At 43.6% G+C, this 288358-nt stretch overlaps 1 protein-coding gene across 2 annotated transcripts; it reads left to right on the top strand.

Moving 5' to 3' along the window:
* Positions 1–75643: 75643 nt before the first annotated feature.
* ENTPD1 (ectonucleoside triphosphate diphosphohydrolase 1) lies at positions 75644–260334 on the top strand. 2 transcript variants are annotated; one of them, XM_082269377.1, is made up of 10 exons: positions 75644–76278; positions 192080–192204; positions 202695–202812; positions 208497–208647; positions 213571–213730; positions 218628–218858; positions 232359–232619; positions 234903–235016; positions 242694–242828; positions 259548–260334. In XM_082269377.1, exons 1-10 carry the CDS (start codon positions 76263–76265, stop codon positions 259752–259754), a joined length of 1518 nt encoding a protein of 505 aa, XP_082125503.1. In that variant the 5' UTR covers positions 75644–76262; the 3' UTR covers positions 259755–260334. The 2 variants fall into 2 exon arrangements, with proteins under 2 accessions (XP_082125503.1, XP_082125502.1); XM_082269376.1 differs by lacking the exon at positions 75644–76278 and adding an exon at positions 123646–123723.
* Positions 260335–288358: the final 28024 nt, after the last annotated feature.

Raw genomic sequence — 288358 nt, 5'->3', positions numbered from 1 at the left:
CTTCACTGCCAGTGTCATTTTTACAGTAACAGTGCATATATATAGCACAGATTACTGTAGTAATGTCACTGGTAACCCCAAAAGTGTAAAAAATGTCAGTCAAGGGTCCGATCTGTCCGCCCCAATGTCGCAGTCCCGCAAAAAAAAAATTGCAGATCGCCGCCATTACTCGTTAAAAAGAAAAACAACAAAAATGACAAAAATCTTTTCCTTTGTTTGTAAACGCGATAACTTTTGCGCAAACCAATCAAAATACGCTTTCTGCGATTTTTTTTTACCAAACATATGTCCTAAATTGGCCTAAAATGTTAAACAATTTTGATTTTTACATTTTTTTGGGGGAATTTCATATAAAAAAATGTGAAAAATATTGTTATTTTTGCAAAATTTATGCTCTTTTTTTGTTTATAGCGCATGATCAAAAAATCGCACAGGTGATCAAATACCACCAAAAGAAAGCTCTGTTTGTGGGAAAAAAAGGACGCCAAATTCGTTTAGGTACAGCGTCGCACGACCGTGCAATTGTCCGTTAAAGTCACGCAGTGCCGAATCGCAAAATAGGCCCTGGTCAGGAAGGGGGTAAAATCTTCCAGGGCTTAAGTGGTTAAAATGATGCCCCCCCCCGAAAAAAGTTCTGCGGACGCCCATGCTATCGAGTGCCCCCACAGGAAGCAGCTTGCTGTGGGGGCACCCGAGCCAAGTCACAGTTCCGTGTGCCCATTCAGACATGGAGCTGCAGTTCAGCCCCACCCCCTCTCTCTTCTTATTGGTTTACAACCTTTGAGCCAACGGTGCTGCGGCTATGTCTCAGCCAATTTGTGGCTGTGTCTCAGCTGGACAGAGAGGGGGCTCAGGCAGTGCCATCTTAAGAGCAGTAAAGGGCCCCGGGCAATGCAGCGCAATGGGGACCTGCCTACACAATCACCCACGAGAATAAAAATGCAAAATAATCGATAAGGCTATATTTATTGGTACAGCAGTGCAAGCCTAGTGACAGCTTCCAAGTTTGACGGCTGGGTCCGGTGAACACACACATGGATGGGAGCCAGACTGGACTGTCCAGTGTGTGCCTGTTCCCGTGTTCATGCAGTTGTGGGCTCCCACTCCACGGCCCAAGTGGCCTGACAGCAGAGCAGGGCCGACAGGCGCTTGCCACCTGCTAAGTGGGATGCATACGGGAATCGGGATTAAAGCGTGCCCATTTGGTAAGATGGGCCTGGGCTCAGTAAGTATTAGGGGCTGCTGGAGAGGCTGCTGCACACAGAAGGCTTTTTATCTTAATGCATAGAATGCATTAAGATAAAAAACCTTCTGCCTTTACAACTCCTGTAAGGACAGTGTCTCTTTAAGAGCTTCATTCTGTGTCTAACCCCAGACTGGCAGAAATCCGTCTGCTATTTTCAGTCACCTAAACGATTGTAGGTGTTTATATAACTTCAGCTTTTTCTCTTAGACTGCATCGCGAAGACTTCTCTTCTTCACAGACCTTGACGGCATGTTGCCTTGACTTCCAGCTATTTGTTACAAAGATCATTTTCCATTGCTTTCCTTTGTACTGAAATCACCTCCGTGGTGACACGACTCAAGCGTGGAATGTGTCTGTGGCCTTGCAGTCCAAAATAATTTATTACTTCAGTCTTTTTGAACAAGAAAGTCATGCAAATGGATAACAGACAATGAGATGAAACAAATGCTTTTGCGTAATTTTTTTTTTTGTTATAAATTTTTTGTCATAAAACATTTGTGGTTTTTCCAAGTATCCTTTGAATGAAAGTCTGTTAATAAAGACAAGGCAGCAACGTTGGTGAGATCCAAGGCTTCAGTGTCTTCAGGCATTCAATAGCTCTACTGTTTTGTAGGCACCTAGACTGGGTAACACGATTCCCAGGTATTCTGATGCTGGAATTGTCCTCCTCTACATTGATGAGGGCTCTGGGGAACCTGCCAGAACTGGAAGTTACAAAATATCCCAGCCAACCCACCACTATAGTGTTATATATTATTTCTTTTGTTCTTTCCCACATGGAAAAAAATATATTTAAAATATATTTTCAAAAAATTCATTCCCCCCCAAATATATTGGAAATATATTTGAAATGCTACAATTTTGGCCATATTCAATATATTTCTAAAAATTGTTCCCTAAAATATTGGAAATATATTTTTCTTCCATATGGGTTGTGTTTATTAATAGTATTCTATATATATATATATATATTTTTTTTTTTTTAAAGCGGAACTCCACTTTTGTTGAGAAAAAACATTCCCCTCTGGATGATCTCTGTACATTGCAAGGATTATAACAAACTTTGTTGCAGATTCCTACCTTTTGTTATTCTGAAGAAATCCCTGTTTGTTACTCTGTGCCTCTGTGCTGAGTGAGTCTAATGGGAGTGGTTTCATAATTATCAATCAGCTGTGCAGCTGCAGAGCACTAATGAGGAAAGCTGCTAGGCCTGCATCCCTTTAGATGTGTTCCTATTGGGAGTATCTCACCAAAAAATGACATTTTTGCTGCAGGGGATGCCTGAAATCAGACTTCTGGGAAAATTGGGGTGTCAATCACACAAGCAGGAAATGTTTCTGGGGTGTGTTTAGTACACATTCTGTGTACAGAACACCTTCAGGTAGCCATATTGCATTGCACCCTGCTTTCTCCTCATTGGTTCACTGGCTATGACTGAGAGTAGCGGGAGCCAATGGATACTGCTGCTGTCTCAGCCAATGAAGATGGAGAGACCTGGGAGAACCGAGGCTTTCTTACATATCACTGGATCAAGGTGGGGCTCAGACAAGTATTAGGGGGGGGCTGCTACACTCAGAATGTTTTTTACCTTCATGCAGAGAATGCATGAAGGTAAAAAACCTTGAGCCTTTACAACCCCTTTCATTTTATATGTATAGCATCCCTTACCCACTAGAGCAGTCTTTCTCAATCTTTTTGAATTAAAGGAACCTTAGAAATATATCTCAAAACTCAGGGAACCCCCATGATTAATTTTACAACTCATGGTATATTAGAACATCATTAAATTGTAGAAAAATATAAAAAAAAAGCATATTTGTCACCTAGGGCTGATACCATAGTTACATAGTTACATTGTAGTTGAGGTTGAATAAACACAATAGTCCATCCAGTTCAACCTGTGTAGGTGTGTGTGGCCGTAATCATCTCTCATACCCCTGAATGTTCTGATCCTTGAGATGCACGTCTAAGAGTCTTTTGAAAGCAACCATACTTCCCACAGAAACCACCTCTTGTGGTAGAGAATTCCACAATCCTGTAGCCCTAACAGTAAAGAACCCCCCGCGTTGCCTGAGGTTAAAACGCTTCTCCTCTAATTACATTGTATGCCCTTGAGTCCTCATGCAATCCTTTCAACTGAATAGCTTTTTTTCTATGCCGAGATCACCATTGAGGTATTTGTAAATTGCTATCATGTCCCCTCTCAGGCAGCTCTTCTCCAGGGAGAATAAATCAAGCGATTGCAGACGCTCTTTTTAATTAAGGTCCTCCAATCCCCTAATTCGTTTAGTTGCCCTTCTCTGGACTCTCTCCAGCTCCAACACATCCCTCCTGAGGACTGGTGACCAGAACTGGGGGGGTTCAGCCTTGAGTACCCAGAGAACAATAACTAGCACGTCTACCACACTGTGACAAATTGTGGTAGTATATACAGCGCCCCCAGCAGGCACATCTGTTAGTGAAGCAAATAGTAAACATGGCTTTAATGTTAGCCGGGCCCTGCCTGTCAGCCTCGTGGATAAGACAGGTTGTCTTCCCAATAGCAGTGCGGCTCCCGCAGCTGATAGGCTACACTAGCCTAACTGCTGTGAAATTGACCAATGCTCTGGGGAGATGGAAAAGATCTCCCTCTGACCAGGTCTGCCATAAGAGAAGTGCAGAAGCACTTCTCTTTCACTCTGCCAGTGGGGAGATCCATGTGCCAGTGTGTGTATATATATATATATATATATATATATATATATATATATATATACATACACACACACACACACACACACATGTGTTTGAGCTTTGGAGAGCACACCCTAATGCAATAGGCTGCGCACACCTATGACTGCACACAAATTTCTACTTACAGCCAATACAGAAGAAGAACCTTTAAGCCAGACCAGCACTCTCTGTTCTCTTTATCTAAAGCAGTAATGGTACTTAACCACTTGCCGACCGCTCACATGGCAAAATAAATCCCCGGGACCGGATGGCTTGCACCCGAGGGTTCTTAAAGAGCTCAGCCAGGTGATTGCCAGACCATTATTCTTGATCTTTAAGGATAGTTTACAGACGGGTATGGTGCCAGCTGATTGGAAAAAGCCAACGTGGTACCAATATTTAAGAAGGGGCCGAGATATATCCCGGGTAACTATAGGCCGGTCAGCCTAACATCTGTAGTCTGCAAAATTTTGGAGGGGATGTTAAGGGACCACATACAAGACTTTAGTAATAAAAACGGTATTATAAGTAGTAATCAGCATGGATTCATGAAAAATCGTTCTTGCCAAACCAATCTATTAACCTTCTACGATGAAGTGAGCAGCCACCTAGATAAAGGTAAGCCTGTGGATGTGGTGTATCTGGACTTTGCAAAGGCCTTTGACACCGTTCCCCACAAACGCTTACTGTACAAACTAAGGAAGGTAGGTATGGACCATAAGGTGAGTACCTGGATAGAGAACTGGCTCCAGGGGAGAGTCCAGAGGGTGGTTATTAATGGGGAGTACTCGGATTGGGCGGGTGTGGAAAGTGGGGTCCCCCAGGGTTCTGTCCTGGGACCAATCCTGTTTAATTTGTTCATAAACGATCTAGAGGAGGGGATATCGAGTACAATCTCAGTATTTGTAGATGATACTAAACTAGGCATGCCAATATCTTCTATGCAGGATGTGGAAACCTTGCAAGCAGACCTGAACAAAATAATGGGGTGGGCAACTACATGGCAGATGAGGTTTAATGTTGAAAAATGTAAAGTAATGCACTTGGGGGCCAGAAACCAGAAAGCAAGCTACTCACTAGGGGGGGAACCTCTGGGTGAGTCTAGGATGGAAAAGGACTTGGGGGTACTGGTAGACAACAAGCTTGGCAGTGGCATGCAATGCCAAGCCGCCGCAAGCAAAGCCAACAGAATACTGGGTTGTATAAAAAAGGGGATTCACTCCAGAAATAAAGAGATTATTCTCCCACTCTACAAGACTCTGGTCCGGCCACATCTGGAGTATGCTGTCCAGTTCTGGGCACCGGTCCTCAGGAAGGATGTGCTGGAATTGGAGAAAGTCCAGAGAAGGGCAACAAAAATAATTAGGGGAATGGAGGACATCAGCTATGAGGAAAGACTACAAGCACTGAACCTTTTCTCTCTGGAGAAAAGACGATTGAGGGGGGATATGATATCATTGTACAAATACTGTACTGGTATGCCGAGCATAAGGAACAAACTATTCAGAGAAAGGAGATACAATAAGACACGTGGCCACTCACTAAAACCAGAGGAAAGGCGGTTTAACCTTAAAGTGCGTAAGGGGTTCTTCACTGTAAGAGCAGTAAGGATGTGGAATTCTCTTCCACAAGCAGTCGTATCAGCAGGGAGCATCGATAGTTTCAAAAAACTAGTAGATGGACACCTTAAAGACCACAACATACAGGGGTATACAATGTACGGTTAAAAGCAAACACACACACACATCATAGGTTGAACTGGATGGACTGATGTCTTTTTTCAACCTTACTAACTATGTAACTATGTAACTATGGAGCATACTGCAGCAAAGTGGCTCGTTATCGTCCAGCGACGTAGACCTACGTCGCTGGACCCCTCCCCTAGTGGGCGGCGCGCCGCCGGAGGCTCCCTCCCGCTGTATTCACAGCGAGAGTCGGGCCAGGGGAGGAGAGGCGGTGATCACCTCCGCTCTTCCCCGATCATCGGGGATCGAGTGAGGAGATCCGCCCGCTTGTGTAAACAAAGCGGGCAGATCTCCTATGTGACAGGCAGGGACAGAATACAGGATTCAGCATAGCTGAACCTGCGATCTGTGTCACACAGTCCCCTCCCCCCACACACGTCAGTAAGCACCAGACATACATTAACCCCTTGATCACCAATAAAAGTTAACCCCTTCCCTGCCAGTGTCATTATTACAGTAACAGTGCATATTTATAGGACTGATTACTGTAGTAATGTCACTGGTACCCCCAAAAGTGTCAAAAATGTCAGTTAGGGGTCCGATCTGTCCGCCGCAATGTCGCAGTCCCGCAAAAAAAACGCAGATCGCCGCCAGATCGCCGCCATTACTAGTTAAAAAAAAACAATAAAAATGACATAAATTTCCCATAGTTAGTAGCCGCGATAACTATTGCGCAAACCAATCAAAATACGCTTATTGCGATTTTTTTTTACCAAACATATGTAGCAGAAAACAAATTGGCCTAAAATGTTAAAAAATTTTGATTTTTAAATTTTTTGGGGGAATTTCATATAAAAAAAATGTAAAAATATTGCTATTTTTTCAAAATTGTCGCTATTTTTTTGTTTATAGCACAAAAATTAAAAATCGCACAGGTGATCAAATACCACCAAAAGAAAGCTCTGTTTGTGGTGAAAAAAAGCACATAAAATTCAATTTGGGTACAGCATCGCACGACCACGCAATTGTCTGTTAAAATAACGCAGTGCCGAATCGCAAAATATGGCCTGGTCAGGAATGGGGTAAAATCTTCCGATCTTAAAGCGGTTAAAAATACGCTGAGAATTTTTTTGTCAAAGACATGTAGCTAAATATATTTTGGCCTAAATATATGACAAAAATTGAATATATTGGATATTTTTTAACTGTCAAAGTAGAAAAATATTGTTATTTTTTCAAAATTGTCGCTTTTTTTTATTAATATCGCAAAAAATGAAAAGCGCAGAGGTGATCAAATACCACCAAAAGAAAGCTCTGTTTGTGGGAAAAAAATGACGTAAATTTCATTTGGGTACGGCGTTGCATGACCACGCAATTGTCAGTTAAATTCGCACAGTGCCAAGTTGCAAAAAGTGGCCTGGACGTAAAGCAGGAAAATCCTCCGGTCCTAAAGTGGTTAAAGCAGAGCTCCACCCAAAAGGGTAAGCTCTGCTTGTTCGGACCCTGGTTTTGACAGGTACCCGCTCTCACTTCCAGGTAAGATCGCTGCTCGGTGATCTATGATATTTCTGGCCCCTACTCCTCCCCCCTGCTGCCTTTTGGGACACACAGAGGTCCCAGAAGATGGCGGGACCATTCAGAAAGCGCAGCGTGATTCGAGCATGTGCAGAAGGAAACAGGCTGGGAAGCCGCAAGGCTTCACTTCCTGTTTTCCTTACTACAGATGCCGGCGCCTGCACCCAAAGCCGATTGATGAATCGGCTAGGGGTGCCGACATTGCGGGGTCCCTTGGCAGGTAAGTGTCCTTATATTAAAAGTCAGCAGCTACAGTATTTGCAGCTGCTGACTATTATTTATTTTTTTTACAGACTGAAACTCCGCTTTAAAAAGAGAAGTATGGGAAACATTTTATTTTCTGAATCATACTTACCTAGGTGGATGCAGCATCAGTCTAATGCTGCATCTCTCCCCCTCCGACTCTAACACTGAGAACCGAGCGATTAAGCATCACTAATCGCTCGGCTCTCACAGCTTTGTACGGGTGAGGGGGTGGGGTCGGGAGCGGCCAGGTCAGGCTCTTAATGGCTCACTGAGAGACTGAGCTGGGTGCCGGTCCAGGCATGTGGGTGGATCCCAACCATATGATTGCAATCCTTCCCGAGCCTGGACCGGCTCTGTGACGTCAGCCAACTATAGGCTTCAGCCCGATGTCTAAGAACAACAGATCACAGCAGTGCAAAACGAGCTGTGATCCACAGGAGGGGGTACTGCCAAAAGAGCTGTATTTTTACTGGCTTTCTTTTACCCTTGTAGCGCTACCCTCATAGAAGACACTGTTGCCAGGTACACACACTTTAGCGCGATGGAGTCGAAGACCAGTCTAGGGGTGTTATTTTGTAGTTTTATTTTGTAGGAACTTTGATAGGGTAGTGGATTTGTAGTAGGGTACTCCAGAATAAAAGTATGAATAGATTGAGAACTCTAGCTGATCTAGAATTGAGCAGTAGGTGAAGTCCCTTGCTGGGAGCTTCTCTTGTGTAGCAGTGGAGAAATAAAGAGTATGAGCAAAGTCTCTTGTAGTGAAGGACAGATAGACAACGTTCTCCAGATCACTAGCCAGTAATCTCTTTAATTGGACCCTTGGCTGGCTGAACTAGCGCAAGGAGGTAGCCAAAAAGAACAAGCCCATAGATCTTTGGTCTGTACTCACAGCAGATTAAATATCAAACAGGTCCTCTCAGGCACGGTTACCCTTCAGTCAGTTCTTCAGAAGCACCAGGGTCACTCCTCTACTTTAGCTTCAGGCCCTCAGGTGGCCCACCTGAGGCCGCATGGCAGCAAGTGTCAGGGGTGGCAAGCCTGCCTTAACCCCGGTTGGTGCACTCCACCATCTGGAAAGGATCCAAAGCTCACATGTTCCCTGAATATATAGACCTATCCCAGCATACAGATAACCAACAACCCTGGTTAAATTAAGCTCTATGGGTCCAGGCAGAAGGAGGGCAGAGACATGACCAAGTTTGTGTCAGACCACTAACTTCTATTCCCCAACACCATAGTCCTAAAGAACTGTTCAAACACAGTACTTAGTTCAACTCAATAACTTAACCTTTAATTGACCTGCTCATTTAGCAAATAGAGTCCTGGTTGAAAACATGGGCCCTTATGGCACCAATGGATTCAGTGCCTTGTGAGAGGAATTTGTTGTAGTCTTTCAGAAGAAATGAAGGCCTCTTTGGTGCTGCACTTTAGATGTTCTGACAAGCAAGGTGGAACACAGTATGTTTAAGGTTTCCTTGTAAGTAGGGTGATGCAAAGTGTTTGTAGAGTTCTGGCAAGTAGGAGAAATCCTGTTGCTGCTCAGCAAGAGTAAGTGTAGCTCAAGATCTCTCTCTAGCTTACTTTAAGTGATAAAATAATGGTGTCTGCATGCAGTGTCCTTTGTTAAGAGAAGATGGGCAAGTGCCCGCACACCAATCCTGTGTCAAGAAGGCCCATGTGAGAGATGTCCTGGAACAGGCACTTTCAGGTTGCCCGACTGGCTACCTGGCCACCGGAACACCTCGCGACATCTGTACAGATGCATGCACCTTGTGATGACCCAGGGTCCTTCAACTGGCAGGATGTTGGCAACCATCCGTGGTCACACTGACCCTGGAGTGCAGCACACCTTCTCCTGTGTCCGGTCTTCTCCCTTGCTTGTGGGCTCTCTCCAGCTCCCAGGTAGCCTCCTGGTGTCTTTCCTTTCTTCCCTCCCCGGCATGTTGGGGGCTGTAGTCTGTACCTAGGGGATTATCATTGGGCCTCTTGTCTTCGGGACTACATGTCCCAGGATCCTTTGCCCCGTCTGTCTTCCCTGGATTAGTCCACTCACCCTGTCAATGAGGAAGCAGGAGAGGGAGCAGAGCGGGCGGCCCTTTCCTTGCAGGCGCCTTTTGTACACTGTGTGTGTGAAGAGGAGCGGGAGGAAGGGAGGAATCCCCTGCAGCTGCTGACAGGCTTTCTCTCCCAGCCCTTCAGTGTCTTGGCACCCCTGCCTGGCTTGGCACCCCCTACAAATCTTTAAAAATCACTTTCCCAGGTTTCTCTGCAATACTCACCTTATTATATGTGACTCCTTATCCAGGTTGGATGATGACTAGCATTGTTCAAACCCACTTCCTGTGAGTGGTGGCTGTGAGGGACATCCCCCTGGGAGTGCATCACCACATCAGCTTGAGCTCACAGTATAATTCTGCAGAGAATGGCAATACATCGGCTCCTTCAGTGCTCCAAGCTAAAGTGTTACTAAACCCACAACAGTAAAAATCAGTCTGTATATGCAGTAAAGCATGCTTGCTTTACTCACTGTGAAACCTAAGGGGTTAATCCTCTGCATTGTGTAAAAAGGCTGTTTGATCCTGCCTTATCTTATCCTCCCCTTCTTTTACTGTCCCTAATCCATCTGCTAATAGTACAGAGCCCTAGGTTGCACTCTGCACATGCTCTGTTTGATGTGTGTTGCTAGAGAGTTTTTTTTTTTTTTTTTGGGGAGGTTGGCGTGCATGTGATCAGCACAGGGCCAATCAGCACTGTCCAGACATGTCCATACAGAGGGTCAGGGATCCTGCAGCCACATAGGACAGTCAGAGGAGGGTCAAAACTCCTCCTACAAGCTTTAACCAGACACCGATAGAAGTCACAAGACTGTCATATACTGCTGATGAGAAAAGGTATTTATTAATTTATATTTACTAAAATAATTGCATTTCCATGTTCTATGTACTGTGGGAGACCAGATATAGTTAGTGCAGGCTCCTGGGTTTATTAACACTTTAAAGATACAGATACATAGAACTTTCTGAGTGACAGTTGTTATTACAGGTCTTTATATATTGCGGATAGTTTATGCAGTGTATAACGTTACATGCTTTACAGTCCCTGCTCTCCAGGAGCTTACAATCTAAAGTCATTATCTAACATGCACACTCACTAGGGCTAATTTAGAAAGGAATCTACCAGCATGGCTTCGGAAGGAAATCCATGCAAACACAGGCAGACCATGCAAAGTCCATGTAGCTAGTGTCCTGACCAGGGACCCCCATGTTGCAAGGCAGAAGTACTAACCACTAAGTCACTGTGTGCTCAGTTGCATGTGGATGTATAATATAAACAGTATAGAGAAGATCCAGTGGGAGAGAGCCTTGGCCATAAGGGATGAGAATCCCGAAGCAGCTCCGGCCTCCTATACAGCAGGTAGAAATCCACCAGGAAATAAAATAATTAAGTCAGGGAGGTATATACCATTTATTTGCATCTGGCCACGGCTCTAGGTGTTCAGTTTTTCTTTTTAAAGCCCAAAACGCAGACTATTCTCACGCAGCTAGAATAGCTATAAAGCCGTGTTTTTCTAAACAGCCCAGCACTGTAATAACCTCCTCAGGGTAATGAAGCAATGGGAACGGCACAATGTCATCATACATGGTATAAATACAATGGGGATCACATGCAATGTGTTAAGTATGTGATGGGTGCCCCTGGGTGTAAATATAGAAATTGGCTTGTAAGGAAAAGCCCTTTAACCACTTAAGGACCGGAAGATTTTCCCCCCTAATGACCAGGCAATTTTTTGTGATTCGGCACTGCATTACTTTAACTGACAATTGCGCGGTCATGCGAGGCTGTACCCTAATAAATTTGACGTCCTATTTTCCCCCACAAATAGAGCTTTCTTTTGGTGGTATTTGAAACAAAAAAATAACGACAATTCTGAAAAAAAATGTAAGAATCACATTTTTCAATCATTTTAGGCCAATTTGTATGCTGCTACATATTTTTGGTAAAAGAAAATCCCAATAAGTGTATTTTGATTGTTTTTTGTAAAAGTTATCGGATCTACAAACTAGGGGAAAGATTTATGTCATTTTTATTTATTTATTTATTTTATGCTAGTAATGGCGGCGATCAGCGATCAGCGGGACGGACTCCGTTTATCTCAGCGGGGGATCGATCCGCCGATTCCCCGCTGAGCAGGAGGATGACAGCTGTGTCTCCGCACTGTGTGCAGAGACACAGCTGTCAGGTCCCCATGCATCTCTATGGGGGAATCGGATGGGAACGGACCGTCAGTCTGTTCTCATCCGATTACATCTGATCCGATCCGCTGGACGGATGGAAACCCTAATATATACTTATACCCTAGTCAGCTGTCAATGTCAATGACTTGAATTTTCCATTATGGTTTACTTGTATTGAAAGGTCTTACAGCTGCACTTACTTTTAATCAAGTTTTGTTATTTGGAAACCAAATAATTTTTTTCTGTTACTCAAGTGCCTTTCTGCTATTGCCATGTTCAAAATCAATAAATATATTGAACAAGGAAAAAAATACAGGGGCAAGGTATACCACAGTGACTGATCACTTTTTCTTTTTTGAAGCTTCACTAGGCAGTGAGTATACTTGAAACTAAGTGCATAGGGTGTACACATGGCCTTCCTCCAAAGAGAAAGAACCCTAGCCTTAATTTCATGGGGTGCAAGGCTTCTGATGGGGACTGGGGTACTCGTGGTTCACCCAGCCAAAACTGAGATTTTTTTTTTTTTTTTTGGGAGGCCTGCCTAAGTACTAGGTGGGGCTCTCCTGAAGGGAGACCCCATGGGAGGAGGATAACCTAACCAAAAGGCCACATGTCCTCCCCCCAAGACTTTAAAGTGGAGTTCCGGCCTATTTTGCAACTTTAGTGATTCCTGGAGTGCTCGCTATGCTGATCAACAATTGGGCATTTTAAATTTTTTTTCAGGGGTCCCTTACCTTTTTTTCAGGGCATTTTTGATTGTACTTCCTCCTCCTCCCCCCTCTGTGGCTGCGGCCACCGACATCACTTCCGCCTTTGCATTGCATCCTGGGAGCTGTTTGTCATCACTCCCAGGAGGGTGGAATCAGGAAGAAGGACACAGCAGATTACACTGCGGCTTCAGATGCCCACATCCAAGATGGCCGCGCCCAGACATCGTTTTTAAATGTAAGATTTTGACTAAAATCCAATACTGTACACCTTGTAAGTATGAGAATAGCGGTTCTGTAAAGGGCGATGGATTAGTATTATAGGGGTACCGGAACTATAGGACCGGAACTCCGCTTTAAGGGCAAGCCCCAGGACCAACATCCTACTAGTTGGGGATGAGTAAGTACATGCCTACATGCAAAAAAAAAACATGACAAACCAACATAAAAGTGGAGTTAGCCCCGGTTCACACTTGTGCGTGTGCGGGGTTCGCATGTAATGTTGGAGCGCACTGCTCCGACATTACATGCGATCAGCTGTGCGGTGCGAGTTTAGCCATACAAACTGTATGGCTAAATTCGCATCGCTCCTGCAGCAAACACGCACAGGAGGCATTTTTGCAGCCGCATCAGGATCGGATCGCACAGCGGTTCACACTTGTGCGATCCGCTCCTGTGCGAACTGCACGATCGCACTGCGATATGCGATCAAACTGGGGGTGTCGTTAAGATTACATTGACACCCCCAGCGTATCGCATATGGCAGTGTGAACTGCCGGGGGTGCGTGTGCGATGCGGGAACAGGCTGCGAATTCGCAGCCTTCCCGCATCGCATATATGTGAACCGAGCCTGAAGAAAGTTCTTCAGTGTCATTGTACAATACAATGGTGGGTCCTTCAGCCAGGTACAAAAATTCCTTCGGTCCTAGGAAGCAGGGGAACAAAAAGTAAGCAATGAGTGTAGTGATCATGTGCCAAATAAACTCATAGTGAGCATAAAAATGAGCTACCAAGAGCGTGCCGTAATCCAAAAACCAGACAAAAAAAGAGAACAGCCTAGTTGTAGGAACAAACTAGGCACAAAGGTAGACTTTACGGGCACATAATAGGATAGAGTTGAACATCAAGAGTTGTATATAAAAAAGAAATTTATTAAATTTCATTAAAAACATTAATATATAAAAGGAATGAACCTGACCCAAAAGAAGGTTCTAATTCATCCCATATATAGATACATGTTTATGACCAAATAAATGCTCATACATGAACTTGAATTGCATATCAAATATTTCGTGAACATGAGAAAGTGAGAAAAAATACGTCTGCTCGAAAGTCAACGAGTTTCGCACTATGCTTCGTCAGGACCAGATGCAGGCGAAATTGTTCTTCGAATAAGCAGAAAAAACACCAATGTTAGTACATAACATCATGTATGTAAAGTCAATACTACAATTGTACATAAACACAAGTTTGACCATAATGTTGGACCAAACTTCTCAAAACAACGCAAGGCACAGAATTGGCTTTGGGCAGACATAGGGAGTGAATAAGGCCAAAACCTCCGTAGGGAATTTTGTACAGTTATAAAGCAAAGGTATATATGTTTGTATGTATGAATATGACTATTATCAAAATAGTCCAATACAAAGAAATACAAACATCAAAATTTATATAATTTATGTAAGTAAGAAATTACATTGGGTAAATCAGAAATAGATCTATCCCATTGAAGGCTAATACACCAAGTGCCAATATATAGGGTCTGGATCTTATTATTTGTAGGTATACTACTTAGGGTAGTGTGGTAGGTTTATAATAAGAAATCTGAAAAAAAAAATGGATAGATCTCCAATTACAAATGGATAAATCTCTTACCCCTACTATGCCCACATAGTGAGCATAGTGATATCGCATATGAAGATTTTGTTTTCTCACCCTCAGCCAGCAGGTAGAGCTTTAGGCATCTTTTTACATGTCTATCCTAATCTGTTTTGCACTAAAAAAAAGGTTGCTGTGTACAGAGCTCAATAGTTTAAGCTGAAATTTACATACAAAGCTGAATTAGAACTGAGTTAGAGCAGAGACTCCTCCACCTCTGTGTGCTATTGGCTGTGCATGAAGTTTCATTTAACCAATTGACCTCTGGAAGGTTTTACCCCCTTCATGATCAGGGCATTTTTTGCTTTTCAGCACTGTTCTATTTTACTGGTAATTGCCCTTGCATGCAACATTGTATGCAAATGATATTTATATCATTTTTTTTCACACAAATAGGATCACCACTGGGTTTTTTTTTTTTTTTATTATATAAATGACAGAAGACTGAAAATTTAACAAAACAAAACAAATCCATATTTTCTACTTTCTGTTATAAAACATATCCAATAATGAAAAAAAAAGCCAAATGTTCTCTGCTACATGTCTTTGGTAAAAGAAAAATCCCAATAATTGTATAATAATTGGTTTGTGTGAAAATTATAATGGCTACAAATTATGGTATAAATACTGGAATTTACGCAGCTATATACGCTGTACTGTACTGGAGATGATCAGCGACTTATAGTGTGACTGTGATAGGGTGGCAGAAATCTGTGTGTATTGTGTGCCGCTTTACTTTCTGATTTACCAGTTTTTTCTCCCTGCCTCCCTTCCCAGGGAGAAGAAACAGCCAGATTGCTATTCCTATACCCACAGAACTCTGTGTGTGATTGGACAGAGCTGATTTCAGCCAAAATCATTGTGCTCGGATGCGCATGCCCTAAACTCGCAAAACATGCAGTGACATACAGGTAGGTTGTCCGGCTAGCCTGTACTGCCCACCTGCAGTACATCTACTGTGGGCGGTTGATAAGTATTTTAAAGTGATTGTAAAGGTTACTTTTTTTTTTTTTAAATAACAAACATGTTATACTTACCTGCTCTGTGGAAGGGTTTTGCAAAGAGCAGCCCCAATCCTCTTCTGGGGTGCCCTGGCTTCATTCCTGGCTCCTCCTCTTCATCTGGTGCCCCCATGCGGGCACACTCACGAGTCTCGCTGCTGCATCACTTGACACAGACAGCGGGACTCGGCCCCGCCCCCTGCTCCTGTGTAACTGGATTTGATTGACAGCAGCAGGAGCCAATGGCTCCTGCTGCTATCATTCTATGCAATGAGGAACCAAGACAGCCGCTGGAGCCCCTAGGCTCGCACTTGTTGCTGGAGGGATCGGGTTCAGGTAAGAAAAAGGGGGAGTCTGGGGGGCAGCTGAAACAGGTTTTTTTCCTTAACCACTTTCAGACCGGAGGATTTGGCTGCTCAATGACCAGGCCCTATTTTGCAATTCGGCACTGCGTGACTTTAACGGACAATTGCGCGGTCGTGTGACGCTGTACCCAAACGAAATTGAGGTCCTTTTTTCCCCACAAATAGAGCTTTCTTTTGGGGATATTTGATCACCTGTGCAATTTTTATTTTTTGCGCTATAAACAAAAAAAGCGACAATTTAAAAAAAAAAAAAACTATATCTTTCACATTCTTTTATATGAAATTCTCAAAAAAAAAAATGTAAAAATCAAATTTTTTTATCATTTTTGGCCAATTTGTTTTCTGCTACATATTTTTGGTAAAAAAAATCGAAATAAGCATATTTTGATTGGTTTGCGCAAAAGTTATTGCGTTTACTAAATATGGGAAAGATTTATGTCATTTTTATCGTTTTTTTTTTTACTAGTAATGGCGGCGATATGCAATTTTTTGCGTGACTGCGACATTGCGGTGGACAGATCGGACCCCTGACTGACTTTGACACTTTTGGGGATACCAGTGACATTACTACAGTAATCAGTGCTAAAAATATACACTGTTACTGTAATAATGACACTGGCAGGGAAAGGGTTAACAGTACTGGTGATCAAGGGGTTAAATGTGACCTAGGGGCGGGATTCTAACTGGGGGGGCGTGGCTTGTGAAGTCATCACAGAGACATGCGATCCTATATAGCAGGATCACATGACATCTGTGATCACTTCAGGGAGAAGTACAGACGGCTGTGTTTACATCAGCCGTCTGTCCTTCTCTGTCAGCGGCGGGAGATCGCGAGTGGCCTGCGGCCATCGGAGCAGCCTGTCACAAGCACTGGCTTCCCCACTGACTAGTGGGGGCGGGAGCACGCCTCTGGCGGCGCGCGATCGCCTCCTAGCTCCTCCCAGGGGAGCGCCGTACATGTACGGCACTTTGCCTGGGAGAGCCAGCCTGTCGCAGTACATCTGCGGCGGCTGGACTTAAAGTGGTTAATGCCTATAATGCATAAAGGTGAAAAACCATGAGACTTTACAACCCCTATAGGCCCCTTTAACACTTGCCGCAATTATTTACACAATTTTGACTGGACTTAAAGCAATGCCTTCGTCTACGGACCTCAAAACGCACTAAAATCGTCCCAAACGAGTGCAGGGACTACTTTAAAGTCATCAGGACTTCAAGTCGCACAGATATGAACAGTACTCATTGGAAATCATGGAGTACGACTTGTCATGCGACTTTGCAGTCCCAAATCGCAGGACAAGTCGCACAAGTGTGAAAGGGGCCTTAAAGAGACGATACGTGAAAGCAAACAGCTTATGTTATCTTCTATGATTGCTCTGTGACTTATTTGTTATACTTGTACCCTGTATTAGAAATCATTTTTAACACACAGATATTCAATACATTGAACAAAAACAGATATATTGATTAGAATAAAAACATATAAAAAAAAAATCTGAATGATCAAAAAGCAAAATGGTTTAAAAAGCTCTAAAATAAAAAAAACAAACCTTTTCACTTGATCTTGCCCTTTTCTTTCCTTTCCATGTATATTTTGTTTATTCAGAGAGTCTGATAAAGCACGAGTACATAAAAATAGCCATGTTGTTTGTGTACCCCTCTCTGTTTAAAGCCCAGGAATGCTCAGAGGTCTGTTTTACATTATTACCATGTGTGATTCACGATTTAGATCAGTGCTAGAGGATGGAATAACCCCCCAAACCATTTCCACATCATAGCCTGCTATACCTACCCAATACATCACTGTCCTGCATACTTCCCTTACATACACTGTATTCTCAAAAGTATTGGGACGCTTGCCTTTACACGCACATGAACTTGAATGGCATCCCAGTCTTAGTCCGTAGGGTTCAGTATTGAGTTGGCCCACCCTTTGCAGCTATAACAGCTTCAACTCTTCTGAGAAGGCTGTCCACAAGGTTTAGGAGTGTGTCTATGGGAATGATGGCGAACCTTGGCACCCCAGATGTTTTGGAACTACATTTCCCACAATGCTCATGCACTCTGCAGTGTAGTTTAGCATTATGGGAAATGTAGGTCAGGCACTGATGTTGGACGAAAATACCTGGCTCACAGTCTGCGCTCTAATTCATCCCAAAGGTGTTCTATCGGGTTGAGGTCAGGACTCTGTGCAGGCCAGTCAAGTTCCTCCACCAAACTCACTCATCCATGTCTTTATGGACCTTGCTTTGTGCACTGGTACACAGTCATGTTGGAACAGGAAGGGGCCATCCCTAAACTGTTCCCACAAAGTTGGGAGCATCATATGCTGATGCCTTAAAATGCTTGCCAGAACTAAAAAGTCTGCAATTTAAAATGGGGGGGGGGGGGGGCAACACTTTTTTTTTTGTGGGGATTTTAATCCATACTAGACCTAAATAGCCTGATTAGGGGTGGATCCCATGTCATTTTTTTTTCTTACATTATTCCTGACCATTTGCTTACATTCACTTGGGGGCCTTTTGATTGGACACCAAATTGCCAAACCTTCTTCCTCTGTGAAAGGCAATGAACAGAAGCAGACATTACACACATATTACAAACATTACTGGTATTATTTGTGACTTTGAGACATTTGCAAAGTGAATGTTATATACATGGACCTCTTAGTGTCATCATAGAAAAAAAAAATAGGTTTTTGACCGACCCATAATAAAAATACATTATTACTTTGACGGTAAATACTAGCTGCCATAACTGCAGTATCGTTTTTTTCTTATGGGCGGTTCTCCGTCGGATAAAAGTGATCCTGCGGGATCACTCTTAGAGGAGGCAGGAGAGGTGCCACCCTCCCGCTGCTACTTGGTAGTTTCCGAGCCTACCAGAGCCATCCGTTAAGCCCGGAAGCAATCCAACGCGTCCATTTGTTGGGCAGGAAGTCGAGTGAGGGCGAGTTCGCCCCCACTTGTCTCTTTGCCCTTGGAGGACCGAAGCGACTTTTGACGTCATTTCCGGTTCTCGGGCCCAATATACATATATATATATATTTTTAAATCAGAATGCAAAAACATTTTTTTTTTGTTTTTAAAGGTAATTGAGAGATTTGGGGTATTTTTGACCCCAGATCTCTCACTAAATAGGACCTGTCATGCTTATTTATATTACAAGGGATGTTTACATTCCTTGTAATAGGAATAAAAGTTATAAAAAAAAAAAAAAAAAAGAAAGATTGAAGGGACAGTGTAAAAATAAAAAATAAAAAAAAAATAAGAAATAAAATTGAAAGCGCACCATCCCTCCATGCTCATGTGCAGCAGAGAATGCATACGTAAGTCGCGCCCGCATATGTAAACAATGTTCAAACCACACATGTGAGCTATCCCAGCGATCATTAGAGTAAGAACAATAATTCTAGCACTAGACCCCCTCTGTAACTCTAAACTGGTAACCTGTAAAAAAATGTAAAGCTTCGCCTATGGAGATTTTTAAGTAGAGTAGTTTGTATCCATTCCACGAGTATGCGCAATTTTATGGCGTGACATGTTAGGTATCTATTTTCTCAGCATAACATCATCTTTCCCATTATACAAAAAATTTGGGGTAACTATTGTGTTTTTATTTTTTCAATAAAGTGTATTTTTTTAAAAAAAAAATTGCGTTTGTAAAACCGCTGCACAAATACCGTGTGACATAAAATAATTCAACGATCGCCATTTTAGTCTCTAGGGCAGGGATCCTCAAACTACGGCCCTCCAGCTGTTGAGGAACTACACACCCATGAGGCATTGTATGTCACAGACATGACTAGGCATGATGGGAATTGTAGTTCCTGAACATCTGGAGGGCCATAGTTTGAAGACCCCTGCTCTAGGGTCTCTGCTAAAACAAATATACAGTATATTATATAATGTTTGGGGGTTCTAAGCAATTTTCTAGCAAAAAAAACTATTTTAAACTTGTAAACAAAAAGTTCCAGAAAAGTCCTGGTCAGCAAGTGGTTAAGATGCAGCCGTTGTACACTGTTTGAAACAAGGGCAATAAACTTTTCTCTTACGTCCTCCGACAGTCGCCGCCTCTTCATATTCGTCACATATGGGGTATTAGACTTTGCTCCGAAGGAGTAGCTAGGCAACAGAATATGTTAACAATAAAGCTTTAACATATCCCACCCTCAAGGGGTGGTCCCCTCAGTCAATACCCTCCTACTTCCTGCAACCATATCTCAGTTTTAATGTCTAGCTTGTCAGGAGTGGCTGGCTCTCTCTGTGCTGGGACTTTTTGTCCCAGACTCTTTCTTCTTTTTGATATTTTGTTTGAGTTTTCTCTCTACCTTTACTTAGCTGTTATTTTTGTCAGCATTAGTTAGTTCTTCGGACGAAGAGGATCATGCGGACTGGGTCTCGGGCTGATCCCCCTGGTCGCAGGTCGTGGGTCAGTGGCTTCCCAGTCTGCCATCGAGCGTTCAGCCAGGTAACGCTCCTGGCACGGTGAACGACCCATCCCTGTTCGGTGCAGGGATGATTGGTGAGGTGGCTACCTCACCGGACGCTGTGCGGTTTCTGAACCGCCATTGTGTGCGTCTTGAATTGCGACTCTCCCTGCCTCATGTGCAGCGGCTTGTTCGCCTGTGCGGGTTCCCCACGCCATGTGAGGTAAGTGTATCTATGTGGGGACCTGTCTGTCTGGGGGGGGTCTCAGTCTGGGACTGTGTAACCTGCCTTTAATCACACTGCTTGTCTCCCTATATCTCGGCTGCATGCTGTGGGCTGCAAGGGGGGGGGGAGTTGTATGACACTGAGTATGTCAGGCTGGGCAGTGTGAGGAGCTGTGTGCTGTGGGGCATGTTTTTAATGGCATGTTGGGGCATATACAGCGATCGCTGCGGCGATCTAACATGTATCCATATAATGGGATAATATTGTGTGTGATTTTATGCACTGTGGAGCGGCGATTTCGGCGCCAAACGGCGCCATTTTACCGGCGCCCGCTCCGGCCGCATGGTTTACATGCACGGCGGCCATTTTCTTGTAGCCTCCATAGGCTTACATAGAGCGCCCTGGCAGCATCACTTCCTCTCTCCTGGAAGCACCGATCGAGGCAGCAGCAGCAGCGGAGTCTCCTCAGGTTTTATCCTTCTATTCCTGTGTTCCATTGCCTGTATTCAGTCTGTATATTCCCTGTGGGGGTCTCATTGTGCCTGAGTGTGGTGCGGTGGGCTGCGCTTGCCGCGCTTGCTGTAAGGGGGCAGTTAACCCTTGGTTGTCTGGCATACAGGGGCAATGGATTCTCAGGAGGGCAAGTTTCCCACAGTATTGGTGGAAAGCCAGGGGACCGCTGTTTCCCCCCCAGGGGGGGATTTGGCCACTATTGTGGCTGGCCTTGCTGCACAGGTGCAAATGCTGGTGGCTGCTCAATCTACTAAACGGCCCAGAGTTGCTCTGTCCTCTGATTCTGAGGGTGAAGGTGATGGGGCAGTTCTGGCGGGGACCCCCCTATCGGGGTCCCGCTCCTCTCTTGATCTAGTGGGGTCTGAGGTAGAGGCTGAAGTTGAGGGGGTTGATAATTCTCCCCCTGGCTCGCCTGAAGAGCTTGCAATCATGGATGAGTTGATTGCTTCCATTAAGCAGACGCTACGTTTGCAGGACGAGGTGTGTCCCCCAGCTGCCTTGGCGGCTTATGGGACGCAGAGAAAATGCAGGACGCCGCAGGTTTTTCCCTGCAATGCTGATTTTCAGCGCGCTGTTAAGGACCAATGGCGCGATTTGCGCAAGCCTTTTGCGGTACCAAGTAAATTTAAGCTGCGTTATCCTTTCTCGCCTGCCACTGATGAACGGTGGTGTGTGCCTCCGCCAGTGGATCATGCTATTGCGGTTTTGAACAAAGCCACTGCGATCCCTGCAGAGGGATCCCCTGTTTTTCCGTGATGCCACGGATAGGAGACTGGAGTCTCTTGCCCGTCATACTTATTCTGTTACGGGTTCTATGCTTAAGGCTCTGTTTGCTTCTCTCATGTCGGCCCAGGCGATCGCAAGTTGGACGCAGATGCTTAGGCGCGTCCTAGTGGCCGATTCGGCCTCGGCGGCGACCCTGGATATGGTGGATCAGATCCACCAGGGTGTCATGTATCTGTGTGATGCGGACCTGGACCTGATTCCGTTGGCCGCGCGTGTGCACAGCGTGGCGGTGTTGTCTCGCCGCCTGGTTTGGTTGAAATGTTGGTCGGTGGACCAATCTTCACGTAAAACCTTAGCCAATCTGCCTTATGATGGGTCTCGCCTTTTTGGGGAGTCCCTGGATGTGTTGATTAAGGGGATTACCGGGGGTAAGAGCACTCTCTTGCCCCATTTCCCCAAGGCTAAGGGGGCTTCTGGGAAGAAGCATGCTCATTTTCGGCCCCCTCAGGGGTCCTTTCGTGCCTTTCGGCCGCACTACAAGGGCAAACCGTTCAAGGGCCAGGGCTCTCAGAAGAAACCCTGGTCTGGGAAACAGAAGTCCGGCCAATCCGGACCTGCGGCCCATAACAGTTCGGCCTGAAGGGGCGCCCTCACCCAGTTTTGGGGTGGGGGGACGCTTGCTCGGTTTTCTTCAGCCCTGGTTGGCCCGTGTGCGGGACAGATGGGTTCTGGAAATCGTTCGATCTGGTTACAAGATCGAGTTTCTCTCTCGGCCAGAGAGCAGATTTTTTCCCTCAAATCTACAACTGTCTCCAGAGCGCCTGCGGGATCTGCACCTGGCGGTGCGGGACCTGAGGGCTCAGGGAGTGGTGGTTCCGGTGCCTCATCGGGACAGATTTCGGGGGTTTTATTCCAATCTGTTCACCGTGCCCAGAAAGGAGGGCAAGGTTCGTCCAATTCTGGACTTGAAAGCTCTGAACCGCTCTGTGCGGGTTCGCAAGTTCCGCATGGAATCCCTGCGCTCGGTGGTGGCTGCCCTGGTTCCGGGGGAATTCATGGCCTCCATCGATTTGAAGGATGCGTATCTTCACATCCCCATATTCGAGGGTCATCAGAGATACCTTCGATTTGCCATTGCGGAGGATCACTACCAGTTCGTGGCGTTGCCCTTTGGGCTCGCCTCGGCTCCGCGGGTCTTCACCAAGGTGCTTGCACCGGTTCTGGCATTAATGAGAGCCCAGGGCATTTCTGTCCTGGGGTATCTGGACGACATTCTGATTCGGTCTGCGACCAGTCAGGGTCTGGAGAAGGACCTGTCTGTCACGATGCAAACTCTGCAGGAGTTCGGTTGGACGATAAATGTTCCAAAGTCGACACTGAGTCCGTCGGTTCGTCTTCCCTATCTGGGAATGATACTGGACTCGGTGCAGGCGAAGGTCTTCCTGCCGGAAGACAAACTCAGGACTCTTCAGGAGGAAGTCAGGTCCCTCAGGGACGTTCCGAACTCGTCTCTGCGGACGTGTATGAGATGTCTGGGATTGATGGTCTCGGCTTTCGAGGCGATTCCTTTCGCGCAGTTTCACACGCGGGGTCTCCAGGCGGAGATCTTGTCCAAGTGGGACGGGCGACCTCAATCTCTGGATCTTCAGATCTCGTTGAGTCATCGCACCAGGGAAAACCTTCTGTGGTGGCTCCAGTCCCCGTTGGTGTCCGGGGGCAAGTCGTTTCGTCCGATCTCGTGGACGATAATCACCACGGATGCCAGCCTGTCGGGCTGGGGTGGTGTTCTGGGCGTTCTGTCCGCCCAGGGGACCTGGTCGGAGGGGGAGTCTTCCCTCCCGATCAACATTCTGGAATTGCGTGCGATAAGGCTCTGTCTTCATCGCTGGACGGACCGGCTGCAGGGCTGCCCGGTTCGGGTGCAGACGGACAATGCCACGGCGGTGGCCTACATCAACCACCAAGGGGGCACCAGGAGTGCCCGAGCGGCTCGAGAGGTGGCCGACATTCTGTCTTGGGCCGAGACTCATGTCCCGGCGATAACGGCGGTTCACATTCCGGGAGTGGAGAACTGGCAGGCGGACTATCTGAGTCGCCAGACCCTGGATCAGGGGGAATGGTCTCTCCACCCGGCTGTCTTCCAGATGTTGTGCGCGAAGTGGGGTCTTCCAGATGTGGACCTGTTCGCGTCTCGCCTCAACTACAAGGTGAAGAGGTTCGTGGCAAGGACGCGCGACCCTCGGGCAGACGCGTCGGACGCGTTAGTGGCCCCGTGGCATCAGTACAGGCTGATGTACGCGTTTCCACCGATTCAGTTGCTGTCCCGGTTCCTTCGCAGGTTACACTCGGAACGCAGCACGGTGATTCTTGTGGCACCGGACTGGCCTCGCCGGTCCTGGTACGCAGACCTCGTGAATCTGGCGGTCGACGCCCCCTGGCGTCTGCCTCTTCGGGACGATCTACTGTCTCAAGGACCGATTTACCATCCTGCTTTACAGTCGCTGGCTTTGACGGCCTGGCTGTTGAGACCGAGGTCCTGAAGGAGAAGGGTCTCTCTCCAGAGGTTGTTCATACCTTGATCAACGCGAGGAAGTCTTCCTCGGGAAAGGTTTATTACCGTACTTGGAAGGCCTATTTTGCCTGGTGTGAGTCCAGGGGGTTTTCACCCCGCACGTACTCGGTTTCCCGTGTGCTGTCTTTCCTTCAGACGGGTGTCGATCAGCGTTTGGCGCTGGCTACGATAAAGGGTCAGGTGTCTGCGCTGGCCGTTCTGTTTCAACGTCCCGTGGCTTCCAACTCCTTGGTTGGCGCTTTTATTCAGGGTGTGCGGCATCTGGTTCCTCCTAGGAGGGATCCTTTGCCCCCTTGGGACTTGAATCTAGTCCTGTCTGTGTTACAACGTGCTCCTTTTGAACAGATCAGGGAGATCTCGTTGTCTATGTTGTCCAAAAAGGTCGCCTTTTTGGTGGCGATCACTTCGGCTCGCAGAGTGTCGGAACTGGCGGCTTTGTCCTGCAAGTCTCCGTACCTGGTTGTTCATTTGGATAAGGTGGTCTTGCGACCTAATCCTTCTTTTCTGCCGAAACGAGTTTCGGAATTCCATCTTAACGAGGATATTGTTTTGCCTTCGTTGTGCACGAAGCCTAAACATCCAAAGGAGGTGAGATTGCATTCTCTGGATGTTGTTCGGGCGATTAGGGTTTACCATTTAAGCACTACAAAGAGTGTAATAAGAAATGTAAAGATGAAATCAGGGCGGCTAAAATAGAACACGAGAGACATATAGCGGAGGAGAGCAAAAAGAACCCCAAGAAGTTCTTTAAGTATATAAACAGTAAGAAAGCCAGGCCAGAGCACATTGGCCCCATAAAAGATGATAAAGGAAAAATGGCCACTGAGGACAGAGAAAAGGCGGAAGTGTTAAATAATTTCTTTTCTTCAGTCTTCACAAAGGAATCGGGGGGCTACACGAAACCCGCTTGTAAGGCCGAACTAAATAATACACCTCAGGAAGTGCCGCCATGGCTAACAGAGGATAGACTTAGAGCTAAACTAGAGAAACTTAACATAAATAAATCCCCGGGACCAGATGGCTTGCACCCGAGGGTTCTTAATGAGCTCAGCCAGGTGATTGCCAGACCATTATTCTTGATCTTTAAGGATAGTTTACAGACGGGTATGGTGCCAGCTGATTGGAAAAAAGCCAACGTGGTACCAATATTTAAAAAGGGGCCGAGATATATCCCGGGTAACTATAGGCCGGTCAGCCTAACATCAGTAGTCTGCAAAATTTTGGAGGGGATGATAAGGGACCACATACAAGACTTTAGTAATGAAAATGGTATTATAAGTAGAAATCAGCATGGATTCATGAAAAATCGTTCGTGCCAAACCAATCTGTTAACCTTCTACGATGAAGTGAGCTGCCACCTAGATAAAGGTAAGCCTGTGGATGTGGTGTATCTGGACTTCGCAAAGGCCTTTGACACCGTTCCTCACAAACGCTTACTGTACAAACTAAGGAAGGTAGGTATGGATCATAAGGTGAGTACCTGGATAGAGACCTGGCTCCAGGGGAGAGTCCAGAGGGTGGTGATTAATGGGGAGTACTCGGATTGGGCGGGTGTGGAAAGTGGGGTCCCCCAGGGTTCTGTCCTGGGACCAATCCTGTTTAATTTATTCATAAATGATCTAGAGGAGGGGATATCTAGTACAATCTCAGTATTTGCAGATGATACTAAATTAGGCATGCCAATATCTTCTATGCAGGATGTGGAAATCTTGCAAGCAGACCTGAACAAAATAACGGGGTGGGCAACCACATGGCAGATGAGGTTTAATGTAGAAAAATGTAAAGTAATGCACTTGGGTGCCAGAAACCAGAAAGCAAGCTATTCACTAGGGGGTGAACCTCTGGGTGAGTCTAGGATGGAAAAGGACTTGGGGGTACTGGTAGACAACAGGCTTGGCAGTGGCATGCAATGCCAAGCCGCCGCAAGCAAAGCCAACAGAATACTGGGATGTATAAAAAGGGGGATTCACTCCAGAAATAAAGAGATTATTCTCCCGCTCTACAAGACTCTGGTCCGGCCACATCTGGAGTATGCTGTCCAGTTCTGGGCACCGGTCCGCAGGAAGGATGTGCTGGAACTGGAGAAAGTCCAGAGGAGGGCAACAAAAATAATTAGGGGAATGGAGGACATCGGCTATGAGGAAAGACTACAAGCACTGAACCTATTCTCTCTGGAGAAGAGACGATTGAGGGGGGATATGATATCAATGTACAAATACTGTACTGGCGACCCTAGCATAAGGAACAAACTATTCAGAGAAAGGGAATACAATAAGACACGTGGCCACTCACTAAAACTTGAGGAAAGGCGGTTTAACCTTAAAGTGCGTAAGGGGTTCTTCACTGTAAGAGCGGTAAGGATGTGGAATTCTCTTCCACAAGCAGTCGTATCAGCGGGGAGCATAGATAGTTTCAAAAAACTATTAGATGTACACCTTAAAGACCACAACATACAGGGGTACACAATGTACGGTTAAAAGCAAACACACACGCATCATGGGTTGAACTGGATGGACTTGTGTCTTTTTTCAACCTCACTAACTATGTAACTATGTAACTATGTAACCTTAAATCGACTGAGTCTTTTCGAAAGACGGACTCCTTGTTTGTTCTTCCAGAGGGTCCTCGGAAGGGCATGGCGGCTTCCGCCTCTACCATTGCCAAATGGATCAGGCAGACCATTGAACAGGCCTATGCCTTGCAGGGGAAGGTTCCCCCTGTGCCTGTGAAGGCGCACTCTACTAGATCTCTGAGTACGTCTTGGGCCTGTCGTCATGGGGCTTCTGTAGCCCAGGTGTGTAAGGCGGCGACTTGGTCGACCGTACACACTTTCACAAAATTCTACAAAGTAGATGTTCAGGCATCGGCGGATGCTTCCTTTGGCCGCAAGGTTCTTAGTGCGGCTGTTCCCTAGGGTCCCTTGTTGGGGACTCCTGGCTGTTGGGATAAGTTTTGTATCCCCTGGTTTTTTGTCTTTTCCTGGGTTGTTGCTCCTGTTGAGCACTTATTTTTGCTGTTGCCCAGCTGGTTTCCTTCCTTTGGTAAGGTTCCTTTCTTTGATGTGGAGACTGCGTTGCCTTTCGGCGCGGATGCGTTTCCCACCCCTCATGTTTGCACTGCTTTGGGACGTCCCCATATGTGACGAATATGAAGAGGCGGCGACTGTCGGAGGACGTAAGAGAAAACGGAATTTTTGTAAAATCTTACCTGTAAAATTCCTTTCTCTGAGTCCTCCGACAGTCGCCGCCCCCGCCCCTCTTTTGGGGTTTGAATGTATACTCTACTGCTATTCCACTAAAACTGAGATATGGTTGCAGGAAGTAGGAGGGTATTGACTGAGGGGACCACCCCTTGAGGGTGGGGTATGTTAAAGCTTTATTGTTAACATATTCTGTTGCCTAGCTACTCCTTCGGAGCAAAGTCTAATACCCCATATGTGACGAATATGAAGAGGCGGCGACTGTCGGAGGACTCAGAGAAAGGAATTTTACAGGTAAGATTTTACAAAAATTCCGTTTTTTCAACTTGGTAAATCAATTTAAAAAAAAGTCTATAAAAATAAAAGAAGCGCTTTGTGAATGTTTTACAATAAATTTATGGTATTATTTTTTATGATATTATACAGGACCGTTACATGGCCTCAGTCCAATAAATGTCTGATTTGTTATTTCTTAGTAACATGTATCCACAGCGGTGATGGGGAAATGAGAGGGAGGAGGGGGTCATATTTTTAGTCCTGATATCATTAATAATAATCTAGCAGGATCTGTGTTATCTCACTTCAACAAAAACGCAATAAAAAAGATCTTAAAAGAATTACAGCTGAACTCCAGGTCCATTTTCCTTGAATAGTGGTTTGCTTTGTGTATTTCTTCCAGATATGTGCAGTTTCCAGTGTAAAGCATTTCCTGTAATAAAGACCGATCACTGCTGCTCTCTCTCCTTGTGCATGGTGATTAGTCTGGTCTCCGCCCCCTCCTGTCATTTTCTGCAGGCAGCTTGTAGTGGGTGGGGCCTGCTGGGTCCCTCCCACAGATAAGCTGTCTGTACAGGCTATGTACTGCACAGGGATGATGTTGCTGCTACATTTACAAGGTAATATCTGGATTTGCAAAGGTATTTGATGCACACAAAGTGAATTTAAACCCTTTCATAACTATTGAGGAATAAAATTAAGGCTTGATTCACAATACTGCAATGTGATATTGCTGCAGTTTTCAGTGGGATTATGTAGTACGACTTTGATGCAACTTTGATGTGTTTTTGCATATTCTATAGGACCAAGTTGCCCTGTAAATCACATCAAAGTAGCACAGGAACTTATTCCAAAATGGCATTGTGCTGAGTTGCATTGATTGGAGCGGGCACCATTGAAAACAATCTGATTTCCCTTGTCATACGATTCTGTTAGACTCAGGTCGCATAAGAAGTCACACTAATGTGAATCAGCAGAAAATAGTTATATTAACCAGGTTGGTAGGCGACTAGTCAGGACAGAGAAGGGGATGAGACAAATTGGGGGAAAAAATCTACCAAACACTGGGTATGGGGATTTCAATGTGCCTATATATCAGTAACAGTCAAATAAATATAAAGAAGGATATTACATATTTGTTGAAAATTACAAGCAATACATCTAAAGACAAAGAAATTCTGTTTACTTATAATCTCATAAATATAACAATACATATCTAAAATGCATGCACATGACCTAGACATAGGCCTTGTAATATGCTTGTGGATCAACGCGTTTCACTCACATATACAGATCTTCTTCAGGATCCAGAACATACATGCAACTCAGATAGACTTTAATCATATCACAATATATAGAATAAATAACAATAAATATCAATATATATCAAATATGGTACATCCGACACAGGAAAAGAAAAATAATACAGAAATACAGAATACATAACAAATCAGTTATGGTAATTCAAACTGAACGAGCGGATAATGGAAAAAAAAAGAAGGGGGGGTTAGAAAAGAAAAAGGGGGAATAAAGGGGTGTAGGAGATCAGGCTAAGTCAGGCCATTGGGGGGGGGACAATTCAGAAGAATTGGAAGGCAGAAAGGGGAGGGGGTGTGTATACCCCCCAAGAGAGAGATGTAAAAAAAGTTTAGTTTGTACACTCTCACTTGTTTCCTTATCGCAAATTTTGATTCACCCCACTTTATTCACCTGTTACCATATTCACCTTTTTCTTTTGGTGTTGTCAGCATCGTACTTTTACTTTGTATATGCACTCTTCAGTTGCTGCTCTTTGACATTTTGCACTTCACTGACCACTTTATCTCACACTTTCAATACCCTTTATGGGTTCTTCCAATCACTTACTGTTTTACACAATTTTCACCTTTTTTCTTATTAACTCCCTTTTTCTTTCATCTTTTTATTTTATCTGATTGTTATACTTTTTGGTTAATCCTTTATATAGGTTTCCTGATGTTATCTTATGCCATCTAATATAGGAGATTCACAGATAGATTTTAAATAAAGGGTAAGGATATACATATTTGCCTTTTGACCAGTGGCGTAGCGTGGGTTGTCAGCACCCGGGGCAAGGTAAGTAATTTGCGCCCCCTACACAAATCTACTAGACCACTACACTGACACCTACACAGACCTACCTGACCACTACACAGACACCTTCACTGACCTATCTTATTCCTGCACTAACCTACCTTATTCTTGCACTAACCAACCTGATCACTACACTGACCTACCTAATTTCTATACTGACACCTACACTGACCTTCCTGACCACTACACAGACCTACCTGACCACTACACAAACCTACCTGACAATTACACTGACCACTACACAGATCTACCTGTTACCTGCACTAACCTACCTGATCACTATACTGACACCTACAGAGACCTATCTGACCACTACAGAGACCTAGCTGACCACTACACTGGCCAACCTAATTACCATACTGACAATTACACAAAATTAAATCAATGGGCTGCCTACATGCAGAACACAGGTAACAATGTTATAAAGCTAGCCTCATATCCTTCACATTACAATCCTGTCATTACAATAGGGTTCTCAGTCCCCCCCTGCACATCACATGCCTGTCCTTAGCCCACCTTCATATCTCCCCTCCTCCCCTCACATTGTCGTCATCACCCCCCCCCCTTTACATTCCTATCCTTATGCCCCTTTATATCATGCCCCTCCTCCTTCATATTTCTGTCCTCAGCCCCCCTCTGCATTCCTGTCCTTAGCCCCCTTTATATCACCTCCCTTCCGCCTTTACATTCCTGTCCTCATCCCCAGTACCCCTTTACATTCCTATCCTCATCCCCAGTACCCCTTTACAGTACATTCCTGTCCTCATCCCCAGTACCCATTTACATTCCTGTCCTCATCCCCACTACCCCTTTACATTCCTTTCCCCCACTACCCCTTTACATTCCTGTCCTCATCCCCACTACCCCTTTACATTCCTTTCCCCCACTACCCCTTTACATTCCTGTCCTCATCCCCACTACCCCTTTACATTCCTGTCCTCATCCCCAGTACCCCTTTACATTCCTGTCCTAATCCACTACCCCCCTACCCCTTCTCTACCCTGTTACATTCCTGTCCCCCAATACCCCTTTACATTCCTGTCCTCATCCCCAGTACCCCTTTGCATTCCTGTCCTCATCCCCAGTACCCCTTTACATTCCTGTCCTCATCCACTACCCCTTTACATTCCTCTCCTCATCCCCTACCCCTTTACATTCCTGTCCCCCACTACCCCTTTACATTCCTGTCCCCCACTACCCCTTCACTACCCCATTACATTCCTTTCCCCCACTACCCCTTTACATTCCTGTCCCCCACTACCCCTTTACATTCCTGTCCCCCCCTACCCCTTCTCTACCCTGTTACATTCCTGTCCCCCACTACCCCTTTACATTCCTGTCCCCCACTACCCCTTTACATTCATGTCCCCCACTACCCCTTTACATTCATGTCCCCCACTACCCCTTTACATTCCTGTCCTCATCCCCATTACCCTTTTACATTCCTGTCCCCCAGTACCCCTTTACATTCCTGCCCTCATCCCCAGTACACCTTTACATTCCTGTCCCCCACTACCCCTTTACATTCATGTCCTCATCCCCAGTACCTCTTTACATTCCTGTCCCCCACTACCCCTTTACATTCCTGTCCCCCACTACTCCTTTACATTCCTGCCCCCAAGTACCCCTTTACATTCCTGTCCCTCACTGCCCCTTTACATTCCTGTCCCTCACTGCCCCTTTACATTCCTGCCCCCTAGTACCCCTTTACATTCCTGTCCCCCACTACCCCTTTACATTCATGTCCTCATCCCCAGTACCTCTTTACATTCCTGTCCCCCACTACCCCTTTACATTCCTGCCCCCTAGTACCCCTTTACATTCCTGTCCCCCACTACCCCTTTACATTCATGTCCTCATCCCCAGTACCTCTTTACATTCCTGTCCCACACTACCCCTTTACATTCATGTCCTCATCCCCAGTACCTCTTTACATTCCTGTCCCCCACTACCCCTTTACATTCCTGCCCCCTAGTACCCCTTTACATTCCTGTCCCCCACTACCCCTTTACATTCATGTCCTCATCCCCAGTACCTCTTTACATTCCTGTCCCCCACTACCCCTTTACATTCCTGCCCCCTAGTACCCCTTTACATTCCTGTCCCCCACTACCCCTTTACATTCATGTCCTCATCCCCAGTACCTCTTTACATTCCTGTCCCCCACTACCCCTTTACATTCCTGCCCCCTAGTACCCCTTTACATTCCTGTCCCCCACTACCCCTTTACATTCATGTCCTCATCCCCAGTACCTCTTTACATTCCTGTCCCTCACTACCCCTTTACATTCCTGTCCCCCCCTACCCCTTTACATTCCTGTCCCCCACTACCCCTTTACATTCCTGTCCCCCACTACCCCTTTACATTCCTCTCCCCCACAACCCCTTCACTACCCCTTTACATTCCTGTCCCCCACAATCCCTTTACCTTCCTCTCCTCATCCCCAGTACCCCTTTACATTCCTGTCCTCATCCCCAGTACCCCTTTACATTCCTGTCCCCCCACCCCTTTACATTCCTGTCCCACAGTACCCCTTTACATTCCTGTCCCCCCACCCCTTTACATTCCTGTCCCACACTACCCCTTTACATTCCTGTCCCACAGTACCCCTTTACATTCCTGTCCCACAGTACCCCTTTACATTCCTGTCCCACAGTACCCCTTTACATTCCTGTCGCCCACAACCCCTTCACTACCCCTTTACATTCCTGTCCCCCACAATCCCTGTACCTTCCTCTCCTCATCCCCAGTACCCCTTTACATTCCTGTCCTCATCCCCAGTACCCCTTTACATTCCTGTCCTCATCCCCAGTACCCCTTTACATTCCTGTCCCCCCACCCCTTTACATTCCTGTCCCCCCACCCCTTTACATTCCTGTCCCCCCACCCCTTTACATTCCTGTCCCACACTACCCCTACATTCCTGTCCTCAGCTTTACCCCATCTTCAGATTCCTGTCCTCCGCCCCCCCCCATCTTCCTGTCCTCAGCCCTCCGCCCCCCCCCCCCCATCTTCCTGTCCTCAGCCCTCCGCCCCCCCCCCCATCTTCCTGTCCTCAGCCCTCCGCCTCCCCCCCATCTTCAGATTCCTGTCCTCAGCCCCCCCCCATCTTCAGATTCCAGTTCTCACCCCCCCCCATCTACAGATTCCTATCCTCAGCCCCCCCCCCATCTTCAGATCATTCCTGTTCTAAACCCCCCCATCTCCAGATTCCTGTTCTCAGACCCCCTCCCCCCCATCTTCAGATTCCTGTCCTCAGCCCCCCCCATCTTTAGATTACTATCCGCAGATCCCCCCCCCATCTCCAGATTCCTGTCCTCAGCCCCCCCCCACACCCCTTTACATTCCTGTCCTCATCCCCACTACCCCCTTACATTCCTGTCCCCCACTACCCCTTTACATTCCTCTCCCCCACAACCCCTTCACTACCCCTTTACATTCCTGTCCCCCACAATCCCTTTACCTTCCTCTCCTCATCCCCAGTACCCCTTTACATTCCTGTCCTCATCCCCAGTACCCCTTTACATTCCTGTCCCCCCACCCCTTTACATTCCTGTCCCACAGTACCCCTTTACATTCCTGTCCCCCCACCCCTTTACATTCCTGTCCCACACTACCCCTTTACATTCCTGTCCCACAGTACCCCTTTACATTCCTGTCCCACAGTACCCCTTTACATTCCTGTCCCACAGTACCCCTTTACATTCCTGTCGCCCACAACCCCTTCACTACCCCTTTACATTCCTGTCCCCCACAATCCCTGTACCTTCCTCTCCTCATCCCCAGTACCCCTTTACATTCCTGTCCTCATCCCCAGTACCCCTTTACATTCCTGTCCTCATCCCCAGTACCCCTTTACATTCCTGTCCTCATCCCCAGTACCCCTTTACATTCCTGTCCCCCCACCCCTTTATAATCCTGTTATCCCAACCACTTTACATTCCTGTCCCCCCACCCCTTTACATTCCTGTCCCACACTACCCCTACATTCCTGTCCTCAGCTTTACCCCATCTTCAGATTCCTGTCCTCAGCCCTCCGCCCCCCCCATCTTCCTGTCCCCCCCCCCTCCGCCCCCCCCCATCTTCCTGTCCCCAGCCCTCCGCCCCCCCCCCCATCTTCCTGTCCTCAGCCCTCCGCCCCCCCCCCATCTTCCTGTCCTCAGCCCTCCGCCTCCCCCCCATCTTCAGATTCCTGTCCTCAGCCCCCCCCCATCTTCAGATTCCAGTTCTCACCCCCCCCCATCTACAGATTCCTATTCTCAGCCCCCCCCCATCTTCAGATCATTCCTGTTCTCAACCCCCCCATCTCCAGATTCCTGTTCTCAGACCCCCTCCCCCCATCTTCAGATTCCTGTCCTCAGCCCCCCCCATCTTTAGATTACTATCCGCAGATCCCCCCCCCCCATCTCCAGATTCCTGTCCTCAGCCCCCCCCCATCTCCAGATTCCTGTTGTCAACCCTCCCCCCCCCCCATCTTCAGATTCCTGTCCTCAGCCCTCTCCCCCCCATCTTTAAATTCCTGTCCTCAGCTCCCCCTTCACAGCACCATCAGCTTCCTCCATGATACTCACAGAGCAGGAAGCAGCTGGACAGCTCCGCATGGACGGCACTAAGCATGAAGTTTACATCAGAAGCAGGGCAGCTCTGGAAGGAGGGCGGGATCTGCACAACTTTTCTAGGTAACCATCTTGTGATTGGTTGCTAGCAACCAATCACCTGCGGGTTAACTTGAAGTCCCGCCCTCCATCCGGAGCTGTACTGGCTCTAATATCAGCCTCCTGCCGCCCGCCGTTCAGGATGGCTGAGCAGATGGCTGAGCAAGCAGGCTGCTAAATGGCAGCGGCTGCCGCAGGATGCGCCCCCCCCAGATATTGCGCCCGGTGCGGCTTGCCCCCCCAGCACCCCCCACGCTACGCCACTGCTTTTGACTCAATGAACAAGAATTTTTTTACGTTTCTCTTTTTCTGCCTTCCAATTCTTCGGAATGGTTCCCCCCCCCCCCCAATAGCCCGACCTAGCCTGTTCTCCTACACCCCTTCATTCCCCCTCCCCACCCCCTTTTTTTTTGTTCCATTATCCGCTCGTTCAGTTTGAATTACCATAACTGTTTTGTTATGTATTCTGTATTTTTGTATTATTTTTCTTTGCCTTGTATTGTTAATTTGCTGTGTCGGATGTACCATATTTGATATATATTGATATTTATTGTTATTTATTCTATATATTGTGATATGATTAAAGTCTATCTGAGTTGCAAGTATGTTCTGGATCCTGAAGAAGCTCCGTATATGTGAGTGAAACGCGTTGATCCACAAGCATATTACAAGGCCTATGTCTAGGTCATGTTACGCATTTTAGATATGTATTGTTATATTTATATGATTATAAGAAAGAAAAAAAAAATGTTTTTGTCTTTAGATGTATTGCTTGTAATTTTCAACAAATATGTAATATCCTTCTTTATATTTATTTGACTGTTACTAATATATAGGCACATTGAAATCCCCATACCCAGTGTTTGGTAGATTTTTTCCCCCAATTTGTCTCATCCCCTTCCCCATCCTGACTAGTCGCCTACCAACCTGGTTATATAACTACTAGACATTAAGCCCGTTAAATTAAAGGAATGTTAGAACATATGTGGTCAAACATTTGTATAAACAGACTTGTTCCAGTTAAGCGAGAGCCTCTGTCAGCTCTGCGTCCCTGTTGTCCTAGCAACGTCGAGGACATGCGCAGAGCTGACTGAGCGGCTCTCGCTTATCTCGTTCTTTTTTTCTAACAACGCGAGAGCCTCATGACGTAGCCAGCTCTGCGCATAGCGTCCCTGTTGCCCTAGCAACATCGGGGACACGCGCAGAGCTGACCGAGCGGCTCTCGCGTGACATCGCTCGCCCGCCGCCACTTGTAACACCCGCTGCCGCTTAGCAGTAAGTCCGCGCGAGCGCACATCCGCCGTGTGCCCGCGCACACCCGCCGCTTCAACAGTTTCGCCCGGTGTTCTATCAGATTTCCCTACCCCATCAGATTTCCCTATCTACGTCATTTCCGATTGAGATCAGATGTGGATTTGTCATGCAGCAGCTTGTACCTGCGTCACACGTCCTATTGGGCATGCGCAGAATAGGTAGGGAATTATAATAGCATCGTAAGGGGTCAGACAAAAGTCCTAGTGTGCATGTGCACCAACGGGTCGGGCAGCGGGATCTCTTATAACAAACATCCATCCAATCTCCATGGCACACACTGCGCTGACCCAACACTGCACAGACCCGATAATCCGATCCCCATGCCCCACACTGCGCCGACCCGACAATGAGACAGTTGGCGTGCGCGTGTGGGTAGGGAATAGGATTGTCCGATCGGCGCAGTGTGTGCTATGGAGATGGGATGTATGTTTGTTATAAGAGATGGCGCTGCCCGATCCATTGGTGCACATGCACCTGCTCATGCGCAGTAGGATTTGTGCCTCAGCCCTTACGATGTTATCAAAATTCCCTACCTATTCTGCCAATGTTCCCTCTAATTTTTTACTGTGCTGAGCAAGTAAAACATTTTCTGAGCGCAAACCTTTAGACTGAGCAATGGGGGGGGGGGGGTGACGTCAATGCAGAGTGCCCACAGCGATGCCCCCAATCGCAGAGTGCCCACAGCGATGCCCCCAATCGCAGAGTGCCCACAGCGATGCCCCCAATCGCAGAGTGCCCACAGCGATGCCCCCAATTGCAGAGTGCCCACAGCGATGCACCCAATTGCAGAGTGCCCACAGCGATGCCCCCAATTGCAGAGTGCCCACAGCGATGCCCCCAATCGCAGAGTGCCCACAGCGATGCCCCCGATTGCAGAGTGCCCACAGCGATGCCCCCTATCAATGCAGAGATGCCAGCGTTACCCCCCCCCGTGCACTTACCTTCTCTTCCGTTCTGTCCCCGGCTTCCCGCGTCTCTTCAGTCCTCCCGGCGCCTCCTCCGGGTGTCCGTCATCCTGGGCGCCCCGTGCAGGCCCGATCCCCAGCCTCTCCTAAAGGCCGTGGGCCGGCCGCAGTCTCCGCACTCCAGGGGGTGGCAGTCTCCACAGATCGGAACGCCACCCCCAGCCAGGGCCGGTGTACTGCAGTACACCGGCAGATGTTGAAAGGTGGGCGGGGATCCCCACCCAGCGCCGCCCAGTGTTCCACCCAGCGCCGCCCAGTGTTCTCTGCGTCCCAATCACAACGGCTGTCCGTGGTGCACATGCGCAGTAGCGCATTTCCACGGACACAGGGAATGGACGCAGGGACACTGGGGTTTTGTTAATATAGATTTTCTACTGTATCCAAGGGGATGGTGCTAGTTGATTTATAGACAGACCGTCTCTCTCCATACAAATTTAATGAATCAGCACTCAATGAAAGTTTTTGTGCCAGGAGTTCAGCTTTAAAATAGCAGGTGCTCACCCTAAAAATGAATGTAAATTATAATATAACACACTACAGACATACAGTATACTGTGGAAAGTATTGGGACGCCTGCCTTTCCACGCACATAAACTTTAACAACTTCTGGACTGGAAGATTTTCCCCCTTAATGACCAGGTTTTTTTTTGCGATTCGGCACTGCGTTACTTTAACTGACAATTGCGCAGTCGTACAGTGCTGTATACAAATAAAATTGATGTCCTTTTTTTCCCCACAAATAAAGCTTACTTTTGGTGGTATTTGATCACCTCTGCAATTTATTTTTTATTTTTTGCGCTATAAACAAAAAAAGAGCAGCAATTCTAAAAAAAATATATATTTTTCACTTTCTGCTATACTGTATAACATTCCCAAAAAAAATTATTTAAAAATCAAAAATTTTCATCCTTTTAGGCCAATTCGTGTTCTGCTACATATTTTTGGTAAAAAAAAATCGCAATAAGCGTATTTTGATTGGTTTGCACAAAAGTTATCCTGTCTACAAACTAGGAGAAAGATTTATGTAATATTTCTTTCTTTATTTATTTTTACTAGTAATGGCAGCGATCTGCGATTTTTAGCGGGACTGCGACATTGCGGCCAACAGATTGGACCCCTAACTGACTAACATTTTTGACACTTTGGGGGTCCCAGTGACATTACTACAGTAATCAGTGCTAAAAATATGCACTGTTACTGTAATAATGACACTGGCAGGGAAGGGGGTAACCCAGGGGCGATGAAAGGATTAAATGTGAGCCTAAGGGGTGTTTTTTAACTGTGAGGGGGATGGGCTTGTGACATCAACACAGAGACCTGTGATCCTAAATAAGAGGAACACAGGGGCTCTGTGTTGATAGCAGAGAGAACAACAGTAGACCGCCGTTCTCTCTGGGCGGGGAGCGATCACGGGTGCCCGGTGACAATCACGGCCGCCGGCCCCGTGGATCGGCTTCCCTGCTGGCGAGTGGGTGCGAGCCCCCAGGATAGCTCCTGAAAACCGTCGTACAGGTACAGCGATTCGTGGGCACCTGCCGATCTACAGGCGTACTGTATATTGACGGCCGCTGGCCGGAAAGTGGTTAATGGCATCCCAGTCTTAGTCCATAGGGTTCATTATTGAGTTGGCCCTCCCTTTGCATCTATAACAGCTTCAACTCCTCTGGGAAGGCTGTCCACAAGGTTTAGGAGTGTGTCTATGGGAATGTTTGATACAGGATTCCTTCTCATACAAGTACATGGTACAGCAGACACATATCAGGAATATGACGCTTTGGGGTAACAACTGATCTCCTTCAGAAAAATGCTATTTTCTTGGCTGGCTCTGGGTTTTGGAGATGCAGAAAGTAGTAAATGAAAACGTTTTAAATAAAGCAATTATAGAAATGAAATGATATACTGGTTAGTATTTTGAGATTACAACAGGCTTGGTCAACCATTTTTCTCCAGAGGAACCCTTGAAAATACACGATATTACCAAAAGTATTGGGACGCCTGCCTTTACACGCACACGACCTGGCATCCCAGTCTTAGGCTGGCCATACATGTTCAATTCTCTTGTACAATTTTCCTTTAGATTTACCTTAAACAATGTAGTGCAAGGGCCTGTCTAATTGGATACAGTTGAAAGTTGTTTTGTTTGATTGACCTCATATTATATGGATTTTGGTAAATCTAAAGAAAAATTGGACAAGGAAATTGAAGATGTATGGCCAGCCTTAGTCCGTAGGGTTCAATATTGAGTTGGCCCACCCTTTGTTTGCAGCTATAACAGCTTCAACTCTTCTGGGAAGGCTGTCCACAAGGTTTAGGAGTGTGTTTATGGGAAGGTTTGACCATTATTCCAGAAGCGCATTTGCAAGGTCAGGCACTGATGTTGGACTAGAAGGCTTGGCTCCCAGTCTCCGCTCTAATTCATCCCAAAGGTGTTCTATCAGGTTGAGGTCAGGACTCTGTGCAGAACAGTCGAGTTCCTCCACCCCAAACTCACTCATCCATGTCTTTATGGACCTTGCTTTGTGCACTGGTGCGCAGTCATGTTGGAATAGGAAGGAGCCATCCCAATAATGTTCCCATAAAGTTGGGAGCATGAAATTGTCCAAAATGCCTTAAGAGTTCCCTTCACTGGAACTAAGGGGCCAATCCCAACCCCTGAAAAACAGCCCCACGCCATAATCCCCCTCCACCAAATGATTTGGACCAGTGCTCAAAGCAAGGTCCATAAAGTCATGGATGAGCGAGTTTGGGGTGGAGGAACTTGACTGGTCTGACCTCAACCCGATAAAACACCTTTGGGATGCCAGTAAATGTCATGTGCGTGTAAAGGCAGGCGTCCCAATACGTTTGACAATATAGTGTATATGCCTTTCTGTATTCTATTTAGGAAAAACTCATACTGAACTCTGACTGGTAACAACTTCACCTAATCAAAAATGCCAAAGAGACTCAGAAAGTAAAAACCATTACCCTTTTAAATATAAAACAATATTAGATGATGTCTTTCCTATTCTATTCATAAATGACTAATATCTATGGACAATGCTGGTCCCCTGGTGTCCCTCCTCTGGTCCTCCTCCAGACCACGCACTTTCCGCTTCCCAACTCCACCCCCAGCTTCTTCTTGGCAGTAGCACAAGGTAAGGGGGGAGGGGGTGCCCTGTGATGTAAGGGAGGATGGGGAGCTCGACTACTACTGGTGAGGGGGGCTCTTGATATCTGATGTAAGGGGAGGTGGGGTGCTCTGGACACCTAATCTAAGCAAAGACAACTGGCCCTTCAAGGGCAATCATAATGCTGATGTTGCCCACGATGAAGTTGAGCTTGACACCCCTGCTCCAGAGCTTAGTAAATGAGGTGAATCTTCACTTATCAAAGAATACCCAATCTCATGAAAGGAAACTGAAAAAAAACAGCATTGTTGCTTGCGCATGATTGGATGATAAAAGCCAGCAAGCTGCACCACATTTACTAAGCTCTGGAGCAACTGCACTTTCTGACGGCACAGTCTATTTGCCCTTAGTAAATCCACCCAATATGGATTTTATTCAAACTTGAGACAAAAGTGGAAATACACTTTAATTATAAATACAATACAATGCAATGATCTGTGTATCAGCCGTGGATGCCCATAAATCAATGCCATGCTCCAGACTCTGCTAGGAAAGTGGCTCCTGACCTGTTCAGTGTCCTATGCTGGGCCTCTGCACAGTTGCTTGAGATCACGATAAAAGTGATAAATCTGCTGTGTGGTGTCATCTGTCAGCCAAGCTCCTCGCATCAAACTCCTGAAAAGCTTTTGTGGAGGAAACAGACGTTTGCCGCTTGTTTTGACGCTTGTCATGTGGTTGGATGACATTCTTTTACTGTACACAAAGGAAGGAGCCAAGTGCACTCACAGCTAATGATCCATCCTCAAGGGAACACATAACATTTTTCGTATATATTGTATGTATTTACTGTGGCCAGGCATTAAGTAGTTGTAAAGTCAGAAGGTTAGTAAGATAAAAAGCATTCTGTGTGCAGCAGCCCCCCTAACACTTACCTGAGCCCCATCTCAATCCAGCACAGAGCAGGTAAGCAAGGTCCATAAAGACATGGATGAGCGAGTTTGGGGTGGAGGAACTTGACTGGTCTACAGAGTCCCCCTCTCCTAAATGCAACATCCCAGGTGTGTAGTGACATTGGGCAAAAACACTTCACAAGCAGTCAGTTGTCTGCACGGGGCAGTCAGAACATGTATGTCTGCACCGTGTGTGTCTGCACCATGTATGTCTGCACCATGTATGTCTGCACCGTGTATGTCTGCACCGTGTATGTCTGCACCGTGTATGTCTGCACCGTGTATGCCTGCACCGTGTATGTCTGCACCGTGTATGTCTGCACCCTGTATGTCTGCACCGTGTATGTCTGCACCGTGTATGTCTGCACCGTGTATGCCTGCACCGTGTATGCCTGCACCGTGTATGCCTGCACCGTGTATGTCTGCACCGTGTATGCCTGCACCGTGTATGTCTGCACCGTGTATGTCTGCACCGTGTATGTCTGCACCGTGTATGTCTGCACCGTGTATGCCTGCACCGTGTATGTCTGCACCGTGTATGTCTGCACCGTGTATGTCTGCACCGTGTATGCCTGCACCGTGTATGTCTGCACCGTGTATGTCTGCACCGTGTATGTCTGCACCGTGTATGTCTGCACCGTGTACAGTATGTCTGCACCGTGTATGTCTGCACCATGTATGTCTGCACCGTGTACAGTATGTCTGCACCGTGTATGTCTGCACCGTGTACAGTATGTCTGCACCGTGTATGTCTGCACCGTGTATGTCTGCACCGTGTATGTCTGCACCGTGTATGTCTGCACCGTGTACAGTATGTCTGCACCGTGTATGTCTGCACCGTGTATGTCTGCACCGTGTATGTCTGCACCGTGTACAGTATGTCTGCACCGTGTATGTCTGCACCGTGTATGTCTGCACCATGTATGTCTGCACCGTGTATGTCTGCACCGTGTATGTCTGCACCCTGTATGTCTGCATGTAGGTGTAGATGGTGACAGAGCAGCAAGGAGCTGGAAAAGGCCGAGGTATAGAGGTTGTATGTTAGAGGGTCTGGAGGACCAAGGCAGCGGCACCGCTAGAGCCACGAGGCAGAATGTCGATGTTCAGGTTGATGGTGGAAGCTCCTGTGTGGGAAACGGATTTACTGTGTGAACTTTTTCCGTTTTGGTAATAAAAGTTGGCCAGCAAGACCTTAAATAGCATTTCTGGAGGGGACTATACTCACTACAATGCACTACCCCTGAGCTAAAACCTTCACAACATCACAATGTGTATGGCCTTTTCAACTCCACAACCAAACACCCACTGACTGATCTCCCCCTTATCGATTATACATGACAGCCTTTACACGCTAATGAACTTTAATGGCATCCCAGTCTTAGTCCATAGGGTTCAATATGGAGTCGGCCCACTCTTTACAGCTATAACAGCTTCAACTCTTCTGAGAAGGCTGTCCACAAGGTTTAGGAGTGTGTCTATGGGAATGTTTGACCATTCTTCCAGAAGCGCATTTGTGAGGTCAGGCACTGATGTTGGATGAGAAACCCTTGCTCGTAGTCTCCACTCTAATTAATCCCAAAGGTGTTCTATCGGGTTGGGGGTCAGGACTCTGTAGACCAGTCAAGTTCCTCCACCCCAAACTCACTCATCCATGACTTTATGGACCTTGCTTTGTGCTCTGGTCCAGATCATTTGGTGGAGGGGGGATTATGGTGTGGGGTTGTTTTTCAGGGATTGGGTTTGGCCCCTTACTTCCAGTGAAGGGAACTCTTAAGGCTCTTCAGCCTACCAAGACATTTTGGACAATTTTATGCTCCCAACTTTGTGGGAACAGTTTAGGGATGGCTCTTTGTGTCCCAATATGACTGCTCACCAGTGCACAAAGCAAGGTCCATAAAGACAGGGATGAGTGAGTTTGGGGTGGAGGAACTTGACTGTCCTGACCTCAAATTGATAGCACACCTTTGGGATGAATTATACTGGAGGCTGCGAGCCAGGCCTTCTTGTCAACATCAGTGCCTGACCTCACAAATGCTTTTCGGTAGAATGGTCAAACAATCCGATAGACACACTCCTAAACCTTGTGGACAGCAATCCCAGAGGAGTTGAAGCTGTTATAGCTGCTAAGGGTGGGCCAACTCAATATGGAACCCTATGGACTAAGACTGGGATGCCACTAACCACTTGCCGACCGCTCACTGAGCTGGTACTGCGGCAAAGTGGCCCGTTATCGTCCAGCGACGTAGACCTACGTTGCTGGATCCCGACCTCTCCCGGCTCCCGCTGTATTCAGACACAGCGGGAGTCGGGCCAGGGGAGGAGAGGCGGTGATCACTGCCGCTCTTCCCTGATCGTCGGGGATCAAGTGAGGAAATCCACCTGCTTGTGTAAACAAAGCGGGCAGATCTCCTCTGTGACAGACAGTGACAGATAACAGGATTCAGCATAGCTGAACCTGCGATTTGTGTCTGTGTCACACAGTCCCCTCCCCCCACACACGTCAGTAAGCATGAGGCATACATTTAACCCCTTGATCACCAACAGTGTTAACCCCTTCCCTGCCAGTGTCATTATTAGAGTAACAGTGCATATTTTTAGCACTGATTACTGTAGTAATGTCACTGGTACCCCCAAAAGTGTCAAAAATGTCAGTTAGGGGTCTGATCTGTCCGCCGCAATGTCGCAGTCCCGCAAAAAAAAAATCGCAGATCGCCACCATTAATAGTAAAAAAAAAATAAACAATAAAAATGACAAATCCTTCCCGCAGTTAGTAAACATGATAACTTTTGCGCAAACCAATCAAAATACGCCGATTGTGATTTTTTTTTACTAAAAATATGTAGCAGAAAACAAATTGGCCTAAAATGTTAAAAAATGTAGATTTTTACATTTTTTTTGGGAATGTTATATATCAGAATGTAAAAAATATTGTTTTTTTTTTTCAAAATTGTCGCTCTTTTTTTTCAACAATTAAAAATCGCACAGGTGATCAAATACCACCAAAAGAAAGCTCTATTTGTGGGGAAAAAAAGAACATACATTTAATTTGGGTACAGCGTCGCACGACCGCGCAATTATCCATTAAATTAACGCAGTGCCGAATCGCAAAATATAGCCTGGTCAGGAATGGGGTAAAATCATCCGGTCTTAAAGTGGTTAAAAATACGCTCATTGAGGATTTTTTTGTCTAAGACATGTAGCTAAATAAATTTTGGCCTAAATATATGACAAAAATTGAATATATTGGATATTTTTTAGTGCCGGTTCACACTAGGGCGACCTGTGAGGCGACCTGGTCGCCTCACAGGTCGCCGCAGGTCGCCTCCCATAGAGAAGCTGCGGACCCGTTCTAATAGGAGCGACACAAGTCGCTCCGACCTAGAAAAAGGGTCCGGAGCTTCTTTGGGGCGACCAGGAGGCGACCGCCATAGACTTCAATGTTATGAAGTCCGTGGCGGCCGCTCCGAGGTCGCGGCGCGCTGCTCGCACCGCGATCTCGGAGGTCGCCCCTGCAAGTAGCGTCGCGGTAATGTGAACCGGCGCTTAACTGCCAAAGTAGAAAATGTCAATTTTTTCACAAAATTGTTGCTTTTTTTATTAATATCGCAAAAAATTAAAAGCGCAGAGGTGATCAAATACCACCAAAAAAAAAAAAGGACGTAAATTTCGTTTGGGTACGGCGTTGCATGACCGCGCAATTGTCAGTTAAAGTCGCGCAGTGCCAATTTGCCAAAAGTGGCCTGGAGGTAAAGCAGGAAAATCCTCCGGTGGTAAAGTGGTTAAAGTTCATGTGCGTGTAAAGGCAGTCCCAATACTTTTGACAATATAGTTTATACAGTATATCCCCACCATGGGAAGCACCACAGACCAAAAAACACACATCACAGCACATTAACCCATGTATTACCATTCACAAACAAATAAAAAAATAACATTGCAGGCACCTACCTACAAGTCTGTCTTCTTCTATAAAGGGCAGTGGCATTAAATTGGTAGTAAACCTAATATTTTTAAAGTTGTACCTACAGGTAAGTCTACAGTATAATAAGGTTTACCTGTAGGTACTGTGGATGTCTCCTAAACCTGAACTGTTTTGGAGATATTCACACTGCACACAGCTGGTGACCTCGCTGGCACATGCGCCCTAAAGGTCTGGCATACTGTGCTGGACCTTCAAAGCTCCGTGCCGTAGTCAAGGGCTCCCGCGTGCATGCGCAGAAGTGACATCATCGCGGCCCCGGCCATTCATGTAGCCAGAGGCCGGGAACCCGGAAGGAAGACTGGGGAAAGAGGGAAGCCCTGTCAGTGGTGACAGTACGTCGCTGGAGGGCTTCATTTTAAGGTAAGTCTCACAATATTATGAGATTGCCTTGCAGGGGATTTTATTTTTCTTAAGCTGTGGTTTACTATGACTTTAATGTGGACAAGCAATGTACGTCTGAGTACACTGGGAGTTGGCAGATCGCCCCAGTCATGGCCTAATCGTTTATTATCTAATCCTTTTGCAATCACAGTTTCTTTTGGTTTACCTTAATTATCACAAATGTTATCCTATTGTGACAAAGTTGGGAAATGGGCCAGCCAACTCCAGGAGGTCACCGTGCAGTCATAGTAGTAACAATGCCATAATTATAAGCTGGCAAGAAAACAAGCACACCCAGCTCCCAGGAAGGAACATTTAGGTTATAATAATCTTTAAAGCGGTTGTAAACCTAAAATTAAAAAAAAAAATCTGCAAGACAAAGGCATAATGAGCTAGTATGCATCGCATACTAGCTCATTATGAACTACTTACCTTAGAACTAAGCCCCGACACGGACCCCCGGACACTGCTGCGGGCGCTGACATGATCCCACGGCGTCTCTTCCGGGTTCGGCGGCTCCGGCGCTGTGATTGGCCGGAGCCGCGATGACGTCACTCCCGCGCATGCGCGCGGGAGTCATTTCCCGGCAAGGGAAGCTGAACGTCCGCCGGACCTTCAGAGCGCATGCGCCACTCGCGTGAGCGGCTGCATGCACTGCAAATATCTCCTAAACCGGCACGGTTAATTGTACCTACAGGTGAGCCTTATTATAGGCTTACCTGTAGTTAAAAGTGAAAAAAAGCGGGATACTACCGCTTTAAATCTAAACTCTGAACTTTTGTAAAAAAAAATACCCTTGCAGTGCCCCCCCCCCCCCCTTAACTTCTCATTAAAGTGGAAGAAAAAGCTATTTTTTTTAATTGTACCTACAAGTAAACCTATAATAAGGCTTAGCTGTAGGCACTGTGAATATCTCCTAAACTTGCATGCAGCCTATGACGTCATATGCACATGCACTCTAGAGGTCCGAGTTACTGTGCAGGACCTTCAGACGCTGTGCCGTAAATGGCGGCTTCTCCTGTACACATGTACGGAAGTGACATCATCGTGGCTCCGGCCATTCATAGCACCAGAGCCCGGGAACCCGGAAGAAGGTGTCAGCTGTCTCAGCAGTGTGCGGGCACCACTTTGTTCTAAGGCAAGGGGTCTTCAAACTATGGCCCTTCAGTTGTTCAGGAACTACAATTCCCATCATGCCTAGTCATGTCTGTGAATGTCAGAGATTTACAATGCCTCATGGGATGTGTAGTTCCGCAACAGCTGGAGGGCCGTAGTTTGAGGATCCCTGTTCTAAGGTAAGTATTTCATAATGAGCCAGTATGAGATGCATACTATCTCATGCCTTTGTCTTACAGGGTTTTTTTTTTCCCCAGGGTTTACAACCCCTTTAACCCTAATGGTAGAAGAATAAGTTGTGATACATACCTTATTCCTCAACATACTCAGTATGCTTGTTTCTCACCCTGGAAGTTACTTTAACTGACAATTGCGCGGTCTTGCAATGCTGTACCCAAACAAAATTGACGTCCTTTTTTCCCACAAATAGAGCTTTCTTTTGGTGGTATGCGATTTTTATTTTTTGTGCTATAAACAAAAAAAGGGGGACAATTTTGGAAAAAAAAAAATATATTTTTCTGCTATATGACATTCTCAAAAAAAAATAAAAAATTTAAAAATCATAATTTTTTAACATTTTAGGCCAATTTTTTTTCTGCTACATATTTTTCATAAAAAAAATTGCAATAAGCGTATTTTTATTAGTTTGTACAAAAGTTATTGCGTCTACTAACTACGGGAAAGATTTATGTAATTTTTATTGTTTTTTTTTTTTACTAGTAATGGTGGCAATCTGTAATTTTTTGCGGGACAGTGACATTGCGGGGGACAGATCGGACCCCTGACTGACATTTTTGACACTTTTGGGGGGACCAGTGACATTAATACAGTAATCAGTGCTAAAAATATGCACTGTCACTGTAATAATGACACTGGCAGGGAAGGGGTTGACATTATGGGGGGGATCAAGGGGTTAAATGTGACCCTTTGGGGAGTCATTCTAACTATGGGGGGCTTGGCTTCTGAAATGACAATAGAGACATGTGATCCTATATAGAAGGATCATAGGAGCTCTGTGATCATTTCAGGGAGAAGAACGGTCGGCTGTGTTTACAACAGCTGACCGTCCTTCTCTTTCAGCGGGGAACGATTGCGGGTATCAGGCGGCAATCGGAGCTACCTGACACACGCATCAGCTTCCCCGCTCCCTAGCCTCCTGAGAGCGAGCGACGTATACCTTTGCCCAGGAGCGGCTGCATGTCGCATAAATCTGTGTTAGGCGGACGTTAAGTGGTTAAGAATAAAAAACAAAAGGGGGCATTTATAAAATAAATTTGCAGAGCTATTTGTCTTGTGAGACTGCATGTGCATTTTTTCTTGGAGAAATGGAAAAAAACAAATGCCGTTAGATTATTGGTGTACACTGTTGGTGTACAGAACGTCCCCAGAAATATTTCCTGTTTGTGTGATTGGCTCACTGATTTTTGCAGAAGTCTGCACTAAGATACAAGTCAGGTTTTAGGTCCCCCCTTTAATAGGAATTTTAGTTTTGGTGAAATACTCCCTAAAGCCCCGTACACACGTACCGATGGTCGGCTTACAAATGTTCCTCTTTTCTCCCCGGGATGTCGGTGTCTGCTGAAAAGTGCAAAGACAGCACAAGGACAGCACAAGAATTTTGTCCGCCGACTGCAGAAGTGATGTCATGTAATGGTTAACTTTCCCTGTGTTTTCTATTTTCTGAGCATGCCCAGTCTTGCAAATCTGCGGTCTGTCGGCCGAATTGTGTACTGACAGGCGAACAATCGTCCGTTCTGGTGTCGGCATACAAAAATTTTCATGTTTGCAAGAAAGACTTTTGTCCGCGGATTGTGCGCAGACATCTGTCGGAGGCACTATACTAACACGCGTACAATCGGCAGATCCTTCGTCCACCGACGTTTGTATGCCGACGATCGGTACGTGTGTACGGGCCTTAAGAGTTAAATACTTCTAAAGGGATGCAGACACAGCAGGCTTCCTCATTAGAACACAGAAAGTACATCAGATGATTAACAATCAACCAGATCCTCCCATTCAGAATAAGTATGCAGTCAGTGTGGTGAAACAAACAGCTATTTCTTTGCAGCAACAAAATCTGGGAAACTACCTACATTTTTTTTTTTAAATCCCAACAATGTACATTGATCACTAAAGTAGAGCCTTAAAGAGGAAGTAAACCCTCCTCTGCAGGTTGTACCTATAGGTAAGCCTATGATAAGGTACTGTAAATATCTCCTAAACTTGCACTGTTTAGGAGATATTTTCTTTTCTTGCAGCCGATGACGTCATCGGTGCATGCGCTCTGAAGGAATGGCCACCCGTGCCGTTCCTTCAGAGCCCTGTGCCGTGAAACGGCGGCTCCTGCACACATGCACGGGAGTGATGTCATCGCACCTCCGGCCAATCAGATGGCTGTAGGACGCGAACCAGGAACTGTTACTGATGAGCAGACGGCACTGTGGGGGCTTTGTTCTAAGGTAAATATTTCATAATGAGCTAGCATGCAATGCATACTAGCTCATTATGCCTTTGTCGTACAGGGTTTTTTTTTTGTTTCAGTTTACAACCTCTTTAACCACTTAAGCCCCGGAAGATTTTACCCCCTTCCTGACCAGGGCCTATTTTGCGATTCGGCACTGCGTGACTTTAACGGACAATTGCGCGGTTGTGCAACGCTGTACCTAAACAAATTTGACGTCCTTTTTTTCCCACAAACAGAGCTTTCTTTTGGTGGTATTTGATCACCTGTGTGATTTTTTGATCATGTGCTATAAACAAAAAAAGAGCGTCAATTTTGCAAAAATAACAATATTTTTCACATTTTTTTATATGAAATTCAAAAAAAAAATCAAAATTTTTTAACATTTTAGGCCAATTTGTTTTATGCTACCTATGTTTGGTAAAAAAAATCGCAACAAGCGTATTTTGATTGGTTTGCGCAAAAGTTATTGCGTTTACTAACTAAGGGAAAGATTTTTGTCATTTTTGTTGTTTTTTTTTTAATGAGTAATGGCGGCGATCTGCGATTTTTTTGCGGGACTGCGACATTGCGGCGGACAGATCGGTCCCTTGACTGACATTTTTGACACTTTTGGGGTTACCAGTGACATTACTGCAGTAATCAGTGCTATACATATGCACTGTTACTGTAAAAATTACACTGGCAGTGAAGGGGTTAACTTTGTTGGAGAGGGAGGGGTTAAGTGTGTCCCTAGGGGCATGCTTCTAACTGTGATTGGCTGTGGCTACATGTGTAAGAACAGAGATCAACGGTCCTACATAGTAGAACCGTGTGATCTCCATTCTTACACAGGGAAGAATGACAGGCGGCTTTGTTTACATTAGCCGCCTGCCTTTCTTCCGGTGTAACGGACGATCGCGAGTGCCCGGCGGACATCGGGTCCGCCGGGCACACGCGTGGGGGCCGTGACCGCGTGGGAGCGTGCCTCCCGCGGCGCGCGCGCGCTCGCTCCCTAGAGCCTCACAGGCTAGCGACGTAGACCTACGTCGCTTTGCCTGTGAGGGGCTGACCGCCACAGTAAATAGTCGTGCTGCGGTCGGCAAGCGGTTAATATATAAGACTTCCTTTTTTATGTCATGCCTATACAGTCTATCAGTCTGCTCTCTTCTATACCAAGGGTCTCCAAACTATGGCCCTCCAGTTGTTCAGGAACTACAATTCCCATCATGCCTAGTCATGTCTGTGAATGTCTGTGAAGAGTTTTACAAGGCCTCGTGGGATATGTAGTTCCGCAACAGCTGGAGGGCCGGGGTTTTCAGATCCCTGTTCTATACAGTGCAGCGGCATTAAAGCGGAACTTAACTCTTCAATATTGACTATTTTTTATCCCTATGCTGCTAGCATTAGTAAATAGGTAGGAAAGTACATCATCGGAAAGTATATCATATACAACTTTTTTTTTTTCATTTCTTCAACCTTCTGTTTTCCAGACCTAGACAAATGATGTCATACATCTCAGGAACTTTCAGGAGGGGAAGAGGGGTTTTCGTAGCTAAGTACACCCTCCTGCCTACATGCCTGAACTAAGGGCAGATGGATTCCAGGGAGTAAATGCTACATCAGGGATCTCCAAACTACGGCCCTCCAGTTGTAAAGGAACTACAATTCCCATCATGCCTAGTCATGTCTGTGAATGTTGGAGTTTTATAATGACATGTAGTTCCGCAACAGCTGGAGGGTCGTAGTTTAGAGATCCCTGTGCTATATGAATATCTGCCCTTACATAAGATGGCCACGGACAGAAATGCTAGGGGGTGTTTTTCAAAGAGATTTCTCAGCAAAATAAAGACGTAGATGGGTGGATAAGTTTGCTTTGAACATTAAAAATAAGGGAAATAGGGTTTTTGGTTTGTGGTGCTCAGATGCAGTGTAGTCATGCTTTCATTTGGAAAAGCACCTCTCAGGAATGGTCAGATTATGGCCTGATCTTTATTGTCCAATATTTTTGCAATCGCAGTTGCTTTTGGTTTACCTTAATTATCATGAATTATATCGTACTGTGACATAGTTAGGAACTGGGCCAGAACACTCCATGAGGTCACTGCGCTGTGATAGTAGTAACAATGCCATAATTATAAGTTGGCAAGGAAAAGACACACCCTGCCCTAGGTAGGAAAATTTTGGGTTCTGTTAAGCTCATAATTATGATGGGCGAATCTGCCTGGGCTTAATTCACCATGGCTTTTATGAATCCTGTTTGAAATTAAGCAAACCCGAACGTAGAGGTGAATCCTATTAAAGTCTCTGAGGGGGTGGGGTGGAGCTATTTTGTTATTAAATTCTGGCCATTTTTAGGGCTAATAGGCAAACTACTGCAAAAAGGGCATGGGAAGCTGGGCACTGCCATGGGGGGCATGTACCAATGCAAAATATAAATTAAAAAATTACAGTAAAACAGGGAGAATGTGTTTTTTTGTGGCTGGTTTTCAGAGCAACGTTGAAAATACGCAAATCTCTTAACCACCTGACCATTGGAGGATCTACCCCCTTTCATTACCAGGCCATTTTATGCGATACGTTATGCGTATACGTAAATGCATTACTTTAACTGACAATTGTGCCGTCATGGGACACTGTATTTATTTATGTCCTTTTCCCACAAATAGAGATTTCTTTTAGTGGTATTAGATCACTTCTGCATTTTTTTTATTTTTTGCGCTAGAAACAAAGGACAACCATCAGTTTTAAAAAAAAGTACATTTTTTTTTACTTTCTGCTCTAAAACAAATCCAATAAAAAAAAAAAAATGAATTTCTTTATAAATTTAGGCCAATATGTATTCTGCTACATATTTTTGGTAAAAAAAACCCCCAATAAGCGTATATTGATTGGTTTGCGCAAAAGTTACAGTGTCTACAAACTATAGGATTTTATTCTTTTTTTTTTACTAGTAATGGCGGCGATCAGCGACTTATAACGGGACTGCGATATTGATCAAAGGGTTAACTTTGATCAATAGCCTGACCAGTGCTTTACTAGTGTGGAGGGAGGTGCTTTTACTAATGGAAGACATGGATCGGTGCTTCTGCTTTACAGAAACACAGGATCCATGCCTTCTGTACTGACAGAATGACAATCTGTATTGTTTACATAGGCAGACTGCCATTCTGTTAGTGTACCAAACGATCGGCGAGTCCCGGCTGACATCAGGTCCCTGGGACCCGCTGATCAGCTCCAGCAATAGGCCTGCGCACAGGTGTCTAGCCACACCCTAATCACCCCATGCAGTGTGGATTCCCCCTACTGCCCTGGCTCCCCCCCTACAGCACTGCCAGCTTCCTTCCTCTTTTCTCTCACATGTTGCTGCTGCGCGCTTCCGCTCTCCCGACACTCCTCTGCTACTAGTGAGTCAGCTTGCAGATCGCAACATCTGATGGTTCGCTCATCCAAGGCTCCGGGATCCGAACTACAGCTATGTGCCGTTCGGAATCCATTAGAACAAACACCAGGCAGGCTGTATGTAAGTTCAAACAGGAAGACCTTTATTGGAAGTACACAACACACTTTTATATAGAATTTGTAACATCCCGCCCCCAAAAACCCTTTTCCTATTGGTCAATTGTAAAGTACATGTAGTCCTACTTCAGGTCCTCCTTAGCCATGCAAATGAGGACTTGAAAATGAGTCAGCAGGGATTGGTCCGATAGCTTGATTAGAAGGACTGTTATGTGTAATGAGACAGAGGCCCCAGGGGCAATCAATGTACACAATAGCCAGACACAGAACAATGGAGCCGTCTGGAGCCTTAAGACAGGGCAGAAGACCCCCCCACTGTGTAACAGATTTCAAGGAGGAACACTTCCGCGTTCCAAGGTTCATGACAATAACAGCAACAAGAGGGGGGGGGGGGATGGGGGAAGAAGGGCTGTAGCATTACATTACATTACATTAACTCAATGCCAGCATGTCCCCAGGTCTCCAGTCTCTTCTGGCCCATAGTCTGTCGGTAGGAGGCACGCGCACAGTCCCTTCCAAAACACACAGTGACAGTGGGTTCTGTCACAGGGGTGTTTTAGAATAAGTGGTGGAAGGAGCTTGAAATATATGTAATTTACTGGCCTCTTCCCTTTCTGAATGAACACAGTGAGGGATCGGTACCATGTGCTTGAGCTTTGACGTGCACACCTTAACCACTTTAAGACCGGAAGATTTTGCTGCTTAATGACCAGGCCCTATTTTGCGATTCGGCACTGCGTGACTTTAACTGACAATTGCGCAGTCGTGAAATGCTGTACCCAAACGAAATTGACGTCCTTTTTTCCCCACAAATAGAGCTTTCTTTTGGTGGTATTTGATCATTTATCAATCGATTTTTATCATCAGCCGTCCGTCCTTCTCTGTCAGTGGGGAGAGATCGCCGGTGTCAGGTGGCACAGTCTCACAGTGGAAGCGACCCGGCGGTGTCACGTACTTGCGTCTAAAACCCGAAAGTGCAGAATCATATATATATATATATATATATATATATATATATATATATATATATACATGATTCTGCACATTGCGGCCGCCCTGTAGCAGTAAATCTGCTTGAGGGATGTCTTAAAGTGGAGCTCTAGGCTTCTACAGAAAACATTAAAAGTCTTTTAATGCATTTAATATTTTAATATTAGGGCACTTAACTGTCCACGAATCCAGCAGTGTCTTCACCCAAGGTGATTTTTAATCGGCGCTCAGGTGCTGCTGCCACCATCTTGGCTCAGGGAACCCCAGCAGTGAAGCCTTGCGGCCGGTTCCCTCCTGTACATGCTTGAAGAACGCTGCTGTTTGTGAATGGCCTGGCGGCGGGGGAAGGAGGGGGGGGCGAATTTCCAGCTTAGTTCGCCACAGCAAAGTCAGCCGGAAGTGGAAGCTGGTACCTGCCAAAAGCAGGTACCCACTGCCCCCAAAATGTGTCAAATGTGGCAGCGAAGGGGGGGAGAGGCAAACAAGCAGAGTTTCCCCTTTTGGGTGGAGCTCTGCTTTAAATCTGCATGTAGAATGGAACAGTATGATTTTCACAGACAGCATGCAGTGTCCTGCCGCTGGCCAGTTTCTATTATACGTTTATTTGGAATTAGGATACTGCAGAATATATAGCTGTGTAAAACTGGCCAGCAGCAAAACACTTTTAATTTAGGGATACTAGGACTAACTTATATATGATAAAAAACATGTAACAGGCACATGAGCCACACAGTTAAACAAGGTCCATAAGGGTCCATAAAAGTCTTAGACGAAGGTGGGGGGAGTCCAACATATAGGGCAGCTGTCTAGAAACCAATAAGCCAGGGGTTCCACCAAGCTGAAGACAAAAAGAGAGAGAGGTGTAGACTATAAGCAGTAGCATGTGGATGACTTCACTAGAAATGCAACGCGTTTCTGAGCATGCGTGCTGCCGAGGGGCAGGCAGACGTGCTCCTTCAAAGCAAAAAGATTTTCGTCATCCACATGCTACTGCTGACCAAGCCTCGTCTTCAATCCACGGACTTCAGAGCCTCGCTCTCGCTGATATCTCGCTGATATCTCGCTGATATTGCCAGCAACAGTGAAGAGGAGACCAGTCCCCGCGGGATGGCAGCACGGACCGGATAATCTCTTCCCCCCACTGACCTGTCTTGGGGTGCCCAGGAGGGTCCCTTTACATGCTTTTACTTACGCACAGATGTGAGTGCATACTTTTATTCAATAAATGTGTTTTATAGTCCACACTTAGAGGCGCCTCTATCTCTTTTTGTCTAACTGATATATGCCAAACTTTTATTTTATTTATGGGGATAGGGAGTGTGGAAAATGTGAGTAATATAATGTGAGGTGAATTAGGTGTATGCTGTTCTTGCAATTATTTTTTTTTTCTTTAGGCCCTGTTCACACCTGAGCATTTTTCAGCTCTTAAAACACTCATCTCTGAAGTGTCAAAATGCCCAACAAGCAAAATCCCATTCATTTCAATGGCCCCTGTTCACATATGAGTGTTTTGTTGCCTGAAGCAAAACGCCTGAAGCTCAAAAAAGTACTGAGCTTCATTTTTGGCAGATTACCAGCATTTTTAGTAGCTGTCAATGCCTGCCTCCAAAACACCTGCAAAAAACACCTGAAAACTATACGCTCAGGTGTGAATGGAGCCTTAATAAAGGCAGCTCTAAGAACAGATTGCCAGTAATAAACAAAAGCTCCACTTTGAGCACCCTAAACCTAAACAAGGCCTTATGAACATAAAATAAAATAACCCACAAAGAGATGAAAACCCCACAAATATTACTCCTGAAACAAAAGCTCACTTTTTTTTTTAAGTGTTGCAGCAAAAAGAAAAATTAAAATAGAAAGCAGTTCAACTTAAAATAAAGGTCCTGTCAACATACATTCTAGATTGTAAGCTCTAAGGATCAGGGCCCTCTGAATTCCTCCTGTATTGAATTGTTTTGTAACTGTACTGTCTGCTCTCATATTGCAAAGCGCTGCGCAAACTGTTGGTGCTATATAAATCCTGTATAATAATAGTAATAATAATAATAAAAAAAATCAATACCCCCCCTCAATATATGAAAAGCCAAAATACCACCCCCTGAAACAAAAGCTTTTTTGTTACAGGAAGTCGTGCAGCAAAAAAAAAAAAAAATGTTTGCTGTGGACGGGACAGCAACTTTCAGTAACTGCTGACCTCAAATCAACCACGACATAAAATGCAAGACAAAAATCCCCTCGAAGCAAAAAAAGAAAATATATATATATATATAATATATATATAATATATATATACATATCATTAAAATTAAAAAGACAGCTAAGGAACTGCCAGACAGTCCTCATCTACTAAAGCAGATGAAAACACAAGGTGCAGGTAGGAAGGTTTACAATGCATTTAAAGGGAAAACAGAAGGTAAGAATATGAGAAAGCACAGAGCCTTTTTTGTATAGGCCTAACTGAAGTCCACAATACTTCACTCCAGCAGCGTGCTCCCGGAAGTACCCTCAACGCTGCTGACATTTGCAGATGTGCTAATATGATCTAACACTGCATGGTGATCTCTCTGTTAATTGTTCTGCCTTTTTGTGTCTGTGTCAGATCTAATTATGTGTAGCTCTCACCTGCATTAGCACTAGCCGGAGAGACGCTGAGGCTGCATTCACACCTGGGTGTTTTGAATCACGGGCAGATTTACCGCTATTCTGCCTGCGATTTCAAAACGCTGAGGTGTGAATGACAAAACGCACAACACACATTTCAAATGCCTTTCATCTGAATGACACCTAAAAATGCGGTGCAGTTCTGCTGCGATTGATAAATTGCGCTGCAATTGCAGCAAACTGCATCGAGTGAAGTTCAAGAAGTTCTTGAACTTTTTTTGGGCAACAATCTTCATGTGATGGGGTTTGCCGCGTTTGCAGCATGACTTATAGTGGGACAATCACGTGGGTCTCTGCCATTGGCTGAGATTGCTGATCGGGAGCTGGTCGGATGCTGGTTTTCCAGCACGCACTTCCGACAGAAGCTGGCCAAACAGCTGGCTTCTGTCGAACAGACCGACATACACACAGGCCAAATGTCAGCCATTTATTTCTCCTGATATTCAGTCCCTGTGTGCAGAGCTTAACGTGTTACTAAACCCAGGAGCCTGCATTCACTATATCTGGTCTCCCACAGTACACAGAACATGGAAATGCAATTATTTTAGTAAATATAAACTGCTAAATACCTTTTCTCATCAGCAGTATTTAGCAGTCTTGTGTCTTGTATCAGTTCCTAGTAAAGCTTGTAGGAGGAGTTTTCATTCTCCGCTGATGCTCTGTTTGGACATGTCTGGACAGTGCTGATTGGCCCTGTGCTGATCACATGCACTCCCCCAAGAAAAAAATAAAAAAAACTCTAGCAATGCATACCAAACTGAGCATGTGCAGCCCATCCCCTGCTCTGTAAATATCAGGTTATTTTTTGGAGACAGTGAAAGTAGAGAAGGATCAGAGAGACAGGATCAAACAGACTTTATACACAATGCAGAGGATTAACCCCTTAGGTTTCACAGTCAGTGCTGTATTTTGGCCTAGGCCAACAAGGCCCGGGCCTAGGGCAGCACTTTGCAGGGGGGCGTCAAAAAAGTCCCCCTCCACCATAGACTCTTTAGGCCACTAGTTGCTAGAGCTGCCTCTCTCACCCCCTCTCGCTCTCTCACCTTCCCTCTCTCTCTCTCTCTCGCTTTATCTCTCACTCCCCCCTCTCTTTTATTCTAACCCCCCCATTCTCTCTCTCTCACCCACCCTTTCTCTCTCATCCCCCTATCTCTCGCTCTCATCCCCCTGTCTCATCCCCCTCTCTCTCTCATCCCCCCTCTCTCTCTCTCTCACCCCCTCTCTCTCATCCCCCCTCACTCTCACCCCCCTCTCTCTCTATTTCATTCCCTTCTCTCTTCCCCCTCTCTCTCACCCTTCCTCTCTCTCTCCCTCACATCCCTCTCATCCCTCCTCTCTCTCTTTCACCCCCATCTCTCTCCCCCCTCTCTCTCACCCCTCCTCTATCTCTCCCTCACATCCCCCCCTCTCTCTCTCTCTCATCCACCCCCCTCTCTCACTCGCCCCCCCTCTCTCTCTCTCTCTCTGTCTCTAATCCCCTCTCTCATCCCCCTCCCTCTCTCTCTCACCCCCCTCCCTCTCTCTCACCCCCCTCTCTCTCTCACCCCCCCTCTCGCTCTCTCATCCGCACTCTCTCTCCCTTCCTTCTACCCCCCTGTTTCTCATCCCTCCTCTCTCTCTCTCTCTCTCCCTCCCTCCCTCGCCCACCCCCCTCTCTCTCCCACCACCTCTCACCCCCCCCTCTCGTGAGATCTCAGGGGTTCATGCTGGGACTTGTAGTCCTTCAATTGTGGAGGGAGCCACATCCATTAAAAAGGAAGGAGTAAGTATAACAAGGATGCTTTTCTGCATATACAGACTGATTTTAATGTTGTGGGTTTAGTAACACTTTAAGTATATAATTCTAAGAAGATGGCTGGCAGAGAAGGAGCGCTCTCTCTTGCAGGAAGGATATAGTGGTTCTTTTCTGCAATAAAAAAAAAAAACTTGCTTGCAAGTTTTTTTATATTTTAAATAAAGTTTAACTTGAACTAGTCGTTCTTGAATCATCCTGGTGACAACTTTCCACTCTCACACCTCCGTATAGTATTGTAAGGCGACAGTGTTTTTTTTTTTTTTTCTCCCCGGCTGAACACTTCAAATTCATGTGTAAGGCTGTCAAGCTGCCAGCAAGTTTCCTCGCCTTCTGCTTGTATCTATCCTGCAGACACCCACGTGAGGGAACAGATTAGTTTTATCTCTATCACACCGGGCTCCCCGTCTTCTCTTCCCACATGCTGCACACAGGAGGGGACCCTGTGACGTTTTTTTTTTTTTTGCAGCCACATAGATGGATTCCTCTTCTGGCGCTTTGCCGCACGTCCCCGCCAGAATCAGAACTCCTTTAATGGAGTTGTCGCCAGCTTTTTGCATATCATCAGCGAGCAGCATCGCTTTTTACGTATTTGTGAATGAAGTGGAACAGACCGCGCTACTCCTGTTGTGATCTGTGACAAGGCAGCAGCCTGGAGTATTAATGATGATGTCTCATTCCCTCTGACTGCCATCATTCCATATTTGTCTTCTGAAATGTGAGCGTCATCCTCATAGGAGACCTGCTGTGGGGTCAACTGAGTATGACGTAGTAACATTGCCGATAAATTAAAGAACACCTGTCATGAAATAAATGTGAGCAATACCTTCTGTGAGCCTCTTCTGTAAAGGCATATCCTCCTAGCACCGAGTGCACACAAATATGTGGACTCTTGGCACCGAGATGCCACATATTTGCGTGCAATTTCGCCAATAGTGCTGTGCCGAGAGCGCTCCCGGCACAGTGACCGGCAGCTCACAGAAAACTCTTGATCGCTCCTTTTCCGATCATGTGACCTCTGCGACAGCCAATCACAGCAGTCACTTATTTGTAAGCTCCGCCTTCCTGCATAGCAAACCCCTTAAAGCAGGGGTGTCCAAACTTTTTTCAATGAGGGCCAGATTTGATGAAGTGAACATGAGTGAGGGCCGACCATTTTACCTGACATTCTTTGGACCATTCAAATTAAATACAAACTAACTATTTTATGTAAAGTTTATTGCAAATGGCATACTTTTCCTTTCATCACATGGATGACAAATCTAAACGAATTTTAAATCGCTCTGCCTTTCATATCTGAAGGCCAGATGAAAAAAAAAATCCAGGAAGCTGAAATATGTCAGGAACATTGTAAAGTACATTACATATTATTGGTAATAAAGGTTTTCTGTCAACTTTTAAGTAAAAAAAAATATGAACAGGAACATAAAACATATAAGTACACATATAAGTATACATGTTGTTTTCAAATATATTGATAACTGATTTAGACCAACTGACGTTAACTGAGATTTTACAATGTATTCATCTCAATCTGGAGCATGCATGATTCCTAATCAGTCACACAAGGGTTAACCACATATAAGCGCTATATGAACCCACCGATGATGATTAATGATGGCAGCAAAAAAAGTCATGAATGATGCCAATGTATTTTTCCAAAGGACCTGTGGGGCCGTATTAAAGCAGCCCGGGGGCCGCATTTGGCCCACGGGCCGGACTTTGGACATGCCTGCCTTAAAGGGTCAGCAGCAGCCAGGGTGCAGGAGATATGTAATCCCTCCCCTTGTAAAGCAACCCATTCCGTTTAAACAGAAATAAAAGGCAAAAACAATTGTGTATACATTTAAGAAACATAACTACCATTTTTTCCATTTTTTTTATAAGTGATCAAATAATCTCTGTTCTCGGCTGCATAGAGAGCTGGGGGAGGAGAAACAGCGGGTGTACTGGTCTTCCCAGTGAAAGGCTATGCAAGGGGGAGGGTGTCAGCACAAGTCTGATCATTCGACAAGAGCAGGCTGAGTTCCCAGCATAGCTAGTGAACTGACCACACCACGCTTAGTGTGATTAGTTTTTAATAGGAAAGCAGAGGGACTGGCAGGATCACCAGGAATTACACACAAAGGAAGCAATACAAAGAGAACAGAATATATTTTTATACATGTACATGGTAAAGCAGGCACATGTCAGGAATATGAAATCCTGGGTTGATATATTCTTTAATAATGCATGCAGTGACAGTGTGAAACAGCTATAGGCTATGGTTACTTTTAAAGACCATCTCCGGACAAAATTTAATCCCCCTGTCCCCTCTAACCCATTCAACCCAATTTTTTGTAATCCCTTCCCTCGTTTTTTATACTCTTCTAAGAGTACTGTACTGTAGGTCAGTACCTGATGGTCCTCTTTAGCTGACGTCATCACGCTGACGTCCTCACATCACATCCTCTCTTCTGGGTTCTGAGAGGCTCCCAGTGCTGGTCAGACAATAGGAAGAATAATCCCACAACCTGTGCACAGAATAATTTAGACTAGTGACAGGGACGTCACACAGCTGTAAATCGAGGTGAGTAAAAAGGACATTTAAATAGGGTTTGTTTTTTTCTATTTCTATGCCACCAAATAGTTAGAGGAGGGAGGGAGTGATTATTCAGCTACAGACTAGGGCTAGGGGGAAGCATTCCTGAATAGGGAGAATGGCTATATATAAAATGGATATCTTACCTGTTTTTTTGTACCTACAGTATATCAAACCCTACCTATAGCACTCCCGAGGGCTCTTTTCCGCTCGCTACGATCTAGCCTACTACGATATATCTGGTCGAATTCCAAGGCCAGGCTGCGATATGACATTTTAGTAAAGCGAACGACAGAGGGGGGAGCAGGTCTACCGCATATGGAATCCTATTACACAGCATCTGTATTGAATAGAATAAGGGATTGGTTCTATCATGGTAATTCAAAACAGTGGGTAACTATAGAGCAACAAATAACATCTGCCCCTTGACCTCTCTCCTGTGGACTATGTCTAAACTACGTCCTCCGACCTAGACAAACACTTTCACCTCTGACATTTACATTATTAACAGTCTGGGACTCAACTATTCAAAAGCTAGGCATCTCTTCAATCCCTGGCCCACTTACTCCAATTATGGGCAATCCAGAATTTCCGCCGGGTCTATTGTTGACTAGGTTCTTATGATGGACAACTTTGGCCTCTTCATAAATTAAACAAGCACTCACAACTTAGGGACTCCAATTGTTTATTATAATAGCAACTGCAGAATGTAACTACCCAGGCTGTTGGCTACTTTCAGCTCCAGCACTTTTATGCACAATTATCAAGTAAGGGTTCACTACATAGGGATCTAACTCCATTTGAATCCCTTTGTACCGGGCTTTCAGAGTGTTCCCACACTATTTCTAAAATATATGGTATATTGCTATCCCATGCATTTCCTAACTATCCAATATCCATACTACATCAGGAATTGGGAGAGGGAATTGGGCCATAAGATCACTGTAGAAGTCTGGAAGACGTCATTCTTCCTAACCTTTAAATCAAGTTTTTCAACATATATACAAGAGAAGAACTAAAAACAAACAAACCAGGTGGTATAGATGCCGTGTGAGGCTCCATAGAATGTCCTCAAACTATCCTGAAAAGTGTTGGCGCTGTGGGGGAGATAAAGGCACAATGATCCACATTTGGTGGACCTGTCAAAAAAGTGCACAGGGTTTTTCACTAAACCCCTCCAGGAAAGATAGGACCTTTCCCAACCCTCCAGGGTGCAATGCACTCCGGTCCACCTAGCCAAAACGATTGCTGGACCCTTCTCCTCATGGCCAGCCAAAGCCAACCACCAAGTAATAGGTAAGAGGCTCTCCTGTAGGAGGAAGAAAGCTAAGGGCCACACATCTTCCCCCTAGACTTCAGGGTACCATCTAGTGAGTCTAAAACACACATACAAAGATGAAGTGACTCACCTGAAGAGAAAAAAATAAATAGGTGTCAATGTACTTGTGACGAGACCCTTGCTCGCTCGCTTCCGCTCTCCCGACACTCCTCTGTTTCTAGTGAGTCAGCTTGCAGATCGAAACGTCTGATGGTTCGGTCAACCAAGGATCCGGGATCCGAACTACAGCTATGTGCCGTCCGGAATCCATTAGAACAAACACCAAGCAGGCTGTATGTAAGTTCAAACAGGAAGACCATTTATTGGAAAAACACAGCACACTTTTATACAGAATTTGGAACATCCTGCCCCCAACAACCGCTTTCCCATTGGTCAATTGCACAGTACCTGCAGTTCCCCATAAGGTCCTCTCCAGCCATGCAAATGAGGGCTTGAAAATGAGTCAGCAGTGATTGGTCAGATAGCTTGACCAGAAGGACTGCCATGTGCAAGGAGACAGAAGCCCCAGGGGGCAATCAATGTACCCAATAGTCAGACACAGAACAATGGTTCCCTAACGAGCCCTCAATACACCTTACTCTGAGTGTCAATACATCCCTTAGCAGACAGCAGGTGAATTCATTAGCACACCCGACAATAGGTGAATGGAGAGCCACCTCAGACAGTCCGTCTCCTCATTGAACTTCCTGGAATGACCATATTAGGAGTGGTACTTCCTGGTCAGAGACCTCATACTAAATGGGAACAAATGACCTTGCTGACAAATATGAAGCAATTCAAACCATCACCCATCTGTCCTTAATTCCAGTGACGGTGAACACCGTCACAGTACTTATCAATGGTTAGACCTTGCAGCCTGCTAACAACACGTTCCCTGATCTCAGTCAAAAGGCCTAGTCCATGAGACAGGTCCTATAATTAATGATAGGGATGATATTATGCTAATATGGTCATATGGACTATATTTGATTTCCTATAGATTACAGCTTTCCTGCCTGTTCCCCCAACCAGGAAGAGTATTTTTGTGAATAACAAGAAAATGTGGTGCTACTACCCTTGGATTACAATCCAAAAATGAATAACCATCACCTGTGCTGAAACCAAGGCCTCCACAAGCTGTTCGAACCAGACATCCAATTAGTAAAAGGTTGGCAACACAATGTTCAATGCTCTTATAACATTCTTTATTAGATGTTCATCAGGAGTAAAAGATCCAATGCGTAAAACTGCTGACACATTTCAGTCCTTGTGGACTTTAGTCACAGCCATGGTTAAAGCCCACAAGGGCTGAAACGCATCAAATGTTTTGTGTATGGAATCTTTTACTCCTGATGGACATCTAATAAGGAGTTTGATAGGAGCATTGGACACCATGTTGCTAACCTTTATCTAATTAAAACATTTTTAGCCTGATGTCACAGCATACACTGCATGAATGATAATACATATTTCTGTAGATGTTGGTAGCAACAATGTAGATATTTAATTAATCAAGACTATGTCATTATAGTCATAAGGTTTGAAATTATTTAGTTTTATTATATCACTCCATATAGTACCTCTGATTTCCTGATGAAGTCTTCTGTAAATTGTGTTGAATAGAGACAGTTTTTATTCCTTCTATGAAAATGTGAATACAACTATTTATGATGAAAAAAAAATGGACCTATGGTGGTAATATAGGTTTTCATATGATACAGTATATACTGGTATACATATAGATAGATGTGAAATTATCTGACATCTTTTTAATAGTATTGTCATGATCAGGGGAGATCAGTAGCCATAGCAGTAGGGGGACTCTTACCGACCAGCAGGATAAGTATACAAGCAGGTCACCCTGACGGATGACGCAGGCTCACCTGAGGTGGGGAGTCTAAGTACTAACTGGTGTTCATCAGAGCTCCTGATAGGTTTTGCTGCATGTTGGTTCCAGGTCATAGTCTTCAGGATCGCGTCCCCCAGAAGGTGAGCAAGTCCATTAGCAGATATAGCAGGTAGGGATCAAACAGAAGCGTAGTCAGAAAAAAGGCCAAAGGTCAGTAACAAGTGGTTGCAGGTTGGGATCAGGCAGAAGCATAGTCCAGGAAAATGCCAAAGGTCGCTAACGAGTGATAGCAAAAATATGGACAGCAGCAGGGGAGGCAAGAGCAAGATACTGGCTGGAGAGAGCACAATTATCTGGCAAACTGGAAGTGCAGAGACATGGCTTAAATCAGGAATATCATGGGTGAAGCAAAGAGTCAAGGTTCAGCAGAAGTCAAGGAACAAGGCAGGGTTGTCTAATGGATCAGACAAAGTGTTGTACAGCATCTCAGGTAGCTCAGTGAAAAGAGTCATTGCCAGAAACCCCAGAGGTCCCAGTTTCAAGTTCAGGCCCAAACAGGTATTGTATGTATCTTATGGAATAAACAAGGCAGATTTAAACAAGTACTGGTGTTTAGAGTTGCTAATGGACAGTGGCACCTAGAAAATCCCCCAATTTTCAATTTTGAATACTGTTGGTAGGAATTTAGTGCCACTTTTAATCCAGCACTCTTATCATCTTTATATCTAAAATGCTTTGTAAAGAATATGAACTTTAAAGCTGAACTCTAGTCATAACGCCAAACCTGCAACCACACCCTCAAATAAATAACGAATTGCTGGGTTGATTTTTTAAAATAAGGTTCAAAATGTCTAAAATACTCGCTAAATCTGCCATCATGCGAGTCCACGGGTCCTGGGCTTTCTATCTCCTTTACTGCAGAGGGTCCTTCTTTGGGTGTCCACCATCACTACATTGGTGCCATAGACACATCCTGTTGGCTGTCCAGGGTCCTCTTAGCATTCAGAAGACAGTGTGATGTAAAGGCTGACGGGTCTACTACGACAGTGGTCCTCAACCCTGGCCTACAGGGCCCACTAACAGGCCAGGTTTGCAAGATAACTGAAATACATCCCAGGTGATATCATTTGCTGCTCAGTGATTGCAGTACTCTAGTCTGCATCTCCCCAAGGTAATACTTAAAATCTGGCCTGTTAGTGGGCCCTGAGGACTGGAGTTGAGGACCACTGTACTACAACACTGGATCATCATTACCAGAAGAGCCCACATACCCATGGAAGGGTATTTTATTTTTATTTTTCATCCAGCAGGATGAACAAAAAGGAACTAATAGATTCCTCACCCCACACAAGCAAGGTGGATGGAAGAATGCCCCTCACCAGAACATTGTATTCTGACAGCGGGACTTGCCACTGTCAGAATACACTGATCAGCATAAAAATACTTTTCATATAAATAAAAAAAAAAACGGATTGAATGGGCAGAAGGACAAGATTTTATAGTAGAATATACTATAGAGAGTCTTTTGTTTGTTTCTCATTGGAGAGATTTCCTATTTTTCCTGCCCTGACAGCGCATTAAAAATATGACAGTATTTCTACCCTTTCCAGCAAAACCCACAAGTTAACAAGAATTCAGGCTTCCATTAAAAGGAAAAACAAAGAAGGGTGCACCGACCTAGTGCATTATCCTCAACAATGGCTTTATTGATAAAACATAAAAATGGCTACTCACAAACAAAGGTGTAAATCAGTCATATCACAAGTTTGAGTATTGGGAGAAGTCCATGCGAATGTCCATAGTCCTAAACGGATGAAGGCAGACGTGTCATCCAGGGCTCTGAGGAAGAGGCGAAGTCTCGAAACGCGTCAGCTATCATCCGTTTAGGACTATGGACATTCGCATGGACTACTCCCAATTCTCAAACTTGTGATATGACTGATTTAGTGCCGGTTCACACTACCGTGGCACGACTTCGGGGGCGACCTGTGAAGTCGCGTGCACCGCGACTTCGGCGCGACTTGCACGGACTTCATATAATGAATGTCAATGCAAGTCGATCCGATGTCGCCCCGAAGTAGTACAGGAACTATTTTCTAAGTCGGAGCGTCTTGAGTCGCTCCTATTAGAACGGTTCCCGTAGCACTGCATGGACCGCAACTTGTTAGGCTGACCAGTTGCCTGACAAGTCGCGGTAGCGGGAATGGGCACTTAAAACTTTGTTTGTGAGTAGCCATTTTTATGTTTTATCAATAAAGCCATTATTGAGGATAATGCGCTAGGTCGGTGCGCCCTTCTTTGTTTTTGTTTGCAGCACTTGTCAGACTACCCCAGTCCTTTTGGGCAGCAAGACCTTGCCATTCAAGATGTCACATACTGTATGTGAGTCCCGTGGGAAGAGCGGTCGGGGAGCTCTGGATTCTGAGCGCAGGAGAAAGGTGGTTTATACACCACACTGTTTTGGAAGTAGTTTTCATTAAAAGGAACCTATAGATTGTATGAGGATGTTTATAAGATCGGTGAATGTGATAACCGTAATGTTTTTGTTGTGTCAACTGACGCAAATCTAAATTTGTTACTGTTTTGATGTTATGTAGAGTTTGTAAATATATACAATATATGTAGACAATGGATTTATTTGCAAGTATCGTCTGTCTGTTCTGGTTTAAAGCATTAGGCTCCCTCTATGTAGCTAATTGATATTACCGTATCTCAGCAGACCTTCAGCAGGGAAACTGGTCACTAAAATCAGCCTGATGTCACCAGAAGGACAATACAATCATATGCCACTACAAATATATTACATTACCTAAAATACAAATGTAAATATAGCACCCATGGAAAATGTAAGGATTGACAGGCAACATAAATATCATTTTTATTTTTTCTAACATAGTAGTACTAAGCTTTCCATATTATTCTAAATGTGGTACTGCTGGGAATTCCTGCTGGTAAATTTTCACTATGGTTTTGCTGGGCAGTTTTCTTGCGACATCCTCACTGTGGCATTTGCTAGAGAATTTTCCTGTGGCATTGCTTGGCATGCTTCCTGTCATTGCTGGGCATTATTCATGTGCCATTGTCACTGTGGTATTGCAGGATATTCTTCCTATGATTTTGTCACTGTGGCTTTGCTGGGCATTATTTACGTGACATTATCACTTTGGCATTTTGGATAGGTGTCTTTCGACATTGTCAAGTGGCAATGCTAAATATTCTCTCTTTGGCATTGTCAGTGTCATTGCTGGATATTCTTCCTTTGGCATTGCCACACTGGCATTGCTGGATATTCTTCTTCTGATATTGCCACACTGCCATTGCTGGATATTCTTCTTCTGATATTGCCACAGAGGCATTGCTGGATTTTCTTCCTCTTGCATTGTCACAGTGGCATTGCTGAACATTCCTCCTCTGATATTGCCACACTGGCATTGCTGGATATTCTTCCTCCGATATTGCCACAGAGACATTGCTGGGTGTTCTTTTTGTGGAATTGTCATTGTGGCCTTGCAGGATATTCTTCCTCTGATATTGCCACAGAGGCATTGCTGGATTTTCTTCCTCTGGCATTGTCACAGTGGCATTGCTGGATATTCTTCCTCTGATATTGCCACACTGGCATTGCTGGATATTCTTCTTCTGATATTGCCACACTGGCATTGCTGGATATTCTTCCTCTGACATTGCCACACTGCCCTTGCTGGATATTCTTCTTCTGATATTGCCACAGAGGCATTGCTGGATATTCTTCCTCTGATATTGTCACACTGCCATTGCTGGATATTCTTCTTCTGATATTGCCACACTGGCATTGCTGGATATTCTTCCTCTGACATTGCCACACTGCCCTTGCTGGATATTCTTCTTCTGATATTGCCACAGAGGCATTGCTGGATATTCTTCCTCTGATATTGTCACACTGCCATTGCTGGATATTCTTCTTCTGATATTGCCACACTGGCATTGCTGGATATTCTTCCTCTGACATTGCCACACTGCCCTTGCTGGATATTCTTCTTCTGATATTGCCACAGAGGCATTGCTGGATATTCTTCCTCTGGCATTGTCACAGTGGCATTGCTGGATATTCTTCCTCTGATATTGCCACACTGGCATTGCTGGATATTCTTCTTCTGATATTGCCACACTGCCATTGCTGGATATTCTTCTTCTGATATTGCCACAGAGGCATTGCTGGATTTTCTTCCTCTTGCATTGTCACAGTGGCATTGCTGAACATTCTTCCTCTGATATTGCCACAGTGGCAGTGCTGGATGTTCTTTTTGTGGAATTGTCATTGTGGCCTTGCAGGATATTCTTCCTCTGATATTGTTACAGTGGCATTGCTGAATATTCTTTCTCTGGCATTGTCACAATGGTATTGCTGAATATTCTTCCTCTGTTATTCTTAAAATGGCCTTACTGGATATTCTTTCTCTCACCGTGGCATTTCTGGATCTCTTCTAAAGCATTATTACTGTAGCATTGCTGTTTTTTTTTGTGTGGAATTGCTGAACAATTGTTCTATGATGACTTCACTGTGGTATAGCTGAGCATTCTTCCTGTGGCATTGGTGGGTAGTCTACCTGTGGCAGTAATGTGACAGAAGGAGTGTGACACTGCTTCTGTCACATTACCAGGCATGCTTCATACAATATTATCACTATGGCATTGCAGAGCATTTCTCCTGGGGCATTGCTGGAGACTCTTTGTATGGCATTGTTGCTGTGTCATTACTGGGCTTTCTTCCGGTGACATAATCATTGTAGCATCGCTTGGCATTTTTCCTCTGGAATTGCTGGGGAATCATTCTATGTGTTGTTACTAAGCTTTCTTCCGCTGCATTACTGGATATTCTTCCTGTGGCATTGTCACTGTGGCATTACCAAGCATTATTCTTCTACCATTATTGGGCCTTTTTTCCCATGGCATGGCAAGCAATTCTTTATTTGGCATTGTTATTGTGGTGTAGCTGGTTCATCTTTTTGGTGGCATTAAAGCAGACCCAAAGTAAAAAAGAAAAAGTGTTTAGATCATCTGCCCTTTCCCGACACGGCTCCCTAATTGTTAAAGCCAATAGAATCCCTCACAAGGGTTCCCTGCTCTCCAAGTCCAACTGACCCGCTGATTTCCTGATCCTTCCAGGTCTAGCTGGTTCTGTGTGAGGACATGGCATTGATTGGTGAATCTTCTTGAGTAGTTATAGGCTTACTAACAGAGATTAATCCTGAATATTTGGCCTGATGAAGGGGTCTGATGCAGCCCTGAAACGTTGTCATTTCCTGCTGTGATGTGATCATTGTAATATGTTTTTGGCCACAGATTTGAAGATCCATGATGTGCTGGTGATATGTTTTAACTTGTATTAAAACTGGCTCCCAGCTGGTAGTTGCTAAAGAACCCACCTGCTTCAAGCCATTCAAGGAACATATGTAATGGGAATATTCTATTTGACTGTCCCTATTTACACTATATACAGTAGGAGGAACATTAAGGACCTTGACACAATATAGGAGACACCACAAAGACCATGAGCCTGTATAGCAGGCACTGTAGCGACCCTGACATTGTATAGGTGGCACAGTAAAGTCCCTGAAGCTATTTGCAGGTATCATTACAACACTGACACTGTATAGCTGACACAGTAAAAAGGCTACCTGGTATGCATACCTCCTAACATTCTGGGATGGGCAACAGGGACACTTTTTAGAAAAAAGCATGTAGGTAAGGAAACACCTCTGTTGAGTATGAGAAATAAATATTCAAATGATTGGTTAGGCCAGGAATAGGCAACCTAAGCGCAGGTGTCAGGATAGGCTCATGATGTAATTTTCAGTGGCACCAGGAAGATCATTACTTGGCATGCATGCAAACTCAGGCTGGCCTTTCAAAGAACCACGCTGTTGACTCCTTCTCTTTGTAAAGTGCCACTAATAATTACAAGCCTTGTCTGCCCTTTGCGCCCATGACCCACCTATCTCTATGATGTTTCAAAGTCAGGCTCACCTGACGTCACTGACAGTCAGGTGCCAGTCCTTCCTCCAGCTACAGTGTAGGCCCACATGCTGATGCAGACATCATTACATGAAGAAACCTGCCTACCTTCTCTCTTCCTCCTCCTGGTGGAACTGGCAACTGCAGCATTTATAAATGTAAAATGCCTGCATTTCGGATAGTGCAAGAATTAGGGCGGATCTGAGGTCTGAGGGTGCAACAACTGGGGCCAATCTGAGGTCTGAAGGTTCATGAATTAGAGCTGATCTAAGGTTGGAAGGTACATGAATTGTAGCTAATCTGAAGCCGGTAGGTGCAGGAATTGAGGCTGATGTACGGTCTGAAGGTGCATGCATTAGTGCTAATATGAGGTGTAAAAGTGCAAGATTTGGGGCTAATTTGAGGTCTTAAAATACCAGAGTTGTATAAAGTACTCGAAACCCATACTTGAGTAAAAGTACAAGTGCTCCATCAAAAAGTGACTTGAGTAGAAGTGGAAGTGCTCAATCAAAAAGTGACTAGAGTAGAAGTACTAAAGTATTCAACATTTGTTGTACTTAAGTATTGCAAGTAGTTTTTTTTTTAAATGTTGCTACTCAAGTACTGAAAGTAAAAGTACAAGTACTGTGTTATGTAGTTATTAAAGAAAGAAGTCAAAAGTTTGAACATCATATTGTTTTTTTATTATTTCAAATGCAGCTTTTATTTATACATACAGTAGCATTTATTTTTGTATGCGCTGATAATACACATGTTTTGAGCTTCATGAAACCTGCCATCTACTGTTCTGGCAGTGGTAATTTTTATAATTGTAACGAGTAACTATGCAGCACAAAAAAAAAATATTGGAGTAGAAGTATTGAAAACATCGAAAAAATGTAGTGAAGTAAAAGTGGAAGTAGGAGAAAAAAATTCTACTCCAGGAAAGTACAGATACCGCCTTTCGGTACTTAAAGCGGAGTTCCGGGCACAAAATCGATCTTTTTTTTTTGTGCCCGTCCGCTAGTTCTCCTTCACCTGAAAAGGAATTGGATAGTTAGGTTTTTTTTTTTTTTACTCACCTTGTAATTGAAGATCGAAAATACTCCCCTCAGTGTACTTCCTCCCTCTGAGCCGTCACTTCCTGTCTTGCGATGATTCCTGGGAGCTGAACGTCATCGCCCCCAGGAATCAATGCGATGGCACCGGCCCCGCTCGTCACTTCCGGGGCGACGCCGCATTCCCCTGCTTACAGCTTCTGGGCATGCCCAGAAGCTGTGGAGGAATGCGGCGCTGCACCGGAAGTGACGAGAGGGGCCGGTGCAGGCGCATTCTGGGAGAAGAGAACGCGGAAGAAGACACAGAAGAGGATCGTGCTGGCTTCAGCTGCCCACAACAGAGATGGCAACGCTGTGGAAGAAATTTTATAAGTGAGTATTTCTTCTTGCAGGTAAGTGTGAACCGGGACAGATCAGAGGCTAGCCATTGTGGAATGTACTAGCCCTGACTGTCCCGGGGGTATTTTCATTGAAAAATGTTTTCTGTGCCTGGAACTCCGCTTTAAGTACAGTAGTGAAGTAGTTCTACTTAGTTACTATACATCAGTGGCGGCTGGTGAAGTTTTAAGATGGGGGGGCGCAAGACCCCGCCCTTCTATTTTACCCCTCCCATTTCTCAGAAGCCCCACCCCTTATCGACTCCACCCATTTTGTCCCCTGTATTTTGCTTGCGTGAACAAATTCTCACAATGTATCACATATTAAGGGGTCTCTCAGTACTAGTATATCCAATAGGGAGCAGGGGCCCTATTATGGGATATACTGTGAGAGACACCCTATTATGGGATACACTGACTGAGAGTGGCACAAACCCCACAGTACAGACCCCCTAGCACAAACCCCACAGTACAGACCCCCTAGCACTAATCCCACAGTACAGACCCCCTAGCACAAACCCCACAGTAGAGACCCCCTAGCACAAACCCCACAGTAAAGACCCCCTAGCACAAACCCCACAGTACAGGCCCCCTAGCACAAACCCCACAGTACAGACCCCCTAGCACAAACCCCACAGTACAGACCCCCTAGCACAAACCCCACAGTAAAGACCCCCTAGCACAAACCCCACAGTACAGGCCCCCTAGCACAAACCCCACAGTACAGGCCCCCTAGCACAAACCCCACAGTACAGGCCCCCTAGCACAAACCCCACAGTACAGGCCCCCTAGCAATAATCCCACAGTACAGGCCCCCTAGCAATAATCCCACAGTACAGGCCCCCTAGCAATAATCCCACAGTACAGGCCCCCTAGCACAAACCCCACAGTACAGGCCCCCTATAACAAACCCCACAGTACAGACCCCCTAGCACAAACCCCACAGTACAGACCCCCTAGCACAAACCCCACAGTACAGGCCCCCTAGCACTAATCCCACAGTACAGGCCCCCTAGCACTAATCCCACAGTACAGGCCCCCTTTCAATGTAGTGACCAGCGTACATGCCCCCTTTCAATGTAGTGACCAGCGTGCCCCTTTCAATGCAGTGACCAGCGTACATGCCCCCTTTCAATGCAGTGACCAGCGTACATGTCCCCTTTCAATGCAGTGACCAGCGTACATGACCCCTTTCAATGTAGTGACCAGCGTACATGCCCCCTTTCAATGTAGTGACCAGCGTACATGCCCCCTTACAATGTAGTGACCAGCGTACATGTCCCCTTTCAATGTAGTGACCAGCGTACATGTCCCCTTTCAATGTAGTGACCAGCGTACATGCCCCCTTACAATGTAGTGACCAGCGTACATGCCCCCTTTCAATGCAGTGACCAGCGTACATGCCCCCTTACAATGTAGTGACCAGCGTACATGCCCCCTTTCAATGCAGTGACCAGCGTACATGCCCCCTTACAATGTAGTGACCAGCGTACATGCCCCCTTTCAATGCAGTGACCAGCGTACATGCCCTCTTTCAGTGCAGTGACCAGCGTACATGCCCCCTTACAATGTAGTGACCAGCGTACATGCCCCCTTTCAATGTAGTGACCAGCGTACATGCCCTCTTTCAGTGCAGTGACAAGGGTACATGCCCCCTTTCATCCATCCATGATGATATATATAATGATATCTGCACACTCTGGTCTGGGCCCGGCCTGGGTAACTTGATAAATCTTGCACCGTGACCTGCCTGTACCTACCTGTTCTGGCCTGGGTCCATCCATCCATCATGGATGGATGGACCCAGGCCAGGCCAGAACAGGTAGGTACAGGCAGGTCACGGTGCAAGATTTATCAAGTTACCCAGGCCGGGCCCAGACCAGACTAGTGCTGTGCTTCATCATGGATGGCGGCAATGGCATTGGCAATTTGGCATGGCAATGGCTGCTTGCTGGCTGGCTGGCATGGCAATGGCTGCTGGCTGGCTGGCATGGCAATGGCTGCTGGCTGGCTGGCATGGCAACGGCTGCTGGCTGGCTGGCATGGCCACGGCTGCTGGCTGGCTGGCTGGCTGGCATGGCAACGGCTGCTGGCTGGCATGGCAACAGCTGCTGGCTGGCATGGCAATGGCTGCTGGCTGGCTGGCATGGACTGCTGGCTGGCATGGGCTGCTGGCTGGCTGGCATGGCAACAGCTGCTGGCATGGCAATGGCTGGCTGGCATGGGCTGCTGGCTGGCATGGCATTGGCTGCTGGCTGGCTGGCTGGCATGGGCTGCTGGCTGGATGGCATGGCAATGGCTGGCTGGCTGGCTGAGGCCTGAGGACTTACTTACCGTTACCGCCGCGCTGCTGCACACAGGTCTGGAGACCTGGTCTGGATTCGGATTCCGGATGGATGCACGGTCTCGTCTCTGCAGTACCACTGCCGCCGACGCCGTCCACGTCCACGAAGAAGAAGGCCCGGCCCGCCGCCACCCGATCCGACTCGCCGAGTCCTGGACTGGTCTCCGACTCCGTCTCCTCTTCAGTGAGTCCTCCTGCTCCAGGCTCCTTCCTGTCACGGTGAGTGGTGACTGGTGGTGAGTGCGGAGCTGCGGATGGGACCGACCACCGTCCACCGAAGTCTTCTCCGCTGCTGCTGGGCTGGCTGCGCGACACATTCGGGCGGTCGGGTGGCAAGGAAGTCAGTCTGAAGGCGGATTCCGGAAGCGGTGATCTTGACGCCGGCTGATGTCCCACTGTGATTGGTCCAGGCTGGAGACTGGACCAATCACAGCCAGGATATCACGAAGGTGGGGGTGGTCAGGCGTTCCTTCCGGCGCCCAGGTTACGCCCCCTTACGCCCCGAGAAGGCAGCCAATCGGCGCCTTTTCTGGGTCGTAAACCCCACCCCCCCTTTAGCCACCACATAGGTCGGCGAGTCCTGCGAACCGATTTTTTTTTTTTTGTAACTTTATTGTTCTTTTTGTCTTTTTTTTTCTCCTTTTTTTTTAGGGGGGCGGCGCCCTGGCGCCCCCTATGCACGGGCCGCCACTGCTATACATCTCTGTAAAATACATGAATCGATTTAGGGTCTGAAGGTGCATACATTAGAACTGATATGAGGTCTGAAGGTTCCAGATTGGGGGCTGATGGGATATTTGAAGGTGCAGAATTTGGGGCTAATCTGAGATCTGAAAGTGTAGGATTTGGGGCTGATCTGAGGTCTGAAGGAGCATGCATTGGGGCTAATCTGACATCTGAAAGTAGGATTTGCAGCCGATTTGATGTCTGAAGAAGCATACATTGAGGCTAATCTGAGCTCATAAAATGCTGAAAGATTAGAATTTGGGGCTTAATGTGCTGGATTTGAGATTGATCTAAGATCTAAACGTACAGAATTTGGGGCCAATCCAAGGTCTAAAGAAGCATGCAACCTGGGCTCATCCAAAGGTATAGGATTTCTGAGGATTTGGAGCTGAACTGACAGGGCTGGCCCAAGACATTGTGCTGCCTGGGTCCAAGAATAAAATTCTGCCCCCCTCCAAAAAAAAACAACCCCAACAAAAGGCCCCCCACTTCCATTATTTTATATAAATATAAAATTTAGAAAATATTATATATACTGCTATCTTCTTCCTCCATAACTCACCACCGGACCACCAAACACCCAATGTCTGTCCTCAGTCCTCCTATCACTACTGTGTCTGCCACCGCTCCTAGAAGATCCAGCCTGTCCTGCGAGAGATGGAGTGCGCTGATGTCTGACGTCATTGCGCACACCACGATCACGTGAGGGACGTTCCCCGGAGGAGACACTCCGCCTCCTCATCAGTCTGCACTATGGGCGGCAGCACGAGAGGCGGAAATGCTGCCCATAACGTGCCGCAAACTGATGACACACAAAACTGCTGGAGAAAAAATCTTGGGAGCCAATTTGCTGCCCCTTTCCAAGTGCTGCCTGGGTCCAATGGACCCAGTGGGACCCATGGTAGGGCCGGCCCTGTGAACTGATAACAAATGCAATAATTTTGAGTTTTCATGAAACGTTTAGTATGGTGTAACACATTTGGCAGTTAAAGCGGTTGTAAACCCTATTAAAAAAAAAAAAAAAAAAAAAACCTGCAAGACAAAGGCATAATGAGCTAGTATGCATCGCATACTAGCCCATTATGTTTAACTTATCTTAAAACGAAGCCCCGACACGGACCCCCGGACATCGATGCGGGCGCTGCCATGATCCCTCGTCGTCTCTTCCGGGTTCGGCGGCTCGCTGATTGGCCGAAAGAGACGGCTCCAGCGCGCTGATTGGCCGGAGCCGCGATGACGTCACTCCCGCGCATGCGCGCGGGAGTGATTTTTCCGGCAAGCTCCCGGCAAGTTAATTGAAGGTCCCCCCGGACCTTCAGAGCGCATGCGCCGCTCGCGCGAGCGGCTGCATGCACTGTAAATATCTCCTAAACCATGCCGGTTTAGGAGATATTATTTGTACCTACAGGTAAGCCTTATTATAGGCTTACCTGTAGGTAAAAGTGTCAAAAAGCGGGATACAACCGCTTTAAATAGAACATTTTTTATAAACTGGTCTGCATGCAATACCAAAAAGGGGGACAACTCAAGAGAAAATAGGGACAGAAGGCTTAGTCCCTCCAAAAAAGGACAGTTGGGCATTATGTGGGTCTGCTCCTTCCTTCTCAGTGCTGCCCCCTGCCTCAGTTCCCCAGAGTATCCCTTTACATTTCCTATACCATATTGCTTTACTAAAAAATAGTAAAAAATAAAAACATTTACCCACCAAAGACTAAATGGAACACAAGAGACATGGAAAGGGATATGTCCATGCCAATCTGTTTGGGTAACCTACCACCCTTCAACACCTGGTCACAGGGAAACCTCATCCCTTATGTGTAGCAATCCCATAAACCGAAATCCCTTCTAATTAGCGGCACTTACACCTAGGAGGACGGTAGACCTGAACGGTCAGACACAAGGAGGCCATGGGAGCTTCCAGCAGAGAGTTGCTGAGCCCTGCTGCTCTGCCTGAGCTGGCCGGAGCTGTGTGCTGTCACCAGCAAGCTGAAAGGTGATCTGATGAGACGCTGCATTGCTGCTGGCAGGGAAGGGCTGGCTCTTTAAGAACACAGAGCTCTCCCTCTCCCTCTCTCTCCTATTTTCTTTGCTCATATGTATTCTTTCCAGAGTCAGAGCCGCTTGATAGGATGAATAATGATCGCCTTGTGCCTGCAGCCCAGGGTGAGGATTCCATGGAGGAGCCATGTACTGTGCAGGGGAAGCTGAAGACATGCTGATCGCTCATACATTGTGAGCCAATCCTGCTGGGGGGGATCGCCCAGGAATTCCGAGCTACAGCAGCCAGGGCCCTCTGTGTGTGTCTTCCTCCTCCTGACCTCCTGTCACCGCGATCCTCCATGTCACCGCCAAACAAGAGTCCACCCACAGGCATGGACCGTTAAATAGGCAAGTCTCATGTGCATCTCTCACTGAGACTGCAGAAGGCACAGCAAGAGCACCAAGCAGCAGAGCTGATGGAAGAACCAAAGGGTGAGTGTCCCTTACTGCTAACACTCTACAATGCTAACCTTCTCCCCTGCTAACCTTCTACCCTACTAACCCTCCAACACTCCTAACCTTCTGCCCTGATAACCCTCTACACTGATAACCCTTCCCTCCCCACTGCTCTACCAGCACAACTTCACATAAACTTTTCCTGGAAAGCCCCTGACAATCATTGATCACCCATTGATCACTCAGACACCTGCAGCAGCTGGACAGACACATCAGCTCAGGTTGTTAGTGAGGGGGGCTTGCAAAAGTTTTCTTGATGCTAAACAAGTTTATGTTGCTCAACTAGGGGGTTCCAGAAATCAGATGTTACATTGTAATACAATAGAAATGATAGTTATTGCAGGCTTCACTCAGAGATGTTACATTGTAATACAGTATCAGTGGTTTTTCTGGCAGGCTCCATCCAAAGCAATCAGATGTTACATTGTAATACAATAGCAGTGGTACCTATTGCAGGGTTTATTCATTTACAGCAATCAGAAGTTACATTGTAATACAATAGAAGTGATAGTTATTGCAGGCTTCACTCAGAGATGTTACATTGTAATACAGTATCAGTGGTTTTTCTGGCAGGCTCCATTCACGGCTATCAGATGTCACATTATAATACAATAGCAGTGGTACCTATTGCAGGGTTTATTCATTTACAGCAATCAGATGTTACATTGTAATACAACATAAATTATAGTTATTGCTGTATTCTCTCGGAGATGTTACATTGTAATACAGTATCGTGTTTTTTCTGGCAGGCTCCATTCACAGCCATCACATGTTACATTGTAATACAATAGCAGTGGTACCTATTGCAGGGTTTATTCATTTACACTCAGAGATTTACAATGCCTCATGGGACGTGTAGTTCTGCAACAGCTGGGGGGATGTAGTTTGCACACCCCTGATTTACAGCAATCAGATGTTACATTGTGATCATTAACATTTTATACTTATTGCAGGCTCCATCCAAAGCAATCAGATGTTGCATTGTAATACAATAGCAGTGGTACCTATTACAGGCTTCACTCACTTACAGCAATCAGATGTTACATTGTGATCATTACCAGTGGTACTTAGTGCAGGCTCCACTCAAAGCAATCAGAAGTTACATTGTAATACAATAGAAGTGATAGTTATCATAGGTGTGCGCAGCCTATGGCATTAGGGTGTGCACCCCAAAGCTCAAACACATATGTGTGTGCATGTGTATATATACTGACAGTGTCCGTAGGCAGAGAGTGGTGTCAGTAAGGCAGTGGATGGTGACTAGTTTTTTTATTAATTTTTTCAAATTATTTTTTATTTTTATTTTTTTTTACACTATTTTTAGGGTCTAAACAGGGGGAATCTGCACCACATAGGATGTTTAGGGTGTGCCCAGGCACCCCTGGCACACCCTGTGCGCACGCCTATGATAGTTATTGCCGGCTTCACTCAGAGATGTTACATTGAAATACAGTATCAGTGGGTTTTCTGGCAGGCTCCATTCACAGCCATCAGATGTTACATTGTAATACAATAGCTGTGGTACTTATTGCAGGCTTTACTCATTTACAGCAATTAGATGTTACATGTGATCATTAACATTTCATACTTATTGCAGGCTCCATCCAAAGCAATCAGATGTTACTTTTTAATACAATAGCAGTGGTACCTATTGCAGGCTTTATTCATTTACAGCAATCAGATGTTACAATGTGATGATTAACATTTCATACTTATTGCAGGCTCCATCCAAAGCTATCAGATGTTACCATGTAATACAATAACAGTGGTACCTATTGCAGGCTTCACTCACTTACAGCAATCAGATGTTACATTGTGATCATTACCAGTGGTACTTAGTGCAGGCTCCACTCTAAGCAATCAGATGTTACATTGTAATACAATAAAAGTGATAGTTATTGCCGGCTTTACTCAGAGATAATACAGTATCAGTGGTTTTTCTGGCAGGCTCCATTCACTGCCATCAGATGTTACATTGTAATATAATAGCAGTGATACTTATTGCAGGCTTATTTCAGGCTTCACTCATTTACAGCAATCAGATGTTACATTGTAATACAACAGAAATGATAGTTATTGCTGGCTTCACTCAGAGATGTTACATTGTAATACAGTATCAGTGGTTTTTCTGGCAGGCTCCATTCACAGCCATCAGATGTTACATTGTAATACAATATCAGCGGTACTTATTGCAAGCTTCACTCACTTACAGCAGTCAGATGTTACATTGTGATCATTAACATTTCATACTTATTGCAGGCTCCATCCAAAGCAATTATAAGTTACATTGTAATACAATAACAGTGGTACCTATTGCAGGCTTCACTCACCTACAGCAATCAGATGTTACATTGTGATCATTACCAGTGGTACTTAGTGCAGGCTCCATTCAAAGCAATCAGAAGTTACATTGTAATACAATAGCAGTGGTACTTATTGCAGGCTTTACTCAGAGATGTTACATTGTAATACAGTATCAGTGTTTTTTCTGGCAGGCTCCATTCACAGCCATCAGATGTTACATTGTAATACAATAGAAATGATAGTTATTGCAGGCTTCGTTCCGAGATTTTACATTGTAATACGGTATCAGTATTTCTTCCTGCAGGCTCCATCCACAGCTACTAGATGTTACATTGTGATACAATAGCAGTGGTAGTTATTTCAGGCTTCACTCACCTACAGCAATCAGATGTTACATTGTTATCATTAACAGGGGAAGTTACATTGTATCACAATAGAAGTGATACTTATTGCAGGCTTCACTCACTTACAGCAATCAGATGTTACATTGTAATACAATAGTAATGGTACTTATTGCATGTTTCACCTATTGCTGTTACATCTTAATACAATGTCATTGGTACTTCTGACAGGCTACACTCACTTAAATCAAATAAGAAGTTACATTGTAATAGAATAGTAGTGGTACTCATTGCAGGTTCCATTCACAGCAATCAATTGTTACATTGTAGTACAGTAGCATTGGTACTCATTGCAGGCTCAACTCACTTACAGCAATAAGATGTTATATTTTAATGCAATAGCAGTGGTACTCATTGCAGGCTACAATAGAAATGGTACTTATTGCAGGCTGACTCACTTACAGCAGTCAGATGTTACATTGTATTACAATAGCAGTGGTACTTCCAGTAGACTCCACTCACATTTAGCAATCAGATGTTACATTGTAATATAATAGCAATGGCTCACATGCAGGCATCACCCACTGGGGGATATTAGAACCATCAGTTTTTAATACCATAGAAGTGGTATTTCTCACAGGCTCATGTTAGCAATGAGATGTTACATTGTAATGCCATAGCAGTGGTACTTCATGCAGGTTCCACTCGCCCACAACAATCAGAAATACAATAGTAGTGGTAGGTCTGGCTGGCACCAGTATTACAGCAATTAAATGTTACTTTGTAATACCAGAACAGTAATGCTTCTGGCAGGTTTTGCTTATTGAGGGGCATTCAAGCCATTAGATGTTACATTGAAATATGGTAGAAGTGGAAATTATTGCAGCTTACTTACTTACTCCACTTACAACAATCATATGTTACATTGTAATACCATAACATTGGTACTTCTTGCAGGCTTCATTTACTCAGGGGTATTACAAGAATCCTGTTTTTTTATTTTGTTTTGTGTTTTACATAATACTTTTCAGTTTTACCAAAACATAATATATTGACATAAAACAATACAAAATATTTTGACAGTAGCTTATGTCTCCAGAAAGTATGTCTGCAACAATAACCAGATCAATTGTTAGAGGACGAGGTGTTACAGAATTATTTTACATAGACCACAATCTAATATTCTTTTATAAGTATTATGATTCAATAGGATGCAGTGAGTAGAGCAATCAAAGTTTGATCCTACATTGCAATACAATAACAGTTATTAATTGCTGGCTTGTTTTCCTGTGTGGTAAGACTGTTCTTGTAGACCCAACTTGGTACTGTTAGACAGTACTGGTCAGCCACATATGCACTGTGTACTGGTAGACTACATATATTCTGTGTACTGGTAGACTACACGTGTACTGTGTTGGGGTAGACCATATATGCTCTGTGTAGTGGCAGACATTATATGTTCTGTCTACTGGTAGACCACGTGTGTACTGTGTACTGGTAGATCACATACTGTATGTACTGTGTACAGGTAGACATCATATGTCCTATGTACTGGTAGATTACATACTGTATGTACAGGTAGACCATATATGTCCTGTGTACTGGTAGACATATGTCCTGTGTACAGGTAGACATCATGTGTCCTGTGTACTGGTAGATCACATACTGTATGTACTGTGTACAGGTAGACCATATATGTCCTGTGTACAGGTAGACATCATGTGTCCTGTGTACTGGTAGATTACGTACTGTATGCACTATGTACAGGTAGACCATATATGTCCTGTGTACTGGTAGGTCACAAACTGTATGTACAGGTAGACATCATATGTCCTATGTACTGGTAGATTACATACTGTATGTACAGGTAGACCCTATATGTCCTGTGTACTGGTAGACATATGTCCTGTGTACAGGTAGACATCATGTGTCCTGTGTACTGGTAGATCACATACTGTATGTACTGTGTACAGGTAGACCATATATGTCCTGTGTACAGGTAGACATCATGTGTCCTGTGTACTGGTAGATCACGTACTGTATGTACAGGTAGACCATATATGTCCTGTGTACTGATAGATCACATACTGTATGTACATGTAGACCATATATGTCCTGTGTACTGGTAGACATCATATGTACTGTATACAGGAAGACCACATATGTCCTGTTTACTTGTAGATCACGTACTGTATGCACTATGTACAGGTAGACCATATATGTCCTGTGTACTGGTAGGTCACAAACTGTATGTACAGGTAGACCATGTATGTTCTGTGTACTGGTAGATCACATACTGTATGTACAGAAAGATCTCATATGTCCTGTGTACTGGTATATCACATAGGTACTTTGTACAGGTAGACCATATATGTCTTGTATACTGGTAAATCACATGGGTTCTTTGTACAGGTAGACCATATATGTATTGTATACTGGTAGACATCATATGTACAGTGTACAGGTAGACATCATATGTACAGTGTACAGGTAGACCATATATGTATTGTATACTGGTAGACATCATATGTACAGTGTACAGGTAGACCATTATTGTCTTGTGTACTGGTAGACCACATATGTACTGTGTACAGGTAGACCATATATGTTCTGTGTACTGGTAGACCACGTGTATACTGTATACAGTTAGACTATATATGTTCTGTGTACTGTTAGACCCCACAGTTCTATGCAATGATTGTTGTTAGATACAGATTTGTTATATCCCTGATATGTCAGCATATTAGTAAATGAATGGCTCCACTTTCCAGCAAGATGGCCATTAATGGTACAGCATTTTATTGTTCATGCCCTGCCCCTGAATTCGGGAAACATTAAAACAGAAGTGTAACACACTATGAACGTGAGAGGCCAGACCTCCCTGAGCTGGTACTTTGTCCTTGGCCAGATCCTGGCATTGTGTGTCATTTGGCAGGTTCTGTGTTTCCTAGGAACTCCGCCGTTAAAACTTCCAGACCTTCTCATAGTTCTCTCCATCTGCCACATCTCACCCTTCCTCTTAGATCTTTTATTTGTTTGACAGTCACCAGGGTGCAGTATAAAAGTGAGATAACAGGGCGATAGAGTGTGAACTCCAGTAGGGAGATTTCTATAAAACTCATAAAGTGGGCAACCTACTTCATCAACATCTACCCAGAAATAAAATATCAGTTTTGTGTAGGCTGACCTTATAATTGCAACTGTAAATGAAATCTGTAAATAGCAAGCCCAAACAAAATTGGGTGATTGGGAGTTAATTGTAAAAGCCGCTCTTATTTGGGTGCCAGCACGGTTAATATAGAAATGTTTTGTGCGGTGTGTGTGGGCATGATTAGCACAGCGTGTTGTTTGACTCCTCGAGTCTCGTAAGTTTGCAGTTCAGCAGTTGCAGACAATCCATCTGTTTCTGAGCTGATATTCCTCTGCTATGTTATCAGGCTTGTTAAGCAATGAAGGGGCCTAAATTTACAGGAATGACATTGAAATATCACGACCCTTGTCATTGTATCACCTACAAAGAAAAAATCAAAGCTGTTTGATTTCTCCATATATTGTGTTTTGTTATGGTATCATCACAGTAAATGTATTTTCCCTGATGGAAGGACTTTTCCTCTGTATAGACCAGGCATGTCCAACCTGTGGCCCGAGGGCCGCATGCGGCCCAGAACCACAGGCGATGCGGCCCACTGCCCCCTGACAATTATTTATTTTTTGCTGGGGAGGAAGGAAGTCGAGTCGGGGGCACAGCCACAGCGGCTTCCAACTAACTGTAGGCAGAGGCTGCCTCGGAGCCTCTGTCAATGATAGACAGCACATTGGTGACGTCTATCATAGGAGCCGGTCCAGGAGGCAGAACTTTGTATGGAAGCGGTCGCCGGATAAGCGGGAGATCCCTGCTCTGTTTAATCCAGCGGCTCTCCTCTCTTTTCATTGCAGACTGCATTGGATGGGCACGCACTGGTGAGGCTACATTGGATGGGCACTGATCAGGCTGCATTGGATGGGCACGCACTTGTGAGGCTGCATTGGATGGGCACTGATCAGGCTGCATTGGATGGGCACGCACTAGTGAGGCTGCATTGGATAAGCATGCACTGGTGAGGCTGCATTTGATGGGCACTGGTGAGGCTGCATTGGATGGGCACTGATCAGGCTGCATTGGATAGGCATGCACTGGTGGGGCTGCATTGGATGGGTACTGATCAGGCTGCATTGGATGGGCACACACTGGTGAGGCGGCGCAGGAAGGGCGCGGTGGCGTTTTATTACTTGTATACCTTAACTGTAGTATATATTTTATATGCGGCCCGAGAAAATTTCTCTACACTCAATGTGGCCCAGAGAAGCCAAAAGGTCGGACACCCATGGTATAGACCTTGGAAATGTCACGTTTCCCCCAATCCTGGCTGGATATAATCCATATTACCGTCTCTGCTTTGCTTGACACTTCAAATTTTATCAACATTTCATTTTCCCGTTGGCATTGGCATTTCACACTTTCTTAAATTGAAAAAGCCGGTGGAGAAAAAGGCTGAAAAGAGAAAATAGGTTGTAGACCATTTCTGTGTCCCATGTCCTTCTGGATGGGGAAGTATGCTGCCTCCACTTCTGTGCTCTGCAAAACCAGCATGGTCTCCCCCCCCCCTTTCCCTTCCCCAGGCTGATTACTCATCTGAATAGTGGCGGGGAAGGCCCTGGCCCCCAGTCCCGGAGTGTTGCTCAAAGTTGTGTTTTATCATTTTAAAGAACAGAATGACCTTGCTGTTGTGGGAGATAGCATGGGGCTGCTTACATCGTACATATTGCTATGGATCAGCACTTCTCTCTGCCTATTGTTCTTCTTGTGTACATTGGCTTGCAGCAGAGTCGTGTTTTGAACACACCTTTTCCTACAAAGAAAAATATCTCGTGTAAACTTTTGGGGAAGCTCTCAAACTTAAGATGTTGTAATATATTTCTTATGAAGTATTTGATTTGTCATGTCTTATGTCATGACTTACAATAATAGAAGTGCAGCTTACATAACCTGGGAAGTCAGAGACTGCCAGAACTATTTATTAGGATGGGCAGAACGTATCTATTCGTAGTTATTCACATTTAACTGGACTTGTTCTGCAATGGTGAAGACATTTTCTAGCTTCTTCAAGCCACTTCAACATTCTTCAACCTTCAAACATCTTTAACGGTAAAGGAAAGGGGAGTTAGTAGGACTTTGAATGAAGCACGTGGCATACTAGGGTCATGTGCCTCCATCCCTATTTATATTAAAAGGGAGAAAATAGTTTGGGACTTTAAATGAGGTGCGTTCAAACCAGTTGGCACATAGTAGATACATCAAAAATGTTTGCCATTGTGTGTATATATATATTAGGGATCGACCGATTATTGGCAACACCGATATATCAGGGGCCGATATGCACTTTCCCCAATATATCGGAATTGGTAGGTTACCGATATTGCCGATATTTTGGGAAAGTGCTATACCGGAGTGATGCCTGTAGCTAGAGGCATCACCCTGGTACCGCCGTCCATAGCCGACAGTCGGCTGTCTTGTAATGACCACCGATGCGGCTGAGAAGCCACTTGACCGTCATTACAAGGAGCGGGAGGGGACGACCCCCCCCCTCCCGCCGCCTTCCGCGGCTTGCCCGGGCCTCCCATCCCACCGGGAGACCTAGGCATCCTACCTGCACGGCCGCCGAAGTCCCGATCAAAGCCACATTCAGTTCTGATTGGGTCTCCATGTTAAAAACACGGAAGTGATGTCATGACATCACTTTCGGGTACTCGGCGCCAAATTAAAAAAAATGCGAGCATTCAAAACAGCCAAACTTTGCGTTTTGAATGCTTTTAAGTGCAGAGGAGGGGTTTGGGGTATTTTAGACCCCCATATCCCTCTACAAGAGTACCTGTGAAAAAAAAAAAAAAATTTTAAATGTCCGAAAATATCGGCCAATATCGACTGATATGATATCCGATGACCAAAATATTGGTATCGGTATCGACAATAAAAAAACGATATCAGTCGATCACTAATATATGTATATATATATATATATATATATATATATATATATATATATATATATAGATATATATATACACACACACAGAAGAAAGAGGACTCACAGGAGCAGATTTAATTAAGAAACTTCATCAACACATTATAAAAAATGTATATATGAATATATTATTACATACAACTAATAAAATATGTTCATCAATGATTGGATTGACACATTATAACATACTGATTTGGGTTATGAGCTGATTCTATATGGATTTAAAACAGGGGTCTTCAAACTATGGCCCTCCAGTTGTTCAGGAACTACAATTCCCATCATGCCTAGTCATGTCAGAGTTTTGCAATGTCAGAGTTTTGCAATGCCTCATGGGATGTGTAGTTCTGCAACAGCTGGAGGGCCATAGTTTGAGGATCCCTGATTTAAAACAATACATTGTTGGTACATAGTTCACAAAAATTCAAACATAGATACAGACACATGATTGTAATGTCAAGATTGCATCCTAAGAGCTTGACGCGTTTCATGGACTGTATTCCACTTCTTCAGGAGAAGATGCAATATATATAACTGTAAAGAAGTATAAAAACAACATTGTAGTCTGATAGTTTGAATAAATACAAAATTGTTGCTAATTATAGGGGTGGGGAAAGGGGAGGATAAATCCACCCCAATAAGAGAAAACCCTTCCCTTTTATACTCACAAATCAGCTCTTAGAGTAGCTCATTGTGTTATGGACATAGGATTATCTGGAAGACATCTGCCCCGGGAGCTGTGGGAGTATTGCCCATGACCGCTAAGGCACAAATGTGGGAACCTCGGAAAGGTGCAATCTCAATTGTGTGGTCAGTGGTGACATGAGTAGCAATCTCAAGGGGGTTCTAGAACATATTTAATGGCTTTAACATTACAGAACAAGTCCAGCTGAATTTTACTTACTACTACTAGATAGACCATGACCTGGGACAGATGAGAACTTTCATTGACATGGGTGTAGTGATTTCCTTTTCTTTTGAGCATTGTCTTTTTTCTTATTTTAAACCCTAACTGTCAAAAAACAAATTGTCTTGCAATGTTGAAGACATTTTGTATCTTCTTTAAGCCACTTTTTCAACATTCTTTAACCTTCTGTTTAACATCTTTAAAAGTCTTCAACATTACAGAACAAGTCCAGCTAAACTTGACTAACTACTACTAGCAAGACCATGACCTGGAAAGATGAGAACTTTCATTGACCTAGGTAGAATGGATTACCTTTTCTTTTGAGCATTGTCTTTTTTTTTCTTATTTTAAACCCTAGCTGTCATGAAAGGAATTGTTCTGCAATGTTGAAGGCCTTTTGTAGCTTCTCCAAGCCACTTCTTCAACATTCTTCAATCTTCAAACATCTTCAGCGCCTTAAAAGGTCTTCAACATTACAGAATAAATCCAGTTGAATTTGACCAACTACTACGAGATAGACCATGACCTTCATAGACATGGGTAGAACGATTACCTTTTTCTTTTAAGGATTGTTTTTTTTTTTTTTCTTATTTTAAACCCTAGCTGTCATGAAAGGAATAAAGGGGCTGGCCTCTTCTGGAAGTACTAGCTGCTCGGCCGTGTCTGCCTTCAGTACTTCTAAGTCACACACCTGGAACACACATGCAGAAAAGCAAAGCTGGAGAAAAAAATCAGAAAAGTTGGAAAAAGATTAAGGCTCCTTTCACACACTCCGTCCGTTGCACGGAGTCCGTATTTCTCAGCGGGGGATCGAGCCGCCGATCCCCCGCTGAGCAGCAGGAGGACAGCTGTGTCTTCGTGCTGTGTGCGGAGACACAGCTGTCAGTTCCCCATGCATCTCTATGGGGGAAGTCGGATGGGAACGGACCGTTGGTCCCTTCTCATCCGATGCCATCCGATCCGATCCGCTGGACGGATGGAAAATAGGGTCTCCATCTGTCCAGATTTGACGGATCGGATCGGGTCGGATGTCAGCGGACATGTCTCCGCTGACATCCGATGCCCCAGAGGAATGCATGGGGGGACCATTCAGATCCGCCAAAAAAACGGACAGGCGGATCTGAACGGTCCGCCTGTGTGAAAGGGGCCTAAGGGAGAGACTTACTAAAACGGTTGCACTCAGAATCTGGTACAGCTGGTAGCCAATCAGCTTCTAATTTTTACATCTCCACTTCTGTGTCCTTCTTCTCCTGCTTAACATACCATCACAGTGCAGGTCTGAACAAGGGAAAAGAATTTTGAATTCTGATGCAATGGGAGCTTGGATACCTTGGCTTGATTAAAGTAAACCTATAGTGACTTACAACATGTCAAATGAACTTTGCTGCAGAATACCAGGAATCTGGTTACCGCTTTGTGGCCTTGTTTTACATGATGAGCCCTTGGTATTGCTTCCTTTTTACAATGCAGTGATTGGTGTCTGGGCAGCCCATTGACAAGCCACATGGTAGGTGGGTGGAATGCCTAATATATGACTTTAACCACTTTACCACCGGAGGATTTTGCTGTCTTCCGTCCAGGCCACTTTTTGCGATTCGGCGCTGTGCGACTTCAACTGAAAATTGCGCGGTCGTGCGACGCCGTACCCAAACGAAATTTACGTTCTTTTTTTCCCACAAACAGAGCTTTCTTTTGGTGGTATTTGATCACCTGTGCGATTTTTACTTTTTGCGCTATAAACAAAAAAATAGCGTTTATTTTGAAAAAATAACAATATTTTTAACATTTTTTTATATGAAATTCCCCCCAAAAAAGATGTAAAAACCAATTTTTTTAAAAATTTTTGGCCAATTTGTTTTATGCTACATATGTTTGGTAAAAAAAATCGCAATAAGCGTATTTTGATTGGTTTGCGCAAAAGTTATTGCGTTTACTAACAAAGGGAAAGATTTCTGTCATTTTTGGTGGGTTTTTTTTAACGCGTAATGGCGGCGATCTGCGATTTTTTTTGCGGGACTGCGACATTGCGGCGGACAGATCGGACCCTTGACTGACATTTTTGACACTTTTGGGGGTACCAGTGACATTACTGCAGTAATCAGTGCTATATATATGCACTGTTACTGTAAAAATGACACTGTCAGGGAAGGGGTTAATTTTATTGGAGAGGGAGGGGTTAATGTATGCCTGGTGCTTACTGACGTGTAGGGGGGGAGGTGACTGAGTGAGTCATGGACAGATCGGATGTCCAGCTATGCTGAACAGTCCGATCTGTCACTCCCTGTCACTATGGAGATCCGCCCGCTGTGTTTACACACAGCGGGCGGATCTCCAGACTCGATCCCCGACGATCGGGTAAGAGCAGAGGCGATCGCCGCTGCTCCTCCCCTGGCCCGACTCCCGCTGTGAATGAAAACAGCGGGAGCGAGCCTCCGGCGGCGCGCAAGCGCCGCCCATATGGGGGATTGTCTGACGACGTAGTACTACGTCGTCAGACGATAACGAGCCACTCTGCCGCAGTAATATTACTGTGAGCGGTCGTAAAGTGGTTAAGAGATTATTTTTTTTATGTAGACACTTCAGAGGTTCTTTGGGCTTTGGAGGTTTGTAAAGAATCTCATATGGCACTTTTCCACTGCAAGTACCGGCTCGGCTCCACTCGGCCCTACTTGGCTCTGTTTGGTTTTCCACTGCATGGTACCGCATAGTACAGTGTTGGAACGGTTCGGTACGGTTTGCTTTTCCACTAAAGTAAAGTGGGTGGGATAACAATGATTCTCTGACCAATCAGTGGCTAGTAGTGACAAACAGTCAAGGTTGCATGAAAAGGTTTGTGGGATATGGTACCGGTACGGCCCTGTTGGAACCACAACTGAGGTGGTACTGTTTAAGCGAGCCGTACCGTTCGGTTCCATGCAGTGGAAAAGCACCGCCGTACCGCGTACCGAACCGTTCCAACACCGTACCATGTGGTACCAGCAGTGGAAAAGCACAAAAGCGAGCCGAACCGTTCGGTTCCATGCAGTGGAAAAGCGCCAATAGAGTATACATGGAACCAACATCCTGTAAGTAGGAGGTTGTAGACTTCTCAGACCTAAAATATGTTGGGAAATGTAGGCTCTTGATACTTTCCAATACCAAGTACACAGGAAATAGGATATGTTATAATAATGATACTGTAGGTGTGAACCTGGATATTGGGGTTCATCCTAGAAATGAGATCATGTACTAATGAACTTTTGTTTTAGGTGTGGACTTGGATTTTGTAATTTTCTCACATCTGGGTAGCTGTGATAACACATGGCAGGTTGCTAGCTCTTAATTTTCTCTCCAGAGGCTGTAGTCACAAACACATGACTCCAGAGACCACTCTGTCTTATGATAACCATGATAACCATGTACTTGTACACCCTTCAGGCGATATGTAGACAGGGTATGGCCCTTATAGGAGCTATGTGTGTCACCTTTACAAAAACAGCCTTTAATTGTCTGTATCCCTGCCTGAGATTAACTTTCTCCTAACATTGGGGATTATCTGCTAAAACTGGAGAGTGCAAAATCTGGCGCAGCTCTCTAAAGGACCAATCAGCTTTCAGGTTTTATTGCCAAAGCTTAACTGAACACACTAAAGTTAGAAGCTGATTGGTTATCCATGCACAGCTGCAACAGATTCATTGTGCATTCGTTTTAGTAAATCTCCCCCATTGTGCCTTGATTGAGATCTCTTAGAGTAGTGCTGTGAGCTCTCTCTATGGTTAAACTCTACTAAGAATTCTTACTTTTATTCAGAACATGCAAAGAAGTTTGAAACATTCCAGTCAATAGGCATCAACAGTATCTCACAAAAGTGAGTACACCCCTCACATTTTTGTAAATATTTTATTATATCTTTTCATGTGACAACACTGAAGAAATGACACTTTGCTACAATGTAAAGTAGTGAGTGTACAGTTTGTATAACAGTGTAAATTTGCTGTCCCCTCAAAATAACTCAACACACAGCCATTAATGTCTAAACCACTGGCAACAAAAGTGAGTACACCACTAAGTGAAAATGTCCAAATTGGGCCCAATTAGCCTTTTTAACTCCCCGGTTTCATGTGACTCGTTAGTGTTATAAGGTCTCAGGTGTGAATGGGGAGCAGGTGTGTTAAATTCGGTGTTATCACTCTCACTCTCTCATACTGGTCCCTGGAAGTTCAACATGGCACCTCATGGCAAAGAACTCTCTGAGGATCTGAAAAAAAGAATTGTTGCTCTACATAAAGATGGCCTAGGCCAGTGATGGAGAACCTTGGCACCCCAGATGTTTTGGAACTACATTTCACATGATGCTCTACTACACTGCAGAGTGCATTAGCATCATGGGAAATGTAGTTTCAAAACATCTGGGGTGCCAAGGTTCGCCATCACTGGCCTAGGCTATAAGAAGATTGCCAAGACCCTGAAACTGAGCTGCAGCACGGTGGCCAGTTTAACAGGACAGGTTCCACTCAGAACAGGCCTCACCATGGTCAACCAAAGAAGTTGAGTGCGCATGCTCAGAGTCATATCCAGAAGTTGTCCCATTCACACCTGAGACCTTGTAACACTAACGAGTCACATGGCACCGGGGAGGCAAAACGGCTAATTGGGCCCAATTTGGACATTTTCACTTAGGGGTGTACTCACTTTTGTTGCCAGCGGTTTAGAAATGAATGGCTGTGTGTTGAGTTATTTTGAGGGGACAGCAAATTTACACTGTTATACAAACTGTACACTCACTACTTTACATTGTAGCAAAGTGTCATTTCTTCAGTGTTGTCACAGGAAAAGGTATAATAAAATATTTACAAAAATGTGAGGGGTGTACTCACTTTTGTGAGATATGGTAGGTACAAGATATTTTTTAGGTAATCATCAACTATATTTGAATTGTATGTGAACTCTACATATATTTTTGGCATCATTCTTTACTGTGTGTGGTTGTTGTTTTTTTTAATACTTTGTGAATTTGTGAATTATTTAGGCTGCATTCACAGGGCCCAGTAGCAGCAACTTCCGGCTAGAATCAATGGATTCTTGCTAGTGGCAATCAATGCTATATACACACACTTCACAGCATTTACTAAGCTCTGGAGCAACTGCACATGTAAAGTGCACAGTCTATTTGCCCTTAAATAATCCCCGCCCCCCCCCCATGAATCTTTTCTACTACCTAGGTACCTATTGGAATGGATTTACTAAAGGCAAATAGACTGTGTACTCTGCAAGCCCATTGCTCCAATGCTTAGTAAATGTGGGGAAGCTCTTCTGACTTCCAACATCCAATCATGCGCAAGCTAAAATGTTTTTTTTTTTATTTTCCTTGCATGTGATTGGGTGTTCTTTGCAAAGTGAAGCTTCATCTTATTTATTTAGTTCTGCACTTATCTTTATTAGAATCCACCCTATTGTTATTTATGATAGCTAGAGTACTTGTGACCTGGGCTTTTTTCAGCGGGAACGTGGGGTAACGCAGTTCCGGCATCTCCAACATTGAATGGATATGCAAAGGGTGCTGGCATGTGCTGGGGGATCTATTGTTGCTAGGGGGGGTCTTTTTTGCTGGGAAGCTCTATTGTTGCTGGTGTAGGGATCTATTGGTTATGGGGGGGTTCATTGTTGATGAGCAAGATCTACTGTTGAAGGAGGGGTCTGTTGTAGCTGGCTGCTGGAGAGAGTCTGATGATGCTGGATACTGGGAGATCTATTGTTGCTGGGGCGGATCGATTGTTGCTAGGAGTATTTTTTTGTGAGGGATCTATTGTTGCTGGGGAGACTTGTTGTTGCTAGGAGTGATCTATTGTTGCTGTGAGAGTTCTATTGTTGCTGGGGGATCTATTGTTGCTAGGGAGACTTATTGTTGCTGGGGATCTATTCTTGCTAGGAGTGATCTATTGTTGCTGTGAGAGTTCTATTGTTGCTGGCTGCAGGGGACCATTTTTACTTCCTTTCATTAGCAAATTCAATACAAACTACTTTGCATGAAAAAATTATACTTTTCTGTATTCTCTAGGTAAAGGGTCGATGCTCGGAGGTGGGTAGGGGGTGGAGACAAGGGGTGACTCGGAAAGGGGGAGTACCTGCACCTATTCCCTGCATGTGACTACTGGCAGGACAATAATTGGTTACCAGTTTGTAAGTTGTAGACGCGGCTGAAGATCTGTACAGAACAGAGGGATATTAGCAGAGTAAACAGAGCAGGAATGTTTTTTGTCAGGATATAAATGGAAGAATAGCAGGTGTGTAATGGAGCAGAGCTCTCCTGGATCGTCCTTTTGTATGGATAAACAGCCTTGTTATGATTTGTTAATGGGACACAATACAGGTTCACTTTCCATTGTTTTCACCGAGTGCCATTTCCTAGAACAATGGAAATAAATGAAGGACGAGGTTGGATTTGTCTCGGCTTGCCATGAAAGATGAGAGGGAGCGTGTGCAACTCTTTATTTTATAGGAACATTTTAACCCTTTTATTGGTGGATCAGTTTTGGATGGTAATGGATGTTTCAGTTTGTGGAATAGAAGAGGTCCCGTGTTCACGTGGTCTCATCAGTAGAACTGGGCTGAGTTGGTCAGTATGTGGACTGAACATAATGAGAATCGGACACATTGGCTAGATCAGCCTTTTCCAACCAGGATGCCCAGGCACCCTGGGATGCCTTCTTTGTTCTTCAGGGGTGCCTTGGCAAAATGCCTAAAAATTGCCCCAAAATTCCCAGAACTTGTATGGGAGGATTAGGCCTGTTTTTTGTTACACCAAGCTGCAGGTTTTCATTGTGTAATATTACAACCTTAGGCAGGACTGGCCCTACCATGGGTCCCACTGGGTCCATTGGACCCAGGCAGAACCTTGAGAGGGGCAGCAAATTGATGCCCAAGATTTTTTTTTTTCCAGCAGTTTTGTGTTTGCGGCGCGTTACGGGCGGCATTTCCCCCATCTGATACTACCGCCCGTAGTGCAAACTGATGAGTATGAGGAGGCGGAGGGTCTCCTCCGGGGAACGTTTCATATCTGATTGTGGTGTGCGCAATGACGTCAGACATTCAGACAAGCAAAATAATACTGGAATTTGTGGTTTGGAATTGAACATAATGGTATGTCATATAATTGTCCATGTAGACAAGGTGCTGTTGCATATAAATCTGACTTCCTGATACATTTAATTTTAGTTTTAATTATCATGATATAAACTAAAATTGTGTGGCCATAAATTTTTTAATTTTTTTTTTTTTGGGGGGCAGCATTTCATTTATGGACCCAGCCAGCACAATGTCTTGGGCCAACCCTGACCCTAGGTACTGTGCAGGCCAGCCGCCAGTGTCCTAACAACTGCTGACATCATTGGTTGATAAGGTGAACATTGGGCGCCTGTACAGCATCCTTGTCTGGCCTCCCCCGCCTCCTCTTTGTCAGCACGGGGGTCAATGTTAGCTGCATGGGGGAGAAAAACTGAGGAAGAAGAAATGCTGGAACACTAGTCAGTAGCAGTGTACAAAAGTGTATTTGCTTTAAAAGAATAAATCACCTCTAATATTGGGTGTTTTATATGTATAGATGCTGCTATGTGTAAAACTATTGTGTTTTTTTTTTTTTTTTACATTTTAGAATGGGGTTTTCAAGATCGTCCATAATTTTAAAGGGTGCCTTGACTGGAAAAACCACCAGGGAGCATCGCTGGATCCTGAAAGAGAGGGTACTCACCTTGTCCCCAGGATCCAGAGATGTATCCCGGCAGTGTGCGGCGGCCGGATCTTCCGCCCGATGCTCTGTGCCACAGCTTCCGTCTCCTGCGACGTGACGCTTGCAGTGGGGTGGAAACGCCGGCAAATTCAAAAAGTTATAAACACAAACGCACTGATATATTGTAATCCTATTGGATTACATTACTAAAATAAAATAAATTGACCTTAGCTTGCCCCCCAGTGCTTTCTCCATTGCCATTCCTGCATTTTTCCTGTACTTTGTGTTTGGAAACTGCAGAGCAACCATGGCATCAAAAAAGCACGCCGCCACCTCAAAAGCGGTATATGATCTGCTGGAAAACAGCGACAGCGATACAGAATCGCTTGCAGAATGGAGTGATAGTGATTCGTGGGGAAGTTCGTCATCGGATGCAGAAAGCGATTTTAGCGATGATCCTGCTACTGTGCCCAGCGATGTGCGGACTTGGTGCTCGATTGACTGCGGTACGGAGCACTTAGCGCCCCCAAGGTTCCCGTTTACCGGAGCACCTGGTATCAAAGTGGATGTTGAGGATGACAACCCCTTGGCATACCTCCAACTCTTTTTGACCGATGAGGTTATTGAAAAGATTGTTATGGAAACTAATCGGTACCAGGAGGGACAAGCTGCAGCGCATCAGAGGTTTTCAAGGAGCAGAATGTGGGAACCAGTGACCAAAGAGGACATCTGGAAGTTTCTGGGCCTAATTATTCTGCAGGAAGTGGTGGGGAAACCCCTGCAGAAGTGGTATTGGACCACCAACAAATTACTGGCCACTCCTTTTTTTGGCACGGTTATGTCGGAGTACAAATTTTCGCTCATTATGAAATATTTGCACTTTGCAAATAATGATGAGTTTGACGAGACTTCTCATCCAGCTCCAAAACTCAAAAAGATTTGGGACATTTATCAAATCATTTTGAAAAATTTCCAGCAGTCCTATGTACCAGATAGAGACATTTGTATCAACGAAAGTCTAATGGCCTACAAAGGAAGACTCTATACTGGAAACAGTATATAGCGTCCAAGAGAGCGCGATTTGGCATAAAGTCATTCATGCTATGTGAATCCAGCACTGGTTACATATGGAATTCGGTCCTATACACTGGGAAAGGAACCAAATTCAATGAAAGGTTCAGCAGTTATGGAATGGCAACCACTTTGGTTCTTACGTTGATTGACAATTTGTACACGTCTCAAGAACCCTATGAGTTCCTTCTTCGGATGCGACGGATGCGTATGGGACCGTTAAAGCTAACCAGCGTGACATGCCGCCAACCTTTGCCAATAAAAAGCTAAAGGCAGGAGAAATAGTTGCCTGGCAGAAAGGCAAAATTATGGCACTGAGATGGCGCGACAAAAAAGATGTGTGCTTAATGAGTACCATCCACAACACCTCTACTGTCATGGTACACACAAAAGGTGGAAAAGATGTTATGAAACCACAACTGATGATGGATTACAATAACACCTTGGGAGGTGTGGACAGAGCTGACCAGGCCATGACTTTTTAATTGGCAATGCGGATGTGACAGTACTCACCGTCTCTGGAAGTTAAAGACAGATGATTAATGGTTTGAATTGATTCAGATGGGACGATCATATTTGCCAGTCATATCTCCATATAGGAATATAAAGATTCATTCCCATTTGCCATGAAATCTGTTCTTCCTAAATGCTGTGTATCTTACATATCTTTCAATGTCAGACAGGTTTTCCTTTTGTTGTGTATTGGGAGGGAATGTGGATTGCCCTGTCTCATTGTTAAGTGTTAATGACCTTCCATTGTTCTGTGTCTGTCTATTGTGTACATTGATTGCCCCCTGGGGATTACACATAACAGTCCTTCTAGTCAAGCTATCGGACTAATCCCTGCTGACTCATTTTCAAGTCCTCATTTGCATGGCTAAGGAGGACCTGAAGGAGGACTACATGTACTTTACAATTGACCAATAGGAAAACGGTTGTTGGGGGCGGGATGTTCCAAATTCTTTATAAAAGTGTGTTGTGTACTTCCAATAAACGTCTTCCTGTTTGAACTTACATACAGCCTGCCTGGTGTTTGTTCTAATGGATTCCGAACGGCACATAGCTGTAGTTCGGATCCCGGAGCCTTGGATGAGCGAACCATCAGACGTTGCTATCTGCAAGCTGACCCACTAGTAGCAGAGGAGTGTTGGGAGAGCGGAAGCGAGCGAGCAAAGGTCTCGTTACAGCGGAAACAACAAAAAAAATATTACAAAAAAATCTTCAGGCATCTTCTTGAACAGTGTTTGTGGAACGCATTTATTCTCCTAAAAAAGAAGAGTGACAGGCCTGTGGTTGATGCGGACTTTGTTTGTAAAGTTGCCGAACTGATATTTCTCAGGCACCAAACAGCAACGGCTGTAAGTAGATCCGGACGCCGTGCTGCTGGTGTTGTGAACCCCGAACGCCTGACTGGTCATCACTTTATGGACCACATTCCACCAACGGAGAAGAAGACTGCACCCACAAGGATGTGTGTGGTTTGCTGCTCTAAACGTGACGACACTGGAAGGAAAATCCGTAAAGAAACGCGGTACAGATTAAAATAGTATGGTCACCATGTTCAGATTAGAATAGTATGGTCACCATGATCAGATTAGAATAGTATGGTCACCATGATCAGATTAGAATAGTATGGTCACCATGATCAGATTAGAATAGTATGGTCACCATGATCAGATTAGGGTAGTATGGTTGACTTCCATCTAATAACATAATTACATAGTTAGGTTAAAAAAAAAACACATCCTTTCAAATGTAACCACAATAAAACAACAAAAAACAATCTTAGCCACTAGCTGACCCAGAGAAAGGCAAAAAAAATCCTTATCAAGTGTGATCCAAATGATTTTCTTATTCCCGGGAGCAATTTAATCTCAGAATGGATGAGCATTATGCAGTTATATCTTAATATATCAGTAGCCATTTATATTTAGCTCTGCTTGAAACATAGCCTTAACCTTTTGAAACAATCAAGTCTGTGAGAATCAACTTATGTGGGAAGGCTATTACATGTGTTCACAGCTCTTACTGTAAAGAAACCTTTCTCCAACATGGAGTGCCCTTATGCCTTTTGGGGAAGCACTCCCACTCTGTGTTCGCACTGATGATATCAGATAAAGGCAAAAACTTTACATACTTTAGGCTGTCCCATAGAAGTCAAAGGAAACCTGTCATGGAAGCTGTCCTTGATGACTTCTCCTTCTGATAATGCTAGCTGCCTGGCTGCTATACTGACCCTCTTGCTTTAGGGGCCAGTGATCAGGTAAATGGAGTAGCGATTTTATATATATCAAACATTTTTTTTTTTATGATTATCAAATATTTATTCATGATAAGGTATATATACATTGGCTGTATATGTTGTTAGAAGTCATATTGTGTGCCAGCTGTTGTGTTCAAATACCATTTACACCTCCAGCTGTGAAGATTGCTATCTCGGCCTTTTCCTCAAACAGACACTGTTTGAGTGACAAGTCTGTGTGAACAACTGTTCTGCATTTCAATCAAGATTTGACTCAAAGAAACTTTATCTAGCTAGTTTCCACCCTTTGTAAAACATATATATTGTATTACAAATCCTTAGCCAGTTAGAGCAATTTTTTTGAAACCAACACTATGTACTGTATTTCTCTTCAAGTATGTATTTCTACACCTATTTTTCAGTCTGGCTTCAACAGTCAAAATGTTACTGAAACCAATGAGTTTTGGGGTTTCCCCTACAGCCACTTCACACCACATGTAGTCCAGTGCGTTTTTTTTATGCATCAAAAGTGCATGGAAAGTAGGTTATATGGTTTCCAATGACATAGTTAACACCAGTGTGGTCAGTTCCAGGGCATTCCAGTTCCATAAAAAAGTAGAACATGCTGCACTTTTTCTGCACAGAACTGTACTGAAACACGGTAAAACCAAATGCACTGGAATGTATTAAAAACACACCGGACGCCAGTACAGTGCAAAAATGAAAAAAAACAGGAAAAAAGATATAAAAGCACCTGAAATGCATCTGGAACTGCATCAAAAAATGCACTGGAACGCATCAAAAACATGTTAAAAACGCGTATTCAGAAACGCATCCGAAACGGATCTGGGGTGTGTTATTGTGGTGGGAACCAGCCCTTATAGTATAAAGACTAAACAGCAAAACAAAGAAAAAAAAAGGGATATTTATCTTTTTTTAGGTATTTCTATTAGTGATCGACCGATTATCGGCAATGCCGATTTATCGGGGGCTGATATGCACTTTCCCCGATATATCGGATTTGGCCCCTGAGGTTACCGATATTGCCGATATTTCAGGAAAGTGCTTGTACTGGAGTGATGCCTGCAGCTAGAGGCCTCACTTCGGTACCGGCGTCCATAGCCGATGGTCGGCTGTCTTATAATGACAACCGATGCGGCTGAGAAGCTGTTTGGCTGTCATTACAAGGGGTGGGAGGGGCGCCCCCCCTCCCGCCGCCTTCCGCGGCTCGTCCGGGTCTCTCGTCCCACCGGGAGACCTGGGCATCCTACCTGCACAGCTGCAGAAGAGAAGACCCGATCAAAGCCACATTCGGCTCTGATTGGGTCTCCATGCAAAAAACCTGGAAATTATGTCATGACATCACTTCCGGGTACTTGGCGGCAAATTAAAAAAAATGCAAGCATTCAAAACAGCCACACTTTTTAAATGCTTTTAGGTGCCGAGGGGGGGGGGGGGGTTTAGGGTCTTTTAGACCCCCAGATCCCTCCACCAGAGTACTGGTAAAAAAAAAATAATCGGCCAATACCAATATCCGATGACCAAAATATCGGTATCGGCAATAAAAAAAACGATATCAGTCAATCACTAATTTTCTATAGCAGCCTTTTTCAACCAGAGTGCCTTGAGGTTTCTTCAGGGATGCCTTGGCAAAATGCCTAAAAATTGCCCAAAAATTGTATGCAAGGTGTCAGGTGGGTGAAGCCTGCCTTCTAGTTACACAAAGGTTTTCATTGTGCACCTTCTAGCTGCCAACCTCCAATTGACCAATGACATCATCAGTTGATAATTAGGATGTCAGTCACCTGTATAGCATTCTTGTTTGACCCTTCCCTGCCTCTCTCCATCAGCATTGGGGTCACATTAGCTGAGTGATGGAGAAAAACTGAGAAAGAAGAGAAACATTGGAATACTAGTCAGTACCAGTACGTGTGTGAAAGTTTCTGCATTATGTAAAACCAGTGGCGTAGCGTGGGGGGTGCAGGGGGGGCCGGCCGCACCGGGCGCAACATCTGGGGGGGCGCATCCGCTCTGCACATGAAGTTCAGTTGTCACTCACAGTCTCACACTCTGTCATAGGCTGCTGCCGCTGCCCGCTCACACTCGCAGCTCTCTGCCCCTGGCCAGGCTGGCTCACTCACAGCACTCTGGGCTGTGCGCAGCTCGGCTCCCGATCCGCCCACTGCGGAGGGGGGGGGGGGGGTTTGGAGAGACAGTCCCTGCACGCCTGGCTTATCTGGGAGGGGGAAGGACTAAGGTGCAGCGGCCACCCAGCGCAGCACTGAGCGCGGGACGGGAGAGGAGAGAACCACCAGGCCAGGCAGAAGCAGATGAAGCCGGCAGCGGTGGCAGGTGAGAGGCCAGAAAGGAGAGAGCCGACGTCAGACGGTGCTGCAGGACGAGGAAAACCTAGGAGGAGAGGAGAAAACCTAGCCTGCTGTGATCGGGTCCGGGACAGGTGAAAAAAAAAGGTAGGAGTCAGGACTCAGGACTGGACTGGAGTAGTACTGGGCTGGCTGGCTGTGCCTGTGCTAGTAGTGACTGACTGAGACTGACTGAGTGTGTGAGAAGAACACTGAAAAGAATAGTATGAACTATATGTGGTGGACGTGGACATAAAAGGCACAGAAGAGTGTATTTTGGAGCCATATGATTATGTAGCGCTACTCATAGAGGATCCTCAGAGGGGATCTATGGGGAACCTGGCCTGCTGTAAGGGGGGAGATCTAAATGGGGGATGGGACCTCACCTCACCCTGGCCTGCTGTAAGGGGGATCTATATTGGGGACATGATCCCCCATATAGATCCCCCCTTACAGCAGACCAGGGTGAAGTTAGGTCACTCTGGGGTCCCCCATATAGATCCCCCCCCTACAGCAGGCCAGGGTCCGGACCTCATCTCACCCTGGCCTGCTGTAAGGGGGGATCTATATGGGGGACCTGCCCTGGCCTGCTCTAAAGGGGGATCTATAGGGACCCTGCTCTAAAGGGGATCTATGCCATAGATCCCCCCTTTAGAGCAGGATCCCCATAGATCCCCTTTAGAGGAGGCCAGGGTCCCCATAGATCCCCTTTAGAGCAGGCCAGGGTCCCCATAGATCCCCCTTTAGAGCAGGATCCCCATAGATCCCCTTTAGAGGAGGCCAGGATCCCCATAGATCCCCTTTAGAGCAGGCCAGGGTCCCCATAGATCCCCCTTTAGAGCAGGATCCCCATAGATCCCCTTTAGAGCAGGCCAGGGTCCCCATAGATCCCCCTTTAGAGCAGGATCCCCAGAGATCCCCTTTAGAGGAGGCCAGGGTCCCCATAGATCCCCTTTAGAGCAGGCCAGGGTCCCCATAGATCCCCCTTTAGAGCAGGATCCCCATAGATCCCCTTTAGAGCAGGCCAGGGTCCCCATAGATCCCCCTTTAGAGCAGGATCCCCATAGATCCCCTTTAGAGGAGGCCAGGGTCCCCATAGATCCCCTTTAGAGCAGGCCAGGGTCCCCATAGATCCCCCTTTAGAGCAGGATCCCCATAGATCCCCTTTAGAGGAGGCCAAGGTCCCCATAGATCCCCTTTAGAGCAGGCCAGGGTCCCCATAGATCCCCACTTTAGAGAAATGTCCCCATAGATTATATGGGGACCCTGCTCTAAAAGGTGATCTATGGGGACCCTTCTCTAAAGGAGGTTCTATGGGGGACCCTGCTCTAAAAGGTGATCTATGGGGACCCTTCTCTAAAGGAGGTTCTATGGGAGACCCTGCTCTAAAGGGGGATCTATGGGGACCCTGGCCTGCTCTATAGGGGGATCTATGGGGGACCCTGCTCTAAAGTAGGATCTTTGGGGACCCTGCTGTAAAGGGGGATCTATAAGGACCCTGCTTTAAAGGGGGATCTATGGGGACCCTGCTCTAAATGGGATCTATGGTACACATTGATAATTGTTTATTTAATTAAAAATGTTTTAATACCACTTAGACCCCGTTCACACTGGGGTGACCTGTCAGGCGACCTGTCATAGAGTAGCTGTGGACCCCTTCTAATAGGAGCGACACAAGTTGCTCCGACTTAGAAAAAGGGTCCGGAGCTTCTTTGGGGCGACCCGGAGCGACCTGCATTGACAATATTGATATAGCGTCTCCCCAGTGGGTACGGGGTCTAATTACATCAGTATTTTCATAACAAACAATACATGTTCTTAGGGGGTAAGGGTTTCTTTAACTAATCTAGTGGAAGAGACTCGAGTGCTAAAATCCCACGGGTTAGGGGGCGCAAATTATTTGCCTTGCCCCGGGTGCTGACAACCCACGCTACGCCACTGTGTAAAACTATTAGAATAGTGTTTATATTTTAGGATGGGGTGCCTCGAGACTGTCCACAATTTTGGAGGGTGCCTTGACTAAAAAAAAGATTGATAAACACTGTTCTATAGCACTGACAGTTTACACAGCACTTTATATATTGTATAGTCACATCAGTCCCTGAACTCAAGAAGCTTACAATCTAAGATCCATATCTTACATGAATATACCTGTATACACATATTAGGACCAATTTAGACAGGAGCCAATTAACCTACCAGCATGTCTTTGGAGTGCAGAAGGAAAACCATGCAAGCGCAGGGAGGACATGCAAATTCCACGCAGGTACAGTAGTTTCCAGGTTGGGATTTAAAGTGATTGTAAAGTCACATTTTTTTGTTTTTCGATTAAAATAACAAACATGTTATACTTACCTGCTTTATGCAGTGGATTTGTACAGGGCAACCCAGATCCTCCCTTCTCAGGTCCCTGGCTGGCGCTCCTGGCCCCTCCCTCCTGTCGAGTGCCCCCACAGCAAGCAGCTTGTTATAGGGGCACCCAAGCCGAGCTGCAGCTCCATGTATCTATTCAGCCATTTGGCCCCACCCCTCTCTCTTTTCTGAATGGCTAACTGAGTTTGATTGACAGCAGTAGGAGCCAATGGCGCCGCTGCTGTGTCTCAGCCAATCAGGGGAGAGAGACTCCCGGACGGCTGAGGTATTCATGGACATCGCTGGATAGAGAGGGGGCTCGGGTAAGTATTAGGGGGGCTGCTGCACACAGAAGATTTTTTATCTTAAAGCGGAGTTTCGGCCACAGAATCGTTTTTTTTTTTTTAAATACTTCCCAAATAGTGATCCACCGCCCTTCATACATCTGCTAATCCGGTTTTACACAGTTTAGTAAGTGATTTGCAATCATAAAATCTTACTTTAGAAATCGTTTGCTAAGTGCCGCCATCTTTGTTGTGGTCACCCGAAGCCGCAGTATGAAAATGTATGCGCTGCTTCCTGGTTCTTGCTGGATGGGGCAGATGAATGCAGCGCGAAATCTCGCACATGCCCAGTACTATGCGATCGGCATAGTAAGGGTTTCCATAGGGACGCCTATCATCGCGTTATTTCCTGTTTGCAAATAACGCAATAAGAGGAGCAGCCGGCCGCCTACGTCACTGCCCATTGCCTCCTGGGAGTGATGAGTAAGAGCTCCCAGGACGCATTGCAGGACAGGAAGTGACAGCGCGGGCCGCGGCCGCAGTGGGAGGAAGTGGAAGGAAGGTAAGTATATTTTCTTCTGAAACAAGGTAAGTAAAAAAAAAAAAAAATCGGGAATATCCAATTGTTTTTCAGGTGACACTAAGGAAGCGGATGGCACAAAATCTATTGTGACGATTTTGCGTCCGGAACTCGGTTTTAGTGCATAGAATGCATTAGGATAAAAAAAAAACCTTCTGACTTTACAACTCCTTTAAGGATCCTAGTAATGTAAGGCAGAAGTGCTAACCACTGTGCTGCTCTGCCTCAATTTGATTATTGGCCTTAGAGACAAATATAATCAGTATGATCCTTTATCATCACTTGAGCTCCATGTGCTTCCTTGAGAAAGTGAACTTTGTTCCAAGAAACGCGTTGGTTGAGAGTCTGCATGTCTAAGACTTTGTGTGATGCATATAATTATAATATTATAATAAATCCATGTATGTCTGAACCAAATTACTTATAATTAACTTTTGTCTCATTTTGTGTTCTAACCCCCCACAAATATCCTGTTTTAGGATTTCTGAGCCTTCATACTATTTGTAGTGGGGATGTGGTATGTGGTATGTGAAGGGGTGAATCATTTCCTCTGACTTACTGTTTCTGTATAACCCTCTTTCTTCAATATTTTCCGAAGCAAGTATACAGGGAAGGACTTTCCCAATCTGCACACGCGATCTGGGTCAGTGACTTGGAAAATACAGTGGGTAGGCATAACAGCCAGGCAACTAGTATTTTCAGGAGATGTCAACGGTGGCTGCCATATTTTTTTCATGACAGGTTTGCTTTATTAGGCTAAGGGCTTCTAAACTGGCAGGAAGAAATTGAATTTGGCAAATCTTTTTCCCAGCTTTAGGCTAGGACCCAGTTTTTTGGCACCGTGCACGTGGCCATAGTAAATATATATATATATATAAATATATATATATATATATATATATATATATATATATATAAAATATATGTGTGTGTGTGTATATATATATATATATATATATATATATATATATATATAATATACATAGATTTATATGTGTGTGTGTATATATATATATATATATATATATATATATATATATATATATATATATATACTGTATATATATGTATGTATGTATGTATATATATATAATATATATAAAATCTAGCTAGGAGACAGATTCTGCGTTGTAAGTAGACTGCACTGCTCTCAACTGATATGGACGTACAGTGCATTTAAGAAGTCTACACACCCCTGTTAAAATGTCAGGTTTCTGTGATGTAAAATAATGAGACAAAGATAAATCATTTCAGAACTTTTTCTGAATAATAATAATATGGTTGCATTAGTGTGCACACCCTTAAACTAATTCTTTGTTGAAACACCTTTTGATTTTATTACAGCACTCAGTGTTTTGGGGTATGGGTCTATCAGCATGGCACATCTTGACTTGGCAATATTTGCCCACTCTTCTTTGTAAAAACACTCCAAATCATTGTGAGGGCATCTCCTGTGCACAGCCCTCTTCAGATTACCCCACAGGTTCAGGTCTGGGCTCTGGCTGGGCCATTCCAAAATGTTAATCTTCTTCTGGTGAAGCCATTCCTTTGTTGATTTGGATGTATGCTTTGGGTCGTTGTCATGCTGAAAGATGAAGTTCCTCTTCATGTTCAGCTTTCTAGCAGAAGCCTGAAGGTTCATAATTCCCTCTACCTGGACTAAGGTCCCTGTTCTAGCTGAAGAAAAACAGCCCCAAAGCATGATGCTGCCACCACCATGCTTCACTGTGGGTATGGTGTTCTTTTGGTGATGTGCAGTGTTGTTTTTACGCCAAACATAACTTTTGGAATTATGGCCAAAAAGTTCAACTTTGGTTTCATCAGACCAGAACACATTTTCCCACATGCTTTTGGGAGACTTCTGATGTGTTTTTGCAAAATGTAGCCAGGCTTGGATGTTTTTCTTCGTAAGAAAAGGCTTCCTTCTTTCCACTCTACCCCATAGCCCAAACATATGAAGAATACGGGAGATTGTTGTCACAAGTACCACATAGCCAGTACTTGCCAGATATTCCTGCAGCTCCATTAATGTTGCTGTAGGTCTCTTGGCAGCCTCCCTGACCAGTTTTCTTCTCGTCCTTTCATCCATTTTGGAGGGACGTCCAGTTCTTGGAAATGTCACTTTTGTGCCATATTTTCTCCACTTGATGATGATTGTCTTCACTGTGTTCCATGGTATATCTAATGCCTTGGAAATTCTCTTGTACCCTTCTCCTGACTGATACCTTTTAACAATGAGATCCCTCTGATGCTTTGGAAGCTCTCTGAGGACCATGGCTTTTGCTGTAGAATGCAACTAAGAAAATGTCAGGAAAGACCTACTAGAACAGCTGAACTTTATTTGGGGTTAATCAGAGGCACTTTAAATGATGGCAGGTGTGCACTGATTTCTGGTTGAATGTGATTGCTTAATTCTGAACACAGCTACATCCCCGGTTATAAGAAGGTGTGCACACTTATGCAACCACATTATTTTAGTTTATTTTTACTCTCCTACCAAAAGATTTCAGTTTGTTTTTCAATTGAGTTGTAGAGTTTGTAGGTCACATTAAAGATGGAAAAAAAATCTGAAATTATTTGTCTTTGTCTCATTTTTCTACATCACAGAAACCTGACATTTTAACAGGGGTGTGTAGACTTTTCATATCCACTCTACATGCACTTTTGTCTGTATGAGCTGAGACGCGGGCCATGCAAAGTCATTCTGCACCTCCGCTTCCTACACATAGTTGATATGTAGGTCTTTTCCTGAATGAGTCATTTATGTGGCGGTGGTGCAAAATGACCTTTGGCCCTAAGTCATTCTGCACATTGATGGTGTAAACAAGTTCTTACAGTAAACCCTTGGCCAGGCTTTGGACAAAATATTTGTAAAAAGCATTAAATGAGCTTTAAAACAAGCCCTCACTGATCTTTGTAGCTGCAGGCATTGTGAAGCAAACCATTCTCAAATTTCACAACAGAAACTGTGACTTTGTGAAATTGTTGTCAATCCATTTCTGCACAGTTTTAACCACTTGCCGACCGCCGCACGACTATTTACTGCGGCGGGCAAGCCCCTCACAGGCAAAGCGACATAGTACTCTAGGTGCGCTCCCGCTCGCTCACTGACCCCCCCCGCGCGAGTGACCGGCGGACCCGATGTCCGCCGGTCACTTGCGATCGTCGGTTACAGTGGGAGAAAGGCAGGCGGCTAGTGTAAACACAGCCACCTGTCATTCTCCCCTATGTAACAGCACAGATCATACGGTCCTGCTATGTAGGACCGTTGATCTCTGCTGTTACACATATAGCCACATCCAATCACAGTTAGAATCACACCCCTAGGGACACACTTAACCCCTCCCTATCAAATAAAGTTAACCCCTTCCCTGCCAGTGTCATTTTTACAGTAACAGTGCATATGTATAGCACTGATTACTGCAGTAATGTCACTGGTACCCCCAAAAGTGTCAAAAATGTCAGTCAAGGGTCCGATCTGTCCGCCGCAATGTCGCAGTCCCGCAAAAAAAATCGCAGATCGCCGCCATTACTCGTTAAAAAAAAACCAATAAAAATGACAAAAATCTTTCCCTTAGTTAGTAAACGCAATAACTTTTGCGCAAACCAATCAAAATACGCTTTTTTTTTAAACCAAACATATGTAGCAGAAAACAAATTGGCCTAAAATGTTAAAAAATTTAAATTTTTAAATTTTTTTGGGGGGGAATTTCATATAAAAAAAATGTGAAAAATATTGTTATTTTTGCAAAATTGACGCTCTTTTTATGTTTATAGCGCATGATCAAAAAATCGCACAGGTGATCAAATACCACCAAAAGAAAGCTCTGTTTGTGGGAAAAAAAGGACGTCAATTTCATTTGGGTACAGCGTTGCACGACCGCGCAATTGTCCGTCAAAGTCACGCAGTGCCGAATCGCAAAATAGGCCCTGGTCAGGAAGGGGGTAAAATCATCCGGGGCTTAAGTGGTTAAGCCCCTATTGTCTGTTTCCATTAGAAGCCGGGCCGAATGTCAAGTCTCTTTTGCCAGAAAGAAATAAGCCCTTACTCACATGGACATTGGAGGTGCAGACGGGCCCTGGTGTAAAAATCCTGGTATTTTCCAGCAACCTGGGAGCCCATAGAGGTGAATTGCTGTAAAAAGTTGTACTTGCGAGGCTTTGGACATCAAGATATTTGTAAGAAGCAGTAAATGAGCTTCAAAACAAGTCTTCCCTGATCTCTGTAGCTGCAGGCATTGTGAAGCAACCAATCCTCAAATTTCACAACAGAAACTGTGACTTTGTGAAATTCTTGTCATTCCATTTCTGAACAGCTTTTTACTTTGCTGTGTACCCACACGTGTGTGCGATGTATTCTTCGAACACAAAACTTTATGATCAGCGAATCCTTCATAAGCACATCTTAACTTGAGTACACGCATGTACAGCCATTTACATCTATGGGAAGCTGTATACACCCCATGACCTCTGGAAAACACCAGGATTTTTACACTAGACCCTGCCTCCGCTTCCAAACATCCATACCTGTGAGGGTAATGGGGAGAATAGCTGCAATGTCATTGCTTCTACTATGAAATTTGAAGATGAATTCCTCCACAGTGCCTGCAGATACAAAAGCAGTGAAGGCTATAAAACACACACAGTAAAATAACTCTATACTCATTAACATTTTGCCACCCATGTTATGCATATATACACTCACCGGCCACTTTATTAGGTACACCTGTTCAATTGCTTGGAAACACAAATTGCTAATCAGCCAATCACATGGCAGCAACTCAATGCATTTTAGGCATCTAGACGTGGTGAAGACAACTGAAGTCCAAACCGAGCATCATAATGGGGAAGAAAGGGATTTAAGTGACTTTGAATGTGGCATGGTTGTTGATGCCAGATTAGCTGGTCTGAGTATTTCAAAACTTGCTGATCTACTGGGATTGTCACACACAACCATCTCTAGGGTTTACAGAGAATTGCCCAAAAAAGAGAAATTCTCCAGTGAGGGGCAGTTGTGTGTAAGAAAATGCGTTGTTGATGTCAGAGGTCAGAGGAGAACGGGCAGACTGGTTCCAGATGATAGAAAGGCAACAATAACTCAAATAACCACTCCTTACAACCAAGGTATGCAGAATACCATCTCTGAATGCACAACACATCAAACCTTGAAGCAGATGGGCTCCAGCAGCAGAAGATCACACCGGGTGCCACTCCTGTCAACTAAGAACTGGAAACTGAGGCCACAATTCGCACAGCTCACCAAAATTGGACCATAGAAGAATGGAAAAATGTTGCCTGGGCTGATGAGTCTTGATTTCCGCTGCAACATTCAGATGGTAGGGCCAGAATTCGGAGTAAACAACATGCAAGCCTGGATCCATCCTGCCTTGTATCAATGGTTCAGGCTGGTGGTGATGGTGTAATGGTGTGGAGGATAATTTCTTGGCACACTTTGGGCCCTTAGTACCAACTGAACATCATTTAGACACCACGGCCTACCTGAGTATTGTTGCTGACCATGTCCATCTCTTTATGACTACAGTGTCCCCATCTTCTGATGGCTCCTTCCAGCAGGATAATGGACCATGTCACAAAGCTCCAATCATCTCACCACTGGTTTCTTGAACATGACAATGAGGTCACTGTACTCCAATGGCCTCCACACTCACCACATGGGATGTGGTGGAACAGGAGATTTGCATCATGGATGTGCAGCCGACAAATCTGCAGCAACTGTGTGACGCTATCATGTCACTATGGACCAAAATCTCTGAGGAATGTTTCCAACACCTTGTTGGATCTATGCCAATAGAGAGCCAATGACTGACACTTCTCGGGGAGTTATGACAACCGAGGGATCGATGGTGTTTGATCGCTCGGTCCTCAGTGTTACAGTCAGGGGACAGACAGATGCATCATCAGACCGATGCTTCCCAGTACCATTCCCCTACTTCTCTTTTAACTGCTGCAGAGAGGATCAGGTCTTCCTCCTCCCAGACAGGACTGTGTAGTACGGCAGAGCTGTGTAAATCTAGGGACTGTATGGACAGAAATACACATTCTTTGGAATGTACAGCAGCTCCTTTCTATGTATTTCATCTTCAGCCTCTTGCCTGGAGCTCCTCTCTAAATTCCTTCTGAGATCACTCATCTGCTGATAGATGAGACCTGTCTGCCTTTGTGATGTTTACTACATGCGGTAAGTACAGTATACTTCAAGGTGTGCATGTGTGACACCGGACTGAGTCATTTATGTAAATGGGTGTCACCTCCCCGATGGCATCCTGTATAATAAACAACGGCTGGCCTGCTGCCTGATTTATAATACAGATTGCCGGTGACCATGTCCGTGGTATGACGGGTATGATAAAATAAGGAACTGTGATTGCAGGAAGTGCAGATGGGGACACAACTGTCACTTCTCTCTCCTTCCCTTTTCTTCCTCTGCCTTCAGATTGTGCGATTCTTCCCATTGTCAGCATGGACTTTCAACAGACTTCTTGCAAGATCTCAGAATGTTTGTACATCAGCTTTGAGACACTCCATTATTTTGCATGCTTGATGTCTTAAAGCGGAACTCCACTTTTGTTGAGAAAAAAACATTCCCCTCTGGGTGATCTCTGTACATTACAAGGATTATAACAAACTTTGATGCAGATTCCTCCCTTTTGTTATTCTGAAGAAATCTGTGTTCCTCTGTGCTGAGTGAGTCTAATGGGAGTGGCTTCAAAATTATCAATCAGCTGTGCAGCTGCAGAGCACTAATGAGGAAAGCTGCTGGGCCTGCATCCCTTTAAACATGTTCCTATTGGGAGTATCTCACCAAAAATGACATTTTTGTTGCAGGGGATGCCAGAAATCTGACTTGTATTTTAGGCAGACTTCTGGGAAAATTGGTGAGCCAATCACACAAGCAGGAAATGATGTTTCTGGGGTGTGGTCAGTATAAGTTGGCCTTTTACTATTAGAATTTTTGGTCAGCCTGAAGGCTGAAAAAAATCGAACAGATTCCTCCATCCATGCCAAACAGCCCAGATGGATGCATCTCCTGCTGAGGCCATTGTATTCTATCTACTGACTGACGCCGGAAACTATTACAATACAGTGAGTGCTGCAAAACAGTGGCTGCGGAAAAGTGGCTGTGGTCACTGTTCGGTCAAAAATTATCTGCCCAACTCCTTTGATTTTCAGATCAAAGGACGTCCAGTGGTAGGTTGCCTATAAAGCCACCCACTGTTCAAATTTCAAACAGTTTATCAGATATTGTACAAAATTCAATTAGTGTATGGCCAGCTTTAAGGGCTGGTTCGCACTGGGATTCTGGTGCCTTTACATGTGTTACATTTTGACAGCCCATTCATCCTAACAAAGGGTTACAGGTGTAGAGGCTGGGCTTCTTGCATTTTATGTTAATGAGGACAGACTTGGGACAGGCTCACAGGAACACTGTTCAATAAATAAACCTTGACACCTCCTTCTGAGAAACATCTAAGACAGGGGTGACCAACCTCATTTCATCGCAGGCTACATCAGCAGTATGGTTGCCCTCAAACGGCCAGTTGTATCTAGAATGTGCTATGTACAGAGTACAGAGTTCAGGAGTGCATTAAGTACAGAGTGCAGAGTTCAGGATTGCGTTAAGTACAGAGTGCACAGTTCAGGAGTGCGTTAAGTACAGAGTGCACAGTTCAGGAGTGCGTTAAGTACAGAGTGCAGAGTTCAGGAGTGCGTTAAGTACAGAGTGCAGAGTTCAGGAGTGCGTTATGTACAGAGTGCAGAGTTCAGGAGTGCGTTAAGTACAGAGTGCAGAGTTCAGGAGTGAGCTATGTACAGACTGCAGAGTTCAGGAGTGAGCTATGTACAGAGTGCATAGCTCAGGGGTGAGCTATGTACAGAGTGCAGAGTTCAGGAGTGAGCTATGTACATAGTGCAGAGTTCAGGAGTGAGCTATGTACAGAGCATAGAGTTCAGGAGTGCATTAAGTACAGAGTGCAGAGTTCAGGAGTGAGCTATGTACAGAGTACAGAGTTCAGGAGTGCATTAAGTACAGAGTGCAGAGTTCAGGAGTGCATTAAGTACAGAGTGCAGAGTTCAGGAGTGAGCTATGTACAGAGTGCAGAGTTCAGGAGTGAGCTATGTACAGAGTGCAGATTTCAGACGTGCGTTATGTACAGAGTGCAGAGTTCAGGAGTGAGCTATGTACAGAGTGCAGAGTTCAGGAGTGCGTTATGTACAGAGTACAGAGTCCAGGAGTGCATTAAGTACAGAGTGCAGAGTTCAGGAGTGCATTAAGTACAGAGTGCAGAGTTCAGGAGTGAGCTATGTACAGAGTGCAGATTTCAGACGTGCGTTATGTACAGAGTGCAGAGTTCAGGAGTGAGCTATGTACAGAGTGCAGAGTTCAGGAGTGCGTTATGTACAGAGTGCAGAGTTCAGGAGTGAGCTATGTACAGAGTGCAGAGTTCAGGAGTGCGTTATGTACAGAGTGCAGAGTTCAGGAGTGCGTTATGTATAGAGTGCAGAGTTCAGGAGTGAGCTATGTACAGAGTGCAGAGTTCAGGAGTGAGCTATGTACAGAGTGCAGAGTTCAGGAGTGAGCTATGTACAGAGTGCAGCACAGCTGATTGATATTTATGAAACCACTCCCATTAGACTCACTCAGCACAGAGGCACAGAGGAACAAATGGCGATTTCTTCAGAATAACAAAAGGTAGGAATCTGCAACAAAGTTTGTTAAAATCCTTGTAATGTACAGAGATCACCCAAAGAGGAATGTTTTTTTCTCAACAAAAGTGGAGTCACGCTTTAAGTATGTATTCCTAACTCAGAAATGTACCCTCTATTGCTCCCAGATTCCTTTTTTTGCTGCTGTGATCTGATTTCCTATTAGTGGGTGGCTGTGTTCGTTCCCCATAGTCCTAATGTAGGTAGGAACGTAGCCACCTTCTCTTGGTCTCTCCTGAGATGGACCATGGAGTTGGGATGTGCATAGAGCAGTGTACATGACCACAACTAATCTGCACTGCTTGTTCCAAGCAAATGGAAAAGAGGGGGGGAAAGAGAGGTTCAGGATCTCATGGAGGACAGAAAAATAGATTATAGGGCCATTAAATAGTGGATGTGTATGGGTTATTTTTTTTTGAGATTTAGGACATTGTTTAGTTTTACTCCAACTCCGGCGGTGTTTTATTTAGCGGCCGCACATCCATCTCTGTGGTTCATCTTCATGAGAATGTTTCATGTTATTCTTCCTGGAATGAATGCAGCGTTTCCCTTGTACAGTGAGTGTGTGAAATGTGCCCCTGGGTTATACAAGTTTCACGGATGACGTCTTGCGGATCTCCTCATCTGAGATGACACACAGACGCTTCCAGAGTGACTGTTCCTGGGTGTCGGAGAATAAAAGAACAGGAAGTGCTTACATTCCACATTCCGGCATCTCATTATCCGGGGTGACCAATTCCCAGAGACATGTCTCTACAATCTGTTATTAATGTCACAGCAGCTTGTCACCCGTCATAGATTGCAGGAGATTTACTAACAAATCTGCTGGTTTGTAGCCATTTCCACTTTTAAAGGAAAGTGTGGTTAATTCTCTTCAGCACAACCGTGAGTATATAAATTCAAATCATTAATAAGAAATCAAATCAGAAGTCCAATGTGCATCGGTGACGAAAAACCATCCACACTGTAGATATCTCCTCCACCTACAGTATATGTAAACTCAATGCCGGGACAAGGTCTTCTAGAGCCTGGGGCCAACATGTCAAATCGGGACCCCCCCCCCAATAGATGTATGATCATTATATATCAACGCAACCCCCCCCCCCCCCCCACATACACAAAATAACTCTAGCACTAATCTACATGCTCATCCCCTAATTACCCTTCGCCCATCTTCCTTCCGGGTCTGCAGACTCCGGCTGTATTATTGGCCAGAGCCGCATGACGTCACTCCTGCGCATGCGCACGGGAGCCGCCAGTCACGGCACAGGGCTCTAAAGAAACGGCACGGGCGGGCTGTTTCTTCAGAGCGCATGCGCTGATGACATCATCAGCTGCATGCAATGTAAATATCTCCTAAACGGTGCATGTTTAAGAGATTTTTACAATACCTATAGGTAAACCTTATTAAAGGTTAAAAGTTATAAAGGTGGATTTACAACCACTTTAACTGCTTCCCGGCTGCGCCGTTGTAAAATGGTTGGGCGGGAGCCCTATTGTTCTGGGATCCTATTAGCTGTGGCTAATCACAGCTTCAGCTTATTACAACAATACACAGAGTCTTCACATTATCATTCAGTAAAAATATTTGCTTATAGAAGTGAATTCACTGCTATAAGCAAAACATAGTATGCAGAAAAAATATATACTATTGTAACACTGTATTGCGCCGGTCACAGTATGTAAAAAAAATAAAAAAATAAAACATAAAAAAAAGAAAAGAAAAAATAAATAATATTAAAAACAAATTTTCTTAATTTTCCAAAAAATTGTGACAAAAAAAATTACAACTTTGAAAACTTGCCATGCCTCTTACCAAATACCTTAGACTGTCTACTTTCCAAAAAGATAATTTGGGAGGTATTTGTACTGTCCTGGCGTTTTCGGGTCAGTACACCAAGATTAATCGATTTTCAAAAATATATACCATAGTTTATGGACTATACTTTCCTGTAGACTAAATAATAAACACTGTTTTGGAGTATTTTCACCAAAGAAATGTAGGAGAATACATGTTGGCCTAAAATTACGAAGAAAGGTTATTTATTTGCACAATTTTATAACAGAAGCGAAGAAAAATGCATTTTCTAAAAAAAAATATTTGCCATTTTTTCATTTAAAAAAAAAAAAAACCCAGTGGTGGGTAAATACCACCAAAAGAAAGGTCTATTTGTGTAAAAAAATTATACAAATTTCATTTGGGTACAGGCAGCATTGCATGACCGTGCAATTGTCATTCAAAGTGCTACAGCGCCAAATGCTGAAAATTGGCCTGGGCAAAAAGGGGGTAAAAGTGCCCAGTATTGAAGTGGTTCGGATCGGGCATCAGAGGTGATTGAGAGGTGGTGAGGAGACGATGTGACTACTCCTCACCACCTGTTTTAACCCCATTTTTGCTGACAAATGCACAGCAACTGCATGAATTACCCTGTGAGCCCAGGGTGCATGATGACACTAAGGGCAAGGGGTGTGTCCAAGACAGCCTGGCCACACAGGAAGTGATTGAATGGTGCTAAGTGTCATAAACCCCAGAAGTGGAGTGGTGAGCAGGTCAGCCCTGGATCATGGAAAGGGTAAATGGTGCAAAAAAAAAAAAAAACCTTATTGGCTATGGGAGGGAAAACTTTATTGGCCGCGCGAGGGAAAAGTTGTATTTTTAGTAAAAAAAAAAAATAGTAAACTGGAATTGGATTTTAAAGAGACACTGTCGTCTTGGACATGCAAGGCAAAGTCCTAGTATCTCTGCTAAAGACCCCCTTCCCCCAAATTCCTCATTTTCATCTTACCAATGTTCCCCCGTGCCCTTTTTTTCACGATAGCTAGCAACAATGCTTGCACTTCTGGGTATGGGGGGCCATGTGATCTCCCCCTCTCCTGTGACCGTGCTCGGCCCCATTAATCAGTGAATGACACCACCCTCCATCTGGTCACTGACACCAGTGATGGAGGAAGGGGTGGCAAAGGGTGCACCAGCAAGGTGAGTATAAAAGGAGGAGGGGCTTTGCAGGGATGCTGTCACCTTGTCTTGTAGAGGAAAGGTAACAGTGTTCCTTTAAAGGAGAACTGCACTTCTCTGAATGACAGAAGAACCTCAACAAATAATAAAATAAATACATTTTACATTGACCAGAATGACCTTTTCTGTTTCCGGGCAAGGACAGAGTCTTGCATTGTCACTTCTCTATATTGGATATATTTAGAGAAGTGCGTCTGTCTAAAAAGAACAAAGGAAACCTTTGTGGATTGTATAAAATATTTATAAACCCAATAATAAAATCTTATGTAAGCTTTAACACGTTAATGTAATTTTAACCACTTCAACACTGAGGCAATTCGGACACTTCTCATATACTGTATATGTAAAAAAGCTATTTTTTTTTTGCTATAAAGATACTTAGAACCCCCAAACCTTTTTTTTTTCTTTTTAAGCAAAGTACCTAGAGAATAAAATGGTGTGTGTTACATTTTTTTTTGTCTTTGTCTATGTATTTGTACAGCGGCAAGGCATTTTTATGGGGAAAAAATACACTTTAATAAACTGTAATGCAATAAAACACAATATAACACGAAATGGTTTTGTAAAATATAAAAAATGATGTTAGGCCGAGTAGATAGACACCTAACATGTCACGCTTTAAATTGTGGAATGGCGCCAAATTCCACAGGCAATGATTTATAAGCCTTTACAGACTACCAGTTTAGAGTTACACAGGATATCTGGTGCTAGAATTATTGTTCTTGTCTAACGTTCGCAGCAGTACCTTACATGTGGGGTACAAATACTGTATACATATGTGTGCGGGACCTACCAATGTGTTCGCCATTGTGCAAAAAGAGACGGGGACGCTTAAAAAAAAATGTAATTCTATTATTTATTTTATTAATTTTTTTGTTTTTACACTATCTCTTTACTGATACATCTAGGGTCTATTAAACCCCAGATATCTCCTCTGTTCCTAAAAGCTTCAGATCAAACCAAGGCCGGTGTTCCGTGAGAATTACCTACCCCGTGAGAATTACCTACCCCTCGTCACTTCCGGCCAGAAAGAGCTGAGCAGCGCAGCAGTGCGCATGCTCAGAGCCCCGGAAACGTGATGGAAGAACAGAGGAGCTTACTAGTGCGCATGCGCACTAGTATGAAACGATCACGGTGTACCGTGAGAAAAACCTACCGACGCGGCGCTTACATAAAACAGCTGTGCGGCAATACGAATCATGTCCGCTCCTGTCCCGGTCACTTCCCTGCTCTCGGCAAGTAAATATAAAAGCGGCTTTCGGCTCCGTGATTTATCTTTTCATACAGCCGCTGCCGCTTTTATATTTACTATCCGAGATCAGGGAAGTGACCGGGACAGGAGCGGAGATGATTTGTATTGCAGCCCAGCTGTTTTAATGTACCCGCTGCATTCCATACAGTGCCGAGTACCGGAAGTGACGAGGGGTAGGTTTTTCTCACGGGTAGGTAATTCTCACGGAACACCGGTAAGGATCTGTTTACATTAGATCGAAACCGGAAGTGACAAAATGTTTGCCGCTTCCAGTTTCTTAGACCATTGAGATGATTGGGGAAGTCCTGGTCCTCTGTCATCTCTATGGTAAGCCAGTGTTCTATCAGATTACTGCTACCCATCAGATCGTGTAATGGAAGTGACGCTCCGACCAAGAATACTTACTGCGCATGCGCTATGCTTTCCAACATGCGTTTCACGACGCTATGCGTTCCAAGCACTTCATGATCTGATGGGTAGCGGTATTCTGATAGAACACCCATGCAGACATCTTACTACACCCAGCTACATCTTGAATTTCAGAGTAATTTTATCAATAAAGTGAACCTATATAAATAAATATAGTATATTCCCATCTGTGATGTTGTTTGGATTTTACATTTCTAAAGAAGCTGGACGCCAGCAGTAGGAATGTGGTGGAGGCCATGTTGGAACACCCCCCCCCCCCCACTGCTTAGTGCTAAATCTATACACTTTCAAAATTAAATATTCCAGGCCAGCATTTAAGGGCTCCTTAGTTCCCTGCCAGGCCCCCAACCTGACGATTGGCTAAGGGCCCTTAAATATGCAAGGCAACCCCTACTAGCATCCACCCACTATTTTCTTGAACGCTCTCCAACATTCTAGTCAAAGGGGGAGGCACCAGAGAGCTGCCAGTTTGAGTAATCCAGCCTTGGCCTCTGATAATCCTGAGCCAGATTCAGTGACTCAGGTTTATCCCTGGACCAGACTATAGTTTGCGTACTCTGATTCTGCTAGCACACACTAGAGGGTGTTACATGTATTTGAATTTTTAATATATTTAAGTCGAAAGCTTCCAATAAAAAAATACCTGGTGATCCTGCCATGTTAAAGGGTGACAACTCTTTGTCCCAGTCATCCTACTGTGCTCCCGTGGTGTCATATTTTTTACACGGGCTTCTGATGGAGACTACAAGTGGGCATTTCAAATCAAAACTTTTACACAGGCATGACCCACTGTTGTCACCATCATATAAGCTGCCCTAGGGGATGGCATGCAGCTTTTGTTAAAGTGCAAATAGCTCTCGAAAGCACCAAAGAAGGAACATAATAGAAAAACAGAATTTTATTAAAAGAAAAATACATCTTTTAATATGTGGTGCTTTAGAAAACTAGATGTCATTCAAGTGATTGTAAAGTCTCATTTAAAAAAATAAATAAATAAATAACATGTTATACTTACCTCTGCAGTTCGTTTTGCACAGGGGGGGGGGGGGGGGCACAGCTGCTCTGTGTGCCTCTTTGCTCTCTCACAGCTGGGATCTCAAGTATAAGAACAATAAACCTGTCAGATATAAATAGAGATAAGCCCAGGAGATGTCATGCACCTCCTTGGACTTAACTCAGTGTACCTTCACTGTTTACAAAGTGGCTGAATTCCTGGACTTTAGCTTTATAAAAGAAAGATTGTATCCAAATACTGTACATATTTTTAACCCTTGCATTGCTCCCAGCCTCCTACCAATCACCAAATTTCTTTCTTTTTTTTTTTTACTGCTACGATCTGACTTCTGGTCCTGCTGTGTGTAGGAATGAGATGGACCATGAACTGTGAGATGTGTAGGGTGCATAGACCAGTGTACATGATGACCACAAATACCGTGCACTGCTCATTCAGACCAATTAAATTGAGGAGAGAAAAGGAGAGGTTCAAGAGCTTACGGGAGGCAGAAAAGCATAGTAAGAAATGTGTTTGTAAAAAATTGTTTACAGCCAGGCCTATTAAATTGTATTAAAATTATTTTTTGAGAATAAGGATATTGTTTAGTGTCGCTTTAAGGGCTTTTTTACACCACAATCCCCGCATTCAGTGTGCAGTTCCACATGGGCATTTATATGCATATAGGTCTTGTTTTTGGTGCATTTTTAAATTTGTTTTAATGAGTTTCATTTGCAGTGCGCTCACATGCTTTTTACCACTTTAGCAATAAAATGCAGCATGCTGTACTTTTTTAAACCATGCATACTAGACTCATCGAAATGCATTCATACTACATATAAAAACACATTCAAGCCCTCATTGATGTTACAAAGTTGGGCTAAGTGGATGTGGAGTAAAGTTGCGGTTGTTTAGCTGTTTACATGTAAATCTTTGCGGTGTACGGTGATTACTTTGGACGCCTTCTATGTTTACATGTACATTAATGCCACTTGTAGCCGTTGCTTTTTGCTCCTTTGATAGGATAATAGTTCATCTCTTCCCCTACTGTACTTCCAGTATAATAATATTTGTATAGGTGGTGATCTCCTCTGGCTTGTTCTGTTACAGAGCCAGACACACATCTCCATGTGCAATTCCAAAGCAAACAAATCTACTGTTATATTAGGTCCACATCGGGAACACGCAGTTTGCTGACATGCAGAAAAACGTGCTGCATTTTAGCAAAAATGTGGGGGTGCCAATAGTTGTTAATGGAACCCCTACACATCTGTAAACATCATGTGGTTTGGCATATTTTTGGAATAGAGTCAGGAACCTATCCACAATTCTTGTGCATAGGCCAGCCCATTGAAATGAGTGGGCTGCCCTACAGACAATGTGCGGGGACACACATAAAACGCACCCACGCACGCAGTAGTGTGAACCAAGCCTTAATAGAAAAGCTTAAACCCTTCAGCTCCGAAAGGTTTTACCCCCTTAATGACCAGGCCATTTTTTTGCGATTTAGCACTGCGTTCATTTAACAATTGCGTGGTTGTGCAACGCTGTACCCAAATACAATTGATGTTATTTTTTTCCCCACAAATAGAGCTTTCTTATGGTGGTATTTGATCACCTCTGTGGTTTTTAGATTTTGCGCTATAAACAAAAAAAAGAGCGACAATTTTGAAAAAAACACAATATTTTTTACTTTCTGCTATAAAACATTCCCAATTAAAAAATTTAAAAAATCTGATTTTTTTTTTATTAGTTTAGGCCAATTTGTGTTCTGCTACATATTTTTGGTAAAAAAAAAAAAATCCCAAAAAGCATATATTAATTGGTTTGGGCAAAAGTTATAGCATTTACAAACTATGGGATAGATTTTTAGACTTTTTATTTTATTTTTCAGTTTTTATTAGTAATGGCGGTGATCAGCGATTTTTAGCAGGACTGCGACATTGCAGCAGACAAATCTGACACTAAGTGACACTTTTTGGGGACCAGTGACACCAATACAGAGCTAAATAATATGCACTGTTACTGTATTAATGACACTGGCAGGGAAGGGGTTAATACTGGCGGTGATCAAAGGGGTTAAGTGTGAGCCTAATTGTGCTTACTGACTGTGGGGGGGGGGGGGGGGCTCTGGGACAGGCACACAGCGATCAGTGTTTCAGCTTAGCTGAGACACACAATCTCACTGTGCCTGTTTGACAGGAGAGCCACCTGCCTTGTTTGCATAGACAGATGGCTCTCCTGTCAGTTTCCCCAAAGATCGCGGGAGGCCGGCGGCGATCGAGCCTGCTCCTCCCGTGGTCTTGCTCCCACTGTGTCTAATCACAGCGGTAGCGTGGTGCGCCGCCGAGACCGCGTGCACATAATCACGTAGATGTACGTGATTATGCGCAGCCGAGCCGCGCTGCCACTGTAAATCTGCATGGGGTGGTCGGCAAATGGTTAAAGTGATTGTAAAGTTGTTGTTTTTTTAAAAACAAACATGTTATACTTACCTCCTCTGTGCAGTTGGTTTTGAACAGAGTTGCCCCGGCCCTCTTCTTCTTGGGTCCCTCCCTCCTGTTGAGTGCGGCTTGCTATGGGGGCACCCGGGCCGAGTCACAGCTCCCTGTGACCATTCAGACACAGAGACGCTACCTGGCCCTGCCCCTTCCCTTTCCTGATTGGCTGACTGACTTTGACTGCAGTGGGAGCCAATCGCGCCATGCTGCTGTCTCAGTTAATGAGGAGGGGAGTCCTTGGCAGCTGAGAAACTCCTGCAACATCGCTGAATAGAGACAGGCTCAGGTAAGTATGAAAAAGGCTGCTGCACACAGAAAGTTTTTTTAACTTAATGCATAGAATGCATTAAGATATATAAAAGAATTCTACCTTTACAATTCTTTAAAAAATGAGCTCCTCTTATTTGCTGCCTTTTGATTTTTTTAAATATACTACTGTATATGTGTTCAATAAGTACCTGTTGGTTCCATCATAAATCCAGTCCTGCCCTGTGTCCTTTACACCTTGAAGTTTCCCTGTAGGAGGATTTCCTCTCTTTTCCTGTTTTGGGAACTACTCTATAATTATAGATACATTATCAATACCTTTTTAAATACCATCTGTGTAAGCACCTGTATTTTATCTGGTATCAGTCTCCCATGGTCCTTTTACAGCAGAGCTGGAGTGTGAAAGGAAGAAGTATTACAAGGAGCCAATCAGTTCAGGTCATGTGGTAAAAGAAAGCATGCTAATATACACATTACTGAGCTACTTCTCTTTTCTATGTCCAGTCACAGACAGGGGGCTTGTCCGGGATGACCCGGGCCGCATAGGACATGGGTTAAACAAAGCTGGCCATCAGACTGAGGACATCTAGTGACAGAAAAAAAATATTGCGGGGGAGATATTTTTGTAGTTTTATCTTTATTGAGCCATTAATTTTTAGCTTGTTAGATTTGGTTTGTAGGTCTGCTTTAACTGGAGGAAATCCATATAAACAGGGGAAGAAGACACACATACTCCATGCAGGTAGTCTGAGTCGTATAGTCTAAGATTTATATAAGTGAGCCTATTTTCTTGCATTGTTTGGAAGTGCAGCATGGGGCTTGTTTGTTCAAAGTTAGTGATGTAAATGAACTAAACTGTGTTCATATAAAAAAAAATCCAGGAGGAGTCGTGCATTGCTTTTATGTTCAATAATGTTTATTTGACTTTCCTGTCATTTGGCTTGCACTGTTAGAATTTCTGAATACATTCTCCTAGAAAGCCTGCAGATGTGAAAGTCATCTGGACACCATACTCCCTGCATAAGGCGAGCAGTGTTTCCTGGATGGGATCATGGAAACTTGCCTCCCCCTGAGTTATAGGAATATTCAGTGAGAGTCACCCATTGGGTAACCAGGATTGTCAGGGCACCAAAGAGACCTGTCTCTGAGATCACTGACCAGAATCTGGCATTAGAAAACTCTGAGTGAAGCAGCTCTGATCGCTAAAGAAGGGGCAGGTCTGAGCTCATATTGGCTGAGCCTCGGCAAAGATCATATAAGCAAAATATTGCTCATGGGATCTGTACTGGAGGGAACCTGTAGCAGACTTTTCTCCACAACACGAAATATTTAAAGTCAAACTTTGGGAATTAGACAACTGCACTACAAAAGGTTAACTGTTCATTTAGTCTCTGGGTGTGGGGATAAGGAGTATACTTTACTCCTCACTCCAGTCGGCTCCATACATTTGTTCCATTGCTTCCTCTTTATGGCGCTCCTGGCCAAGGTCACACGCCTGCCACCTCCTCCATTAGCAGACTAGTAGCCTTACACGGTGATGCCAAGGAACTACCCACAGCCTGGAGCAGAGGAGAGAAGAAGAGCCCACCAGAGCCTGCCAGAGTAGGGTAAGTCATTCAGCCCCTTCAGCCTCCCTAGACCTAATGAGATCAACACTCTCCATTTTTGCTTTTGCTCTCTCCATAAGGTGCTCCTAGCTGTGATCGCATGCCTGCCTACATCTCCTCGTACAGTGGCAGATTAGTAGCTTTGCGAAATCATGCCGATCAATCACCCAAAATCTGGAGTAGAGAAGAAAGCTGGAGCCTACCAGAGTAGGGTGTAGGGTTAGTAATTCAGCCTCTTCAGCCCCCCTCCAGACCAAATGAGCTCAATTCTCTATTCGTACCATTGCTCCCTCTCTAAGGTTCTCCTAGCCGTGGTTGCATGCGTGCCTCCTCCTTCTCGTACAGTGATGGATTAGTGGCCTTAGGCAATGACTCTGAGGAACCACCCACAGACGGGAACAGAGAAAAGAAGAGGAGAGCCAGACTGGGGTGTAGGGTAAGTAATTCAGCCTCTTGAGCCCCCCCTAGACCTAATGAGCATTTACCCATTGCAGTGCTGGTCTTTTTCTTGTACTTAGGCCTTAGACCCCCTTCTCTTCTTTAGACATCCCAGCAAGAAGTAAGTATAGCTTTAAAGACCAACTCCAGACACAACTTCCAAGTGAACCAGTCCTTTGGGTGAACTTTTGCTTGATCCAATGCTGGAGAGAAAATGTGAACTCTGACCAGGTCACCTCTGAAATGAAACAGTGCTTAGGATGCTCCATACTCCAAGAGTGGTTGAGTGGTTGCTGGTGATGAACCGCCGAGGGTCCCAGTGCGCATCATGGGAGAAGAAGGGAGAGTTAGTTGCCCCCATATCTAAGTGGTGGGTATTAGTGCATGTTTTATCGTGCATTAATACAAGCCTCAGTCAATTGCCACTTGAAGTGGGCGTTTTTGAATACACCCTGGTTAAACCCCCTAATATCACCTCATGTTGACTGCCACCTTTTTGGTTGCTAGGAAACTGGTACAGCAGCGTTACTCGTTGCTAGGCCACAGGCAGCTGGGCCATGCGGCATCATTGGCTGTTATGGTGCAAGTGGGCACCATAAAAAACCAATGATGCTGTGCTCCCCAGCCAATGGTGCCCTGAAAACCAGCTTAGTAACACTGCCCTATGTATATAGGGAAACATTACTAAGCAGCTGTAAGGAAGGGGTTTTGCTGCACCCCACTGAGTACCCCCTGTTCGTTTAGTTTAGGGGTGTGGGGATGAGGAGTAATGCATACTATAATCCTCATTCCTGTCAGCTCCCTCCATTTGTGCCATTGCTTCCTCTTTATGGCACTCCTAGCCGAGGTCACACACCTGCCATCTCCTCCATTAGCAGACTAGTAGCCTTACACAATGATGCCAAGCAACCACCCACAGCCTGGAGCGGAGGAGAGAAGAAGAGGGCACTGGAGCCTGCCAGAGTGGGGTATATGGTAAGTCATTTAGCTCCTTCAGCCCCCCCCCCCCCCCAGACCTAATGAGATCAACTCTCTCCATTTTTGCCATTGTCCTCTCCCTAAGGTGCTCCTAGCTGTGATAGCATTCTAGCCGATGGCATCCTGGAAACCAACTTAGTAACACTGCCTTATGTATGCAGGGAAACATTACTAAGCAGCTGTAAGGAAGGGGTGTCCCTGCACCCCACTGAGTACCCACTGAGTATATATTACTCCTTATCCCCGCACCCCTAGACTTAACAAACAGGCGGTACTCAGTGGGGTGCAGCGACACCCCTTCCTTACAGCTGCTTAGTATACAGGGAAACATTACTAAGCAGCAATAAGGAAGAGGTGTCGCTGCGCCCCACTTAGTACCGCCTGAGTCAGTTTTCTCACTTTTCCTCATTGGAGGCATTCCCCTGACCATTCATTTTGAATATTACCCCATTGCACATGCCCAGTGCACCACAAACCATGAACCATTGATAACACAAAGCATAGTCCCTTTGTGTTTATTCCCTGAGCATAAGGGTTGGGGGGTATATGCAACCCGGGGAGCAATGGCATTATCCCCCTTTACATCCAGCCCTGGTGTCCCTTTAACTGGGCATTTACACCCAGGGGAGGTGGGATGGACTACCTGATCATGTGACCACCATGATTGGCTGTCACAGTGGTCACACAATTCGGAGCCGTGAGCGCACACTTTTAACACAAAGAAGTTGCTATTTATCAAAGAACAGCATTTATAACCCATACTGAAGCTCATAACATAGGTATATAATGCTCCGTACTTTCAGAAACAGCATGTGGGTAGGAGGAGAGAGCAGAGATGTGACCTCATCTGTTTGCTGCTCCTTCAGTGTCCAATCACAGGCTGTAGGCGGGGAGGTGTCAGCAGTGTATTTCTTGGGACGGATAAAGTGGAGTCATTCTCCTGGCTGAGCTGTGTGACAGAGCTGTGTGATCTCACGACTCAATGGAGAGAAATGCAAGTCCTATGTCAGGTAAAACTGCTCACATGTGTGTTTCACCTGTGCATGTAGAGGTTTACTTTCAGTCAGGCTTTAACTATCTTATTATATTATGTCTTTATAGTAAATAGTGTGAGAATTTTAATTTTGTATGCTGTTTATGTGTTTTTATATACTTTTATACCTTTTGGCTAAGTTTACACTCGTAGTAGACCTTGCTGCCCCTTGGATCGCTTTTCAGAGGCGTTTGGCAGGTGATGAGGAGGTGATATGTTGCTTCCTCACAGCCTGTGTTAAAGCGGTATTTAACCCAAAACCATACATGTAATATATTGCAACTTACAAATCCTTAAATGTGGTGGCTGCATTAGTTTTCTTTTTTAGACTTTTTTCCCCCTGGTGATCTGGCCAGTCACACACCTCATGCATTAGGCTGGTCATACATTATCCAACTTTCTTGTTCAATTTCCTTTACATTTACCTTCAACTTTGTAGTGCAAGGGCCTGCCTGATTGCATACAAATTAAAGGGGTTAGGTTTGACCTCCTATTATCTAGTACAAAAAACACACAGGAGGATGCAACCACCCCGTGCATTACCATAGACAATTTTTTAATCCACATGGACAAATGGATACTCACATCTGAATTCAAACATCAAGCAACACAGATCTGCTCCAGCTGGAACGCAATGCAGTTTGTCCTGGGCGCAAAGGGCTGGACAGCTAACACGTTTCAGGGGTTGTGCTCCCTTCCTCAGAGCTTATCTAGTTTTGGTAAATCTAAAGGAAAATTGTACAAGAAAAATGTATATAATTTAGAATAATTTATATATTTCTATAAGAAAATCGGGCGTGTATCGTGGTTCAAAGAACTTTCGTATGATTTTTGTATAGTGACAGCCGATTCCGAACTTTCGACAGCCGATTCCGAATTTTCCTATAAAAATTCCCAAAGGGAAAAACTCCACAGTCGTTCTTGTTCGGGAAAAGAATGAACAATTTTTGTGTAGTGTGTACCATTTTTGTACAATTCTTGTACAAGAAAAATCCGAAAAGAAGGACTGCGAGTGATCAGAAACAATAAACAACAAAAAAAAAAAAAAACCCTTTGTCATTCAAGAATTTCCGTACTAATTTTTGTTCATCATTTTCGATTTGCGAGGAAAGTCAGATGATCTTTCGCCCAATTTTCTTATAGTGTGTGCCTCCACTCTGGATGAAAGAACACCTTTGGACAGCAGCAGTGTCAGTCTGGGGGGAGGGTAGTGCAATATTTCCTAGTAGATCTAGATACACTAACAGATCAAAGCCAATATCCAGATCACACTTTACAAGCAGTTGCAGCAAACAATTTTTCTTATTGGGATAAAGGTTTTATCTAAATGAATAAAAGCTGATCATGATAAGCACCCCAGCTAGTGGTAAATAGTTTGTCTCATCCCTGATACATCTGGAAGAGAGCTTGTTCTGTTTAGGATCAACAGATTTACTGGCAGGATCACCAGATCAAAATAGTAGAATGAAAGCCTAAATAATAAAACTAATGCAGCCATCACATCTAAAAATTGGTAAGCTGCAATTTAATTAAATGTTGGCTTTTGGGTTTAATACTGCTTTAACTCTCTAAAGCACTACTGCGTGATTGCACGGGGGTTTTGTTGCATCTCTACTCACTTGAATGGGTTGTTTTTGGCAGCTCTACCGCCCACCAAATGCAACAAGGCGAATAATATAATTCTTATGCTGTTGGTTTTGCCAAGTGGTGTTGGCCCTGGAACTATTCAGGCATCATCACATGGGAGGTTAATCAGCCACAGCCAGGGTGGATTTGATTTAAATCAAGTCAATTTAAATCACGATTAGTAAAAAGACCTTATTTAACCACTTAAGCCCCAGAAGATTTTACCCCCTTCCTGACCAGGGTTTTTTTTGCGATTTTTCACTGTGTGACTTTAACGGACAGTTACGCGGTCGAGCGACGCTGTACCTAAACTAATTTGACCTCTTTTTTTCCCACAAACAGAGCTTTCTTTTGGTGGTATTTGATCACCTGTGCAATTTTTACTTTTTGCGCTATAAACAAAAAAAAAGCGACAATTTTGCAAAAATAACAATATTTTTCACATTTTTTATATGAAATTCCCCCCCCAAAAAAATGTAAAAATCTAAATTTTTTAACATTTTCGGCCAATTTGTTTTATGCTACATATGTTTGGTAAAAAAAATCACAAAAAGCGTATTTTGATTGGTTTGCGCAAAAGTTATCGCGTTTACTAACAAAGGGAAAGATTTTTGTAATTTTTGGTGTTTTTTTTTTTTTAACGAGTAATGGCGGCGATCTGCAATTTTTTTTTTGTGGGACTGCAACATTGCGGGGACAGATCGGACCCTTGACTGACATTTTTGACACTTTTGGGGTTACCAGTGACATTACTGCAGTAATCAGTGCTATACATACAGTATGCACTGTTACTGTAAAAATGACACTGGCAGGGAAGGGGTTAACTGTATTGGAGAGGGAGGGGTTAAGTGTGTCCTAGGGGCGTGTTTCTAACTGTGATGGGACATGGCTATTAGTGTAAAAACAGAGATCAATGGTCCTACATAGTAGAACCGTCTGATCTCCATTTTTACACAGAGGAGAATGACAGGCGGCTGTGTTTACATTAGCCGCCTGCCTTTCTCCCTTCCCGGCCAACGATCGCGAGTGACTGGCGGACCCGATGTCACACGCACTGACTTGTTAGGGAACGAGCAGGGGCAGGTGCGCGCCTCAGCGGGCGCGCGCTCGCCCGCTATTGGCTCACAAGCGAGTGACAGGCTAGTGACGTACCGGTACGTCACTTTGCCTGGCCGGGGCTGACCACCGCAGTATATGTACTTGCGGCGGTCGGCAAGTGGTTAAATCAACTCAATTTAAATAGCAACCGTCATCTCTGTCCTGAAGTGGCTCCACCTCTGACTCCCTGTTGACTCACCGACAGTCCCATTCACTTGGGTGGTGATGCGGCAGTGACACAACAAGGTGAGGGACGTGGCGGCAGCATGTGAGTGGATGTCCGCTAACAGGCGCTGCCATGATGGATCTGAAATGACAGGTTCTCTTTAAATGTAAGGACTTATTCTTGCTGGTAGTTACAATCTTTAATATTTGCAAACAAAATGAAGGTTTCCTATTTAGAATAATAAGCTGCCAAGTTTGTAAAACAGCGATATCAGAACCGATTCAATCATACAGTTTGTAGTGTACAAAGATTTGCAAAACAATGAGATAAAGGAATATTCCTGAACTTTGTTTTATCTCACTGTGAAATTGTGTGAATGCATCAATGCAGTGCATCAATGTTATCTCAGCTTGCAGAGCTTGGATTCATAGAATGAGTTTACCACAAAATGTAAATATTGCAGAATATACAGCCTCATGCTACATAACTAAGCTCCGTTTCATGCTGAATAAACAAAATTAATAATGGATCTAAAATAGAAACATATCTTTAGATATATTTTTACTCCAAAAGCATTTTATTAAAATAAATTTGATAAAAATAAGAAAAATTTGCCTAAAATAAAAAAAAAAAATCTGATTTAAATTGAAAAATCATTGATTTTTATCCACCCTGGCCACAGCTCAAGGAACCCTTGACAACCTCTGGAGGAACTTTAAGGTTCTACAAAACCCTGGCTGAGAATGGTTGTTCTGGATGTATGGAGCGTGTTCATTTTAAAGCTGTAGTATACTCCGCTTTTTAACTTTTACCTATAGGTAAGCCTATAATAAGGCCTATAATAATGCTTACCTGTAGGTAAAATAGATATCTCCTAAACCTGCACGGTTTAGGAGATATTCACCCTGCTTGCACCCGCTGACACCAGCGGCGCATGCGCTCTGAAGTTCCGGCGGACCTTCAGAGCTCCTTGCTGGACAGTGAGCGCCCGCGTATGCACGGTAGTGACGTCATCACGGCTCCGGCCACTCACAGTGCCGGAGCCGCCGAACCCGGAAGAGACGCAGAGGGAACATGACAGCTCCATTAGCGGTGTCTGGGCGACTATGTGGGGGCTTGGTTCCAAGGTAAGTATTTCATAATGTGCTAGTATGCAATGCATACTAGCACATTATGCCTTTGTCTTGCAGGGTTTTTTTTTGTTTTGTTTTTTGTACAGGGATACTACCGCTTTTAGTCTCAGATTGTGATTTTTTTCCTGGATGGTGTTCCCTTTTTTCCGGCTCTTTCCTGGCTGGACGCTGGCCATACACAGGTCACTTCTAGAGTAACATCAGGCAAAATGAGCAACTAATGCCTGAGAGGGGACATGGTAGCGATTTACAAATACCTTAATGGTGATCCCAGCATAGGAAAAAACTATTTAGTCCCAGGGAGTGAAAGAGGACACACAATGAGATTAGAGAAGAGGCAGTTTAACCTTAAGGGTTTCTTCACTGTAAGGGCGGTGAGAATGTGGAACTCTCTTCCACAGTTGGTGGTAACTGCAGGGAGTATGGCTACTTTTAGGCCCCGTTCACATAGGGGCGATCCGACTCGGGGGGCGAACCTCCGAGGTCGCGGTGCGAGCAGCGCGCCGCAATCTCGGAGCGGCCGCCACGGACTTCATAACATTGAAGTCTATGGCGGTCGCCTCCGGGTCGCCCCAAAGAAGCTCCGGACCCTTTTTCTAAGTCGGAGCGACTTGTGTCGCTCCTATTAGAACGGGTCCGCAGCTTCCCTATGGAAGGCGACCTCACAGGTCGCCTTAGGCTCCGTTCACATGTCAGCGTTTGGATCGCGGGCAGAACCGCCGCGGTTCCGCCCGCGATCCGGAGATTATTGCAAATCGCGGGACGCCTAGCGTTGCCCGTTGATTTGCAATAGCCCCCCAAACGCCGAGCGATGTTGCCGCGATTTCCGCCTGCCGAATCGCGGCAACATCGCGCAAACAAAATCTCGGGACGCAATACGCTCCAAAGAAGTACAAGAGCTTCTTTGGAGCGTATTGCGTCCCGCGATTTTGTTTGCGCGATGTTGCCGCGATTCGGCAGGCGGAAATCGCGGCAACATCGCTCGGCGTTTGGGGGGCTATTGCAAATCAACGGGCAACGCTAGGCGTCCCGCGATTTGCAATAATCTCCGGATCGCGGGCGGAACCGCGGCGGTTCTGCCCGCGATCCATACGCTCACATGTGAACGGAGCCTTAGTGTGAACGGGGACTTAAAAGACTCTTGGACATGCATATCATAAATCAAAACATTCAGGGGTATGTGAAATGGGAAATGATCAGGCCACTGACACACACACACCTATACAGGTTGAACTGGATGGACTGTTGTCTTTATTCAACCTCAACTACTATGTAACTATCACAACATCTTCCATAGAAAACGCATGACCTATCATTACTGGCTGGAATGACAGACATCTGATTTATTTTATTTTTGTATTGTTGCAAATGATTCTCTGCAGGTAATTGTTAGTTAAGAAGTATTGATCAATGCAAGCAATGATTTAGAGCCCATTCACACTGCCGTGACTTGTCAGGCGACTTGTCAGCCTGACAAGTCGCAGTCAGTCGCGGTCCATTGAGTAGTACAGGACCCGTTCTAATAGGAGCGACACAAGTCGCTCCGACTTAGAAAAAGGGTCCTGTACTACTTTGGGGGGACCTCGGAGCGACTTGCATAGACTTCCATTATGTGAAGTCCCTGCAAGTCGCGCCGAAGTCGCGGTGCACAGCGGTGCACGCGACTTCACAGGTCGCCCCCCGAAGTCGTGTCGCCTCAGTGTGAACCGTCTCTTAAGGTCTCGTTTACACCGCGGTCTCAACAATCAGTGTGTGGTTTTGCGTTTAAAATAATAATTTGTTTCCTTCACTACAAAAATTTTTATTTAGTATTTAAAAAATGCTTTCCCCTTGCATTTATGTGCTTTTTATTGCGTTTACGATTTTTTTTATGCACGTACTGGTGCAAAGAAATGCAATGGTGTGAATTGGGCACATTGGAACAAATTGCTTTTTTTAGGTACAGTATAGGCCCTCAAAATGCAACTGGTATAAACGGGCCCTAAAAGATATCTGCTGTTTACCGAGTGCAAACTATCCCCTTTGTACATATAAATCCGTTACATACATATATTTTATATATATATATATATACACAATAGTGCACTATCTGGTGGAAACATTCTATCAATAGAGTGCAAAAATTATTAAATACATATAAGAAACATGCAAAATGTCAATCCTGCAATAATATCAATAAATAAATAAAGAATCAGTGATCAATGTATTAGAACAAATATAACTCAAACAAATTTCAGAAAAAGTGATAAAAATAGTCAATTTCTTGTATTCTACACGTATGTTTTTCTATCATTTGTTCAATGAAATTATTGCAAGATTGTGACAATATATGTCTTTGTTGGATTTCATCAAAAAATGTAAAGGTGAACTGACAGCGCACACCCTCCCCACCTACCCCGTCCCCGCTGTACTTACCTATTGGGATTCTGGGCTGTTAGTGCCCACGCAGTCGGTCCAGCAGTCTGGAGATTTGAAATCCCCGCTCTCCTCCCTCTTCTCTGTGCAGTGCTTTCAGGAGGGATCAGAGGGATGTTGACTGGTCAGAACCGTCAAAAGGATCACTGGATTTCAAATCTGCCCACCACTGGACCAGCTGTATGAGCACTGACAGCTAGGCATCACCGAAGGTAAGTACAGCGGGAATCGGGGGGGGGGGGCAGGGTGTAGAGTGTTAGTTCCCTGTTACGGGTTTTTCTGTTTCTCTGAGTTAACTTCTGCTTTAACAAGAGAAACAATAAAGTGGTTTTCTCAGAAGCCCATCCCTGCAGTGATTTAGCAGCTCAGTTCTCCCCGTTCCACCTCCCACTGTGACTCAGTAGCTCAGTTTTACCTGCTCCGTCTCCCAGCAGTGACTGGGCAACTCAGTTCTTACTGCTCCCCCCAACAGTGACTCAGCAGCTCAGTTCTCGCTGCTCCTTCTCCCAGACGTGGCTCAGGAGCTCAGTTCTCCCTGCTTGTCCTTCCCAACAGCAGTTCGGCTGCTTCCACTCGCAGAAGTGACTCAGCAGCTCAGATCCCCTGAACCCTCTCCCAACAGTGACTTGGCAGCTCAGCTCACCCTCCCAGTGACAGCTCAGCAGCTCAACTCTCCCAACTTCCCCTCTTCCTGCAGTAAATAAGCAGCTCAGGCCACTGCGCCTCCTAACTGCAGATACTCAGCAGCACAGTTCTCTCTGCTCCTCCTCCAATAAGTGACTCCACAGCTCAGTTCCCCCTACTCTCCTTTACCAGCAGCAGCTCAGCTTCCTCACCTCCCAGAAGTGACTTAGCAGCTCAGATCTCCTGCACCCTCTCCCAGCAGGGACTTGGCAGCTCAACTCACCCTCTCAGTGACAGCTCAGCAGCTCCGTTTTCCCTGCTCCCCTCTTCCAACAGTAACTAAGCAGCTCAGGCCCCCTGTGCCCCTTCCCTGCAATGACTCAGCAGCACAGTTATCCCTGCTCCTTCTCCTCTAATAAGTGACTCCCCAGCTCAGTTCTCCCTGCTCTCCCTTACCAGCAGCAGCTCAGCTGCTCCCCCTCCCAGAAGTGACTCAGCAGCTCAGATCTCCTGCACCCTCTCCCAGCAGTGACTTGGCAGCTTAGCTCACCCTCCCAGTGACAGCTCAGCGGCTCAGCTCTCCCTGCTCCCCCTCTTCCAACAGTAACAAAGCAGCACAGGCCCCCTGCGCCCCCTGCCTGCAATGACTCAGCAGCACGGCACCCCTAATCTTCCTCTGTATATTGTACTTTACATTTACCTTATTCTTGGCAAAAGTATTCCACAGCAAATCTTTACATTTCATGAGTCTTTACTGCACTGATATCTCTGAACCAATAACTGATTATTTAATGATTTCTTACCGACTGTCACGTTACAGTGAGTTATGCTTTGCTTTATTTCAGATGAGGTAATCTGTGAGAAGGAAATATAAATGTGATGAGTAAGTGGTAAGATCATTTTTGGCTGGTTTAGCATTCCATTGACTATTAAACACATAAGTGGAATGCGGCAGAGGTGTCCAATCCCCCCCCCCCCTTTTTTATATCATGTTGCAGAGACACGTGCATTATATTAATGCTTCATGCTTGTTAAATCACCTGGCAACATTGTACACTCATGAATAAACATATTGACATCATGGCTGCTCCAAAAAGAGAGACATTCATTCATTGAAATGATTACCTTGGCCAATGCCTGTCTAGATACCTGCCATTTATATCAATCTATTGTGTCCCATACTATCCAAAATGGACATAAGTAACCCTTTAGGAAAACTGAAGCTAGAGTTAGTTATACTCCATTTCTTTACTCCAAACTATGGCTTGCGACCACACCCGGCCCGCTACGAGGTTTTGCCCAGCTATTAGCTAGGGTCAGTGGTGTATCCTCAGACTCAGTGCACAGACTGAGTATTCAGATCAGTTGTTCTTTGCTTCTGATAAGGACCCTAATGTAAAGGGGTACTCTGATGTGTAAGGGGCTACATACGTATGGGGGGCTTCTGACGTGAAATGGAAACTCATATGAAAGGGAGGGCTCTGATATGATGGGGAGGCTCTGATGGGGACCCTGATGTTTGGGGGAACTCTGATGGGGGGCCCTGATATAAGGGGAAACTTTGATGAGGACCCTGATATAAGGGGGAACCCTGATGGGGGGGGCCTGATATAAGGGGGGACTTTTTGATGGGTACCCTGATATATGGGGTAACCTTGATTGGGGCCCTGATATGAGGGAACCCTGATGGGGGCCCTAATATATGGGGGAACCCTGATGGGGGTCCTGGTGTATGGGGAAAGTCTGATGGCGCACTGATATAAGGGGGAACTTTGATGGGGACCTTGATGTATTGAGGAACATTGATTGGGCCTCAAAATATGAGGGAGCTCTGATAGGGGTGCTGATGTATGGAGGAACTTTGATAGGGACCCTGATATATGGGGGAACTCTAAAGGGGGCCCTTATGCATGGGGGAACTCTGAGAGGGACCATGATATATGGAGGAAATCTGACGGGGGTCCTGATGTATGTGGAACTCTGATGGGGACCCTGATATATGGGGGAACTCTGATGGGGCCCTGATATATGGGAAAACTCTGATGGGGACCTTAATGTATGGGGGACTCAGAGTCTGTATGTATGTAATGGGGGCCAATGAAGTGATGGGGAACTTCTGATGTGAAGGGGGATTCTGATATAAAGTTACTTCTCATAGCATGTTTATTTATTTATTTTCATTTTATTCATTGATTTATATTTATAAAACAGATTTTTTTTTTCGGCCCACAATTATTTATTATATTATACAATGGGGCGTACTGAAATGTTTGATAAACCCTGCACTAGATAATCGGTAACACAACTGGGTATCAGTGAAACAGGAAGTGAGGAGAAATCGCTTCTACGAGGTCACAGATTGCAATAAATATACAACAGGAGGATGTAGCCAGGGAAACGTCTCCAAAATTTGGTTGAAGGAAAAAATACAACCAAGTTGACTCTTCCATGATAGGTAGAAATTCACATCTTCCAGCATCAGATTCTGTTGCTGTTCTTGGCATTTGGTCACCTCTCAGAGCAGAAAAGGACTATGGCTCTGGAAAACTTTCTAGTGGCAAGAATTGTGATCAAAGTTGTAAATGAGCAGGTAGTGATATAATGCCGCAATCTCTGTTGATTTAAAGGGAACCTGGACCTATCTCATGGTGAACAAAGCAACGGGTTTTAAAAAACAGGATTTGAAAAGCTGCAGATTTAAATATAAAGATTTTTAAAATTACATTTATATAACAAATATGAGATCTAGGGATTGGGTTTATATAATATGTAATCTTTTATACACTAAAAGTCAAACCTAGGCAAGAATGTCAAGTTCTTGTGAACTGAGTGTCTGTATAAATAATATGTGCAGCGCTAATGATCAATTAACATATGATAGTTATTAACAGAACCTGGTATGGGTATCATGTGACTGTGCAAACAATGTAAAAATACATACAGTGCCTTGCGAAAGTATTCGGCCCCCTTGAACTTTGCGACCTTTTGCCACATTTCAGGCTTCAAACATAAAGAAATAAAACTGTAATTTTTTGTGAAGAATCAACAACAAGTGGGACACAATCATGAAGTGGGACGAAATTTATTGGATATTTCAAACTTTGTTAACAAATAAAAAACTGAAAAATTGGGCGTGCAAAATTATTCAGCCCCTTTACTTTCAGTGCAGCAAACTCTCTCCAGAAGTTCAGTGAGGATCTCTGAATGATCCAATGTTGACCTAAATGACTAATGATGATAAATAGAATCCACCTGTGTGTAATCAAGTCTCCGTATAAATGCACCTGCACTGTGATAGTCTCAGAGGTCCGTTTAAAGCGCAGAGAGCATCATGAAGAACAAGGAACACACCAGGCAGGTGCGAGATACTGTTGTGGAGAAGTTTAAAGCCAGATTTGGATACAAAAAGATTTCCCAAGCTTTAAACATCCCAAGGAGCACTGTGCAAGCGATAATATTGAAATGGAAGGAGTATCAGACCACTGCAAATCTACGAAGACCTGGCCGTCCCTCTAAACTTTCAGCTCATACAAGGAGAAGACTGATCAGAGATGCAGCCAAGAGGCCCATGATCACTCTGGATGAACTGCAGAGATCTACAGCTGAGGTGGGAGACTCTGTCCATAGGACAACAATCAGTCCTATACTGCACAAATCTGGCCTTTATGGAAGAGTGGCAAGAAGAAAGCCATTTCTTAAAGATATTCATAAAAAGTGTAGTTTAAAGTTTGCCACAAGCCACCTGGGAGACACACCAAACATGTGGAAGAAGGTGCTCTGGTCAGATAAAACCAAAATCAAACTTTTTGGCAACAATGCAAAACATTATGTTTGGCGTAAAAGCAACACAGCTCATCACCCTGAACACACCATCCCCACTGTCAAACATGATGGTGGTGGCAGCATCATGGTTTGGGCCTGCTTTTCTTCAGCAGGGACAGGGAAGATGGTTAAAATTGATGGGAAGATGGATGGAGCCAAATACAGGACCATTCTGGAAGAAAACCTGATGGAGTCTGCAAAAGACCTGAGACTGGGACGGAGATTTGTCTTCCAACAAGACAATGATCCAAAACATAAAGCAAAATCTACAATGGAATGGTTCACAAATAAACATATCCAGGTGTTAGAATGGCCAAGTCAAAGTCCAGACCTGAATCCAATCGAGAATCTGTGGAAAGAACTGAAAACTGCTGTTCACAAACGCTCTCCATCCAACCTCACTGAGCTCGAGCTGTTTAGCAAGGAGGAATGGGCAAAAATGTCAGTCTCTCTATGTGCAAAACTGATAGAGACATACCCCAAGCGACTTACAACTGTAATTGCAGCAAAAGGTGGCTCTACAAAGTATTAACTTAAGGGGGCTGAATAATTTTGCACGCCCAATTTTTCAGTTTTTTATTTGTTAAAAAAGTTTGAAATATCCAATAAATTTCGTTCCACTTCATGATTGTGTCCCACTTGTTGTTGATTCTTCACAAAAAATTACAGTTTTATATCTTTATGTTTGAAGCCTGAAATGTGGCAAAAGGTCGCAAAGTTCAAGGGGGCCGAATACTTTTGCAAGGCACTGTATGTATAAAATAAACTGATAAAAAATAATAACACAGTGAACAAAATCACATCATCATGAAAGTGGCATGGCATGAAGAGATAGTGCAGAGAAAATGAAGTCCTTGCGTATCACAATGAGTGTGAATCAACTGCTTTTCAAAAACGTGCTCCAAAGGTGAATATAGAAAACAATATTGCAGTGACACAGCCCACCACCAATCACATAAGGAGGCTTACTGGAACGAGTGGACCCAGTTTGGCGTACGCCTAGTGGGTCAACTCATGCTTTGGTGTATGTACACCCAATATACAAGGGAGAAAGATAGGTAGCTTCTCACATCAATCTCCTTGTCACTCTCATGTGCTGAAAAACTCTTTAACCATCATCCATGGAAAGGTTATGTAGACAACGCTCTAAGGTTTGGATGGATTTTCTCCAACAATCACCAAGTGATTAGATAGGTAATCAAAGAAAGGAAACAAAACAACTCCACATAGTGTAAAACCATACAATTTGGGTATCAGTATGCAATAGCATGGACAGGACTCAACCTCTCCATGGGCAGGTTGAGTCCTCTCCATGTCATTGCATACTGATGCTGTATACAGACAAATCTTGAAAGCGCTTTTTTATAAGCCTAATTGTGTGTGTTCTGAACTTTTAATAAATACCCTCATTGTATGGTTTTACACTATGTGGAGGTTTTGTGTTTTTTTCTTTGATGACCTATCCACTTGGTGATAGTTGGAGAAAATCCATTCAAATCTGAGAGCATTGTCTACATAACCTTTCCATGGATGATTGTTAAAGAGTTTTTCCAGCACATGAGAGTGACAAGGAGATCGATGTGAGGAGCTACTTATCTTTCTCCCTTGTATATTGGGTGTACATACACCAACGCATGAGTTGACCCACTAGGCGTACCCCAAACTAGGTCCACTCACTCCTCTAAGCCTCCTTATGTGATTGGTGGTGGGCTGTGTCACAGCAATATTTTTTCCTATATTCACCTTTGGAGCACATTTTTGAAGATCAGTTGATTCACACTCATTGTGATATATAAGGACTCCATTTTCTCTGCACTATCTCTTTATGCCATGCCACTTTCACGATGATGTGATTTTGTTCACGGTGTTATTATTTTTTATCAGTTTATTTTATACATATGTATTTTTACATTGTTTGCACAGTCACATGGTATCCATACCAGGTTCTGTTAATAACTACCATATGTTAATTATTCATTAACGATGCACATATTGTTTATATTACTGTTTGCACTAGTTCGGCGTTGTGCTGGCTGCTCACTTGGACACTAGCGTGGTATTTATTTTGATTTTGAGTGACTGTGTCTATAAGTACAAGCTTGAGGCAGAAGTTGTGATGTAATACCGTGCTTGGCTTTACAATGGTCAGAAACCACAGTATTTCTCACTGGAGGCCAATTAGAATGAGCTTCCCTGTCCCTGTTGGTGAGCAGGACCCCTGTAGACTTCTGAGAAAAATAAGGAACTACAAACAAGGAAACAAACTGAGTTGGACTTTTAAGGTACTAAAATAATCCACAAATTTAAATACTGGTAAAAACAATTGTCGTTTTATTTGTTACAAAAGTTAAAAGCTTTTAAATGATATCATACATTCATGCATAAATTATTCAGCATTAAAACTCCTTTGGACCCCAAAAAAAGGTATCAAGCCCATATATAAAGGTCAGAAAGGACAGTGTTGTTCTTAAATTAAGGGGAATGTAATGTTCCTAAAGCTGGGTGGTGGGGTATGGTTAGTTCTTAAATAGGAGGACTATCTGGGATTACCAGATGATGTAGGCCAGGGTAGGATTGGGCATGGTTAAAACTTGGATGGGGGATCATCTGGGATTACCAGATGTTGTAGGCTAGGGCAGGGTTAAACATGGTTAATAATTGGATGGGAGACCACCTGGAATTACCAGATGTTTTAGGCTAGGGCAGGGTTAAATATGATTAATAATTGGATGGGAGACCACCTGGGATTACCTGGTGCTGTAGGCTAGGGCAGGGTTGGACATGGTTAATAATTGGATGGAAGACCGCCTGGGATTACCAGGTGCTGTAGGCTAGGGCAGGGTTGGACATGGTTAATAATTGGATGGGAGACCGCCTGGGATTACCAGGTGCTGTAGGCGAGGGCAGGGTTGGACATGGTTAATAATTGGATGGGAGACCGCCTGGGATTACCAGGTGCTGTAGGCGAGGGCAGGGTTGGACATGATTAATAATTGGATGGAAGACCGCCTGGGATTACCAGGTGCTGTAGGCTAGGGCAGGGTTGGACATGGTAATAATTGGATGGAAGACCGCCTGGGATTACCAGGTGCTGTAGGCGAGGGCAGGGTTGGACATGGTTAATATTTGGATGGGGAATCTCAGGGGATTTCCAGGTGCTGTGGGCTAGAGCTGGGTTGGACATTGTTTATATTTGAATTGGAGACCTCCTGGGATTACCAGGTGTTGTAGACTAAGGCAGGGTTGGACATGGTTAATACTTGTATGGGAGACCACCTGGGAATATCAGATACTGTAGGCAAAGGCTTGGTCAGGGCTGGTTAGTACTTAGATAGGAAATGGTTTGGAAATACCAGAGGCTATAGGCTAAGGCAGAGTAAGGCCTGGTTTGTACTTACCGTAGATGGGAGACCACCTGGAAACACCAAGTGCTGTAGGCCCCATTACAGTTGACATCACTTTGATTCAAGAATCATCCTGTACATAAAGACCCTGATGCTGTTTTTTTGGCCCCAAGCCACGGTTTAAATGCTGAATAATTTATGCATGTATGGTATCTCTTACTAGTTTTTAAACTTTTGCATCTAATAAAACTACAATAGTTATAACAGTAGTATATTTTTGGATTGTTGAAGCACCTTAAAGAAAATGTCTCACTTCAATTTCTATTAATGTGTTCTGTTCCGCTGGGGTCAAAGTACATGTAGTATTTTGTCCCCCTGTCAGAACACAAAAGAACAGCAGGGGGAGATCGCTGTACTAATACCAGATTGTTAGAACAGTGGCTCCAACCGAAGCTGTCAGTTTTCTTTCACTTAACTCAGCACAAAAACTAGTGGTGTGTACTAGGCTTTAGTCTCCAAGCACTTGCCCAAGGCGAAAATGCTGGGGGGGGGGGGGGTTGGGGGTTTGGTGGGCGTGTTAACTAAAATGCTTGTGCTTGTCAAAGCATCCAGCTCCTTGATATCTGTTTTGTTAAACGCCCTTGGAGGTAGTAGGAGTGCTTTGTCTGACCAAACAGCGGACGCCCTTGGAAGTAGTAGGAGTGCCTCGTCTGACCTCACAGCGGACACCCTTGGAAGTAGTAGGAGTGCCTTGTCTGACCTCACAGCAGACGCCCTTGGAGGGAGTAGGAGTGCCTTGTCTGACCTCACAGCTACCATTAGACAATGCATAGAAAGATGGGACAAAATACTACATGTACTTTGTCCCCTGAGGAATAGAACACAATAATAAAAATGGAAGTGAGACTTCTTCTGTGAAAGTCACAATCCATTCCTTGTTTGTAGTTTTATGCCTTTAGGGATGTGGCAACCCTTAAAGAGAGCATTATATTTTTCTTTTGATGTATCCTGAGAAGAGCAATGAGCCAGTTAAACAAGAAAGAAGGTCCTACCAGGTCCAGGACAAGGGGTAGGCAGGAGAAACGACTGCCCTGGGCACTGTGATATCATATGAGTTGGGGGGGGGGGGCAGCTGCTAGGAGAGTGGGGCTTTGTGTTCAAAGGGGGGATTTGGTGGGCAGCAGGGGCTAAGGATTCTTTTAGGTTAGGGAAATTTGTGGGGTGTGTGCTAGGAGTGATGATTTGGCGGGAATTTGTGTTGGGAGGGGGGATGGGGAGGAGGATTTTTGCTAGGAGAAGAGATTCAGGGGTTTTGCAGCAAAGATTTATGCTGGGAGCGGGATTTGTACTGGGAGGAGGGGAAATTTATACTAAAGGCTCATACACACTTGACGAGAATTGGACGAAATATCCTCCGATTTTTTCTCTCTCGTGCTCTGCGGTCATAACCGTTTTTAGCTAACAGTGCATAATGTTCACGAAATTTCTCGTCCGATTTTTTCTTTAGAACATTTGTTCCTAGACTTCCAGGTCGTCAGCAACTTCAGATCATGCGTGGTCTTTCATAGCTGATTTTTCGCAGATTAATGCACATTAAACGAAAATTGGTCGTCTGGGGACAGACAATAAAAATTTTGGTGTTTGTCCCTCCATTTTTTTTTTTTTTTGTTGAAAATGTCGGCATCAGCTCCTGAAAGTTGTGTACACACTAGCCGAAAATCGTACGAATTTTCGTCAGATTTTCTACTAGTGTGTACCCAACTTTAGGGGATTAGCATGCAGATTAGTGGTCAATTTTTTTTTTTTTTGGGGGGGGGGTTTTGCTGACACATAATGCTCCTACATTTTTTTTTTGGGGGGGGGCACAGTTTGCCATGTTTGCCCTGGGCTCTAAATGACATTGTCCAGGCACTGGGTCCTACCATTGCAATGGTTGCAAAGGAGTTTTTTTTTAATGACTTGTTCCAATTTTAATGTTATATATATATATATATATATATATATATATATATATATATATATATATATATATATATATACAGTATATATTAATAAAAATTTATTCACCAATATTTCCTGTGTGTGATGTCATTGTGTGCTATAAAGCACACGTTGCATTGATGCTTATATTATTTTATAGCTGTGTTTACGGCTTCAAAGCAGTTAGCGCTCAAGCTTATAAAGACAAGGAGTCTTCTATAAATGCGGCTACGCTCCCCCTTATCCTGTGTTGTAGGACGGCTGAATGAAAGACCTCACTAGTTTCATCTTTTATTGTGTGTGAACTTTTGGTTGATGATTGAAGGTCATCCGAGAATCTGTGTGAAGTCGGTAACAAGCGGTGGATGACAGATATATGAAGACTGTGACTATACTAATCTTTTCTATTCAAGTCAATGCTTCTTTTTGTAAAGCATAGTCTCTGTTCTCTCCCTTTTTTTTTTTTTTTACCAACTCATTCCAACTTACTACTAAAAATGGAAATTTGCTTGATTTCCCTTGGATGTTTTTAGCTCATACTGACTCTTGGTCTGATACATGCTGCCAGTGAAGAAACTGCTTAGGTCATCCGGGTTAGGATTAGGTAGAGTTACAACAAGGAACTACATTGTCCTTAATCATTCCCAAAAGTCTGCCAGCAGAGGACATGCGAGAATGACTATGCCTAATGCATTGAAAGGGAATCTACACTTTTTTCTGTTTGTTTTAAGCTATATTGTCATATGAGTGATGATTGTTTCCTTTTCTATAAGAAAAGAGTGCAAGATTTCCAATAAACCAAGTTTATATAGAACAAAATATCCAGAATTAAAGCAAATCTCCATCCAAAAATAACAAAATAGAAATTTATAGCCCAACCCCTTTCGCTGCCAGAGCCGTTTTTTTCATTTTATGCACACAGATTTAAGAAATAATTTTAGGCCTGCAGTTTACATAAAACCCACAAACATTATATATTTTCTGAAAGCAGACACCCTAGAGAATAAAATAGTGGTAGTTCCAATATTTTATGTCACTTGATATTACCGCATTGGAAAATTTCAGTAAAAAACCCACTAAAGTGAATTTTAGGGCAACCAAACACAATAAACTACTTTTCTACTAGTGTGTACCCAACTTTAGGGGATAAGCATGCAGATTAGTGGTCAATTTTTTTTTTTTTTTTTTGTGGGGGGGGGGGGGGGGATTTTATGTGCTTGGGTGAAATTTAAAATTAAAAAAATAAAAATTTTGTTTTTGCTTAACTTTATTTTTCATCACATAGGGGGCAAAAAAATCTCCTTTGTGATTATCTTTAGGTGACAGGTTCTCTTTAATGAGATATGCAGGGCCCAAAAGACCCTGCATGTCTCTGCTTGAGAAGTGACGTCATACACATTGCTTTCTGGGTCATAACAAGAAGGGGAGGATAGCGAACCTGTGTCCGCTCTGCTTCCTCCCCTCCACCTGCCGGGACCCGCCATGTCGTTCCCAGGCCTGCATGGCTGGAGCGTGTGTGTGTGTGTGTTGGGGGGGGGGCATCGGTACCAGGGTATGTGGAGGCAATCAGGCAGCAGGGCAGCCATCTGTCAGGCAGGAGTCTGCCTGTCAGTTTTACACACATTCCCAGTGGCTGCATAGTGGTGGATCGTTTTTGCTGCTCTGGGTTTCACAGACTGCAGGCTCGACTACTTCTCTTTCCCTTCTAGTGAGTTCTAGAATTCTGGGCCTGAATATTTATGTGATCTCAGCCAATCCCTTGGTGGAAGTACCCAGTAGGTGGCTGAGAAGTAGATAAATAGTAGGTGGCCTAGAGCAGCAGGGTTCTTGTCTTGGAGGAAGAGATCCCAGCCAGAAAGGCTGCTTTCCTTCTGGGCGGACTAGCTTAAGTCTGCAGAGAGTTTTTTGAGGCCTCAACTCAGTGGGAGGTGGGGGCCTATCTCAGAGAATTCATCAAGGTCCCAGCTCAGTGGGAGCTGGGGGGCCTAATTTTCCTGGAATTAGTTTTGAGCCAAGTCAAGGGGGTGCACTGAGGATCCAGGCCGTAGATGCATAGTACAATGTATAGCTAATATTGGTCAGGAAGTATCCAGGTATCTGGAGACACAATAAAGACCTGAAAGTGGGATCCTAGTGGCTGTCTGCTGTTTACCCCCTGGTTTTCTGTGTCAGTGTTGCTAAAGTGGGATTTTCCCTGTTGGGTGTCCCAGAAGTGCTTGTGTTTCTATTCTCTGCCAAGAGGGGGGATATCCTTAAAGAGAGTAGACAGAATAGCGAGAGTGCACTCAATTCTTTGTGCAATAAATCCTAGAGTATCCCAAAACTTACCTGCACACCATCCAAGTTTACCCAGCAATAAAGCCATAAACAAAAATCATCAACTGCACTGTTAACATGAGAGAGAGTGTTCAAGTGTTGTGTGCCTGGCTGCCTGGGGACCCAGATGGGAGGACAACCGGGGACAAAACAGTGAGACGAGTCATGGGTCTGCACTACACCTGCAATATTATATGTTGGTCTGATGGCCAGCATGATTCAACCATCCGCTTTCTCTGAGCTCAGGTCATTATGGATCCTCCACAGCCTGTGATTGGACAGTGAAAGGAGAAGCAGCACAGTAATGAACTCATCTTTCTGTCACTCTGCTATCTCCTGCTATCAATAGGCCCTTTGTAAAAGCATGAGCTGATTGGCTACCTGTGCTGCCTTCCCCTCTCAGACTCCAACCCTGCTGCACATGGACTTCAAGCAGGGCCATCATACCAAATGGGCATGCTGGGCAGTCCTGGGGGCCCCGCTTGCCCAGGGGGCCCCACCTGCCCAGCGATTCAGCCCCAGCCAAGCATTAGTCCCGATTCCCGTGTGCATCCCGCCACCGAACTTAGCAGATGACAAGCGCCTGTCGGCCCTGCGCTTCTGTCAGGCCACTTGGGCCGTGGAGGGGGAGCCCACAACTGCAGGAATGCCTGTCTGCCTCCATGGGAACAGGCGCACACAGGACAGTCGAGCCTGACCCCGTCCGTGTGTGTGTTCAACGGACCCAGCCTTGAACTTGGAAGCTGTGTCATTAGCCTGGCACTGCTGTACCGATAAAAATCACCTGATCAATATTTGCATTTTCATTCTCATGGGTGATTGTGTAGGCAGGGCCCCAGTGCACTGCATTGCCCAGGGCCCTTTACTGCTCTTAAGATGGCATTGACTTCAAGAAGCTTATACCAGGACAAATTCAAATACTGACACTGCCTGCATTTAACAAATACATTAAATGATCCATTAAAGCTAAATTCCAGGTATGGATTTTTTTAGCATATTTAGTTTGGACTAATGTACCTATGCATATGCTATTCCTGTGGGACCCCTATGGAAATGGAGGATCACCGTAGTAGATGCCTATACTGCAGCAATCTCCACTGTCTTCTGGGTCCTGTTCTGAGCAGCTTTCCCTTGCCCCCTTCCCTTGCAGACACCATTAAGGAAACACCTTGCATTTTTCTCAATGAATGCAAGGTGTTCTCTAATTGGACTAGGTGGAGAAAACGTCACCACCTTGCCTATCCACCTCATCCAATCAGAAAATGCCTTACAAGACAGGAAGGATCACTGTAGTAACAGGGATTACTACAGGGATTTCCAGCTTCCATGGGGATCCCAAAGGTATGACATATGCATGCTTGCATTGGTCTAAGCTGATCCAATGTCTCTATAAAATAATATTCCTACCTGGAATTCATTTTTATTGATTTCAGAGTTGCATGAATTGGTGTTTTTTTTTTATATATATATACACTTCCTGGCCAAAAAAAAAATCGCCACGAAAACAAAAGGTCACACACGTTGGACCGCCTTTAGCTTTGATTACGGCACGCGTTCGCTGTGGCATTGTTTCGATAGGCTTCTGCAATGTCACAAGATTTCTTTCCATCCAGTGTTGCAATAATTTTTCACCAAGATCTTGTATTGATGATGGGAGAGTCGGACTACTGCGCAAAGCCTTCTCCAGCACATCCCAAAGATTCTCAATGTGGTGAAGTTCTGGACTGTGTGGTGACCAATCCATGAGTTAAAATGATGTCTCATGTTCCCTGAACCCTGCTTTCACAATTTGAGCCCGATAAATCCTGGCATTGTCATCTTGGAAAATGCCCGTGCCATCAGGGAAGAAGAAATCCATTGTTGGAATAACCTGGTCATTCAGTATATTCAGGTAATCAACTGACCTCATTCTTTGGGCACATGCAGAAACTATCCAATAGGAGAGTTACTTAAGCATGCTTACTTTAGTTAGTTGCTTAGTTAATTCGAGGTGGCGATTTTTTTTTTTTGGCCAGGCAGTGTAGAATTCTGCTTTAACCAACTTCCACATACCTCTTTCAGTAGATCTAAGCCCTGATAAAGGGGAAATTGTGTATAACCCATACATTGCATTGGCTAGCAACACCTGATATATCATTATATTGTGACAAATACAAATTTTTATGTGTAGCAATCAGTGATCAACCGATATAGTTTTTTTATTCTATACAGATATTTTGGTCATCGCATATCGGTATTGGCCGATATTGGCCGATATTTTCGTACATTAAAAACATTTTTTTTATTTATTTATTTATTTTTTTACAGGTACTTTTGTGGAGGGATCTGGGGCCTAAAAGACCCCAAACCCCTCCTTTGCACTTAAAATCATTTAAAACGCCAAGTTTGGCTGTCTTGAATGCTGTAATTTTCTTTTTAATTTGGCGCAGAGTATCTGGAAGTAATGTCATGACATCACTTTTGGGTTTTTACATGGACACCGGATCAGAGCCGAATGCGGCTTTGATCGGGTCTTCTCTTCGGCGGCCATGCAGGCTGGTTGGGACAGGAGACCCGGGCAAGCCACAGAAGGCGGCGGGAGGGGGGGGACGTCCCCTCCCGCTCCTTGTAATGACAGCCGTGCAACTTCTCAGCCGCATCGGTTGTCATTACAAGACAGCCGACCGTCGGCTATGGACGCCGTTACCGGAGTGATTCCTCTAACTGCAGGCATCACTCCGGTACAAGCACTTTCCTGAAATATCGGCAATATCGGTCACCTCCGGGGCCGATTCCGATATATCGGGGAAAGTGCATATCGGCCCCCGATAATCAGTCGATCCCTAGTAGCAATCCCTACATCTTGGTCTCTATTGACATTAAACACTTACAAATCTCCAGGTAGCCAGCAAATGTAATATTTGTCTATAATTTAGGTGACATAATGGAACAATAGCAGCATTCATTTATGCTTCACAAGCAAAAGGTACTTTTTTATGCAATATAAAATAATTAATGTGATTTATTAATGCTAACCTGTACCCTCCTCGATAAACTTCATATTGAATGTAGTAAATTTTCCAGTGCATTTTATGTCATTTCGTAGATAGTAGACCTCTTATCATGCTGCTACTGAAATATCTCTCTTGGCAGTGCTAGAAGCTCTGTTCTAATATTGGGAAACAGCAATTGGTCATTGTCAGTGTGTGAATATTACCATTTGATCAGGTGTTCCTAAATAGTGATATGAAGGTGGAGAGATTGTAGCTGAACCTTGAAGGCAAGCAATCCAAATGTTTCTTTAATTGCTTGTTTACAAGGTGTCAGGTGTTCCATTTCCATGGTTTGATTGGCTGATTTTCATGTAGGTAGGCTAATTAAGTAAAGGCCCGTACACACGTACCGATCGTCAGCGAACGATCGGCCGTCTTTTGTCCCTGGGCTGTCGGTGTCTGTTGAAAAGTGCAAAGACAGCACAAGATTTTTGTCCGCCTACTATAGCCGACTGCAGAAGTGATGTCATGTAATGGTTAACTTTCCCTGTGTTTTTTCTTTTTTGAGCATGCCCAGTCTTGCAAATCTGCGGTCTGTCGTCCTAATTCTGTACTGACTGGCGAACAATCGGCCGCTCTGGTGTCGGCATACAAAGATTTTAATGCTTGCAAGACAGACTCTTGTCGGCAGAATGTGCGCTGACGGCTGTCGGAGGCACCATACTAACAAGCGTACAATCGGCAGATCTTTCGTCCTCCAACGTTTGTATGCCGACGATCGGTACGTGTGTACGGGCCTTAAGAATAGGGGGCCTATGTGTTTTAAAGCTCCAATGAAACTAGCCGTATTCTGTGTAATAAAATGACCTCCTGTGTTCATAGGTGACATCTTAAGACCATAATGCAATTTTTTTTTTAAAATAACTCAATCAGAAAAAGAAAATGCACAATGGCCACTAGATGTTGCTAACAATCATGGGAGATAATTGTATTACACAGATTATGGAAAGTTTCATTGGAGTTGTGCAGATGTTTGTCACATTCGTTCAGTGAATGTTTAATACATAGACCCCTAAGTGTGCAATAACCCATTGTTACCCAGCAACAATCACCTTTTAGAGGGGATGTGCAGTGTATTTGATGGTCATTTGAAATGGAGGAAATGTTCCCTCATGCCTGCAGCAGACTGATGACATCATCTCATCCTAGGCAAAGTCACTGTCCTTGAGCTCAAGGACAGCTTTTATTAATACAATGATTGTAGACTGTTTTTTGAAAAGCAATGCTGTTGCTATATAATGTGACCTGTCAGGATTAGTCATGCTGACCTGTAAAGATACGGAAAGGTCCGCTATAGACAGACTTTGCTTCCTGTTTAGTAGTGCTACGCAGTGGGTGTGCCTGGCGGATCCTTCTATCTCAGTGCAAGTCTAACAGACAGGGCCTGTCTAATGTAAAATAATTATCTAATATTGAAATACTAAGAGGTCTCATGAATAGATTCTGGCTGTCTCTTATTTGGAGAGACTGTTCCTCTTTTGAAACGTAGAAAGAAAAGTCCCTCAATCACTTATCCTCCTCAGTTGTTCTGCTTTTTGGTCTGATCCATCAATCTCTATAGAAAAATGTAACTGTTGTGCAGCAGGAAGACATGCAAGAGGTTTAACTCAGGCAACCCACGTGGTACTCTACCGTTCCTTTTTATGGTCTTCCCTGGAGATTCTGTAAAGGACAGGGTGGCAGTACACTGGGTAAGGTCCAGCTTGGCCCAACCAGAACCCAGGTCCACTTTCCTGCCCACTTTATCTGCAGGCTCAGCACTGCTCTTTCCGAATTCATGCCAAAGAGCAATTCCCCATTACACAAAAGAATGAGAAATCCACTGAATATCATAAAAAGTGCAAACTTTACTGTGGTAATGCCTAACATAACAAAAGTCATTCCAGGTAATAATGGCACATGCTTAACGGAACATTTCCAAACAGTCTTTGGTGGAGGAGGTCTGCGGCCACACTTTATAGCGGAAAATGTCCCAGTCCTTCTCTCAAGAAGGAATGTCATGACTTTCACTTACCTCCTATTGGGGAGAAGTCCCTGTGTTCCCCCCACTGGAAACTCACTCTTCAGGAAACCCAAGTCTATGTGTTTTTTTTTCGGCTTGGCTCAAAACAGAAGGGAACAAATTCTCAGGTCTGCTTATGGCACTGGAGGGTTCCCGCTAACTTCCTAAACTCTATATACCCAGCTTTTTAATCCCTGAAGTGGGAGTGACAGGGCACACTGCCCAGCAATACAGCAATCTCTAAAAAGGTGCCTTCCACTGGGGAACTAAACATCACAACCACATAAAAACACCCAAAACCATTGGTCCAGTTTGGACCAATGTAACTATGCATATACTATACCCGTGGCACCTCCCTGGAAGCTGAAAGAAACACTGTAGTAGGCACCGCTACTCCTCTGATTTCCAGTAGCCTCTGAGTCTCCTGCTGAGCAGCTGCCCTGCTGCATTCTGAACACATGAGGTTGGCCGCTGGGCATGGGCACCGTTCAAAAATGCTTTCCATTTTCTCAATGAATGCAGAGCATTCTCTGATTGGACGAGGTGTAGAGTGTTTTGCCACCACCTCTCCACCTCTTCAACTCAGAGAATACTTTGTATGCATTACGAAGATGCAAAGCTATCTCTGAATCCCATTGAAAACCCATGCCAAGCAGCTGACCACCGGTGATCACAATTCAGCCACTTGGCACCTGACCCAGAAGCTATTAGAGATCACTGGAGTAGCCGTGCCAGCTTCCACAGGTATGGAGTATGCTTAGTTACATGGGTCCAAGCTGAAACAATGTAACTACGTATAAATATCCATACCTGAATTCTTCTAAGCTCTAAATTATTGTATGTGTTACTTAGCCAATATATACAAATCAGTTAAAAGAACACTTGTAGGAATTTACTTTTGGCACATTCATTATTTAAAGTGTTACTAAACCCACAACAGTAAAATCAGTCTGTATATGCAGTAAAGCATGCTTGTTATACTCACTGTGACACATAAGGGGTTAATCCTCTGCATTGTGTAAAAAAGATTGTTTATTCCCATCTTCTCTGATCCTCTCCTTTTTCCACTGTCCCCATTCCATCTCCTTATAAGGCAGAGCCTTTGGAGTCACACTGCACATGCTCAGTTTGGTGTGTATTGCTGGGAGGATTATTTTTCTTGGAAGGGTGCACGTGATCAGCACAGGGCCAATCAGCACTGTCTAGACAGAGGGTAAGGGGTCCTGCAGCCTCATAGGACAATCAGAGTGGCATGAAAACTCATCCTACAAGCTTTAACCAGACACTGATAGAAGTCACACGACTGCTATATACTGCTGATGAGAAAAAGGTATTTAGCAGTTTAGATTTACTAATTAGATTTATAATTGCATTTCCATGTTCTGTGTACTGTGAGAGACCAGATATAGTGAATGCCGCTCCTGGGTTTAGTAACACTTTAGGCTCCTTTCACACTTGTGTGACTTGTCCTGCGATTTGGGACTGCAAAGTCGCATGACAAGTCCTACTCCATGATTTCCAATGAGTACTGTTCATATCTGTACGACTTCAAAGCAGTCCCTGCACTACTGTGGGCCAATTTTAATGTGTTTTGAGGTCCAAAGACATAGGCATTGCTTCAAGTCCAGTCAAAATCGCAGCAAAATCTCGGCGGCAATATCACGGTTAAATCCCGCGACTTTTAGGTCCCACAAGTGTGAAAGGGGCTTTATGTGACCTAAAAGTCGCGCGATTTTACCGCAATTTTGTTGACGCGATTTTGACTGGACTTGAATTAATGCCTACGTCTTTGGACCTCAAAACGCATAATAGTGAAGGGACTACTTTGAAGTCGTTGCGACTTGAAGTTGTACAGATATGAATGGTACTCATTGAAAATCATAGAGTATGACTTGTCATGCGACTTTGCAGTCCCAAATCGCAGGACAAGTCTCACAAGTGTGAAAGGGGCCTTAAGGTTTGCGCAGCTGGGGGTGCGGCAGAGTTGTCTTGTTTGCCTAGGTAATTTATTCAATAAAGGTGAACAGGTATAGCAGATAAAAGCTGGCAGGTATGGCAGGGCATTCTGACGCAATGTCATCTTTGGGTAGAATTTAGATCTTTGATGGAGCTCAGAACAGATGTTTTTGGTAGGAAAGCGACATTTTTATACTCAAACTAGTAATGCGATTTGGTATGGCCGTCCCATACCCTACAGATTCATTTGCCATGTGCATTTAAATGATAGGTCCACTGTAATGGGATTAGAAGTATGGATGGATTTCCACTCCACTTGAAGCAGATTAAAGTCTGTCCCAAATGCCCAGCAGTGTACGTCTTCCATATGACACTAATTACACACTGAAATTATTATGTGATTTTCTTTGACATTGAGTGACATTTATAAAGCCAGCGCAGTTCATGGCTTAAGTTTTGTTGATAATAAAGGAATGTATGCCTATACGTGTAACATTTTTTTTAAGGATATGTAATGTAAAATATGAATGACGTAGATAGAATAGAAATGTAATATGATCTGAACTGACTTAGAAAGTGTGAGATTTGTAGAACTTTTTCTAACTATAGACCTTTGGTAGATATCAGTTCATAGGTATTATTATATCCAGATGCAATGGAAGGAACATGCATCCTCTCTATAGTTTGCCTAATTTATGATCTGTTTATTTGAAGTATTTATCCACTTGTACATAAATCATTTGTTGTAGAACCGGCACATTCTGTTTATACGATCCTTTTTTATTTTCCAGATGTTTAGCTGTTTATGGAGGTGGTTTGGATTAGCCTCTCTTGGTCCTGTCCACATTCTCCCTGCAGTAAGCCCCCATTCACATTTGGGGGGGGGGGGGGGGGGGTTGATTTACTAAAAATACAGAGTGCATAATCTGATGCAGCTCTGCAGAGAAACCAATCAGCTTCCAGGTTTTATTGTCAAAGCTTAAAGTGGTTCTAAAGGTAGAAGGTTTTTGTTTAATCTTAATGCATTCTGTGCATTAAAGCATTTGTTACCCTAAAAAAAAAAAAAAAGATCCTGTTTCCTAAAAGCATGATAAAATGCATAGTGCTTGTGCTGTTTTCCTTTTCTAAACTGTAAAAGACCTGGTTGATCCTGCCTGTTCCTTTGTCCTCCTGTGTGTCCTGACCACAGTAATCATGGCTGCTGAGCCCTGATTACCATGGTCAGTTTACGTGCCTGCATCACCCCGCAGCTCTCCTCTTTCCCCTCTCCTCCTTCATCTCTCCCCATCAGCTCCAGTGTGTGAGCCACCCCTCCCCTCTCCTTCTATCACCGTTCTGAGCAGTAGTAAAATACTGCTCACAATCACTGCCAGCGCCTCTGCTAGGATAAAATGTACTATACAATGTATGATCATTTTTTAGAAAATTCTTCTTCTAAATACCTTTTTCCCCTCGCCGATCAGCAGTCACGTGACCGCCCAGCAGACATCAGAGGGAGATCTCGGCCCCTCCTTCTGTGGTGCATACAATGGAGAAAGAGACCGGCGGGCGGTCACGTGACCGATGATCAGCGAGGAGAATAAAGGTATTTAGAAGAAGAATTTAAAAAAATACGTACGCTGTTTAGTACATTTTATCCTAGCAGAGGTGATGGCAGTGATTGTAAGTACCGTCTTTAGAACCCCTTTATGATAAAAAGCCTTTTGTCTTCAGCAGCCCCCCTCAGCCCCTTAATACCTGAGCCCCATCTCGATCCAGCAATGTTGCACGAGAGACTTGGAGGAAGAGGACTCTCCCTCCTCATTGGCTCCCGCTGCTGTTAATCAAAGTCAGTGAGCCAATAAGGACAGAGAGGGGGTGGGGCCAGGCTACGGCTCTGTGTCTGAAGGTATACATGAAGCTGCAGCACAGGTGCCCCACACAGCAAGCAGCACACAAAAGGAGGGAGGGACAAGGAGGGCTAAAGAGGGACCCGAGGAGGATCTGGGCTGCTCTGTGCAAAACCACTGCACAGAGCAGGTAAAGTATCACATGTATTTTTATTTTTAACAATAAAAAAAAAAAAAAAAAATGAGACTTTAGTCATGGAAGCTGATTGGCTACCATGCACAGTATTAGAAAATCATCCCCATAGCGTTAGTGTAGCTGGGTGTTTTAGAGTCTTTTTTTTTTTTTTGTAGTACAAGAGTAGAATAGCAGGTTTTTGGCCCTGTTAGACTTGTAAATGGGTGCGCCTAAAAAGCGTGCATAAACACACATTTTTCAAGCATTTTTCGGGCACTCCTAAAAAAATCAGTTGGGCTAAATATGTGTGACTTTGCCCTGGAGAAGGTTTTGTACTTTTTTTTAAACCTTCACGTGATGGATGATAAGAGACACAATAATCAGGTGTAAATGAGCCCATTGAGAATAACGGGATTCTTCATCTTGAGCTATGTCATGCTTTGGGAGTTTGTGTTGTCTGCCGGAAGTGGGGAAGGGTACCTGTCAAAAACTGGTACCCATTCCCCCATCCCCCTTGAAAGGTGCCAAATGTGGCACCAGAGGAGGGGGAGAAAGCAAATGAGCAGATGTTTTTGTATATATTATATATATAATGTATAAATATATATATATATATATATATATATATATATATATATATAAATGTATATATATGTGTGTGTATATATATATATATATATACATATAAATATATATATATATATACAGTGGGTACGGAAAGTATTCAGACCCCCTTACATTTTTCACTCTTTGTTATATTGCAGCCATTTGCTAAAATCATTTAAGTTCATTCTTCTTCCTCATGAATGTACACATAGCACCCCATACTGACAGAAAAACACAGAATTGTTGACATTGTTGCAGATTTATTAAAAAAGAAAAACTGAAATATCACATGGTCCTAAGTATTCAGACCCTTTGCTCAGTATTTAATAGAAGCCCCCTTTTGATCTAATACAGCCAGGAGTCTTTTTGGGAAAGATGCAACAAGTCTTTCACACCTGGATTTGGGGATCCTCTGCCATTCCTCCTTGCAGATCCTCTCCAGTTCTTTCAGGTTGGATGGTAAACGTTGGTGGACAGCCATTTTTAGGTCTCTCCAGAGATGCTAAATTGGGTTTAAGTCAGGGCTCTGGCTGGGCCATTCAAGAACAGTCACGGAGTTGTTGTGAAGCCACTCCTTCGTTATTTTAGCTGTGTGCTTAGGGTCATTGTCTTGTTGGAAGGTAAACCTTCGGCCCAGTCTGAGGTCCAGAGCACTCTGGAGAAGGTTTTTGTCCCGGATATCCCTGTACTTGGCCGCATTCATCTTTCCCTCGATTGCAACCAGTCGTCCTGTCCCTGCAGCTGAAAAACACCCCCACAGCATGATGTTGCCACCACCATGCTTCACTGTTGGGACTGTATTGGACAGGTGATGAGCAGTGCCTGGTTTTCTCCACACATACCACTTAGAATTAAGGCCAAAAAGTTCTATTTTGGTCTCATCAGACCAGAGAATCTTATTTCTCACCATCTTGGAGTCCTTCAGGTGTTTTTTTAGCAAACTCCATGCGGGCTTTCATGTGTCTTACACTGAGGAGAGGCTTCCGTCGGGCCACTCTGCCATAAAGCCCCGACTGGTGGAGGGCTGCAGTGATGGTTGACTTTCTACAACTTTCTCCCATCTCCTGACTGCATCTCTGGAGCTCAGCCACAGTGATCTTTGGGTTCTTCTTTACCTCTCTCACCAAGGCTCTTCTCCCCCGATAGCTCAGTTTGGCCGGACGGCCAGCTCTAGGAAGGGTTCTGGTCGTCCCAAACGTCTTCCATTAGAGGATTATGGAGGCCACTGTGCTCTTAGGAACCTTAAGTGCAGCAGAAATCTTTTTGTAACCTTGGCCAGATCTGTGCCTTGCCACAATTCTGTCTCTGAGCTCTTCAGGCAGGTCCTTTGACCTCATGATTCTCATTTGCTCTGACATGCATTGTGATCTGGAAGGTCTTATATAGACAGGTGTGTGGCTTTCCTAATCAAGTCCAATCAGTATAATCAAACACAGCTGGACTCAAATGAAGGTGTAGAACCATCTCAAGGATGATCAGAAGAAATGGAAAGCACCTGAGTTAAATATATGAGTGTCACAGCAAAGGGTCTGAATACTTAGGACCATGTGATATTTCAGTTTTTCTTTTTTAATAAATCTGCAACAATGTCAACAATTCTGTGTTTTTCTGTCAGTATGGGGAGCTATGTGTACATTCATGAGGAAGAAGAATGAACTTAAATGATTTTAGCAAATGGCTGCAATATAACAAAGAGTGAAAAATTTAAGGGGATCTGAATACTTTCCGTACCCACTGTATATATATATATATATATATATATAAATATATATATATATATATAATATATAAAAATGTGTGTGTATGTATATATATATATATATATATATATATATATATATATATATATATATATATATATATATATATATATATATATAAATGTGTATATATATATGTGTGTGTGTGTTTTTTATTCTATGGTAGTTAATTTTGCACATTTGAATAAGAGTATTTTTTTGTACAAGATCTTTTTTTTTGTTCTTTATATTTATTGATTTATTGTTGTGGTACCTAAAGGTTTCTTAAGTTCCACATCAATATAGTATTTGAAGACAGGGTATCTGTTAATTTGTTATTCTAGATATGTTTTCTAAAAAAAAATTGCTTTAATAGAATACTATCATTGCTAGCCACAGTGTAAGTCCGGAATTTATAAAGGAGAATCTGAGATAATATAGATTCCTAATAGAGATTCCTCTGTTTTTCTATTTGTTTTGAGCTCCTTATAAGTTTCTATTCCTCTGTTCCAAGCCCTGATAAGGCAGGAGTTTTGTTGCCCCCAAAACGCATATGGTCAAATTGTGAACTATTAAATATTTTTGGGCTCATTCACCTTATGGTCTGGCACCCATATTGTGTATGTTACATTGATAGAGTGCCAAGCATTTTATAGGGCACAAACCTTGCCTCCCTTTTCACATTTTCATAGAATGTTCATGATGAAACTGCGATCGGTCTGGCAGCGTTGGCCATGGTACATGGTACTGAGTAACCACTTCTCTTTTGCAATGTTGCAGTTCTCTTCTCCTTTCTAAAATTGAAATTTGTAACTGGATTAGCTGTCACACACATAAACAAATGTGACAAACAGAAGTAACTACTTGAAATTGCATAACTTTTGTTATCCTCTAGAGTCTAGACCGTCATATGGTAAGGAATGCCCTCTTTGGAAGACTCTGCTCTTACAGCACATTTAGATTGTGACTATGTTGTGTAACTCATGGTGTCCCTTAGATGGATAGAATACAGATCCAGAGGAATAGTGAATTTGATTGATCAAGCAGAAGCTGAAACCTCATTGCTATGGGAAGCAGCAATGCTTTTCCTTTAAGATACAGAAATACAGAAAGGAGCCCCAGAGTGAAACCAGATAAAAGAGTCCAAGATAGTTTTAATTGATTAAAAAGTCATATAAAAACATCCAATGTGTTTCAGGGCCAACAGCACTTGCATGCAGTGCCGGGTCTAGGTCATGTAGAGCCCAGAGCAAACATGCCAGATGTGTGATCATTATGTGTCTCCCAATACAAATATGCCCCATGCTCAAATCCCCCCTATCAGCACAAATCTTTGCCCCCCCTATCCCCCAAATCCCTCTAGGTCAAATGCCCTCCCCCCTCAAGAAAGTTAACCCTCTCCTAACACAAATCTTCTAACTCTAAAATTTCCCCTCCTAGTACACATCTTTTCCCCCACTTCAAATCCCCCCTCCCAGCACAAAAATCCCACTAAATCCCCCCTCCTAGTATAAACCCTCTTCTCCCCATACCCCCTCCCAACACAAATCCTCCTAAATCACAACTCTTAGCACTCCCTCTCCCAAATGTCCCCTTCTAGAACAATACTTACCCCTTACCGCCCCCCCCCCCAAATTTCCCCTTCCAACACAAATCCCCTCCCCCCTCAAATCTCCTTATGGCACCCCCCACCTTACATGATACCACAGTGCCCAGGGCATCCGTCCCTCCTGCCCACCCCTTGTCCCTCCCCTGCTTGCATGTGTAGTCAGATAAAGGAAAACTTCAAACAAGCTCAATAGCTCTGGTGAGGCAGATCCTACACAGCAAGGCTTTCCTTGACTGGGCACCCAACAGAAGCTTAAATCATAGAAATACAGAAAGGAGCGCCAGACCAAAACCAAATAAAATAGTCCAAGATAACATTAATTGTTGGTAATAAATAAATAAAAACAGCCACTGCATTCCGGGGGGCAACAACATTCCCCTTTTATCAGGGCTCAACACAGGATTAAACTTGGGTAGAGTATACAGTGACCTCACAGATCTGTAATAGAACCAGTATTGAACTCTACACAAGGAGTACGACATGACAGCAGTAACAGCAGACCCTCACCCTCCTTAATCATTTGCCATCATTTTTTTTCCATCAGTTTTCTGTCTCCCCTTTCACCATTACACAATTGAATATTAAAAATGTTTTACTGGGAAAGCACTTTTTTATGGATCCCAACCTCACACTTTATTGTCTGTATGGCTAGCCTACCACTGAGAGCTTCCATATTGTAGGAGAGCATACATTTAGATTGCCAACCTCAGGACTCCGCTCTCATGTGTATGCTTACTTTTATTAATCATTTTCATTTTTGGCAATTTTGTGATGCTGCCAAAACATCCAAGCCCTGAAAAATGGGCATTTTTTCCTTGAAGATTTGAGCAAATAAAAGGACAAAATGTTAAATAGTTTGACTTGAGACCTTTTATATTTGGAGCTCCTACCCCTCAATTTATTTAGAGGCGATCAGGGCAGATTAATCATCTGATCAGTGTGCTATCGTGTTTTCACTGTTTAGTCCCAGCCTATATTGCAGAGCTATTATGTAGTCTTCCAAAGTCCCAGAGAGTGCAAGACCTGGTCATGATGTTACATAGTTACATAGTTACATAGTAGTTGAGGTTGAGTAAAGACAATAGTCCATCCAGTTCAACCTGTGTAGGTGTGTGTGGACATATTCATTTCCCATACCCCTGAATGTTTTGATCTTGGAGATGTATGTACAAGAGTCTTTTAAAAGTAGCCATACTCCCCGCAGTTACTACCATTTGTGGAAGCAAGTTCCACAATTTTATTGCCCTTAATGTAAAAAAACCCTTGCGTAGCCTGAGGTTAAATCACTTCTCCTCTAATTGCATTGTATGGCCTTGTGTCCTCTTGCACTCCTTGTGACTGAATAGTTTTTTTCTATGCTCAGATCACCATTGAGGTATTTGTAAATCGCTATCATGTCCCCTCTCAGGCGTCTCTTCTCTAGGGAGAATAAATCGAGTGCTTGTAAACGCTCCTCAAATTTAGGTCCTCCAATCCCCTAATTAGCTTAGTTGCCCTTCCTTGGACTCTTTCCAGTTCCAGCACATCCTTTCTAAGGATTGGCGACCAGAATTGGACAGAATAATCCAGGTGGGGCCAGACCAGAGTTTTATAAAGTGGTAGGATTATAAATTTATCTCTGGAATACATCCCCTTACTTATGCATGCCAATATTCTGCTGGTTTTGGCAGCTGCAGCTTGACATTGCATGCTATTGGTTAGTCTATCTTCTACTAAGACTCCCAGATCTTTCTCCATTCTTGATACCCCCAGAGGTTCCCCCCCTAGCGTGTATTTTGCGTTTATGTTTTTAGACCCCAAGTGCAATACCTTACACTTCTCCACGTTAAACCTCATTTGCTACGTTTTTGCCAACTCTGTTATTTTGTTCAGGTCATTCTGTAACATTTCTGCATCATGATGTGAAGTTATTGCCCTGCTTAATTTGTCTGGCAAGAATGTCTGAATCACATGACTGGCTTAAAAGAATTAGAAATCCTTTGAGAGGTAAAATAGTACCCATGTATGTAATTCAATTGCTTGCCTACAGTTCAGCTTGAAGTATTCTTTCACTGTCCTTGTACTGTACTTATTGTAAAAGGGCAAATGACTCCTGCGCTTGAGGGGTGGCCTTGCGGCTGGTATCCTGAAAATGCGATTCAGGTCAAGTTGTAGTAAATTCAGGCTGTGCTGCCACTCTCAACGGGTCGTGGTAACCCAAAGCAGATACTGGAAAAGAGAAATGGACAGAGGGCGCACCAGCCTAGCGCATTATCTTTAAAACAATTTATTGTAATAGACATGTATACACATTATACTCACAAAACAATTATGAAACACGGGCAATAAGCAATGAGGGACCACCAGGGGTCTCCACTGGGCAATCTCAGCTGCCGCAGGCCATGGAAGGATGTAGACCTCCAAAAAACCGCTTACGCGTTTCGGAGTGTTCCCCCTGAGCTCTGATGAAGGGGGAACACCCCGAAACACGTAAGCAGTTTTTTTGAGGTCTACATCCTTCCATGGCCTGCGGCAGCTGAGGATGCCCAGTGGAGACCCCTGGTGGTCCCTCATTGCTTATTGCCCGTGTTTCATAATCGTTTTGTGAGTATAATGTATATACATGTCTATTACAATAAATTGTTTTAAAGATAATGCGCTAGGCTGGTGCGCCCTCTGTCAATTTCTCTTTTCAACTTATTGTAAAAGACCTGAGGGAGTTTGTCCCCCTTCCATCCCTCTCTTCAATGTCATCCCCCGAGGAGTCAATGATCCCTCTGTCCAGGTGCAGCTGTGCTGATGTTAGCAGATTGAAGAATTTGTAACACAAATTCTACCACCAGCATCTTTGCAAAATCTATCATTATTGGCATCTGTTATTCTTTCTAATATAAAACACAAAAACCGATGATGTATATTCTAAAACAATGACCTGTGACTAATGCAGCGTGGCCACCTGTGGCTTGTGCAGGATGTGTTCATATTCAGTGGGCTTTGTCAGCATGTAGCAGTGGTGAGAATTCAATACATACTCCTCCTTTCCCCTTTATCTGCTGTGCATTCCCAAGGTTTCTAGATAATGTGTCTAAGCTGACTCTATGAAATGATTCACCAGGAGCTCCGGGGTAAGCGCTGCTCTTTTTCGACAGAAAAAATGAAAATAGCAAGAGTTTGGGCCTATTATACTTTTGTATCTTTCAGATGGCTGATTGCAATGGGAAATGTTCGCATAGTTTTCATAGCAAATATTTTAGGCTCCGCATCACTTGTAGTTAGAGTGAACCTGTCCTTTTTATTACTAAGGGATGCATTTATTAGAAGAAAATTGCAGAGCGATTCCTCCTGCAAAACTGCACATACATTCATTATGTGGGAATGCCAACAAAAATAAAAGTTACTAGGCTATTTTCTTTCCAGGTCAGATGCTCTTAATTCATAGCGTGAATCAGGAAAATACTGCATTATGGACACTACATGGGACTGACAGCTGTAGTAAACAAAGTATTTATTTCCTTTAGCCATAAGCTCCATCTAGTGGCTATTTTCCAGCAAATATGCCAGCTGGCTGAATAGAGAGAAAAGTGAGGAGCACTACAATGGCTAGCCTGTTTAGATAAAAATTGTGAAAAAATCTGTTCTGGCTGATTTTTCATGTTTTCATGTTCTTTCATGAACCAACTTGGCCATGGTCATCGAAAGGCTACAAACGCAGTGCATTCAGTACATTCCTAACAGCAACCAGCCATGGTGCATGGTGCTATAGCAACAAGATGGAATCATCAAACAAGTAGGAGAAACTACATTTCACCAGCACACCATGTTCAATATTGTAGACAAGACATTTATTCATAACTCATAAGAAGCAATGTTTCAAGGCCATTAGGGTCCTCTTCTTTGGGCAGCAGTGACAACTAACAAGTAACAGAGTTTAAAAATACCACATAAGGCCATCGATAGATCATCTGGTTTTATATATAACTGGGCCTTGGGATTTTCAGACTAGTTTCCATGGCTGAGATATGCTTATTATTATGTAGACCAGGGGTCTTCAAACTACGGCCCTCCAGTTGTTTAGGGACTACAATTCCCATCATGCCTAGTCATGTCTGTGAATGTCAAAGTTTTACAATGCCTCATGGGACGTGTAGTCCCGCAACAGCTGGATGGCCGTAGTTTGAGGATCCCTGATGTAGACCATTCAGTTTTGGTCCCTATCTCTGGGCCTTGGGATTTTCAAGCTGGTTGCCATGGCCGGGATTTGCTTATTATGTACACCATCCAGTTTTGAACACCGACTCTGTTTGGGCCTTAGGATTTTCAGGCTTGTTACTATGGCTGTAATATGCTTATTACAGTAGACCAACTAGTTTTGGCCCTCGTGAGGGGCTTAGATTGGCTTATCCAATCTATTTAAACAATGTGTTACTTGTTTGCTGTCACTACCGCCGAAGGAATAGGCCCTTAGTGGCCTAGAAATGTTGCTTCTTATGGGTGACAAATAAATGTCTTATCCAAAATTTTGAACATGGTATGCTGGTACTACTGAATCTTAAGGAGAAGCTACAAACACATGAAAGTATCCTCATGGATTGAACATTATCATGTCTATAGGTACCATTAGTTTGAATTTAGCGTACATGTTCTCAATGAGTGCCCATAGAAAATCTCACAATTTGACTATTTTAGAATCGTGTTTAAAAGCTTGTTATTGTTTTCTCCTTTTTTAAGTCACTATCAGTGGAGTCAGTTGAAACAGGCCTAAACATAAGTGGTCGCCCAAAGCCAAGAATGCACTGGCAGCCGTATGTGTGAGGATAGTCAGACTGTGATACATTTTTCCGACACCCTACAATTTTTCTTCCAGTACATAGACATAGAGGTCTGATTATTAAAGCCCCATGACATTATCCAGGTTTGCAGTTTGTTTAAAAACTTTCTTTTTTAAAATGTGCATAGAGCCAATAATCTCCAGAACATATATGAGGTTTTAAAAGTATTCACTTCCTTGGACTTTTCCAACCTAGAATAAGAATGCATGTGCAGCACTATGTCCGTGAGGCTTGCTGTGCGATGACTTGTTGGGCCTCTGATTACCTGCAGAAAGTCACTTACGGACAGTTCACACATTCATTCTTGCTCCCAGTGGCTCATTACTCAATAAACAGTCCAGGGGTTTTGGTTTTTGGTATGTATTGTGAAACTTGGATGGGAGAAGGGAATAGTGGGATACTCCAACTTGAACTATTTACAGTTGATAAGGACAACTTTCACTTGGCCTCACCCAGTTATTTGTGGAAGCAGAAACATTGCTTTAACCATACTGCCACGTGTATGGAAAGGGTTAAATCTTCTTGCTCGAGCAACAGGCTTGATGAACTAAATTATCCTCATGACACTCTCTAGCATTCCCTTTACTGCCTCCCGTCCACTGATTCCTCTAGCTGAAGGGATGGCCCCCTCAGGACAGGCCCCTTGACACAGGACTGTACTTACTGTATGCAGAATCAGATCCTTCCAGTGTCTCCCTTCCAGTCAGCTCTGCAGGACCTCTGGATTCAGTTCCTCTCTAACTCTTTAGGCCCCTAGTGTGACCACCTGAGGCCTCATAGCAACTTCTACAGAGGAGGAGGCATCCGTCCCCTTCCTCTGGGACTCTCCAGCTGAAAAACCTCAATCATATGTGCCCTTAGCATTTATACAGTATCCCAGCATGCACCTAGGCACTTTCCTCTGCAAATCACCAGGGCTGTACTAAATGCCTGTGCATTCATTTGTCAGGTTTCCTCCCACTGTCCAATATGCCTCCCTATTGGACCAGTGTGAAACACTTCAGACAAACTGAGCTGCACCTGAGCACAATGAGCAGACCTCACTAGCAGATCCTGCTCTCTGGTAGGCAGAGAACAATATAGATCTACTTAGCAATCCCTCTGGTAAGCAGAAAAGATCCAAAACTATACTCTCTCACTAGCACCTACCTAGAAGGGTGCTACATATGTAATTGAGATATTATGTTACTGAGCTACACATGGGTTCATAATGTAGTAGTTGAAAAACAAAAAATTTCAGAGTTTTCCCAATATATTGACTTCACCCAATTACTGTTAAACCTCTAAAAAAGCTTCAGGTGCTACCGGTTCTTTCAGAAGTTAGATAATTAGTTGAATGGGGTTTACTTGTATGCAAACAAAGTGTGGTCTCAGAATAAATGAACTTGTTTCTGATACACTCTAGAGTTTGTTAAAGAACATATCTAAACAAACACATTCTGAAAATCAAGGAGCCTTTAAAGCTAGGATAAAGGTCTGGAGAAACGCTAAACAGATTCAGATTATATAAAGATATTCTAAATGCTGAACATGCTCCAAAGCACTGTTAACTCCATTTTTTAAAAATGAAAAGAATATGGCACAACCATGACTTTGCTAGGAGAATGCCATCTAGCAAAATGTTGTGCCCAGGTAAGGGGGACATTGGTCAGAGAAGTAATCCAAAGGACACTGGTAACTGGTAACTAATAATTACATATCAAATTCTGTTTGGGTTAAGGGAGTAGTTGATACTTTTGCCTAAAGAATTGGATGTGGCTTGGGATTTTTGGTTAGAGGTTTTTATAAATGGATTTTGGGAAAGAGCTTGCCTACATCTTTGCCACAAAGGAGTTAAATATAAGAATTTAGGAACTGATAATATTGTTAGAATTGTTATTTCTCCCAGGAGGTGTTGTAAAATACACACAGGTCAATTTTCCAATCTTGCCTCTATACTGTTTGGGTTGTAAGCACTAAAGTGCACTATTGTGGCGTGGAGGAGTTAGATTTCTCAGCACATGCCAAGAAAAGTTTTACACTAAAAGGGCCTTACACACTATAAGATTTTCTGAAAACTTTTTCCTTCAGATTTACCTTTTCTATGTAGTGCAAGGGCCGGCCAGATTGCATACAAATTGAAAGTGTTTAGGTTTGACCTCATATTATATGGTTTTGGTAAATCTAAAGGAAAACGTCTTCAGAAAATCTTATAGTGTGTATGGCCCATTAAGCTGAATTCTCACCTTTGAAAAAGCATGGAGGAGTCTTATGGGCCATACACACTATAAGCTTTTCTGAAGACTTTTTCCTTTAGACTTACCAAAACCATATAATATGATGTCAAACCTAAACACTTTCAATTTGTATTCAATCTGGCCGGCCCTTGCACTACATAGAAAAGGTAAATCTGAAGGAAATCTAACCACAAAAGTTGGGTAGTGTGTATCCAGCTTAAGGCTCCATGTACACGGGATGCTGGAAATGGTCGTTTAGGAGCAGTTGGGCGTTTTTTTCAGAAGCCCCTGAACCCATCTACATTTTATCTTATCTGTCCATGTACACCAGGCCGTTTACAGTCATTTGCAGGCAGTTGCGTTCAGGGACTGTTTTTAGAACGCAATTATTTGCGTTCGAACGTGTGTTTCCCAGCGTTTCAAACGTACAAACGCTTCCGAACGCGTCTGAACGCGTCTGAACACGATGACCCGCGTTTAGCGTTCGCGTTTTTCCATTTTAAAGGGGAATAATTTTTTTGACCTCTAGGAACGCTTCTAAACGCAAACGCCCTCAAACGCTGCTAAACGCGGGTACAAACGTGACCGAACGGACGTTTCAAACGTCCTAAAAATTCCAGCATTCAAAGGGACTTTTAACAACGTCCCGTGTACATGGAGCCATAGTCTTGAGTACGAGTCTTGAGTATACCTAGAAAGTCAGGCATAAGAGTTGTGAAGTGGCAAAAAATGCTTGACAGGTCAACATGTGAAACAACATGTGAAATCTTTTATGAGATTTTAGTAGGAGAAAACTGTGATAACCCTCACTAAGTTTAGGCTTCACACCTTCTTAAAGCGTATGCTACGTTTTTGATAAAATAGGGAAGGGCATAAACTTCTATCAGGTTATTTTTTGCTGTGTCCTTTTAGGCTTCTTTCACACGGCCGCTCCGGATTTATTCTCCGCTGCGGAGAATAAATCCGGAGCGGCCGTGTGATGACACTTGTGTCATCCGCTCCGTGTGTCCGCATATCATCCCATCCGTTTGCGGATGATATGCGGACATAATGTAAGTCTATGGCATTGCGGATGTCAGCGGGTGACACCGCTGACATCTGATTTTCCTTCCTTTCCGTTTTTTGAACGGATGAAAAAATAGGGTTCTGTTCCGTTCCAAAAAACAGAACAGAACTGAAAGGAAGAAAATCGGATGTCAGCGGATGGTATTCCGCTGACATCCGCAATGCCATTGACTTACATTATGTCCGCAAATCATCCGCAAAAAAATAGGATGATTTGCGGACATACGGAGCGCCCGTGTGAAAGGGCCCTTACAGTAGGTAGACTTACCTTAACTTCATTCCTTGGGAGTGAAGAGGAAGTAAGAAGACATTTTTACCAGGGCCAGGCTAATTCTTACAATTTTAGAACATTTGTACCTTTGGATGATTTCCCCTCACCTTTTTGCTTTCATGGCAATTCTAAAATTGTGGATTTCCTCTTATTTTGTTTGTGGGTGGAAATCAACTCAAGGACTAATAGAGAATTATAGTTTCCCCAGTGGGCACATAGATGGTAATACAAACCTGACAAATGATCCAACTCTTCTGTACTGTATCCGAAACTTTAAAAACATTTTTCCTTTACATCCAGTTTAATTTCTTTCTAATATGTTCATAGCCTTTATCTTAACACATATGTGCTGCTGAATAGGGACAATACTTATGTGCCTGTGGGGTAGCACAGTGGCATAGTGGTTAGCACTTCTGACCTTGCAGTACTCTGGTCTCCAGTGTGGACCCTAACCAGAACACTACCTGCATGGAGTTTTCATGCTCTCCCTATGCTTGCATGGGTTTACTCTTGGTACTCAGGTTTCCTCCTACACATCAAAGACATACTGGTAGGTTACTTGGCTCCAGTCTAATAAGGCCAGTGTGTGTGTATCAATGCATGTGACATTGGGACCTTAGATTGCAAAGGCTATAAGGACAGGGACTGATGTGAATGTAGAATTGTAAATCTCTGTGTAACATTTTGGCTCTTTATAAATACCAGTAATATGCAAAATCGATAGTGATCCAAAAATGTCCAACGCACCCAATCAGCTTTCTTCTATGGTGCAATAAGACAGCTGTGGTTTGCAGTGCTTTTTATTTGAAGCGGTGTCCAGTTATTGTACAGTAAGTGAAAATAGTCAGTATCAGTGGTTCATTTTTAGGGTCTTGGTGTCAGTGATGTCCATTTGCAGACAGACCTTTTCAGTTAGTATAGTTGAGCCGTCAGTACATTATACCAGCAGAGTTATGAGTACCGAGCCATTCCACCTGCTCTGAATCTAGAGTAAATATTTGCATTTCTAGCAATTTCCCTGCAGAGCTGTATCCCTTATTATCACTGTTTATTGAACCAGGGCTTTTAGTCTTGCGGCTTATCTGTTAATTAATGCATGTATAATAAAGGTAGACTTACAGGACATACCATGTTCCCAGCTCTCATACAGTGGAGCTCCAGGCAAGGGTTAAAGTATGTGTAAACCTCATAAAGAATGTTTTATGAGATGTTTTAAGATCTCTTTTACTTGCTCTTCTCTCCTTAGTGAGGTAGGTTCTGCAGAGTTTTGGCCAGCAATGAAGGGACATCTAATGGGAAAGGTATTTGTTGCACATTGGTCATTTTGCAGCTGGAGTGGTGATGCATTGGTTTTTAAGAGATCGGCGTAACCCCTAACTATAAACCTGACTGTAAGCCTAAGCCTGGAAATGTAACCCTTTGTTGCTGCAAAGTTTGTATTGCTGTTTATGCCTCCGCTGGGGAGATTCAGCATGACGATTGGAATCTAGTGATACAGAAAGTGATGTGCAATCTAAAGCAATAGAGGGGATATCTTCCAATGGAGAAGCCTGTTCAGGTAACAACTGCCTTTGGTTAGATCTTTAAGTCTACTACTAACTACTTACTGGTGTGACTTTAGAATAGGAAGAGAATGGAAGTTTAACCACCTTTACTGTTAAACTCCTAAAAAAACTTTTGGTGCTACAAATGCCTTTAGAAGTCACATAATTAGTTGAATGGGGTCTACCTTTGTTCAATTAAAGCTGGATCCCAGAACAAATACACTTGTTTCTGACAGACCTTAGAATTTAAAAACAAACTAGGATCAAATTCTGGAGAAACACCAATCGGATTGACGATATATAAAGATATCCTAAATTCTGAATATGCCCCAAAGCACTGATATCTCCATTATTAAAAAAAATTAAAAGAATATGGAAGAGGTTTTAGTATGACAACGCTATCTGGTAATCATTGTCTCTGGAACAGAAACATATGTAAAATCCAAAATTTTGAATTTTTACAGCAATAGAGGGGGAATCTTATAATGGGGAAACCATATACAGTACATCTGGATAGATCTTGAAATCTAGTGCTATCTACTTGCTGTTGTGTCTTTAGGACAGATTGAGAATGAAAATTCATTAATACAGTAAAACCTTGGATTGCAAGCATTATTCGTTCTGGAAGCATGCTTGTAATCCAAAGCACTCGTATATCAAAGCGAATTTCCCCAAAAGAAAAGATGGAAACTCAGATGATTCGTTCCACAGCCATTTATTCATAAATCCTTCAGTTTATAGTCCATAGAAAGATTATAGCAATGTGATAGGTTGTGTAACCATAAAATGTCCATCCACAAATTGCGCCTCCACAAGGGGATTACAAGCAAAATCCAGCAGGAGCTACAGAGTATAAAAGAGAGGAGAGGCATCTCTAAGTGTAGCAATATGGTTACATTTAACCAATATAAAAGAGAGGAGAGGCATCTCTAAGTGTAGCAATATGGTTCAACATTTAGCAACTCACATGGTTGATAATTAAAACAGGCACATCTAAGTATGCAGGCATTCGGGGTAAAGCTGTCTACATAGACTGTCCTCCTCACTGCCGGCTCTCACCGCGTCAGTTTGCAATCCTGACCGGGAAGACTACCCTGTAATACAGTGATCTTAAAGTGGAGCTTGAAGTGCTCGTGGAGCGCAGCTTTAAAAGGATGATGTCGGTGGCGGTGCGGAAGATGGTCTATGTCAGTGTTTCTCACCCAGGTTTCGGTGGAACCCTAGGATTCCTCTAGAGGTTGCTAGGGGTTCCTTGAGCAATGGGCAGTTTCTACCTCAAGGATAAGTTCCCCCTGACACCATTGATCTTTTTAGCTATCTGGAAGAAGGTAATTCTTCCCAGTGTCCACAAGTGTAAGGAGCATTCATCCCACTGACCATCACACCAATGTATCATGAGTTGTAGATATAGTAATTTTAAGCAGGAGTTCCCCGAGACCTGAAAATCATTTCAAGGGTTCCTCTGTGTTGAAAAGGTTTAGAAAGGCTGGTCTATGTGGACAGCATTACCCCGGATGCCTGCATACTTAGATGTGCCTGTTTCAATTATCAACCATATGAGTTGCAAAATATTGTACCTTCAATAAATGTAACCATATTGCCACACTTAGAGGCACCTCAGTTGTGACATGATGCTACTTGTATATCAAGACATTGCTTGTTTATTAAGTCAAAATTTATTAAAAATGTTTGCTTCTCTTGCAAAACGCTCTCAAACCAAGTTACTCTCAATTCAAGGTTTTGCTGTATATCTAAAATTTAAAGAAAAAGGGTTGGCTTTAGGCACACTATAAGGCCTCATGCACAATAGCCATTTTGGTAATTCTCATAGACTCCTTTTCTCCTGGCAGCAGGGTTTTGGCATTTAGCAAATGCTTGACGTTTATAAACTTGGCCATTGAAATGAATTAATGCTGAAGCACTAAATGCGCCCAGGCCTTAGGCATGTTTAGGTGCATCAAGTGTTTTTTTTTGCCAACCCTTTGCTGCGCTTGGATGCACTGGCTGTGGGGGGGTTGGGGGATTCTGCCTCTATACTCCTCTAGCGCCTATATGTGCATGGACACATAGGTTAAACATGCAGGGGCGTTTAGAGGCAGGAAAAAAAATGACAAATGCCCCTAGGAGCAGCAGAAAAAATGTCCAGTGTGCATAGGGCCTAAAGTTGAACTTTGGGCAGAGTTTTCTGATCTTGCTTTAGGAGTTTATGGAATGAGTGCTCTTAAAGTTCACCTTTTCCGGAAAATAACCTGTGCAGTCCAGTGGCCCTAGTAGATATTAAAAAGCTGTGCAGCTTTGTAAAATGATTATTCTTTTTTTTGTCATACCTGTAAGCTATTTTGGCTCCACCAGAAGCCTGGCCAAATAAACTCCCAGTTAGGAACCCCAGCCCTCCCAGTTTTTTTTAAATCTGCATAGGTTATTTTCTGGAAAAGGTGCATTTAGCTTTGTCCATGCAACAGGTTCACTGTATTGCTCCTCTATGTAGTAGGACACACTCACCTGAAATAAGGGGAGGGGGTTCTGACTCTAAACTCCTCTAGATGCCTATGTGTGCATGGACACATAAGTTAACATGCAGAGACGTTTAGAGGCAGGAAAAAAATGCTAAAGTCCCCTAGAAGCAGCAGAAAAAACAACTAGTGTGCATGAGGCCTAAAGTTGAACTTTGGCTGAGGAACCCCTTCCCTCCCAGTTTTTTAACATCTGCATAGGCCATTTTCGGCAAAAGGTATATTTAGCTTTGTCCATGAAACAGGTTCACTTTATTGCCTCTCTCTTTAGCAGGACATACGCCTCTTTCTTTCCATACTCTGCCACTGTTGGGCTGCCAGCAGTGGGAGAAGTGGCCCTGTGTAAGCTGGGTTGCTCTAGTTGTAGTTTACCCAAAGCTATAGACTGTATGTTGAAGGTTATAGACTCTCCATGTGCTGAAGGCTATAGATTCTCCTATGCAGATAGATGATTTGCCCAGCACTTTAACTGTTGAACCAACGTCTGGAGATACTTTAGATTACCTTGTATCCACCAAGTGATACCTGGCAGGTGTAAAGTATTAAGGGGTACATCATTTAGGAAAAGTGAGATGTACGGGTATAGAAGCAATATCCAAAATTGGTCAACATTTGCAGCTCAGATAAAATGTCAGACCCAGAATTACTCCTATCAAAGCCAGAAAAGCCAGTGAGATGTCAAGAATGAGTTTGGTGTCATGAGTCATGAAATCATATGTGCTTCTGATGACACGCAAAAGTGAGCATGAATGTACGCTAGCCGATTACGTAGGACTGTACCCTGATTGAATAGGAGTAATTAGCACGTCTCCAAAGAAGTGATTGGCCATTGTGTTTTATGGAGCAGAGAGGCTGCCAGTTTATTTGTAAGCAGACGCAGAGCTGAGAGCTCCTTTCAGAACATCCTCTTACGTGGGATCTCTGATTTGGTAAAAAAAGGCGTCATTGCGTCTAAATTGTCAACAGGTGCCTGATCCACTCTGCCTACGTATTACGCAGCCTTGTGAGACTCTAATTGCCATCTTGGGTAACAGATAGTAATTTCCATATTAAAAACTGTGGCAACAAACATTTTGTATTTTGCCTTGTGACGCACTGTGCCCATATGTAGAGCTTGATAAATTCTCCAACTTGTGTCATGAATCCCGCTGGCACTGGACAGATTTGTCAGATGGATTGTGTGCAGGAATAAACGGTCATTTTTATAGCAGATAAAAATAGCTTGGAATACGTCCTCATTCTGCATCGGTACAGGAATTGTAGTCTTTATAATTTACATGAAACAGATCTGTTTAAAGTGGAACTCTTTCAAAAAGGAATATATAGCATGTTGGAAAATTAAAAAAAGATTCACTTTGACTCCAACACTGACCTCTGAAGAAGGTCCATTCCACTACTGGCTGCTTGTCCTTTTCTTGAGTTTAAAAGTTCACATGGATATCAAAAATATCTACATGGATGATGATTGATGAAAAAATGACTGCTATATTGAAGAACAGAATGGCTTTCTTCCAGAGAGTTCAGTCCCCTTAAATCCAGCACTCCAGACTTAAGTGGGGTACACACTAGTAGAAAATGTTCCCGAAAATTCCCGCCCGATGTAAAATCGCACGATTTTCGGCTAGTGTGTACACAACTTTCAGCAGCCGATGCCGACATTTTCAACGAAAAAATACGGAGGGACAAACAACAAAATTTTTATCGTCCGTCCTCAGACGACCAATTTTAGTTTAATGTGTATGCAGTACGTCCGCGAAAAATTGGATACGAAAGACCACGCATGATCTGAGGTTGCTGACAACCCGGAAGTCTAGGAACAAATATGCCAAAAAAAAAGAAAAATCGGACAAGAAATTTTGTGAACATTTATGCACTGTCGACTAAAACGGTAATGAACGCTGAGAAGACAGAGAAAAATCGGAGGATATTTCGTCCGATTTTCGTCAAGTGTGTACGGCCCTTTAGACTGCTGCCTCCTAAACCCCTGATCTTATCAGCTGGGCTCCTCCTACTTTTCCACCCCGATTTTTGTGGTAGTTCTAGCCAATATTCCTAATGGATATGACCAATATACTACATTACTTATTGGAATCCTCACAAAGTGACCCATTGTTTAGTAAAGAGGACCTTCAACCAGCTAAAGGAAAATTAAAAGTCAGCAACCACAAGTGCTTTAGGGGAAGGATAGATCTATTGAGAAAGGGAATGGTTTGACGTGTTTTGAGAGCCGTAGAATAGACATATTGGGAGAGAGGGGAAGGATAGACATATTGAGAGAGTGGGGGTAGTAGACAGACTGAGAGAGAGGGATGAGGATAAATATATTTGGAGACGGGAAGGATAGACATATTGAGTGAGGGGAAGAAGAGATATATTGGGAGAGGGGAAGGATAGACATATTGGGAGAGGGGAAGGTGAGATATATTGAGAGAGGGGAAAGATAGACATATGGAGTGAGGGGAAGGATAGACATATTGGGAGAGAGGAAGGATAGATATATTGAGAGAGGGGAAAAAACAGGCATATTAAGTAAGGAGAAGGAGAGATATATTGAGAGAGGGAAAGGATAGATATATTGAGAGAGTTGAAAGATAGATATATTGAGAGAGGGGAAGGATAGATATATTGGGAGAGGGGAAGGATAGATATTTTGAGAGAGTGGATGGATAGATATATTGAGAGAGGGGAAGGATAGACATATTGGGAGAGGGGAAGGATAGACATATTGGGAGAGGGGAAGGTGAGATATATTGAGAGAGGGGAATGGATAGATATATTGAGAGGGGAAGGATAGACATATTGGGAGAGGGGAAGGTGAGATATATTGAGAGAGGGAATGGATAGATATATTGAGAGGGGAAGGATAGACATATTGGGAGAGGGGAAGGATAGATATATTGGGAGAGGGGAAGGATAGATATATTGAGAGAGGGGATGGATAGATATATTAAGATAGGGGAAGGACAGACATATTGGGAGAGGGGAAGGATGGATATATTGAGAGAGGGGAGGGATAGATATGATGAGAGAGGGGAAGGATAGACATATTGGGAGAGGGGAAGGATAGATATATTGGGAGAGGGGAAGAACAGGCATATTAAGTAAGGGGAAGGAGAGATATATTGGGAGAGGGAAAGAACAGACATATTGGGAGAGGGGAAGGATAGACATATTGGGAGAGGGGAAGGATAGACATATTGGGAGAGGGGAAGGGTAGACATATTGGGAGAGGGGAAGGATAGAAATATTGGGAGAAGGGAATAATAGACATATTGGGAGAGGGGAATAATAGACATATTGGGAGAAGGGAATAATAGACATATTGGGAGAGGGAAATAATAGACATATTGGGAGAAAGGAATACTAGACATATTGGGATAGGGGAAGGATAGACATATTGGGAGAGGGGAAGGATAGACATATTGGGAGAGGGCAAGAATAGACATATTGGGAGAGGGGAAGGATAGACATATTGGGAGAAGGGAATAATAGACATATTGGGAGAGGGAAATAATAGCCATATTGGGAGAGGGGAAGGATAGACATATTGGGAGAGGGGAAGAATAGACATATTGGGAGAGGGGAAGGGTAGACATATTAAGAGGGAGGGGAAAGATTGGAATATTGGGAGAGAGGGGAAGAATAGACACATGGAGAAAGAGAGGATAAGGATAGACAGACTGAGAGAGGGGGAAGATAGACAAATTGAGAGAGAGGGGTAGGATAGACAGATTGAGAGAGATAAGAAGGACTGACATATTGAGAGAGAAAGTGAGAGAGAGGGGAAGGATGGATTTTAATGGCAGGAAGCAGCAAAGTACATTCATTGTGTAACACTTAATGAAATGCTCATCCTGTATATTCAAGCAGGAAACATGGCAGCATATATTTTATGTATCTAAAAAAATGAAGCAAAAAGTAAAAACGATATATAAAAACTAAGGCTGTTTACACTTTCGGGTTATGTCCATTAAGGTGATTGACATGTATCTCTAAAGAACAATAAACAGAATATATCTCCAATCTCCATTGCTTGGATCTTTAGATCTCTCTTACATTACCCTGAAATAAAATGAGAAATGGATCTTGGCAGGAAAATATTAGTATGGGTTCATATATGAGCCGGAGAGCTGGTGGGAATGACATGTATCTCATGAAAGTGACACTTGTGCTGCCGGCACTCCAACCTCAGCACAATGTGAGTGTAGGAGGTTGGATTTAAAACCCCCGGCTTATAGAGACAGGTGAAGGGCATGCTAAGGATGTGGTACGTATTGCTGCCAGTCACAGCCATTGTCCACATTGTCATGAAATCTATGGTGACTTCTGTTTGTTATTCATACCATTTCTCATATTATATGAATAGTGGATCTGTCACCTACCCTTGCAGTAATGCATAAATAAACCAAATCTAAAACTGATGCTAAAATACTTTTATATTCACAGCTGTTTTCATTTTAAAGTGTATAAATAGACAAAACCTTTTTTTTTTTTTTTTTGCATTGAGTAGAGAAGGATTGAAACCTCTGTCAAGTTATTTTTTGCTGTTTGTGTCCTGCTGGGGAAATTTCCCTTTACTTCTTGTCTCAGAGATGCAACAGGAAATTATAGGAAATCTCACCTAACCAAGGGGAATTCTTGTCTCTGGCGACTGTTATTGGAAAATGTTTACTCCACTGTAAGATTGACCTTTACCTCTTGCAGTTCTGTATCAAATGCCAATATTTACGATGACATACTTCCAAAGATCCAGTCTATGCAAACAGTATGGCCACTTGCTGACTTGGCACCATCCACAACCAACTTAAGGCCCCTTTTCCGTTTTTTTGGCGGATCTGAACGGATGCCCCATGCATCTCTATGGGGCATCGGATGTCAGCGGAGACATGTCTGCTGACATCTGATTCGTCAAGTCTGGATGGATGGAAACCCTAGCGGATCGGATCAGATGGGATCAGATGAGAACGGTCACTTGGGCCATGGAGGGGTAGCCCACAACTGCAGGAATGCCTGTCTGCCTCCACAGGAACAGGCACACACAGGACAGTCAAGTCTGACCCTCATCCATGTGTTTGTTCACCGGACCCAGCCACCGAACTTGGAAGCTGTCATTATTAGCCTGGCACTGCTGTACCAATAAATGTAGCCCTATCGATTATTTGCATTTTTATTCTCGTGGGGGATTGTGTAGGCAGGGCCCCAGTGCACTGCATTGCCTGGGGCCCTTTAATACATTTAATATGGCACTGCCCCAGTGCTGATGAAGAGGGGAAGAGAAGTAGTAAACAAGGATTCTATGCAAGCACCTGTCATTCTCCTTATCAACCGGGTATGTCATTGGTTGTCAGAATGCTAGTGGCTTGACCCACATGGTGCCCAGGATTGTCATGCTGCAATGTAAAAACCTGTTTCAATCTGTTGCAAATCGTTAGGCATTTTGCCAAGGCACCTCTAAAGAATCCAGGAGGCACACCAGGGTGCCATGGCACCCTGGTTGAAAAAGGCTGGTCTAACCCTTCTCTGCTCTATCCAAAACTAAAAGAAAAATCAAGTTCTGCCTTTTTATACACTTTAGCTTTTTTTTTTTTTTTTTTTTTTTTTTTTATAGTGCATTTCTAGTTTACCCTTAGATTTTTTAAATAAAAGTTCCACAGCTGAACCTCCTTGGACACTGCAGGAACCAGGGGCAGCAGAGGAAATATAGCTTTCAGATTAGAAGACTGAATTATTTTATTTTATTTGCCTTGCCCTTCCCTCTTCCCTACCACATTGCATAACACAGCATAAGAATTAATTCATTTCTAGTATAATATTTAGAAATAGGAGGTCATGGACCCCTTCAGAAAGTTATTTTATAAACCATTGTACAAATTGTTCCGGACATTTTAAAGACCGGTATAAATAGTCCTCAAATAAAAGCGTAATTAACTCATAAACCAGTTCACGTCAAATGTTCTGATTTTGTACAGATTTGTTCAGCTATAGTACTTTATTTCTCTGAATTTACAAAAAAAAGGAGGTGATGTAAGTGTCCAGTCCTGGAACCAACCTTCCAGTCTAACATGTGGACTCTTATGAAGTGTTGTATGATAGTTGGCTATTGCTGCAACTCCTCTTATAATATAGCAATTGCTGAAGTCATTGGGGTTGATTTACTAAAACTGGCGAGTGCAAAATCTGGTTTATGAAAAGTGTCAGCACTTAGGTGAACAATATGAATATAAATTAAATAAATTAATAACTAAATAAGCTGCTGCTGATAAAAAAAATTTGGTGCAGCTGTACATAAATCTAGTGAAGATAACCCTGTTTTTAACCTACATTGTTAGACAGGTTCATTTGGTTTATTGGCAGACTGGAGAGTGAGTACATCAAACTGGGGGCTGGCTGTTTTCCATGCACCTCTTTTAGTCCCCTCTATCCTCAGTTTTTTCATATGCAGGGATGGAGACGCAAAGCATTACCTGCTTGTGCCTCATTTAAAGTCCCAAACTGTCTATAATTTTCATGTAATCAGGGAAGGAGACGCTGTGCCTTACAGGCTGGTGCCTCATTTAAAGTCCCATCATGTTTTTTGTACATGTTTTTGGTAGATGCAGTCCACTTTATCTTCAGTTTTTTCATATACAGGGATGGAGACGCAAAGCATGACCTGCCTGTGCCTCATTTAAAGTCCCAAACTGTTTATATTGCAATCAGGGATGGAGATGCTGTGCCTTACAGGCTGGTGAATGGGGGGGAGGGGCAGCAGCGCTATCCCACGGTACATAGTCTACAATGTAACTCAGGCAGGCTTGATGGAAAACCTTGAAAAGTTTATTTATAAAAAATATATATAGTGATGATTAAAACATAATAGAATGTATTCCAAACCAGATCTGTGGCATTGCTGGGGGTCACAGGATGACCGAGCCGCTGGGTGAGCCGGAACTGTGTAGATGATAACAGGGAACCAGGCATAAGGGAGAAGGATCTTATGTGCTGGTAAGGTGGCGTGGCTTCCTCCCACCCGATAGTGTGGCTGCTCGCACTGAAGCAGTGTAGACGTGCCGCGGAGCCGCCAACCAGAGGTATCCACAGCGGAGGCTGCTACTCGGAATCAGCGTCAGCAAGCGTCGGACCCGGCCTGGAAAGCATCAGGGTTGCCGTGACGACATGTTTCGCACTGCTGTGCTTTGTCAAAGTCACGCGGGGGGGGGGGGGGGGGAACAGCAACCTGAACATTTAAGGTGGAGGAGGGGGCGGGCACCCAGTGTCTCGATATCATCATTAACCCCTCAACATCCACTCTTATAAAACATTTTTTAAAAAGGAACATAGATAAAAGCAATTTCTACTGCATAAACATTTATTTAAAGTCCCATTGTTTGTGTTTTTACTGCATCTACCAAGGGACGGAGGTGCGTGCTTCTCAGCTAGTCAATTTTAGATTGCACCCCATTGTTACAACACAGCCAATTACAGCTATGATACATTTAGACCAGTCATAGATGGAAGCAGGTTGGGGGAGGATTGGACACTCTCTAGTCCCACTTGTTTCCCATCCATCCATTAGCAACCATGTGCTTCTACTATGGAGACACTCAGATTCATTAGTATTAGGACTGCAAGTTACACAGGGTGCCGTGAAGGGGCCTTGCAGCTTACACATGCGTTTGCAAATGTGTGTCAACTAAACCCCAGTTTTTAACCTACATTGTTAGACAGGTTCATTTGGTTTATTGGCAGACTGGAAGGTGAGTACATCAAACTGGAGACATGTGATCCTATATAGCAGGATCACAGGAGCTCTGTGATCATACCAGGGAGAAGTACGGTCAGCTGTGTTTACAACAGCTGACCGTTCTTCTCTCTCAGCGGCGAGCGATCGTGGGTGTCAGGCGGCAATTGGAGCCACCTGCCCCATGCATCGGAGTCCCCGCTGATGAGTGGAGGCGGAAGCATGCCGGCGGCGGCACGCGCTCGCTCCCTAGCTGCAGGCGCGCGACCGACGTATACCTACGTCGGTTCGCTCATGAGGGCCGCCCAGGCCGCAGTATAACTGCGGCGGGCAGTCAGGAAGTGGTTAAAATACTTGATTCTTTAAGTTGGTGACAGGGTCTCTTTAAATATTTTCCTTTCAAGACTTTTAGTCCTCTCTGTATTGTATGATTGCATTTTTTAGGGAATCTTTTTATATTTCCATCTGCATATAGAATCTCTAAGTAATCTCACAAGCATCCAACAGCTCTGTGTTATAAATTCCTCTAACAAAACCATATACAGTCATTTGGTCTTCTCTTACGCAGTCCTAATGTTCAGTTCCAACACACTGGACACCTCACAATGCTCAGCGCTGTCATAACATATCAAGAGCAAAGCGTTTAAATGTCCATAGACTGTTCTAGAGATTTGTCACCCAGCCACATCTGTAGTCTGAAAATTGGATTATAAAGGTATCCTGGAGTCAAATATGTTATTTAAAGTGAACTGTGCAGCACAGTGGAAGGACCAATTACAATGTCCGTGCCTTTTCCCCTATACAATTCACTGGCTGATAGTATATCTAAAAGATACCCAAAGGGAAAAAACCTATACTTGCCTTTTCTCAGTCTTCTGTATTGCTGAGTGTGACGTCACTATCCTTCCAAGGAGATTCCTGGGGAACGCTGGTACCCCATGTGATGGACACGGATATCAGATCCCTGCCCCCTCACTAACTCGTGAAAAAGAACCAGCCAATCTCACACCGTGCTGTCACTTACATAACAATGCACCCTGCACAATGATTTCCTAGCTCGCGGGACCACAATCTAAGTGCCAGCAACCTGAGAGTGATTATCACTGGGCTAATTAAAGCGGAGTTCCAGCCTAACCGAACACTCACCTGTCCCACGGTCCAGCGATGCGCCGTCTTCTCCCTCTCTGCTCCGCGGCGCCGGCATCACTGATGTGGGCACCCGGCTGTGACAGTTTGCGGCTTCACAGCCGGGTACGCACTGCGCGAGTTGCGCTATGCGTCGTGATTGGCCGGCAATCTTCTGGGACCTCTGACATGTCCCAGAAGATTGCAGGGAGGGAGGGAGAGAGGAGAACTTCCGCTCAGGGCGCCGCAGCGCTCCGAGCAGAAGTGGGAGCGGGTACATGTCAAATCTAGGTACCCGCTCCCCCCCCCCAAAAATGACATGCCAAATGTGGCATGTCAGGGGGTTAGGACTATTTAAAGCGGAAGTTCCACTTTTGGGTGGAACTCCGCTTTAAGCAATTAACAACCCTTTAACTGCCACCACCCCCTTGGCCGAGCAGGAGGAACTCGTAATTTTACCAATATCAATTATGATTTTAGACTAATCGTCTGTAACACGCACTGTCACCACAGACAGGTGTGTTAATAGGATTTATCCTTTACAGTAGCACTTTTCAAGGGAGAGATTCTTTTTTTTAGCTTGCATTAGGAGCTTAGGAATAAGGTTAACACTTTTCAAAATCTGGTTATAATAATAAAAAGGTCAAAATTGGTGCAAATTAAATATTTATATAAAAAAAGGTATTTCAAAGAAATAAAGACATAATTCAGCAACAGAGAAATAAGGTAGAATGTACTGAAAGTATGGATTCTACCAAGACACATTATGTAGATTCCACTGAGGAATTTACAACCCATGTCTGTTAACTTTTCTAGTCACTGAAGTACGAAGTTAGAAACTTTTATGGGCCCTGAGATGGGTATTGGTAAATTGATAAGAGGTGTCTGGCATGAAGAGGTTGCGGATTGTATGAGCTGAAGGGAAAGGCAGGGGGGGTCACTGCAGCTGCATCTTCTTATGACAAGATGGCATGGAAGACTTGTGGCCTGAACAAAATGGCTGCTATGCACACAGCTATGCGTTAGCCCAGTACCCATGACCATTACACCCCAAATGTCACAAGAAGACACTGCAGCCCAGTGCAAGAGAGTCTAGCCCTAAGGAACATGATGTCACTCTCTCCTAGGTGCTATGGGCAGAAGACCAGGTAAGGTATGTATAAAATCTTTTACCTTTACAGGTAACCTTTTGATAAGTCATCAGATAATGATTTTTACAGGAAGAGGGAGCCCAGATATTGGACCTTGTGTTTTTTTTTTCCGCAAGGTCCACTTTAAAGGCCCGTTCACATGTATACCTACATGCCAAAACATTTGTGTCCACTGCTGGTAGTGGTGAGTTTTGCCTTGTGTTGTAACAATGCAAGGCGCTGTTTACCTTTTTTTTCTCTCAAACTTTATCGAAATGTTAAAGTAACATTTCATTCATCGGAGTGGAGTTGTGTTGCAGTGACCAGTGTTGTGGTATGAATGGTACAGATAGAAAAGAATTGCAGAGACTGGGATTAATCTGGTATGGAAAAATGCTAGCCACTGCTCATAGTGTAAACGGGCCCTAAAGGGTAACTATACTATCATATGACCTAATCCTAACTGACCCCACTACCCCCACCTCCATACTATATCCATGTGTTCTTACTTTAGACCAGAAGGTAGCACAATCCAGGTGCCTGGCAGGACTCCAGTCTCTTCTTGTCCAGCAGAGACATGTGGAATTATGCATGTGCCTTTGCTCCATAGTCTTTTCATAGAAAAACCATCCACCTAAGCCCAACCTGCAGTGAGATGGTTTTTCCATGACAATCGGCCACATAAGTGCAGCTCTTTACAGACTCAATGAATAAGAAGAGGACCGTATCAATGCCTTGAGAAAGCAGTGGCTTTTAGACACGGTAGCCCTCTAATGTAAGGTAAGTATCAAGCTATATAGTGAGCATGGGGAGGGAGAGCAAAGTGTGCTAGGATTAAGTTATTTGAAAGCCAAGTTCCCCTTTAAGTAATGCCTAAGATTTCAGTAGCAGCATGCTTATAGATTCTGGACCCCAGTATGGTCTCATGGTGTTGCATATATCTTGGACAGCCTTGGACTGTCCCCTATTCGTTTGCAAGCCCTAAACTCTTCATAAATTAAAATGATTGATCCCCCACGGGAGTTGGAAAGGGAACATAACTAGGTATAACTAGAAAGAGTCTTCAGTTCTGCTCAACATCATTGTGAAAGCTCAGTCCAGTCCACTCTATGGACCATGCAAGTATTTAAAAATTAAGCTTTCTTTTTCGTTTTTTTATAATATATTTTTATTTCATATTCTTCTTCTTTTTTTTTTTTTTTTTCATATTATTCTAAATACAAAAAGAAAAGAAAAATTATACAGCTGTAGTACAAACACATTCAGATAACAAATTCCTAATAAAAGGATCACTCCAAATAATGTAGTATGTACAACTTCATTTGTTACTACAACTATGGTATCAACATTGGTGCTTGCGCCCTCAAAATAAGAAATGAAAAAAAGACGGGGGGGGGGGGGGGTGAAACAGAAATAAAAAAAAAAAAAAAAGTTACCACTACTTATATATTATGATATTCGTTAGCAAGCGTTTTATGTTAAATATATTATGGCAATCAAAATTTCATAAATACTCTCCCCGCTTAGGAGGGGAATATTGACCCAATGGGGAATTCAAAAATATGTTACATCTCTGTAAAGGAACATAAATCTGCTATATAATCCCCATCTCAGCTAATTAAATCCAAGGGAAATATTGAAGCCACGTGGCCCATTTTTTATGATATTTTTTCATCTTTCCCTTTGCATTTAAAAACCTACCATTCTGCCTCCCTAATTCTGTCCACTGTTAACTTCCCGTCAAATACGGCAGGGCAAAACTCACTTTTCCAGAAATTAGGTATATAAGACCCCTGGCTGCATGTAAAAATGAGACTGTTCTTTTATACTTTAGGCTCCGTTCACATGTAGGCGTTTTGGGACGTTTTTGGGGAGTTTTTCTGCTCTAGGATCAGCTCTCAAAACGCCCAACAAGACAAATCCTATTCATTTCAATGGCCCCTGTTCACATCTGAGCGTTTTGACGCTGTGAGCAAAACGCCCAACGCTCAAAAAAGTACATGAGCTTCTTTTTAGGCAGATTACAGGCATTTTCCATTGGTCTCTATTCAATCTAAAAACGCTTGCACAAAAAACGCCTCTAAAAACACCTGTAAATCGCGGTAAAAAAACACGCGAAAACGCTACGCTCAGGTGTGAATGTGGCCTTAACTGAGACCAAGATATTGTGAAAATACAAAAATCTAGGGACACAGTAAGGAACTGTGGCCCTAGCATCCAGAAGCTGATTAATGGACAAACGTGGCCTCTTTTAACCGCCTTAGCGGTATCCCCGAGCGTGACTCGGGGTAGGAATTTTCTGCTATTATCGGTATCCCCGAGTCACGCTCGGGGTCAATGGGCAGAGCGTGCAGACAGCGCAGCGGAGCTTCTCTTACCTTATCCTGGCGATCCAGCGATGAGCTCTCATTGCTGTGACCGCCAGCCGAGATCTCCGCCGCTCGTCTGTCGGTAGGAGGACTTCCTAGTTCCGTTCCCTGCAGCAGCAATGCTGCATGGGAGCGGAACTAGAGAGGGAAATTCAAAAAAAAAAAAAAAAAAAAACGTTGCACAAAACACATAACACATTTTATATTATATATATGCATATATATATATATATATATATATATATATATGCATATATACATATGCATATATATATATATATATATGCATATATATGCATATATATATATATATATATATATATATATATGCATATATATATATATATATATATATATATATATATACCTATATATACACACACACATATATATATATAAAAAAAATTATATTATTGATTCGATTATAATTCATGCGTATATATATATATATATACACACACACACATATATATATATATATATATATATATCTATATACACACATATATATATAATATATAACGCATGAATTATAATCTAATCAATAATATAATTTTATTATATATATTATATATTAAATAATAAAATAATATTATTGATTCGATTATAATTCACTTGTTTGTGTTTCAAATTTATCACATCTGGGATGTCTACTAGAGACTTGTTTTGGTCAGGTTTAAGTCAGTAATTACTAAGAATTGTAGGCCTATAATACATAACGCCAAATTTCCATGAAAAGAATTGTACCGCTTTTGGAACAGAATTCCTGACAGAATCATACCGCCAGGGAGGTTAAAACAGTTTACTGTTTCGATAGCAGCTACGTATGTCCATTAGGCAGCTTCTGTATATTATGGCCACATTCCTTACTGTGTCCCTAGATTTTTTGTATTTCGGTGAAAGGTTTGGCTTCAGTGACCTCACCTATTGAGGTGAGTTGGCAGAAACTCAGTAATTGCCCAATCATTTTTCATTTATTATTATGAAAAAAACTTGCAGTGGTAGACAAGGATCTGGGTGTTATGGTAGATCGTAAGCTTAACCACTTAAGCCCCGGAAGATTTTACCCCCATTCCGACCAGGGGGTATTTTGCGATTCGGCACTGCGTGAATTTAACGCACAATTGCGCGGTCGTGCGACGCTGTACCTAAACGAATTTGACGTCCTTTTTTTCCCACAAACAGAGCTTTCTTTTGGTGGTATTTGATCACCTGTGCGATTTTTTGATCACGCGCTATAAACAAAAAAAGAGCGTCAATTTTGCAAAAATAGCAATATTTTTCACATTTTTTTATATGAAATGCCCCCAAAAAAAAATGTAAAAATCAAAATTTTTAAAAATTTTCGGCCAATTTATTTTATGCTACCTATGTTTGGTAAAAAAAATCGCAAAAAGCGTATTTTGATTGGTTTGCGCAAAAGTTATCGCGTTTACTAACAAAGGGAAAGATTTTTGTCATTTTTGTTGTTTTTTTTTTTAACGCGTAATGGCGGCGATCTGCGATTTTTTTTGCGGTACTGCGACATTGCGGCGGACAGATCGGACCCTTGATTGACATTTTTGACACTTTTGGGGTTACCAGTGACATTTCTACAGTAATCAGTGCTATACATATGCACTGTTACTGTAAAAATACACTGGTAGTGAAGGGGTTAACTTTATTTGGAAGGGAGGGGCTGTGTGTGTCCCTAGGGGCGTGCTTTCTACTGTGATTGGCTGTGGCTCTAGCTGTAAGGACACTGATCAACGGATCTACATACCAGATCCGTTTTATCAGTGTCTTTGCAGCGAGGAGAATGACAGGCAGTTTGTTTACACAAGCTGCCTGACATTCTCCCTCTCCCCCGCCGATCGCCGAGTGACCGGCGGACATCGGGTCCGCTGGTCACACGCGCGGGGGGGTCCGTGACCACGCGGGAGCGGGAGCGCGCCCCGGGGGGCGCACGCTCGCTCCCTAGACCCTCACAAGCAAGCAACGTAGCCCTACGTTAGTTTGCCTGTGAGGGGCTGACCGCCGACGTAGATAGTCGTGCGGCGGTCGGCAAGTGGTTAATAATAGCATGCAATGCCAAGCAGCGGTTTCCAAATTTGTGTATTAAAAAAGAAGCTTTCATTTTATCTATAGCAGGGATTCTCAAACTACGGCCCTCCAGCTGTTGCAGAACTACACATCCCATGAGGCATTGTAAAACTCTGACATTCACATACATGACTAGGCATGATGGGAATTGTAGTTCCTGAACAACTGCAGGGCCGTAGTTTGGGAATACCTGATCTATAGAATTATCCATCCTTCCGCCCACAAGCAGAGTGGTCAATATGACAGCACGGCTACTAGCATTTTCAGAAGAAGAGGTTAGCAGTTTACTTCAATGGCCACAGTTGTCCTTGAATATCTCCATTTTGTTGAAAATTACAATTATGATAGGATTAAATTATCTGGGGTGAGATTGGCTTTAGTGTCTAAGATGCTTCCCTTAAATGCCCCCTGTACACTTCCTCTTGGCTCCTGTTGTTGAACGGTTTACATGCTCTTTCCTTTAGAACAGGTCCTGCATAGTTCTGAGCACACAAACGTCTAGTTGATTACAGTCATGGCAGCTGGACAGTGGCCTTTTCTCCTGCTTATTATGCAAATGTCTCTGGAAGAGACAGAGGCCGTTCAGCCGCTATCTTGGGCTCTGCTTGTTCTTCACTCGCAGTGTTTGGCTGAGTGCGAACATATCCAGATGGAAAGAATGTGCTTTGTAAGAGGCAGTGAATGGCACAGATTGTTAGTATGTGCAACGCCATGCCGCAGGGAATCCCAGCTTACACTCTAGTGACATAATTCCACCGGACAGCAGGGTATTGCCCCCTCTGCTTCCAGCCAGACACGTTAATATGCAGGGACCGCGCTTAACAGCACTTGGTTATTTAGCACAACTTTGTAGATCTGCTGTGTAGTCCCACAGCTGTTTCTTTTTACATGTGTATGAAAACCATGTCAGGAAACTTACTGGGGCACTTTCTGATCACTTACAGGACCATGCAAAGTGCAGCAGCCTGTGACTACCCAACAGATGCCATTTTTTTTTCTTCATTTGAATCCAGTCTGAGCTTTATTTTCAGCAGGAACACAGCAGTATGCGTTTCTACACTTCTAAAGCCAAATGTATATACTGGCAGAGGGTGCTTTTGGGAAGGCAAGCACCCCAAAACATCTCCTAGCACCCCCAAAGAGCATCTGCTGTATATCCTATTAATATTATTTAATTACATCCCTAGTATACACTGGGCTGTTGCCAACATTAACAGATGCCAGGCAGTGGGACTACTTCACTGCAGTTGGACTGTGGATTTATCTTGGCCGTACTTGCCGACACTTGTTTTAGAGTTTCGGGTCAGCTCAGTTAGCCCCTGTAGGAGTGATATGCCCTTCAAATACAAAGGGAGAATCCGCTGTGCTGCTAGAAAGTGCTAATGGATAAAGCTTCTGCTGCGGCTATTGTATTTTGACAGCTGGACTGCTGGCTGTCAAATAACCAAATAGTGACTGATTCTGATTGGATACGGCCACTGTTAGGCCATCAGGTAAAGAATATTAAGCTGGAGGCTGCAACAGGGACATCTGCTGATTTGAATTTTGGCAGGTTCATCAGGAATGGGTCCATATTTGTACAACATATGGGCAATTTAAAGCTGGTCATAAATGATTCCAATCACAGCTAGTAAGTTCAGCAGGGACCGGCCAAGATTTGAACCATCTATTGGCAGGCTGATTGTACCCAAGTTGATCCAACGATTGATTTGGGTACAACCATCATATTGGATTTTTACATGTGATTATTACCAGTGGCTATAGCCACTAGCAATAATCAATGTGTTCTCCCAGCAGAGATGGCTCTCAGTGCCCCCCCACCCCCCTCACCAGAAGAACACAATATCCCAGCGGGAGAGATTCCCCCATCATCACTAACTGTGTTGATGGGGGAATCTAGCAATTTTCTGGCATGCCTAAGCCTCCCCAGCAAGCCTTTTGTTTATAATAACCCCTGCCATATTTCCAGTGATTTGGGTTTACCTGCAACCCTCCTGTGCAAGGCTGTTTTGTGGGTGGGTTGAGTTGACAGTAGAGTTCAGATACTGTGTTTGGAATAGAAGAAAATATGTGGCGCCAGAACTCCATGTGTTGTCCTTTCCCTTTTGCGGGCTCCCTGCAATGGGCAACCCTGCACGAAATCTGGACAGCAATGGGGGATCAGAATTCGCAGCAAATTAAGCATTAGCATTAAGCATTTGGGACAAAATGGAGGGGGTAGCATCACAGAAACCTCCTCATTTATAGCTTTTGTACCACAGGGACCAAAAGACTTGGAAATTACTATTGTTGAGGTTTAAACTGTTTCTGCACATCATGTGGTTTCCAGAAAAATGGACTTCTAGGTTATCAATAATGTAGATAATTTTCAGTAAAGAAGTTAAAAAGTCAAAGAAATTTTGTATTATTGTTTCACCCAAGTGACCTGGAGAAGGCCTCAAAGTGGCAAAGTTTACAGTCTATACCTGGGAGTGTTTTAAAAGCTAACTCGGGTCTTGGTGGTGGTTTGGTGTCAGTGTGCTTGTCAGTGCTGTGGTAGGGCAGGTTCTACAGCTACACTCACAAGGATATCTGGGCTGCTGTTATACAATGATCAGTTATTGTGCAGGGCATATCCAGGGAGCAGATCTGGAACCACCGAGATAAGGAGACCTTTCAACGTGTCAGGCTAAGTGTATTTTCGATAAGGCCTATGGGCTGAAGAAGTGCTGAAATCTGTATATGAGTTAGACCTGGTGGGATAAATTCAGGCCATGCCACTCTGTTCCTGCGAAGCTGTAATTCTAGGCACCTGAGTGGGCAACTGGCTAAACAACCAGGCTACTGGGTGGCCTGTTCTTCATGCCCATTGCACATAATAGTTACACTGGGATGGATTTACAAAAACTGGAGAATGCAAAATCTGGTGCAGCTCTGCAAAAAGGCCAATCCGCTTCCATTATTTTTTTGTCAAAGCTTAATTGAACAAGCTGAAGTTAGAAGCTGATCAGCTACAATGCACAGCGGCACCAGATATTGCACTCTCTAGTTTTAGTAAATCAACCCCACTGTCTTATTAAATGTCATCTCTACCACAAATTGATATTTTAGTTTTGCCTGGGCTCACGTAAATTAGATTATATGAACATCCTATCTGTAAAGACATGTAGTTTGCTGCAGCACCATTTTTCATTAATATTTGCAATTTTTTTTATTATTAAAAGACCAATTTCACAATCCATGGGCAATAAATTGGAGTTGACCCCTCCTTGCTTTTAACTTAGCCCCAATCTTCTGGGAATGCTTTGTACAAGATTTTGGAGATTATCTGTGGAATTAATACATCTATACAGTAAAAGCTTGTTGGACATCCCATTCAAAAACCATGGCCATTATTATGGAGTTGGTCCCTCCTTTGCTCTTACTACAGTCTCCACTCTTCTGGAAAGACTTTGCACAAGAATTTGGAGTGTGTCTGGGAATTAGGGGTCCATTAAAGCGGAGTTCCGGGCACAAAAAAGATTTTTTTTTTTTGTGCCCCTCCGCTAGGTATGCCGCACCTGAAAAGGAATTGGATAGTTATTTTTTTTTTTTTTGTTTACTCACCTTTTTATTGACGATCGTAAATACTCACCTATGACAGCTTCCTCCTCCAGCGCCGCGGCTCACCCCGTCACTTCCTGCCTCGCGATGATTCCTGGGAGCTAAACGTCATAGCTCCCAGGAATCAATGCGCCGCACCGGCCCCACTCGTCATTTCCGGGCGACGCCGCATTCCCCTGCTAAACAGCTTCTGGGCATGCCCAGAAGCTGTTTAGGAATGCGGCGCCGCGCCGGAAGTGACAAGAGGGGCCGGTGCAGTGCATTCTGGGACACGAAGACGCGGAAGAAGACAGAGAAGAGGACCGCGCCGGCTTCAGCTGCCCACAACCGAGATGGAAACGCTGTGGAAGAAAATTTCTAAGTAAGTATTTCTTCTAAAAGGTAAGTGCGAACCGGGACAGATCAGAGGCTAGCCATTGTGGAATGTGCTAGCCCTGACTGTCCCGGGGGTATGTTCAACAAAAAAACGTTTCTCTGCCCGGAACTCCGCTTTAAGTAATAATGTTAGATAAGACTTGATTCACAATCTATTTTTTAATCCATCTCAAAAATTAAGGTCAGGGCTTTTGCATTCTTTCACACCATCATCAAACCATGTCTTTATGGAGCTGACTTTGTACACAAAGGTGCAGTCATGTTAAAATAGAAAAGAGCTTTCCCCAAACTGTTACCACAAGTTTGTTCACAATTGCCTAAAGCGTGTTTGTATGGGATTTACACTACCCTTTAATGGAAAACTCTGATCTTTGGAGGGATGTCCACATATTTTGGCCTTAGAGTTATGTGATGATGAAGTGTCCACAAACGTCTTGTCATATAGTATAATCCTAATAGTAATAAATGCTGTGTAATGTTGACCCAAGTCAAGGCCATTGTAATAAAGGGACAAGAAAAGGATTTAGCACATGCCTACTAGGTAAGGAAGCCTGATCACAGCCTAGTCTGATGTGTCATGTGTCCCCTGGATTGCCCAGGTTTAATATTTCTTCCTACAAGGATGGAAAATCTAGCTGCACAGTGACTGAATCTGATTTTTTTTTTTTTTTAGAATACTGTTTTCACCTTTCTTTGTTTGTTGCATCTCCCCTTTGCAGCCTGTTCCTGTCTACATGCACGCTAGTAATGATTGCATGGTACTTCGCATGGTTTCTGATGGTGACAACACTGGGCCACTTGTAGTCTCCATCAGAAGCCTCTGTAAAGGGTGACAATGCAGGAGCACAGTTGGATGACAAAGACAGGACGTTGTCATCCTATTACAGGAAATGCCAGACAGAGGGACTTTTATGGCAGGATCACCTGATACTGTTTTAATGAAAGCTGCAGATTTCCACATATTGACCATTACTTTTGAAATGATGTAGACATGTTAAAGAATATGAGATTTTAATGACTGGATTTACATCTACTTTAAATGACCTACCAGCTTCTAATGTTTCTCAGTGACTGAAATGGTGGGATTTTCAGTACTGGTTTGCAGTTTCTACCATTTTCACAGGGCCCTAGGGGCCATGACATACTAGTGATCCTGCCCAGTAAAAAAACAAGGATGGAGAGACACCCCAGTCATTTGACCATAGAGCAGGCATCACCGTTGGAGCACATGAGTGTCTTTTATACATCCTTACTGATAATGATACTGGGAAATGATTTCCAGCAACAGGATCGCTAATGAACTGTGGTTCTATTTATTAGTACCTGGCCAGACAGTTACACTGTTACAACACAATTTAACAGATAGTTCATGCATTTTTTAATTTTTCTCTCTACATCCTTAGTCTAATTCACCACAAATATGCAGATCAGAAATTCTGACTTCATTCAGATGTCACTTACTGCATACTTCAGAATATTGGAAGCCAAAGGCTGCCAGGCAGCTAACATTTTTAGAAGGAAGTCCACAAGTGTACAGTAAACCCCCCTCCATTGCGGGGGTTACGTTCCGGACCCAGCCACGAAAAGTGAAATTCCGCGAAATAGAAAAACCCTATTAAAATGCATTGTAGGCATGTTTTTTTACTGTCACTGTACGTGTAAAAGCATTTTAAGGTCTTTAAACACACTTTTAAAACAATAGAAACTCATTTAAACACATAAAAGATACTTAGAGACAGAGCAAGAGCTATGAAAAACACAAAAATCTTTCATTTTTAATGATTTATATAGTAAAATAACATTACAAAAAAAAACGCGAATTACCGGGACCGCAAAAACTGAACCGCGATGTAGCGGGGGATTACTGTAGTCCCATATTTCTCTCTGTACAGTTCATGCTCTGTGGAAACTTCTGACACATACAGTGGGTCAAGTGTGTGAGCAGAAAGATAAGAATTCTAAGAAATTCCATGAACAAACTGAGTACTGTTGCCATGGCTTGAAGGAAGAGAAATTCTTTTTGGTACTAATCGTAAACCATGGCTGAAATGGAAATATTTTATGTTTTTTTGTTTTGTTTTTTTAAACAAAACTGGAATTTTCTTTTAAGTTGTGAACATTTATATTAATTTTACAATTCTTGTTGATTGCTTTCTGAATATAACTCAAAAAATGAACATAATTCTTTTTTTGTCCTGCCAGAAACTTGAACAAATAAAATAAACACTCTAAAAATAGGAATGAATTCAGCGCTTAAAAACACAATATACTTGATGGGAAAAAGTGTTCGAAAAGAAACTTATCACTGGAAAGGATTATTTTTCTTGTCCTTGTGCCAGCTTGATATTTACTTTATGGTCATTAATGTGTGAACTCCTGACTATCACATAATAATTGAGCTTTTTGTACATCCCATTCCAAAACCATGGACAATAATTTGGAGTTTGTCTCTCCTTGCTGTAACCAAAGATATGGAAGTCTTCCCACAAGATTTTTGGGTATGTATGTGGGACTATTACAGCTGTATGAGTGTGTTGGACTTCCCGTTCTAAAACCATGGTCGTTCGTATGAAGTTGGTCCTTCTTTTGCGGTAACTATAGCTTTCACTCCTCTGGAAATGCTGCCCACAAGATTGTGGACAGTGTCTTTCATAATATTACACCTATATGAGCTTGAGTTAATCCCTCTTTTGCTATTACTACAGCCTCCAATTGTTCTTGGAAGTCTTACCACAAATATTTCTGGAGAGTGTCTGTGGTGTTGTGGAAATTCTATTAATATTTTTGTGGACATTTTTCAGAATGTGTTTTTAGGTAAATTGACATTATGTCTCCCAGTGCCAGTTTACTGGTAATCGCTATGCACCGCAAATATGACTTTAACTGGCTCTGAGGAAGGACCTGTAGTTTTGGAAACCTTCCTTTAAATGGAGACTGCGCGCTACTTGTAGCCTGATCATCCATATCGGCGGTGCCGGTCCGGATCTATGGCAGTGCAAGGCGAACTCCACAGCACAAATGTATATCAGCCAGCCGGGGCCCCAGTATTCACTGACGGAGATATGTTTGTGATATGGAATTCTTATAATTTTGATAATATCTGCTTGTTTGCCAGGATTAATGGCTGGTAGCTTTCTGTTATGCTTGATTCGCATGATTGAAATACTGCTGCTATTGTCCTTTGCAGATAAAGTCCCATTCACTGGAACAGTAGCACGATCACTATCAAATATGGTTTTTATGAACTATATTATATAGGATTCACTCTAACAGGTTATGACGGGGAGTGCATGCTTGTGAATTAGCGTGGCCGAGTCAATGAGAATCCATGGTAGTGTTTGGCAGCCATGTTTAGCAATAGTGCTTTGTTTCTCTTTCACTTGACAGTTGGAATCTCATGCACACAGCTGTGTTTCTCCAAAAACATACACTCTACATTCCTATTGTACTTTTGAAAGTATACATGTCTGTAAATTGGTTGTGTTGATGCCATTTCCCCTGTAACCCCCTTTTGTTCTCTGACTATAAAATAAACAGGACCCTGCCTTAAGCAGGACTGCTATTATGGACATCGACGGTGATACAGCATGTGTCTGTCTCTCTCTTTGTCGCCGAGCGCGCTAGGATAACTTTATACAAAAGAGCTGTACATTGTACTTTTCAGTATAAGGGATTAATGGCGCTTGGCGCGTATTATTATCCACAAGTGCACTTTTCAGCGCAGTGAAGATTTCAGCGCACCGTACGAATTGCTATGCTCCAAACTCCATTAATTTCCACAACAGTAAGACTATTACATCTACAGTATATGAGCTTTTGGGACATCCCATTCCAAAATTGTAGGCATTATTATGGAGTTGGTCCCTCCTTTACTGTAACTACAACTTCCACTCTTCTAGGAAATCTTCCCACACGATTTTGGAGCATGTCTGTGGGACTATTACACCTACAGTATATGAGCTTGTTGGCCATCCCATTTCCAAACCATTTGTAATAAAATGGAGTTGATTCCTCTTTTGGTGTTACGGTAGTGTCCACTCTTCTGGAAAGGCTTCCCACAAGATTTTGGAGTATGTCTGTGGAAATGTGGATCCATTCATCAAATAGCATTTCTCAGGTCAGGTTGATGGATGAAAAGACCTGAATCACAGACTGCATTCATATTCATCCAAAGGTCAGGGCTCTCGAGTTCCTCTACACCAAACTTGTCAAACCATGTCTTTATGGAGTTTTCCTTGTACAAAGGGGTAGGTTCATGTTAGCGCAAAAAAGTGCCTTCTTCAAACTGTTGCCACAAGGTTAGACATGTGCAGTTGTCTAAGGTGTCTTTGTATATTGTGGTATTTACACTACCATTCACTGGAAAACTTTGAACTCAAGAACTTGGAGGGGTGTCTGCATATTTTGGCCTTATAGTGGTGTGATGACGAGGTGTGCACAAACATTTTCCACAGAGTATAATTATAATGACATTAGGTGATGTATAAAGTTGACCCAAGTCAGGCCCATTGTAATAAGGAGGCAAGAAGAAGATTTGTCCTGAGCCTGCTAGGTAAGATAGTCTGCCCACAGCTTACTCTACAGTGTCACATGTCTCCAGGAATTTCCCCGATTTAATGATACCCCAACCAGATCTATAAGGAAGAATAATCCAGCCACATAGTGTATCATCATTCAATGCTTGTTTCTGCTCTCCACCTGTTCTGAAACTTTCATTACATGCTCTATATGATAGGATGTAGGCTGCTGTAGACTCATTCACATCCACATGTTGAGCACTGCACTTCATAACTGAAGATAAATTTTTTTTTTTCAGTTAGAGCTACTAAGAAAAAATGGGTCTGCCATTGCTGACCTTCTTCTGAAAATGCTAGATGCCTGGTGGTAATGTCCATTGGCTTCAGTAATGACTTGGAACAATATTCAGACCAGAAAAGTTGGCGTAAAATCAAATGTCTTTATTTGCATATTTCTTTCAAGTCAGTGCTAAATTTGTAAAGTGACAATTTGCTTAGCTTATTAAATAAGATGAAGGTGTCATTTGTTTTCTGGCTGGCCCATTACAAGCAATGCTGTTTCTTCATTTGCCACTAACCCTTATGATATGTGTACATAAATATTCTGTTTTCTCTTGTGTATGATAAGGCATGACAATTCTATAGACCAGTAGTCTCAAACCATTGCCAGTGGACCCGATGTGGCCCTTACCTTGCCTTTATTCGGGCCTTGGGGCACTATTCCTTTCACTGATACAAAGCACTATTCCTCCAACTAACAACATTGATGAGGCACCATGCCTTCCACTGACACCAACATTGGGACATAATTCCTCCCACAGACATAAACAATGGAACACTGTTACTCCCACTGACACTGAAGATGGGACACTATTCCTCCCCTGACACCAAAGATCTGGCACTATCCCTCCCACTGATATAAAAAAATGGAACAATATTACACCCACTGACACCAAAGATGGGGCACTGTTCCTTCCACTGACACCAATGATGGGGCACCATTATTCCACTGACACCAAAGATGGGACACTTTTCCTTCCACTGACACCAATGATGGGGCACTGTTCTTTCCACTGACACCAAAGATGGGGCACTGTTCCTTCCACTGACACCAAAGATGGGGCACTGTTCCTTCCACTGACACCAATGATGGGGCACCATTATTCCACTGACACCAAAGATGGGACACTTTTCCTTCCACTGACACACTGACATCAATGATGGGGCACTATTCCTCCTCCTACTGACCACAGGTGCTATGTAATTTTTCTACTCCCACTGACCACCAAGCCTGTGGCAATGTTTACTCACACTTACACTGGGGCATTTTCAACTCCCACTGGCCACAGTTCGACCCCTAAAGTCTGAAAAACAGTAAACTGGTCCTTTGTTTAGAAAGTTTGGGGACCCCTGTATAGTCAGTTGTTAATGAACTAAGGGCTTATTGGGGTTCTTTGATCTATAAACCTCTGTTCTGTCACCATCTGCAATAGTTAATGTTCATTTTTATATCTCACTCACAATTTTCCTTTGGTTGGTCACAGTTGCAAAACAGAAGACATGGAACAAGAAGGTCCTTTTCATCCTTGGAGTTTTCTTTGTCTTGGGAATCGCTGCTTTAACTGTTGTAGCAGTGCTGCAGAATAAACCTCTTCCGGAGAATCTTAAGGTAATGGAAGTCCCATCATATAACTCTGCAAATGTTTAGGCAAAAGGCAAGTACATAATCCTTAGATGTGTTAATTCGAATGATCTGTCAACTTGCCCATTTAGGGACCTATCATAGGGCTCCCCTACTCACTGATACTCTCCTTCACTTTCCTGCCACTCAGAGTCTAACCTACAGAGTGTTAATGACCACTTCTCTTTCCCCAACTTAAGTGTCCTGGCCCCGCAATTTACCAATCAGGCCTGAGCAGGGTATTCTGGGAGGAAGGTGAGAAGGTCACATGTTCCCCCAATATCTGAAAATACCAGGAATTCCCTGGGGGCTCCAAAAGAAAGCATGGTTACAGGGCAGCATAGTATCATTGGGTTGTAGGGGCATGGAGATGCTGTATCAAGGGAACTTGTCACCTTGTCCCTTCATATTATATTTAAAGAGAACACTTCTAAACCCTTTTTTCAATGAAGAGTTGAGTAATCATATGCTTGGATGCCATATTTTCTTCTGGTAATAGCCTTTACTGTTTTTCCCCTCTTTAAGCTTATCTAAACCCAAGAAAAATATTTAATAGATTGCACCTTAACCCATAGATGTGGTGGCTGCATTAGTTGTCTTCCTTTATCTTCCACTGATGATTCTGTTAGTAACCCACTTCCTGACCTAGGATAACAACACTTACTGTACTGTACCTATCAAGGAGCAGTGATGTCACCCTAGAACTGGACTACAGAACCCTCCCCCCTCCCTATCCCTATAACATAAATAAGGGTGTTCTGTAGTTCACAGAGGAGAACTGGAATAAATTGATAACACTACTTGACGTTTTTTTTCCTCTGTCTAACAGGTTCTTTATTAAACAGTATACAGTCAAACAGAGTTGTATAAAGTACTCGAAACCCATACTTGAGTAAAAGTACAAGTGCTCGATCAAAAAGTGACTTGAGTAGAAGTGGAAGTACTCTATCAAAAAGTGACTTGAGTAGAAGTACTAAAGTATTCAACATTTTTTGTACTTAAGTATTGCAAGTAGTTTTTTTTTTAAATTTTGCTACTCAAGTACTGAAAGTAAAAGTACCAGTAGTTTTGAAAAAAAATTGCTACTCAAGTACTGAAAGTAAAAGTACAAGTACTGTGTTATGTAGTTATTAAAGAAAGAAGTCAAAAGTTTGAACATCATAATGTTTTTTATTATTTCAAATGCAGCTTTTATTCATACATACAGTCGCATTTATTTTCGTATGCGCTTATAACACACATGTTTTGAGCTTCATGAAACCTGCCATCTACTGTTCTGGCAGTGGTAATTTTTATAATTGTAACGAGTAACTATGCAGCACAAAAAAAAATATCGGAGTAGAAGTATTGAAATCATCGAAAAAATGTAGTGAAGTAAAAGTGGAAGTAGGAGAAAAAAATTCTACTCCAGGAAAGTACAGATGCCGCCTTTCCGTACTTAAGTACAGCAGTGAAGTAGTTCTACTTAGTTACTATACATCTCTGCAGTCAAATACAGTCCGGTGACATAAAAACACTTTCCACAGCAGCATTACACAAACCCTCAGGCAAAAAGAAAAGGGAAAAGAAATACATCTCACGTAAGCACAATACATTACATAAAGATATCCCCAATTTAGTGTACAATAGACATAGCGAAGGACAAAAGCATAGATATTTTGTTGGTATTATGTTGGTCGACTAGGACACTGCAGTACCTGCATTTGGGCAGGTTCACATTCACACGGAGTCCAGGGGTGTCTAACCATGGCGCCCATAGTCTTTCAAACTGTCCTGGACATCCCCTATGTTGGTAGACATATTTTTCAAAGATAAGGGTGTTTCCCATATGTGTCACGCATAGTTGGTGTGTGGGGGGCTTGGGCGACTTCCAAAGCAGAAGTGTTTTCCAGGCCTGGAAGAGGGCTCAATTAAAAGCTACCCTCATGGGCTCCTCTGATATTACCCAGCAAGCAATATTTAGGGTCAAGAGGTACCACAGACTGGAACACCCTATTAAGGGTACCCAGGACTGCCATCCAGTAGCGGTGTAGCTTGGGGCACCTCCAAGGGAGGTGATTAAGGTCACCTCTGTCACATTTACATCTATAGCACAGGGGGTCTGTGAGTATGCCCATACCATGAAGATTAGCTGGAGAAAAATGAGATCTCAGTACTATATACAGTATAACTGGGACAATCTTTGTGAAGAAATGAGTGAACTAGTTACCACTGCCTGCAGCACATCCTCCCACTCGTCCCCTGATAGCTGACCCACATCAGTCTCCCAGCACGTATGGGCCTTTGGAGGGGTATCTATCCAACTATTTACTCAATAGCATTCTATAACACTGGGATATAAGGCCTTTTGCATGATCAACTGTGGAAACTAAATGAAAAATTGGAGTTAGTGATAAAGTTTATGGAGTCTCCGCACCCTTGGCTATAATAGCATGGTGCAATTGGATGTTGTAAAATTACATGTATGAGGGATGAGAAAATCTCTCTTTAAGAACCGAGAAAGGGAGCATGTTCCCATTCTGCTAAATGAGTTAACCCAAATGACTTCTCTCTTCTCACTTACCCTGTGTTAATTTGACCAACTACCCAGAGGTCTGTTACCCCAAATTGGGCTGTATGATGTAAACCCTTCCATCCACTGTGACTGCTTTGATTTACTACACGTTTTATGTAGGAGATTGTAGGTGGGAAAGTTTTTGTGTTGCTTAGCAAACAACCCCCGTTCTTACTTGACATTTTAGTGAAGCAAAGTCGGAGTAGAAATGCGTCAGTGGATTTTAGGCAGGATCAACAGATATTTTTTAAGACTTATCCAACAGAGATAACACAAGGATTTCAATTGTATATTTAAAAGACCAAAGGGGAACAAATAAGAGAAGTTAATAGGGTTTGCATGCACTTTAAGCTATTCTCTCTGAAATGACTTCTATTTAACTTAGACTGATAAAAAATAATAAATTCATTTAATCTTGGCAGTTATTCAGTTGGGACAGTGATGTCAGTGTTTGATTTTCAGATATAGGAGTTAGTCTGTATTTGAGAGATAAAACAAACACTTGTAAAAGTCACATTAGAAATTACTTCCATACTATATATTTGTTAAAAATATGTTGAACTATCCCTCTGTCGCTGGTCTACATAAATGTTTAAAATGATATTAACCTCCCTGGCGGTATGATTATGTCAGGAATTACATACCAAAAGCGGTACAATTCTTTTCATGGAAATTTGGCGTTATGTATTATAGGCCTACAATTCTTAGTAATTACTGACTTAAACCTGACCAAAACAAGAGTCTAGTAGACATCCCAGATGTGATAAATTTGAAACACAAACACGTGAATTATAATCGAATTAATAATATTATTTTATTATTTAATATATAATATATATAATAAAATTATATTATTGATTAGATTATAATTCATGCATTATATATTATATATAGATTAATGTGTGTGTGCATATATATATATATATATATATATACATATATATATATATATATCTGCATACATATATATATATATATGCATATATATATATACTGGTGTGTGTGTATATATATATATATATATATATATATATATATATATATATGCATATATATATATATATATATGCATATATATATATATATATATATATATATATATATATATATATATATATGCATATATATATATATATATATATATATATATATATATATATATATATATATATATAAAATATAAAATGTGTTTTGTGCAATGTTTTTTTTTTTTTTTTTTGAATTTCCCTCCCTAGTTCCGCTCCCATGCAGCATTGCTGCTGCAGGGAACGGAACTAGGAAGTGATCAGAGTGACGGAGACCGACGGAGGAGCGGCGGGACTCTCGGCTGGCGGTCACAGCAATGAGAGATCATCGCTGGATCGCCAGGATAAGGTAAGAGAACACCGCTGCGCTCTCTGCAATCCACCCTGAGCGTGACTCGGGGTTACCGCTCCTGATATGAAAAACCAACCCCGAGTCACGCTCAGGATTACCGCTAAGGAGGTTAAAGGCTTTTTTAAAAATAACAAACATATCATACTTCCCTGCTCTGTGTAATGGTTTTTCACAGTACCCCCAAACCTACTCTTCTCGGGTCCCCCTCCTGCACTCCTGGCCCCTCCCTCCTGCCGAGTGCCCCAGAGCAAGCAGCTTGCAATGGGGGTACCCAAGCAGGCTTGTTCCTGAGCCTTGGCTCTGCTTGTCCATGTCTCAGCCAAAGAGGAGGGAGAGTCCCCGGAGAGCCGAGGCTCTTGTGCACATCGCTGAATCGAGATGGGGCTTAGGTAAGTGTTAGGAGGGCTGGGGGGCTGCTGCACAGAGGAGGTTTTTTACCTTTATGCATACAATGCATGAAGGTAAAAAACCTTGAGCCTTTAGAACCACTTTAAGAAGATTTCAAGAGAGGAAATATCCATGTGACTATCATGTGGCAGAATTAGCTGCCACATCTATATTCTTTCCTTTAATCACTCAGCTCTGACCACTCCTCCAAGCAGCCCTCCTTAGGGACACACTGAGGTTGATTTATTTAAGGCAAATAGACTGTACATTTTGAAAGTGCAGTTGCACTCTGCAATGGATATTGCTCCAGAGCAGTGGTTTCCAAACTGCGGCCCATGGGGTGGATGTGGCCTTTTGCTTGCCTTTATCTGGCCCTTAGAGCACTATTCCTCCTATTGACACCAACAATCATTCTTTTCCCCGATACCAACAGTTAGGCATAATTCCTGCTACTGACACCAAGGTAGCACTATACCTTCCACCAATACCAATTATTGGGCACTATTCTTCCCTATGACATTAATGATGACTATTCCTCCTAGTGCCATCAATGATGGGGCACTATTTCCCCCCCGCTGACAACAATGAAGGGCCACTATTCCTTCCACTGACACCAACAATGGTGTATCATTCCCCTCACTGACACCAATGATGGGGCACTATTTCTCCCATTGATACTCATGATGAGACACTATTCTTCCTCTTACTGACCACATGTACTTTGTAATTTTTTTTATTCCCACTGATTACCAAGTTCGAGACATTGCTTACTCTGTTGCATTTTCTACTACCACTGACCACGATCTGGTCCCCCTAAAGTCTCAAGAACAGTAAACTGGCCTTTATTGTAAGGTGGAATGAGGTAAAGGCTTGCTGCCTTCCATCATTCACTTATGTGTAAGCAAAATGCTTTTTTTTCCTTGCATGTGATTGGGTATTCTTTGCAAAGTGAATCTTCACCACATTCACTAAGCTCTTGGGCAGATTGCTTTGCAGAGCACAACTGTACTTTCGATGTGAACAATCTATTTCCCTTTAGTAAATCAACCCTTATGTGGCCAAAATTTTGTGTACTCTTAACCATTACACCTACAGTATATGAGCTTGTTGGACATTGCATTAAAAAAAACATGGCATTTAATGTAGAGTTGTCTCCATCTTTGTAAATTAAACAACTTTTAGGGAGTCATTCCACAAAGTTTTCGAGTGTTTGGAGTGTATTTGTGGGATCTTGTGTCTGTTTGTGAAGTGAGGTACTGATTGATGTTGCATAAGAAGGCTTACTTGACTTACAATCAGAATTAGGGGTTCAGCAGGGTTGGGGTCATACTAGCATAGAAAAGGGCTTTCCGGAAAACACAATTGTCTAAAATGTCTTATATGCTGTAGCATTACCAGTACCCTTCACTGGAAACACCTAAACTGAATGACATGGAGAGGTTTCCACATTCTCTTGGCCATATAGCATCTACAGCCATAGCAAACCATGTGACTGGTAACCCAGAGGATAACATCACAGCCTGGTTTCTAAATTACCATCCAGGTTGTAATTAGAATTTCTTAAATAGCTGGTGAAAAATGAAAGTATATATGAGACACTTCTATCAGATTGTTATGAAGGCAGTTAGCACGATGCAATGTTAGTCACAGTATTAGAAAACCACAGATCTCTGCAATGGTATTCGGCTAAATTTCTTAGGCTTTACACAAAGATCAGTATCTTTATTTTCAGCTATTTGGCTGTTATTTTTAAATCTGATTGGACTAGGTTAAAAATAACTGTCACTTTTTGAAAAGAAGTTTCTTCATCTCAATGTTTTAGCTTTGTATATTGACCCAATTGTCTTTAATGGGAACATGCAGTTTGTATAAACAGCATTGAGGACGGGATCAGTAGTTCGTTATCAATTTTTGCAGATGACACAAAATTGGCCAGGGCAATAACTGCACAGCATGAAGCAGATATCCTACAGAATGACCTGGACAAAATTACGGAGTGGGCAACGACATGGCAAATGAGGTTTAATGTGGAGAAGTGTAAGGTTTTGCACTTGGGGACCAAAAACATAAAAACACAATACATGTTAGGAGGGGAACCCTTGGGGGACTCAAAAATGGAGAAAGATCTGGGAGTCTTGGTTGATGATAGATTAGGCAACAGCATGCAATGCCAAGCGGCAGCTTCCAAAGCCAACAGAATATTAGCATGCATAAAGAAAGGGATGTATTCCAGAGATAAGACTATAATCCTTCCACTTTATAAAACTCTGGTCCGACCGCATCTGGAGTATTCTGTCCAGTTCTGGTCGCCAGTCCTCAGGAGGGATGTGTTGGAGCTGGAGAGAGTCCAGAGAAGGGCAACTAAACTAATTAGGGGATTGGAGGACCTTACCTATGAAGAGCGGCTGCAATCGCTCGATTTATTTTCCCTGGAGAAGAGACGTCTGAGAGGGGACATGATAGCAATTTATAAATATCTTAATGGGGATCTCAGCTTAGAAAAAAAGCTGTTCATTCGAAGGAATTGCATGAGGACTCGAGGACATACAATGCGATTAGAGGAGAAGCGTTTTAACCTCAGGCAACGTGGGGGGTTCTTTACTGTTAGGGCTACAAGATTGTGGAATTGTCTACCACAAGAGGTGGTTTCTGCGGGTAGTATGGTGACTTTCAAAAGACTCTTAGACTTACATCTCAAGGATCAGGAGATAAAGGGCTATGTTAGATGATTACAGTCACACACACCTACACAGGTTGAACTGGATGGACTATTGTCTTTATTCAACCTCACCTACTATGTAACTATGTAACTATGTTTCAGAAAGTATACATTTTGAATCAATATTGTATGTAATACTGGATGCAACTTCAACAATTTTTCTTCCTTGCTCTTCCAATTGCACCTTGTATTTCATACAGGGCTTATTTCTCAGATAATAGGTGGTGGCACTCCCCCTTCCAAGTCACCCCTTGTCTCTGCTCCTACCCACCTCCGAGCACCGTCCCTACCCACCTTGACATAATACATAACGTACAGTCCATTGGATACGTTCCTTGTTCTAATTTCTCTTCTGTTGGTGAAAATCTTCCTCGTGTGCATTTATGATACTGTAGAGATGTTATTTAACAGTAAAAGTCTCCCTTGTGTAGCCATTCAATAGCCCTGAGATACCTGCTAGGCGCCACCATGGGCGTCCGCAGGTAGGGGCAAGGGGGAGCAAATGCCCCCCCTTCGAATCTCAAGTTCCCCTTTCAAATGATTGTTAAAGCAGAGTTCCACCCAAAAATGGAACTTCCGCTTTAGGTAGTCCTAACCCCCTGACATGCCACATTTGGCATGTCATTTTTTTGGGCTGGGGGAGCGGGTACCTAGTTTTGACAATTACCCGCTCCCACTTCCGCTCGGAGCGCCGCAGCGCCCTGAGCGGAAGTTCTCCTCTCCCCCTCCCTCCTTGGAATCTTCTGGGACATGTCAGAGGTCCCAGAAGATTGCCGGCCAATCAAGACACGCAGCACAACTCGTGCATGCGCAGTGCATACCCGGCTGTGAAGCCGTAAACTGTCACAGCCGGCTGCCCACACCAGTGATGCCGGCGCCGTTGAGACCAGAGGGAGAGGATCGAGGCTTCGGGCGGCCTCATCGCTGGACCATGGGACAGGTGAGTGTGTGTTTATTAAAAGTCAGCAGCTACACTTTTTGTAGCTGCTGACTTTTAATAAACAGAGAAAAGGCTGGAATTCCGCTTTAAGCCACTTTATACCATCCTGTCTGGTCTGTTTATTAATCCTGAGTGCCCCGGTGTCTGTGTTTTAAAAAATAAGCCGTTCTTTACCAGTTTTCAGAGGGTCAAGTGCCACTCACGTGACCCGTCAGCTCTCTCCTCTCCCCGTCTGACAGCTGCCTGCAGCGGGCGGGGCCGAGGATTCCTCACTGATGTCAGTCGGGAGAGGAGGAGGGGGAGAGAAGGAGAGAGGTGTTGGGTCACGTGAGTGGCGAGTGGCGTTCTGAAAATTTAAAAAGAAATTCTGTAAAGAATGGCTTATTTTTACAAAACACAGACACAGGGGCACACAGGATGACGTAGACACGTAAACTGACCACAGTGTCAGGGCTCAGCCGCCATGGTATACCATGGTCAGTTTACAGAGGGGAGGACATAGCCAGGCAGGATCCTGAACCCAGAACCGCAGGCAATGCGGCCCACTGCCCCCTGACAATTTTTGCTGGGGAGGAAGGAAGTCGGGTCGGGGGCACGGCCACAGAGGGGGGCAGGGGGAGGTAGGGGAAGCAGACCCACCTCTGCTCACCTCTCCTTCTAGTTGTTGACCCGGAAGTGACGTGTGACGTCATTTTTGGGTCTCCATTGACAGTTTCCTTGGCCATCAAGGCCAATGTACTGCAGTGTGATGTGCATTGCATTACATTCAGTGGAGCACAGAGGAGACATGCAGGGTCTTTCAGACCCTGGATGTTTTATTAAAGAAAACCTGTCACAAAAAAAAATCCTTAACATAGGGGACTTTTTGTCCTCTATGTGATAGAAAAATAAAAGTTTAAAAAAAAAAAAAATAATTGTAAAACAGTAAAGTTACACCCAAGCATATAAATCCCCCCCCCCCCAAAAAAAATATCGAGGCCCCCCCACTCCCACATATACGCACATACAAACGTAAACGCACGCGGCACCTACGTCTGAAAACGTTGCTTGCAATACACGCCAGAATGAGAGCAATAATTTTAGCACCAGACCTCATTCATAACACTAAACTGATTAATCATAGGAGGCTTTTAAAGAGTTGCTTACGGAAAATATAGGGTACTGACATGTTTAAGGTTTAACATATTGGGTATCTATTTACTTGGTGCAACCTCGGCTTTTATATTTTACCAAAAAATTGGGTAATTTATTGCATTTTTGGGCCCCCTAAAATTTACTTTAATGTGTTTTTTACTGAAATGTTGTGTTTCCTAGATCCTAGAAAATTGGAACTACCACTATTTTATTCTCTTGGATGTCTGCTTTCAGAAAATACATAATGTTTGGAGGTTTTATGTAATCTTTAGGCCTAAAAAGATTTTTTAAACGTGGGCAAAACCCCCCCCCCCCCCCCCCCCCCACAAAACTGACTCTGGCAGCGAAAGAGTTCAAGGATAAGTTCACCTTCGGGAAAATGGTACATACTCCACCCATAAGATTTGTTAGTTAAAAAAAAAAAACTGGCTCCTAACTTTTTTAGCTGACTCCTAGATTCAAAGCAAATTTGTCAAGCCCTGCTTTATAGTATTCCTCTCTGCTCTTCCCCCTGGAAGCTATATAAAAGGTTATATAAGGAAATGAGGCAAGTGACAGAGGAGACGGGCCACCACATACAGTAATTAGACAGCCCCAGAAAAGCAAAGGGCTATGACATGCAAAGAGGGACGGGGGTTGTGCTGGGGAATTGACTGTTCTTGGAGCAGTCAAATTTTCTAGCGAGTTCAAGGGCCTATGGCAAGTGAATAAAAATAATTTATGGAAAAGAAAAACACTGCAAATAAGCATTTAAAATACTTGGTTTTTCTTTGCTTTCACCTGCAAGTTGGTGACGAAGTCTTATCAAGATGGAGATTGGGAGCCAGGGGCCCTGTAATTGTGTTGTTGGACCGTGTCCTCTATAGTTACGCCGTGACTTTATAGATGTAACATTAATAACAATGTTAGCTGGAGAATGCCAGGTCATACACCATCCTTCAAGAAAGCTTGGTGTTTGAGAATGGTAACACATAATTAAAGTGGCAGAGCCTACTCAATAACATCCCTTATCTGCGCCTGCCGTCTTTATTTTCATTGTGCGCCTCTTCTACAAGAGAGAAGATCATTAGTGTCAGCTTCAGACTGTAACGTACCATTTACCAAGTCTGGGAGAGATTCCAGGGCTAAACATGCTGACAAATGTAGAAGATTATATACACCATTACCCCATTAGACAGCTTTTACTCGTCTCACAGTACCAGCCTATATTTAGCCTATACCAGCCATGTGTGCCGATGTGTGATGGAAGCCCAGGCACTCTGCAGATTTATATAAACAAAGTAAAAGCTGAAGATAGACTATATAGCCAAGCATTTGTGGACCTCTGACCATTATAAGTATATAATTGTCTGTTATGTCTTCTGTAGTATGGTATTGTGCTAGACGCTGGATCCTCACACACCAGTCTCTACATCTATCGATGGCCAGCGGAGAAGGAAAACGACACGGGAGTTGTCCACCAAGTAGATGAATGTAAAGTAGAAGGTTAGTGAATCTGGACAATTTGTATTTCTACCACTCTACAGAGTACCTTTAAAGTGAACCTGTCACATCCTGCTCACAGTGGCCTTGTGTGTTGGCCATGCACAGGGCTTTTTTTCTCGGAGAAAAGGTGCAGGAACTCCCCCCTTCTGAGTCCCCCCTTGTCTCCACCCACTACCCACCTCTGAGCACTGTTCCTTGGTTCCACCCCCTACCCACCTCCCACGCACAACAAAATACCTCACCCAGCAACAAAAGATCCACCCCAGCAACATTCGACCCCCTCCAGTAGCAACTACAGCTCTCCCAGCAACCAGTATCAATAGATAAGCCAACAATAGACCTCTACCTCAACAACATAAGACCCCCCAGCAACAATAGATCCACCAGCAGCAACAATAGACCCTCACACAATAAAATATCCTTACCAGTGACAAAAGATCCCCAAGCAGCCAGCATCAAGAGACCATCCAACAAACCCCACACCCCTTGCTATTACATACATTTAGTGCTGGAGGTCCTGGAGGTGCCGGAACTGCGTTCCCCCGCGTTCCTGCTGAAAAAAAGCCCTGGCCATGCATCATCTAGCTAGGTTGTCAGTGTTTGCTGGATTTCCTGGCCTAAGGACAGTTTTATTGTGTATTTATATATGTGGAGAGTCTGATTGGGGGATTTATAAAGCAGATGTGTGGCTTTATAACAAGGAAACAGGGTCTGACACTTCCAGTGACCCACCTCCATCCCTAATATACATAAAAAGGAAGGAAAATAGCCCTGAGACTTTGAATGAGGTGGGCACAATTGGCCAATGATAATTTTATTGAGAGTAAAAAATCATCTTAAATGACATTGTACGTAAGATCAGTCAATAAAAGAGTACATGATAGTATACATATATGTATATAAGAATGAGATTCATATTAAGGTAAATATGCATCTTCAAACTCAATGCATTTCGTGAGACACAGCTCACTTCTTCAGGAGTAGATGCGTCTATATATGTCTATAAAGTTAATACAACATAGTATCAGTATAAAAGTATACATGGTGGTAACCAAAGAGATATATACATAAATGTTCCTAGTAAGGAAGGCCTACCCAGCCACGGCCCAAGTGGATTACCGGTTTTCTATCCCGGCCCAGCTAATGTGTGAGTTTGGATCCCTTATTAGGATCCTTTATGTATTTATCTCATTGGTAACCACCATGTATACTTTTATACTGATACTATGTTGTATTATCTTTAAAGACATATATGGCGCTTTTCCATTGCATGGAACCGAACGGTTCGGCTCGCTTTTGTGCTTTTCCACTGCTGGTACCGCATGGTACGGTGTAGGAACGGTTCGGTACGGTACGGTACGGTACGGTACGGCGGTGCTTTTCCACTGCATTGAACCGAACGGTACGGCTCTCAAAAACAGTACCACCTCGATTGTGGTTCCAAGAGGTATCATACCCGGTACCATATCCCACAATCCTTTGCATGCAGTCACTACTAGCCACTGATTGGTCAGAGAATCGTTGTTATCCCACCCACTTAACTTTAGTACTACTTTAGTGGAAAAGCAAACCATACCGTACCGTACCGAACCGTTCCAACACCGTACCATGCGGTACCAGCAGTGGAAAAGCAAACCGGGCCAAGCAGGGCCGAGTAGAGCCGAGCCGGTACTTGCAGTGGAAAAGTGCCAATATCTACTCCTGAAGAAGTGAGCTGTGTCTCACGAAATGTATTGAGTTTGAAGATGCATATTTACCTTCATATGACTCCCATTCTTATATACATATATGTATACTATCATGTACTCTTTTATTGACTGATCTTACGTACAATGTAATTTATGATGATTTTTCACTCTCAATAAAATTATCATTGGCCAATTGTGCCCACCTCATTCAAAGTCTCAGGGCTATTTTCCTTGATTTTTAGATGTATGGCTTTATTCTGGCCATACCATTGCTTTAAAAAAAAAACATGCACACTTCTAAATCTTAGTGGTATGTTTCACCAAGGTGCTCAGTACTCTGCTGGCTTTGAGACTCTGAAACCGGAGGAGCATTTTTAAGTTGAACAGAGTTTGAAAAAAAAAAAAAAGAGAACAGTAGAAGAGCTGAGTTGTGTCACCCATCAAAGTCATGTGATCAGCTCTGCTCCAATCACTATGTGTTCTGTGTTGCATCAAGACTCAATCCTGCAACCGGCATTTTTTTGAATGGGCCACAAAATTTCCATAAAACTGCACACATTTATATACCGCCCTGTCCTATGGAAGCGACAGTATCTAAATGAGAGTAGGTTTATTGTTTGTTTTCATAGAATTTTATCCAATCATATAAGTTAATTTTGTCCGTTTATGTATTTATGGTTTATTATGAAATGGGACACGTGATTTTTATTCATTTTTATTCATGTGTACATATGAGCATGAGGGTTTAATTTTTTGGTGACAAAAAGGATGTTTCGCTTTGCAAGGAACTTTCCCCCGAAAGCATAGTGAATGTGGTGAAATTTCAAATTTGCCAAGGACATAGTCATGTGCAAAAAAAAGCAACAATTTTGCTGAAACAACAAAAAACTGCAAATAATTGGATGATGGAAGTTAGCAGAGCTGTACCTCATTCACTAAACTCCGGGAAAATTTTCCATGCAAAATGCAACTTCCCTTGCAAAGTGAATAGTCTCCTTGCATTTACCAAATCAACTCCAGTAACTCACTTTTTGTATGTTCTATCTGCTTTGTAGGCCTGATGAAGGGGGAGTTTTCTTGCACCCCGAAACACGGTGGATTTTTTTATGGTCAAATTGAGAACTGTTAAAACTTTGGACTGTTCACTTTATGATCTGGCACCTACTTGTGTATGTTTAGATTTTTCTTGGTTATTGTGTCCCTGCTAGGGTGACCTATTCCTTTATTTGTCCTGGTGATTACTGTCAGGAGTAGAAGTGAACGAAAATCCAATTAGTTGTTACTGGAAGAAAAATACAAATAAAATCTTCCTGTAGACACACTTGTTCTGGTAGCAAATGTCTAAAAAATGCACTCCCCGCATTTTGGTGAGATTTTCTTCTACTTCCTGCTGTGTCTATGGATCATTTTCCCAATGGAACACAGTGAGGACAGGGGTTTTGACCATACCCTACTCTATCTAGTAGTAGTCAATTTGACAGGACTTATTCTATAATGTTGAAGATAATTCATAGCTTGTCCAAGCCACCTCTTCCATTCTGGGTTACTTGGATTAATTACTTAATATCCAAGTTTAGTTGATGTTGACTAACAACCACCAGATATACCATGGCCTGGATAAATGAGAACCTTCACACGTTAAACAAAGCTACGAAAAAGTTTTGGCTTTACAACCTTTTTAATAGTCGTACCCAGGGCTTTTTTTCAGCAGGAATGCGGTGGAACGCAGTTCCAGCACCTCCAGCACTGAATGTATGTAATAGCAAGTGGTGTGGGGTGTGTTGGAGGGTCTCTTGATGCTGGCTGCTTGGGGATCTATTGTCACTGGTAGGGATCTGGTATTGTGTGAGGGTCTATTGTTGCTGCTGGAGATCTATTGTTGCTGGGGGGGTCTTATGTTGTTTGTAGGGCTCTCCTGTTGAGGTAGAGGTCTATTGTTGGCTTATCTATTGATGCTGGTTGCTAGGAGAGTGGTTGTTGCTACTGGAGGGGGTCTAATGTTGGTAGGGGGCGGAACCAAGGGACAATGCTCAGAGGTGGGTAGTGGGTGGAGACAATGGGTGACTCAGAAGGGGTGAGTTCCTGCACCTATTCTCCAAGAAAAAAAAGCCCTGGTCATAGCTTTAGGCGAGCTGACCATTTAACTAGTGTTGATTCTAAATGTCCATTTTAATATTTGGAAATCTCCTTGTCTTGATATAATCAAGATCAAGAGAATTGTTGCAGGGCCCTGGAGCCCCACCACGGAGGAGTTAATGTATCTGTGGCTACCTTTGTTTGTTTGTACGTCTTTATCCCCCACTCATCCATGCTTATGACTAATTTAAACTACAGAAGGAGGATGCACTCTAGTGGGTTGCTAAAATTGGATATCTTGAGTGATTAATGTGACTGAAATTCCTATGAAAAGCCTTTTTCTTCTAATTTAGTCCAAAGCTGTGAATACCAGTTGGATAAAACATACGTTTTGGCCATCATCCATCAGTGTTATATTTGGACCTAAAGGAAAGTACAGCAGATTTCTGAAATGTTTATTTTATTTCTGTCTCCTAGTGCCAGAGCTGTATGTCTGCCAACATTAAGTCTGACAGATATCTAGAAAACGATAAATTACTAAGTGACCAAAGCACGCGCTGAGAGTTGATTGTTCACGGTCACTGGCCTGAGTTCATCACTGCATCGCCTTATGTGAAAATTGTACCGGCTTAGGATTTCTTCATGGGAAATGAGTGGCATGTATATTAACAATGGGCAAACGCTCTTCCCTTTTTAATTCTGTAAGAAATATTATCATTATGGATCATTATATAACAATGAATATATTTATAGTAGCGTAAGTGATGATCTGGTAACATTGACATCTCTTACTGCTTTAGATGGCCAGTCTGAAAAGATAATTTCCATATTGGTAAAATTTATCCAAAGACAAAACTTTTCTAGTTTTGGATAAAGTAGAGAAGGGTTGAAACCCCTTTCTTTTTTAGGAACGTTTACCCTCTTTAAGCCCCCGCTCCTACTTCGGGGGCGACCTGTGAAGTTGCGTGCAGCACGACTTCGGCGCGACTTGCACGGACTTCATAACATGAATGTCTATGCAAGTCGCCTCCAGGTCGCCCCGAAGTAGTACAGGACCCTTTTTCCTTAGAACCCATTCAGACTAGCGCGACTTGTCAGGCGACTGAGTTGTTCATTGTTATGGATTACCTATACTTGGCATGGCTATCTGTAGTCTCCTTTGGGGGAGTGTGTGAAAGCGTGACAACATAAAATGTTACTAAAGCCAGGACCCTGCATTCACCATATTTGGTCTCCCACAGTACACAGATAATAGAAATCCAATTATTTTAGTAAATTTAAGCTGCCAAAATACCTTTTCTCATCAGCAGTTAGAGCAGTCTTGTGACTTCTATCAGTGTCTGGTTAAAGCTTGTAGGAGGAGTTTTCATTCTCCCCTGATTGTCCTATGAGGCTGCAGGACCCCCTGCCCTCTGTCTGGACAGTGCTAATTGGCCCTGTGCTGATCACATGCACCCTCCCAAAAAAAAAAAAAAACCCTCTAGCAATAAACACCAAACTGAGAATATGCAGCTTGCTCCCAAGGCTCAGCAGATAGATAGGGGACTGTGGAATGGGAGGATCAGCGAAGACAGGATCAAACAGCCTTTTTACACAATGCAGAGGATGACCCCCTAGGTTCCACAGTGAGTATAACAAGCATGCTTTACTGCATATACAGACTGATTTTACTGTTGTGGGTGTAGTAACACTTTAGGAGCGCAACTGGGAGATAGAGAAGGAGCATTGTCATACTATAACAGAAGGTGTCTGAACCAGGACCTTCATGGTAGGATCACCGGGTATTTGTTTAATGAAAACTGCAGATTTAAAAATATCAAATCATTTTAGAATTTTCATTAACATGCCAAAGCTTATTAGATTTAATGATTGGACATACATATATTTTTTATCTAAAGTGTTTTTTTTTTTTTTTGACAGGCAATGGTATATCTAGCTATCATGAGAAGCCGGTGAAGGCTGGACAATCTCTGCAGGCATGTATGAACAAAGCACGAAACATCATTCCAATGAGTAAGCAAAAAGAGACTCCCGTCTACTTAGGAGCCACTGCTGGAATGCGGCTACTCAGGTATTATCAATGGCCCCCTAAACCAGCTCATGAAACAAGTCACTGAAAACTCTGAACTGTGTTCATAAGCATTATTTTGCTTTTTCTTTACAGTATTAAAAAATATATCCAAAGCAAACTGTAATGGTGAAGTGGTGCGCTGTTCTAAGTAATAAGTAATGTGATACCTTAAATAAGCCTATATGGTGTTATAAAACACATAAAAGTGTAAAAGAAGTCCATAAAGAAAGTCATTTATTTAACTTGCAGAAATTGTCCAATCAACAAATTATTGGTGCCAATATGACAGTGCACAAAAAAGGCAGTGAAAAAATTGTAAAAGTAAACATAAAAATTAAATAAAAGTAAATATAAAGAGAAATAAAAAAAAAGAGGTGGACAAAACTCTTCTCCCAATAAACTTAAAGCGGTGTTCCAGCCTCGCCCTCCAAAAATTAAAAGTCAGCAGCTACACATACTGTAGCTGCTGACTTTTAATATTAGGACACTTACCTGTCCTGGAGTCCAGCGATGTCGACACCACAGCCGATGTTTCCATCGGCTGTAGGGTGCTGCTGCCGCCATCGCCGGTAAGGGAACCCAGCAGTGAAGGCTTGCGGCTTCACGGGTGGGTCCCTACTGCGCATGCACGAAGCTCGCTGCGCATTCGGATTTTCTCAGCGGCAGGGAAAGGAGGAGGGTGCCAAACCTCAGAGGGACAACGCCGCAACGCCGTCTCCCGGAAGTGGGGAAGGGTACCTGTCAAAAACAGGTGCCCGTTCCCCCATCCCCCCTGAAATGTGCCAAATATGGCACCGGAGGGGAGGAGGAAGCAAATGAGTGGATCACGTCACCAGTGACGTAACGCGTAGGAGGAGCCTGTGACGTCCGATCTGGTGTCACCACGACCTGTGTCAAGGAGCTGGTGAGCTGAAGCTGCTCCTTCCCTTTCAAGTTTCTGTTAGATTTTATGCGATTTACAAGCTTCCTACATACGAGTGTATTGGATTAAGTTGTTTTTAAGTAATAAACCCGTTTTATAACTGTACTGCATGATGAAACCACTTTGTTTGTTTGAATATAACCATGGTGCCTAACTACCCTGGGCAGAGGAGGATTTAAGGGAAGATAGAGGATTTATCAGGTGGTTAGTAGGTGGTTGGAACTCACACAGGAATCACTACTTTAAAATGGATAGTGGAGCACATATGCATGGTTGTTTCACTGACTTTTTACTAAGTTTACTTAGTTTAGAAGTTTAGTCTATCTTTTTCATTGTAACTTTATATATATTTCATTTTTTTTTACTTTTATTATTTTTTCACTGCCATTTTTGTGCACTGTCATATTGGCACCATTAATTCTTTGCTTGGACAATTTCTGCAAGTTATATAACAAACTTTCTTTATGGACTTCTTTTACACTTTTATGTGTTCTATATTACCATATAAGCCTTTTTAAGGTATCACATTACTTATTACTTAGAACAATGCACCAGTTCATCATTACAGTCTGTATATTGTTTTCCAAGGGGTTGAGTACTTGATTTGGTGGTAACAGCAGTTCTTAGATTTTTTTTGCTTTAATTAATAGATAGCTCACCATAGGAGCACACCAGTGCCCCCGATTATTATATATCCAAAGCAAAAGTTCAGTTTTTTGTTTTAGATAAAGTAGTGTGGGGTTTAAACCCAAGCCAGTTTTTTTTGCAGTCTGTGGGTCAATTCACTAAGAGTTAAATACCGCTTTAGATTTTGCATTAAAATAACTCATGCCATGTTTATCTCAGAAAAAGGCAATTCATATGCTTTATTTTGGGGTGTTTAGTACATTTTTTAAACCTTATTTTATTGCAGACCAAGCCTGTGGCTGCGGCGGGAGGTAAAACATTTAGCAGTGGTATTCCTACCCCTGCTAAATGTGGAAGCTCCTACTCAGCAACAACGGCTTGTCAGGGGACTGGCACCCGCTGGTATCCTAACAACCAGAGACTCATCCCTGCCGGCTCATTCAGCTTTGGGCCAGTGAATGCAAACCAAGGAGCAGGGAAAGTGTTTGAAAAAAAGGCTTGGAGCGCCATGTAGAAAAACTGATTATATCACGTACCTGGTGTTGGAGGCCAATGGAAAGAGGGCTTCCCTTGTGGCTAAGTTCAAGACTCCCCTGAAAGTGAGAACAGGAGGAGTCCTACAGGTGATCTATGATGTTGTTTGCAGAGGAACTCAGAAGGGTTTCTGATGTGCTAAGTAGTGGCTGTAGACAGGTGGCACCTGTGATATATGGCAGGTCTGTGGTTGCACTGAGACGATGGGAAGTCAGTTCAAGCAGGAGTTCGGAGCCAGGGGGATAACAGAGCAGGGAAGGTAAAAGGGGAAGCCAAGGTCAGACACGGGAGAACAGAAGAGAACATCCGTGGACAAGCCAAGGTCAGAAGACAGGCAGAAGAATAGTCAAGGACAAGCCAGTTCAGTAGCAGAGAACTTTCAGGAACAAGGATCACAGGAACATGGTACAAGCTGAAGATCAATCAGCATCTTCAAACTTCCTTATAAAGGCCCATGTTAAGTGCTGACAGAGATGCAGGGTTCTAGAGCCCTTATGCTGGCATTTTTGTCCTCACAGATGCTGGGTCTTAGAGTCCTTCTCCTACCATTGGAGCCCTGACAGGTTTCCCTTCATTTTCCATCCTGTACCTGATAAATGCCAACGGGAGGGTGAGGAGGAGAGGCAGGCTTTCAGAGGCTGCAGGAGGAAAATGGAGACGATTGGTTTCTCTACATACACTCCTCCTATCTAGGTGTCAAGGGGGACCGCATGGGCCCCTGGAGCTGGATCACAATTGTAACCCCTGTAGTTCCCCACTTGTCTTTGGAGGCTGACATCATTACCCAAATATGGGCGTATTTGGACACTTATGTCAGCCAGCATTGCCACCTATTTGTTTACTTTCAGGTGTCAGCCATGGAATCTCCCAACCAGCAGCTACATGGGGCCGGGAATGAGTAATCGGATGCTAGGAAGCCAGCATACGCTGGCATCCTAGCAACTACAAGCCCTGTGTGGGAATCTGCCACATTAATGACAGCTTAGGAGCACATATGCCCAAATCTGACACTCTCGCTCTGTAAGCCAACACAGGGTTAGACCTAAATAATGCCAATTTGCAAACTGGTGGAGGTTCTTTTTTTAATCTATTGCAACAGTAGCGATAGGTTCTAAAAGCTGCAGTAGTAAGAACTACCTGAATCTGGTGCACATGTCGGTAGGTACAGAAACCGGTGCAAAACTTTTATCAATTAGATGCAGGCCATGTTAAAGGAGTCATAGCACCAGAAAAGTGTGGCTCTCACTTAATTGAATTCCCCCCAGTGAGGGTATTTGGTGTTTTTCTTTTTTAAAAAGCCTTGGGTTTTGTATCAAATATAAACTTTATTACCAAAGCAAGGTCCATAAAGACATGGGTGAGCGAGTTTGTTGTGGAGGACCGTACAGAGTCCTGACCTTAACCCCTTGTAACACCTTTTGGATGAATTAGAGCAGAGACTGCAAGCCAGGCCTTCTTGTCCACATCAGTGCCTAACCTCACAAATGCGCTTCTGGATGAATGGTCAAACATTTCCATAGACACACTGCTAAAACTTGTGGACAGCAATCCCAGAAGAGTTGAAGCTGCAAAGGGTGGGCCAAAATATTGAACCCTATGGACTAAGACTGGGATGCCATTAAAGTTCATGTGCGTGTAAAGGCAGGAGGTCTAATACTTTTGGTAATATAGTGTATGTTTCGAACAAAACCATACTTTTTGAATACTTCGGTGTGGCCCTTCAATTTTAGATTAGAAAAGTATCTTCACATCCTGAGGTTCTTGTGGTAGTCCCTTGGTGGATGGAAGCAGCCCGCTTATTACCCAGATGCCCCATAAGGACACTATCAACAAAGCGTAAATACATTTCAAATACTAAATTATCACTTTCTTGGGGTTACTACTCTTAAGGTTTTTATTGCTGTCTGTCTTTCCTTCTTACCCAGTGGTTCTTAACCTTGTTGGAGTTACTGAACCCCACCAGTTTCATATGCGCATTCACCGAACCCTTCTTAATTGAAAAAATAAAATATGGCTCTCCTAACCTTGAATTCAGCGAGCGTTGTGTTCTTGTATTTTCCATCTCCATGCAGCTTAAGGAAGTGTTCTCTTAGTTTTGCCTGTGCTAGACTAGAATTGCTCAACTTGGCATTGCAAGTTAGGACGCTGACTCCCATCACGTTCCGTTATACATGTGAATCAATATTGTACATATTCGTCCGACCACTTTCTTTTTTTGCTCAACATAGTATGAAGGGATTAATATTAAGAAAGAAATCACACGACGTACCATCACGACAGTTACAATTCGACTACTGGGCGCGCCAAATTCCCTGCAGCACAGATAGGCCAAGTGATGTTGCGTGATCACCTGCAGCCAATGAGTGGGGCGTGTCATCACAAATCATATGAGTCGGGTGTGTGTCTTGACCTCCGCCGAACCCGCGAGACTGACTCACCGAACCCCTGGGGTTCGATCGAACCCAGGTTAAGAACCACTGTTCTTACCCTCTCTTTGTCATATTTACTGTTATCACCAAAAGTGAAAGAAATCCCAAAATTTGGGTTGTCACCAGAACAGGAATAGAGGAGCAATTTTCTCTTTGGGATACTAGTACTGGTGACAACCAGGGATTTCCTCACTTTGCAGGAATTTTCTCTCACTTCCAGTTTTGGTTTTGAGACACAGAGGGCAAAAAAAAAACAAAAAAAAAAACAGACACGTTAATTTTCCAAAATGGAAGCTTAGCTTTTAGTTCTACATGACTGGGCAACATACGAGTAAACTTTATTGTGAATGGTTGCAGCGCTGTTTTGAATAGGCATGTAAAATTTACTTCTGATATTTTATTCTCTTCTAGGCTTACAAACCCCACTGTGGCAGATGAGGTCCTCGTTTCCGTAGAAAATACATTGCGATCGTATCCCTTTGATTTTCAAGGTGCCAGAATAATTTCAGGACAAGAAGAAGGGGCCTATGGCTGGATCACAATTAACTATCTGCTTGGAAACTTCATACATGTTAGTACACCCTCCCCGCTGTCCTCCGCCTAGCGCGCACGGTTTATGTGTTGTTCTATGTTGTTAGCAAACCAAAAATTTTAGAGCGGCATCAATTTTCTGCTCTGGTTTTAAATATAGGATTGTGTACTGTAATCAGTGTTACAAAAATAAAATGGGTGGTAGTTATCAAAGTGTCTGAGGTGCGAACTGTCCCAGACGGTCAGCAAGGAAACCAACCCGAATACAACTTTCATCCGTCAACTGTCATTTCTAGAGGCTTTTTTTTAATGTCAGGCCAATTGTGTCTTTTTTTCCCTTTCTATTCTGTGAAATTGGGCTGAAAATGGTACGTGTATTTTAGTATTTTGTATTTTAAAGGAATAGTTCACCTTTAGCACAAAACTGCCTATGCAGATAAGGGGCATCTGTAGATAGAAAAAAAACTGTGCAGCTCTGACTAAAGTTGAATAAAGCCCTTGCTATAGGTGTAGGCCATTTACATACTTATGAAGCCTGACTGGAATACTCCCAGGATGTTGCTAAGTACTTCCAGGACGTTGCTAAGTGAGGCCTAGTCATCACTGCACACCTCCACCATCACAGGAGCGAGCTCTCAAACATTGAGCTCAGATCTACTGCATTAGGGGAGAGAACAAGTATGTGAGGGGGTTTAAATCAGAGAAAGAGCTCACTCCTGTGATGGTGGAGGTGAGCAGAGATGACTAGGCCTCACTTAGCAACATCTTGGGAGTACTTAGCAATGTCCTGGGAGTATTCCAGTCAGACGTCATATGGTATGTAAATGGTCTACACCTATAGTGAGTGTATTATTCATCTTTAGTCAGACCGGCACAATTTGTTTTAACCACTTGACCGTCAGAAGATTTACCCCCCTTCATGACTAGGCCATTTTTTTTGCGATACGGCACTGCGTTAACTGACAATTGCGCGGTCGTACAACGCTGTGCCTAAACAAAATTGATGTCCCCCCCCCCCCCCCCCCCCCACAAATAGAGCTTTCTTTCGGTGGCATTTGATCACCTCTGCAGTTTTTATTTTTTTGCGTGATAAAGAAAGGCTGAAAATTTTGAAAAAAAAAAACAATATTTTTTTACTTTCTGCTATAAAACATATCCAGTAAAAAAAATGTAAAACAAATTTCTTCATCAGTTTAGTATGTATTCTGCTACATATTTTTGCATCTACAAATATTGGATATTTTTTTTACTAGCAATGGTGGCGATCAGCGACTTATAGCGGGACTGCGATATTGTGGTGGACAGTCAGGACACTAACTGACACTTTTTGGGGACCAGTGACACTTGGACAGTGATCATTGCTAAAAATATGCACTGTCACTGTACTAATGACACTGGCTGGGAAGGGGTTGACATCAGGGGTGTTAAAAGCGTTTAAAGGAGTTATAAAGTCAGAAGGTTTTTTATCTTAAAGCAGAGTTCCACCCAAAAGTGGAACTTCCACTTTAGGGAGTCCTGACCCCCTGACATGCCACATTTGGCATGTCATTTTTTTGGGGGGGGAGCGGGTACCTAGTTTTGACAGGTACCCGCTCCCACTTCCGCTCGGAGCGCCGCGGCGCCCTGAACGGAAGTTCTCCTCTCCCCCTCCCTCCCTGCAATCTTCTGGGACACGTCAGAGGTCCCAGAAGATTGCCGGCCAATCAAGACGCGCAGCGTGACTCGCGCATGCGCAGTGGGTACCCGGCTGTGAAGCCGCAAACTGTCACAGCCGGGTGCCCACAGCAGTGATGCCAGCGCCGAGGGAGAGGATCGAGGCTTCGGGCGGCCGCATCGCTGGACCGTTGGACAGGTGAGTGAATGGCTGGAACTCCGCTTTAATATAACCTGCTGTGTGCAGCAGCCTCCCTCAGCCCCCCTAATATTTACCTAAACCCCATCTCTCTCCAGTGACGTCCACGAGTGTCTTGGCCATCTAAGGTGCTCCATAAATGAATAACATAAGTGTGAAGAAAAAAAGAAATGCCGATAGTGTGATAACGTACGAAGACTTTTTTAAAAGGCAGCTAATCCTCATATAGTACACTCACAGTATAGACATTAAAATGGCGCATATCAAGATGACAGGTATGCTGACATATCGTGGTCGCGGCGGACCGAACACACACGAATCCGTGTCTGACCCAACCACTCCCGATGTTCCGGATGGTCCCTTCCGGTTTTGCGTAACTTGTCACTTCCGGTTGCCGTACAGCCACGTCCCTTATGCATTAAGTATTTACAAAGAAAAAGACTTCCAAAAAATACTAAAAAGACAAAAATACAAACACAGTTGGCTATTCACTATGAAAATGAAAAGGATTAAAAACATAAATGAACTTTACCGGGGTTTAGCATGTCAGAGTGTCCGCAATCCACCAGTCAGACTGGCTTCGTATGAATCACGCCATCCATATCCAATGCTCCTCAATTTATTGGAATATGGATGTGGGCTGGACTTTAGCCCTTGGCCAATCAACCCCCGGGGGATGTTCCCCTCCCAGCCCACAGGATGTTCTGTGTTCTGAAATGACCAGGATCAAATGGGCCCTGGACAGTTCTGATGGCTGGGTCAAGGGTAGAATTTCTGACACCAGCGCATCAGTCAGATCGCAACACTGCCAATTACTGCCTGGCTGTTGTGATAAGGCACCATATAAGGGTTTTGGGGTTTTCTCTTTGATTCTGAACTATGAATACATTTTTACACGTATGTATAGCCCAAAATGTGTATAATCAGAAATAATTATTTTCATCTCTTTGCAACTAATATTTTAGCTTTTATGAGAGATAGAATATAACTCTCTGTTCTTTTTACATGAATCAATGATTGTAGACATTTGGAAGCCTCTAGAGCAGTGATGGTGAACCTTGGCATTCCAGATGTTTTGGAACTACATTTCCCATAATGCTCACCTACACTGCAGAGGGCATGAGCATCATGGGAAATGTAGTTCTAAAACATCTGGGGTGCCAAGTTTCGCCATCACTGCTTTAGAGTGAATAGGCTCGTCCCCTGCTGAGCTTGTAGCCAAAATGACTAGGACCTTCCTTTTGAGGTTCAGGAAGGTGACAAATCTATGTCTATATGGATGGGATCATTTTATTGGCAACTAGGTGTCAAGCCTAGATGCTTGCAGTGTTAAGCCAAGTACACACAATCATAAAATCGGATGAAAAATATCGCGTTCGAAGCGATTGTACAAAAATCTAATCATTAGTACACAGTTTTCGAGAGCTGATCGCAACAGTTCATCCGAAATTATCTGAAAGGACAAACCCAAAAATTTTTCTCGTGCGATTTTCTTTTAATCAGCACAATATTCATCCAAAAAAAACGGAAGAGCAAGACCATGCATGCTCAGAAACTAAAGAATACATTGGAGCAACACATTATATCACTTCCAAAATTGTATTCTGTCGTACGAGAATTTTCGTAAGTTGAGTAACCTCTTCATTTTTAAAATGAGACTAGCATGCAAAAAAACCCCCCAAAAAAACAGACTATTATTCGTCCAATATTCTCATTGTGAGGCATTGCTTTCCTTTTAAGAAAATATTTTCGTTAATGAAATTAACACTGGTACTGGAGATTTAAGTCAACTATTGTAAAATACGACTAAAACTAAAACAATTTAGATGCCTTAAATACGACAAAAACTAAAATGCCATTTTAGTCAAAAGACTATGACTAAAACTAACAAAAAAATTGATGTCAAAATTAACACTGGAAGCTTGCTTTGTCCTTTTCAAATGCTAATTGAAGAACATATGTCTATGACTGATTAGTGATTAAGGTAATACTATATGTTTGATACCACAGAATTAAACTACATTTACGATTAGTGTATAAATGAGTTACTCTTGTGTTGACAATTAATAATTTCCAAAAAGTACAAAAAATAAAAAAGACCTATTTGATTCAATAACAAATAATAGGTTGCTGCATACACAAAATTGTGTTCAAACAATTATTAAATATATAAAAATAAATATGTGCTGTGCTACCAATCAAATAACTAATTGACAAATAGAAAATGAGTGTTCGTCATAGATGGGTGTTCAAAAATAGAAATAAATCAGTTCATAACAGTGACAGTTCGTCAAAGAGTGAATAATTGTGACTTCCACATCCAATCAATCTTCATATGGTACTAAATCACTTCTTCCAAGTCACCACTGTGCTCTCAGTGCCCTCACCATAATGGTGTGATATACACACATGTACAATCACATTCAGCTTGCTTGTCTCCAGTTAGTGTCTCATGCTTGGGTCCTACAGTAGTATAGCCTCCCATTCATTAGGGTGCTTGACCTCTTAGATTTTCCTCCAGGTTAGTGGGGTACCAGTCCCTTTAAGGGCGTCTAACTCATGCACTATTTGTATGCTCCCATATTATGTTAAACAATAAAGAATGCCCCAATAGTGTGATATTGCAAAGAAAAACTTTATTATACAAAAGAAATGCTGCATAATTAATAAAATCCTTCAGTGCATAAACAGGGGTACTGGTCTTCCTGATTTGACGTCACTTTTGGTCCACAATCCCTCAGGCTCTGCCCTACGCGTTACGTCACACACCACGTGACTTCATCAAGCATTATGTATGATGTACTTGTTACTTAGTTATTTGATTGGTAGCATGGCACATTTATTTATTTTGATGTATATATCTACAATTACACTAGAGATCATGTCACCTCTCAGCTTTTGGTAAAACTATCCTACTCTTACATTTCTGTTACACTGGGGAGGAGGAGGGAGGAATATGGGATTCTAAGGCTTAGCTTTACCATGTTAGTACTAATATTAGATTTTAGCTATTGGGTTACATATACTTTAAAGGAACCAAGGTCGTATGTTAAGATTTCTAACGTTCTTCCTCTTCTTACTTCAGAGTTTACCTTGGTTCAACTTTATGCCAAATTCCAAAGAAGGAACTTCGGGTGCTTTGGACCTCGGAGGGGCCTCCACACAGATCACGTTTGTCTCCGATGACAATATTGAGTCACAGGATAACTCTATACGCTTCCGCTTGTATGGGAAATCTTATAACGTCTATACACACAGCTTCCTGTGCTATGGGAAAGACCAGGCTCTCCGTCTACAGCTGGCCAACAGTATGACGGTACACCACAAACCATAAATAAGAAACCGCAATTTGTATAGAGAAACCAGCTAATGAGCCCTATTTATCAAACAAACCTTGTAGTAAATGTGTTGTTTGTAGCAAATATTAACCTGATTCTTCGGGTTCAAGCATACAGACAGTTATAGGCATTTTCTATGCATAGCGCACATTTCCAGACGCTTTCCTGTGCCTGGGGATCCAGGAGGCAATAATGGTAAATATAATTAAATGTAGGAATTGGTTTTCCTTGTGATTTCCTGTTTCTTGATTTGGGACATTTATAAAAAAAAATTAACAAAGGGTGATAGTAGATCCACTCAGAAGGGAAGTTTGTTACTGTGCTTGTATTTTATGCTCTGAGCAAAAACCACCAGAGGCATCATAGTGACTGATGATGAGTCCAACTACCCTGGGTTTGGTTCGAACAGGGTTCAGTGAACTTTAAAGAAGTTTGAATGCCAAACTGAAACTCCATTGAAATCAATGGGAGCCAAATCTGTCAAATTAAAAATGCCCTGGGCTAATTGTCTAGGAGGTGTCAAATAGGATGTAGGGGGTGTAGCTGCCCAGGGAAACATATTTTCTGCAGTTTGGAACTGTGACTTTTTAAAGCACTGAAATTTGACATCTCCTGTCACACAATTGTCACACAGACCCCAAAGTTCCCCCAAAATACATAGGAGTCCCCTTACAGTATATTAAGTGTTGTGGGGAACCTTTGGAAGGGTCTGCTTTTGGGAAAGCCAGCAATTAGGTTTTTTATGCTGGCAATTTAAACTGTAATCTTTTTTTTTTGTATATAAGTCACGTTTGCTGAATCACATCTTATAGAAAGAATGAAAAAAAGATGTACAGAGTCACCCCCAAAATGCATAGCAGACATAATGATATGGGATTTAAGGCCGACTCCATGCACATAAAGCAAAGAAAAACCCAAACAAAAAAACACGCAAGGTCCCACTACAGAACCATACCAGACCTTTAATCTAGGCATGCCTCGCAGGATGGGGGTGGGGGGCATGTACCTACCTCCTTCTAAACCATACAAGGCCACATGCCCTCAACATTGGGGGGGGGGGTGGTGCCTTGCCAGAAGGGACTCCCCCCCCCCCCCGGCAAAGCACCTTGTCCACTTGTTGAAGACAAGAGCCTCTTCCCCATAACCATGGACAGTGGTTTTGGGGGGCAAGTGGGGGTCTAACAAATGTAATAAATGAGTAGCAACCTCATTGTGTCTATGGGCATCTTTATACAAGAGCAACATAAAATACATACAGGTGGTTAGTGTGCAAATACTGAGGAGGGGAGTGATTTTGTTGAAATCAGTTTTGTCTTTGCCAAACTTTCCCTGAAGTGTAAACTTTCATCTTTTCTCATTGAGTTACTTAGGCAAACTCAAAGAGAGAAATAAAAAAAAATCAATTTTTTTTTGTAATTAGATGCTATTTTGGATATGTTTAGGGTACCTAATTTTTTCCTATATTTCTCTGTACTTTATACTTATTTGTGTACTGGTGCTTTAAAGTTTTTACTCTATATTTTTTACACATTTTTTATTTCTTTCTATAATAAAAGTAAAATAATGGGACTAATGGGGGCCATTTGGCACATGGACAGGTCCAGGATATTTAAAAAGAGCTTACCTAACACTTTATAGCTGTTAGCCCATTCCACCCCTAAAAACCACCAAGAACCATCTTAATTTCTCCTCTCCTATTGACACCAATGCATTTTTCCAACAATTTTCATTTGGGGGGAAATGAAAGCTCTCAGGCTTGCTAATCACTAGTGTTAAGAGCAGGTCGATTACATGTTTTAATCTTGGTTAAAAAGAAATTCTCTATAAAGCGGAGCTTCAGCTCCCCCGCAATAAAAAATTCAAAGTCAGCAGCTACAAATACTGTAGCTGCTGACTTTTAACATAAGGACACTTACCTGTCCAGGGATCCCACAATGTCAGCACCCCAGGTGATTTTTCAGTCGGCTCTTGGGGGCCGCCGCCACCATTCCTTGTAAGGTAAACAGGCAGTAAAGCCTTGCAACTTCACAGCCGGTTACTTACTGCGCATGCGCCAAGCACACTTTGTGAATGGCCCAGTGGCATAGGAAGGAGGAGGGGGCCGAACTTCTGGGGAACCTCGCCACGCTGAGGTCCCCTGGAAGTGGGGATGGGTACCTGTCAAAAACAGGTACCCCCTCCTCCCTCCCCCCTGAAAGGTGCCAAATGTGGCAGGAGAGGGGGGGGGGGAGAAAATAAGTGGAGCTTCTCCTTTTGGGTGGAGCTCTGCTTTAATGCAATTTATTAGAGAAACAAATTACAAGGGTTTAATGTTTAGGAATAAGGATCTTTTTTTAATCCATGTAACTGTTATTTTCAAATTTCATTGAATTCCACTAAAAATAACTATTACATTTTTGAACATTTGAGGTCCATACAAAAAGCACACACATTCATAGATCAAACCATGTGCTTTACAAATGTGCACTGTGCTCCACTGGCTTTGGGAGTCTGTAGGAGGTAGAATGAGAGGAGAAAAAAATCCAGGAGGAAAGTCCCGTCGTGTGACCTGCCAAAGATTGGCTTCCTTTAATTACAGTCCATTAAAGTAGGAAATAAGTCTAAGGCCCCTTTTACACTTGCGGACCATTCAGATCCGCCTGTCAGTTTTTCAGGCGGATCTGAACGGATGCCCCATGCATCTCTACGGGGCATCGGATGTCAGCGGAGACATATCCGCTGACCTCTGATCCGATCCTGTCCATCAAATCTGGACGGATGGAAACCCTATTTTCCATCCGTCTGGTGGATCAGATCGGAGGGGATCGGATGAGAACGGACAGGCGGTCCGTTCTCATGCGATTCCCCCATAGAGAAGAGCAGGGACCTGACAGCTCTGTCTCCCACAGTGCAGAGACAGAGCTACCATCCGCCTGCTCAGCGGGGGATCGGCGGATCGATCCCCCGCTGAGAAAAACAGAGCCCGCCAATGGAGCGGCAAGTGTGAAAGGGGCCTAACTCTATTCTTAAAATGTTATCTGCCCCCTCCACCTACCTATCTTACATACCCTGTTACAAAAAAGATGGGGTTTGTCTACTGAAACTAGAGCACTCTGAATCTGGTGCAGCTGTGCATGGTAGCCAATTAGCTTCCAAGGCCCCTTTCACACGGGCTTTCCGATCCGGTCCGCCTGTCAGTTTTTCAGGTGGACCAGATCGGCTGCTCCATGCAGCCCTATGGAGCAGCGGATGTCAGCGGAGACATCTCTGCTGACACCTGCTGCTATCCGATCCTGTCCGTGAAATCTGGAGGATCGGATAAGATCGATCCGTCTGGAGGATCGGATTAGATAGGATCGGATGAAAACGGACAGGCGGTCCGTTATAATCTGATCTCTCATAGAGGAGAGCAGGGCAATGACAGCTCCGTCTCTGCACACAGAGTGGAGACAGAGCTGTCATCTGCCTGCTCAGCGGGGATCGGGCGGATCGATCCCCGCTGAGCAAAACGGACTCCGTCAGGCGCACCGCCGTGTGAAAGCGGTCAGTTAAGCTTTGACAAATAAACTGATTAGTTTCTATGCAGAGCTGCACCAGGTTTTACACTCTCCAGTTTTAGAAAATCAACCCCATTGTGTACTTACCCATTTTTAATCTGCTCCAGTCCCATCACATCATGTCGCAGCTCTGAATCCCCTGTGGTAGTGGAGTGGCTGCTGCAGGGGAGAGCAGGGAGCACCAACAATGGCTGGGACATGGGAGCCTATGGGTGTCATCATGGCTCCAGGAATTCACAGTCATTGTCGAGCATTTCCTTAAAAGGGGAGCCGAAGCTGCTGAATAGGGTGATCGGACCAGATTAAAAAAGGTAAGTACGTAGATCTTTTTTATTAAGGGTAGGCAGGATAGATAGTAGTAGAGGTGAGGGAACGTTTTTAGGAAGAGCTAAAATTTGCCTTTGATATTACACTTTATGTACTGCAGGCTTAATACTTTATTTCTTCAATTTTTTAATTGATCACAAAATGCAGGCTGGAGTATTGAGTAATATTGTGGAGTATAATGGACAACATATAGCAGGGGTGTCAAACTCAATTTTATCAGCGGGCCGCATCAGCAATATGGTTACTCTCAACGGACCAGTTGTATCTGGGGTGCACTACGTACAGAGTGAAAGGTTCCGGAGTGCATTAGGTGCAGAGTTCAGGACTATGCTATCTACAGAGTGCAGTGTTCAGGAGTGCATTACGAGCAGGGTTCAGGACTACTCTATGTACAGAGTGCAGTGTTCGGGATTGCATTACGTGCAGAGTCCAGGACTACGCTATGTACAGAGTGCAGTGTTTAGGAGTAAATTATGTGCAGGGTTCAGGACTATGCTATGTACAGAGTGCAGTGTTCAGGAGTGCATTACGTGCAGGGTTCAGAACTACGCTATGTACAGAGTGCAGTGTTCTGGATTGCATTACGTGCTGAGTTCAGGACTACGCTATGTACAGAGTACAACGTTCAGGAGTGCGCTATGTACAGAACGCAGAGTTCAGGAGGGTGTTACTTACAGAGTGCAGGGTCCAGAAGTGCGTTATGTGCAGAGTGCAGCGTTCAGGGGTGTGCTGTGTATGGAGTGCAGAGTCTAGGGGTGCCCCCCCCAAAAAAAAAAAAAAATGTCCTTGCATCTTTTTCACCTACCAGGCTCGGCTCTAATACCTCCCTGTGTAGGCTTGTCTACTACCTGTGTATTTGCAGGGAGAGCATTCTTTCTCTTAGATTCTGGAGATCTGTCCACGCTGTTCCCCACCGTGAGTGCATGCAGGGATTGGTTAGATCCGGGTGCCGCTGAGGGCAAAGCTGTCCCTTGTAAACACAGAGGGCTTCTATGTTTACAAGTGACAGCGGGGAGTGGGAGTGGAGGGTGAAGGCTGGAGGTGGCGGAATGGAGTTCCTCACACCTGCAAAACTAGGTGTGAGACCCGCATGACAAGGCCTGAAGGGCCGCATTAGGCCCGTGGGCCTTGAGTTTGACATATGTGCCAAGCTCGGCCTTATAAATCAGCCCCTAAATATCCTTATGGTATGTTTGCTTTGTGAATTGAACCGTAAGCACCAGATTATAGAAGGTAGAGAAGAATGTTAATTATGCAATTTAGAGACATTATAATCCAGAGAAGTAAAAGTTAATGTATTCTAAAATGCTTCACATTTTTGGATATGCAGAGTTACAAACTGTCTCCTTTTTATATTTGCTATAACCTGTCAGATTTTTGTTGCTTATTACTGGTAAGAAAACAGCCCCTGGGGCCCTGGGTACTGCTGCTTACAGGTTAATCCTTTTCACCCCTTGAATAATTTGGTGCAATTATCTGTTCATCAACTCCTAAGTACTTTGTGTTCCACAATGCTGAGAAAAACATACCCTCTGGAGAAGGAGACATAATTCATACTTTTTCTTAAAGTGAAACTCCATTATTTTCTCCAGAAACATGTTTGAACAATACAACCCGAAAATATATTGCCAAATGCTATTATTATACTTAATTCAGTAGGGTTTTACGGCAGGGGCAGGCCTCTCAACATATGTCCCACATTCCAAACAAAAGAAAAGAGACCATGCACCGCTGCTCCAGGTATTAAATACATTTAGGTCCTGTGCCCACTGGTTTTTGTTTGCTTCAGAGAGGTTTTGCGTTCCCATACAAGCCTATGGGAATAAAAAACCTCTTGAACCATGGTGGCTTCCACTAGATGTGAGGGATGACCTGGCAGTCTCAACCTCAGGGACCAGTCTTTTGGGTTAGCTGATACAGGAATCTTGTGATTGCTAAGTCACCTTCACTGTCTTCATTGTAAACCATTGACCGCTGATTTACTGTTGGCACTAGGGGAAGCCTAAGCTAGATTTCCCAATGGGTTTCTGGGCACCATCTTGGAAATGCCAGTGTCAGATTCCTGCAAGATTTCAGTGGCCATTTTGTGGAAAGATATGCTATAAAAAAATTTGCATCACAGAGGGACCCTGGAATGGGGAAGTGTAGGAAGGAACAGGAACCTATATGGTAGGGACAGTCAGGCATCATACATGGTTTCACCCCTTCAGTTGGGATTGGGTTGGAGAATTTGGGTCTCAGGAGAGCCTAGGTGCTGGATTTCCTAAGAGAAGGCTTGTCTATCAGCTGCATTGCCAGAATAACTGTCCAGTAGTTAGAGAGATTACTGCTGCAAAAAGTATGAGCCCTAAGGAAGGCATGCTTCGCATGCTCCCTATGTAAGAAGTGAACTCCTATTCTGAACTTGTGTCTAAAGGAAAATTTATCTTACCGTTTCAAAAGTGTAATTGAAGAACCTAGAACTGTTACTGTAAAGTAGGGATATGCAAACTGTGGCCCTCCAGCTGTTACAGAACTACAAGTCCCATGAGGCATAGCAACTCTGACAGCCACAAGCATGACACCCAGAGGCAGAGGCATGATGGGACTTGTAGTTTTGTAACAGCTGGAGGGCCACAGTTTGCATATCCCTACTGTATAGGAACAGAGGTGTTTCCTTCTTTCCTTGATACCACTGCTACTAAGAAGCTACCTGGACATGCAGGTCAGAAGGAGGTCAACTGTACCTGTCAATAAATTCTGAATGGTCTCAGAAAACAGAAGCTTGTTGGCACAGGCCCTAATTAGGCTGGGCCAGTAGCTTTCCCTTGCCAAAAGACAGGGGATGATGGGGTGAGGGAGACTTGCCTATCCTAATAAGGGTATTAAGCCCCTGGATTAGCGGTATGCAATCTCGGTTCTTACGTTTGGTAAAATTGAGATTTGGCATATCCAAAACTTTTAAAACTTTTTTAACTTTCTTTTTAGATAGATTGGGGAAAGGTCAGAACCCCTGTCAGGTTTTACTGCTATCGGGGGCACTTTCTATTCTGGGGACAGTTTTTTTTTACCAAAAAGGAAGTGAAACAATCTCTCAGTAGCCTCTTGCACACTGCAGCTTGAAAAAGCTTGAAAAGTTTTGTTTTCCTGATCTAAAATGCAGCCCATTGTTTACAATGTGCCTGTACACACAGACACGTAAACAAGCATTGTGTATTCTTGAGTAAAAAAAAAAAAAATAGAAAAATCTGCATAAATTTGAATGAATTTTCTCTGGGAATGTATTGTATGTGTAGATAGATATGTGCAAATAGGCACAAAACGAATGCCTGAAATTACATCCAAATAAGCAGATGCTCAAACATCAGTACCATGTGCGAGACGAGTTATGGTCCTTCCCCACGTTATCCAAAACTAAAAAAAATTTTTGGCTGTATATACAATTTTCGGTTCTGGGAGCAAGGTATTCTGGCTCTGGGTGTTGGATTATCAGTGCCAACAAGTGAAAATAAATAAAGTGTTCTCAGTGTCAAAACTGTTGCTAACTGTAAAGCATACCCCAACACAAAGCGTACCTAAACTGCTATGAAGTTATGAATGGTGACCTTCTTATCCTCTTTTTAAATCTGCAGTTACAATGTTGTAACACATGTGATAAGATATGACGCCAGCCATTGGAGAACTTGAAATTTTAATTAAGAGCTGACATAAGCACACTGGCAACTGTGGCAGTTATCACCACAGGCATGCCTTGAATGAACCTGTTTTGAGAAACTGTTAAATCCGTGTATGTACCTAACCACAACACTCAACCTAACTCCTACAATGGTACTTTAACTCTTAGCCCTCTGTGACACTGAACTCTTATTCTAACCCCCTAATACAGCCCTTAAATGTAATCCTTAACAAGTGATCTCCCCACAACATTTATCCTAAAGTATAACCCTCTAGATCCTAAAGCCTGGCACACACCCCAGTGGGCTAAATGAAAACTGAAGAGCTCAGGAGGAGATCCTGTACTAACAATTCAATGTTAGTACAGCAATCTACCCTGCTACGCTATTGTGTTCTGACAGAAGGACGGTCCCCAATGCCAGAACACACCGGTCAGCAGTCTCAGCCATTGACTGAAAGCCAACCGGCTGACCATTTTTAGTCATGCCCCTTCAACAGACGCTGGGCCACAGTTTGGAGACCACTGCTGTAAATCTATGCTGTCACTTTTGAGTTATCATCAATTACAGGGTTGCGTGTGTGCATAGCCCTCACTCTAACATAGAAGAGTAAAGGATTGATCATAAACTGAAGCATCTTCCTGGGTGAGAACTGAGAATGAATACCTATGGGGCTTGTTATCCATATCTTAGGAGATCAGGATTGGCTTTATTAATACAAATTTTGCTCAAAATTGAGAGCTTTGTTTTCTTTTAAGGGGATTCTTAAAGTATGTTTAAAGCCAAAGATTATGTTTTGGATATAGTATGTAGGTGATAGAACCCTTTACCCCGTTCACACTGGGGTGACCTGTCAGGCGACCTGGTCGCCTGACAGGTCGCCATAGGTCGCCTGCCATAGAGAAGCTGTGGACCCGTTCTAATAGGAGCGACACAAGTCGCTCCGACTTAGAAAAAGGGTCCGGAGCTTCTTTGGGGCGACACGGAGCGACCTGCATAGACTTCAATGTTATGAAGTCCGTGCCGGCCGCTCCGAGGTCGCAGTGCGAGCAGCGCGCCGCGACCTATGAGGTCGCCCCGGCAAGTCGGATCGCCCCAGTGTGAACGGAGCCAATGTGACTATTGTTATTAGAACAGTGGGAAAGCCAAAATGTTACATTTACCACTGTATAGAAGAAATCTTTCAACTGGGAAAATTACTCCTCACCTCGGAGACATTTACTCTCCACATCTCCCCAATGGAATAAAGTCATAACAAAACTCAAATTAGTTTTAGCCCTTCTCTATTCTCTCTAAAACTTTAAAAAAAGTTTGAGTTTTATATATACTTCAAGACCAGTCTATGGTATATACATAAGTTATATACAAAATTATGTGTTTTCATCATTCCAGTCCTTCATAAATACCTCTACTAATCCCAGTGTTTTTTTTTGCTCTTTTTACCTTTAATCCATTAATCCACCCTAGTGTCAGACAGTTGGAGTCCTTGCTAGAGTTAAACAGACTAAAATATATCTTGTGGCAGCATGCTCAATCACTTCGTTGAGAGTATTCTGAAACCCCATAATTGATGCCGAAAAAAAAGCGTATCTCAAACTTAACTCAGCCATGTTTTCGTGCCAGCTGCACAATGGCAACAATTAACTGTTTTTATTGTTCCCTGCACTCCGTATCGGGTTTTTATATCACTTGCTGTAAATAGATATTCGTTTCAACAAATTGCACATTCTATAATGCTTCTCAAACTTTTCACTGTGGCAGTTTGGTGTTCTAGGTATTTTTGGAAAAAATATTGAGCTGCCATAGCGTGAGAGATCTGATTTTTTTTTTCTTTTTACATTTGGGATAGTTAAATAAAGTGTAAAGTTTTTCCAAGTGCTAAAGTTTTACTAAAAGTTTTACTGGAAGTGTTAGCCAGCCTAAGAGCTGCTAGTGGACATCTGCATGTTAAAATGGTTGAAAAGCCTGAAGGTTTTTTACCTTAATTCAAAAGCCTTCAATGCTCAGCTTGTCCCCCCCCCCCCCCCCCCCAAGCCCACCTTATACTTACCCTAGCCTGATCTCAATGCATGAGAGCAATGGCTCTCTCTGCGCTCTTCTTCCTCCGGCTGCTGTCAATCACAGACAGGAGGGAGCGAGGGGATGGGGCTGAGCCACACTCTGTGTCAACTTACACAGAGCCGGCTCAGGAGAAGGCCTGCACAAGTGCCCCCATAGCAAGCAAAATAAAAGTTTACACTCACTTTAAACTAGATAGATATGGCTGATATTTGCCAGCTTACACTATAATCTCATGTCATCCTGGGCTAACTGATTTTGGGTAGATAGACATGTTTGAAGAACTTACTTATTTGTTCAGAACTCCCGATTACAGCTCACAGTTTTTTTTTTCAATTTTCCCCATTCCTCTATAGTTAGTGGTATGTCACGATTTAAGGACGCTCTCTTTCTTTCTTTTCCAAGAATTTTATTGATAGAACAATGCAGCGTGAGTTGAGTAATCACATATACAGTTTCCAACAGTAAAGATGAACAGTACATATAACAAGTAACTTAAACCGACTTGAGTCCTGTTTCTAGCAATAATCAGTATAAAGGCATGGAATAGAGGAAAGTGCCTACTTTCTGGAGAAAGCATGATGTTTTGTGAAAGGGAAGTAAAATTCAGAGTACTAAAAGGATTGGTGAGTGAAATGTTCAGAGATATACTTGGTGATTATTCCCAGTTGGGCCTTGTCAGAATGTGAGGTTGCTGAAATATGACCTATATGTCAGATCAGGGTTTACATTGGCAAAGTTAGGTGAGGTTCAGAAGCCGTGTGAAAGCAACTGGAAAGTTAAGAAGAAAGGACAAGGGAATGGCATATAGGGGGTAATGAGGGGTATATGTGTGAATACCTTCACATTTGTATATGGGAGAGAGGTAGGGGAGTCAAAATGTCGCATTGTTTCCATCTCCTTATTGTAAAATAAATGTTTGGATGTGTTATTAATGTTCAGTGACTGTGTGTCCTATGGGTTGTTGTAGTTATTAGAGACAGGACGCTCTCTATGTTGTATAAAAAAAGAAATTATGAGCATACAGTACTCTTAAACTGGCCATAGACATAAAGATTTTGAAGGCCTATATAAAAAGGCCCTTCTCCAATGACCACCTATTGTATACAAGAAGACCCGTCTCCACTAACCACCTATACACCTACTGTATACAAGAAGACCCTTCTCCACTGACCATCTATACACCTACTGTATACAAGAAGACCCTTCCCCACTGACCACCTACACACCTACTGTATACAGGAAGACCCTTCTCCACTGACCACCTATACACCTACTGTATACAAAAAGACCCTTCTCCACTGACCACCTATACACCTACTGTATACAAGAAGACCCTTCTCCACTGACCACCTATACACCTACTGTATACAAGAAGACCCTTCTCCACTGACCACCTATACACCTACTGTATACAAGAAGACCCTTCTCCACTGACCACCTATACACCCACTGTATACAAGAAGACCCTTCTCCACTGACCATCTATACACCTACTGTATACAAGAAGACCCTTCTCCACTGACCATCTATACACCTACTGTATACAAGAAGACCCTTCTCCACTGACCACCTATACACCTACTGTATACAAGAAGACCCTTCTCCACTGACCATCTATACACCTACTGTATACAAGAAGACCCTTCTCCACTGACCATCTATACACCTACTGTATACAAGAAGACCCTTCTCCACTGACCATCTATTTACTTTCTAAAAATAAGAAGACCCTTCTCCAGTGACCACCTATACACCTTTATGACCACTTATACACCTATATAAGATTGCCCTTCTCCACTGACTACCTATTCATTGATATAAGAAAGCCCTTCTCTCAGTACAGATTATTCACTGTGTTCATTATGAAAGAAAGGGGCTGTTAAATTACATTTTGACTGGCCCCTTCCCTGCTCTCCTGAAAGCATCCCCCACAGCAGCCAGCGAGAGAGGAGAGGAGGGAAGGATACCAGAGGAGCACATACAGGGGTTTCCGGGCAGGAAGAATGGAGGGGGCAGCAATTACGAGGCTCGGTCAGCTGTATTTTCCTGCAGCCACAGAATGCCAGAAGGAGGGAAAGGAGGAGAAGCGGGCTTTCAGCTGCTGCAAAAAAAAAAAAAAAAACAGCTGATCAGGTCTGGTAAATGCCAACGCTGCCCCTCCTGTCCCTGTTCCTCTTGTCTGGGCCGCCTGGAGTTATTGCAACCCCTGCGATCCCTATTGCTACGCCCATGCACATACTGTATATAAGAAGGCCCTTTTCCACTGACCATCTATGCACCTATATAAGAAGGCCCTTCTCCCCTGACCACCTTTGTACCTAAATAAGAAGACCCTTCTCCACTGACCATCTACATAAGAAGACTCTTTCCAATGACCACCTATATAATAAGACCCTTCTCCACTGACCACCTATATATAGGAAGACACTATCCACTGCATTGACCACCCATATAAGAAGCTCTTCTCCACTGATCACCTATACACATATATAAGAAGACCCTTCTCCACTGACCACATACACCTATATAAGAAGACCTTCTCCACTGACCACTTATACACCTATATAAGAAGGCCCTTTTTTACTGACCACCTTTATACTTAAATAAGAAGACCGTTCTTCCCTTACCAGCTATAGAAGAAGACTCTTTCTAATAAACAACTATATAATCAGACCCTTCTCTACTGACTGCCTATACACCTATATAAGAAGGCCCTTCGCCACTGACCACCTTTAAACCTAAATAAGAAGACCGTTCTCCACTGATCAGCTATATAAGAAGACTCTTTCCAATGAACAACTATATAATAGGAATCTTCTCCAATGATCACCTATATAAGAAGCCCTTCTCCACCAACCACCTATACACTTATATAAGAAGACCCTTTCCAAGTGATCACATACACCGATATAGGAAGACCCTTCTCCACTGACCACCTACAAAAAATAAGTAGACTCTTTCCACTGACCACCTATACACCTACTGTATAAAAGGAGGCCCTTCTTCACTGATCATCTATACACCTATATAAGAAGACCCTTCTCCTCTGACCACCTAAACACCCATGTAAGAAGGCCCACCTCCACTGATCACCTAAACACCTGAATAACAAAGGCCTTCTCCACTGACTGCCTATAGGAAGGCTTTTCTCCACTGACCACCTATAAACTTTTAAAAGAAGGCCCTTCTCCACTGAGCACCTATTGTATACACCTATATAAGAAAATCCCTTCTCCAACTACCCCCTATACACCTATATAAGAAGGACCTTTTTCACTGATCACCTATATACCTATAAATGAAGGCCCTTCACCGCTGACCACCTTTATACCTAAATAGGAAAGCCCCTTCTCCACTGACTTTCTATATAAGAAGACTCTTTCCACTGACCACCTATAGAAGAAAACCCTTCTCCACTGACCATCTATATAAGAAAACCCTTCTCCACTGACCATCTATATATAAGATCCTCACTGACCACCAATGTAAGGGAGTAAATAATTGACAACCAAGGAAGTCTCTTCTATTCTGACCACCTGTGTAAGGGGGCACTTTTCAACTGACCACCAAAATAAGCAGGCATGTCTTACTTGTTCATTATGTGAGGCAATGCTGGAATTTTAACTGCTTGCTTTCATTTTCTGACCATTATTAATATTGCTTCAAATAGCTTTGAGGTATAAAGCATCCCTATATGTCTTAACATTGAATTTATTTATTCCTGTATGTTAACTCTAATGTACCATGAACTTTAGATATAGTGGTTATTGGCAGGGGTTCCCTGAAACCTAAAATGTATTTTAAGGGTTCCTCGATATTAAAAAGGTTTGGGAAAAGCTACCTATGTGCTTTCCTTAAATTTACACAGTTCGCATTATAAAAATATTTTTTCTTATTGCAGCATGGACAGAATATTACCCTGCTGGACCCGTGCTTTAACTCAGGATATACACGGAATGTCAGCACAGCAGACCTCTACAGCAGCCCCTGTGTGTCTGACCTGAGAATCCTCACTATTCCACAGACCATTCAGATCCAGGGGACAGGCAACTATCAGCTATGCAAGAACAAAGTCCAGAATATTTTCAACGTATCCCACTGTAGTTATTCTCGGTGTTCATTTAATGGGATTTTCCAGCCAATGCTGCAAGGAGAGTTTGGGGTGAGAACATATCGGTGTCATCATTTTAAGTTTCTGGGGGTTTTTTTTGTAGAACCTGTTAAAACATGATTTAGTGTTGATTGCCTCTGACTTTGATCTAAAAGATACATTATATTGTCAAAAGCATTGGGATACTTGCCTTTACAAGCACATAAACTTTAATAGCATCCCAGTCTTCAATATTGAGTTGGCCCAACCTTTGCAGCTATAACAGCTTCAACTCTTCTGGGAAGGCTGTCCACAAGGTTTAGGAGTGTGTCTATGGGAATGTATGACCATTCTTCCAGAAACGCATTTGTGAGGTTAGGCACTGATACGGACGAGAAGGCCTGGCTTGCAGTCTGTGCTCTAATTCATCCCAAAGGTGTTCTATCGGGTTTGAGGTCAGGATTCTGTGCAGGATAGTCAAGTTCCTCCACCCCAAACTCGCTCATCTATATCTTTATAGACCTTGCTTTTTGCACTGGTGTGCAATCATTTTGGAACAGGAAGGGGCTATCCTGTTCCCACAAAGTTGGGAGCATGAAAATGTCCAAAATGTCTTGGTATGCTGACGCCTTAAGAGTTCCCTTCATTGGAACTAAGGGGCCAAGCCCAACCCCTGAAAAACATCCCCACACCATAATCCCCCCTCCACCAAATGATTTGGGTCAGTGTACAAAGCAAGGTTCATAAAGACATGGGTGAGCGAGTATGGGGTGGAGGAACTTGACTGGCCTGCACAGAGTCCTGACCTCAACCCCATAGCACACCTTTGGGATGAATTAGAGCGGAGACTGCGAGCCAGGCCTTCTCGATTACATCAGTGCCTGACCTCACAAATACGCTTCTGGAAGAATGGTCAAATATCCCTTTTGACACACTCCTAAACCTTGTGGACAGCTTTCCCAGAAGACTTGAAGCTGTTATAGCTGCAAAGGGGGGACCAACTCAATATTGAACCCTACGGACTAAGACTGGGATGCCATTAAAGTTCATGAGCATGTAAAGGCAGTTGTCCTGATACTTTTGACAATATAGCGTATGTCTGCCCTCATTCCAAGGACATTACGCTGATCAGAGGATTAATAAAAATGTATCTATCTAGGCTAGCTATACACAATAAGACCGCATTCACACTAGTCCGACTTGGACCGCGACTTGTCAGCCTGACAAGTCACGGTCCGTCACGCTCCCATTGTGCGGTACAGGAGCCGTTCTAATAGGAGCAACACACGTCACTCCGACTTAGAAAAGGGGTCCTGTACTACTTCGGGGCGACCTGGAGGTGACTTGCATAGACATTCATTTTATGAAGTCCGTGCAAGTCGCGCCGAAGTCGCGCTGCACGCGACTTCTCAGGTCGCCCCCTAAGTCGGAGCGACCTAGTGTGAACCGGCACTAAGGGTAACTCCACTTTTGTTGAAAAAAAAAAAAACCCAAAATAATAATATAACATATACAATTGCTACACAAGCAATATTGTAATTTAATGTTTTTTAAAAAATTACCTTTCCTTTTCAAACTGCAGCGCTGTAATTTTCTCTAAAATGCAATGTAATATGGCAACGTGGAGGCATTCTGTACACAGTTGGGGTACAGGACTCCCCCAGAAATCTAATTTCCTACTTGGGTGAGGAATTCTGACCTAACATACAAGTCAGGTTTAGGTATCCTTTGCAACAAAAATTTAATTTTTGGTAAAATACTTCTCAAGGGTTAATCCCTTTTAATGGGATGCAGACACTGTAACTTTTCTCATCAGAACATAGAAAGTGCAGCAGTTGATTATAATGAATTAGTCACTTCCATTCAGAATCAGTATTCAAAAGATGTAAATGAACAAACTGCTTTTTCTTCAGAGCAGGAACAGGTAGGAATATGCAACAAAGTTTGTTAAAACACGTGCAATGTACACTGATCACCCAGAGGGGAATATTGTTTTTCCCCATAAAAGTGAAATTACTATTTAGGACCTCATTCACATGGGCATACTATAGTGTCCATGCAAGGGTCATGTTTGCCAGCACGGGGATGCACAGGTGTGTGGTAGTATCCCAGACTATAGAGAGCAGCTGAAGGCCAAATGCTCTATGATTATGTGATTTAGATCAAAGAGTGATCAGTGTTACCTTCTTATGGAATTTACTGTCGATTTTCCCACCAGCAATGGTTCCCGTGTGTGAGGGACTTGTGGTTGCACAGGAAGTGGAGAGCGCCATGCTGTCCATCTCCGCCATGTCAGGAAAAGAAAAGTGTTTACCGCCAAGTGTTTTCCTAATGCTTTGTGTGCTGTTCCCGCAGGCCTTCTCTGCTTTTTATTTTGTTATGGACTTTTTAAAAGTCACTAAGGAAAAAGTTTCTCTGGACAGCGTGAAGGACACGGTGGAGAGACATTGTTCTAAACCATGGTCTGAGGTAAGACATTGTATACCCACAGGCTGCTACATGAAGCATATCCAAGATTTACTGATGTAAATCAGTGCATGTTATCATACAAGCCTCCCCTACTCTTATCTTTCTGTGCTTTTTCTTGTTCCCTTTTCTTTTCATGTTTCAAAATGTTATTGTTGCCACCAGAACAAAAAGTGAGGCCAAGCCTTTAATGGGGCAACTAAAAGCCTAGTACACACGAGGAGATAATCATCCATTCTTTTTTGCATGCTAGCCTCCATAAAAAAATGAATAAAATAAAATTAAGAGGTTACTGAATTCGGGAAATTCTTGTACGACTGAATAAAAATTTGAAAGTGATGTAATGTATTGCATTGTATTTGTATTGTATTTTCGGACGAAAACTATACTGGATAAAAGAAAATGGTATGATCTGCTAGAAACATTTTTGCGTTTGTCCCTTCTGACAATTTCGGAGGAAAGGTGTGTACTAATGTTCAGATTATCATACGATCACTACCAAAGCAATATTTTTTTTTTTTTTTTTTACGATTTTCTGATTGTATGTATTGGCCTTAACCACTTGCCGACCGCCGCAAGTACATTTACTGCGGCGGTCAGCCCCTCCTGGGCAAAGTGACGTAGTACTACGTCGCTCGCCCAGGACCCTGCAGGGGATGAGCGTGCGCCACCGGGGACTAGCGCACGCTGCCTGAGGCAAACCTGCCCCCGTGCGAGTGACCGGCGGCTCCGATGTCCGCCGGCCACTCGAGATCTTCCGCTGGAGAGGGAGAAAGGCAGGCGGCTGATGTAAACAAAGCCGCCTGGTGTAACAGCAGAGATCATACGATCCTGCTATGTAGGATCGTTTGTCTCTGTGGTTACATCAAAAGCCACGCCCCTTGACAGTTAGAATCACACCCCTAGGGACACACTTAACCCCTGGATCTCTAATAAAGTTAACCCCTTCCCTGTCAGTGTCATTTTTACAGTAACAGTGCATATTTATAGCACTAATTACTGTAGTAATGTCACTGGTACTCCCAAAAGTGTAAAAAATGTCAGTCAGGGGTCCGATCTGTCCTCCGCAATGTCACAGTCCCGCAAAAAAAAACGCAGATCGCCGCCATTACTAGTTAAAAAAAAAAACAATAAAAATGACATAAATCTTTCCCGTAGTTATTAAACGCAATAACTTTTGCGCAAACCAATCAAAATATTTACCAAAAATATGTAGCAAAAAACAAATTGTTCTAATATGTTAAAAAATTTTGATTTTTACCTTTTTTTATTTTGAGAATTTTATATAAAAAAATTTGAAAAATATTGTTATTTTTTCAAAATTGTCGCTATTTTTTTGTTTATACCGCAAAAAATAAAAATCGCACAGGTTATCAAATCCCACCAAAAGAAAGCTCTGTTTGTAGGAAAAAAAGGACGTCAATTTTGTTTAGGTACAGCGTCCACGACTGCACAATTGTCCGTTAAAGTCACGCAGTGCCGAAACGCAAAATAGGCCCTGGTCTTTGAGCAGGAAAATCCTCCGGGGCTTAAGTGGTTAAGAGGAAAATACACCTCACTTTGTAAAAAAACATCCTCTCACTTCCTGTTGCATTTCCGGGACAGTACAGTGAGGGGAAAAAAGTGTTTGATCCCCTGCTGATTTTGTAGGTTTGCCCACTGACAAAGAAATGATCAGTCTATAATTGTAATGGCAGGTTATATTAACAGTGAGAGACAGAATAACAAAAAAAAAATATCCCGAAAAACGCATTTCAAAAACGTTATAAATTGATTTGCATTTTAATGTGTGAAATAAGTATTTGACCCCTTTGCAAAACATGACTTAGTATTAGGTGGCAAAACCCTAGTTGACAATAACAGAAACCCAGAGCAATGAAGATAAGGAAATCTACAAGATTAGGCAGAAAAAGGCCAAGCAAGTTATAAGAACTTCTAAAGCGCAGGCAGAAGAAAAACTAGCTCAGTCTATGAAAAAGGGGGATAAGACATTCTTCAGATATATAAATGAAAAAAGGAAATTAAAACAAGGAATAACTAAATTAAAAACAAAGGACGGAAGGTATGTAGAAGAGAATAAAGGGCTAGCCGACTGCCTTAATGAATACTTCTGTTCAGTTTTTACAGAAGAAAAAGAAGGAGAAGGACCTCCACTTGAAAGGATGACTAATGAATCGTTTGATGCATGTGTCTTTACAGAGGAAGACGTTCTAAGATTGCTGTCTAAAGTGAAGACAAATAAGTCACAGGGTCCTGATGAGATACACCCAAAATTATTAAAAGAGCTTAGTGGTGAGCTGGCAAAACCATTAACAGATTTATTTAACCAATCATTAGTAACAGGAGTCGTCCCGGAAGATTGGAAATTGGCAAATGTCGTGCCCATTCACAAAAAAGGTAGTAGGGAGGAATCGAGCAACTATAGACCAGTGAGTCTGACATCAATAGTAGGCAAATTAATGGAAACCCTATTAAAGGATAGAATTGTGGAACATCTTAAATCCCATGGATTGCAAGATGAAAAACAACATGGGTTTACTTCAGGGAGATCATGTCAAACAAATCTTATAGATTTTTTTGACTGGGTGACTAAAATAATAGACGGTGGAGGTGCAGTAGACATTGCATATCTAGATTTTAGTAAGGCTTTTGACACTGTCCCACATAGAAGACTTATCAATAAACTACAGTCATTAAACATGGACTCCCATATTGTTGAGTGGATTAGGCAGTGGCTGAGTGACAGACAACAGAGGGTTGTAGTCAATGGAGAACATTCAGAACAAGGTCATGTTACCAGTGGGGTACCTCAGGGATCTGTACTGGGACCAATTTTGTTTAATATCTTCATAAGTGATATTGCAAAAGGCCTCGATGGTAAGGTTTGTCTTTTTGCTGATGACACAAAGATATGTAACAGGGTTGATGTTCCTGGAGGGAAATGCCAAATGGAAAAGGATTTAGGAAAACTAGAAGAATGGTCAGAACTCTGGCAACTGAAATTTAATGTGGATAAGTGCAAGATAATGCACCTGGGGCGTAAAAACCCAAGGGCAGAATATAGAATATTTGACACAGTCCTGACCTCAGTATCTGAGGAAAGGGATTTAGGAGTAATTATTTCAGAAGACTTAAAGGTGGGAGGACAATGTAATAGAGCAGCACGAAATGCCAGCAGAATGCTTGGATGTATAGGGAGAGGTATAAGCAGTAGAAAGAGGGAAGTGCTTATGCCGCTGTACAGAACACTGGTGAGACCTCACTTGGAGTATTCTGCGCAGTACTGGAGGCCATATCTCCAGAAGGATATAGATACTCTAGAGAGAGTTCAGAGAAGAGCTACTAAACTAGTACATGGATTACAGGAAAAAACTTACCAGGAAAGGTTAAAGGACCTTAACATGTATAGCTTTGAAGAAAGAAGAGACAGAGGGGATATGATAGAAACCTTTAAATACATAAAGGGAATCAACTCGGTAAAGGAGGAGAGCATATTTAAAAGAAGAAATACTAGCACAAGAGGACACCGTTTTAAACTAGAGGGGCAAAGGTTTAAAAGTAATATGAGGAAGTATTACTTTACTGAGAGAGTAGTGGATGCATGGAATAACCTTCCTGCAGAAGTGGTAGCTGCAAATACAGTGAAGGAGTTTAAGCATGCATGGGATAGGCATAAGGCTATCCTTCATATAAGATAGGGCCAAGGACTATTCATAGGATTCAGATATATTGGGCAGACTAGATGGGCCAAATGGTTCTTATCTGCCGACACATTCTATGTTTCTATGTTTCTATGTATGTTTCTAACAGAGGTCAGATGTTTCTTGTAGTTGGCCATCAGGTTTGCACACATCTTAGGAGGGATTTTGTCCCACACCTCTTTGCAGATACTTTCCAAGTCATTAGGGTTTCGAGGCTGACGTTTTGTAACTCGAACCTTCAGCTCCCTCCACATATTTTCTATGGGAATAAGGTCTGAAGACTGGCTGAGCCACTCCAGGATCTTAATGTGCTTCTTCTTGAGCCACTCCTTTGTTGCCTTGGCCGTGTGTTTTGGGTCATTGTCATGCTGAAATACCCATCCTTGACCCATTTTCAATGCCCTGGCTGAGGGAAGGAGGTTCTCACCCAAGATTTGACAGGACATGGCCCCGTCCATCACCCCTTTGATGCGGTGAAGTTGTCCTGTCCCCTTAGTTGAAACATACCCCCAAAGCATAATGTTTCCACCTCCATGTTTGACAGTGGGGATGGTGTTCTTGGGGTCATAGGTAGCATTCCTCCTCCTCCAAACATGGCGAGTTGAGTTGATGCCACAGAGCTTGATTTTGGTCTCATCTGACCACAACACTTTCACCCAGTTCTCCTCTGAATCATTCAGATGTTCATTAGCAAACTTCAGACGGCCTGTACATGTGCTTTCCTGAGCAGGGGGACCTTGCGGGCGCTGCAGGATTTAAGCCGTTAACGGCATAGTGTGTTACCAATTGTTTTCTTGGTGACTATGGTCCCAGCTGCCTTGAGATCATTGACAAGATTCTCCCGTGTAGTTCTGGGCTGATTCCCCATCTTTCTCATGATCATTGAAACTCGATGAGGTGAGATCTTGCATGGATCCCCAGACCGAGGGAGATTGACAGTTTTGTGTTTCTTCCATTTGCGAATAATCACAACAAAGCTGTTTGGTGATGGTCTTGTAGCCCATTCCAGCCTTGTGTAGGTCTACAATCTTGTCCCTGACATCCTTGGACAGCTCTTTGGTCTTGGCGATGGTGGAGAGATTGGAATCTGATTATATGATTGCTTCTGTGGACAGGTGTCTTTTATACAGGTAACAAGCTGAGATTAGGAGCACTCCCTTTAGGAGATATTGCTGATTGATAGGGGATCAAATACTTATTTCACTCATTAAAATGCAAATCAATTCATAACTTTTTTGTTGCTATTATGTATCTACCTATAAAGAGGTTGTAAACCTTGTGGAAAAAAAAAAACAAACAAACAAAAAAAAAAAACCTGTAGGACAAGGGCATAATGAACTAGTATGCATCGCATGAAATACTTACCTTAGAACGAAGCTGTCTCCGTGGTGCCCGCACACCACTCTGATGGTTGACATCTTTCCCGCGTTTCTTCCGGGTTCGCAAGCTCTGGCGCTGTGAGTGGCCGAAGTTGCAATGAAGTCACTCTCGCGCATGCGCTTTGGAGCCGCCCTTTGCAGCACAGGCTCTGAAGGTCCTGGCAAAGTAAGCCAGACCTTCATAGCTCATACGCTGATGACGTCATTGGCTGAATGCATTAGGATTATCTACTAAATGAGGCAAGTTTAGGAGATATTCATAGTACCTACAAGTAAGCCTTATTATAGGCTTACCCGTAGGTACAAATAAAGAAGGAGACTTTACTTCCTCTTTAAAATTATAGACTGATCATTTCTTTGTCAGTGGGCAAACGTACCTAATCATATAAAAATAGTTAGCCGCTGATATCTGAAAGTCAGGTCATAAAACTGCAATATTTATGTAGGAAGTCCTTACAGTTCCTTATGAGGGAGGGTGTACGTCCACGATACAGAGCTGCCCTTCAGACAGGGAGGAGAAGCTGCTTCCCCAAACATGTAAAAGACAAGCAAACAAAAAAGCGCCTCTGAGTGTGGACTGTGTACTTGGAGATTTATTAAAGCAAATATAGACTCACATTAAGGTTCGTGAGGAGATGCATGTGGGATGTTGTGTCCAATAAAACGTCCATAGGAATAGGGGCACTTTTTCAAGAGCTTAAAAAAGGAGCGCGCATTGTTTTTTGCCATCCAGTGCGCATGCTTCAAAACGCGTCGCGGATTTGTGATGCCAGAGGAGCGACATTGCTTACACCGTACGTCTCAACCCTCATTTCTAGCTAGGGCTTCTCATCATAATCCGTTTCCAGCCGGATACAGCGGGATCTGGGAAGAGACGATACTTGCCATCCACATGGACAGCAGTGCCCCTATTCCTCTGAACGTCTTATTCATAGGGGGATGCTAAGGGGGGGCAGAGGACACTGCAGTGAACACCAGTGTCCCCAACTCCCCTTCACGTCACCCCTAAACACCCATTCTTCACAGTAGTGTCCTCAGTCACTCTTTACATAACCCCCCATTCCCTCACAGTAGTGTCCACCATTTATAGATGCCTGCCTTACAAGTTTTTTTTAAAAAATAGAGAATTAAACCAATTCCTATTTAGTACCTTATTAACCCTTATCTAACTCTAATCAGCTTTAATCAACTAATTCCTCCCCATAGATAATTGTAACCTTTTTTTCTTTGCATCACTTTTTTTTTTTCCTTCCTATTCTTCTTATGGTGGCCATTTTTACTAAGAGCAGGTGAGCCATTTCCTCTACTTCCTGCAACTCTGGCTTTCCAAAAGTCTGGGTCTGCCTCCTGGATCATGTGACCGCAACTACCCAGGATGCATCTGTGAATCCCTGGTTTAATCACCAGCGCCTCCAGGAAGTAGAAAAACAGTCATTACAAATAAAAGCAAAACATTTTTGTTTAATTAATTCATGTAAAATGATTTTATAACTGCACACAGAGCAATGCTGATTTGTATTTTAGTAAAAGGGGGGGGGGGTCTTTTTAAAGGAAAACTAAAGGCAAAACCTTTTTTTTAATTTTTGGACAGAGTTGAGATTGATTAGAACACCTATTATGTTTTTTGTTGTGATTTGTGTCCCTGTTAGGGAGATTTAGTCCCGGTTCACACTACCGCGACTTGTCAGGCGACTTGGCCGCCTGACAAGTCGCGGTCCATTCAGTGCTATGAGAACCGTTCTAATAGGAGCGACTCCAGTCGCTCCGACTTAGAAAATAGTTCCTGCACTACTTTTGACCGAAGTCGGAGCGACTTGCATTGACTTTCATTATGTGAAGTCCGTGCAAGTCGCGCCGAAGTTGCGGTGCACGTCGACTTCACTAGTCGCCCCCGAAGTCGGATCGCCATACTGTGAACCGATACTCACGCCCTCTATATGTGTTGTTTACTGTTATCATTGAAAGTGAAATTAAAAGAAAATCCCCAGAAAAGTATTAGAGGATAAATCTTCCAATGGTGACACTAGTTCTGATAACCTGGGGGCCCAAAGGGTAGCTTTTTTTTTTTTTTTTTTAATCTCAAAGAGATTTTTATTGAGAAAGAAAACACAAGAAAACATGTACATGTTCCAGGGAAATTACAAAGTAGATAACAATAAAGTAACACCATTTTCCAACCATGTCATATCAACATATAATAGGAAATACTCAGTACCGACAATACAGCCTGAATCTACAATGGAAACCCAGGGCAGTAGAGCAGAACCAAAGTACAAAGGATGGGAGTTATTTCACATTATTCTATCCAAGATTAAATCAAGCTTTGGTGTATCCAGCCAGGGGGACCATAATTTATCAAATTTGGCAGGGCACCCTCTGTGTTGAAAAATTTATTTTTCAAGACGTAGTGTTTCACCTATTTGGGTGATCCAATCTTTCAACGAGGGGGGGTACAATGACAAAAATATGGGAGATCAAACATACAAAAATGTAAAAAGACAATGAAATTTTTTTTAACACTACAGTAAAAAGTGAAAATTTGTGCTCACTTAAAATACATGATACTCTGTTTTAATGTCCGCACTGTTCTTGTACTGCAGGTAAAGAGAGAGTCTGGCCGGATAAAGGAGAAGTATCTCAGTGAATATTGTTTCTCTGCAGTCTACATTCTCAACCTTCTGGATCTGTATGGCTTTAACTCTAGCAGCTGGGAGGACATCACATTCTTAGGCAAGGTAATGTATGACCTCAATACAATGGCTAAGAGGATTTTTACCAATGTAGCACTACCAATGTAGGGGTTGCAGATGACTGGGTTCCCTACTTCTGCCAGGCAACAAGTATTCTCGACTCTTGTTCCAGAAACAATGAACAGTCTTTGAGCTTGTTTTTTTCTGTTTTAATAGGGGTAATAACTTGGACAGGGAATAGGGGGTTATGGGAGGCCCAACTTTATAGCAACAAAAATTAGGGACAACTTCCTCAATCAGAATGATATCACTCTTCCTCAATATGTACAGCTCAGGATGATATCACTCTTCCTCTCCATGTACAACTCAGGATGATATCACTCTTCCTCTCCATGTACAACTCAGGATGATATCACTCTTCCTCTCCATGTACAACTCAGGATGATATCACTCTTCCTCTCCATGTACAACTCAGGATGATATCACTCTTCCTCTCCATGTACAACTCAGGATGATATCACTCTTCCTTAATATGTACAGCTCAGGATGATATCACTCTTCCTCTCCATGTACAACTCAGGATGATATCACTCTTCCTCTCCATGTACAACTCAGGATGATATCACTCTTCCTCTCCATGTACAACTCAGGATGATATCACTCTTCCTTAATATGTACAGCTCAGGATGATATCACTCTTCCTCTCCATGTACAACTCAGGATGATATCACTCTTCCTCTCCATGTACAACTCAGGATGATATCACTCTTCCTCTCTATGTACAACTCAGGATGATATCACTCTTCCTCTCTATGTACAACTCAGGATCATATCACTCTTCCTCTCCATGTACAACTCAGGATGATATCACTCTTCCTCTCTATGTACAACTCAGGATCATATCACTCTTCCTCTCCATGTACAACTCAGGATGATATCACTCTTCCTCTCCATGTACAACTCAGGATGATATCACTCTTCCTCTCTATGTACAACTCAGGATCATATCACTCTTCCTCTCCATGTACAACTCAGGATGATATCACTCTTCCTCTCCATGTACAACTCAGGATGATATCACTCTTCCTCTCTATGTACAACTCAGGGTGATATCACTCTTATTCTCTATGTACAACTCAGGGTGATATCACTCTTTCTCTCCATGTACAACTCAGGGTGATATCACTCTTCCTCACCATGTACAACTCAGGATGATATCACTCTTCCTCTCTATGTACAACTCAGGGTGATATCACTCTTCCTCTCTATGTACAACTCAGAATGATATCACTCTTCCTCTCTATGTACAACTCAGAATGATATCACTCTTCCTCTCCATGTACAACTCAGGATGATATCACTCTTCCTCTCCATGTACAACTCAGGGTGATATCACTCTTCCTCTCTATATACAACTCAGGATGATATCACTCTTCCTCTCCATGTACAACTCAGGATGATATCACTCTTCCTCTCTATGTACATATCTAAATGATCTCACTACCGACAGCTGACAGCAGGCCTAAGGCAGCTAGGCTGCTCTTTAAGCCCACGCTGATTACCTGGCTTCTCTGCGGCCGTCCAAGTGCCAGTTCAGTTCAGTTGTCGGAAACATGAAAGGGGAGAAGGTAGAGGGAACATCTTTGGCCTCTTTGTGGCCGCACTGCCACCAGTATAGTTCAGCCGTCGGCACCTGGGATGCGTGACCATGAAGGGGGCAGGAGCTAGAGGAAACACCTGCCGCAAACACCATGGAGCTGGATCAGAGAGAACGTGAGTGTGCCCCCTCTGCGACCTCGATAGCAGGAGCAGTGAGGGGTGGCTTCATATTGAAGAATAATTCTATCCATTGCCTCCTGCAGCCTCTGAAAGCCTGCGGCAGGGAGAGGAGGAGAAGTGGACATTCAGAGGCTGCAGGAGGAAATGAAGATAATGATTCTTCTATATTCAGCCAGGCCCACCACTCCTCCTATCCTGTTTCTTTCTGCTGCCCCCTCCCTGTGCTCTCCGCCCCCTGTGCTTTCTCCCCACTCCTGCCGTCTTGCCTCCCTGTGCTATCCTCTTCCTCTACATGTTCACTGCCTCTCCCCTGTGCTCTCCCCCCCATGCTATCGGCCACCCCCAGTGCTCTCCAGCCCCCTCTCCCATCACCCCCCCCGTGTTTTCCAGCCCTCCTGTACTGTCTGGCCCCCCTGTGCTCTCCTTTTTCCCCCTGTATTCTCTGCAGCCAGGCCCACCACTCCTCCTATCCTGTTTCTTTCTGCTGCCTCCTCCCTGTGCTCTCTGCCCCATGTGCTTTCCCCCCACTCCTGCCTTCTTGCCCTCCTGTGCTATCCTCTTCCTCTACATGTTCTCTGCCTCTCCCCTGTGCTCTCCCCCCATGCTATTGGCAACACCCCAGTGCTCTCCAGCCCCCTCTCCCCTCCCCCCCCCCGTGTTTTCCAGCCTCTCTGTACTGTCTGGCCCCCCTGTGCTCTCCTTTTTCCCCCTGTATTCCACGTTCCCCCATTCCGTCTCCTCAGGGATCTGTCTGGATGGAGAGTGGGGAAGGCAGCTGTTTAATATGTCATGGGCTGCTCAGTCCAAAATGCCCTAGCCTATTTTTTTGTCCCAGTCCAGGCCTGGCTGACAGTCTCTGATAAAGAAGCAAAAGCCTCTTAAGGACTTGAAACTTTTCGTTCCTTTTGAAAGTAGCACAAAAGTTGTAGGTTGCATACTGAGAGTGACTCGAACTTCACAGTAGACACTGATCTCAGCTCAACTACTGCAGGAAATGCCAGCCCACCTGGCTGCTTCTTCACCAGTCTACCCAGCTGTCTCTCCACCAGCCAGCCTGACTGCTCCAGAGATCTCGCAGGGCAAGGTTAAAGTGTTACTAAACCCAAGACAGTAAAATCAGTCTGTATAAGCAGTAAAATATGCTTGTTCTACTCACTTTGGAACCTAAGGGGTTAATCAGTTGCATTGTGTGTAAATGCTGTTTGATCCTGTCTCTCTGATCCTCCTCTTCTTTCACTGTCTCCAAAAAATAACCTGATATTTACAGAGCCAGGGGACGGGCTGCACATGCTCAGTTTGGTATGTATTGCTAGAGAGTTTTTTTTTTTCTTGGGAGAGGGCATGTGATCAGCACAGGGCCAATCAGCACTGTCCAGACATGTCCAGACAGAGGATCAGAGGAGAATGAAAACTCCTCCTCCAAGCTTTACTAGGAACTGATATAAGTCACAAGACTATATACTGCTAATGAGAAAAGGTATTTATCCATTTATATTTCCTAAAATAATTGCATTTCCATGTTCTGTGTACTTTGGGAGACCAGATATAGTGAATGCAGGCTCCTGGGTTTAGTAATACTTTAACCACTTAACGACCAAGCCTATTTCTGACACATGTAGTTTACAAGTTAAAATCAGTATGTTTTGCTAGAAAATTACTTAGAACCCCAAAACATTATATATATATATATATATACACATATATACATATACATATACATATATATATATATATATATATATATATATATATATATATATATATATATATATATATATATATTTAGCAAAGACTCTGGAGAATAAAATGGTCCTGCAATATTTTTTGTCACGCGGTATTTGCGCACAATTCACACAATTTTTAGGAAAAAAATATATTTCACTGATTTTAAAAGAAAAAAACTAAACAGTAAAGTTAGCCCAATTTTTTTGTATATTGTGAAAGATGATCTCACGCCGAGTAAATAGATACCTAGCATGTTATGGTTTAAAATTGTGCACACTCGTGGAATGGTAACAAACTACAGTACTTAAAAATCTCCATAGGCAGTGACAGGGACTCTTTATGGAGACCCCTGACCCCTCCACTGCACTTCAAAGTATTCAAAATGCTGAAATCTGCTTTTTTGAATACTGATATTTTTTCTAAATCGGCGCCATTGGCAACCGAGTAAACTAAGTGACGTTGTGACGTCGCTTCCAGGTTACATGATCAGACCCCTGGTGAGACAGGAGACCCAGGTAGAGCTGTGGAAGGCAGCGGGAGGGGGGGACATCCCCTACCACTCACTGGGGTAACGACCGAGTGGCTGCTGAGCTGCATCGATTGTTATCTCCTGAAAGCTGACCGCCTGCTCTAAAAAACGGTACCGGGTTGATGCCTGCAGCTGCAGGCATCATCCCGGGACAACCACTTCTTCAAGCCGACATACAGGTATGTTGATTTGGGGGAAGTGGTTAAGAAAGATTTAAGCACACGGCTATCTTACAGAAAGACCTGCTATGTGCGGCAGTCTCTCTCCTTGTAAGTCCTTCCCCTTGTAAATCCCAGACTATACTGTAGTACTCACACTGTCTTCCTTCTCCTGCTGCCTCTCAGGAAAGACTCCCTCCCAACTGCTTTTGTTGTCAGGATCCTCCTGAACCAGCCCGAGCCCCGACCCGAGGCAGAGTCCCTCCCGGCAGGGGTTCTCCTCAAAGACCACCAATGGTCCCCTCAGCACTCCATCTCCATCTTTCACCCGACTCCCTTGCCAGTATGACTCAACCATATTTAACCACTTAAGCCCCGGAAGATTTTACCCCCATTCCGACCAGGGGGTATTTTGCGATTCTGCACTGCGTGAATTTAACGCACAATTGCGCGGTCGTGCGACGCTGTACCTAAACGAATTTGACGTCCTTTTTTTCCCACAAACAGAGCTTTCTTTTGGTGGTATTTGATCACCTGTGCGATTTTTTGATCACGCGCTATAAACAAAAAAAGAGCGTCAATTTTGCAAAAATAGCAATATTTTTCACATTTTTTTATATGAAATTCCCCCAAAAAAAAATGTAAAAATCAAAATTTTTAAAAATTTTCGGCCAATTTATTTTATGCTAATAAAATCAAGGGGGAAATCCTGCGCTAAATAACAAATAGAGATGACAAACTGATCGTATATAATGACATGAACAGGCTAGCAGCTAGAACACTGGACTTATAGAAATCCCACTCAAATATATATCAAAATAGTGCAGCGCTAGGAACATTGAAATAAATCATACATAAAAAGGCTAAAAACTGTAGTATGGTTAATCACTCAACCAAACCCAAGTGTACATAGAAACATGAGTCCATTATATTAAAAAAGACAATCAACTTGCAAGGATGGTAGAGAGTCCAATGCAGAGTAGAAATCCCAAGGTGCGGAGAGCAGAGTTGGAAAGACACCCAAATGTGTAAATAAGGTGGCTGCTTACCGCAACTAGTGGGCCTCCAAATTAATGGATAAGCCACTTAGGCGTGAAGTGTTAGCCCTAATGGGATGGACTTTCTCCTCCACTTCAGTGGACCAGGATCAATTCCGTGTGTTCCTATACCCCGCTCAGTCACAAGGCAGATATGACTCCAATATGTATGGCAGTATGCAAGGAATGAAGGAAATCATAGCGTAATCCCGTAATACAATTAAATTGGTTTTATTAAAGTTCTACTTACATTATGGCAGACATGTATGTGCAGACAATATACAATAGCGGCGTCCCGCTAGGATAAAACACGAGCCGGCGTCTTGGGGGCGTGACAGGCGCGATGTCCGGAACCTCCCGACCGGTTTCGTCAGAGTGACGTCGTCAGGGGCGTGGTTACCGGACATCGCGGTCACGCCTGGTAAATACCCCATATGCTCATCACTTCCGGATAATCCTCCAATTAAAGAAGAAGAAGGGCGGAAGTGACGCATCCGCTGTTTGGCCGTTGAGGGCGGAAATGATTAATATGTGAAAACGATCTAGATGTTCACAAGGGACAGGGTTGGAACACTCTGTCCTCTTTCGTTCTAACATTAATATAATAGAATATTAAATGAGCCACTATGTTAATTATACAAACAGCGGCCCAAAAACAAAAACAAGCAGTATAGAAAAAACGGCAATATAGAGAGAATAGCCACCAATTGTGCATAGCGCCATCTTGTGGCCAAAAATTATATTGCGGCCAAAAAAAGATCCCTAATTGAGATAAAAAAGAGGAACGAAGGCCAAAAAGTGGATTGCAACACCTTTCCCTTTAACAGATGACCTCTTACTCATAGCCTTACATGTATCATAATACTCATAACAATAAAAAGTGAAAAAGGCCATTAATTAAAAATACATTTAACAGATAGTGATATATGGCTAAAAATACATATAAAACCAGAAAATATCAAAATAAAGCTTGAAAAATAGTGCAATTCCTAGAACTGCAAAAATTAAGATAAATGGGACTTGATGACATATCTATCCATTTCCCGCATCAACCTCATTAGCTGTTATTGATGAAACAGTTAATGTCCCATTCGACGTTAAGGCCAAAGGGGACATAGGATTTTAAAATGTAAATCCATCGTGTTTCAGCACGGGATAATTCCCTTTTGGCATTAGCTCCTCGCCAATTTGGAGCAAATTGATCAAATGCCACAAACAGCGTGTTGCGGGGGTCTTTATGTCGACAGGAGTCGAAATGTTTCGACACACTGTGGCCAGGAAAACCTTTGCGGATATTGGCCACATGTTCTCCCATGCGTATTTGCATGGTCCGCAGAGTTCGTCCAATGTACTGCTTCCCACATTTACATTGGAGTAGATAAACTACATTTTGTGTTGAACAAGTGATGAAGGAATTAATCGGGTATTCTCTCCCAGTGACCTGAGACCTAATTTTCTCTATCCTCCTACCCTTGAACACATTTAGAGCACAGATATTGCATCTCTTGCAGGGATAGAACCCTTTAAGTTCTGGGAAAAACCTGGGTTTCTGTGGTTTCTCGATAACATTATGGGCCACCTGGTGTCTTAGCGATGGGGCACCTCTAAAAATAACATTAGGCCGGTCTGGGAGGACTGGACCCAGTACTCTGTCATTTTTAATGACGGACCAATGTTTTTGCATAATTTTTTTGACCTCATAATGTTGGGTACTGAACGAGGTGACAAAACAGTTTTTAAACGGTTGATTGTCATTGGTTCTTGTGCGAGGGGCTAATAGATTCGACCTATCCATATCAGCCACCTCCCTGATGGTCTTATCTAAGGAGTCGGCATGATATCCCCTATCCAAAAACTTGCTTTTGAGCTGTGAGGCTTGTGAAAGGAAGCTGTCAAGGTGGGTACAATTACGCCGTAGCCTCATAAATTGTCCTTTGGGGACGGCTTGTAACCACGATTTATGGTGACAGCTATCCACTGGGATAAAGCTGTTTCGGTCGGTCTGTTTAAAGAAGGTGGAAGTAACCAACCTGTCCTCTTCCACAGACAAACTCAAGTCCAAGAAACTGATATTGGTAGTGCTACTGGTACAATCCAGTTTTATACCTCTGTCGTTCTCATTTAGTGTAGACATGAATAGATCAAGGGAACACTGATCACCATCCCATAGGAGGAGGATGTCGTCTATGTACCTCCTCCACAGCACCAGCTGGGGTGGTCGGTCCTTATAGACGACATCCTCCTCCCACCTGGCCATAAATAAATTGGCCAGGCTGGGGGCAAATTTTGCCCCCATAGCCACACCGCGGCACTGTAAAAAATAGGTGTCATTAAACCAAAAAAAATTGTGTGTCATTGCAAAACTCAAAATCTCCAAGATGAACTCAATCTGCTCTTTATCTAACCCACTGAGGGTATTCAGATAATATTGTACCGCCTCATATCCCAATTGATGTGGGATGATCGTGTACAGGGACATGACGTCAGCCGTGGCCACGATCATACCTTCCTTCCATGTGACGTCCTTAATGATGTTGAGGACATGTGTCGTGTCCTTGAGATAGGAAGGCATTTGTGATACCAGTGGTTGGAGAAAGGCATCAACATACCTCCCAATGCGAGAGCATAAGGAGTCTATCCCACTAATGATGGGACGACCGGGGGGTTTAATGGGATTTTTGTGTACTTTAGGGAGAAAGTACATAACTGGCAAACGGGGAGCCAGAGGGACAAGAAACAATTTTTCCTTTTCTTTAAGAATGCCTTTATCAAAGGCTTGATTTACTAGAATCTGAAGCTCTTTTTTGTATTTTACTGTAGGATTCCTATTAAGAATCTGGTAAGTGTCCCTATCGCTCAAAATGTTGTTCATCTCAAGGACATAGTCATCCTTGTCCAGAACGACAATACCGCCGCCTTTGTCGGCCGGACGAATGACTATGTCCTTGTGTTCACACAGTGTCTGTAGCCCAATTTGTAGGGAATTGTTAGTCGGTGGCTTCCTTATCTTAATCTTTTCCAAGTCACCTAGTACCAGTTCTTTGAAGACCCGAACAGAAGAGGAGACTTTTCCAGATGGATTAAATAGAGAGGCGTTGGCGAGGGAAGTATGTGTATACTTGTTGGTATTATTAGAAATGGTTCTACTGGGATTGGATAATATATATCTTTGTATATTCAACTTTCTAATATATTTTTGGACATCAATGAAGGTGTCAAACTTGTTGATTGTCTTTGGAGGTGCAAACTTCAATCCCCGGTTTAGCACGGATTGTTCCTCTTTAGTGAAAGAGGCTTTAGAAAGGTTGAATATACCCCCATCATTTATAGTCGCCTTCTTTTTTGCCCTCGCCTTCCGCCCCCCTATACGAAAGTATAATCGCGATGTGGGTGACTATAAAAACGACACAGTGTTTAAATGGCAAGTCGCTAGGGCAGCCACTAATGCCAATATGGGTGATAACATTCAGGGTGAACCCATGGACACTGTGACAGCCACCACCTCATTACCCAATGGCCAAGTTTCTTCTAGAGGGTTCAATAATAAGCCCATTAATGGCGGGAAGGGACATAATATCAAAAAATTCCCCCCAGGTGTTCCATCCAACAGAGGGTCTAATAATTATAACAACAATAATAGGAATAATAATAGGCCTTATTTTGCCAATCAGCAAAAACTTTTGCCTAATAACAGACGGGGGCCATCACAATATGATTATTATGATGCCCCCTATACACCAAGACCTGGAGGTAGTGTACCTACCTTTAATAGGTTCACTCCTCTGGATAATGGTGGATGGGATTCCCCTAATGATAACAGGGTCATCACCCGTCATCCTAGGAATGAACCGAGAGGGTGGAATGATAACAGGGATCGTTTTGGGTCAGAATACGAACAATTCGATTCACCACGTAATTTTCGTCCACCCCCACCATCTAATATGAACCAATACCAAGGGGATTTTCCCAGAGACTATCAAAACATCCAAAGGGATATCGAACAAAGAGAGGGACCAGAGGGGGGCGGAAGGCGAGGGCAAAAAAGAAGGCGACTATAAATGATGGGGGTATATTCAACCTTTCTAAAGCCTCTTTCACTAAAGAGGAACAATCCGTGCTAAACCGGGGATTGAAGTTTGCACCTCCAAAGACAATCAACAAGTTTGACACCTTCATTGATGTCCAAAAATATATTAGAAAGTTGAATATACAAAGATATATATTATCCAATCCCAGTAGAACCATTTCTAATAATACCAACAAGTATACACATACTTCCCTCGCCAACGCCTCTCTATTTAATCCATCTGGAAAAGTCTCCTCTTCTGTTCGGGTCTTCAAAGAACTGGTACTAGGTGACTTGGAAAAGATTAAGATAAGGAAGCCACCGACTAACAATTCCCTACAAATTGGGCTACAGACACTGTGTGAACACAAGGACATAGTCATTCGTCCGGCCGACAAAGGCGGCGGTATTGTCGTTCTGGACAAGGATGACTATGTCCTTGAGATGAACAACATTTTGAGCGATAGGGACACTTACCAGATTCTTAATAGGAATCCTACAGTAAAATACAAAAAAGAGCTTCAGATTCTAGTAAATCAAGCCTTTGATAAAGGCATTCTTAAAGAAAAGGAAAAATTGTTTCTTGTCCCTCTGGCTCCCCGTTTGCCAGTTATGTACTTTCTCCCTAAAGTACACAAAAATCCCATTAAACCCCCCGGTCGTCCCATCATTAGTGGGATAGACTCCTTATGCTCTCGCATTGGGAGGTATGTTGATGCCTTTCTCCAACCACTGGTATCACAAATGCCTTCCTATCTCAAGGACACGACACATGTCCTCAACATCATTAAGGACGTCACATGGAAGGAAGGTATGATCGTGGCCACGGCTGACGTCATGTCCCTGTACACGATCATCCCACATCAATTGGGATATGAGGCGGTACAATATTATCTGAATACCCTCAGTGGGTTAGATAAAGAGCAGATTGAGTTCATCTTGGAGATTTTGAGTTTTGCAATGACACACAATTTTTTTTGGTTTAATGACACCTATTTTTTACAGTGCCGCGGTGTGGCTATGGGGGCAAAATTTGCCCCCAGCCTGGCCAATTTATTTATGGCCAGGTGGGAGGAGGATGTCGTCTATAAGGACCGACCACCCCAGCTGGTGCTGTGGAGGAGGTACATAGACGACATCCTCCTCCTATGGGATGGTGATCAGTGTTCCCTTGATCTATTCATGTCTACACTAAATGAGAACGACAGAGGTATAAAACTGGATTGTACCAGTAGCACTACCAATATCAGTTTCTTGGACTTGAGTTTGTCTGTGGAAGAGGACAGGTTGGTTACTTCCACCTTCTTTAAACAGACCGACCGAAACAGCTTTATCCCAGTGGATAGCTGTCACCATAAATCGTGGTTACAAGCCGTCCCCAAAGGACAATTTATGAGGCTACGGCGTAATTGTACCCACCTTGACAGCTTCCTTTCACAAGCCTCACAGCTCAAAAGCAAGTTTTTGGATAGGGGATATCATGCCGACTCCTTAGATAAGACCATCAGGGAGGTGGCTGATATGGATAGGTCGAATCTATTAGCCCCTCGCACAAGAACCAATGACAATCAACCGTTTAAAAACTGTTTTGTCACCTCGTTCAGTACCCAACATTATGAGGTCAAAAAAATTATGCAAAAACATTGGTCCGTCATTAAAAATGACAGAGTACTGGGTCCAGTCCTCCCAGACCGGCCTAATGTTATTTTTAGAGGTGCCCCATCGCTAAGACACCAGGTGGCCCATAATGTTATCGAGAAACCACAGAAACCCAGGTTTTTCCCAGAACTTAAAGGGTTCTATCCCTGCAAGAGATGCAATATCTGTGCTCTAAATGTGTTCAAGGGTAGGAGGATAGAGAAAATTAGGTCTCAGGTCACTGGGAGAGAATACCCGATTAATTCCTTCATCACTTGTTCAACACAAAATGTAGTTTATCTACTCCAATGTAAATGTGGGAAGCAGTACATTGGACGAACTCTGCGGACCATGCAAATACGCATGGGAGAACATGTGGCCAATATCCGCAAAGGTTTTCCTGGCCACAGTGTGTCGAAACATTTCGACTCCTGTCGACATAAAGACCCCCGCAACACGCTGTTTGTGGCATTTGATCAATTTGCTCCAAATTGGCGAGGAGCTAATGCCAAAAGGGAATTATCCCGTGCTGAAACACGATGGATTTACATTTTAAAATCCTATGTCCCCTTTGGCCTTAACGTCGAATGGGACATTAACTGTTTCATCAATAACAGCTAATGAGGTTGATGCGGGAAATGGATAGATATGTCATCAAGTCCCATTTATCTTAATTTTTGCAGTTCTAGGAATTGCACTATTTTTCAAGCTTTATTTTGATATTTTCTGGTTTTATATGTATTTTTAGCCATATATCACTATCTGTTAAATGTATTTTTAATTAATGGCCTTTTTCACTTTTTATTGTTATGAGTATTATGATACATGTAAGGCTATGAGTAAGAGGTCATCTGTTAAAGGGAAAGGTGTTGCAATCCACTTTTTGGCCTTCGTTCCTCTTTTTTATCTCAATTAGGGATCTTTTTTTGGCCGCAATATAATTTTTGGCCACAAGATGGCGCTATGCACAATTGGTGGCTATTCTCTCTATATTGCCGTTTTTTCTATACTGCTTGTTTTTGTTTTTGGGCCGCTGTTTGTATAATTAACATAGTGGCTCATTTAATATTCTATTATATTAATGTTAGAACGAAAGAGGACAGAGTGTTCCAACCCTGTCCCTTGTGAACATCTAGATCGTTTTCACATATTAATCATTTCCGCCCTCAACGGCCAAACAGCGGATGCGTCACTTCCGCCCTTCTTCTTCTTTAATTGGAGGATTATCCGGAAGTGATGAGCATATGGGGTATTTACCAGGCGTGACCGCGATGTCCGGTAACCACGCCCCTGACGACGTCACTCTGACGAAACCGGTCGGGAGGTTCCGGACATCGCGCCTGTCACGCCCCCAAGACGCCGGCTCGTGTTTTATCCTAGCGGGACGCCGCTATTGTATATTGTCTGCACATACATGTCTGCCATAATGTAAGTAGAACTTTAATAAAACCAATTTAATTGTATTACGGGATTACGCTATGATTTCCTTCATTCCTTGCATACTGCCATACATATTGGAGTCATATCTGCCTTGTGACTGAGCGGGGTATAGGAACACACGGAATTGATCCTGGTCCACTGAAGTGGAGGAGAAAGTCCATCCCATTAGGGCTAACACTTCACGCCTAAGTGGCTTATCCATTAATTTGGAGGCCCACTAGTTGCGGTAAGCAGCCACCTTATTTACACATTTGGGTGTCTTTCCAACTCTGCTCTCCGCACCTTGGGATTTCTACTCTGCATTGGACTCTCTACCATCCTTGCAAGTTGATTGTCTTTTTTAATATAATGGACTCATGTTTCTATGTACACTTGGGTTTGGTTGAGTGATTAACCATACTACAGTTTTTAGCCTTTTTATGTATGATTTATTTCAATGTTCCTAGCGCTGCACTATTTTGATATAAATTTATTTTATGCTACCTATGTTTGGTAAAAAAAATCGCAAAAAGCGTATTTTGATTGGTTTGCGCAAAAGTTATCGCGTTTACTAACAAAGGGAAAGATTTTTGTCATTTTTGTTGTTTTTTTTTTTAACGCGTAATGGCGGCGATCTGCGATTTTTTTTGCGGTACTGCGACATTGCGGCGGACAGATCGGACCCTTGACTGACATTTTTGACACTTTTGGGGTTACCAGTGACATTTCTACAGTAATCAGTGCTATATATATGCACTGTTACTGTAAAAATACACTGGTAGTGAAGGGGTTAACTTTATTTGGAAGGGAGGGGCTGTGTGTGTCCCTAGGGGCGTGGTTTCTACTGTGATTGGCTGTGGCTCTAGCTGTAAGGACACTGATCAACGGATCTACATACCAGATCCGTTTTATCAGTGTCTTTGCAGCGAGGAGAATGACAGGCAGTTTGTTTACACAAGCTGCCTGACATTCTCCCTCTCCCCCGCCGATCGCCGAGTGACCGGCGGACATCGGGTCCGCTGGTCACACGCGCGGGGGGGTCCGTGACCACGCGGGAGCGGGAGCGCGCCCCGGGGGGCGCGCGCTCGCTCCCTAGACCCTCACAAGCAAGCAACGTAGCCCTACGTTAGTTTGCCTGTGAGGGGCTGACCGCCGACGTAGATAGTCGTGCGGCGGTCGGCAAGTGGCTAAAGTAGAACTATAGGCAAAACTTTTTTCTCTGGATAGAGTAAGAGAGGGTTATAATATATCCCCCTCTATTACTTTTTTGGGGATAACCCAAAATGTGGGGATTTCTTTCACTTTCAATTATAATGGTAAACGGGAGAAATACAGAGGGTGGCTCTCCCTAATGGGGACACTGACAGCAATAAAAAGTAACAGGTGTTCTAATCCCTCTCCACTCTATCCAAAACGAAAAAAAACGTTTTGGCCTCAGTTATACTTTAAATGCTTACTTAGTCACCATGCCAGGCCCACTGCCTGGGGATTGGCTAAGCTCCCCTAAGTATGTAGATCAACCCTCCTGTCCTCTGCCCACTAGTCTCAAGAAGTTTCTCCTAACTTCCAGATCCAGGGGGAGGTACCAAAGACTTGCCTCTCTATCCTTGTGCAGAGTGACTGGTCTTGTCTCCACCCCTTCTATAGTTTTCTGCAGGCAGCATGTAGTGCATGTAGTGGGTGGAGCCTGTTGAGTCCCTCCCACAGCTCTGCTTTCTGCACAGGCTGTATACAGCACAATGATGATGTCACCACTACTTTTATAAAGTAATTTCTGGGTTTGCACAAGCATTATGTGCACTCAAAGTGGATTTATATCCTTTGTGGTTATTGATGAATACATTTAAACTAAAGCTTGTGTCTAGAGTTCAAATTTAAAGTAATACTAAAGCTTTGGTTTTCTTTTTTTTTAAAATAACAAACATGTAATACTTACCTGCACTGTGCAGTTGGTTTTGCAAAGAGCAGCCTGGATCCACCTCTTCTCCGGTCCCATGTCGGTGCTTCTGGCCCCTCCCTCCTGTAAGGTGCCCTCACAGCAAGCAGCTTGCTCTAGGGGGAACCGAAGCAGGTGCACTTCCAAGCCGCAGCTCTGTGTGTCCATTCACACATGGAGATGTGGCTTGGCCCTGCCCCCTCCATCTCCTGTTGGAGATGGCTGTGATTGACAGCAGCGGGGGCCACCAAAAGCCAATCAGGAGTGTAAGTCAGTGAAGAGCCGAGGCTCTCGTGGAAATCGTTGGATCAAGAGGGAGCTCAGGTAAGTATTAGGGGGGGCTGCTGCACACAGAAGACACCTTGTGCCTTTACAATCACTTTAAAGTGGAGCCAAGGACAAATTAAAAGAAGGACGAAAATTATGCCAGCTGTCAATAGCTCTATCGGGGCAGTTTTTGTTTTTCTGAGGCCCCCAAGTTCCATTGTTTGGACTACAGTCCTCAAAACGTATGAAACTTTTTATTATCTTCTAAAAGGGACATCTGAAAACAAAGAGCAGAGAAGGATAAATGGTAACTCTACATATTTATTATAGAATTTTGTGCTTTTTCCAGAGTTTTGGGCAGGTTCAGACTAGCCTATGCTCTGAAAAGTAATCCGCAGTGGATCACGTTTTAGAGTTCTAAACAGCATTCGGGAGGTGATGCCTCCTGAATGTCTGTTTTTTTTTCTTCTGCAATTTGTAATGGAGCTAATGTATCAGCCACCTAAAGTCTAAAATACAGCTGGGGGGGGGGGGGGGGGGCTGTTTACATGTCCTGGCCACAGTAAATGTATTGCGGCGTGTCAATCTGACAGGTGGCACTGCCCATCAAACTCACCTATTCAAGTCAAAGGGTTTGCACAGGGTCGCTGTTAGAAATCAAGGGGCCCCATACAGCCTTCCTGATGGGCCCCCACCAACCCCACTTACCCTCCACCTACCCTCCCCCCTCCTCTGCTCCCATCTCCTGGGTCCATCTGTTAACCTAATGGGGTCTAAGTAAATGTAATTTAGGCCCTGATAAGCAAGTAGGAATGAGGGTGTGTTCTAGTAAAATCCATTAATTCATTTAGGCAGAAATTAACAATAAAGCTGCCCTGGGCCCCCTTGTTTAGCTGATTGGGCCTGGGCCCGGTATGACAGGACTGGTTGTACTGCCTTTTCAGCTGCCCTGGGTTTACGCCACAACCGCAATCCAAATACATGCTGGATGCCTAAGCAGCTTGTGGTTGCAGCAGGACCCCACTTCAATGGGTGAGTTTGACAGGCAGTGCTGCTGTCAGCCTGACATGCCACATTAAATTTGCCACAGCCGTGGCATGTGAACAGCCTCTCCTTCTACTGTATTTTAGACCTTAAGTGGGCGACCAGGGGATGGTAAAACCACAGCCCTGCCACCTGTTTATGCCGATCCCCCAGCTGCCTATTTGAATGAGACATTTCTAATAAAGCATATCTAGACTTAAATAATATCTGAGTGCATTACGTGAGAGTTCAGGACTACGCTATGTACAGAGTGCAAGGTTCAGGAGTGCATTACGTGCAGAGTTCAGAACTATGCTATGTACAGAGTGCAAGGTTCAGGAGTGCATTACTTGCAGATGTCAGGACTACACTATGTACAGAGTGCAAGGTTCAGGAGTGCATTACATGCAGAGTTCAGAACTACGCTATGTACAGAGTACAAGGTTCAGGAGTGTGCTACGTACAGAGTGCAGAGTTCAGGAAGGTGTTACGTACAGATTGCAGGGTCCAGGGGTGCATTATGCATAGAGTGCAGCATTCAGTGGTGTACTGTGTATGGAGTGCAGGGTTTAGGGGTGCACTGTGCACACTTTGTAACCCCAACCCCCCCCCCCCCCCCCCATAAAGCTTCCTCGCATCTTTTTCACCTACCTGGCTCAGCTCTAGTACTTCCCTGTGTTGGTGGCTCTACTACCTATGTATTTGCAGGGAGAGCGTTCTTTCTCCTAGATTCTGAAGATCTTTCCATGCTGTGCCCCACCGTGAGTGCATGCAGGATCTGTTAGATCTGGGATCCGCTGAGGGAAAAGCTGTCCCTTGTAAACACAGAAGGCTTCTATGTTTACAAGTGACAGTGCGGAGTGGTAGCAAGGGGTGAGAGCTGGAGGTGGTGGAATGGCGGAATGGAGTTCCTCACACCTGCAAAACTAGGTGTGAGGGCAACATGACAAGGCTTGGAGAGCCGCATTTGGCCCGGGGGGCCTTGTGTTTGACATACCTGCCTTAGACAAACCAGTTTTCGTTATTTTCTATACACAACTACTGTAGTAAGCCAGGCCAGCCAGGAGAGCAGGAGGTCATGATTAATTAGCATCTCCATTCATTTGTTTTCAGGAGTGCCTTGTACTTTGGCGTAATACTGAATTATCATTGTTATATTGTATTTATTTACTGTATCATCTCTACAGATCCAAGGTAGCGATGCTGGATGGACTCTGGGGTACATGTTGAACCTGACCAATATGATCCCAGCTGAGCTGCCTCCTTCCCCTCCGCTGTCACACGGTGGATATGTCGGAATCATGGTCTTATTCTCCGTTTTCCTATTACTCATCCTTTTGACTTGCTGGCTGACATTCCGAAAACCAAAATGTCTACAGAAGGGCATAATCTAGAGGCCTCATTGTATCCGACCGCCAGAGATGGACAAGGAGCTGCCCTGCAAGATTTCGCTCGCCGTGGATTAATATGGTGACTTTGCAGACAGCATCGACCAATCAGAAGAGGACATTTAACAGGGAAACCGAGCGCTGCTGAAATGACGAGACATATAAGCCGGGCATGGACCTGAGTGCTGCCGTTCCTGAACGGGTGGTTTTATTTTTTTGTTTTGGTTTCTTTTATCAACTTCATATTTATGAAGAGAATAATTAACATTTATCCTTTTTAAGAGAGGGATAGGATGGAAGACTGTGAGTAGAAGACTATGACCACTGAACACGGCCGCGGGGCTCGTGTTCGCAATTACAAAAAAAAATAAAAATAAACTGATCTCAGGTTACATCATATAATTAGCTCTATTATTGTATTTTTATAAGTCTGTTTCATTTATAATAGGTTACATTCCTTTGTCCTTGTCAAGAAAGCCATAGCATTGCTACTGTCTACCCAAACACAATATGTTTATATATAAATGAAGAAAAAGATTCCACTGTCACTGTGGGTTTGCGTATGCTTGACCAGACACTGTGTTAACGTTCCTGCAGGTACTTCCATGTATGACATCATGGCTGTTCTGAATGCAAAGTCCCTGCACGGGGTTATGCGGGGGGCATGTGGCAGTGGCTATGTACATTATTTAATTTAATAGTGCATTCCGTTCAATATTAAACATTGAAATGTATAAAGGAAGCAGAGCATAGTTCCACAGGTTCCATTATTCACCCAGGCCAGTCATTCTCAACCAGGCTTCCATGGATCACTGGGGTTCCTCAGTCTAAAGGGTGCTAGGGGATTCCTTGAGCTGTGGCTGATTGACCTCCTATCTGATGGTGCCTGTATAGTTCTGGGATCAATACCACTTGGGAGAGCCAGCAGCATGACACCAATTTTTTTTTTTTAGCTGTTTGTAAGGCTGGCACTCTGACCTGAACATCTGTAAGGGACCTTCTTCCCACTGGCTACCATAGGTCCCTCAATGAATCAGTTTTATTAGGGGATCCTTGAGACCTGAAAAAAATTTCATGGGTTCCCCAAGGGATTATGTGGGGGACATGTGGCAGCGGCTATGTATGTTATTTAATTTAATAGAGCATTCTGGTCAATATTACATCTTGGAATGCAAAAAAGGAAGCAGAGAACATCTCCACAGGCTCCATTATTCATTTATGCCAGCCGTTCTCAACCAGGCTTCCATGGATCGTTGGGGTTCCTCCAAATGTTGCTAGGGTTTCCTTTAGCTATGACTGACTGATCTTCCTTCTGATGGTGCCTGCATAGTTCCAGGGTTAATGCCACTTGGTAGAGCCAACAGCATGACACCAATGATCTTTTTAGCTGTTTGTAAAGCTGGCATTCTGACCCTAACTTCTGTAAGGGACCATCTTCTCCCAATGACCACCATAAGTCCCTGAGTGAATCAGTTTTAGTAAGGCTTCCTCAAGACCTTCATTTCATGGGTTCCTCTGGGGTAAAAAAAAAGGTTGAGAAAATCTGATGAAGGCTTTATTGTAGCTCCCCAAACCCCCCCTAGGCCCTTTTCTTGGTAATTCAAGAACCTGCTTTTGATGCAGGACAAGTTTTCCCAAACACACCCAATGAAGGCTCCTTTCATCTTTCACATACAATATTAGGCTTTGTATACATGTGCAGGAAAATTTACTGCCCCTTTAAAAAGCAGCCTGTGGTGGATTGCTTTCAGAGGCAGTTGACAGGTGGGGATATATTGCCTACTGACCACCTTTTTTAACCAATGAAAGCCCACCACAGTTGCATGCAGGGCTGCTGTTGGAAATCATGGGGCCTCGTATAGCCTACCTTTTGTGGCCCCTTTGACCCACCCTTGACCCCACCCCTGGCCCATCCCCTGTCCCGGCTTTGAACATGTAATAGAATTAGACATGACAGATCCTCTTTATGGAGAGACCTGGGGTCTATTAGACCCCACAGCTCTCCTCTAGCCTTCAAAGCATCTGATAATATTGAGATGTCTGCTCCTACAGGGCTTTAGAAAGCCCTTTTTGTTATTTTGCAGAAATGAAGTGTAAAGGTGCCCGGGCCCTCCTATTAAGCTGATAGGGCCGGGCCCGATACAACAGGACTGGCTGTACCGCCTTATCAGCAGCCCTGGTTGCATGCATTACATGCAGTTGCAGCGCAGGCCCATTCACTTGAAGGGGTCGCATTCGCCAGCCAAATAGGACATGTATAATAATGTGCATAATTTTACTGCACGGCAAGTGAGGCAATGGGGTTGAATTACTTAAACTGGAGAGTGCAAAATCTGGTGCAGCTGTGCATAGAAACCAATCAGCTTCCAGGTTTTTTTTTGTCAAAGCTTAATTTAACAAGCTGAAGTTAGAAGCTGATTGGTTTCTATGCACAGCTGCACCCGATTTTGCACTCCAGTTTTAGAAAATCAACCCCAATGTGTACTAACATGGCTGCTGGGAATGCTGAGTTGTGGCTCAAGAAGGGAGGGGGGTTTGAGGGCAATGGTAAAAGCATGGATCAACAGCCTGTTTTTACCACCTCCTGGCCGTAAGTGTGAAAGAGGCCTTAAAGTTTATGTCAAGTTAAGGTTTTTTTTTTCTAATTTTAGATAGAGATTGAAAGAATTAGAACTCCTTTTAGGTTTTTACTGCTATTTGGGGCTCTGTTGGAGAGATCCCCCACTTCCTGTCCTGTTAAAAACGGTTTTGCTAGACAGGAAGTGAGGAAAAATCTGCAACAGGAACACAGAAAGAAATTAAAATCTCTATTAAGGGTTGTGTATTTGGCTTTCTGTATATGGAATACAGATTTATGAGTGCATGTAATCATTTTTTATTTCTATCGGTGTGCTGTTGCAGTGTTGCACTCACTTCCTGTCTGGTTAAAATGTCAGCAGGACAGAAAGTAAGGATAAATCTCTCTATTGGAGCACTGGGTAGCAGTACAAACCCAAGGCCCAATGGGTGTTCAGACCCTCCCCACTTTATTCAAAGCTAAGAAAAAATATTTTAGCTGGACATACACTTTAGGAGTCGTTTTTTCACAGCAACTATTAGGATTCAGACTTGCAATGGTAGTTTAAGGCTGGGTTCACAATGTGTGTGCAGCATTTCGCAGCAGGGGTCCGGTGCATCCCTGTTCACCATTTCAGGTTCAAATTCGGTCCGAATTTTTGGTTGAATTCAGACCTTAAACAGACCAGAAGACGCACAGGACTGTTCTGCAAACCACAGCCATCCCGAAACTGTGTGAATCGGCTCCATTGAGAGCCCGTCACAGTCTCCTAATATGCAAATTGGATGCGGGGAAACCCCCATTCAATTTGCACCAGTGTGTCCCACACATCAGGGTGATTTGAAATGTCAAACTGCAAGGCGAAACATAGCCTATTGCTGGCAACGGCACTATCCAATTAGGTGCGACGCCCGCTTTGCCGCGCACCACCGATTTCCAAAGGTAGTTCCTGCACTACTTTTGGCAACTTCGGGGCGATTTAAATAGACATCTGTGCATGAACCCACACAGATGCCTTTCAAATCCTGCGAGTTCAGTTGAAAACTGAACACATATTAAAGCGGAGTTCCGGCTTTGGAAACTATTTTTCACTAAAAATACCCCCGGGACAGTCAGGGGCTAGTGCATTCCACAATGGATAGCTTCTGAACTGTCCCAGGTTGCACTTACCTTTTAGAAGAAATACTTACCTTGAAAATTCCTACTCCAGCGCTGCCATCTCAGGTGTGGGCAGCTGAAGCCAGGGCGTCCTTTTCTGCGTCCTCTTCCTTTTCCTCTTCGGTCCCACAATGCACTGCACCGGCCCCGCTTTTCACTTCCGGGGCAGGCGCGTCATCCCTGCACAGCTTCTGGACATGCCCAGAAGCTGTTTAGCAGGGAATGACGCGCTTGCACCGGAACTGACGAGCGGAGCAGGCACATTGATTCCTGGGAGCGATGACGTTCAGCTCCCAGGAGTCAACGCCAGCAGGAAGTGACGGCGCGGGCCGCGGCTGCAGAGGGAGGAAGTGGAAGAAAGGGGAGTATATTTTCTTCAATAACAAGGTAAGTAAACAAAAAAAAAGAAAAAAAGGGACTATCCATTTCTTTTACAGGTGAAAAAGAGCAAGCCAATGGCCCAAAGTTGTTTTTGAGGCCGGAACTCCGCTTTAAATTACACAGGTTCTGTGGCTGATTAAGATGATTCAGGCTGATTCAGGAGCTCACTGAATGCTTTCCCTTTGTCTTTAGATTTGCTCTTTAACAGTATGGGTTTTCCTCACTAGCTTCCCATTTCTTGCATCATTTTCAGAGCTTTGCACGCCTGTCAATCACTGTGCTCATTTTCTGTTAGGCTATCCATAGAAAGCTGTAAGATTTAACAACAATGTGATCTTATACATGGATCATGACATAGATATGCGCACTAATTTTGACCAAGCATGCATGTTTATGCACCGAGGAGTACTCTCGGATTGTATGCAGCCTGTTCTGTTATAAAACTGCTAACCTGTTATTAACCTTGTACATTACCAGAACCAGGCTTAATTCTAACAAACGGGTGATGGGAAAAATGCAATTTTAAAGTATAACCACTAGGGGGAGCAAAGAGACTTTAGTCACCATTCTGAGAAGGTGGTAAGGTTCTGTTATATAGAACTGATCCCTATACCGATGTCCAATTCCAATAGAAGCAGACAAGAAAATATTAGTGTTGCCATACCTCCCATCTTTCTGTGATGGGAAAGAAGGACACCTTTTAGTATTTTCGAGTATGAAAGCAATGGACAAATACCTGTGATGCTCCAAGTCACATCGCCCATGAAGAATCCATACTCAAAAATGATTGGTTAAATCTAAATTACAAGTGATTTTTTTTTCCTCCATAACTTATTCTTTATGGTAGCTTTTTAGACTAACAAATTCAATCATTTAGCCCTGATTCACAGTGTTGTGACTTCTCATGCTACGTGCGACATAGAAAGTCGCATGACAAGTGAAAAACACATTCACTTCAATGGGTAAAAAGTGTATTTTGTATGGGCGCTTCCCTGTATCTTGTCAGGCAGTATGTAGGTCGCTGCACCTGGGGAGCATTTGAGAGGAGAAGCTGCTCTGGAGATAGTGAAGACAAAAAAGCAAGGCACCTCCAAGTGCAGTAACTAAAGATTAAAAAAAGGTTAAAAAACACTCACATAGGGCTGGATAGAACATGCGCAACATAAAGCATGATAGTCCAGAATCCATCAGGAATCTTCTGGGCCACTGACGTCCCTGCTATGTTGCTAGAGGTCTCATGCCACACACAGCTGGAAGCGGAGCTTCAGGTGTCCGCACTATAGTACTGTGGCCCAGAAGATTCCGGATGGATCCTGGACTATCATGCCTTATGTTGCTCATGTCCTACCCAGCCCTATGTGAGTGTTTTTCAACCTTTTTTTAATAAACGTCTTTTGTTACTGCACTTGGAGGCGCCTTGCTTTTTTGTCTTCACTTCAATTGGTGCCATCTTAATTGCTGCAACTCAAGTCGCAGTGACAAAAAAATTAGTCCATGCACTATTCTGCATCTTCTTTGCCATAGACTGCAATGTTAACATCACAAAAGTCGAAAGGAAGTTGATTCTTTGTCTTATCTTTGCGACTTTGGCTGTGACACCAGAGGGTTTTGTAAGTGCGATAATATGTGTCACACTCTGTATTGCTATGATTAGCCAAAGTCAAAGATGCAAAACATCAAAGCCGCATGAGGGTCGCAGCAGTGTGAACTGAGCCTTCGTGCTTGGATGTATGTTTTACTGCACTATAACACATCTAGTAACAAAATTTCTTTAGGGGGGGTCTATAGGTCAGACCAAAAAGAAGGGCAAATAAGATGGAACGAGGAACAGGATTTGGTTCCAAAAGAACGGCAGTTCCTCCAAATCAAGGACAGTTGGGAGCTATTGTGTTCCTGACAGCAATAACAGATATTTGCTTCCACTTTCTAGCCAGCTTTGGTGAAACCAAATCTGCAATCATCTAGTGCAGACAGTAGTGACCCATTATTAAAATATACAGCCACTAACACCCACTCCCTGATACCGTCTAATCTTTTACATGCAGGGTCTTCTGCCTATGTTCCACCAACCATTTAGCAATGCAGTGTCAGAACCCCAGTGACCATTAAATGTCTGTGAAAGTTCTCATCTATCAGATCATGGTATCTCGTAGTAGTTGGTCACATTCAGCTGGGCTTGTTCTGTATTTTTAAAGATGTTTTCCATGGTGATTGGATCAAGGCTTCCTGTGGGGTTATGAATGTTGGGGTATCTTCTTGACGCTCATTAGAAATGAAGAAGTGGCTTTGTTAAGCTAGGAGATGTCTTCAACATTACAGAACAAGGCCAGTTGAATGTGACCAACCACCACAAGAATGACCAGTAAATGTTCTATCTTTAGACTTTACAATTCTCCTTGGAGGCTGTAGCTGTCCCCCACCGGCTCTACGGCCGAGAACTGAGCGATCACATGGCCACTGAACTCAGCTCTTGGTCTGCTCTGAGTTAATCATTGCTCTCTGCTCTGCCCTTCCAGCGCTCACTGAAGTGTCGAGCTGTGGAGGGGGAAGGAGCAGCTGGCTCAGGCTCTCAGAGGTGCGCTGAGAGGCTTAGCCAGCTACCGATCAGATCATCTGGGTGGATCCTGACATTATTGTCAGGATCCCTCTACAATCTGGAGCGCCTCTGTGACATCAGCCCATAGCAGGCTTTAGCCCAATGTTAAGTGATTCTTGGTCACAGGAGTGCAAAAGTAAGTACACTATCATGACCCACATTAGAATTATGACCAAATAACCTTTTTCTCATACTTCTCATTTAATGCCAATATGGGCTAGAGCTGAGGTCTGGGATCAAGAGTTCCTCCAATTATACAAACATTATTTTGTACCTGCACTGTTCCAGAATTGTTACCCAGCTGTTTTTAAGGACCTGATGTGGCTTATTTTAGTCCTTTATGCCTCTCTATGTTTTTTTTTTTAACCATGAAAACAGCAGAATTTCTTTGTTGGCAAGTTAGGTGTTATAGGCAGAACTGTCAGTTAGCACTGTAGAACACTGTGTTAAAGGGCTAGTACACATGGTCTTTTTGTGGTTAGCTTCCTTCATTGTGATGGCTGTGGAATGAAGCTTTTGAATTCTGAACTGAAGCCACATTGACTACTTTACAGCTTGTCTGCACGGACTTCAGACTTAAAAGTCCATTGAATGCAGTATGCTTATTTCTATGCTTTTGCTCATGCTTGTATGGTTTTGACCTGCTTTTGACTTGTTGCTGTGGTGCCCATGATTAGATTTGGAAGTACTCTGAGCTGCCCCTGAGGTTTGACTTGAAGAATAGGTGGCAGCCCTACCTGCTATAGAGGCTTAATGCCTCGTACACACGCAACGATTATCGGCCGATCGATTGTCCGACTTTTGTCCAGAGTTGTGTTTTGTTGGTTGGAATGTGCCTAGACTGCACACAAATTTTCTTGGCCAACAAAAATCTACTTCAGAAGTGATGTCATGTGCTGGTTTATGTTCCGTGTGTTTTTTTGTCTCTGAGCATGCCCAGTCTTGACGGCCAACAAAAATTTTATAGCCTGCACACCAGATTTTTTTCGACTGAAAAGTCGGAGTCGGTTGTCGGAAGCATCATACTAACAAGCCGAAAATCGGCCGATCGGACGTTGGCCGAAAATTCACGGCCAATTATCGACGCGTGTGTACGGGTCTTAAGCCATGAATTTTCGGCCAACGTCCGATCGGCCGATTTTCGGCTTGTTAGTATGATGCTTCCGACAACCGACTCCGACTTTTCAGTCGAAAAAAATCTGGTGTGCAGGCTATAAAATTTTTGTTGGCCGTCAACACAACGGCCGATTTTCCGTCAGTCAGTACAGATTTCGGCAGACAAAAATCTGATGAGCAAGACTGGGCATGCTCAGAGAAGAAAAAACACACATGACATCACTTCTGAAGTAGATTTTTGTTGGCCGAGAAAATTTGTGTGCAGTCTAGGCACATTCCAACCAATAAAACACCACTCTGGACAAAAGTCGGACGATTGGTCGGCCGATAATCGTTGCGTGTGTACGAGGCATTAGCCTAATATTGTTCCCAACCTTTGTAGCCTATCATCCCCACACTTTTGTTGCAGAAAAGGATCTTATCAAAATTTGTCAGGTGCGTGTTACCACTACATAGACACTGGATGTACTGAGCACACAATCTTCTGCCCCCCTTGTCCTGAAGGATGTGTTGAATGAGTGACAGGCCCCCATTGATGATTCCTACAATTAGAGCTGCTGTAATTGCAAATATGACTTTATTTTAAAAACTGTGTAAGAGCAAAGTGAAATACATAATGTGGCAATGTATAGCAGCTATTTAAATGGATTCTTACTGATAGCTATGAGGACTGCACTTTGATCTCTGCACGTTTTTTTTGCCGATAAAACTGCATTTCAGTTGCTGAAAGCACCCAATGTAGGGCATAAGGCCGCGTCTGTGGTCCATTCCGAGAATGCAGCGCTGTCAGTTTACTGCTGCCAGGGATGTGGTCAGAAGGTGGTGAGAATAGTCCTCCTACATGAGCCGACCACATCCAGAGGGAATATTACCCAATTATTAACTGGTCACATCAGCTTTAGGAGAGTCTTGTGCTTTCTTCATGACTATCATTCATCTTCTGCCACTAATGTTCATGCTGTGTTCTCAGCTATATATGGTTTGACAATGATTTTAAAGGGAATTTAACCTGAAATCTTAGTATTTTATGTACCTTATTCTATGTATGTAGTTCTATATTATATAAATAAAACTTATCAGGTTTCTTAGTCCTGAATCTTTTATTGAACTTCTGTTTCTGGGCCTGTTTGCTGCATATAGGCGCAGTACAATGGTTCTTCCATCATGATGCTTGTTTAAAGATGAATTCAGTGTTTGCCAAATTTTACAGTTATATTGGTCCAGCAAATTAATAGTTAAACTGTTACTAAACCCACAACCGTAAAATCGGTCTGTATATGCAGTAAAGCATGCTTGTTATACTCCCTGTGGAACCTAAGGGGTTAATTCTCTGCATTGTGTAAAAAGGCTGTTTGATCCTGTCTTCCCTGCTCCTCCCCTTCCACAGTCCCCAATCCATCTCCTGATAGTAGAGAACCTTTGGAGTCACTCTGCACATGCTCAGTTTTCTGTGTATTGTTAGAGAGTTTTTTTCTTTGGAGGGTGCATGTGATCAGCACAGGGCCAATCAGCACTGTCCAGACAGAGGGTCAGGGGTCATGCAGCCTCATCGGACAGTCAGAGTAGAATAGAAACTCCTTCTACAAGCCTTAACCAGACACTGATAGAAGTTACAAGACTGCTTTATACTACTGATGAGAAAAGGTATTTAGCAGTTTATATTTACTAAGACTATTGCATTTCCATGTTCTGTGTACTGTGGGAGACCAGATATAGTGAATGCAGGCTCCTGGGTTTAGTAACACTTTAAGGGTGCGTTGCATTAATCCATGCATCATAACAAATGTTTTTGTGAATTGCAGCTTGTTGCATTACCACAGCTTATTCAATTTTTTTCAATCTTATTTTACTGTATCAAAAATATAAATACAAAGCCAATACAAAAGGAGGTGCAAAGCAGAATACGCGTGTACATAGATCTTCAGCCTTACAAGTAAAAAATAAATCCAAAGAACATGCACAAACAGAAGGTAAGGAACAGTGGTCTTTAAACTGTGGTCTGGGGGCCGGATGGGGCCCTTTGCTTGCCTTTATCTGGCCCTTGGGGTACTAGTCTACCAATGATGGGGTGCAATTCCCTCTACTGACACCATCAATGGGGAACTATTCTACCAATGAATGGGTGCCATTCCCTTTACTGACTCCATCAATGGGGCACTCTTCTACCAATGACGGGTGTCATTCCCTCTACTGACACCATCAACGGGGGACTATTCTACCAATGATGGGGTGCCATTCCCTCTACTGACACAATCAATGGGGTACTATTCTACTAATGATGGGGTGCCATTCCCTTTACTGACACCATCAATGGGGCACTATTCTACCAATAATGGGGTGCCAATTCCCTTTACTGACTCCATCAATGGGGCACTATTCTACCAATGATGGGGTGCCATTCCCTCTACTGACACAATCAATGGTGCACTATTCTACCAATGATGGGGTGCCATTCCCCCTACTGACACCATCAATGGGGCACTATATCTCCCATTCAAAACCAATAAAGGGGCACTGATGCCAGTGCATTTTATACACCCACTAACCACAGTTCGCCTCCCCCCTAAAGCCTGAAGGACAGTAAATTGGCCCTTTCCTTAGAAAGTTTGGATGCCCCTGGTATAGAACATCTACCTTAGTTTCCTTATGGGAGATGATAATAGGGCAGATTTCCCCAGGGGGATCCATTCTTTCTCTTTGCATTGATACTTGGGTGTGCATTATTTCTTTATTTCTATGTGTGTTCCAACATTTTATCAAAAGTAGAGATCATTAACCACTTACCGACCGCCCGCCGTCATATGACGGCGGGACGGTGCGGCTATTATCCTGGGCGGACGTCATATGACGTGACCCAGGAAATGCACGGCAGGCGCGCGATCGCGGGCGCGCCGCCGTGCACTGCCGGTGTCGGGGTGGCTGTTTCCCACGTGATCGGCTGTGTTCCAATGACACAGCCGATCACAATGGAGGCGGCCGGGAGATGACCGCGCATGCGCGATCGGGAGCGCGCAGCGCGGTCATGTCGGTGGCACTGTGTTCCGTAGGAACACAGCTGTCACCGGCAGTAGTAAATAGTCACTGATAGTGACTGTTTACTATGTGATCGGCTGTGAATCCATTCACAGCCGATCAGAAAATGTAAACAAAGAGCAGTAACTGACTGTTACTAGCTCTTCTCTCCTCATACAGTTTCCAGTATGAGGGGAGAAGAACTAGAAACAGTGAGTTACTGCTCTGTGTACCTGCAAAAGTAAAATCACACAAATAAAGGTCCCCCCACACAGTCCTCAGCCCCCCCCAATGTCCCCTGTCACCCAACAGTCACCTCATCAGTGCCCAGAAATTGATACCCATAACGTTCACATGTGAGCGCAGCGATCGCGGGCAGAATCACCGCGATTCTGCCCGCAATCCAGAAATCATTGCAAATTGCGGGACGCCTGTGCGTTGCCCGTGATTTGCAATAGCACCCCAAACGCTGTGCAATGTTGCCGCCATTTCCGCCTGCCGAATCGCGGTAACATCGTGCAAACAAGGCATGACGCCCAAAAAAGGTACAAGAGCTTCTTTGGGGCGTCATGCGTTGTTTGCGCGATGTTACCGCGATTCGGCAGGCGGAAATCGCAGAAACATCGCACAGCGTTTGGGGTGCTATTGCAAATCACGGGCAACGCACAGGCGTCCCGCAATTTGCAATGATTTCTGGATCACGGGCAGAATCGCAGTGATTCTGCCCATGATCGCTACGCTCACATGTGAACGTAGCCTAAAGTTCACCGGTCACCAGAGACTGCCATCAGTACCGCCGTGCACCATCGCCCGTCACCTGTCACCCATCAGTGACCATCGCCTGTCACCTGTCACCCCATCAATCACCGTCACCTGTCACCCCATCAGTCATTGTCACCTGTCACCCCATCAGTCATCGTCATCTGTCACCCTATCAATCATCGTCACTTGACACCCCATCAGTGATCGTCACTTGTCACCCCATCAATCATTGTCACCTGTCACCCCGTCAGTGATTGTCATCTGTCACCCCATCAATCATCGTCACTTGTCACCTCATCAATCATCGTCACCTGTCACCTCATCAGTCATCATCACCTGTCACCCCATCAGTCATCGTCACCTGTCACCCCATCAGTCATCGTCACCTGTCACCCCATAAGTCATTGTCACCTGTCACCCCATCAGTCATTGTCACCTGTCACCCCATCAGTCATCGTCACCTGTCACCCCATCAGTCATCGTCACCTGTTTGCCATATGCATGCAATCACTTACTGACCGCCTAACGACTATATGCGTCGGCCATTAAAAGCTAAATACTGGGGTTATGGCAGCAGATAGCCCCCATAACCCCGGTATTTTTGAAACGGCGGGCGGTCGGCTTTCAGATAAGGGTGGTCCCAGTGGCGGATTCGCCGCGGAATTACCCTTACGGTGCAGGGGAAGAGGTGCCCCCCCCCTCCTGCCGCGTCCCAGACGTTTTCCCAGCTTACCGGACCCGCCGGCAGCGGGGAAAACTATCCGGTCCCGGATCCTCAGAGACAGGAAGTCGAGTGAGGGCAAGATGGCCCTCACTCAACTCTATGGTCTTGGAGGACCGGAGCTACGTCAAAAGACGTTGCCTAGCAACCGGTTTAAAGGGCCGCTTTTTTTTTTGCTTTTTTTTTTTTCCTCTTTCAACAATTTTTTTTTTTTCTTTTCTTTTTTAGTGTAGTTGTGAGGTGTGAGGTCTTTTTGACCCCAGATCTCACAATAAAGAGGACCTGTCATGCCTATTTCTATTACAAGGGATGTTTACATTCCTTGTAATAGCAATAAAAATGATCAAAACATTTTTTTTTTTTTAAACTGTGTAAAAATAAAAAAATAATAAATAAAATAAATAGGAAAAAAAAATAAATAAAGCGCCCTGTCCCCGTTAGCTCGCGCGCAGAAGCAAACGCATATGCAAGTCCCGCCCACATATGTAAACGGTGTTCAAACCATACATGTGAGGTATCGCCGCGATCGTTAGAGCGAGAGCAATAATTTGAGCCCTAGACCTCCTCTGTAACTCTAAGCTAGTAACCTGCAGAAATTTTTAAAATGTTGCCTATGGGGATTTTTAATTACCAATGTTTGGCGCCATTCTGTGAGCATGCGCAATTTTGAAGCATGACATGTTGGGTATCTAATTACTCGGCGTAACATTATCTTTCACATTATGGAAAAAAATTGTGCTAAATTTACTGTTTTCTTATTTTTTAGTTCAAAAAAGTGAATTTTTTTCAAAAAAATCGCATCTGGAAGACTGCTGCGCAAATATGGTGTGATAAAAAATATTGCAACGATCTCCATTTTATTCTCTAGGGTCTCTGCTAAAAAAAAATATATAATGTTTGGGGGTTCCAAGTAATTTTCTAGCAAAAAAAATGATTTTAGCTTGTAAACACCAAGTGTCAAAAATAGGCCCAGTCTTAAAGTGGATAAATGGACAACTTTGTGTAAAGCGCTACTTGGATGTTAGGCCTATGTGTGTGGCCAGGCTGTGAAAAAGTGTTACACATGTGGTATCGCCATACTCAGGAGGAATAGCAGAATGTATTTTGGGGTGCAATTTTTGCTATGTACATGCTATGTGTTAGAAATATTGCATAAATGGACAGCTTTGTGTAAAAAAAAATGTGTTTTCATTTTCTTTCCACATTTTCCAAAAACTTGTGGAAAAAAATGACATATTCAAAAGACTCATTATGCCTCAAAAATTATACGTTGGGCTGTTTGCTTTCCAAAATGGGGTCATTTTATGGGGGTTTCCATTGTCCTGGTGCTCCAGGGCCTTCAAAAGTGCGATAGGTTGTCAGGAAATTATATGTGTAATTTGTGCTCCTAGAATGCCGGACGGGGCTACTTGAATGTTAGGCCTCTGTATGTGGCCAGGCTGTGAAAAAGTCTCACACATGTGGTATCGCCATACTCAGGAGGAATAGTAGAATGTGTTTTGGGGTGTAGTTGCAAGTATACATGTGCTGTGTGAGAGAAATAACCTGTTAATATGGCAATTTGTAAAAAAAAAAAATAAATAAAAAAAAAATCTTCATTTTGCAAAGAGTTGTGGGAAAAAATGACAACTTCAAAAAACTCACCATGCCCCTTATTAAATACCTTGGAATGTCTTCTTTCCAAAAAGGGGTCATTTGGGGGGTATTTGTACTTTCCTGACTTTTTAGTGTCTCAAGAAATGAGATAGGCCTTCAGTACATCAGGTGTGATCAAGTGTGATCAATTTTCAATGATTCGCACCATAGCTTGTGGACTCTATAACTTTCACAAAGACCAAATAATATACACTTACTTAGGTTATTTTTACCAAAGATAAGTAGCAGTATAAATTTTGGCCAAAATTTGTGAAGAAAAATGACTAATTTGCAAAATTTTATGACAGAAAAAAAGAAAAATGCGTTTTTTCACGATATTTTTAGTCTTTTTTTATTTATAGCACAAAAAATAAAAAACCCAGTATTGATCAAATACCATCAAAAGAAAGCTCTATTTGTGTGAAAAAAAGGACACAATTTTTGTATGGGTACAGTGTTGCATGACTGAGTAATTCTCAGTCAAAGTGTGAGAGCGCTGAAAGCTGAAAATCGGTCTGGGCAGGAAGGGGGTGAAAGTGCACTGTAGGCAAGTGGTTAAATAATAGTGCAAATCCTCTTATATTCAGATTTTATAAAATTATGTGTATGCTGTAGGGATCACTAAAATGTGAGACACATTTTCAAGGCAGAAAAAAGGAATCAAATACATAGAATACAGAGAGAGCAAAATAACGTAATAGACGCAATGAATTTAGAGAGAGGCCCGGGAAAGGTGGGAATTGCATCTCCCTTGGCCCAAGTGAGAAACTGATGAGTAACTGAATATAGACCACGAGGTCCAGGTTGGTGAAAACTGTTCTTGCATTCCTGCCTCACGCACCAACAGATGTTCAAGGTCTCTGAGAATCTATCTCAAGCTCATTCATTTTAAATAAGCAACAATAAAGAAAACATTTGCACCACAATGTACAGAAGGCTCAATTCAAAAGCTACCAGAACAGGAAAAGGACAGCTATTTTCAATAAAGTGACAGTTGTTTTCAGCTATTTTCAATAAAGTGACAGTTGTTTTCAGCTATTTTCAATGAGAGTCCAATGAGATTTAAACATTACAGTCACCTGGATACTTTAAAGAGGTGTATTCTTGTGTTAAAGGGGTTGTAAAAATTCAGAAAAAAAAAAAAAAATAACAAACATATTATACTTACCAATCCTCCTCTTGTGGGGTGCCCCGGGGGCACTCCTGGCTCCCCCTCTTCGTCGGATGCCCCCATGGAAAGCTGCTTTCCCTCGGGGCACCCAAGCGGGCTCGCTCTCGAGTCCTGCTGCTGCCTCCATTGACACAGACAGCGGGACTTGGCCCTGCCCCCTGCTCCCGTGTCACTGGATTGGATTGACAGCAGTGGGAGCCAATGGCTCCTGCTGCTATAAATCTGTCCAATGAGATGGGAGCCAGCGGCTGGAGCTGCTGGGCTCGTGCATGGTACTGAAATGAATAGACTCAGATAAGAAAAAAAAAAAGGGGGGGTCTGGGGGACGTTGCAGTAAAGAAGGTTTTTCACCCTAATGCATAAAATGCACTGTGACAAGACCAATCTCGCCACTGGGCTTTGGAGAAGCCTGGTTGCTCGTCTCCAGCAATGTGACTATGGACCCTCTTATCAGCCCATGCTAAACATAAACACCATGGCAATTTGACTGTGTTTGTGGCATCTGAGCGCTGTTTGGATATGTTGAGCGCTCCGATCCAGGCTATCTGGGGATGGGTTGAATGTGGGGGTTCTGTTCAGTAGACTGGGAGTTATGCATTTTTGTGTCTTTTTGTGTTTCTTTAACCAATGTGGCTAATGGAGTCTTGCCTCTATCCTGGAAGCTAAAACGTATTCCTGTAAACTGTAAGGAACAGGAAGTCAACTCCTAATATGGTTATCCCAGGAAGTTCTGAGGAGACAGACTGTCTAAGGTGGCTCCCCATTCACCTTTTGTCAGGTGTGCTAATGACCTGACCTGTTGTCTGCTAAGGGAGGTATTGACACTCAGAGTAATGTGTATTGAGGGCTCGTTAGGGAACCATTGTTCTGTGTCTGACTATAGTTTACATTGATTGCCCCCTGGGGCTTCTGTCTCCTTGCATTGGTCAAAGCTATCTGACCAATCCCTGTTGACTCATTTTCAAGTCCTCATTTGCATAGCAGCCCTCCTTGCATTGGTCAAAGCTATCTGACCAATCACTGTTGACTCATTTTCAAGCCCTCATTTGCATGGGCTGGAGAGGACCTTATTGGGAACTGCAAGTACTGTGCAATTGACCAATGGGAAAGCGGTTGTTGGGGGAAGAATGTTCCAATTTCTGTATAAAAGTGTGCTGTGTTCTTCCAATAAATGTTGATGTTGATCCTGTTTTACCCTCAACTCGGAGCTTTGTCTCGTTATTGGGGGAATCTGCTGCAGGGATTGCTATGGTCTTCCATACTCCCTTAGAGAATCACTAAGCTCTTGTAAGAGCTTGTGTAAGAGCTTGTTCTGCTGCACAAACAGCAGAGTAGAAAAGGGTTTGAGGGCCCAATGCAAAGACACTGTTACTTTGCCCCAAATGTGCGTTGTGGCACGCTGCATTGCAGATGTATTGCCTGTTACTTTGTTAGCACGTTACAATCCCTTTTAAAATTAACGGCACTATGACGCATTGCAGTAAGTGTGTTTCAACAACTCGCAATAAAATGCATGTTTCACACTATCCTTCCATAAGGCTGAAGAGCCCTTAGAGGTTGTAAACCTCCCCAAAAAAAAATTTAAAAAATAAAAACCTGAAAGGCAAAGGTATAATGAGCTAGTATGCATCGCCTGCACAACACTTACACGGCCGACATGTTAACCCGCCTTCCTTCCGGGTTCGCGTCCTCCGGCCATCTGATTGGCCGGAGCCGCAATGATATCACTCCCCAGCATGCGCACGGGAGCCGCCGTTCACAGCACAGGGCTATGAAGGAACGGCACGGGCGACTGTTCCATCAGAATGCATGCACCAGTGATGTCACCGGCTGCATGTAAAGTAAATATCTCCTAAAGTTTAGGAGATATTTACAGTATCTATGGGTAAGCCTTATCATAGGTTTACCTATAGGTACAAGTTACAGAGGAAGCTTTACTTTCCCTTTAATCCCTATCAAGGTGGTCTAAATTAGGAAGTCATCAGATAAAATTTTAGTTTTTTTATACATTGCACTCATCGTTCCATTTTATCGTTAAATCCATGCGTGTTTTCACTGATTGTAGATCTGTTTTGATACTTAATGCTAATGAATGTTTTTCGGTCCTCTATCGAATGACAAATGCAGAACATCAGCCCTCCAACATGAAGACGCTTTAATAAAGGCCTGCGAGTGATCGGCTGTAAACACGTCCTTTAATTATAATGTGCGCTGCTGCTGTTATTACAGCTGCAATCACAAAGATAAAATCAGAATACACATCAAGATTTCTGCCTAAAAGTGATGTAACGTTCAGGGTGAAGCAGCCAGATCTCTTTTTAAAGGTGCAATATTGTGTCATTTATAGACATTGGGGTCAATTCACTAAGACTTGACCACTTGAAGACCAGGCTTTTTCTGGCACTTTTTTTTTACAAGTTGAAATTAGTATTTTTTGCTAGAAAATTACTTATAACCCCCAAACATTATATATACATATATATATATATATATATTTTTTAGCAGAGACTCTAGGTAATAAAATGGCGATCATTGCAATTTTTTATGTCACATGGTATTTGCGCAGAGCTGCCATTCATCTCATCTCATCCCATGCCACTGCCACTCATCCCATCCCACCACTGCCACCCATCCCGTCCCATCCCACCACCACCGCCACCCATCCCGTCCCATCCCACCACCACCACTGCCACCTATCCCGTCCCATCCCACCACCACCACTGCCACCCATCCCGTCCCATCCCACCACCACCACTGCCACCCATCCTGTCCCATCCCACCACCATTGCCACCCATCCTGTCCCATCCCACTACTGCCACCCATCCCGTCCCATCCCACCACTGCCACCCATCCCGTCCCATCCCACCACCACCACTGCCACCCATCCTGTCCCATCCCACCACCATTGCCACCCATCCTGTCCCATCCCACTACTGCCACCCATCCCGTCCCATCCCACCACTGCCACCCATCCCGTCCCATCCCACCACCACCACTGTCACCCATCCCGTCCCATCCCACCACCACCACTGCCACCCATCCCGTCCCATACCACCACTGCCACCCATCCCGTCCCATCCCACCACCACCACTGCCACCCATCCTGTCCCATCCCACCACCATTGCCACCCATCCTGTCCCATCCCACTACTGCCACCCATCCCGTCCCATCCCACCACTGCCACCCATCCCATCCCATCCCACCACCACCACTGTCACCCATCCCGTCCCATCCCACCACCACCACTGTCACCCATCCCGTCCCATCCCACCACCACCACTGCCACCCATCCCGTCCCATCCCACCACTGCCACCCATCCCGTCCCATCCCACCACCACCACTGCCACCCATCCTGTCCCATCCCACCACCATTGCCACCCATCCTGTCCCATCCCACTACTGCCACCCATCCCGTCCCATCCCACCACTGCCACCCATCCCGTCCCATCCCACCACCACCACTGCCACCCATCCTGTCCCATCCCACCACCATTGCCACCCATCCTGTCCCATCCCACTACTGCCACCCATCCCGTCCCATCCCACCACTGCCACCCATCCCGTCCCATCCCACCACCACCACTGTCACCCATCCCGTCCCATCCCACCACCACCACTGCCACCCATCCCGTCCCATACCACCACTGCCACCCATCCTGTCCCATCCCACCACCATTGCCACACATCCTGTCCCATCCCAGCACTGCTGCCACTCATCCCATGCCACCACTGCTGAGAGAGGTTACACCTCAAGTAACCTGAGAGAATTATAAAAAGGTGGAACAGGCTAAGTCACTTGAGAGTTCTCAAACAATGGGCTAGGCTTAGGCCTTAAAATTAAAACTTTTTAACAGAAACCCAGCTCTGCCTTCAGGATTAGAATATCTCAGGCATGTCTTTTGTAAAGAGTATCTGCCGCTATGTTAGGGCTCTTCAAAACCGTTGGTGCGCAAGGTGGTGGCCATGAATCAAAGAGTAGCGTTAAAGCTCAATGTATTATATGGGTTAAGCTCAGTAGAACATGCATTCCCACTATGCTCTGGTGTGAATGGGGCCAAACAGCTCAAGCTCTAATTTAAAAACACAGATGAATGAGTCTAAGATTGATTCATCCTTTTTTGGATATCTCAGTTTAGGATTTCAATGAGAGCCAATCTGCAGTCCTCTCTCAATAGATAACTTGCAGTCCTCTGGGAATCCTTGGTCAGGGTGTACTTTTTTATTTCTGAAGCAAAGATTGCATGCACACTATATAAAAAATATATAAAATAACAGTTTAAATACTTACTAAAATCAATAAAATTGAAAAGTTTCCCTTTAAACATTGTTTATTTACTTCTTCAGTTTTTTCTGAAAATAATATAAAACAGAGGATTACTTACCTTAATGTGATAGTTACCTTTTATTCTAACTTGTACCTACAGGTAAGCTTATAATAAGGCTTACTTGTAGGTACAGTGAATATCTTCTAAATGTGCGCCGTTTAAAAGCTATCCACTCCAGGTCCAGCTGATTATGTCACTGTGCATGCACTGTGTGTGAGTGATATGCTGCGATCGTGACTCTTATGGGACATCATCGCGGCTCAGCTACTTAAACAGCTGGAGAGCACGAATCCTGAGGGAAGACCAAGGAAGGCCTGATGAAGGAGCCCTGCATGGCTGCAAAATGTTACCATCTGCGGTAATGATGTGATTGCTGATGGAAGCTTTGGACCCATTCTGGAGATCCTTGGTGTGCTGGTGACATTCTCTTGCAGGTGAAGGTGGAAGCACCTGCAGCGGTGAGAACACACTGCTAGAAGACGCCAAAATTATGGCATTAACTTGCAAGTGGCATTGAGTTTACTACCGCTTTAATCCAGGGTCCCATGTTTTGGGGTTTTTTTTGGCGTAGTTAGGGTTTGAATTCTATTCAGTTCTTCAAAGTACTCACGACCTTGGAAGGCTTTCCTGGAACTGAACCCCTCTTTCTCCACTGGTCCTCGGCACACCGGATCCTCTCTGTAGCTCAGCTCTCTCTTCTGGATACTCAGGCAGCCATCCAAGACACCCGATCCTTCTGACAGGAGGAAAGACAGCTGTACTCCCCCACCTGAGGACTCTGCTTCCCACCAAAGATGCTGCGTCATGCGTTCCCCTCAAACTTATACCCACTCCCAGAATCCTCTGCGGCAGAATTTGCCTTCTGGGGTAGATACAAGCCCGAATGGGCCACTGATTGGATTTCCTCCACTGCCCAATGATAATCCTCCCACAGAGCCAGTGGGGAGACTCCCCTTTCAGTAACCACACCTGGGAGACATGACAGTCCAGCTGAAATCATGGCCCTGCTGTTAGGCAGTCAAGGCCCATTATACTTTTACCTAGCACCTACCTGTAGGGTGCTACATGCATTTAAAGCAAGATTTTTTAAGGACCGTTTTTTGGCATTGGTAACAGTAATAAATTACAAAATGTATTTTTGTTAAAAAAGGTACCAATAAGAAGGCATTTTTTTAACAATCTATATAGTTACATACACAAGGGCAGTGGGGTTCACAAAACTGTAGTTTGTGTAACAATGTGATGTGTAGAAGCTCTAGGTCTGGTGACCACATGGGATACTATAAAAACACATGTGCTACAGATGGATGTTAAAAACACATGGCTCAAAGGCCACATTTAGAGCTCAAGGTTGGTATTTGGTCAATTTTAGGAAGCCACATGTGGAGATTGTGGACCATAGATCCACTAGAAGACTGACACATCCTGTGCTTTAGGCTATTCCATGGACAAATGTTCTCACTAGTGACCAGAGAAGCTGAGTTGTTGATTAACCATTGTCCATGCTGGTGAGAACACAATGTTCAGAAGCAGGGCTGTAATTATGACCGAGCACGCAGATGTTCAATGTGTCACAATATTTTATCAGAGTTGGAAACTGATTTCAAGAGACCTTTTTTTTACTAAGCTTGTGGACCACAACCAAGCCTTTGTCATAAAGTTACAGATTTATTTTGCATGTGCTGTGTAATCCCCGATGGAGCTCTGTCTCTTCCTCTCTCCCTGTGGCTGTGATCATGTTAGACTGCTGATGTGCCACTTTCCCCGTGGTTGGTATAAATGCATTTCTGTCATTATTTTTCTGTTTACCGAAGCAAACCACAGCACAAGACCAGTCATCTGTGCAGTGCTTTCAGCTGGTGACTGTAGGAACCTGGACCAGAGCAAAGGGCAGAAAAACACACCATCAGCTAATTTGTTAAAGGAATGCATATTGTAAATAAAACTTTTGAAAAGTGTATAAATAGACATTTTTTGTAAGGTTAAGATAGAGTGGGTGGGGGTTAAAACCCATCAGGTTTATTGTTTGATGTCTGTGCCCTGCTGGAGAGATTTCCCTTCACATCCTGTCCTAAAGACACAACAGGAAATGAGAGGAAATTTCCCTAAAGACAGTTGTCTAATCTGATGTACCCTCTTTGGATTTCCTATTATTTTCGGTCTTGATGACAATGACCCCCTAGGACAAATAGAGAGGGTGGGACACAGACAGCAATCAAAAAAATCTAAAAAAGCAAATCTAAAAAAAAAAAGCCATTAACAATGCTAAAAGATCCTGAAAAACACAGCAATCTGATCTCCCACCCATGAGCAGTTGTGACCTTTCTGCCAAGTTTCTTGGGGCACTCATGTTCACCCAGAACCTTCCAATCGGCAGCTCTGTCTTGGCAGTCTATCAGTCACAGAAGATCCTCTGCAGTGGAAGAAACCATGTGACGGATTCCTTGGCTTTGGTCATGTGATTACGTGTGGGTAGCACTGTAGTTCAGTAGTTAATACCTCTGCCTTGCAGGACTAGGGTTCTTGGTTCGAATCCTGGCCAGGACACTATCTGCAGTGAGTTTGCATGTTCTCTCTGTACTTAAATTGCAAGCTCTTTGAAGGGAGGGACTGATATGAATCAATAGCAAGTAATGTGCTGCGTAAATTAGGGGTGCTTTATAAATGGCAATAATATAAAAATGGTGTGATAGGCTGCCAGAATTCAAATGTGGGTCTCTAATGGTCCCTCAGAATGTGGCTCACTCATAGGGATGAATGTGGCTTTGGGTTGCATGAAAAAGTATGTCTGTGCCATACTTGTGGGAGCTCTGTGGAAGCAGAGAATAATTGTAGTAGACACCACTGCTTCAGTGACTGCTGCTAGCTTCTGGGTCCAGTGCAGAGCAGCTGCCCTGCTGCCTACTGAACCCAGGAGGTTGCTGGGTGTGGGCACCATTTAGAGAGTGCTTTGTATTTTCTCAATGAATGCGAACACTTGGCATTCTCCCATGCTGAGCCAGCGGCCTCTTGTGTTCAGAATTCCATATAGCAGCTGCTCAGCATAGGACCCATTAGCCATCGGCAATCACTGTAATAGTGTTGCAAACCACAATGATTTCCAACTTCCACAGAGATCCAACAGGTACAGTATAGCACATACATACTTACATTGGACCAAGCTGGATAAGCATAACTATGAAAAAAATGGAACCCATATGTGGGCAGGGCTTAAGGCACCCTAGCAGGGACACTGTGAAACTGCACTCACTAATGCCTAATCCAAAGATGGGAGCCGCCGCCGCGGTCATATGTAATTAGCATTAAGGCAGTACTCCGGACTTATTAGCGAGCAGTATACTTCCACAGTTGACTCTTTGTAATCCATGGGCATACTTCTTACACTGTTAACACTAATGCACTTTGGATACAACTTCTGTAAGAGAAAAACTCTCCCCCCCTGGTGTGCAGCATTGCTGAGCCAGTACCGCGGAGTGTGCACCTGTTTCCACCAACTCAGCAGTCCCGTCACCTCACTCCCAGTGACAATGTCTGTATGTTGCTATTGGACACAGGAAAATCACTTCTCCATAATTCTTTGCTTGTTCCCTTCCTGAGGCCTCACTACATCACATAACTCCCAAGCTAGGTCCCTAGGTAATCTGTGCCGTGAGATCAATCCCAGTATGTGGGCAACAGGTTGCTAGTGAAGAGGCCAAACATAACACCCCTTCACCACTAAAGCATCCATCACCCCTGCCATGTCACCCATTTCCTGGCTGGTTGGCTGTCTTAGCAATTGACACAAATATGGTAGTCATTAGCAACTGCAATATAGCTTTCTGCTCGTTAGACCCCCTGTACTGTATCTTCTCTAACCTCTTCAGTCCCCTTGTTGTAAGCCCTGTTCTGTTGATACACCTTACGTGCACCACTTTACAGACTTAAGACCAGGCAATTTAGTTGAACAATATAGATCTTTTACTAAGGTAGTTGCAGGTAACAAGTAAACAGTTCTTAAAGGCATCTTCCACACACTTTCCTGTACAATGTTCTCTAGTGCCCCAAAGTAGTGCCCTATGAGGTAATCATGCCCTCATACCTTAGACCAGTGATGGCAAATCTTGGCAGATGTTTTGGAACTACATTTCCCATGGTGCTCCTGCTCTCTGCAGTGTAGTTGAGCATCATGGGAAATGTAGTTCCAAAACATCTGGGGTGCCAAGATTCGCCAACACTGCCTTAGACAGATGGCTAAAAACAAAGCGTCTTTCTTAAGGAAAGAGTCCATATTAGGCAGGAAATCCACAAGATGTAGCAATAATCGATAACAGGGTCCAGCTTAAGTCCATAGGTTCCTGGCCCCACTGGGAACCCCTACTGGGCTCCCCCCAAGGGGTGGTTCAGACTGACAGCATAACAGTTACATTTTGGCAGTTTTTCCCCCCTCTCTCCCTCAAGGGCACTAATGTGCCCTATTTATATGGTATGACCTGCAGGGGGGAAGGGGGGTAATTTTCCTGAAAAGAGTGGGAAAACCTGTCCAGCAGAGTTAACCCTTTCTTCTCAGAAACCACCAGCTCAGTAGGTCAACCCAAAGGCAGACTGCAACAATTCTACATTGTAACAAGTAGCTTTGACACATAAAAATTGTTGACCTGATTGACCTCAGAGCATGAAGATGGTAGCAGAAAAACTTTTAAGGTACAGAACCCTTTGGAAACACCTACTTACATGTAATTCATCTTTCAGGATCCTCGCCCTAATAAGATAAATACAAATAGCAATTTATGCATTTTACTAGTGTGCAGCTCTAGATGATTACTGCGTATTAGTAATATATACTTGTGGTATACAATTTCCTTAGTGCTACAGATCTGACGCATAATTTGCTATGGCAACAGAGCACAACTCACAGCTTTCTCAAAGTAGAACTCTGACTCATTTACAAACCACTATGAAGAACGGGGGAGCCTTAAAACTGAACTCAACACAACCGCATAAACAGCTAATAAATATGTGAACTGTCTTCCACAATGGACTTGTAATTCTCTTCAATCATCTTATGATCCAAATCCCCTGCCAGAGATCATAGCCAGGTCTAATATTTGGTCCAGAAACTGCCCCAGCCTGTGATTGGACAATGAAGAATTAGTGCATAATAATGCCATCAGCTCTTTGCTCTCGCCTCCTCTCAATAAGCTCCCAGTTTTATAGGACAGCACTGTGCACTGCAGTAGAGCTTGATTGGCTCTCAGTATTTTCCTTCCTCTCCAAGTCAGAGTGCTGTGTAGCGGATAATAGGAGGCTGATTCGACTATCTTTACCAACTACATGTATAATGAGTCCATAGCTGAAATAAATGGATTTTTATATATGATCGAAAATTGTACAAATAACTAAATTGGTCCCAGTTTTGCTGACATTTCAATGCTGAGAACATCTAATCCAGTTTAAAGTAGTTGTAAACGCTCAAAATGTTTTTACCTTCATGCATTCTATGCATGAAGGTAAAAAACCCTTCTGTGTGCAGCAACCCCCCCTAATTCCTACCTGAACCTAATCCCGATCCAGCAATGTGCACGAGAGTAGCAGTTCTCCCGGGTCTCTCCCTCCTCATTGGCTGAGACAGCAGCTGTAGCCCTTGGCTCCCACTACTGTCAATGAAAGCCAGTGAGCCAATGAGGAGAGAGCAGGGGCATGGCTGAGCCACGCTCTGTGAGTGAGTGGACAACTGGAGCAGCAGCATGGGACCGAGCCTGCTTAGGTTCCCCCATAGCAAGCTATGCATGAAGGTAAAAAACCCTTCTGTGTGCAGCAACCCCCCCTAATTCCTACCTGAACCTCATCCCGATCCAGCAATGTGCACGAGAGTAGCAGTTCTCCCGGGTCTCTCCCTCCTCATTGGCTGAGACAGCAGCTGTAGCCCTTGGCTCCCACTACTGTCAATGAAAGCCAGTGAGCCAATGAGGAGAGAGCAGGGGCATGGCTGAGCCACGCTCTGTGAGTGAGTGGACAACTGGAGCAGCAGCATGGGACCGAGCCTGCTTAGGTGCCCCCATAGCAAGCTATGCATGAAGGTAAAAAACCCTTCTGTGTGCAGCAACCCCCCCTAATTCCTACCTGAACCTCATCCCAATCCAGCAATGTGCACGAGAGTAGCAGTTCTCCCGGGTCTCTCCCTCCTCATTGGCTGAGACAGCAGCTGTAGCCCTTGGCTCCCACTACTGTCAATGAAAGCCAGTGAGCCAATGAGGAGAGAGCAGGGGCATGGCTGAGCCACGCTCTGTGAGTGAGTGGACAACTGGAGCAGCAGCATGGGACCGAGCCTGCTTAGGTGCCCCCATAGCAAGCTGCTTGCTATAGGGGCACTAGACAGCAGGGAGGGGCCAGGAGCGCCAGTGGGGGACCCAGGAAGAGGAGGATCCAGGCTGCTCTGTGCAAAAACATTGCACAGAGCAAGGTAGTATAACATGTTGGGTATTTAAAAAAAAAAAAAAACCTTTACTATCACCAGCGGTGGCCCATCCATTGGGGGCGCAGCGGCGCCGCCCCCTCATCCATGCGTCCGGCCCCTTAATCTACATGCAGGGCGCCAGACGCATGGATTCCAATGGGGGGCCCCCTGTTAGTCCCTGCCCATGATCCGCCCTTACCCCACCCTACATTTTGCACAAAGTATAACTTCTGCCTTTTTCACTGTCCTCACGGGACCCCCTCCTTGTGACATGACTCTCACCCCTGCCCCAACCTTTTTACAGTAATACATTTTACTTCATGGGTCACACATGAACACACTTCATTGATCTGCTATGTATTTTTGGGGACCTTAAGGCCCCATTCACACCTGAGCGTTTTGTCGCTTAAAGCTTGAAGCCCCAAATACTGGAGGAGAAAAAATCAATGATTCCCTATGAAAATGGTTCACATCGCCACTACAAGTCGCCTGAAGCTCAAAAAAGTTCTGGAGCTTTTTTGTAGCTCGAACCGGGCAGATTGGTGTGTTTTGTAAGCTTTTTTTCCCCATAGAAATAGAATGGAACCCTTGACTTGGGCGTTGTTGAGCGTTTCAGTGTGTTTTGTCACGCGTTTTTGAATGTTTTTCTGCTCAAATGCAATCATAAAATAAAAATAAATAATAAATAAAAATAAGCATTTAAATAATAAATAAATAAAATACTTACATAGTAAATTAAGTAAATAAATATTTAAAAAAAACCCTAATCCTAATATTAACCCCTAACCCTAATAGTAACCCCTAACCCTAATCCTAACCCCAACCCTAATATTAACCCTTAATCCTAATATTAACCCCTAATCCTAACACTAATATTAACCCCTAACCCTAATCCTAACCCCTAACCCCAATCCTAACCCCCAACCTTAAAGCCCCTAACCCTAATCCTAACCACTAACATAACAAAATAAATACATCAAATTATGTAAATAAATAAAGAAATAAAATGAATTAATTAACCCCTAACCATAACCTAATCCCTAACCCTGTCTCTTAACCCCTTAAACAAAAATGTAAGTAAATAAATAAATAAATAATAAACAAAGAATAAATAAAAGTGGATGAAAAAGCTGAAAAACCGAGCAACAAATGATGAAATAGATGATGTTTTTCTTTATTGGCTAATAAAAAAAATGCCAAAAATATCACAAATGCTGTAAAAACGCTGTTCAAAAACGCAACGCTCAGGTGTGAATGCAGCCTAAGGGGTCTGCGTGTGTTTTTTTTTTTTCTTTAAGGAAGCCAGCAATGAAATGTAATTTAACAATTTAAACAATATCATTTTTTTTATCTTTAGCTGTTGTTGCACATGAGTCCCCCAGGGGTATGAGAGCAGTGGTAGACCAACCTCACATATCTGCAAACCAGCAGTAGGCCCCCTGGTGCGGGAACTGGCTTATCAGTGACCACTGGGGGGAGCTACAGCAGCCTAGCGACTACAGCAGGTGACAATGCTGCAGTTTATTTTTTGCAGCGGCATAAGTGTTGTCAGGGCAGCTATCAGAAATTCTGGGGCCCTTTACAAAGCTTTCGGTCTGGGCCCCTCCGGGCCTGACAACTAACATTCCCCAGGGCCGGTCCTCTGGCCATCCCACCAAATCTGCCCGCTGGCAATCTCACCGAGTCCTTCAGTGCATCCACTTTTATTTAAACACTCTTACAACTTAAAGCGGTTGTAAACCCTATGAAAAAAAAAAATAAAAAAAAAAAACCTGCAAGACAAAGGCATAATGAGCTAGTATGCATCGCATACTAGCCCATTATGTTTAACTTACCTTAAAACGAAGCCCCGACACGGACCCCCGGACATCGATGCGGGCGCTGCCATGATCCCTCGTCGTCTCTTCCGGGTTCGGCGGCTCCGGCGCGCTGATTGGCCGGAAGAGACGGCTCCAGCGCGCTGATTGGCCGGAGCCGCGATGACGTCACTCCCGCGCATGCGCGCGGGAGTGATTTTTCCGGCAAGCTCCCGGCAAGTTAATTGAAGGTCCCCCGGACCTTCAGAGCGCATGCGCCGCTCGCGCGAGCGGCTGCATGCACTGTAAATATCTCCTAAACCGTGCCGGTTTAGGAGATATTATTTGTACCTACAGGTAAGCCTTATTATAGGCTTACCTGTAGGTAAAAGTGTAAAAAAGCGGGATACAACCGCTTTAATATATGAAAATTAATCCAATCCTGCAAAAAGATATCCCCATATATTCAGCAAAGAGATATCCCTATTCAGCAAAGAGATGACCTCATACATTCAGCAAAGAGACATCCCAATCCAGCAAAGAGACAGGCTCATATATTTAGCAAAGAGACAGCCCAATCCAGCAAAGAGACATCTCTTCAGCTGCATCAGCTTACTCTGCGGCCATCCTGCTTTAGCAATTGCTAGTTACCACAGCAGCAACAACTTGATCTCATTGGTTAGGCTGGGAAGCTGGGCCCCATGGAACACCTGGGCCCCCTACATGTGTATGGGCTGTCCCCCCCTGATGGCTGCCCTAAGTGTTGTCACCCTGTGGGAAGAAGATCATTTAACTGGCTGGATCAAATCTCTTAAAGGAAAAAAAAATATGCAGTTTAATTTACTTTTTCAAGGATGTTTAGCCTGATGCTCTCTAATTGAACTGTACAGAGGCAGCTCCCCACCCCCGTGGCCCTGGAGTTCATTTGCAGACACTGAGCT

This window comes from Pelophylax lessonae (genome assembly GCF_965119305.1).
Source record: "Pelophylax lessonae genome assembly, chromosome: 9".
Classification (NCBI taxonomy): domain Eukaryota; kingdom Metazoa; phylum Chordata; class Amphibia; order Anura; family Ranidae; genus Pelophylax; species Pelophylax lessonae.
The sequence above is the reverse complement of the archived record's forward strand: the minus strand, read 5'-3'. Positions and strand labels throughout refer to the sequence as shown.

What these genes read in the sequence shown, in the direction of transcription:
- ENTPD1 (XM_082269376.1), top strand. Translation starts at nt 123,696, where the DNA reads ATGGAGAGAAATGCAAGTCCTATGTCAG. An exon ending in CTCTTCCGGAGAATCTTAAG is followed by an intron (nt 192,205 to 202,694) that starts GTAATGGAAGTC and finishes TGTCTTCTGTAG; the next exon opens with TATGGTATTGTGCTAGACGC. An exon ending in TGCTTGGAAACTTCATACAT is followed by an intron (nt 213,731 to 218,627) that starts GTTAGTACACCC and finishes TTCTTACTTCAG; the next exon opens with AGTTTACCTTGGTTCAACTT.